Here is a 245,590-nt window from a genome sequence, read left to right on the forward strand (position 1 = left end):
AAAAAAAAGTACTATTACCCAGAGTTGGATGTAGGGTGGTGCAGGTGGCCCCACCCCCACAGGGCACTAAACCAAGGGGGTGCAAAATAAGGTGGCTGGCATCCAACTGTCTCAGGAGACTATGGAAGAGTGTGCCATTGAGAGTAAAGTCAAACTGTTGGAAAGTTACAGTGCCTGCTATGGCTGCAGAGACCAATATGGGAGAGACGTGTTTTGTTGAAGGTGGGGCAAATGATTGTGCTGATGCAGGTGTACCATGGCAAAATAATAGTAGTAGTAGTAGTAGTAGTAGTAGTAGTAGTAGTAGTAATACCTATATTTATACAGGTACCTACTCAGTCTGTGTCCAGATTTTTACTTCTTGAAAGATGGACTTAACTATGCCTGTTGTCTTTGTCCATGGAGTTTTCTTGGCAGGGATACTGGAGTGGCTTGCCAGTTCCTGCTCCAGGTGGATCACGTTTGGTCAAAACTCTCCACTATGACCTGTCCATCTTGGGTGGCCCTGCACGGCATAGCTCATAGCTTCTCTGAGTTATTCAAGCCCCTTCGCCACGGCAAGGCAGTGATCCATGAAGGGGCATCTTGAAAAGCAGCATCTTAAAAAGCAGAGACATCACCTTGCCAGCATCTTAAAAAGCAGAGACATCATCTTACCAACAAAGGTCCATATAGTTAAAGCTATGGTTTTCCCAGTAGTGATGTATGGAGGTGAGAGCTGGACCATAAAGAAGGCTGATCACTGAAGAATTGATGTTTTTGAATTATGGTGCTGCAGGAGACTCTCGAGAGTCCCATGGACTGCAAGAAGATCAAACCTATCCATTCTGAAGGAAATCAGCCCCAAGTGCTCACTGGAAGGACAGATCGTGAAGCTGAGGCTCCAGTACTTCGGCCACCTCATGAGAAGAGAAGACTCCCTGGAAAAGACCCTGATGTTGGGAAAGATGGAGGGCACAAGGAGAAGGGGACGACAGAGGACGAGATGGTTGGCCAGTGTTCTCAAAGCTACCAGCATGAGTCTGACCAAACTGCGGGAGGCAGTAGAAGACAGGAGTGCCTGGCGTGCTCTGGTCCATGGGGTCATGAAGAGTCGGACACGACTAAACGAATAAACAACAACAACAAACTATGCCTACTGCTTTCTTCAAGGAAAGGCTACCAGTTTGTTTCTGAGCCAAGTTCATGGTAGTGTTTTTTACCTTCCAAGCGCCAAATGGTCTAGGACAGGATCTCTGAGAGAGCTCCCTTTCCCAGATATACATCCCTCTTTATTGGGCCAACTGTTGCTTCCCTACACATCCCTCAGAGTAAGATGAGCCTCTTGTCCCATTTAGTTGCTCTCTTTTCAGACAGGGTTTGAAAGTTAAATATACACTATACAGTGGTACCTCTGGTTAAGTACTCAATTGCTATTCAGTAGTTTTCTTTTAAAAAATGAATCTAGATGTTGTTAACTACAACTCCCAGTCCAGATTATGAACCACAAAGTGTGTGGGGTTTATGACTGCTGTTCTAATTTACTTAAATTGAAAAGCATATTATCAATTTCCAAATTAAATAAATAAACTCCGGCTGCTCTTAATATGTGTAGGTAACTTGGAGAAAAGCTGTTGCCTTAGCAGCGAGAGTTTGTTGTTATTTTTATTTTCCCTAAGGGGAAAAAAATTTCCCCTGTCAAAACACTTCACAGTAGCCATGCCTGAGGTGCAGTGTGAAACAGCTCTGCTCACTGTTGCTTTTCTTAACCGCTAAGGTGTTGGCTCAATATAAAAGAAACATACCGACTGTGATGTGCAAGAAGTCTTTCCAAATTTGATGCTTCTGGGCGGTTAATGTCAAGCAGGCATTCTTAAAGACACCATCCACTAGCCCACCCATGATTATAAATCTGAACATAAGGGAAGTGTTTTATCAAGGTCAGCTCCAGCGAAAGCTATTCCCTAGCCCACTATCATTAATCTCCGACAAAATTGCTTTGTGTGCATCATTCCACATATGGAAGTCTGCTTATCGGTGGCCTGCAGTCGCTTCCCTGCCCACACATTACTCTCACCTGTGCCTACAACTTCTATTAATGAATGCGCCCAGTTCAAGTCACATTGAATTCAGCGCAACTGCTTTCCTGCTTTTCACAAAGCAGCAGTCTCTTCTTATCCATTTCAGGGCCAAGAGAACAGAGGAGGACTGCCTGCACCTAGGATCAAATCTGCACCTTATTTCTACTGGTAAAGGTACAGATCGGTAGGGCAGTGTCTCCAAAGGAGGGGATGAGATGCTGAGACCCAGGGAACGGCCATCAGAGTTGTAGAAGGCAGAGGTTGCTGTGGAGGGAGGAGACAGTTCCATTTCATCAAAGGGGGCACTGCAATACTCTCCTTCCCCATTCAAATAACCTGGATAGACTTGAAAATAGTACCCCTGGGTTGAAAATGCTGCTGCTCAATGCCAAGCTGGTGAATGGCAAAACAGCAACTATCCAGGATGAGCATAATGACCTGGCTTGCATTACAAAGACCAGACTGGATGAAGGTATGGGTGCGGGTGGCTGGCTGGGGAATCTCTCTTAGCTTTAGGTTTCTCCGTACAGCAGCAGGCTAGATCTGGGGACAAGGCAGGAGAGTTGCAGTGGCCTATCATGATTGCGTCATTCTGCCCAGGTATCGTCTCTTCTGGTCTGTTGGGTTTGAGTGTGTGTATGGGACTGTGGTAGGGACTGATTATCTAGTTGCATTTCAATCTGGTTTCAGGCCTGGTTATGGGACAGAGATGGCTTTGGTCACCATGATTTATGCTATGATCTGGACAGGGGAAGTGTGTCCCTGTTGGTTCTGCTGGACCTTTCAGCGACTTTCAGTATCATTTCTGGGTTTTTAATTACTACAACTGCCCTCTGCCATTTGCTTTCCTAAGCTTCCCGCTAGTAAGCTCTGTTGAAATCCGTGAGATTTGCCTCCAAGTGAATATTTTTATTTTCATGCTTCCAGAAAAAAATGGGTTTAAGTCAGAAGGCCTTGACATAATGGAAGGCTGAATTTGCAGCCAAGTCTGAATCCATTAGGATCACCAGTTGTGTTTGGATTACTGCAGGGAGACACTCAAAAGGAAAACATTTAGCATATGGTAGATATTTGTATCATCAAGGCCTTTCACTAATGGCAATGCGGCAGATAAAGAAAACTGGTGTTTAACAGTAATCAAAACACAAATATGTATCTATGCAACGTTCTGTTTATTCATTAATCCTCCTGAAAGTAGTTTAAGACCAAGAGGCCAAGCAGGCAAGTCTTGGTTATGAAATTGTGCTCAGGCCCTGTTATTCAAATATCTAATGAGCATTTTCCCCAAAACTGCTAAATGGATAAAGATCTTGAGGAGCTGAGTTTGAGGCTGCATGTTCAAGGTCTTGATGTTAATCTGTTTCTGCTTGTGGGTTTCCTACAGACATCTGACTGGTCACTGGGAGAACAGCATGCCGGACTAAATGGCATGGCCTGATTCTGCAGGCTGTTCTTACCTACTGTGTCTGTCTGTCTGTCTGTCTGTCTGTCTGTTTGCCTGTCTGTGTTTTCTCTCTGTTTGGATTCCTCTCAAGATATCATTCCCAAACTTGATACAAAAGTTTCTGAGGTGCTCTTTGTCAACATTTGGAAGCTGGTCGCTATTTTGAATCAGGTTGGCAGATCGAAATGTCACTTTGGTATGACCTTGCCCATGGTTTGGCCACCTCTCAAGATACCTGCACCAAACTTGTCATGAGGCTTCCCAAGATGGGGGTGGGGATGTTCTTCATCATTGTTTGGATGCTGGGCACTATTTTCAGTCAAGATGGTGGACCAAAATGTGACTTGGGTGGAAGATTTAAGGGAACTATTGGAAACTCAAGGAAGTAGAGATATAGATGATCAGAGCCCCACCAAACTTGAAGCATGGGAAGCCCCAATAAAAATTTATAATTTGGCGGAATTTTTGGACTATATGATATGTATTTTTATAATTTGGAATATTTAATCTGATTTGATTGGATTGTTAAAATGGAAAATTAAAAAAAAAATTTTTTAAAATGTGACTTTGGCATGACTTTGCCCATTGGGGGGGGGGGCATAGGTTAGGCTGACTCTTGAGATATCATTGCCAAACTTGGTATGCGGGTTCCCAAAGAGGGTGCAGCAGTTTTCAGTGATATTTGGATGCCAGGCACTATTTTAAATCAAGATGCTGGACCAAAACATGAGTTTGGATTGAATTACTTCACCTGATTTTGGCTTGATGGGTCCAAAGTCACAAATTGCACTATCCAATTAAAAATCACATATTTTTGTTTCAGGTAGGTAGCTGTGTTGGTCTGACGCAGTCAAAATAAATAAATAAAATTAAAAAATTGTCCAGTAGCACCTTAGAGACCAACTAAGTTTGTTATGGGTACAGTGGTACCTCGGGTTACATAGGTTTCAGGTTACATACGCTTCAGGCTACAGACTCCGCTAACCCAGAACCTCGAGTTAAGAACTTTGCTTCAGGATAAGAACAGAAATCGTGCTCTGGCGGCGCGGCAGCAGCAGGAGGCCCGATTAGCTAAGTGGTGCTTCAGGTTAAGAACACTTTCAGGTTAAGAACAGACCTCCAGAACGAATTAAGTACTTAACCCAAGGTACCACTGTATAAGCTTTCATGTGCATGCATACTTCTTCAAATACTTCTTCAGGTATCTGAAGAAGTGTGCATGTACACAAAAGCTCATACCGAGAACAAACTTAGTTGGTCTCTAAGGTGCTACTGGACAATTTTTTAGTTTTTTATATTTTTGTTTGTTTGCAAAAATGCCTGGGGAGTGCCAAGCACTCCCCACTACTGTTCTTCTATCATGCCCTTAACAACTAGGGATCAGGTTACCTGAAAGATCACATGCATAGACCTGTAATATCATGTTGATAAGGCAGCGATAACTGACCTGGTGCCCTCCAGATGTGGTTGGCCAGCATGGCCCATGATCAGGGATGACAAGAACTGTAGTCTAACAATAGTTGGAAGGGACTGCATTGCCTGCCCCCTAAGATGAGGAAATTCTTCCCCTGGCATTGCACCATACAGAATGCCATCGGGTGGTGACCAAAAAAGAGGCATATCCCACTTTTTGCCTATCCCACTATGGAATGCCCTGCCCTCTGTCACACATGAAGCAGCCACCATCAATTGCTTCACACATCTTGTAAAGGCTTATTTTGGCTCACATTTTCCCTGACCGCATTTTGAGCGTTTGAATCCCCTGTATTCTTGCTTTTCTATATATATGCTTTTATGCTGCTGCTTTATTGGTTTTGTGCTGTATTTTTCTTTTAATGGCATTGTCTTTCTCTTGCACGCTGTTTAGAAAATTGTCTGTCGATATATCACGCAGGCAGCACATAGATCAAATACAGCTGTAATGTCTGTGATCACGTAGCCGGGGTTGGGAAATCAAGAGCATGCCACTGAAGGAAATAAAAAAAAAGGTTTTATTGAACCAAGATATGACACAACTATGCTTGATGATGAAATATTATATCCTGAGCATTAATGCCAGCAGCTAAATTCAAATTAATAATTGACACATTGCTATAACTTTATTTCAGGGGTTATCATCACTCTAGAAAGCAATTGTCTCTGACACTGAAAAACCTTCAGGATTGGAAAGTGGACTGTTCTGTGATTGGCATCATTTATAAGTAATAATGCTGAATAATTCATTTTCAAGATACATGTGGATAATATATGGCTGCGGCTAATGGTGCCAAGTAGAGTTCCACTTACAAAGCCAGGGTCAAAGACTTTTCCGCATCCTGTATGTTGTTTGATAGACACATCTAGGAGAGCACAAGTTTTCAGTGGTAGTATTAAGAGCTAAGTAGCCTATTTCATACACAAGCGCACGCAGGGACTTTTAGAGGCATAAGATTCCGATGCAAGTAAACGGGGGCGGGGGGGGACATGAAGTTTGAAATACTGTGTTGAAATATTTCATTAAACTGGAACAATTCATGCATGCTATAGCTTTGCTTGACGTTTTCTGCACCGAAAATAAAATTCATGGGGAATTAATCAACTCCCTAGTTTATTTTCTTCTGAGACTTTACTGTTCTAGGGCACAAGGTTACCTGATCCTGCCTCAGCCAATAGCTTTGGCTACAGTCATTATCAGCTCATGACAATCTGAGAGATGGAAAGCACAAAGATTCTGGAACGCTCCCATTTTAAACTTTATGTGTTGCACTGATTAATGAGGTGTAGAGTCACCCAGAGTAAATGATTAGGCAATGGCACAGGCAGAGAATTCCTATGCTGCTTTAGATGCCTTGGATCAGACTTTTAAAACAAGAGGCCAAAGGCCAAGTATTAACTGAAGTGTTAAAGAAACATGGGCCCTTGGAGTCAGCACTTTGTTTTATTTTCCTGCACTCTGGTGACATGGCAGCAATACTGTATCATAGATACTTGTTATGGCTTTCTTATCAGATTTCTGTAAACAGGGCTGTCACTGTGAGCTGCCTTCAGCCTTCCTGACCAGAGTTTCGGACTTGACAAAGCATGATTTTTGCAGATTACCACGTTCATGAGTCTCCCTCCCTATTTTACAAAGTAAGCAGAGTAAATAAGTGCACTGGATTGGATTTGATGCAGGTTTGCTTCTTCGGATGAAAGGGATCTTTCTATCAGAAGAGTCCATCTGTCAGAGGAAGGTAAAGTTTGGATCCAGCAAGCCGTACACTTGAAGATATTTGCACACCGCATGTGCCCTCAGTTTGACACTGCAGCTAACAATTTGCATTGTGCTGCTTAGACTAGCAATGTGACTTGCAGGTGTCAGATGCGCAAGACTGTCATATGCCTCTCTCACAAACAAACCCCTCTGCATGGACATCTCCTCAGCAGTTCATTTCTAGAAGAGAAGTCTTTTGTACAAAGCTGGTTTCATGGCCCCTGACCCGGGAGGACTTTTTACTTTTTATTTTGTTTGTAAGATTTTGTTAAAGCTTTTTCATAAAACAATAAAACAATCTGCCCGGACACTGAGGTCCAGTCCTGAGGGCCTTCTGGTGGTTCTCTTACTGTGAGAAGCCAAGTTATAGGGAACCAGTCAGAGGGCCTTCTCGGTAGTGGCGCCCTCCCTGTGGAACGCCCTCCCACCAGATGTCAAAGAGAAAAACAACTACCAGACTTTTAGAAGACATCTGAAGGCAGTCCTGTTTAGGGAAGCTTTTAATGTTTAATAGGTTATTGTATTTTAATATTCTGTTGGAAGCCGCCCAGAGTGGCTGGGGAAACCCAGCCAGATGGGCGGGATATAAATAATATATTATTATTATTATTATTATTATTATTATTATTATTATTATTAGATAAAAGAAACCAATCCAAATGGAAACATAAACAGAGAAAATTCAGATGCAGAGCCCTATTGACCTCAATGGCATCTGCTTTTATTTGGAAATTTCTCTTCATTGGGCAGCCTTTCTAATGACACAGATATGTCATTTGTGCTGACTAAGAACATTTCATTATTTAGGGTCGCCATCTTTCAAAAAGTGAAAATCCGGACACAAAAGTTGTTGAGTTTTTTAGTGGGTTTTTTAGTTACTTTAAGGAAAATTGCCCAAAATGACATTGCTGACATGGGTACTGCAGTATTCCAGCTATGTCCGGGAAATTCCGGGTGTATGGCAACCCTACATTATTTATAACTCACGCCTATCTTATGATAGTTGACATTCTAGCAAATATTGTTTTGTAAAATAAGTACACCTCTGTGGTACAGATATTCCAAGCGAATAGCGGCATCTTTTATTAACTTTTCCCCAGCTATGTTTACTGTGTCAGAAAGATTATTTATTGCCATCATTTAAGCAAGTAAGTTAATTAGCCATGAATCTGCGTTTCTGAATGTCACTAAAATTCTGTCCTGTCCATTTGCTTGGACCATCAAGTTGATCAAGAGCCTGAATTGTCCTAAACAAGAAGGAACTTTTCGCTGAAAGATAAGTCTGGTTTTGAAATAGACAACTCAAGATAATTGTGCAGTCCATATGGCAGAGAAGATGTGCCTTGTCATTTCCTTACAAGTTGCTTAGGCTGCATGTCATTATATTCCGCGTGTGGCTAGAGATTATGGCTGAGTCCCTAACTTGACACTTCCCTTAGAATTGCAAAGGACGTGGGTGAAATGACTTGCAAGGGCAGGGAAATTACTGATAGTGAATCATTGTTGGGCTCTGTGTATGACTTCCAGCACAAACATTTGCCAAACATTAGGCAAAGACCTACTATTGCTATTAAAATAGGAATCTACTCTTAAAATTCATGGTGTAATCATATAGCATAGAAAATAAGCTCTGTGCTATATTTCAGATAAAACGGTTTTTTAGCAGGTGGGGGTAGAATTGCATTTCATGTGACACAGTGACTTTAAAGTCCTGATCCTACAAGCCATGTAAATGACAATACAGTTTGTTGTAGAATTGGATACAACTTTTATTGATGAATCCCTAAAGCTTTACAAAGCACAAGAGCAAGATGTAAACATGCATACTTTTTCCCCTCTCCAAATTTATGCTAGGATGTTAATAATATAGTTTAGTCTGCAAATACTAAACTTACTTACTGAGGAGTAATGCTGTAATCCTACATACTCTTACCTGGGAATAAGCCCCATTATATGGGAGTAAGCCAAATTGGGTACTTCTGGATAGGCTTGTACTGTATAGGATTGCCTTGCCAGGCCCATGGAGTAAATCTACAAATGAATGTGCAATTGTGTTTATCATTCTAAGCTTGCCTAAAATCCTTTTGTCCTTAGCTCATAAGAGCTGCCACCAGTTCTAAATGACAAGTTTACAGTACACAACTACACAGAAGTAAGCCCACCAAGTTAAATCACACATACCCCCAGGTAGGGATGTGGGAGAAATTTAATTCAAGGTGAACTTACTGAATTTGCACTTTTGAAATACTATATGAACCCGAAACACAGCCATCTTTCAAAATTTGTACTTCTCCAAATGTTGATGTTTGGCTCTCCAGACATGTAATGTGTACAAAAATGCATATGCTAGGGTAAAGTGTGCCTATAACTGCATGTATTAGTGAAAATAACATTTTAAAATACAGTATATTAAAGGAAATTGCTTTGCAATAAATGTGTATATTAGGAGAAATTTGCAGTAAGTGCTAATGAATTTTCACTTTTTTGGAGAATCAAACTTAAGATTGGGAAAATGAGAAAACAAAAGAAACTGAAATTGACAGATTGGCCTATCCATATTCCCAGGTACGTGTGTATAGGATTTCAGCCTTGGAGGTTTCTCAGAAAACAAAGACCCTTGCCCATGCCTTCATTCTAGTTTAGTGCTTAGCTCAATTCACATCCAATACTTTATGACTGGCTACTAACATTAAAAATAAAGCAAAGCGAATATTTTAAGAGCACAGCAGGAGTTCTAGCTTTGAATCATAATTTCCTGCAGCCCAGGCAAGCCTCTCTATGGGTACTTATGGTTTCAAATATTTATCTGTTGCTTTTTCACTAAGTCTTCAAAGCAACCAACAATAAAAAATAACCAAAACAGAACTGTAAGATTAAAATATGAAAACACTAAATATAAAGGTAGTTTATCCATTTAAAACGGATAAGAAAAGAAAACAGAGCAGCAGTCAATAAAACCAACTGAGCAGTAAGAATATAAATCAAGGCAACCTGGTATAGGTATAAACAGAAATGAATTTTTTTAGTCTGAAATGTTAAAAAGACATTTTAACACATAACAGTGACCTAGGCAGATGAATTAGAAGCAGGGGAATGACAGCATAGGAGATGGAAGCTCAATTTTACATTTCCTGTATCTCCAGCTATATAACTGGATAAAGTAGGAGAAATACTTCTACTGTAAAAATCTTTAAAACTTTTCAGTAAACAATAAATATCATAGAACTGTAAAACTGGAAGGGACCCTGAGGATCAACTAGTCCAGCACTTCCATACCAGGGGTAGAACCTGCAACCTTGGGGTTATCAGCACCACGCTCTAACCAACTGAGCTATTCTTCAAAACCTTTACCAGGCACCTAAATGACAATATTGTGGGTGCTTTATGAATCTGGGTGGGGTGCCACTGCTGAAAAGACTAGATTGTCCGGAGGATGTCTTCTGAAGTTGATCTTAAAGACCTGGCAAGTTCACATGGCAGAAAGTGTTGCTTTAAATAACCACGTCCCAAACCATTTGCCCTGACATGTAAATATAGCTGCAGATAAGCCTCACAGTTCCCAACTTCCAGTCATTTCCTGAGCATCTATTATTATATAACCATATTTGTGGCTAGTATTAATGTGCTCTCATGTTTGGCATATCTATTGTGCTTCATTATCACTTATTCTTTGCAAACTCATGGATCATTTGGCAAGATGGCAAGTCTTTTCTTAAAAGGCTGTTTTCCCTCCTTGCCCAGCTATTTTTATTCTGACTGCTTTGATGTTTTTTCTATGTGCTCTTCTCACATCTTCAAACACTGCCAATTCATTAAGGAATTTCTCTGCTGGTTGTGACACTACTTTGATTTAGCATCATGCATCAACAAATTAAAATGGAGCACGCCTCCTTTGGTTTCTAATAGATGTACCAAGTGTATGCAAATTTAACGCCACCTTTCTTTCTTTTTTTAAAAAAAGTAATCATCTAAGGGTCCTCTGGCTGGGGGCTTCTAGTGCCCACCCCCTTCAGTTTGGAATTAGAGAGCTAGAATTAAAGTATATAAGGAATGCAATACAAAAAGAGCAGTGACATACTGCAGCTAGTACTTTTTCCCAACATTACAGAACAACAACAACAACAACAACAACAATAATAATAATATTTTTTTATTTATACCCCGCCCTTCCCGGTTCAAAAACTGGGCTTAGGGCGGCTAACAACAAATTTAAAACACTTAATTGATGCAACAAAAAAACAGCATAAAATACAGTATAAAACATGAATAACAACAAATTCAGAATTCAAAAATCCATCCAATAAACATTAGATGATCATCAGGGCTAGCTAGCTAAATTAGTCCTATTTGGGCCAGCGAGGAGGCCAGGGAGGATTAGCTGTGGGATCTCAGAGCAGGTAATCTTCATAAAAAGGGGAGGGGGAGAGAAGGAAGGGGAATAAAAGATCAGGCTAAGTTCAAGTTGAAAGCCAGGTGGAATAGCTCTGTCTTACAGGCCCTGCAGAAGGAAGTTAAATCCTGCAGGGCCCTAGTCTCATGGGAATAGCAGTAGAGGCATCAGGGGAGGAGTTTGGGGCAGAAATCAAGGGTTTAGATTCACCAAATAGGAGGGAAGAGTAGATTACTTGAGTGCAATAAAATAATATTAAATCAAAGTACTCCAGATTAATTACCGTATTTTTCGCTCTATAACACGCACCCGACCATAACATGCACGTAGTTTTTAGAGGAGGAAAATCCGTAGGCATGCCACCCGTAGGCATTCCCTCCATAACACGCACAGACATTTCCCCTTACTTTCTAGGAGGAAAAAAGTGAGTGTTATGGTGCAAAAAATATGGTATATTCTCGGGGGGGTGAATTTCTTCATTGCTTCTTTACAACAGCACAAACACTATTCAGAATCATGAGCTGAAGAATGTCAGAAGCTGCCATATTGAAGTATTGCTACAAAAGTTGGATGCCACTTCCACTCTCTGCCAAGTGATAGCAAGATCTCAGGTGGTTCCAGGCACTCACCCGGGATCTGTGTTCCTTTGGAGAATTGAGACATGTCGGAGACCGTCATAGCTTTAAGAAATATGGTTTATTCGTCCATTGATACCTTCAGTCTGCATGGAGGGAGTCCAGATCTTACATTATTTCAAGAGGGGCTTGTTATCCCACCCCTAGTAGTGCAGCCATCGAGTCCAAGGTATCTTTCCCATCCAGCCTGCCCAAGATGGATCCCAGTCTTATCTCTCCTTTCTTCATCATCTTGCTCAAAAATTCCCTTTTCCTGTCACTTCAAAGACACACCCTATCACTTTGGCAACATCTGTCTCCTCAGGCCAAAGGATTCCTGCAGATGGCCCATCAACACCTTTTGTCATGTTAACAGATTTGCTTTTCACTAGGCCAGCCAGGCTGGTTTGCATGAGCCAGCCCAGGGATTTCCTGTCTTGCACAGCTCTGCAGTTTATACTTTCATCCATATCCCAATTAATCAAAATCCAACCATTTATGAATTTCTAGGGTTTATGCCGCCCCCCCCCCCCAATCTATAACAGTACTTTGGAACTTTGCTACTGTTTTGGTTTTGCTCTTTAACCTCTGCATGCTTTTGTTTTGTTATAATTGCAACTTGTTCCATTTTGTATCCCAGGAAATGGATTGTTTAATGTTGTCAGTATTGATTAAACCTCTGCATTCTTTCTCAGGAGGCAGATTGGGGGTTAAGAATGGCAAACTGGTACAAGCTTTTGGAAAAAAACTAAACAAAACCACAAACTGAAAGCAGATTTATGATGGTTAACAGCTCTCCTTTTGAATGGACTCTTCCGCAAGTCTGCCATGCATCAAAGATTTGATTGCACTTTTCAAACTCATGCAGATTTCATCACCCATAAATGAAGCAAGTAGTTCTCTAAGACTGATTAACCCAGACCATCGGGGAACTTGCAGTTTACGTGGCATCCTTGTCTAATCTGCCATCATTACAATCATTTAGGTCATTGCTGCACTCGGTGACAACTCAAGCTACTACATATGCAGAAAGGAGTCGGGTGTGCAGCTGATGCTGCAGAATGTCCTATTTTCCCAGACTTCTGCATGAAAATAATCATCCATGAAGTTTTTTGCAGCTAGTTATTTGCATGCAATAATAATAATAATAAACCCTCCAGTAAAATAAATACAGAACAGTTGCTGAGTGAGGACTGGAATCAGTTGCGTTACTTAATGATGGCAAAGGTGAAAAATATGCATGCAGCGCCAGCTCTACTATTGGGCAGATTGGGAAGGATTTCTCAGGTAGCTGATTTGGGGCGCGTTATGAAAGCGGAGCAAGTTTTTGGTTATTTATTTAATGGTTATAGGGTTGTACCCAAAGTTGTCCATGTGAGAGCAGAACCAACTTCCGGTCACACATGCGTGACTTTGCTTTCCTCTCCTCCCCCATGCAGATCCCCCCCATGCCCACAAAATCTGCTCAAGAGTTGTGGGCCCTCTGGAGCAATTTTGTGGGTGTATGGAGGAATGTAGAGAGGAGCAGAGAAAGGTGAAGTCCCACTGAGTGAGTGGAAGTCCCCTCGTGCAATGCGGGATTCCACCCATTGTATTTTTCTTTCTGGGGAGCAGGACAGGAACTTGTGACGATTTTCTTCCTCGGGTGTCAAAATAACCTGACTGGCTTTGGGTGCAATGGCACCTTGACTTGTAGGCCACCCACTGCTGCCCCACGGAACACTGGTTGAAAACCACAAGCCTAGCCACATCATAAGTGGTCAAAGTAAACCGGGGCAATTCAGGTAGGGCACAAAGGGTATTTTTTTTCGACATAGACTCTTTTGTCATCTGCTGTCATGGATGTAGAGTCTAGAGCCATCAGAGTACTGTGTTGAAAGAAAAAAATCATTACAGTGGTACCTCAGGTTAAGAACTTAATTTGTTCTGGAGGTCCGTTCTTAACCTGAAACTGTTCTTAACCTGAGGTACCACTTTAGCTAATGGGGCCTCCCACTGCCACCGTGCTGCCGCCACATGATTTCTGTTCGCGTCCTGAAGCAAAGTTCTTAACCTGAGGTACTATTTCTGGGTTAGTGGAGTTTGTAACCTGAAGCGTCTGTAACCCAAGGTACCACTGTATAAATGTTTTATTTGGGTTTATAATATGGGCCACATTCGGTTACAAATTGTGATGGTTTTTGCTTAGTAGTTTGAGAATGACTTGTGCACAAATCAGCACTTTTATCTAGCACAAGCTTGCGATATTTAGCGTCTGTTGTAAAAGACATTTTAAATACCTTCCAACCATGGTTACTACCTCCTGGCTTCATCAATAATAGATGCACCTTACATTAGAGCCTAGCAAGGCTGTAAAGCTTCCTTGCTGCTGCATGAGTTAGATGGGCAGAGGTATCCTATACGCACATAACACTGGGGGTGGATATGCAATGCCACTGTGGGAGCAGAACATGCAGCCTAGCGAATGCATGTTTAACCTGGGTGGGGAGAAGGAAATCACACAAACAGATGTCCTTGGAAACCAGTGCCTACTGATCAGGGACTGTGCAGAAGCTGACAATCTGTCCAGGCACACAGGGAGCCAATGATTTCACAGCAATGGGAATGTGTCCCTAGCACACATGTCCCTTGACTGCAACATAAGCAACAATGCCATGGACCCCTCTCCACCAGCCTCAGTGTCACAGCCAGCAATGATCCCCAGGCATACACACACATATATCCAGGCAGAGGTGAAAATTCTTCCATGCTCCGTAAGGGACGACAGTAACTGTCAGTTTGGGTTCCTCCGAGTCCCTCATTTTTCCAATTTTAAATTCAGTTCTCCACATTTCCACAGCAGTTTGCAAAAAAATAATAATAATCAAAAAATCCTCCTGAAAATTCATCAGCATTGGAGTGTGAATTTCTCCTAACATGAACATATCTGCATGACATTTTACCAACTATAACAGATTTCTGCAAAGCAAATTCTCCTAATGTAAAGCATTTTTTTGTATGTTACCTTCACTAGTGTAACATGCAGCTTTTTAGAAATACAAACTGAAGCAGTTGAGGAGACTGAGAATTAATGGGATCACAGCACGCTTTGAGCAGGATTTTAAACCTTCCTCCCTCTATTGTGGTTCCAGAAGAAAATACCTCCTCTGAACCTTGTATGGGGAGAACATTTCCCCATTGGTGCATTTCCAATTGGAACATTTCCCCTTTCCTCCCTTACCATGGTCCCCGTGAAAAACAACTTCTCAGAAGCTGCTATTTGCATTGGGGGGGCGGGGAACCCCTCCATCTGTGCCAATGGGATATTTCCTCTCCCGCCACCAATGCAAATAACAGCTTCCGAGAAGCCATTTTTAAATTCGGACTACAGCAGGGGAGGAGTTACATTCTCAGCACATGCTTTTATCAGCTTAAAAGTCAACCCCACACACCCCACCCAAGTTGATGCAATTTGCGTTTTGGATACAAAGGCACATTCAATATCACAAGTAGTTTGGCCCTAAATGTATGCAAAAGGAGTTGTGATATTAGAGCACTTTCGTAACGAAATGAGAGTTCAAGTGGATCAGACTAAATAGTCATTCTCAAGCATCAGTAGCCACAAGGAGGGAATAAGACCAAGAACCGTTCCAGCTTTCTGATAGTTTAACCATTATCCAGCACGCGTGCGCACACACTTCCACTTCCATATTTATTTCATCTTTCATTCAATTTCCCCCCATCAGGATTCAGAACATCTCAAAGTGCTTTTCAGTTAGATGCTACTCCTCTTAAGATAAGCAGGAGATAGAGGAAGAGAGACAATTGTGGATGATTTCACGAGTCATAAAACAAGTGGCTGGCCAGATTCTATCAACAGCTGCTGAGGGGCTTGTCTAAAGGCCATTTTCTCTCTCTACCTGACTGTACATTTTTGCCATGCTTACAGCACAACGCTCTTATCTCTTTATTGCAGGGTGCTTTCCGACTCAACCAAAATCCCTCCCTACATCACTTAGGAGCTGCAGGAAACATGAGCTCCTGAAAGGAACCAATCCAGGCCCGCAAAATTATGGGATCTGTCACCTGTGTTTTGGAAACTGACTACACGGTGCACAATTGCATCACCCTGAGCTGCTTCTCAATGTCCCAGGTGTCTTGATGCATTATTGCAGTGCAGTGATGTACACGTGTTGCAGCGGTCCAGCAGATCTGGCATCCAAACATCTCTGCATCTCCCACTGCACAAGGGCCATCCCGCGAACGTGTTGTTTCTAACAGTCAAACTACATGTCGCATATGCTTTGTGAATACTTATCCGTTTCCCCAATGAGTGCATAACCCTGGTGTGATTGGGCATGTTTCTCTTTTGCTCTGGATCCTCATGTGCCGCACAATCTGCCCCCTTCTATATTTCTCTTGCTGCTTAACAAGTAAAAACTAGGAAAGCAACTAATGTCAAATGTTCCTTGACAAATGCAGCACTGTGAGAGCTTCTGTAGCCAAACCAGCATCATCTACACAAAAGAAGAAGGTATCAGTTGGCTCAGGGAAACCCACAAGTTTGCAACAATACAAAAAAATATACAGTGATACCTCGGGTTAAGTACTTAATTCATTCCAGAGGTCCGTTCTTAACCTGAAACTGTTCTTAACCTGAAGCACCACATTAGCTAATGGGGCCTCCTGCTGCTGTCGCACCGCTGGAGGACGATTTCTGTTCTCATCCTGAAGCAAAGTTCTTAGCCCGAGGGACTATTTCTGGGTTAGCGGAGTCTGTAACCTGAAGCGTATGTAACCCGAGGTACCACTGTACATTTTTTTTGCAGGGTGGGGACCAAGACAGGAGTGGGGGAGAACCCAAACAGTCCAATAAGAACTTAGCTTGCTCAGCAGGCATGGAATGCTGAAGAACTGGCAGTGTGCAAGGCCGTCTTACCCATAGAGGCTAGTGGTGCAGGGCGCCAGGGCGCCAAGTTCTGGAGGGTGCCAGGGAAGAGGTGGAGGCTGGGCGTGGCACCTTCTGGCATCAGCTCGCTGCCCTCACCCACCTCCTCCATTCCACGCCGAAGCAGCACCGCGCCCGGAGCCTCCGCTTGCCGTGGCCACCACAGTATGAAGCGGCCAGCTGAGCTGGGAGCCGCCGTGTCCAGCCTTCACCTCTTCCCCGCCGGAGGAGCTGCCCTCCAGCCGCTGCCCGCCTCCTCCAGCCCCGCAAAGCTGGGCACGCCGCCAGCAGCACTGTCTTCCCTAAAAAAGGTTGGCAACTCTGGGAGACACGGGGGGGGGGTGTCGGAGGGTTCTTTGCACCATGGCGCCTGATATACTTAAGATGGCCCTGGAAGTGTGGACAAGGAAACTGAGGCAGAGAGGAAAGGGAATGAGGTATCCTAGAAGAGGTGGTGGCTGGCTTGCTGGAACCCTGAACAGGAGCATTCCTTATGCCAACCTTTTACAGCAAGCCCCACTCATTATTTTTTTATTTTCCCAACTGAGCTACAGAGCAATATTACCACCGCACCTACCTCCATTGTCTTGAAGTTAAAAAACTCTGGGGTTTGTGAAAAATTGAGGGTGACATAAGGTACAATCCTATGCACGCTCACAAAGTAGTAAGCCTCAAATTTAATTATAAATAATATTACGATGTTAAAAATATTATATTAAAATATTTATATGACGTCCTCTGGAGGAGTGTATGCCTAACTTATAGCTGAGGCCTGTTGGACTTCTGTAACACGAAGAACAAATAATAGTGCTGACAGGATACAATAGACATGAATTGAAATAGGCATGACATAAAAAGCCAAAACCACCTTAAAGGGGAGTTTCTCTTCTTTCATGTGCAGGAGGAATGCCTCTTCTAAGCAGACACTGGAGTTATTTTTTCTAGAAAAAGAGGAGCCAGAATTCACCATGAATGCCTCCCTTGTTCTCTTATAATGGCAATGGCATCCACCTGAGAGGTGCCAGTTCTGGTAAGTTCTGGCTGATAAAAAGCCCTTGCTGACATCTGTTGCAACACATGAAACAAATAAAACATGGTGCTTGGTTCAGAAATATTGCTTTTGCACACGTAAATTAATAAATTAATTGCCTAAAACTTACAATTAATCAATTAAAGTACTGTAATCATCACCCCCCTTTTGTCCTTGCCTGGTCAGTATCTTTTGCTTGTCAAACATCAAGCCCCAACCCCTAGGTCTCACCTCCAACACAACTAGGCTCTGGCTGAAGTAGCTGGCCTCGGGGATCATGGTTTGAAGGATGAACAATCATGATCTGACCTTTAGCAGAGGAAGGGTCAGACTCAGCCAGCATTCTCAGGGATGAGGGACATATGGAGGGCCATCAGGCTCCCCATCTCTGGAACCAAATAATGGGTGTAAATAGCTCCATCTTCTCCCCCATGAACAGACTGCCCTCCCTTGATCAGGATTATTAACTCTCTTTTTTTTCTAGTAAAGTTCTAGACAACTTTCTATATTTACACCTCCAAGAACTAAAACAGTATGTATGGCTATAATTGGCAGTAACAATTCAAATGCCATATCTGATATTCCAGCTATTAACATTCCATATCACTTTCCAAGTAATTCGAACTATTAAATTATACTTCAAATATAACTTGGTGCTTACACTGTCTTCAGTATTAGGGTTCCCATGGCAACTGTAACTCTGTTCCTCTGTCTCAGTTATAGTTTACATCAGAGTTTATTACATTCGTTATACTATGCGAACACTTAGGTGGCTGGGTTATAAATATTGCAGGAAATATATCTGAAATATTCTGACTTTGGAGCAAAGTTCCAGGGTTTTGCACTAACCAAGAAATCCTGCATATAATCTTAGGACTCGCTGTTCACATATCTAGGCATTTCAATCCACTTTTCACTACTTAGTATTCAGTTACTTGAACATGTGAGCCATCTCTTTTGCAATGATGGCAAGGCGACACGTCAACTCGGACTGCAACGTCATTTATTTCTTCACTTCTCAAGGTGGTGTGTGATAAAGAAATGTGGTAAATGGAACCATAAAATCTTTGCTGGCTGTTTCACATACAGAGGCTATGGTGGAAGTTGGGTCAGTTTTTCCCTGCTTGCCACAGGACCTGAACCAATACGTTGCTGAATTAGTCATAATGATGTTGTTGGCTGCATATTTCATCCAGGATCAGAGACAGCATGGGAGAAACAGCAGGAGATGGTAGCTACTGCTTTCAAGTCCTGCTTGTGGGTTTCTCAGAGGCAAATGGTTGGTCGCTGTGGAAAACAGGATTCTGGTTGAGATAGGGCTCTTCTGACGTCTCTGTGGCAATTGCATTCTTTTACTGAGCCGGTCGTTTGAATGTGCATGTTCCTCTGAACACTTCAGGGTTTTAAAGGTTCCAAAATCCCATCTACTAACAGCAAACACCTAACCTTGAAAAAAGTACTGGCTGCCAAGTGAGGCCATATTGCTTGTCAGACGCTGCAGACAGCCACAGACAGTACTTATGAGAGGTGTGACCCGCTTCATTTATCACTCCCAGCACCCTGCATGCTCTGCAGTTCACAGTTTATGGATGTGCTTCCCCCTCCTCAGTCTCTGCTAAACTAAGAGCTCAAGCAAGATGCAAGAAGCCAGAGTCCCTAGAACCTGGTGTGTTCCTATTTCCGGCACAAATGGAGCATAATCTCCATGTATTATTGAAAGACATGGCATTTGGGTCAGTACTTTACCTTTCCCCCATTTTTATGTTTCGCCCATTTTCAAGGCGAGCGCAGAACAGGTCGTCAAGGACAAAGCCCCAAAGAATAAAGAAATGATACCTTTCAATCAATGGACCGACAATAAGACAACACCTGCAACTTATAAACGGATTGCTTACAGATGTAGACTTTGTTTCGACAAATATGACAACATTTGGAATGAGTTTATACAGAATGTAGTAGGCTGTTAACATCTACATATGTATTAGGATAATAACACTATATCAGTTTATATAAGAATGTATGGGACTATATTGCATTGGATTTTTGTATCTTGTTTTGCCCCCCTATCTTTCGTATACACATCTTTGCTTTCCCCCCTCACTTTCTCCCCCTTTCCCCCTTTGTATCACTTTATTTCTTTATAAATGAAATACTTTCTATAAAAAAATTAATATTAAACAAAAGGACAAAGCCCCAAAGAGAACAAGTTTATGCCGCATGGTCTTATGCATAGCAAAGTGTGCAATATCACACTTTCTCCTGAGAGGGGGGCGGGAAATGTGGCTGGACCAGATAGCAAGGCAGTAGCAAAAACAACAGTTGGCCAGGACTGTTTCAAAGTTTACAGCAAGGGTGGGGAATCTCAAGGGCTGGGAGCCAAATGTGAGCCTCCTAGCCTTTCTATGTGGCCCTCTGGGATCTCTCTAAATCCCATCCCCCCAACCCCTCGCTGGCCCTCCCTCTTGCCCTCCTTGAATGCTTTTGTCTAATAATAATAATAATAATAATAATAATAATAATTTATTTGTACCCTGCCCATCTGGCTGACCTTCCCCAGCCACTCTGGGTGGCTTCCAACAAAGATTAAAAATACATTAAAAGGTCACACATTAAAAACTTCCCTGAACAGGGCTGTCTAGATGGGATATGCCTTTAACTGTAATAATGGCTCTTGCCTGGCTGACCGGATAGAGATGGGTAGATGTAGAAACCTCTGGCGTTCCTACGGCTGCATCTTAGCCTGCTGTACAAAGGTAACAGTTACATCCATCTACTTTGGCATCACGCATCAGCCCCCAGAAGGGTCTGCCCAAGATAATGTGGCCCTCCACCCCTGCCTCACAGCGTTGGATTCACGGACCAGGTGAGCCTGCCCACACTAATTGTGGTCTTCTTCCCCCACACGGCCACATGCGATCCTGTTTGCCCATTGCCACTTGTCCATCATCACTGGACCATTACAGTGGTACCTCAGGTTACATACGCTTCAGGTTACATACACTTCAGGTTACAGACTCCGCTAACCCAGAAATAGTGCTTCAGGTTAAGAACTTTGCTTCAGGATGAGAACAGAAATCGTGCTGCGGTGGTGCAGCGGCAGCGGGAGGCCCCATTAGCTAAAGTGGTTTTCAGGTTAAGAACAGTTTCAGGTTAAGTACGGACCTCCAGAGTGAATTAAGTACTTAACCTGAGGTACCACTGTATTGTAAAATGATCATCCCTTCATCTTACAGAAGTGAGAATTTCCACAGGGAGTTTTAGTTTTTACTGCTGTTTCATTGAAGGGCAGGAGTGAAAGTTGAGGTTTCTACTTACCTTGTAAAATGGGCTTTCTGGCAAATAACCAGATTAATGTTGCTATGGAATTTCGGGGTTGTTGCCATGGAAATATATCCCCTTGTACAGAGAAGTAATGAAGCTACTTTTTGTTTCCTTTTTTAAAAACCTAAGCCCACATTAAAGTCTGGAATCAGTTAATTCCTAAATTTCTGAATATTAAAATCTGGTTCTATATCTGACACTCTAGCTTCTCTTTATTCCAACCTAGTTATTTCCAACCGTCTGTTATAAGAAAAAAAAATTCACCAGTAGTACCTTTCTCCACATCCCCTCTTTTTAATTTCTAAAACTTCCATTTATACCACTTTAGTGTACCTGAGCTCTGTGTAGATTACTTCTCAAGCCAAGCTGGGTAAATAATTAAATCAATCAAGCATTTTAGCTATTTCAAATGAACTACGTGCATTAAACAAATTTTCATCGCACTGCCAGTTGCCATACCAGAGTCTCTCTCTCTCTCTCTCTCTCTCTCTCTCTCTCTCTCTCACACACACACACACACACACACACACACACAAAGAGAGATTTACAGACACACTGGGGAGAAACACAGAAAATGGTTTAAAGGGAGGGGGTATAAAAAGTTGTGTACATGTTATTCATATTAAATGCCCACAACTATTCACTTGATAAAATGCACCCTTTCACGTACCATCTAAGATTAGGTATAATGAGAATTGCCTCCCTGTTAATTTTCCTGTTTGATCTTCCTCTTTTTATCTTCTTATATCTTTCCTGATTATAGTTTTGCATTTTCACATCTGCTGTAAGTTTTCAATATGTCATTTAGGCATGCATAGTGGCAGAAGTTTTTTTTTGAGCAGGAACTTGGGTAAACTGAGTTCCCTTACCTTTTAAAAATCAAATAATTATTTTTTGTTGTTGTTGTTGGCCGGGTGTTGGGGGGGAGGGGCAGAGCAAGAATGGATATACACCCAATGCCTGAGCCAAAAATCCACCTATATCTGTAATCAAGAAAGCCGTGGCCATTTTTTAATCCAGATCATCGTCAGCTTGAGTTTATTAATCACATCTTACATTTAGCCACTGCCCAGGGTGGGCGGGTGTGGCACTGCAACTGGGACCACAATAAAGAAACAAACTTCGTGGTGAGTTCCCCCATCTTTTTTTCTGGAAAGAAAGCACTGCAGGGTGGGGAATCCACTTATTATTAAGCCAGGGAAGGGCTACAGCTCTGTGGTAGAACACCTGCTTTGCATGCAGAAGGTCCCAGGTTCAATCCTTGTAATCTACGGGGGGGGGGGCGGCACTGGGAGAGAAGAACCCTGCCTGAATCCCAGAGAGCTGCTGGCAGTCAGTGTAGGCTACACTGAGCTAGATAGCCAATGGTTTGACTCCGCTTCCTATGTTCCTATGTAATTTGAAAATGAGTAGTTTTGAGGCAGGCTGGGCAACATGTTCTGGTTAATTGGGTGTTCTGGAGTGTATTTAGATGCATGAGGCACAAATTGTGGGGTGCTGCCTGGGTTCCTGATGCCGCCCTAATCATAAGTAGAGCCAGGTTGTTGTTGTCCTCCAGCGATTCTTCAAACAGCTCTTGTTTATTCACAGGCCAGAATAGAATGGAACTGAAGGGTTCAGCCAGCCTGCTTATATAGAGCTCCACTAGAATGCAACAGTAACCATTTTCTGTAACTATCCAATCACTGAACGTCACTTTCGATCCCTTATTTGCATATGTGGACCTGAGTGAAAACTATCTACAGTATCTCCCCCCCTGCTGGCCCAGGGTGAGAACTTCAGTACATAACACCCCGTATCAGAAGACAGGAACTATAGTTGCAGGAATGCCGGGTGCAATCTGAAGACTTCTGGGATTCTCGCATTCAGTACTGTTGAAAACCCTCAGATCTACCTGGCAACTCACACAATTCACATTGGGAAGTGTGACGCCCAGAAGTTGTCTCGTGGCAGCCGCAGCCTTGTCACTAAACCTTCATAAAGAGACAGATTTTGACATTTTGACACCAAAGGTGCTCTTTCCTCCAAACTAGGAACAGCTAGTGTGAAATCCCCATCACTCGGGAAAGGGTGGCGGGGAGTGTGCCATTTTGCTGAAATGGTTGCAACTGATTTTAATCAGTAGCACCAGCTTATGCCACAAATGAAAAGAACTGTGTGGGGATGATTCAAAGGAGCGAGGGACAAACAGTTCCCAGTTTATTTGCCAAGAGTCAGGTTGTTATACAATGCCGTTTATGGTCATCCGCTAATAAAATACTACTTCTGAGCTATGATGTGCAATAATGCAGATGAGCTAATGCTTTGGGTTTGCGAAGTGCCCCTCCATGCAACTGTCTGGAATGAATAGATTGTTCAATATTTTCCCTCAAGGTATCGATGTGCATGAAATGTTATCCCAGGTTCTTTGGTCCTATTAAATAAAAAAAAGAGCCAGTTTTGTCTTCATCCAGCCAGGCTGGCACATCAGCTTTGTGTCAGAAATTCATCTACATGATCTGAGAATAATAGACAGGGCATGGCACAATAAAGCTTGCTGCAGTAGAACTCTTGCCAGTCTCTTTTGTTATATTCTGCTTACCCTAACAATCCTGGGTAACTTGATACATCTTTTGAGTGGCATTTATAAGATAAAAAAGAAGCTGCTTGCCTTCACTGTTTTTAAAGAAGACTTTTAGATCCCTATCATATTGATTATTTAAAAAAAACAACTGGAGTGAGCTTCTTTTCCTAGGATAGCAGCACCACAATCTTGCTATGACTGATATATTAATTTGGCTCCATTGCTGGCAGAGAGCCATCTGGAGGCACTGAGGGGGTGCACCAGAAACAATTAACCCTGGACTCCATATGCGAATTGCTTGGGCCATACAAGGAAGGGGAGCAAACACTTTGGAAAAGGTCCCAGATAAAATCACTTGCATCTCCAGGTTAAAGGTAAAGGTAAAGGGACCCCTGACCATTAGGTCCAGTCGTGGCCGACTCTGGGGTTGCAGCACTCATCTCGCTTTATTGGCTGAGGGAGCCGCTTCTGGTGAACCAGAGTAGCGCACAGAAACGCCGTTTACCTTCCCGCCGGAGCAGTACCTATTTATCTACTTGCACTTTGACGTGCTTTCGAACTGCTAGGTGGGCAGGAGCTGGGACTGAACAATGGGAGCTCACTCCGTCGCGGGGATTCGAACCACCGACCTTCTGATCAGCAAGTCCTAGGCTCTGTGGTTTAACCCACAGCGCCGCCCACATCCCTGTTCATCTCCAGGTTGAGCTGTCTGAAATCCTGGAGTACTGTGGTTAGTGTAGACCGGGGGTCTCCAACGTTTAGTGGCAAGGGACCAATTTGGTAACCCAAGACCTTTAAAGGTGACCTGGAAACTACAACTAATCCAGAATGTGTCAAGGACTGGCTAGACGAGGAGTGGTGGAAATTGCTCCCATTAGATGAGATCAGGGCAATGAAAGCTCCGTTTTTCAAAGTCTCAGCATTGCTGCTTTTTAAAAAAAAAAAAAGTTGGGGGAAAAAATTACTGCATAGGTTCGACAGAGTTTTGTTTAAAGTAAAAGGTTCCCACACTGCAAAGGGTTTGAGAACGACTGCCATTGAACCTCTAGTGCAGGCTTTCTCAACCTGTGGGTCCCCAAATGTTGTTGAGCTACAACTCCCATCACCCCTAGCTAGCAAGGCCAGAGCTCAGGGATGATGGGAGTTGTAGTCCAACAACATCTGGGGACCCACAGGCTGAGAACCGCTGCCTAGTGGATTGGAAGTAGGAGTCCCAGAATTACAATGGCTCCACTTCTACCTATGGGGCTGGTTCCAGAGAGAAGTGGTATGGGAGTGTGGAGGGAGTCCACTTGGCTTCACGGCGGATGGTTCTGCCCCACGTGCTTTTTAATATTTCTATGAAACCACTGAGAGAGGTCCTCAGGGAATTTGGGGTGAGGTGTCACCAGCATGCGAACATCATCCATTTCTCCCTATCATCTTAACCAGGTGAAGCTGGGCAGGCACTCGACCTATGTCTGCAAACAGTCATGAGCTGGATGGCAGCCAAAAATTTTAAGCTGAACCCCAACATAGCAGGTGCCATGAACTGGTGAAAGTTTGGATGGGAAAGAAATTGCATGAGAAGGCCCTGCTCTTGGTGTGTCTGGGGAGGAGACTGGGCAAAGTGGGGAACCCAGAGAAGGTATTTCTGGTAGGCTTTGCTGAAGCAAATTGCCCCCACCAAAGCAGCTGCCCTACACATGAGAGACAATAATTAACTTCCATTTTCTTTCTCTTTGTTCCACTCTTTGACTTCTGTTTCAGTATATTTTCTAAACCGGTAAAGAAAGAAAGAAAGAAATCTAATATACTGAGGCTCCAAGAAATGCATACAGAGAATACAATGCTCTACAATACCATGGGGGAAAATATTATTTTAAAACACCCCCAGTTCCCAAACTAAATCTAATTTTTCACTTTTAATTTTCAGAATAGCAGTACTGAGCCATCTAAACAGTGCAATAAATAGACTGTCATAGGCAAGCGATCTTTAAAAGTACATTTCTACAATCCTACTCACCTTCCTGTTCTGTTTGCCGTTTCTGCCACATCACTTTAATCATGCTTCATCATTACAGTTCTTCTTGATAGGGCAGTTTAATTAAACTTCCTTTCCTCTCTGAATCCAGGAATATACAGCAATTGTTTGTTTTTAAACACCTTCCCAAACTTGATTTTGGGAACATCTTTTCATTAAACCAGCTTCTACTATATCATTATCAGTACCACAGGGAGCTATGGCATGAGCTAACCCACTCTGGGTTATAAATAAATGTCCTCTACAGTCTATGGGTGAACTTCATACAGAGAAGTAATAGGCAATACATCTTGCCTATTAAGCCTTCTGCACATATTGACATTTAACTATTGTGGTTTCATCAAATTGTGTAAATACTTTAGAAAGCCATTGATAGTCACTGTCATTTGTAAGGCGAGGGGAACACAGCAGCCATTAGATTAAATTTCTTGAGTGTCCATAAACCACAAATGGTGTCTGAAGCAAATGATGGCACATTCACAAGATAACATAACATGGATACATTTAATCACTACTGCCTATTAACGGCCAAGCATCACCAGACGTCAATATCATAATCTCATGCTATATGTTTAGCCTCCTTTCTTCTGGCAGGAGTCTTGTGCCTTTAAACCAGCAGAGGGAGATCTCTGGTCCACAAACCTAACTAGGCCCAGTAGGGATCCTAATTTGGCCATTGCGCCATTTATCCCGTTCCATGTCCACCTGCCCCACGCTTGACAACATTATGTGATATCAGGTGTGGATATGTGTCTGCAAAGCAACAACCAGAAGTTCAAGCACTCTTAGCAAGCAGGGCACCAATGAGCACCAACACAGAGACCCGGTGGGATTGGCCACGCTAGGGAGTTCAACATCAAGAACGTCTTAGTCCAACCAATGGGGTTTACAGCACTGATCAGCTCATTGGCTTTAAGTGGGCCCAGCACTGCACCTAAGTGATTTTGAGTATGTGGTAGATGCTATAAATTTTTTAGTGTAAGGCTACGTAAGTATTAGAGGGATGCGGGTGGCGCTGTGGGTTAAACCACAGAGCCTAGGACTTGCCAATCAGAAGGTCGGCGGTTCGAATCCCCACGACGGGGTGAGCTCCCGTTTTTCAGTCCCTGCTCCTGCCAACCTAGCAGTTCGAAAGCACGTCAAAGTACAAGTAGATAAAAAGGTACTGCTCCGGCGGGAAGGTAAACAGCGTTTCCGTGCGCTGCTCTGGTTCGCCAGAAGCGGCTTAGTCATGCTGGCCACATGACCCGGAAGCTGTACGCCGGCTCCCTTCGGCAATAAAGCGAGATGAGCGCCGCAACCCCCGAGTCGGCCACAACTGGACCTAATGGTCAGGGGTCCCTTTACCTTTACCTTACATACGTATGAATTATCAAATGATTGTCGTTTGTCACTACATAAACAGGAGAAAATAGCTGTTCATCACAGCTGATCAGATCCAAGTATAAGGCCATGATATTAACATATGCTATGAAAAGAGGTCCTGCATTTAAATTATTATTATAGTGTTCACCTAGAGAAAGGTGCAGTGTTCCTTAGATAAGCAGCATCTGGAGGCTCAGAAGTGATGTTCCACACCCTGAAGTCATTACCTGATTAAATGCAAAAAATAAAACAAAATGGTTCATCAATACCCGCCGAAAGTTGAAGTCTTAATTGAAGGGAGTAAATACTGAATTAGGATGTCCATGGAAATCCTTACGGTGTAATCACCTAAATGACTACTCAGAAGACCCACTAACAGCAATGGTGTACTCCTGGGAAAGGGTACATAAGATTGAACCTTTACTGTCCAGTGTTCTCTCAAATCCACAAATTACAGTGAGATTTTTTTGGTGATAGTATTGTTTGGGCTACTGAAAGTCCATGGGAAATGCTGAGAATTAAAAGGGAAGTCACATGGTGGAAGGAAGGTGGATATAAGTGGAATGAATGAATAAGCGGCTCTGGTATGACACTGTCATGCTGGCCCATAAGAAAAATTTGGATGTGGGTGGCATTGAGGAGGAGCAGAGGTGTCATACCTTTATGTCCCTTCAGTTCATGGCCATGTGTGTAGCTTTACGCCAGCCCCAGATCTGGTGCATTTAAATATATATATAAATAAATCCATCAGTAGCAACATATCTTCCAATTCCAGTATAATGTAAGGATTGCTTTGCCGAATTCTTTTATATCTCAGTAGATCATGAGGCACTTTTATTTTATGTGGTAAACTGAATTTAGGCGGTGCTAATCATTTATATGCACCAAATGCCTTTTTGGAATTTTATGGGATTAAAAGTGGTTGGGATTAAATGTTCACCCACTATTCAAACACTAAAATGTGCTTTTAGATGAAGTACTATTTCTGAATTTCTGTACAGTTTTTACTGTACGATCATGATATGTTGATAAGACCGCTGGGATTATGAAAAATGATTTCTCTTAAGAAAATGGGCCAGAGTACAGGATCATCTGAGCATTTTAAGCCGAAGTCCATAGCCATGGGCATTCTGGGTAACTTGGGACCTGTCTCAGTTTCTGAATATGCTGATTATATTATTCTTACGCCACAGAGTATTTGGTTAAGATAAAACTAGTGACAAATGTCAATCAGTTTGTACAGTATATTTGTAGCCCTATCCTAACCAAGTTTGCAGATAAGTAGATTTCATTGCTTTGTCAACTGATTAAGATCAGGCTGTAAAAATATCATATATAAACAACGAAAGATAAGAGAGCCACTTCAGGGAAATGCAGCTTTTCTTCTTTTCTGTATTTGATGTCAGCAACTGCCTGCCTTTCCTTTGCCACCACACCCACTCCCTTTCCTGGGAGTGTCACTGTCACTGCAATTTCCTGCCAGTTTTGCACAACAGTGGGCTCCCAATCCCCCTAAAGTGAGTGGTGTGACGAACATCCCATTCAAACCAGCAGAACAAGGAGACCTCCTGTGCATGTCTACCCAGAAGTAAGTCCAGCTGAAATCTGCAGTGCTCCCCCCCCTTTAAGTGTGAACAGGATTGAAGCCCAAGTCCCTTTTGCTTTCAACGGGACCTTAAGTTGGAATCTTACGCATGCTTTCCCAGGCAGTATGTCCCACTGGACACAGCAGGATTTAGCAACATCCTTAGGGCTGTGCTGTTAAGTGTTCATGACTTATTCTGAATTCGTGGTCCAGTTAGGCGTGCCTCCCTACTCGTTTCAATACCTAACTCTGCACAGAATTATTTCACAACATAAAGCAGTCCTTTTCACACACCGGCTTTGAGATGGATGCCTGACCGGGCTATTCTTGCCAACAGTTCCGTGAAGAGCTGCCCCTTGGGGAGTCTGTAGATGAGGAATGTCATCCCAGAAGGGGAAACTGGGCGGGGACGCGAAAGGAGAATGGCTTTCCTAAGCATGAAAAACTGCCCGGCGTTCTACATCGCGATCATTTAGCAAGAGTCTCGAACGGAGTGGCCACTGAAGATGCAATAATCCGGTGGTCCTAAACATGTCCCTTCGGAACTGATCCCGCACTGGGTTCCATGGGGCTTCCTAGTAAGGATGTTTAGAATGCCGGCGTTCTCCTTACAGAACCCTCCTTCGCTGCCCGAAAACGTGGCGCGATCGAACCTGCTCTCCCTTCCATGCCCTCCAGCCGCACTTCTCCCTTGCACACCAGGTTCTGTCCCCCACCCCACCTCCCCGCTAACTATAGCGCCTTGGCAATGGGGTGCTGCTCGCTCGCTTCTTCTCCATGCGTTTGCAGGCGACGGCTTCTCTCTCTCTCTCTCTCTCTATCTGGGGGCTGCTTGCTGGAGCTGCGGCAGGATGGGGGCCCTGCGTAAGGTTGCGGGACGGCATGTGTGTGCGTGTGTCGCGGGGCGGGGGAGAAGAGAGGCGGAGAAGAGAAAGGAAGTAAGGCGGTGAGGGGTGGGGGAAGGCTGCAGTGTCTTCAGGACTGAGCCGGCCGGCCGCGCGTGCGCGCTGGGTGCGGAGCAGAGAGGTCATTCCCCCCCCCTCCCCTCCCTTCCCTCATCACCACCGGACCGAGCAAGAAGGGAAGCAGCCAGAGTGAGGCTCAGGCGTGCAGCGTCACGGCGGCTGCGGCGGCGGCTCCAAGCCTCGCCCAGGCAAGAGGCAGCGAGGAGGGAGGGAGTCTCTGCGCGCGCGCGGGTGTGTGTGTGGTGTGCGCGCGCGCACGGGCGGGGAGGACTCCGAGGGCTCGGCCAGGGAGGCGGCGACGGACGCGGGGAGCGGCAGCGCCGTCCGGTAGGTAAGAGACGGCGGCGGCAACGGGAGAGACGGCGGGTGGGGAGGACGACGACGAGGGGGAAGTGGGCCCGGCGCCGAACGCGTGAGGGGACGTTGGCGGTTGGCGGTTAGTCCCTGACACAAGCGGGGTGGGGGTGGGGGCGGCGGCGAGGGCGAGCCGGGATGTGTGTTCCGGGGGGGGGGGGAGGCGGCGGCGGCTCCGCTCTGCAGGCGGGACAAGGCTCCTGAGAGAGAACATGGCGGAGGCGGAACCGAGCCCGGCCGCTCCCCTCCTCGGTAAGGGGGGTGGGGAAGCCGGGCTCCTCTTGCCTCAGCTCTCTCTTCCCTCCCCCCCCACCCCGTCGCTTCCTTATGGCCGCCTCCCCAGGAGAAGTTAGAGCGGAAGGGGAAAGTTGGAGCCCCTTTGGCGAGGCCGCCCGCAGTTGGGACCTGCCGGTAAGGAGGAGAGGGCGGCGGCAGCAGCAGCAGCAGCAACCCCCACTCCCCACCCGCCCTGCCTGTAGCCGGGAAGAAACTCCGCCGGACTCCCGCGGCGTCGGCCTCTGCTGGAAGCCGCCGCCCCGCCTAGTCCGGCTGGGTCGAAGCGGCTCACTGTTTCCATTCTCCGCCCCAGCGGGGAAGCAGGGCGGCCGCTTCCCAGGCGGAGATAGGCCTCTTCCGCTTTCCAGCCTCTTGCCAGAATCTGTTCGCATCCCCCTAAAAAAAGAAGAAGAAGAATAAAAGAACGAGCGGCATTTGAACGCGGGGTCAGACTCCGCGTAAGGGAGATTCGGAGTCAAATCGGGCCGAATCTGAATTGAGATCCGGGCCCTGCTCTGCTGAACTCACATTTGCATATATATATTAGGGGGGGAGGGGGGACCGCTCGGAAAGAGTTGACGGGGGAGTGCTGCATTGATTGCAGATCTGCCCCGTTACAGAAAGCCAGCCAAATTGGAGAGAGAAATTGAGGGTGGGTGTGGGGATCCACCCTGTACTGTACTACTATCCCCCCTCCCTTTGTGGTATTTCTAGCAAGTATGAGATATCTGATGTCTTGGACTTCAATGCAGTGCAACTGCACTAAAGTCAGTGGGTGTTAATTTTCATTAAAATAGGCTTAAGGCGTCAGGTTAAGAGGAACTAGAGCAGTTCCAGCTGGGCACAGTGAAGTTAACTTCACAAAATGGAAGTCAGTGCTACCCACCACCTCTTTCTAATATATCATAGAATTGTAGAGTAAGAAGGCACCCCAAGGGTCATCTAGTCCAACACCTGCAGTGTTGGATTCCTACACATAGCTGTCTCTGAGTGGGCTCCAAGCACTAACCTTTTGGTTAATAACCAGATACACCTGACCCAATATGCCACAGGAGGTGGCCATGTTTCTTAACTATTCTGGGTTTTAGTGGCATCTCTGCCTAACGCACAGACTCTCTTCACTTTCTTGTGCTGTGCTGAATGGCTGTACAGTTTCTAGTTGATGTGTCCTATATCAGTATCTGAGAGTAACTTCCTGTCTAAGAAACTAAATCCAAATGAGACTAAAATGATTTTCAAACCCCATGATTTCATTGGAGGTGGAGAGTGGCCTTGAGGTGCTCTTGAAACTAGCAACATGTTCAGAAAGGATACAGGTGTGCCTGGAAATGTTTTTCACCAATTTTTTTCTGCCTCGGACATTAAATCTAATATTTCAGGCTTCGATACTTCTGTAGTTTGACTACTATAGTTGCTTCTTGGCAAGATTATAAATGAAGATTAGATGAAGATTAGTTTAGAATGCTTCAACTTGTTCAGAATGGTGAGGCTTTGGAAATTTATCTCTCATTGGGATGTGTCAGTGGCATAAATCTCATGCACTGGCTTTTTGCACCTTTCTGGGCATACGTCTTTATGTTACTTTTGTTCTATAAAGCCCTTAATAGTTTTATAATCAAATACTTTCTCATTCCCTTTATCCAAACAACAGCCTGTTCTATCAAGAGCAGCCCTGCTCTTTTTTTGAGTGGCAAAGATATATAGATAATTTTTTGACTACTCCACAAATATGGAAACTTATTCCCCTTAAGGACTTACCAAACAACACCTGGAAGTTTAGCAGAAGCAGTGGAAGACCATTCTGTTTCTGCTTTACTTTTGTTACTTTCAGTTAAGACAGTGAAGTATTGTTGTAAATGTGAACAATAATCCTTCCTGAGCCATGAGAATTTGGTAGGACACAACTTTAAATCACAATTTAAGTATAAGAGTGCAATGAACAACTTCACCAACTATAGCAGTGGAAATGCTAATGTGAATTTTATTTTTCGTTGATAACCTCCCCCCTCCCCCCAAAAAATATATTGACGGGTCATGGGTTTAGAATGGCTTGTGAAATATAGTGGCTTGTGAAATATTTTTTCACCAATTTTCTTCAGTTACGTTGATTTGAGTACTGATTTTCTAGAAATACTTGGGATTCCATAAGATCCAATACAGTATTCTCCATTTTTCCTTGAGAAAATATTTGAATCCTCATCTCCAGCAAATATTCCAATGTGGGAAGTTTGTTTTATTCTTCCAAATAAAATAGCAGACTTTGCGCAATACTAGTTAATCTTCAAAATTAATGCTTAGTTGTAAACATAGACTTGCATCTTAAGCTCTTACTCTGTTAACAGGAGTTCTATTCATGGGGGGGAAAGTACAATTACTCTTGGAAGGACTCTTTCTGTGTGCTGAACTTCTGTGAATGGAAGTTCCTTCAAGTCACAGAGAAAAATATTAGAATTGAAGCCATACATCTAGTATGTCATCTAGATGTATGAAGCTTTATTGGTGGACTTCTAGGAGCAGAACATGTACTGCTTTAGTTTAGTGTTGAACTAGGTGTGGGAGTTTGCAGACTAGTTTAGCCAGTTGAAACCCATTGCCATCAGTATGCTTTCCTTGCTTTGATCAGGTTGAGTGGAACCTCTACCTGCGACCATAATCTGTTCCGGAGGTCGAAACGGGTCACTGGGAGAGGTGCTGTTGTGTGCGCATGTGTGAACGGCGATCGCCGTTCCTGCGCAGATGCGAACAGTGGCAAACCCACCAGTTACGTCCAGGTTTGCCACGGACGTAATGGATGAAATGGATGCAAGCAGAGGCAGACGCAAGAAGAGGTTTGACTGTATTAGTACAGTAAAAGGATTTACCTGGCTCAGTATGAAAGTAATTGCTACATGTTTCAGTATCTTGACAATTTTTGTATAGTTGTATTTCCACTTGTGATGTGATATCTGAAGAATGATTAGAAAACAAACAAGAAGAAACAAGCTTAAGAAATGACTTGAACTTGAGTTTTGTAAAACAAGGCGAAGAACATGAAATTACATAAAGGACCAGTTGTGCAAGATATTGAAATATAACTATCATTTGGGCTTCAGAACCAATTAAATGCAACAGGACCAAACTGCATGTGAGGGCAGTTGCCTATTTTTATTCACATGTCTTCCCTGTTTACATATAAAGTTGGCAGTGGTGGCTAATTTTCGCATTGAAAGAGGCAAGTGGTTGAGGAGAGCTGAATCCTTCTCCCCCGTCCATGATTGGTCAGTGTTCTCCCAGCTGAACTTCAATATTGAAAGTGAGTTGGCCTAGAGAAAAGTTTTTTTTAAAAAAAGGTAGACACTTGAATAAACAAATATGGCCGTCCCTATCTAGTTTGTGCCTTAACACCAGTTCATTTCAGCACTTGGTCTCTACACAGAGAAAGGTCTCCCATACATTTGCCCCCTTTACACATATATGCACATTCATAGAAGTTGTGTTTGGCTGCATGGTATTGAAGCAGTTTCAAGTTGTATTTTTAATTCTAAAACATGGAAGATAGAAAAAAATACTGCAATCTAAATGGTATCGAATAACTCCTGACAATTGATAAGTTGGTGTTGGCGCCTATGTTGGAGACAAAGCGATGGATAGTTTATATAATAGTGGCCGTGCTTAGCATGTGGTTCCAAATATTGTTTTCAGATGGTGAACTCTTGAAAATTCAGCTTAAGAGAAATCAGCTTTCCTAAAGAAAGGCCTTTTGGTGGCAGTAAGGCATCTTTAGTACAGTGGAAGACAGGAGTGCCTGGTGTGCTCTGGTCCATGGGGTCACGAAGAGTCGGACACGACTAAACGACTAAACAACAACAACAACCTCTGGATACGAACGGGATCCGTTCCGGAGCCCCGTTCGCATCCAGAAGCAAACGTAACTAGTGATGGCACGTCTGCGCGCATGCACGTCGCTTTTCGCTGCTTCTGTGCATGCGTGTAACGTCATTTTGAGTGTCTGCACATGCTCAAGCGGCGACACCCGGAAGTAACGCGCTCCGTTACTTCCGGGTTGCTGCGGAGCGCAACTCGAACACGCTCAAAATGAAGCATATGCAACCCGAGATATGACTGTACTTTGATTAATGTGATAGAAATGGCAGGTGGTTGTTTAGGTAACATGCATTGAACAAAGTTAGGTAGTAAAAATAATTGTGAAGAAGCGTGTTCATGCTGCCATTAATTGATAAAGAAATATTGCTGCCTAAATAAATGTATTTACAGTTTACAGGTGAAAACGTTTATTGAAACCTCCAATAATCTCTGTGATACAGAATACTTAAAACAGTTCTAATTTATAAAGCTAGCGGAAGTTTATTAAGATAGCAGACTTCTAAATTATTGGTGAGTCTGCAGTCAGAACAGTGGAATTTTCTTCCTTGTCAGAAATCAGTAAACTGACAGAAGGCTGCATGTAGCTGTTCAAAGGAAGACACACCTAAAAGAAAGGAGGACCTTTCCATACATCATAATCAGAAGATTTTTGGCCTTTTAAAAGTTTTCTTTATTTATTGCTGGACCGATAGAAAAAGTTTTCAAATGACTGGTCAGAATTTTTTTAAAACATTAACTTTATAAGAAGAAACTAGATACATCTACAAAGATGCTACTTAATACTTTGGTTAATTACAAAATCAAATTAATTTCATTGTTAACCATAACATTATAATGAATTATAACTATAATATTGAGTAAAGACTCTATAAATGTGAATGATTAATTAAATAGTTCTCTGGTTTTTATTCTTGCAGCAACTAAACTGTGCCAGTGTTGGCTAATGGAATATTAATATCAAGAAAAAAGGTGGTCAGCTTACCAAGTCTTAATTATATTTGTCAAATTTTATATCCTATCATTCCAACGTGGTTTTCAAGCCAGCCATGAGTTTACATGGCAGTTTACATTTCCCCCTTATTCATCCTCTTAATGCAGTTTCCCCCATTTCCTCTTTGACATTAATGTGGAGTTCATTGCCTCCACATTTTTGCCATTGTTTGCCATTCTTTGCAAAAATTCTAATTCAAAGTAAACCACCCAATCCATTGGGCAGTATGTAAGTTGCTCTTGAGCAGTCTATGTAAATGTATGACCAAGGTGCAGTGCACTGTAAAGATGCTGTTGAGCTGTGTGTTCTGTTTAAAGGTGTTATTGGTGTCAGCAGTGCAACAAGAATTTAGAGATCTTTCACAGGTCTCAGAATTGATCAAACTGGTTTCCTGAGTCAGAAAATTCAGGGTAAAGGAGAACGTCTTCTAAGATAGATTACTAGTAGTAAAACCTAACTTTGACTCCTCTGTGTTATCAGCTGTAAGAAATTTCCTGCAAGACTTTTCTTTAATACTATTTTGGCTTTATTTCCCCTTAACATATTGGCACCATGGGCGTCGATGAAACCTTTCTGGGGGAAAATGCATTTGTGGAAGCATGCCATGCAGACTTTAGCATGAAGTACTAGGCAAGACCCATGCAAACATACTAATGATTCTTAGGTGATGGTGAATTGTCTTATGAACATTTGTGGACATGGGCTTGATTGGGGCAGTAGACAGGGTGAGTACCTTATAAGGTTCACAGTGCATGTGCAGGCTTTCTTATGTTGGTGTTTATTACAATTCTTGAAGTAGCGCAGATGTCAAACTCTTTAAATTTTCAAAGCCTTGCCTCTTTATTCATCAAAGAACAGACTCCCCAGAACACAAATTCCATAGCTCAAATAAATGTGCAAATTTGCAGGACTTACTCAGCTTTCATAATTGAATATATTTGACCGGTTTGTGAATCAGAATGGTGTGTAAGAAGTGTCTGCCCTCAAAAGTGGTAGTTACTGAGAACACACTTTTGTTCTCACCACTACCTTTATCAGGCTTTTAAAATTAAGAATGGATAACTCACACAGGGTGGAGGCATTTTCTTTTGTCTTAAATGGTTGTTGACTACTGATAGCCTATCCCAAGGAAATGAGAAAAACTTAGTATCCAGCAATAGGAGTTACAGAAAGTCTAATGAAGAGAGCATAACTTGTAGGGGCAATGTGTTGAAGGTAGGAGGACAACACAGGACATAATATTTAAAGAAACTGGAATGTTGGGAGCAGAAAGACTTGATTGAAGGGTGTAGATTAGGTGGGAGGGAGACTAAAATAGTTGAAGGATAGTAGAAATAAACAAGGTAGTTGGGTAGTATTGAGTTCTATGGCAATAATAATATTAATAATAATTTATACCCCGCCCATCTGGCTGCATTTCCCCAGCCACTCTTGGCAGCTTCCAACAAAATATTCAAAGGACATTAAAACATCAGTCATTAAAAACTTCCCTAAACAGGGCTGCCTTCAGATGTTTTCTAACAGTCAGATAGTTGTTGATTTCCTTGACATCTGATAGGAGGGCATTCCACAGGGCGGGCACCTGGTTCCCTGTAACTTTCCTTCTTGCAGTGAAGGAACTGCCAGAAGGCCCTTGGCGTTGGACCTCAGAGTCTGGGCTGAACGATGTGGGTGGAGATGCTCCTTCAAGTATACTGGGCCGAGGCTAGTATGCAGGGCAAGCATGATTATTTCTGTGTGAATTTAAGAGCTGCTGAACTCTATAAATCAATCTACATACTTCATCATATACATGCAGCTTATGTTATATGCAAATATGCATGGAGTGATTTTCCTTTATAAGGAGGGCTTCTCCAGCTGAGGAGTTTAAATGGGTTGCCCTATATGGAACTGCTTTGTGTCATCCTGTTAACTCCTGGTCTTAAATTCACCTGATAATCCAGGGGGGCTACTAGGCAGTGACCTCTTCCTTTCACTGTAATTGGTTTGTCTTTGTTACTGAAGCAACACAATAGCCCGGTACATCCACTGTCACACCTACAGATGTAAAAGAGAAGTAGAGCTGTGTGTAATAATCAGCATATTGCTGACAATTTACTCCAAAACTGAATAACCTCACTCACTGGTTTCATGTAGACGTTAAACAGCATTGGGAATAAAATTGAACCCCGAGGAATGCCACATTGAAGATTCCACAGTTTTGAAGTCAATATAGGACCGAGTGATCGAACAGTTATTGGATGCTCTGAAATTGGTGGAGACAACACCTAGAGTAGATGTTGCAACATGGGTATAAAGTTTTTGAATTAAAAATTCTTGATTTTTAATCATAGATAGTAAAATCATAGAGTTGGAAGGGACCCTGATGATCATCTAGTCCAACCCCCTGCAATACAAGACTGTGCAGCTGTCCCTTATGGGGGATCAAACCTGCAACCTTGGCATTACCAGCACCACATTCTAACCAACTGAGTTATCAGATGCTTGCCCTCTTCAGGTGACATATTTTGGTGGAACAATGCACACTTAGGGTCATATTTAATGCATAGCTCTGCTTTAAGGGTTGTACCCAGAGACTGCATGAGTGGATATCAGGTTGTGCAACTGATCTTTCTCTTCACCTTCTCTCGCTGCTGGGGGGTGGGATTGGGAAACAATCTCCAGGAACTTGGGGAGGCCCTAGTGGAAGAGTGCAGGCCCAGAGTCAGTAGCATATTTATCTGTGGTGTAAAGATCTAATCTTCCTCTTCCCTTCCTTCCCCTGAAGCCCCTTGGCCCCCCAAAACTCTGTCCAGAGGGTTTGGATCAGGGAGCCCTGAACAATGGGATGTATATTGTACAGGGCTTTAGGGGGAGAAGGGAATTACTCAAAATAGCGCAAAAGGATTTTACACCAGCAGAACTCCCACAGGGTTATAGTGAGAATAAATTTTGGCTGGCTACATAGTCAGCTAAATTTTGTTGACCCATATAGTTCAACTTCTACGTCTGACTGTGAACATCTATATTAATGATGCTTCTGTTATTGGAAGGTAATTAATTAATTAATGCTAATTTTTGAATGACTATATTTGCTTTGACGCTTTTGAAAACCTCATCCAGGAAATGTGCAAGAAACATCACTGATAGTGTTCATAAAAACATGCCAGTTGACTTCTGTATTGCGCTATTTGTCTCAAAAATGGACAATAATTGATATCCCAGAGACTTAAAATGATATATGTGTCCCTCAAAAAATTAAATATGGGTGTCATGCGGTATGATCAGTGGTTTATGTAACTATTTTATAGGATTGTTTTTGTTGGAAATTAAAATGAATTTCCATGAACACCTTAAAACTTAACTAATATGCTCTGTGTGGTATTGTTATGCAATTGCTTTATGGTTGCTTTCTCTCTAAAGTTGACACAAAGCAAAATGTTATCTGAGTAGAGGTGGCTAAAAATAGTGCACTATGTGATAGTCTACATGCAGTAAACTTTGATGTAGCCCAGTAAATAAACTTATCCATAAGCTAGTTCTGAAACAAAAGTTTTTTGAATGTATGTGCTGTTTACTGAACACAGCAGTGGTTTCTGGGCCTTCTTGTTCAAGGGTTAGTATAGATAGTTGGCAGACACACACTTACTACTGGACCAATATAAATAATCAAATGAAGAAGAGGGAGCATGTTTTCTGGAAAAGCTCATTAGCTCATGGTTGAAGGGGGGCGTTCCTAGTGCTTGGTAGTAATGTGAAATCTGATTGTTCTGCGTAAAAGAACAAAATACTTCAGTCACAACAGGATAGCATCAGAATTCCTGAATTGGACAGAGCATCATCTAATGTCAATAAAGGCCATTCACATCAAGGGAATCCAACACAAAGGCTTTTTTGCACAGCAGGGAATCAATATCACAAGCTGGAAGTGGCAATTAAATGATGTAGCTTGCTGCATCTAGGAGCTAGAACTTATTTGTTTCAGCAGATAATACTAAGCCTGCTCACTTTGTCTAGTAAAAAAGACCCATATTAGCAAACGATCCACTTTTTTCAAAAACCAAGGTCTGTGCTGCTTTCAGTTTTACTAGGATGAATGCTCAAATTGTTCTGCTAAGGTCGCCATAAATAATGTGATGTCTTTCACGACTTCGGTGGAACTTGCACAACAGGAAGGCCTAATTATTGCTAATCTGTCACTTTGGTCTAGTTTAGCTTTTCTTAGAAAGGAAGTTGGGTTATAAGTTATTTCCAAAAATGGTTTCATGTATAAAACACATGTTTGACAATGACTTAATGATTTGTTAACTGTCAGATCTTTTTTAACTGTTGTAAGCTGCTCCAAAATATTCCTGTTTCTGGGATCACACAAGCAAATTTTAACTATCAGTTAAATTTCACTTTTGTGAGAACCAGTCTGGAACTGTATTATCTTTCTAACCTCATGAATAACTTTTACCCTGTACAGACTCTTCTACGTGAAGCCCAAAGCTAAATTCAGTGTGCTGAGCAAGATTAGCTTGGACTACATTTTCCCTGACAGCTTCACCAGTCTCTCCCCACCCCCACCCCACCCCAGTGTTCTATGTAACCTAAGCACATTCCTATTGCTTTGTACTTTTGTAGTGAAGAGATCACAAAGCAAGGAGAGAAAGTATGTTGCCCAGTAGATAATGGATGTGGATGAAAAGGCTACTTAGTGATGAGAGCACTTTTGTTCTCAAGACTGAAGTTTCACTTGATTCAAGAATGTATAGACACAGAATTACGCAACTGTGGCATTCATGTTTTTAGGCGCACATGCAAAATATTTTCTTTGACCTATAGGTCAAAGAACTTTTAGTTCTTGTCAGAACACTTGGCGAAGAATCTGAGTAAGTGGTGTAATGAAAACAGAATGTTGATGAGTCCTCTTCTTCTATCTAGTTCATATACTTATGTATTCAAATGAGGCACATGTGCTGTAACCCACATTTTCGAAGCACTAAATTGCTTTGGACAAGGATTTTTAAAGGACCATCTTCCAGATATAACTTCCTGTTTGCAGTGGTTATCGCTGGAAGCCCTGCTCAGAGTTCCATCACTGAGAGGCGTGTAGCTGGTGGGTGCACATCACAGGAAGGCATGGAGGCTATTTCAAAAGCTGCTTTGCAGCATTAATCCAGGAAACTCTGGTATTGTGTTTAAATGAGAGGCATGGAAAGACTTGCAAAACCATTGTGGTGCATAATGACATCATATCATTGATAGGTTGGTGCCCACCTATCAACTTTGGCACACAAAGCCAATCCTGATAAGAATCTGGTCCCCAGAGGCAAAAAAGTTTTCCCCTACCCTGCTTTAACTCCATCCAACTTTCCATTCTGTGCTCCTGCTGTCAATCAGTTTCCCACACACTCTTCTGTCACATGCTCCTTGGGTGCTTTCAGTTGCATTTGAAGCTAGGGCAGTGTATGTTGTGCAATTCAGTTGGTGGAACTGGTGAACTTATGATACTGTTGACCTAGTCTGAAGCATTAGATATGGATATTTCTCATATGCACACACATCAGTTTTGTTTGCATAACTCTTGTTATATACTTGTATATATACTTGGTTTTGCAAATCTAATAAGGTAGAATGGAACTTCAACTTTGCATTTGGCTATTTTCAGCTCAGTAGGTATATGGGTCCTGATTTAGTAGGTAGTAATGAAGTTTCCCCCCCCCCTAACCCCCTAATCCCACCCTCAGCTGTTCTGTTGTTGTTGTAGCTCCTGCTGCTGCTAGACTTCCTATGCTTGGCTGACTTGAGTGTAGCCTTTTGGTAATGAAAAGCCAAGATGTCTGCTGCAGTGTTTGAAGCTAGGCATTAGACACGTTCCACAGTAGGGAATGGTCTGTGTGTGAGCAATTTCTGAAGTCCTGTCATGATGTATGTGACTGAGACTTGAACTTAAAATTGCCTCCTGCCTCCCAAGTGAACTGTCACCGCTTGCGCCGCAGCATGGGTCAGCTGACTGGCGCTGAGGGTGCGGGAGTAGAAATGACTCCCCGCATGACTCTAGAGTAAAGTCACTGCTGCCTCCTCCATGGGCTGCATCTACCCTTCCTGGCTTGCTGTTGCTGGGCTTCCTCCTCTCCTCTGTCTGCTGCAGTGAGAAAGAGTGAGCAAGCAATCGAGGGCGGGCAGGACTTTGGGGAAACTTCTCCCTCAGTATCTACTGAAAAAGGACCTGCATGCTTTCTCTCTCTGCTGGCTTCACAGTTTCTCCACATTGTGATTTTTGCATAGCACAAATACACATCATTGATTCGCAATATATTGCCAGGTCAAAAATTATGAAACCAATATCATGATATGGACTTCAAATTGGTTTTGGACAATATATTGACAATATATAGCCCCTTCTTTTCTTGCCTCCCCAACTCCTGTAGGATCCTTCCCATTAGCTTTCAAATTTAGGCCACTACACCTCCCCTCCCCCACCCTACCCCTATTATTGTGGTGGCCTATCCCCCCCGCCCTTTTTTTGGACTTTTCTGCACCCTAAACCTGGCCAGCTGCTTTAGTGGAGGAAGCCATGTGAAGCATGCCGAATTCTTTGCCATTTCACTCTAACATTCTGAAGAATGGCTAGCTCCTATATGTTAATTGCCTGTACATTAACATCACCTTTAGAGGCCTGCCACTGTGTCCCTGACTTCGGTGTTTTGTCTGGTGGCAACTGGGTGTACGACTTTTTTGGGGGGGGTCAGGGTATCCCATCTTTAGAATTCCCCCCTCAGAAAGATCTGTCTGGCACCATTCCTCTTAACATTTTCTTAGCACTGGGTTAAAATGATTTTCTTTACAGATGCTATGCCTCTGCTGTTTTTATGGTGCTGCTTTTATTGATACTTGTTTTTTCCTGGGAAAAATTTCCCAGGTAAAATCAGTATTTGTAACATTTTATTTTAATAGTAAGACATGATCCCAGACATGTAAGGTTACACAAAAAGGGTATATCAACTGACACTGACTTTATAGTTGTATCAGGACACTGTGCTAGATATATTACCTGCAGTGGATAAGTGACTACAATATTTGCTAAACTTCTTCCGACATACTTTTCAGACCGCCTATCACATAGAAAAATTGTTACTATTTTCAAACAAGCTATCTGTACTTTTTGTTTGTTTGAAGTTTTAGTGCAATAGTATGAACACTCTGTACTAATAGAAGATAAAATTGATAAGCCAGACTTGTGCCATATGCAGCTCAGTGTAACAGATTCTTTTTTTTCTTGTAGGTATAAAGGCGGTGACTCAACACTTGCACCATGCGTGAATATAAACTAGTGGTTCTTGGTTCAGGAGGTGTTGGAAAGTCTGCATTGGTGAGTGATATTTTTTGGCCTCTTATGACTATGTCTAAGCATATAAAACTTGTATATTTCATCTGAAACTCCCAGTAAGATGTGTCTGGGTGTTTCAGGTGACTTCTGTGCACTGTGATGTGCCCGAGTCCAGTTTTGTTATGTGTGAAGCATGTGTTTAGTATTAAGTCATAGGATTCCAGATCCTGGCAAGCAATCCAAGAAAAGCACAGTTTTCCTGCTGTAAGCATCAGTCTCTCTATTAAACATTCTAAGCAACCAATACATTAATAGGCAGCTGGAAAGCATTTCAGGTGTGTAATATGAACATATGCACATATACCAGTATATATGTGTGTATATACATATGTTCTATACCAATTTTATTTATCTATTTTTAACCTACCTATAGTTCAGTCAGTACAGTCAATGGAGTGCCCCATTGTTTGTCTTTATTGAGGGTTGGAAAGCTGTTCATTTTGCTTTAAGAAAAAAATTAGTGCTACAGTAAAAATTGTCAATGTTGGGAAGCTGGAATTGGAAGTAGAAGTGGTTGTTGCAGAAACAAACAAAATTTTCATTTATTTTTGCCTCTCTGTTGAACAATATTTGAAAAATAGGTCAGTGGTTAGCTTCCAATAAATTATACTAATGCTTAAAAAAGGAATTCCAAAAGTTAACAGGTAGAATGTTTTAATAGATGCTTTTCTTATCTATCTGTAGCACCTTATTTGGGCCTAAAATTCGGCTTCATTTTTAAAAACCTTAGTCATTTGAGTTACTTCAATCATTTATAAAAGGTAATACAACTTATTGTCACTTCATCATGACAAGAATTTGTATAACCTTTTTGTTTCATTATTTTGCTTTAAAAAAACAAAAAAGGGAAAAAAAGACTCCAAACTACCTCCATCACCAGTAAAGAGATTTTACTAGGGGTGTAAGATCATCTGCCCCAATCCATTCTGAATTTTCACTGTCTAAAATTAGGCTGGAAAAAAACCTCAAAAATCAGGAGACACTGAGGAAGTCACTCAAAATCTGGTGACCTTTTGAATGTGTCTCAGCATGGGGTTTGGATATTCAGAGCAAACACTGCTTAATGGTAAATGTCAGTCAGAGAAACCCTATGCTAGTCTTTATTCGATTTTTTGTAGGAAAGCAGAGTGTGGAGGGTGATATCCAAAATTGCATGAGCACATTTCCACTTCTTCCCCTTCCCTTTGCACTCATCCTAAACTCCTAAACACACGTCGTTTCCGTGTGCTGTGCTGGTGCAGGCTCGCCAGAGCAGCTTCGTCATGCGGGCCACGTGACCCGGAAGTGTCTTCGGACAGCGCTGGCCCCCGGCCTCTTGAGCGAGATGGGCGCGCAACCCCAGACTCGGTCACGACTGGCCCGTACGGGCAGGGGTACCTTTACCTTTACCTTTAAACTCCAGAAGGTCTTCCAGCTCTTTAGAGAAGATCTGGGGGACTACAGAGCCTGAGGAGAAGAATGGGAGTCCCATTGCACTTTCAGTATATAAAAGCCTCATGCCATCAGATACATATGCAGAGAGAGTGCAGATGTCACTCAGATGCAATAAGATTAAGCGCAGCTCCCTTGAAGGCTTCCTGTCTTCAATATGTGGTAGTAAAGAAAAAGAGAGACACGGATTTAAGCACCTTATAAGGGGGAAACAGACAGACACCGGGGCGTTGTCTGAATCAATTAATAGTGGCTGGTGTAATTTATAGTACAACTGAGTTTAGTAGCACCTTCATTGTTCAAGGCTGAACAGTTTTTCTCTGAAGCAAAGTTCAAAACTAATGCTGGCTCTTAACCTTTAAATTGACATGTCAGTGTTCTGAAGAAACTTAATATAAACATAGGCAGCAAGCTAGAAACAACTTGTGTTTTCTATATGTGTAATGAACTGTTTGCAGTTTAAATGTCCCTTTTAATAGGAATATTTATAAAAGTTGCTTTAAAAAGGTATGTATATTTAAAATGCTGTTTTTGTTGTAGACTGTACAGTTTGTTCAAGGAATATTTGTTGAAAAGTATGATCCTACGATAGAAGACTCCTACCGAAAGGTATGCACATTATTTTAAGTTGTAGTATACATTTAAGTGAATAGCATATTTTGTGTTATTGAATGTACTTGGTTGAGGCAATCTGGAGATGTTGTTTCACAACAGTGAAAGTTACCTGCTTTGTTTTTTGATGTGGCTAAGTTACAACCCAACCCAACTTGAGAAGGCTACAGGCATTTCTAGTCAGATTGGAATAGGTCCTTTTCGAGATGGAAAGAAGCTTGACCTAGCTTCCGGCAGTCAAAAAATAAAAGTAGGGCAGCTTGGTTAGCTTGTGTCATGAAGGCTACTGGGCTCTGTTTTGAGCACTAAGCACTTTTGAACAAAGCAACTGTCCACAACTTACCATACCATAGTGACAAAAAAAAAACTACCAACTTTCCGTGAATGATCTGGAAGAACCCAGTGATGTTTCATGAAGCTAAGTGAGGGTGGACCAGTTCACTGCCAGAATGGGAGAGGCCAGGAAGTTCTCTGAGTTTTCCAAAAGGAAAAATGTGGTGGTTTGTAATTAAAACATAAGAATAAACCATATAGACACAATTATAGCAGTATGAACTAAAATGAGTCACTATGGTCAAGAGGAACATTGTGTTAATGGCAAACAGTGGATGTCTTGAGCTCTAAAAGGCATGCACTTAACCTGCATTGTAGCACATTACTTGAGCATTTTCCAACCTGGTGTCCTCCAACTGTTTTGGAATAAAACTCCCATAACCCCTAACCATTGGATATTCTGGCTGGGGTTGTTGGGAGTGGTGGACTGGGGTATTTGGTATTAGGAAAAATGGGCTTTCCCCCCCAAAAAAATGTCCTTAAATGGTAACAAACACTTTCTCGCTGTCATCTTGTTCTTCTTCTGCTTTCACCTTCCCCTCTGCTCGAATTTAGTGTGCAGTTCTTGCTACAAAATAAACCCCGACCCAAGCAAAATTAACATATCTATTTTGCTATTTTATTATAAACTCTCAAACTCTCTTTCAGCCTGCCAACTGCTTTGACTATGGTAAGGGAAATAATCTTGTGCATTGTGGGTATAACTTGTAAAGGCAAGTTAATGAGTATTTGAAGTCTTGCTGTTTATACTTCAGTACAAAATTGTGTCTTCTTCTTTTTTGACAGCAAGTTGAAGTAGATGCACAACAATGTATGCTTGAAATCTTAGACACAGCAGGAACGGTATGTAAAAATAAGACTAAGTGTAAAACCACTATAGGTCAACTTTTACAAATGAAAGTGTAATAGCAATATTACAGAGCAATAGATTAAGCTACAGAACAAGCCATTCCAGTTAATTTCTGTAAACATGCACAAGACTATTAGTATATGATTGTTTTCATTTTTGTTTATTTAAGAGTGTATATGTTATCCATGAATTAAAAAAAAAATGAGCTACAGAACAAACTAAGTTTTTATCAGTGTCTCTTGACAACGGTCAGCATGTCACTGTCATTCTTTGCTAAGTTACAAATAAATTGTTCTTCTTCCCCAACCTGTTTGACAAAACTATACAAGTGACATTATTGATAAGTAGAAGGGGTAATATCAGTGGAGGAGGAGGAGGAAATGAGCGTTGAATTCTAAAATGATAGAGGGTTAGTTTTCTGTACATGTTTGAAAGGTATTAAATGCTCACAATCACTTCAGCATCTTGATGTTCAGCATCTGTTTAAAAATTGTTTTCCAGCAGGCACACTAAGCTTGTGGTATGGTATGAAGCTTGTACATGTAGAGCAACTGATCTGCATACGCAAACCTGTACTAATTATATCTTGCGTATAAGGAGAAACAGTACACCAATCTTTGGATCCATCCTGTGACTCCCTCCCAAAACACACACACACAAAAAAACATGTGTCTGCACTATAGTCCTGCAGAAGGTGCAGCTTTATTTTCAGTCCCTTGCCTATGCCTTTTATAGTGCAGCTCTTTGCTGAGTTGGTATTTTTCACTCAGCTTTCCACCACCTTCCTAATATCATTCATAGATAGTCTGTCAGTTCTGACACCACATATGAAGCAGTGCTGTGGATTTCCCAGAAAATTTTCTGCTGTCCTAAATCAATCAAAACCAGAGTTACCATATCTATTTGTCTTATATTGTTATGTTTCCTGAGGAGTGTCATATATTACATTCTGTATAAAAATCTCAAAGTGTTTGCGGTAGCCCAAAGTAGTTCAGTGAAAATATTTGACTAAGGGGGGAAAGCAAGAAGGTGTATTTCGTGTAATTTAATTCTTATGCAAGCAAATACCAATTGTAATTCAGACCTACTTTTTCCCTTCTCTTTCCCTAAACCCATATCTCTTTGTGGTATGCCTTTTGAGATTGTAAGCCCAAGCACAGGGGCTTAATTCTGATATTTGTTAGTCGGTCTGGTCTGTGAACTTCTTTTCAGCTGAAGAGCAGGACAGAAATGCTGTAAATAAATTCAAAAATGTACCTGGGGTTTTTAAAATACTAAATATCTCCTCCCCCCCTTACATTATTTAAAGGGGAGAAATGAAGGCACTGAAACGATAAATCATTGAGGTGGTATCCTGCCAAGAATGGCTAACTTGTCTATTGATTCCAATGGGTCTACACTGAGTATGACTTAGCCATGTACCACCCACCAATTTAAACATGCCTAAAGAGCAGTGCACATGAATATTTGCTCTCTAGTCACCGCAAAGTTAAATACAACTTTGATTATATATTTGATTTTGTTCTGTATCCATTCTGACTACCCAACTTTACTAACGTTGGATCCCTTCATTATACCACTAATTTTTAGGAGGAAAAGGCTGTTCTAAAAACTGAAAATTGGGGTTGACAGTCACCTGGTGTCAAAAACCATACAGGAAAAGGCTCAGTGCTTTACAAGCCCTGATGTGGCACTTGCAAAGAACAGTGCACAGGGCTTTGCAAACTATGACGAACAGCAAAACTGGGTATATGACACAGATATACAAGCCCTGAAGATAAGCTGATCATCAGCGCCTCTGTGCACAGGGCTTTACAAGTGCCACTGATCAGCTGCAAAGCCCCTTTTGGCGCAGCTGAGTGTTTACCTGCCCCAGACCTGATGTCATATATGATGATAGGTGTAGGGCAGGTGTGTGCCTCACAGGCCAAATGGGGAGACCTGGTCCTAATTAGGTCCATGGGGTGGAGGTTCCCCACTGCTGGTATAGAACAAGATGCTGCCTAAAAAGAGTGGGAAAAGATGGAAAAAATTGTTAACTGAATAAAGATAGCTGGAACTCTGAAGTTTCACTACTAATTTACAGTGTCTTTAATCCATCTGCTTGTTAGACTGATGCCTTTTCCCCCTGTAAATCTGTAATTCTTGACACAATGCTTCCAGCTTATTTTGAGTAAGTGTCAACTGATTACTTTACATGTCCAGAAAGCCAGCCAGCTCCTATTTAGCATAAACAGGATAGGAAAAGTAAATTCATGCTTATGATCAGTCCTCATACGTCAGGCTGGATTTGTCAGATAACTGTTCTGAGCTCTCCGTTTCTCTCATTGTGTTTTACAGGAACAGTTTACAGCCATGAGAGACCTCTACATGAAAAATGGTCAAGGGTTTGCTTTAGTATATTCCATCACAGCACAGTCCACATTTAATGATTTGCAGGATCTAAGAGAACAGATTCTTCGAGTCAAAGACACTGATGATGTAAGCAGTCTTCCTAAGCATTGTTTGCAAATGGCCAGTGGAGGTTCTCTTTAGAAGCACAGCTTATGGCTCTTCTATAGCCAGTGTTCTACAATAAGGACATGATCTGATGTATGCATAGTAACTTGCCTTGGGTGAAAATGGGATTCCTGTTGTCTCTTTCCTTGATATGTGGCCACTCAGCAGAAGATCTGCTGCTACTTTTATGACTATTGTATAAAAATGTACAGTGGTGCCCCGCAAGACGAATGCCTCGCAAGACGGAAAACCCGCTAGACGAAAGGGTTTTCCATTTTGGAGGTGCTTCGCAAAACGAATTTCCTATGGGCTTGCTTCGCAAGACGAAAATGTCTTGCGAGTTCCTGCGGGGTTTTTTTCCTCCCCCCCCCCTTTTTCCCAAGCCGCTAAGCCGCTTAACAGCTGATCCGCTAAGCCGCTTATCAGCTGATCCGCTATGCCGCTAAACCGCTTATCAGCTAAGCCGCTAAGCCGCTAATGGGCTTGCTTCGCAAGACGAAAAAAACGCAAGACAAGAGACTCGCAGAACGGATTCTTTTCGTCTTGCGAGGCACCACTGTAATTGAACTAGCACAAATTCACTATCAAAGCTTTAAAGGCAGAATAAGCAAGAATCATAAATATAAAAGATATTCTTTAAGTGGGACTTTATTATTTAAAATGGGGCTTTGGAAGATAAACTATGCACACAGGCCAAGACTAGTAGGATTCATACTGCGTTTGAAAACGTAAACAATGCTTGGATATTCAATTCCTCGATTAAGTAGAGACGTGTGTGCAGCTGGCCATTTTAAAACATTACAAAACAATGAGTACTGTCTGTGATGTTAATTTGGAGCCAGAAGGAAGAGCACTGCTGGTTGGATTCAAAAGAAGCTGGTGCTTTGCTTTACTGCATTACTATATTGTGCCATATTGCTCCGTCTCAGATTCCAATTATCTCATTAGAATAAGTCGCTCTTTTAGGTTCAGAAAGTGGTGAATCATACAAGGGCAGTGGATTATTTTACTAGATAACAGCCCTAAATGTTATGTTAAAATGAAATGTAGATTCAAGTACAGAACTTCAGTGCTGTATAACTTGGATTTGAGAACTCCAAATCTAAGCTATTAGTGGCTTCATTCTCAAATGTTGATGTCTTAAAATTACTTTAATGATATGATGCATTTTAAATGCATTACCTCTAGTTTGATTGTGTAAGAATCCAGTTTTCATTTAAGACTTCAGATATAACTTTCAGAGTGTGACTGATTAATATCGGAAATTATTTAACTTTTCACAGTAGTAGTTATTTAATTTACATTTTAAATCTTTACTTAATGTTTATCATTTTAGGTACCAATGATTCTGGTTGGCAACAAGTGCGATTTGGAAGATGAAAGAGTTGTGGGAAAGGAACAAGGACAGAATTTAGCAAGGCAATGGAATAACTGTGCATTCTTAGAGTCTTCTGCAAAATCAAAAATAAATGTTAATGAGGTAAATAAATAATTTTACACATTTAATTTTACTTTGTTTAACCCAAACCCACACCGCCACTATTATCAGCTCTTGTGAGTTTTTGATCACCTTCATTATTCTAGTGTAAAATTAGATGTAAATTTGTACCTAATTCCTATTGAAATCAGTGGGATATGTCATTCGTTGCTGACATATCCTGTTAATTTCAACAAAATGCAGGTGGAGTCTGGCAAACTTGTCTAAGTTGTTATGAATTCTACCTCTGTCTTAACTCAATGCTAAGGCAGAATTATGATCTCTGCTTCTGGAAAAGTCCAGCAGAAAGGGGGAGAGATCACTTCTCCAAAAATGGGAGATATCTTTTTTTGTTCTTGGTATAAAGTAGGGAGAGAATTGTCACCTCTGGAAAGTGATTAACTAATGGCATGAGGTTTCATTGGCAACAGTCCACTTCATGAGAATGAGGGAGACTAGTTGGTCTAAACAGCAAAGGGTATTGTACCTCCTTAAAGACTAACAGATTGGTTGGTCTTCAAGGTGCCACAAGAGGTAGCCTAGGGGTAGCCAACGTGGTGCCTTCTAGGTGTTGTCGACAACTCCCATCAGCTGTAGCCATTGTGAATAATGGTTGGGAATTTGGAGGACATCATGTTGGCTACCCAATTTAACCTATTAGAGCAAAAACAATATGGCTGTCCTTCTGGAAATAGACGATCTAATTCACCATGGCATTGTCTTCTGTTAAAGCCAAAACAACGGCTCCTTTGAAGTTTGAATGCTTCTAAATGTTAGAAATTAATAATCCTGTTTTGGAAACTTGTACAGTGGTACCTTGGGTTAAGAACTTAATTCGTTCTTGAGGTCTGTTCTTAACCTGAAACTGTTCTTAACCTGAAGCACCACTTTAGCTAATGGGGCCTCCCGCTGCCGCCGTGCCGCTGGAGCACGATTTCTGTTCTCATCCTGAAGCAAAGTTCTTAACCCGAGGTAATATTTCTGGGTTAGCGGAGTCTGTAACCTGAAGCGTATGTAACCCAAGGTACCACTGTATAAATGATGTGAACAGATTGGATGACTCTTTGTTGGCTTCTCTGATGTAAAGATATGCAGCTGCAGAAGACATGATTGGTGATGGGACTGTTCTAGTTATTCCTAAAACTTAAAATGGCAATCTTGGACTACATTTGGGGGACATGCACATTACAACTGACAACACATTTGATCTTTTTTCCCCATGGAATTTCTTTCTTTGAAACTGGTCAGAATGCCTTAAACTTCCAACAGCTTTTTTTAAAAAAGCATGAGCTCTTTAAGAGCAACTATCATTTATGGGTTATATGCAGTATTTCCCCGTGTTTCCCAGGGAACTCCTGAATTGCGCATAAAAATTATTCAAGCAAAAATTGAGCAGGCCTGTGGAAGTAGGGGCAGAAAGAATTTTTGAAACAACTTTTGTGTGGGGAAACTAGCTTTTCAGGATGATACTTACTCTAAAACATAGCCAGCTATTGAATGAAAAGCTTCATTTTATGTGCACATAGTCTAGAATTTATATGAAACTGTAAGGCTTTAAAACATTTTATCTTATTAAAGACCTATTCACATTATTTGGCCCATAGAACTGGATCAGGATCTCCTACTTTGTTTCCTTAATACAATGTTTGTTCACCTGTCAATTACATGATGTCACTATCACCAATGTGTTTTCTTTTGTCTCTGCATCTTATCATTGATTTCAAACTTTACTTCCTTTGCTCGAGTGGTTTGATTTCAAACTATGCAAGCAATGGATGCATTTCTCTGGTGGACTTGGTTTAAGTGGGGCTTTGATCAGCATTGCTTGCCAAAGAACAATTGAGAGCACACTTAAGGCTCCTGATTTTCCCTTTGAAACTGTCTTTACCTGCCTCATATGGGCCAGACATTCCCTACTGCTGATGTACAAAACAGGCCCAAAATATTTGCAGGATTCTTTTGCTTAACATAGGAGGAAATCAGTCCCCAAATATTCATGCTGAATTGTATGTAAAGTAAAGCTTCCTTAAAATCCAAGCGTATTGTGTGCATTTCTTGGAAATAAGGGGTCTTCAGTGGTGCTACTCCCTAGAAAGTGTTTAGGATTGCAATCTCAGTCTTGTCTGTCAACCCCCTGGAAAATAATCAGGGTCTTATTTGCATGATTTGCACTTCTGGAAAAAAAAACTGGGAAAAGTAGCAGTTGTCAATTTTAAGAACTCTGGAAGGCAGAATATAAGCGCTACACATCAGAATTTCGTTTGTGGCAGCAGATATCTGCAGTGGTATTTAAATGTCATGTTTAAAAGCTATGAAGCCTGAAAATGATCCCACTTGAAAAACATTGAATATATGAAGCAAACTTTGTGTTCACAGATCTTCTACGACCTTGTGCGACAAATTAACAGAAAAACTCCAGTACCTGGGAAAGCACGCAAAAAGTCATCTTGTCAGCTACTTTAATATATGTGTGTACTGTAGCACTGAGCCAGGTAAGTGTAAGCAAAGTCTTGCCACGCTGAAAGCCGCAACAAGTGTTGCTGTATTTTTAAATGATTAATTGATTTCTTCGCATTCACCATGCTGAGATGCTTTTGATCATTTCAATCTGGTTTTAAATTATAACACTATATCTGCATCCATGTGCACTTGAATATGCATGAAGGATTGCCAGCTCTTTATAGGATGGGCCAAAAATTCAAAGTTAATGGCTTGGGATTCAGACATAGCCTTGTGCAAGTAAAAGGTACTTCTGCCAATGTTGTGGGGGATCTGACTTTTTTTGCCAGTTGCTTCTTGCTGCAACCTCCTGTGACACTTCTCTCAGACCTCAGGAGCAGCTTTTCAGGGGCTGCAGTAGGAAAGAGGTAGAAAAATCCTGTTCTGGGAGCAGAATTTCACTTGGGGGTAGTTGGAATTGAACCCTCTCTTGAAATGGGAAACAAATTTTAATGCAACTGAAACATTTAATGTATGAAACATCTTTTTTCAATAGTTATTATCTTTCATTGCTTAAATACCATCTGAGTATTAATCTCTGTTTCTCTTTATGTTCCAGGTCTGAAGAACTGTTGCTGACTACAACAGTGCCAGCATTCCAACTTTATTAAACCTACCAACATCTTAAAATGGACTTTCCTGTGGTGGTACCCTTTGTGAAATGGATGACAGCTACTACATCAGTTTGCACATTCTAATCACTTTCCAGTGTCACGAGAGATTTTTACTTATAAATAATCTAAATGTATGCAACTGGTAAAACCAGAGCCTACATCCAGTATTACTGATAAGAGACATTGTTCATCCACCAATGTTGTACATGTATGAAAACTGTACTGTATACTGCAACAAACCCCATACTTCCTATTGGAGAGTACAATAATGTAAATCCGAAAAGCACCACTATTTTAGCGTAATAAAAGAAAGTCCAAAGAGCTCCTATATAGACTACTCCAGATAACTTTGCTTCATCGGTATTTGTAGCTTATTGTAACTTTTTTAAAAGAAAAATACAGGATCACCATTGTATTGTACAAAAGCGCTTTGATTAACTCAACAGCTATATAGTTTTTTAATTTTAGGATAAAAAACCTGTGGAGACAGTGATCTAGTCTTTAAAATGAGTCCTTTCAGTATAATGTCTGTCTAAAGACATTGCCTTTAATATCTGTTGGGAAGGAAATGTCCAGATTTTTCAACCTTTTATTGTATGTTTCCTTTTCCTTGTTTACATAGGGAACAATGTTTATAGTTGTGTGTACAGTGGGGGTCTACAACAAGAAGTGTATATTTTAAAACAATTTTTTAATGATTTAACAATTTTTTGTAAATCATTTTGGCTTCTGCAGCTGTAGATTCTCACTGTGAATTCCCTTGCTTGCTCATGCATAAGTGTATTTGCAATACCAAATATACAGGTTTAGTACTTTTGCCTGTTAGTGATTGTTTTACATGTGTAACGTTTTGGTTGAGATGTTAAATGGTGGACGAGTACTGTGGATGTGAATGTGGGAAGTAATTTTAATCATGTGTAATTGGTCCCAGGGCCTAAGTTGCAGTAATTACCTTTTTGCAGATTTATTTAACAATGCCTTGTTGCTTTGTATGCATTAACGTTTGGGTGTAAAGATTGCGTGTAAAATCCAACAGGGAGCCACAGTATTTAAATTGACCAACCTAATGTTACAACTGCTTTGAGGTGGCCAAATGTAAACTAAAAGCCTTAATTAAAAGTGGTGCAATTTTGTATGACTTAGCATCAGTAGTTCAATAAATTTGGATTGCCATGCAAGGGCTTGCATTACAACTACCTGTAATTGAATGTTTTGTGTAATGTTTCAGTGAGATCAGTAATGTGTTAAAATGTGTGTTTGGCAATTAGAATTTGAAACCCCAAGGAATCATTGCTTGTCCATCCTATACAAGTCAGACTACTTACACATTCTCCTGAATAATCATGGATGTGCTCTGACCACTAATGTTGCCATAATTTACTGGTTTCAGTGGAAACATTCCAGAGTTAGGTCAGCCTCCGTTGCTGAGTATCTTTGCTAAGAAATGTGATAGAAGGAAAAAGAGAGTGAGATTATTTTTACCAACCTTCTTTGTCCCAAGAGGGTACTGGTATATGCTAAACCCAGAACTATGTTAAGTTTACAAATACTTTGAGGCCTGAAAGACATCAGATGCGCAAATGGAGTAGTCTTACAAGCTGCTTGTTTCAAGATAATTCAAAACTATTATTGGCTATGCATAAAGAATCCTATGTAGTCTGCTTGTTCTCAAGTAAAAAATACCAGGTTAATTGAGCCACAAACTCATGGAAGCGTGGGGTATCTGAAATGTACAGGCAAGGTTCCCCATATGCTTGCTGTAGTTCGCAAAAATATAGACAGCGCAAGTTGACCAACCATGAGTTGGGTATTCGTTTTATCTTGGCTACTGAAGTCCAGTCACAAGAACCTGAAGTTACTGGGGCAGGAACTGTATTTCAGAATGCTGAATCACAGTATAGGATTGGGATTTTTTCTAATCCTAGCTAAAGAAACCAGCTGCATGCAGGTGACTTGGCAAAAGGTTCAGTTTTTTATAAAGCCTTTCATTTTTTGATAAACTGTGAAGCAGATAGCACAGGCAATAGTTGATTCTATGGCCTGGGTTACTGCTTGGTTGGTAGTTTCTTGCAACCTTGTCTGCCTTTGAGAACTGAATCTTAACTATACAGAAAAATGCTCATTAACATCCTTTGGTTGGAAAGAAGTCTGTTTCACTGGTAAGTTCTGGCACTCTGTTCGTGGGTGAGTATAACTTGTGTGTGCTGCTGTACTTATTGGTAGTCTGGACAGGCAGGACTACTATACAAAGCAGCCTTGTACATAGCCCTGTGTGGGAGAAATCTCTTGCCAGTTCTAGTCCTCCCATGCTCCAAATAGGGCTTTTGCAGAGCTCTGCCAATTTTGAAGCAGCTGGGCTTTTTTCTCACCATCACTGGATTTTAGGTAGAAAAGGAGCCAGCAGAGAAACGTAGCTGGTTAACTGCATTCATATGAGAAAGGATGACTACACCAAAATGCGTTAGTCTTGGTTCTGCAGCTACAGCATTTCCTAAGAGATTGTGCATGACTTTTCTGTACAGTATAAAATATAGTGCCAAACAATCGTATATACTATGCTTTTTGTCAGCTTTTGGATAAGATTGTTTTATTCATATCTCATCCTTTATTTCCTCACAGCTGTTCATTTGCAGAACACTACAGGCTGTAACATTAAGCAACCCTAAACATGTATGTGCATGTACCTTTAAGTTGCAGGAAAGATTCATACAGCCTTCCTGCAGCTTAAGATACAGTATGTATTCCTGGCCCAAAAAAGTTCCTCCTGGGTTTTCAAATGTGAGTCTTTAGTGGGAACCAAACTCATAACTCACCATGGTGGTGGTGTTTTTTTAAAAAGAATAAACACCAAACTGCCTGTGTCTTTTTAAATAACTGGCTGTGTTTTGATAATTGCAGTTAATCGTAACCCTCCCCTCAAATTCATTGCTCACTTTTTAAAAAGGCTAGTATTTCCAGGTTAATACATACTGTGTAACATCACTTTTCAAACTCTGTATAGTTCTGTATTTCTTCTGCTTATTCTAGTTCACAGGATTAGGTTTTTGGCAAGGTATTACTAGCTACTTGTCTTTCATGATAGTGTACTTTCTGTCTCCCTTGGCACAGCAAATCTGAAGCAAACATCTCCAAGAAGAATGCAGTGGGAGAAACTTGTTCTCAAAAGTGCCTAAGAGGTTTTATTACAGCTCAAGGCATTTCAGAATTCATGTTCCTTCAGGAGCAATCTTAAACTTTCACAATACAAATACTTCCTATCTGTCACCATGGTCTTCCTCATAGTGCCAGATAGGTAGCAATATTTGTGCAAGCTGCTTCACCTGCCTAATGTTCACATTCTGTAGAATATTGCTTCTTGAGTAAAAGCTGACTTCCAAAACTAGTAAGTCCATGCTTTGTGGGGAAGAGTTTCTCCTTTTGTATTATTACTGGCTTCTGTGCCTAGTTTGTTTCTAACTCATCCATGCTCAGTGGATCTGCAGTTCAACATCTGTGTTAGGATTATCACTGTCAGGATATCTTAAAAGGACATTTGTACTGATGCGGAGTGGGGAGCTCGCATTGGCAGAAGCAGCCCTGTCTCTGGTGGTGTCTCCTTGTCAAGGCAGAAGCTTTCAATGTGAAGCAACCTCTATCTCCTAGCATTTCCACTTGCCAGGTTGTCTTTTCTGTCTGGGTTGTGTGTGTTGGATTTGTATTGAAAGAACATGGCTTCATGTATGAATGACCAGCCCTACTGCTACACTAGCAACTGTTAACATGCATTTTAGTGTAAACCCATTAGCTAGCCTGCCCTACTCTCCCTGTGACATGTCTTCCCAGTTCTTGCTCTGTAAGAGAACTGTTTAATCTCTTGCCAATTTAATTGTAATGGGTGGATATTTGGGATGCTTTACCTGTAAACCTAATTTCAATGCTAATAAAGGAAATTGATTTTTCTTTGACACCGCGTTTTTGTTCAGAATAGAGAGGGGAGCTTAGCAAAGGTTAGCAGGTCTAAACCAAATGTACTAGAAGACAGAACTCCTTCCATGCTTTTAGTAGCTACACAGAAAGTAGAATACAATTGCAGGGGCCTTTCTTCTAGGCCCTTCAACATAGTGAGGAGAAGCTACCAGTGAAATATTCAGTTATGTATCCATACAAAGGTAGCTTACCAGGCCTTTCGAGGGCAGTAATGAAGTAGCTTGAGCTATACTTGGAAGCCATTTCCTCCTAGACCAATGTTTCCCAAAGTTTGGTCTCCAGTTGTTTTTTGGACTACATTTCTCATCATCCCTGACCACTGGTCCTGCTAGCAAGGGATGGTGGGAGTTGTAGTCCAAAAACAGCTGGACACCCAAGTTTGGGAAACTCTGCTCTAGACTCATAAGAGCTATGGATGCTGTTATAAAACCAATAAAAACCTCAAGACACCCATTTCCTTTTCTGCTTGAGAGAGCCCAGCCGCTGGTGTTTAAAGCCCGTCACTTCCGTGGTAAAATGTAATGAAAGGATCCGTTCTGCCTCCTCGTCCTTTTAATATATCCGAAATTATAATGCCCAGTTCCGTGGTTTTTGCCGAGTTCTGCAGTCCCAAACCTTACACGGGCATCCGCTCAGCGCCTGCCGTCGGGAAATGGGTTTATATGGGAATGGTCCTCCCAAGCGGCAGGCGGCGCCCTTCCTGCCCAGGAGCCTGTCTGTCGACCGTTACAGGAAGCCGTTGAAGCCGGCATGGCGAGTGAAAAATGTTGAAGAGTCCTTGCCTCTCTGTACGAAGAGGTCTAAGCGGCGGCCCCCGCAGGCCAGGCTTCCATTGCCCTTTGGCTTCTCTGCTTTGGAAACATGAAGGCCCGTGTGAGCCTCAGGCGGCTTCTCGCCTCAAACAGGCGTTGCCACAAATCCCGCCCCCTCCGCTTTCATTGCCTTGATTATTCCACTTCCGGCTCCGGGTCACGAGCTTCCGGGGAGCGGGAAGACTCAAGAAGGGGCAACCAGCCTGCCGCTCGCCTCCGAGATGGACAAGTCGGCTCCTTTGACAGAGTACGCGAGGGGAGAGGAGCGGGGGAGGGGAGGCCCGGCGAGAGGTGTTCTCTCTGCCTGGGGCGGACGGGAGGGAGGGGGGAGCCTGCAGCGAGCGTGGGCTTTGTCCGCGTGCGCGTCCGTTGGCCGGGCGGGAGAGAGGGAGGGAGAGCCGTTAGCTGAGCCTCGCGCGCCAGCTGATAGGCGCTCGGAAGGTTGCCAGGCAACGGAGCGGCCTGCCCAGCCCAGCCCTACTGTTTCCCACAGTGGACATGAGGGCAATATTGGGCAGCCTCCCTGAGCTGCCCTTTGTCATAAATACAGCCCACCTTCTGATAGCCTTGTTCTCAATGAAGCTGCCTAATCCCCTCTTGAGAGCGCTCCAAAGTAATGGTCAACCACCACGTCCTGTGGCAGTGAGTCGCACAGTTCCACTTTTCATCCGTTCGCATATGCTCATTTGGTGGTTTTAAGGTGGGGCGCTTAGGATGAGGGGCTCCCGCAAAGTCAGGTTGTTAGAAACCCCACTAAACCTCCATGGATTAGGGACCCCACCCCATATCTCTTGGACTACTTCCTCCTCCATCAAGGTGCTTGAAATGTTGGAAGCTTTCTCTGGCTGTCCTACTTTCTGAAGTGCTGCAGGCAGATGACTTGGCCATTTCAGTGGTGGCTCCTTGCCTTCCTTAGGCAGGTTTGCCTGGCGGTCTTGTTGGTATCATTTAGGTGTCTGGCCAAATTATTTGTTTTACTCAACGTCAATTTGAGTTTTACTATCTGATTAGACTGTTGCTTTTAGTTTGTGTTATGTTTATGTTATGATGTTATGTGTTATGTTATGACCTTGTGTCTTTTGTAACCCACCCTGGTACCATACATTTAGGCTGAAGGAGCTAAATAACCACATTCTGTCGTGACACTTAAGCACACTTTACCAAAGCAATCTCCCACCACCTATCCTTAACTTCACAGACCAAGTGAAATGGAGCCTCCTGGCCATCTGAGTATCAGATGCTGGAGGTGACTTGCTACCATTCTGTGTTGCAAGCTTCACAGAGACATTTGGCTGGCCATTGCTACGGTGCTGGACTAGAGGGAGAAGAGACACCACAAAATTAGTTGAAGTTAGAGAGGTGGGGTCTAAAACTCAAAAATTAATTTTCCACCCAAAAATTAGCCATTCCTTTGATAGGAGGCAATGTTTTTCCGTGCTTCAAAATGCTTTTCTTCCTCCCCACACTTTCCCATGTTTGCAGAGAGAAAAGGAAAAACATATTTTTTGATCAGTGTCACAAAACCATGTTGCATTCTTCACAGAACACATAATTAACTGCTGCAAGGTGCAGTGAAGCCCACAACCTAAAAATTGCTTTAAAAAAAAAAAAGACTTTATCCATGAATTTGTCTATCACCATATTTTAGCCATTAAAGGTAAGTAGAAAATCCAGGTTTAGTGGATGTATGCCTCTGAATGCAAGATGATTCTGTGGAAAATAACAGTGAAAACCATCATCTTCACGCTCAGCTTGTGAGCCTCCAGAGGCATTTGGTTGGCAGCTATTGGGGAAAGAATGCTAGTAAACTGTATAGGAAAAGTACCCTAGGTGAATTCCGAGATTGGTGAATACTGATGCACCCCTAAATGTTCAAAGATGGCAGAAATTATCTAATGTGCAAGTAGAGTCTTCTTTTCTTTTCAGCATCTGGTTCTGTTGAAGATTATTATAACTAGCTGACTGCTAGAATTTTGCTGTTGAGGATATGTCTTTATTAGATGTAAAGTTTCAGATTTCACACATGCAGATCAGGTATTGTAGAACAATTTCGTTCAGTTATTTTTGGAAGTGTCTCTTGTTTCAAATTATAATATGAAATTTTAGGGTAACTTTAAACTTTTATTATTTAGAAGTAATTAAAATAAAATAACGTTGTTGTTTAGTCGATTAGTCGTGTCCGACTCTTCGGGACCCCATGGACCAGAGCACGCCAGACACTCCTGTCTTCCACTGCCTCCCGCAGTTTGGTCAGACTCACGTTGGTAGCTTCAATAACATTAGATGTTTGTATTCTTTTCAGGAATGATTTTCAAAATATGCCTACTCCACAAGAAGCAACTCGGCCAGTTCGGAAGCAGAGTTCTAAAAAAAAAGTTTCTAGTATCCTTTTCCTTTGGTTTTCCTTAAAAGTATACTCATATGGTTTGTGAGCTAGACATTATCTCTTTAAATGATAATGTCTTTTTTATATAAAGAAAGGTTAATTCAGGACAGTGCACAGTAACTTATAATTTATTTTCTGTTACACATAGTAATATAATTTAATATGATTTTGACCATTATTTTGCTTCATGATTTGTTACTTTTTGTGACAAATATGTAGTAAGACCAGGCGAAAAACACTTTAAGATTTGAAGCTATTAAAATTCACACCCAAAGTGAGTATCAACTTCAGAAAATGAGATATTTCTCAGAACTGCAGCAGGAGTGGGAAAGGTAACATTTACCCACATATGCTTGTTCTGATCCTGTTAATTGTCAGCATATCCTCCACCTGATTCAATTTGCGTTTGTAGAAAAACTGCACTTAAGCAATAGGCTTCCTGGGAAAGATGGAATTTGAAGGAATAATGACATAGACTGTGTTTACCAGAACTTATACTTTAAGATGGCCAGGGACACCTGCAAACTGAGACAGAACTTTGAAGCTTATTTTCTTAGCTTGATTCTATTTTCTTAGTCCTTGCTTCTCTGGATGACAGTTCAAGTGGCATGACAACAAGAGGACTGACAGTCCCCAGGACTCCAGGACTGGGGAGGATTTCACGCTCCTGTAAGATCTTTTATACCTATTGCCTTATTTGATGTACACTTTAGTACTTTAAATTTACTATACTTCTAAGGGTTCACATCCACTATTCCTTCCACTCCTAAATAGTTAAGTTAAAATTAATTAAAATAGAATTAAGTACTAAGCACAATACTGGTTTTCTGTAAGAGGGTGAAGTTCTATTCACTATTTCATCTCTCTGCTGAGTTGAATAATGTATTAGTTTCAACAAGGCGCTACCCCACCCCTCGCCATGTCTTGCTCCTGTTCCTGTTAAAAAAAAAAAAATTAAAAACAATTTTTCTCCAGTTACTCCACAGAGTCGGAGTTCCATGAATCAACTGAATATGTCTACCATCATGGGCACAGGAGGAAAATCTCCTTATCTTGTGCATACTCCTGGGCACCTTGGAAATGTGTCTATGGTAAGAACATGCAAAGTACAAATGAGCAGCATTTAGAGTCTTTCACCCATCATAGGGTACTTTTGCAACATTTAACAGCCAAATTCCAATTCTGAAGTTCTGAGTCTATGAAATCTTGTGCATGTTTATTCAGAAGTAAGTCCCACTGTACCGAGTGAGGTGTTCTCCCAAGTAGTATACATAAAGTTGCAGGTTAATATATTTTTTTTTGTCCTTTCTAAAGTGAGGTACCTGTGAAAATGTAACTAGAGTTCTAATCTAGAGAATCAAAAATAATATAGTATGCTTAGGAGAGAAATGTCTTTACTCTCCTAACAAATGTGTGCTTGTTAAGAGTTTCAGCCATTCCTGGGAACAGGGAGTTTTCATCCCACAACTTCCATTTTTCTTTCCCAATTGATACACTATATTCTGTGACTACTGAACATGCTCACTCCTCACTGGACTGGCCACCTTAGTTTGTTTTTTTAAGTTGTACTTTATCAAATCTTGGGACTCAGTCTAAACATGCTGTTAAAGGACTGACCATTAGGTCCAGTCGTGGCCGACTCTGGGGTTGCGGCGCTCATCTTGCTTTATTGGCCGAGGGAGCCAGCGTACAGCTTCTGGGTCATGTGGCCAGCATGACTAAGCTGCTTCTGGTGAACCAGAACAGCGCACGGAAACGCCGTTTACCTTCCCGCCGGAGAGGTACCTATTTATCTACTTGCACTTTGACATGCTTTCGAACTGCTAGGTTGGCAGGTAACATGTTACCTCCCTTTTATTACTCAGTGCCCCTGTTCCAGCTCTGACCATCAGCATTCACTCATCTGAGTTTGCTATTAGAAGGAGTGATGAGAAGAGCAGCTAAGATTGGTTTTTTTAAATTCTTAGATATACTTCAATGTGTCCAGAAACTAGAAAGACAGAAAATGTTCCCTGTTGTATCATTGTGACATCACTGGATTGTTGCTTTAGCTACTGTTACTGAGGCTACTGCTCCCTATTATGTGATTATGATATCAGAGGCTTGTAGCACTGGCTACTGCTCTTGGGCTAGTCTATCACTGTCTCCCCTGCTGTCATATTGAACGCTGCAAAATCTAGTCAGTCTTTTAAGGTAATAAGTTTTCAGCCCTCATGTAGATGGAAGGTGGGGATAATGATCTACTGCTACTGAAGCTGGGTTCTCACCATCTTTCTTGATAATTTGCTGTCATTTTGTATGTCATAAAAGCTTGCATTGACAGCACACCTTTTAAGGATAATATGTAGTGTTTAGATGGGTAGAAGACTGAATGGCTAGAAGGAACTTTTTTCCCTCCTCTCACATCATTAGGAAATCTAGGAATGCATAGGAGAGTCATGTACCAGAAGGGTGCAGTTTTGTAAAACTCCCTTTTTGGAGCAAGACACAAGATTACAGGCAACTCCTTTATTTGAAGGAAAAAATAATCATCACCACCTACATTCAATCATCCCATCCCTATTTCAACGAGAGTACATTTTCATGAAAACTGCAATATCTACAATGGTGATTATTGTCTCTTTTGCTTTTAACTAAGTCTGCAATCGAAACTCTTGGTGTTGGCTGGCAGGGCTTAACAGAGCTGTCCTGGACCTCTCCACTGGCCAGGAACTTGGCTGGTAGCAATTTCACCCAGTCACACACTTGGCAGGCGGAACAAGGAGCTCTTCAATGGCAGAGTGATGCTGGCATCACTGCAGGCAAAAGCTGGTAGAGGCTGATGGGGCTGAGCTGAGGGTTGCTTCTGCCCTGTCAGCACACATAGTTCAATGCAAAGGGGGATTGGACTCCACCATAAGTAATAGATGGCTGACATTGAAATCTGAAATTGAAGGGAAATGCATATTAATCAGCTTCAACCCCCTGTGTTGCAATAGGCCATCAATTTTGCTAGAACTACTTTCTGAAGAAAAATGTACATAAGCAATCACAATGTCAGACCATTGATACACAATGCAGTGATATTAATAGGGTTTTTATTCTGTGTATCATATTGTGTGTTTTAGTTAGATGACAATGACTGGACAACTTCACTCTCCCCACAACATTCAATCATGTTCACAAATTTAGAGTACAGTGGTACAGAAGATATCACTAAGAGTGCTGTCCTGTTGAAGGAGGATGATCCTGGGGAAGCAGGTGAGAGCGCACTTTTTGCCTTTGCTATGTGTTACAGCATCAATGCCTGTTGTTAAATGCATAAGGTATCCTGTTGTAGGATAAGTAGCTGGTCTAGTTTTTCTTCATCCCATCCAAGGGATAGCTCAGCTGGTAGAACATGAGACTCTTAATCTCAGGGTCATGGGTTCAAGCCTCATGTTGGACAAAAGATTTCTGCATTGCAGGGTGTTGGCCTAGATAATCCTAGAGGTCCCTTCCAACTCTACAATTCCATGATTCAAAGTAGATCATAGTCTTGGAAGAACAGTACCATGGCTGGGGACAGCCATAATAACTATTATGCTAACTGTCATATATAAAATAGGTACATCTTAGGAAGTTGGTTAAACCACATTGTACATTTCCACAGGCCTGATGTTGTTTTTGTACAGTTGTTCTGGGTTTGTTTTTGGAACATGATTTCAGAATTGTAGTGCTGAGAATTTATTTAGCTACATTTCTTTTCCTGTGTCTAAATGTTTGACTTTCCCCTCTTTAAGTCAGAGACGGAGAATCTGAGAATCTGTGACTCTCCAGGTGTTGCTATACTCCCAGCTCCCATCAGCCTCAACCAGCATGGTCAATGGTCAGGGATGATGGGAACTGAGGTTCCCCACCACTGATTTAAGGAATGCTTAGATTATGTCAGTTTCACCCCATCAATACTTCCATTTTATTGTTCTAAAGAACATCTGCAAAGGAGAATGTGTTATCAAATGTGCTTTGAAACATTGTGCTTATTGTACAGCTATTTTAAAAATCTTGTTTTATATATTTTGATATATGTACAAAACATAGGCACTATGAGCGTTTAAATATAATAAAGGTGAACTTGTTAAAAGCTAGACTTGTTCTAAAGTAGGTTATTCTAATTAACACATTTCTTCTTCTAGCAACGAGGAGTATGTACTCTGATTTTCTACATTCCCTTTTAAAACACACTTCCACTACCATTTTTGAACTTGTAGATGAGTACGAAGATACTTGCAATAACCAGGTATATTGTTATATCCCTTATGTATTCATTACTTGCTGAACCAAAATCATTTTCCCTCAGTGAGTAAGCATAGAGTAGTACAGGCAATGTCACTGCCGTATATATGAAAAGAGGGTTACTGTTGAGAGTGCCTGTAGTTTGTACAGAGAGTTCTCAAAAATAGCTTCTGTGCAGACTCATTTTGTATAAAGCAACAAATTTACCAGTTTCATGTAATTGTTTGGGATTTGTAGCTGAAAATGAAGATTTGAACATCTTTAGCAATAAGCACATTGTATTAGTACCTAACTACAACATTTGTTTAACTGCCTTTGATTGCATTAATCCCGTTACCAGTGCATCTTCCATTCTTTCTCTCTACTTGTATTCTTCTTACTGTCAGCAGGAAATTACTTTGTTTTTACTTATGCTGTATAAAGCAGGGTCACCTACCCCATACCCGATAGTGTGGGGCAGGTATGGACATGCCTACAATGGAACAACAGGGAGCCTCAAGTGAGCCCCTGGTTGTTCCTTTGCAAGCAGGGCTTCCTGTCAATGCCAATCAGCTGACAGAGAGTGCTGGGGGCACACCTTCAAAGGAGGTGGCAATCCCCTTTGAACTTTTTATGATGTAAGTCACCCATTGATTGGATCCAGTTCCGAACCTCTGTTGTAAAGCATTACACAAATTCCACTGTGCGAAGAATAAAATATTGTGTGAGAGAAGAAAAGATGATATAACCCAACTGTTGGTTTGTTTTTTAAACACCAGGTAAGCATTCTTCAAAAAATAGTGTACCGAGCTACTCCTGGGCAGCAGAAATTTTCAAAAACTGCCAGTGTGTTGTGGCTTCTCAAGCAAGAGATGGTAACTTGGAGACTATTATCCTCAATTTACAGGTAATTCTCCTGAAAGCCTGCTTGTGTTTTTTCCCCTCAACACTTAAATTTACTTTGCAGTACAATCACACCTAATGTACATTTAACTTGTGTGATTTCAGCCATATGTGATTGAAGACTGACTGGCTGAAATTGCAGAAGTTAAATCCAAGCAAGACAGAGCTTAAAATCTCTTTTTGTGCCAAGTCTGCTCTTAGCCTTGCTTGAGGGGAAGAGGCCCTCCCAGCATGCCAGGTTTGAGATGCTCTCGCAATATCTCACAGGGCCATACGACTTCCTGCAAGATTTTGCATGAGTATCCTTAGACTTCCACAGCCGGTGTGCTGATCGAGGGGTTCTAGCTGGTGAACCAGCTGGAACTGAAAAAAGTCAGCCACCTGAGCCTCCAGGGATTAGGTTAGTTAAAGTGTGCTTGGCAGACATTAGCAAACCAATATAGGATGTGGCAGTTGAATGAATGACAAAATGTCACTTACTTTGGAATATGTCCAAATACAGTGGGTGATATAGTCATACTGGGAGTAGAGTCATTGAAATCAATGGACTTAAAGTCCATTAATTTCAGTGTCCCTACTCTGAGTATGACTAACTTTGGATATTGTCCAATATTAAAATAAATAAATCTAACTGCACTATAATGGCATCCTCAATAGGAACTCTTTAAAATCCTCAGTAGAACTTTGAGCACATACAAGTTGTAAGGTACAAGGAGGGAGACCAGGATGGGGATATGGCAGGTGCACACAGACCTTGCAATTGTCTTATCACTGTATCTGTGCCAGTGGGGTGAAGGGGATATAGGGCCTCAGACCCTTCTGGACATTGTGTATGAATTGTGCCCTATGCGTACTTGCGGATTTCAACGAGATATATGTAGCTAAGAAATAACATGCAATGCTAATCCTCAATATTGTTTTTTCTCTCTTTGCTTTAAATCCAGGGATAGGATACAGTCTGCTCTAGAAGAAGAAACTATGTTTGACCTTGCAGTAAGTTTTGTCACAGTCTTTTTCTACTAAGGAACAACTTACCCACATTGCTTTTTACCCTAGTATTACATTGTTAAAAATATGTAATAGAGATAAAAACTATAGAACTAATAAAGCATATTGTATTCTTAGTTTCATAAAGCATAGCTGATATGGATCAGCTTTAACAATATTTGTTCTTGGCGGGGAGGGGGGATCCTATTAAGCACCTGCACTGTTTAGCAATCAGTTAAGCATATCATTGTCAAATATGGTTAAAGTGTTCAAAGTGTTTCAAATAGAAAATAATTTTTTGATCATGAATCATGCTTCAGTCATTTGTACATAGGTTTTGTTCTTCCCTAGGCTATAAATGCTAGTGAAAAGACTGTTATAAACAGTCTGTTCCAGAGAGATTCATTGGTTCGACAAAGCCAGGTATGACACAAAGTAGGGATGTGGAACATGTTTTCTTACAAGCACTCCATTCCCTTAGGAGTAATCTGTCAGGGGTGGGCACATGCCAGTGGTGGTTAGGGCATCAGAAAAGGGCCCACCCACCTTTCTCTCCCTCCCTCCTTGTTCAACAAGCCATCAAGGGAGAACACATCCCTCTTGCAAGAGGTCAGAACGGATTGTCTTGTTTTTAAAATATATATATTTAAGATACATTTACAGTGCTACCTTGGTTCTAGAACGTAATCAGTTTTGGAAATCTGTTCGACTTCCGAAACATTTGAAAACCAAGGCACGGCTTCCAATTGGCGCAGACACCCCGGAAACAATATCTGACAGCCACATCGGACATTCAGCTTCCGAAAAACATTCGAAAACCGGAACACTTAATTCCAGGTTTTTGGCGTTCGGAAGCCAAAATGTTCGAGTACCAAGGTGTTCAAGAACCAAGATTCCACTGTACTTATGAACAAGTCTCCTTAACACCAGTGGGATACTTCCCGTATGTATTGCAAGAAAACTTTTTATTGGGACACGGGTGGCGCTGTGGGTTAAACCACAGAGCCTAGGACTTGCTGATCAGAAGGCCGGCGGTTCAAATCCCCGTGATGGGGTGAGCTCCCATTGCTCGGTCCCTGCTCCTGCCAATCTAGCAGTTCGAAAGCACCTCAAAGTGCAAGTAGATAAATAGGTACTGCTCCGGCGGGAAGGTGAATGGTGTTTCCGTGTGCCACTCTGGTTTACCAGAAGCGGCTTAGTCATGCTGGCCACATGACCCGGAAGCTGTACGCCGGCTCCCTTGGCCAATAAAGCGAGATGAGGGCCGCAACCCCAGAGTCGGTCACGACTGGACCTAATGGTAAGGGGTCCCTTTATCTTTACCTATAAGGCTTAAAAGGGCAGCATTTGATAGAGGTTGCAATCCTATGACTACATCTTTGGGAGTAAATGCCATAGAATTTAGAGGACCCTGCACAGTGTTGGTCTGATGCATCTTTGTCTACCCCATAATCAAAGTGGAAATTGGGGGAAGGTCTTGTTTTACATTATTGTTAAGTTTGGTTTAATTTTCAGTTGGTGGTAGACTGGCTAGAGAGCATTGCCAAGGATGAAGTTGGAGACTTCTCTGATAATATTGAATTTTATGCAAAGTCTGTATATTGGTAAGTTATTGACCAACTGCTGATCACTCTTGATATTTGCATGCTGCTGGTTCTTTATACCATATTCTACATAAACATCTCAAGCAATTGATTCAAGAAAAAAAAATTGTTTGTTTTTTTACAATTATTACATGACACAATCCCTGTTCTTTAAATATTAGAGACATGGAAATACTGCGGGGGTTGTTTTTTTTGCTATATCAGTGTTGTGATGATTCCTAAAAAGCATGTTGAATAAACTTTATGTAAAATTGTTATTTATATTGGGATTTAATTTATTTTAAATATAGTAGGTATTAACAAGTCTATTAAACTCATAAAGGTTTATAAAAATTATGCTTTACATTATTGCTGTGCATTATTCTTACACCATAGAATTGCTAAAGACAGATCTGCTGAAACACTGCATCAACTTTCACCAGCTGTAATTTAAAAAGCTCAGTTAATGTTTTTTTAAAAAAATCAGGAGTAATTAAATATAATTTGTTAAAGAACCTTAATGCATTATAGTGTTGACAATAGAATATTTTACTTTAGAATGTATTGCTGTTGAAGTAATGATATGCCTTGTGTTTTCAGGGAGAATACTCTGCACATCTTGAAGCAGCGACAATTAAACACTTTCTCTGGGAGCTCAAGGCCACTAGTCACTGAATTAGTAAGTGCAGTTGACTAATTCCAGATGTTAAATCAGGGATGGGGAATCTTTTTAGATCCTTCATTATTATCAGGATCTGCCTTGTTGGCCATATTTGCTTTGCAAGCCCCCCTGCCCCAGTCCCTGATCTCGGACTTAAAAGGGGAGCAGGATGAGATTCCAAGTCTCCCCACACCTCCCTTTTAAGCTTCCAAGATCAAGGAGAAGCAGGGAGTCTTGTAAAAGACATTGCGACAGCCCTTGCAATTCTCTTTGAGCCTTTGGCTATCTTCAGGCCTTCAAAAACCTATTTGAAGTAGCTTGTGAGTGCGAGCTGCTTCAAATGGTGGTTTTGCACAGGAATCTCCATTCCACTGATGAGCATGGATTAAATCCTGCTCCCTTGGCTGTGCAATGGAGGATCTTGCAGACAATGCAGGATTAAATCCTGTTCTCCTGCTCAGTTGAGGTCACCAGTGATGACAGCAGATGTGCAGTTGGGCTTGGTTTGGAGGAAATGGTCTTGTGGGCCAAAGTAGACCCCCTGGTGGGCCAGGATTGGCCCACAAGCCAGAGGTTCCTCTCCCCTACCTTAATTGAACAATTAGCAGTTTTCTCTGTTGATGAAAATTCATCAGTATTCAGGGTAGATATTTTTTAACTGGAGATATACTGCCCTACTTTATCAAACTATGGTCCATCCTGTGTCTCCTCGTATGAGATTTTACTGTGCAACTATTTTATGCAGAGTTAGGCAATTAATTAATAAAACCAAAACAAGAGTAGATATACTCTGGCTGATAACCCAGAAATGTAACAAGTCAAGGTAGCCTATAATGTTTTAATACAAATATATGCATCTGATGAAATGTACTAGCTCACGAAAGCTTACGCCATAGTAAATGTAGCGGTCTTTGTTGTTTTTGCTGGCAGAGACTAACACTGTTGTCCCTCTGGAAATTGGAAACAGAACAGCCTCCAACAGGAACCTCCTGTCCTTTTCAATGACTTAGCTTAAAAGCAATATGCAGGGAGAAATGTGCTTTTGCAATTCAAAAGAATCAGTGCAGTTTTTCTATTTAGGACCCAGATGCTCCGATAAGGCAGAAAATGCCACTTGATGATTTGGATCGGGAAGATGATGCACGGTTACTTAAATTCCTTTTCACTCTCATTAGAGCTGGAATGACGGATGAGGTAAAAGAAATGTATTTCCATTTACTTAAAGGGGTGGGGAACAGGTGTATGTAAGTCATTGGGTACACATGCATGCACATGCACACATACAGTTTATAAAGGCTTGCATGCATCGAGTGGAACCTCTGCAGAATGGGCATATTTGTACATAGATCTTTGGTCCATAAAATGCTATTAAGTGCCAAAAACTACATTAATGAGAAAATAAGTATGGATTATGCTATTAAGTTTGAGAGTAGAATCACAAACAAAAGTTGCAAAAAAGACTTAATTATCTATCTTCACATGCTTGTTTGCTTGAATGCTGAAATTGACTTCACAAAGTTCTACAAACACACCCGTGTGTGTGTGTGTGCGCGCGCACGCGCATGCATACGCACACTCTTTTATAAGAACAGCCATAGAACTTGAGTTTAGGAAACTGTAGTTTATTCTAAGTGTAGGTTAGCAAAACAAGATCTGAAGCCAAGGTTTGATCCTGGTTTGTTTGAACTATCCTTCTAAGCCCTAAAGAGCACTTCAGGGCTCCTGATCTAGGGTGGCTGGAACCCTGAACAGGAACATTCATTCAGGGGACTGGAGATGCACTACGGCATTATTGTCACCATCATCACAATAATCAGGTCCTTGCATGTCGTGTGATTTTAACATGAGTGGAATGCACCATATTTTTCCAAGTATAAGACGATGCTTTTTTGCTAAAAAAAAAAAAAGGCACAAATTGAGTGTAGTCTTATACATGGATAGTGAATGCAGAGGGGGGACGTGCAATTAATGGCAGCAGCAAGCAGGAGATTGGCAGCGGCAATTGGGCAGGCGATTGGCGGCTGTGGCAAGGCAGGCAGGCAATTGGTGGCTGTGGCGAGGTGTGCAATCGGCAGTGGCTGTGGCAAGTGGTTGGGCAGGCAGGTGTGCGATTGGTGGCACTAACCTCCCCCACCCCACCCCCCCAAAAGCTAAACAACTTAATTTTTGGTTAAAACAAAATAGGGGTTTCCTTATACATTGGGGTATCTTATACATGGAAAAATACGGTAAATGTGTTTGTCTCAAAACTCGCCCACTCCCTTTGCTTACTTTATAGGCCCAACGATTGTGCAAAAGATGTGGACAGGCTTGGAGAGCTGCAACGCTTGAAGGGTGGAAGCTGTACCATGATCCTAATGTGAACGGAGGTACTTAAATGAGACACACAGAAACTGAAAAAAGATGCATGGCCCTATGTGCACATTTGTTCATTTTACCTGTCTTTTCAAAGATTTATTCTGGAACCATCTGAAGATGCACACCATCAAATTTAGTGAAAATTTGATGAAGTGGTTAGGGTCCATCTAGCAAAAAGAGGATAGGATAAGCTTATAAAGTCTTAGCTATAATCCCTGCCTAGGTATTTTCTTTGGAATAAGGGTCCAGATATATTGGATTGAATATGCATAACAGCAGGTAGATCTTGATATCCAGGAACAGGCTACGTTCAGACTTCTAAATCATTGTTTGGAGGAGCTATAACAGGGGTAGGCAACCTAAGGCCCGGGGGCCAGATCCGGCCCAATCACCTAAATCCGGCCCACAGATGGTCCGGGAATCAGCATGTTTTTACATGAGTAGAATGTGTCCTTTTATTTAAAATGCATCTCTGGGTTATTTGTGGGGCATAGGAATTCGTTCGTTGTTTTTTTCAAAATATAGTCTCCAATTGCTTGGGAAAAACTCTGGAGAGGTGGGGGCTTTCTGTCTTGGCAACTGATCTATGGGAAGAAGACCTACCAAGGATGAGCTGCTGTGCTTATTAGTCGATACACTGCCAAGTCTGTGCAGATTGTGCTCTTGCTAAGAAACGAGTTAACTCCCAACTTGAACTGCTGGCTTGCTCTTGTCACCAGTTGAAAGGCTTGAGGACCCTGCAGTAAACTATCTAATAGAGCCTATGCACGATTCATTACCAGCGTTCCTTCTCTATCAGCATTCTCATTTTGATGCACCCTTTGTTCTTACTTGAACATAGCTGTAGTAGGATAGTGAGACTGCTTTGCTTATCAGATTAGATAGCCTTCAGCATCTTGATTGCTCTTTGAGGAAAGTTTCAGAGAAACTGAAAGTGGATCTTTTGCTGTACAGTACAGTTCTCCTAAGTTGCTGAATTAACCACATATAAAATTGCTCTCTACACATAGGAACAGAGCTGGAACCTGTAGAAGGGAATCCATACAGATGCATTTGGAAACTAAGTTGCTGGAGACTGGCAGAAAAGGTAAGAAGCATGTAGTTGTAACAGATTCTGTTTAAGGAATTTTTTTCTGTCATTGACTTTCAGTAGATATTGGATTGTGTACAACAGTGTCTCTCAGCTGAACAGAAAGGGAAGCAATTTTCAGCTATTCCCTCTGCAGTCCCCCACATCTCCCTAAAACTGTTCTGGATGTTACCTCAACCCTCTGCAGCAGATCTGGGCAGTTTTGTGGCAGCTGAAGGATGAATAACTGAAAATTGCTTCCTATTCTATTCCATTGGTGGAGGTCTTACTGTTGCTGGATATAATCTATTGCCACTAAATAGTATTTTATGTAATAGCTAATCAATTTATATTAATAGAAATTGTTAATTTATTAACAAATACAGTGGTACCTCGCAAGACGAATGCCTCGTAAGATGAAAAACTCGCAAGACGAAAGAGTTTTTCGTTTTTTGAGTTGCTTCGCAAGACGAATTTCCCTATGGGCTTGCTTCACAAGACGAAAATGTCTTGCAAGTTTGTTTCCTTAATGCATTTCTATGGGAATCCGTGCTTCGCAAGACGAAAAATTCGCAAGACGAAAAAACTCGCAGAACGAATTAATTTCGTCTTGCGAGGTACCACTGTAAGGAACTGGAGACGGGGTGGTAACCAATGCCAGTCCTACTCAGAGTAGACCCATTGAAGTTAATGGTTCCTGTATTAGATGCTGAATTAAGTATACTGGTGGTGGCTGATGTATTTGATTAACTAATGCTATATTACTAACTGTTCTCTGAACCTTTCAGAAGATACCGAGTATCATGATTGAGTGAATTAGTGTTTAGTACATTTCTTAAATAGCTATAAACAAAATATAATGATCACAAATAAATATTTTTGAACAATTTTAGGAGCAGTTTGACAAATACGAGAGAGCAATCTATGCAGCACTCAGTGGAAACCTCAAACAGGTATGATATATATTAATAAAATAACATCTTGTTGAGACAGCTTAGCAGAATAGACGGAGAACAGCCAACACACAGGCTGCTGTGACTGGGGAACTCTAAAAAGTATAGTGTGCTTTTGGGTCTTTCAGGGCTTCACAAATAGGGTAGATTACTTCCTTTTATACCAGAAGATAGTGCTCGGAATTTACTACAGCTAAGTTTGTGCTTGCTTGCAGTAGCAGGCAAACAAGCTAGGCTAGCCTTTATTTGTGCTCAAAAACTGTTAACATTTTAATGACATTTTGAATACAGTTCTCTTGGATTTCCTATTAATTCTTAGCATTATTAATGATTTCACATAGAGATCAAAACATAAGTTGAGACTAGCACACATGCATTGCGATATGACAAGCTTCTTGGCATGCAGCTTGTTCCTGTCATAATAAGCAGTGGCTTACATTGAAATCTGAATGCGGCCAGGCTAGCTCACATCTTTTGTTAATATGCTTATTCCAGAACTATTAATTTTGGCTCTCTCTATTTTCCTTTGCCAACCTAAAGCTTCTTCCAGTTTGTGACACCTGGGAAGATACAGTTTGGGCACATTTCAGGATCATGGTGGACACACTTGTTGAACAGGAAATCCGTTCATCGGTGATGACCACAGAGGAGACAGAAGACCTCCCCAGAGAGTATTTAGAAACAAAGTCAGTTATTATTTGTTACTTAATTAGCCATTATGTAATATTGGATTAATTGCTGTTAACTGCAGTTTCACTTACATGTTTGAATGTATTTTTTTCCCTTTATATTTTGAAGCTGGACTTTAGAAAAGGTGTTTGAAGAACTTCAAGCAACAGATAAAAAGGTAATTTTGAATCTTAATCAGAAGAGAAAACTTTTTTTCTTTTATTGCACACTTTTACAAGGCAGTCCTGTATATGTTTACTCAGAAGTAAATTCCTCTATGTTCAGTGGGGCTTGCTTCCTGGTAAATAGATATGGGAGTGCAGCCTTAATCCTAATTAGTTAATATAATCCTATAACATAAACCCTAAATAGTTAATAGCATAATTCAAGCCCAAAAGTCTGCAGGCAGTTCCATACTATGAAAGTTACCTAGGTCTCAGGAAAGTGTTTCCCTAGTAATCTTACCTTTTTTGGCTATCACTTGTGGATTACTTATGCATATTGGATGTACCTGAACCTCAGAATACAGGCAATTCCTTGTTTGTGCGGAGTTTGTGTTCTGGGTCATTGCGCTTGTCAGCAGTCATGCATAAGCCCATCCCACCCCATTCCACTGCCGAAACCAGTGCACACATCACGGTTACTCCTCAATCAGTTGTGCACAAAATGGTCTCCTCCTGTGTATCCATTCTGGATGAAAATAAGAACTTAATGTTCATATTTTCTAAAAATAGGGTGAAGGTTATTTCAGCAATTTACCAATAGGTCATCTTCTTCTCCCTGCTTTTCTTTTTTTATTCTGTATTGGTTTGTTTTTTACTTTTGTATTTCTTTCTTTTCTATTTTACCTTGGTTTTATTTAAAATAGAGGTGAATAAAATAAAATTTAACCATGTGTTTCTGCAAAGAAGTACTTCCTCTTTTGTTGTCTGAATCTTTATGGATATATGGTGTGTCTTCACAAATTATAAACTGCTTTTCAGAGAGTTTTGGAAGAGCATCAAGAACATTATCATGTGATTCAGAAGTTCATTATCCTGGGAGATGTGGATGGTAAGTTTGCTTTAGCGATAATTGAACTTTCACTAATTTTGTGTTATGCTGTGCCTCAATGGCAGCTATTTTATGATTAGTGCCCACAGCACTTTCTTGAAATTTAAGTTGTGCCTGCAGGTCCAAAAAGGGTGGCGACCCCTGATTTACACTATCCATCCAAGCAAAGCACAGCAAGCCCCCCCCCCCAAATCTGTTTATTAGTGGTAAGGTGAATTGAAGCTTGTTATTTTCTCAGGTTTGATGGAAGAATTTAACAAATGGCTCTCCAAAGACAGAAATGTGCTCCCAGGGCACCTGCTTCGGTTCATGACACATCTCATTTTATTTTTCCGCACTTTGGGACTACAGACTAAAGTAAGTTCTTGTAATGGTGCCTGGAATATAGGAAAGAACTGGTGGTTCCTCTCCTTTCACTGGTGCAACCTAATCATTCTTTTTCTCCAGCTACCAAGCTGGGTTTAAGAGCTAGATGGGAAGGGAAACAGACCAGAGCAACACAACAAAGAGAAAACTTTTTGCTAGTGATTCTTTAGTGGCTTCTTCCCCTCCCCATTTTGCTAGTAATAAAAAGAAGCATGCCATATTTGGCATGTAATGCTAGTTTAATTAAAAATAGTAGTCTGAGAACTGTTTCAACAGAAAGCACCTATACATCGCAATTGATATTTGACTATAAAGCACTTATGGGGAACTGTATTGAGCTGGCAGGCTACTTAGACAGGTGAATGAGGTTGCTCATCTGACATTAGGTGAAACATTACGCTTTGTAAAAATTCTTTGTTCCTTTGCATGGATCAGCTGCACACATCAGCTCTGATCAGGAGTTCACAATCCCAGCAGGCTAACATTTGGCTCTGGATTTGAAGTCCTGGATGCAAAACCCTACTTGCAGCAGGGATCAGCTCCACTTAGGAGACCCTGTCCCAGGGGGCTTACATTTGACACCAAATGCAAGCCCCCACTTGCAGAGGAACAATCAGGAGTGCACTTGAAGGCTCCACATTGTTCCTTTGTAGCCATGGCTTCCCCTGCTCTACATCTGATGATATGTCAAACATGGAGGGGGATGACCTCACGGGCCAAGTTGGCCTTTGGGCAGGAGATTCCCCATGCATGCTATAAAGAATAATTTGCAATATGTATTTTTCCACCATAATTTGTCAGTTGTTTTTGTCTAGTTAAATGGTTTCCTTTCAAGTAAAGTTTGGGCTAAGCAAGAAACCCATAACGTTTTGTGTAGATATAGAATAATGAGGGAATGGTAAAAAAAGATGTATGTCTGTGTAAGCAAACAATATCTGTACCTCTACAGCGGGAGTAACCTGCTGATTAAGGGAAAATCAGGTCCTGTTGTACAAGTAAATATCCATAAAAGAACTAAAGCCTTTCTTGTCTGTGAGGTAACGTCAGTATCCTCATAGTCTTCATTTTCTGTCTATCCCTGAAACATGCAAGGTTAATATAACAAAACTCCAGTTGTAATGTAACAAATTCCCAGTTTAGTTTTTGCTGATGCTGCAAAGCTATTCTCCTTCCCAGAGGTATTAAGATGGAATGACTGATAATCAAATATCACATGGTAAGAATAGTGTCACCTGTTATGGAATGCCTGACATCTGACAATGCTCAACTGTAACTCACTTGGTTCCAATCTAGACTCAGTCATTTGTCTTAAAGAGACCTGGATGTAACTAGCGATTTTCAGATAGTATAGAAAGGTAACAGTGACTTGGAAATTTAATTGACATTCTTAAGTAATGTTATTAAACCTAGTAACTTTTTCCATTAAGGAGGAAGTATCGGTGGACGTTTTGAAAACATACATTCAGGTAAGTCTTTAGATGCAATATATCATCTACAATAAGCTCTAAAATTACTAGAACAGTTTTCATTTCTTAAAATGGAAACACAAACAGCAAACCGTTTGCTGAAATATTTTGGCTATTTTTAACACACCTTCACAAAGACGACCATTGTTTATACAAATAGCTTATGGATTGTCTTCGTAACTGCAGAGTGTCATTAGAATAACTGTTGAAAGAAAAAAAAGCATTATCAGTTTTAAAAAACATGTAGAGATAAATTATTCTGATTTTCTCTCGTGTGCACAAATGAAATATAAATTGGGCAATGCAATAAAACAAATTTCTTTTTAAATTTATTTTTATGCTGCAGTGGTTAATATGTGAGAAGCACACAGATCTCATAGCATTTTATGTCAGCCACTTGCCTCAGGATGTAGCTATTGCTCAGTATGCTGCGTTCTTGGAAGATGTCACGGAGACAGAACAACGTCACCATTGCCTAGAGTTAGCAAAGGAAGCAGGTAAGAAATTTTGTGAATGATTTATTTGGGAGTGGTATTCTCTTTTCCTGGGGAACATTTAATTACATCTTCTAAGTGGGCAAGTATTATTAAGCACCTATGTCCAAGTTGCAGTATTTCAGTTGTCGTATATACTACCAATTGTATTCAACTAACTTTTAGTCTAAGAACACAAAATGAAATTTATACACCTAAGTTAGTCACGGGTCCACTCTGAGTAATAGTTAGTTGAATACAAAACTATAAATAATAACTTTAAATTTGTTCAGCATTGGATTTAGTTTTGAAGCACCCATAAACTTGTTTTAGTTTTTTAAAGAGAGACTCTGCCCTGCTATGAAATCCTCACCACCATTTTCTACAACCCTTTGTTCTTGAAAAATACCAATCTAACCGAACTGAGCATATTTATCAATATTGCTGATGTATCCTTATTGGTACTCCTGCTCAGTGGATGTGCCCTTCTTTTTTCTTTTCGTGACATTTATTTAAAACCAAAATTTTCTCCTATAAATTCCTCCTGTTTCCTCATATCTAACTCTTGTATATTTTTCTATTTAAAGGTCTGGAAGTAGCAACTATCACTAAAACGGTTGTTGAAAATATTCGCAAGAAAGATGCTAGCGAGTTCACTCATCATGATCTTGCAATAGATACAGGCACAACAGAGGTGAACAGTGGTGCTAACTGTGTTTCTTAACACTTTTTCCCCAAATAGAGAAGACTGGGGGGGGGGGGATCAGCAGCTGTGGAAGAGATACTCATAATTCTAAAATAAATTGTATCCCTTGTATTCTGTTGACCGCAGTATGTGCCAAGTACTGCTCATAGTATTAGTATTGACATGGATTCAGACCAAAGCTATGGTAAAAGGGGAGAGTTGGGATTATTTTCTCATGTTGCAATTCTTGAGAGTGTTTAATTGTAATTTATGCTGTCCACCAAAATACACATTTGTATGGCTTTTCACCAGTACTTAAACATTATTTGTGCCAAGATTACGGATGAATAACTCAAATTTTATGTTCCAAATGAATGGTGGATGAGGCTGGCTAATAGTGAACTGCTAATTTTTCAAATACTTCCACTGTTTGAAAGTAAAGATTTTGATAGGCATCCATGGAAAAGTTACTATGAAAGTAACTTTATATTAGATTTTATATTGTGAAATCTGTGGTTACCACCCAGAGAGGTACTTTGGACATACCATGGAGTGTTTGAAAGTCAAACAAAGCTTTTTCTTGGAACAGTAATACTCATGCCTTAGTCACAAATTGTTCTTGAAACACTGAAGATTTAAATGCATTTTGTCGCAATGATGGAAATCTGCTGTTAGAGAAGCATAGGTCTAGTGCTCTGCTTGCCATGCTAAGCGGGTCATGTAGTTTTCTAGATTGTGACCACTGTCTTTAATTTGTTTTGTATCCTCAAAAGCTGACTAGTAAATTTGTTTACTATATATACTGAATAGAGAACTTTTTTTTCTAGGAAGATCAGCTGAAGATTGATGTAATTGACTGGCTGGTATTCAATCCTGCTCAGAGGGCTGAAGCACTAAAACAAAGCAATGCTATAATGAGGAAATTCTTAGGTACTACAATATTAGCCATCAGTTTGAAACTAGAGAAAATATTAAGGAAGTATGATGAATCTGAAAATGACTTACTGATACTCTTTAAATACAGCATCAAAGAAACATGAAGCAGCCAAGGATGTGTTTATAAAGATTCCACAAGACTCTATAGCAGAAATATACAATCAATGGGAAGAGCAAGGAATGGATAGTCCACTTCCAGCTGAAGATGACAACGCTATTAGAGAGCATTTATGTATTAGAGCTTACCTGGTAAGACTGTGACTTAGGTCCCAAAAAGAGATACCTAGAAGACCTGCCTCCTAATCAGATATGTTGAGTGTGGGCTAATCTTACTCAGACATGAGAGGAATGCACTCTATTCAAGCATATGGACCCATTTATTTTTTTAAAAAACCCCTAACATTCTAGAGCCAGGCCCCATCTCCTCTAAATCAATGGTCTTCAGATGCATATTTAATAGTCTGTCAAGGATCAGGATGTCAACAGACCCATTACTATGCCTAACTGTGTACACTTACCTACATGAAAATGTCTAAACATTTCCAACCCAATTTAGGAAGCCCATGAAGCCTTCAATGAATGGTTTAAACACATGAACTCGGTGCCACAGAAGCCTGGTCAGCTTTTACAAGCAAGTTTCACTGAAGAAGTTGCCTATGAACTTAAAGAGAAGAAATATGAGGTAAATAGAAAGGAAAGGTAAAATTCTCCCATCCTTCTATCTTGCCAATTGGCTAACCCTGTGCTAGTGAGATCACATATGTGATTCCATCCAGATGTTGGATGACAACTCATATCAACCTTGAATGATCAGCTGTGTCAGCTTAGGACTAATGGAAGTCATCTAATTAAACTGGATAGACCCAGTTCATAATATTAACAAGCGGGTAAGACAAAACTCTGGGTTCCACTTCATTGGCAAATTTAACTGCACATTGACAACTGCAGTTAAATAACCAGCAATCTGCTGCTCTTTTGCAGAAGAGAGGCAAACTGTTAAAACTGTGCAATGTAGAAGAATGTCAGCTGCACCACTTACTCTGGAACAACCTGTGCTGTAACACTCCCACTCTGAGCTTATTCTTAAATTAATGGGAAAGTATGCAATACATTGTGGTGAAGAAACAATGTGTGTTATGAAGATTTGATTCACTTTGACTTTTCTTTTTCAGATGGACTATGGTATTTGGAAAGGTCTCCTGGATGCGCTTACAGCTGATGTGAAAGAAAAAATGTACAATGTCTTACTGTTTGTTGATGGAGGATGGATGGTTGATGTCAGAGAGGTAGTGCATACATATTTGAAGTAGACTGTGAAGCTGACCCTACCCAGTAATAGGCTAGCAGTATTGCTTCCCAATGTGCCGTTGCTTAGTTTTCGTTTACCTATGGCTTGATTGCTGATTTGGTAATGCTTGTTCCGTGGAAAACCTAGGAATATTTAAGATTTATTTAAGAAATAACTGCAAGATGACAACTATGGTTTTAATATGCTAATACTTTACTCAAACTGTAAATTTGAATTATTGCAGTATCTTCTAATTTGGCTAGTTTTTGGAGGTCAGCATCCTAAGACTATACGAAGAGCCCTGTTGGGTCAGACCAAAGGCCTATCTCATCCAATGTTCTGTTATCTCATTGACCAATTATCTACCTATGGGAAGCCCACAAGCAGGACATGAGCGCAACAGCACTGTCCTGGTTGTGATTCCCAGCAACTGGTATTCAGAGGCATACTGCCATTGATATTGGAGATAATATAATCTTCATGACTAGTTGCCACTGATAACCTCCCATGACGGTTGTGTTGGTGCAGGATTTAGCATTATGATGTTTCAATTTTGAGTTTCCATATGATTGTTGAACACTAGAGTAGAGTTTCTTAAAACTGAATGTGACACTTCTGGTTAAGACTATTCCACATTTTCTTACCAAGGGTGCTGAAGATGACCCTGAGCGTACCCATCAGATGATCATGCTGCGAAAACTCTGTTTGCCAATGATGTGCTTCCTCCTTCATACTGTATTGCATAGCACAAGACAGTATCAGGAAGACCTAAGGCTTGCTGACTTGATTTCATCAGATCGACATAAACTCTACATGGTAAGTTCATTTGCTTTAAGTTTTAAATACTCTGCTTGCCTATCTAGCTGAAATAATCCACACTGTAACAAGCACTTTTGTCATATTGTCTGTATTTGTCAAATTCCAAAGCACACAATACATTAGTCACACTATCAAATAGTGTTTAAAATTTCTGGGAAGAAATTGGGTGTGGCACACATCCAACACTGCAGCTCTGCTGGCACAAAGAGGTTAGGTGCGCATAACAGAACTTCCTCTCCAGACACTTGCATGCCCTCAAAATTAGCTGTGAAGAGTTGGTTGACCTTTCGGAGCAAATCTGGAGGGGGTGCAGGGCAACCTAAGTCTTATAGCACTAGTGGAACCCTGCTGGTGCAGTACTGGATACAACACTGTATGTTTATTTAGGGGCTTTCTTTTAGCACTTCCAAAATAAATTGGAATAATGCAGGACACTAGTACACTAACAGAATAAAGGAACAGACAGTCCCAATCAGTATAGCACCCATGAGAGTGAACAGTCCTTATGACTGTGTACTTTAATGGGGGGTTTTTCGAGAAAGCCAACTTTCTAGTTAGGGAATGCACAGGTGGGGCCCCGGTTGTATATTTTTGGGAGAGTATCTTTTTTAAAAAACATTTCTGAACTGAATTAAAATTGTCAGCCCCATGTTTTAGGATTATTTTAGATAAAATACCATCACCCTTTCCTGTACTTAAGACTGTTTAACTTTTTCCCTCATATAATAAATGCTTACAGTGGTATCTGTATCTATACCCTTAAGTTATTCTTATCTTCCTCTTCAGGTATTTTCTAAGGATGAACTCCAGAAGCTGCTGCAGAAGCTAAGGGAGTCTTCCCTCATGCTTTTGGATCAAGGTCTTGATCCTCTTGGATATGAAATCCAGTCTTAGTTCCACCATTCTAGGTTATAAAAATGTTGAATGGTGGCACAAGTAAATGTAAGGTTGGGCCCAAAGGTTCTCATACTCCAGGTGAAAGGGGAAGGAAACCTTTGATTCAACGCACAAAGTTTGGCATAGAATTTTTGTTTTAAAGATGTTGCAGTGCATTGACACTAGCAAAATGACTTTCTATGTATGTAAAATGACAAACCGTTTTGACATTTGTATTTTTTTCCAATAAAATTTGAAATGGCTGGTTTACTAGGAAATAAGTATCTTTAGCACATAAATGTGCAAAATGCACTATAAATACATGCCTCTTGTTTGCTAGATCACATGGTTAAACCTTCACAGCTGTTCATGAGTACAGCTTACTGTCTTCCAGGTAAAAATCCTGTTGCCTGTGCGCCTTTTCTCAGAACAGAAGCCCTTTCTCCATATTCAGCCTGACAACCAAAGGCTTTGTGTGACTTTCAAGTGAGAGTGAAGCATTCCAGATATATACATGTATTTATAGAGAACACTGCTGTTTAAAACAATGGAGGCTTAGGATACAAGCATCACTGGGATTCCAGCCTTAGTGTCGGGCTACTTACTTGACAGAATTTCTGATTATCAAGAAAAAGTACCCATAATCCATTGCAAGGACAGATTGAAAATTTAGGGTGCAACCCTAGCTCACACCACTTCCCAGTGGGGCTTACTGGAGTTTGGAGCACCACACTGGCAGCCCTGCCGAGCATGCTAGCTGGGAAAGGAGGTGAGGAGGCAGGCACACCAGCTTGGAGCTGGCATAGCACTTTGGCTCAGTGCTGTCAAGATCCTGAAGTGGCTCAGTCCTTAGGCCCTGCCCCTGGAGTGCCTTGTGGGGGGGGGTCTATTTGCTGCTGGTGGGGAAGGGATAGGGCTGTGAAATGAATGGTTCCTACAGTTTCCATAATTGGTGAGAAATGGTTTAAACTGGCCATCCTGTTTGCTTAACAAAAGGGTGAAAGATTTTTGATAGTAAACCATTATTTGAACCTGACCATCTCTGTCCACAGTCTCATTGAGTTGAGTATCCTGTACTTGACAACTAAATTTGCATGTGTTAATCCTTAAGTCGGATGTGTGTGAACTCAGGATATTCCCGAATGCCTTTCAGCAGGGAGCTGGACTCAGGCTTGTTCCACAGTCACCAAAACTCATCATGGAAGGTCTCATACCATATTAGAGTTATGTCAACCGTATGCCATGATCTACTGAGATAAACTATATAAATTCAGATTAACACACCTCACACTGTTAATTCATAGACTCATAGAACTGTAAGTTGGAAGGGACCCCAAGAGCCATCTAGTCTAACCTACAATTCAGGAATCTTTTTGCCCAGTGTGGGGCTCAAACCCATGACCCTGAGATTAGGAATCGCCTGCTCTACCAATTGAGCAACTACAGGCAAACATAATTCCATTTGATAATGGAAACAACGTGGACTCTGCTAGAATACTGTTAGGTTTATTTATATCTCACATTTTGCTCCAGACAGGGATAAGGATATGACAAAATCTATTGCAGCCCCCAAAAAATTGTTTTTCTAGTTCACCAACGTTGTTGCCTACAAGTCTCATTATAAACACAAAATGACTGGTAGGTGCCAGTGAGTGTGTATATTTATGCAGACAACTTGTATTGTTGTAAGCCAAAAGGACCATACCCTCAAATTTTGCTATTTCTTCAGTAATCCCTCTAATAATGACCTTGAGTAGTAGAGTGCCTATCAGTTTGGAAATAAAGAGACCTATTTAAGTATAGGTAAATATATATATTTAATATATAAGTGTGTGTGTGTGTGTACACACACATACCTATATATACATATATATATATAAAAAACAACAACAGCCTGATATGGACCGGTGCCCTTCCAAATTGTTCCTAGCAATTCAGCCCATGGAAATGCCTTCAGTATTTTCTCTCCTACCCCATTGCCTGGAGCTGGAAGATTCTGCAATGCCTGAAGCAACCTCTCAGCTTGAGACCCTCCAGCTTCTTTTGGACATCCTGACCCAATGGTCAGGACAGATGGGAGTTGGGGGGGGGGGATCTGGAAGGCCGCTATAAAATAACAAATACATCTTAAAGAGTTTCAGCCATGCACCACCTTTGCTGGCTACGCTTTCAAACGGGGAAGGAGTCCAACGGTTTTCAGTAGTCGCGTTAACTCATTTGCCCGAGAGCCAGCAACTGCGGCACAACCGGGCTGCGTTAAGGCGCCTTCTGCAGCGCGTGGCCGTTAAACAGCTGTCAAGGGAGTGGCGCTCGAAACGTCGTTCGAACGCGCGAGCTCACCTCAGGGGCGGCAACGGTCCCGCTCGAATTTTTCGAGGCGGGTTCGCAATTCGGCACAGGCGCCCCCTTTCTCCCGAGCTAAAGGGGAAAAGGTAAGGATTTGTTTCTTTCTGGTCATACGGAGGGAGAGGCGGAGGCTCTTCTCCGCTAAGCCTGCCAGAGGGGCGGGACTCCTTCCCGTGTGAGTGTCTGAGGGGAAAGAGGCCGCCGTGAGGCGAGCTGCTGCTTTGCCAGGGCGGAGCCGCCGGCCTGTTGGCCCCGGAAGATCCTACGCCGGAGCCACGTGGCCCGGTAGTGGGCGGGCGAGGCGGTGGTAGTGGTGGCGGCGGCGGCCAGTGCTGCTGCTGCCGCCGCCGCCTACCACCCAGGAGCGGTGGCTACTGCGGCTGCCTCGCCGGTTGCGGACGAGGAGCTGGGCCCGGAGGCCGGCGGCAGCATGGGCCCGGCGTTGGAGCGGGGCCGCCTGGCGGCGGGTCTGCTGGTGAACTTGGCGGCGTCCATCTGCATCGTGTTCCTGAACAAGTGGCTGTACGTGCGGATGGGCTTCCCCAACCTGACGCTGACGCTGGTGCACTTCGCCGTCACCTGGCTGGGGCTGTACCTGTGCCAGGCGCTGGGCATCTTCTCCCCGAAGAGCCTGCGGCCCCGCCAGGTGCTGCCCCTGGCGCTCAGCTTCTGCGGCTTCGTGGTCTTCACCAACCTGTCCCTGCAGAACAACACCATCGGCACCTACCAGCTGGCCAAGGCCATGACCACGCCGGTCATCGTCCTCATCCAGAGCGTGGCTTACGGAAAGACTTTCCCCGCCCGCATCAAGCTCACCCTGGTGAGGAGAAGGGCGGGAGCCAGAGAGCCAGGGCGGGAGGGGGGCCATTGCGCACCGGCAGAGCGGCCCCCGAAACCCTTCCTCAGGCCCGGGGGGAGGGAAAGGGGAACCAGCCGCTCTCGCACGTCCAGGCGATCGCTGCCCTCAAACACTTTGAGCCAACTCCTAGGGGCCGAGGGGACTTCGTCCCCCACCCAATGAAATATTTGAGCCCCCCCCATTTAATAGGCATTGCCATTCAAATAGTGATCATGTGATCGATTACGTGGGGTGGGGCTTACCTGCCCCCCCATAATTTAATTCAAGTTGGCACCCCTACGCACAAAAAATCAGAGCTTTGTCTTCTGAAGGGATACCTGGAAGCCTCTCCCGCCTTTTTTTCCTGTCCCAGTTTATGAAGGCCGTTAATTCATTCTGCACAGGCTCAGAGGCCCTTTCTTTTTCTTACTGCGTTTGCCCTAGGTAGGCTTGCTGCCGAATAGGAGGGCCTGGCGCAGACGACCCTGCTCGCTGGTTCTGAGTAAAAGAATCGGATTGCCCGTTTCTAATGCAGGGAAGTGATGTTCCGGGAAGGCAAATGCCTTCTTGGTCCAGTCCTGTTAAATAAGGGGTGACCTTACCATTTTTCAAAAGCATAATTCAGTATGCTGGTCTTCTGAAGCTCATGGAGAAGGTGGACAGCTGAGGTTGTGAAGTATAGGAGATAAGAAAGGATAGGAAGTAGTGAGATGTCTGCATTTTTAATATCAGTGCATTTCAATTAAGAATTGCTAACCATGCTGTTAAATTTTTTTATTTATAAAAGTATATGCCGCTAAAGCACAAAACATCGGAGCAGTTTACAACACTGAAAAGATAAAAACCATACAATAGAGGCATAAAAAACTAGAAAAGCATATTAAGCCCCCCCCCCCCCAGTTAGGGCTGTTACCTGATAAGTAAATCTTAATTGTTTGGGTTGTAGTAAATTAATATGTGGGTTGAATTTGCATAAACTTCCATAAGAGCAAAAAAAAATAGCATTGAAACAAAAATTACACTTGAGTTGTATGTTTATTTCCTCAGATGTATCATAGCCAATATAATCGTGAGCTGCATGTGATGCAGTTGCTACAGCACTTGTGCAAAATAGTGGTCTTTTAGGCTGTTTCTTGAAGAAAATCTTGTATCTCACCAGAAACCTGCCCAATGTTCTGAGTAGAAGATGCATTTTTAGTGGTAACTGCTTTCATTTCAATAGCATTGCTTATGTGTGACTTTTATTGGTAGTGTTCTTTTTCTTCCATCAAATTATATATTGATACAGCATCTCTGGATGTGACAGCTGAAGCTTGGACTTTGAGGCTTATAGATAAGAAAAGTTTTGTTCTGTTGAATTGTATGAGCAGCAAATGCATAGAACATGTAACATTCTTTTTCCTTTCCTTTACAGATTCCTATTACTTTAGGCGTTTTCCTAAATTCCTATTATGATGTGAAATTTAACTTTCTTGGCATGGTATTTGCTTCCCTCGGTGTTTTAGTTACATCTCTTTATCAAGTGGTAAGTAAAAAAAATGACCTTCTATCATATGCAGTTTTTGATTCAAAATAATAACTGTCTTGATGTAACACTCCTAAATCTTCTACCTTTTTTTCTGTCTATCTCAGATGGCAGGTCCTCCACTAATATATTGTTGTGCATTTACCACTCTTGACAACTGTAAAATACGAAACCATGGTCATTGACACCAAACTATTTGTCTGCAAGCAGTAGACAAATGTGTATTATGTGGCTACATTCTTTATTTTGGGGTTAAATATGCAATATTTATTCAAAGTGAAATCTGGATTTTAAACAAACCAACATATTAACATTTCCACGCTTACAGTCTCATAAAACTCAATCATGGCCATCTCTCAAACCCACTGATTTAAAGGCTACTTTTCTATGTAAAAAGAAATATGGGGAAATGTCTGAAGTTAGGTCTTATAAGTGATATATGGAGCTTATAGCCCTAAACATACTTACTAGGGAGGAAGGCCCAAAGAACCCAGTGTGGGTTAACTTCTGAATAAACTGGCTAGCATTAAGAGTCCAAAAGAGGTACCAGACACAATGGGGATGAGAGAGGGGATACTTGAATTTAGGTTGCTTTTTTTCTAAAAGGAAGGAGTCTCTGTTCTGATCTTGAACAGGGAACAAGCAATTTAGGAGCATTGAATATAAAACCCTGTACAACTCTGGACCAGGTTACCTGAGACAGACTTCCTCTCCATTGCCCAGTAACAGCTTTAAAATCAACAAATGGAAACTGGTTTATCTTGTCCTGGCCTGATAGTTTGTGGTGCTGCTGAGGTGGGATTTTTCACTAGTGGCACCAGTGTTATAGAATGCACTCTATGCTGAAATACAAGAGGTTCCATCTGTGTTAGTGTTCTGCTAGCTTTTGAAAGTGCACAGGCATCCCCTTGGTCTCTTGACCCAAGTCACCTGTTTTAATTGCTGTGGAGTTTTAATTGGATTATTTTCTTTTGTATTTAATTGTGGGTGTTTGTATAAATAGTTTTTATACTTTGCAAACTACTTAGAAGCCTATTTTGACACTAAGCAGTATATACATGAATAAATTAAAATCAGCCCAGCCATGTTTGCAAGCTTATTTAGAAGTCTTGGCCTCCAGGCACCATCTTGATTCATATCATTGCATATGAAGAGATCCAAACAGATAGTTTTCTGCTCTCTAAGCAGCTACAATTTTGCAGTTTCTGTGTACTGCAAGATTAAAAAAATAAATAAATTATATGAAGTAGTTGCAAACCAATACCTTTTGTTATAACCACCAGTTAAAATTAATGCTTGTTCAGGAAGTAATTTGACTCCATAGTTAAACATGGCATTTTTTTCTTGATGATCTAAACCTATGCTGAATCTCTCAGAAACCCAAACCCTGTGTCATTTAAGCCTGTGTAAAGAAAATCCATTGAATTTCCAAATGTTTCAGCTTTCCTCCCAAATTTGGATAAATTGGGCTTAGCTGTCCTCTAACGTACGTATAGATTTTTGTTAATGTATATATCTACGTTACCATTTTTGTAGAAGGCGCTAAAAGATTCCTTACAACTTATTACACTTGGATGTCACAGGTTATTAATGTATTTTTCTTGATTTTAGTGGGTAGGAGCGAAGCAACATGAGCTACAGGTAAACTCTATGCAGTTGCTGTACTATCAAGCTCCCATGTCTTGTGGCATGCTGTTGTGTGTCGTTCCCTTCTTTGAACCAGTATTTGGCGATGGTGGAATATTTGGTCCCTGGACACTTTCTGCTGTGGTAAGCCTTTGTTTTGTGTCTGCCTTTTAAAAATAAAAATAAAAAATAAAGTTTGAGCCTGCATATTTGAGTAGTATCTTCAAAATGACAATCCATAGTAACAGTGGTGCTCCAAGTAGAAACCGCTTAGCCAAATGTAATTTCTGGACCATCTACTTCAAATAGAGGGTGGGGGAGTGTCCCAAGTTTTGCAGTTACAGTCTTGCCTAAGTAAGTAAATCTGGACATGCAGTTACTGGAATCATGGGGAATTTTATGAAGAAGGTCCAGCTACTCATGAACTCTAAAGCCCATAGAGGTCAGTGCAGCTTATACCACCCAAAATACAATTAATTTAAGTGTAATTAAATTCACTCTATAGGAGTTGATGGAAGGGCAGTAAAGTAATGTTTATCCTTCCCCAGCCACAGACCTCTTGGGCAGAAGCAGAAGGGCTTGATTTACACAGAAGATATGCCAATGTATCTGCCCCTAGTGTATCTGCCCGGTTAGTATTGCTCTGCCCATCTCATATTGTAATCCGGTATGGATTTACTTGGAGCGAACTGTACCAAATATAATGGGAGTTTACTTCTGAGTAAACATAGGATAGAACTGCATTTGCTCTCTAGTAATAAGGCTGCTAAGTTGATGGTTCTATCCTCCTTGGGAACAGGTATGTCAGACTCTTCAAAGAAAAAAATCTTAACAAAAACTTTAAAATAAAATTAATATTCCATTTGAATTAGATTGATTGATTGATTTTAGGTGGTTCCCAATACATAAGATTCTCCAGGCAGCTTGAAAAAAAATATAAGCATACAGTAATACAAAATACAGTACAATGCTGTACTAATAAAAATCAGAATAAAAAAATAAAACCTTTCCCAGCAGTGACATAAAACAATTGAAACTCCCAAGGCAGCTAACATCTGTACAATGTATATGCCAACAACATAAGAATCCATTATGTTAATGTGGAATTATTGGGAATGAAAAAATGGCATTGTGGCTTCTGGCCCAATCAAGGCCCAAAGTTGTCTGCCAGGGTCAAAGAGAATTCATGCCTCCTGTAGTAACTGTTCAAACCACTTCCAGGAAGAACACTGTGCTTTGCAAACCAGTATGGGTTTTGTTTGTTTACAATCCATATTTGCTTATTTGACTGTGAATTTGCTATGCTGTATTATGTTGTGCAGCTGTTCAAACGTTTTAATGTAGTGATGCCTTGAAACATGTTGCAGTGCTCATGTTTTGTTTTGTGTGTCTATTACTTACCCGCAGTTTATGGTGCTGCTGTCTGGAATCATAGCCTTTATGGTGAACTTATCTATTTACTGGATCATTGGGAATACTTCACCAGTCACGTATCCTTTTCTCTTTTTTGGTCTTATTTCTCACTTTCAGTTGAAAAAAATATTTCTTCAGTATTCACACTGGTATATTTAATAAAGAAATTAGGGTGCCAGCCAACTAATAATGAACATGTTTTGTTTTGATTACAAGACTGCAAAAATGCAGTGGCTTGTAACCCACAGCCCTGCTACTTCAGCTGTGGTGGGGGAATGTAACTGTTACTCTACCCTCTCCTGTCTGCACCCCTCACTGGTCACAAAAATTACTATGAAGAATCCTCCAACCCACCAGCCATAAGAAGCCTTTTTATACCAGGTCAGACTGTTGGCCCATGTAAGTCCAGCATTGTCTGTTCTGACTGGCAGCATCCTCCAGTATTTCAGACTGGTCTCCCCCAGCTCTGCTGCTTGAGATCCTTTTTAACTGGAGGCAGAAGTGGCCAGCATGATGGAACAGTCTGATTTATAGGTAAAAACCAACCCCTTAAAATCACGATAATGAATTTTTAGTTTGTAGGTAATGATCTGCTATACATAAAGCATAAAAGTGTCGATTATAGTAGCTGAGATGTAGCTAAAACCCAAAAAGCAGCTGGAGGGGGAGAGGAAAGGGTGAAGAAAGAGCTGGGAGGGGAGCCCTTTCCCCATCCTTTGGACCCCCTGGGAAACTCAACAAACTGCTGTAGCTGGAACTGAGTGTGGAGAGTGCAGCTGAATGGGACACTGCTGTGGCCAACCTGAGGAAGTCCCATCCACCTTGGACCTGTCCATAAAAGAAAGTCTAGAGTGAGAGACTAGGGTGATGTTTGCTGTTTTCAGGAACTCTTCTCCTTGTGAGACTTGTAGGTGAGCTGAGTTTGTCTGGACCCTGAGTAAGAACTCAGGCTTGTTTAAGTTGTCTGTTGTTGCTTCAGTGTGCTGTACACCACTTACAGATATTTTTTATCTATTAAGAGGTATAGAAACAAAATAATCAGAAGTTGGGTTAAGCAAGTGATGGGGATACCTAGGTAGCAGGCATGGGCTGCAACCTTGTGCACTTTTAGGCAGCTTATTAAGCCTGTTGACTGCAGTAGGGTTTAAGCAGCCAAACTTTCCACAGGATTGTATCCACTTACAAGTAAGTGGATAAAAGAACTTGACATGTTTTACATTTGACAAGTATATGCTCCTTAACAGATCTGCATAGCTATAATATGTTCGGACACTTCAAATTCTGCATCACCCTCATGGGAGGGTACCTCTTATTTAAGGATCCTTTATCAATTAATCAAGGCCTTGGAATTACATGCACATTGTTTGGAATTTTAGCTTATACCCACTTCAAACTTAGTGAGCAAGAAGGGGGCAAGAGCAAGCTGGTTCAGCGTCCATAGAACAAGTGCTGATATGGATGGTGAATGAGTCATTTTAATATGCACTAGTTTTGAAACAAGCAAAATAAGGAAATAGATGCGCCCAGTTGCTGTTAAGGAAGTGCATTTCTGTTATTTTTATATAAAGGATCAGTTTTTTAAAAAACCAAGCACTACAAAAACTCAATTTCTACAATCTTGGCCTGTCATTTTTTTTCTATTCTGTTAAGTGATTTCTATATTTAAAATATGGTTCATAACTACAGTGGCAATTCTAAGAGAACTCAACTGTTTCATACCAAATGGACTCATCAAGTTAGATGTGACATTAATTGCCAAAGGAATTCATTCTGCCCTTTTGATTATGTCAGTATTACCATTTCTAGAAAGGAGGCTGTCTGCTGATAATGTGAAGTCAAATGAACATTGTATCTTCTTGATCTGGTAAAGAATGGAAAATCAAATTTTGTTTTTGTTTGTTTTTTCTTGTATTTTTTTTTGAATGAAATATTGTATAACATAATCATGCATAGATTTATTTTTAACAATCCAATAGAAAGCATTTGTTTCTGAGAATTAGATTTTCTTCATTTACAGTTAAGCAAAATTACAGTATTCTAGTATTATTAAGACACCTAAAACAGTCTGATCCTTTGCAGCATGATCAGATTTTTAAACTCTTTAAAAATATAACTGGCTGCAGGGCTGGCTCCTGTAATCTGAAATGCTTTTCTTCATGCCCACCTTTAAGGGTCCTAGAATTTTTCATAGAAGAGGGTGGATTCCTTAGTCAACCACCTTGGGCCAGTATGGGTATAGTATTTCCTGTTCCTGAACTGAGTTTGTGTACTTCTCCCAAGTTTGTGTAATGCCCCCTATCCATCCCCAAGCTTTAAGCATGATTAAGAATTGCATCTATACCAGGGTCAACCATGGCTAATGCCAAGAAGCATTTGGTAAATAACCATGATTTTTAATCAGTTTCAGTTCTTGGGTTTCAACTGCTGGTTAAGATTAACCCAGGGTAAAGTTAACAATGTTGACAATTAAGCAGTAGGAGGATTTGCTTTAGGGGGCGGGGGGAACTAGTAGGGTGGCAATTAAGATCCTCAGGTCCCTTAACATAATTAAGGGATTCAGTCTGCTCCAGCCTCTTATAATAGAACTACATGGGGTTGAACAGGAAGATGGGAATGCTTCCAGACAATTGCAGATTATGTCTTAACTGACAAATCAAGATTTCTGCAAAAATTTTAAGTCAGGCGGTAAAGCCTTTCAGGAGGGGAAAAAACTATGGAAAAGACTGAAACTGTAAGCCTGAGATGTAAAACTAGAAGATTGTGATTTCAAAAAGAAATTTGCTTTGAAAGGGTATATAGTTTTTGCCTCATAAGCTACAAAATTCATTTGATAAATACATTAAAAGTTTGTTTGTTTGTTTGTTTGTAAAAAACGCCTTGTATGATCAAAAGCAGAACTTCATATACTGCCTGTATTTTATTTCTGTCTATGTAGTTTTAGGAAGACGTGACCAAGAACAAATAACTGAATTCTGCAACTCCTGTAAAATGAACTGTATACTAATTTCTTTTGATAAAAGTGTCTCTTCACAACTATGATGCAAATCTTAGATCCCAAATTCTTTCAGTGATTTGAGCAATACGATGTAGAAACAACCACCTCAGAAAAGGGCCAGTGTTCAATGATTATTCAGTTCTCAAATGTTTTGGTTGTGTTTGTAGCCCAAACCCTTCAGTAGCCTAATATACCGGGGGGGGGGTCCTCTATTTTGATAGACCATTTCATTTCATGTCTAACAGTTTTAGATACTTTACAAAATTAGTTACTTTCTTAAATATCTGTAATTAGTGTTAAAAATAGGCTGCAGAAAAATATGTTCAGAACAGCATGATCTTGAAGTGCGTATTGTTCCAATGTATGCACTGACAAAATAATTTTGCACTAATTTTGTGCTGTGCACAAGCTTTTCTGAAAGATAAATACACCACAAGGATCCGTTTAATTAAAACAAAAGACTAATTCAGATGCCTTTATAAAGACACAAAGTAGCCTCTAACAACGTGGATTCAAGAGGTATAATGTTCCTGCAAGTCAATTCTGTGTCTGAAAAGGTAGCATAAAATGGTTAAACTCTCTATCTCATTCAACTGTAACATGGTTTGAAGTTGTAGGATATTACTGTAAATACAGTGTACAATAAGAATGTATAAGGTACAAATGGCGCTGAACGCTGGAGTTGGTCTTCTCAGTGGCAGAAAATGTAAATGAAATGCACAAACTAAGAACCCAAATGTACGCATCCTGTAGTTAGAATGAAGAGAGGTTTTATTTAAATTCTTGGTTTCGCTGATTGAATAAAAGAGTTCTTAATTATTAGCCTTGCCTAAGGACTTTCTTTGAAACAGTATAATTTGTCTCCCTTTTAAGTTTTTTAAGAGCTATGGATATGGTGGTGGTGCTTTCATTTAAGAGAACAGTATTGTTAAAGGTTGCTGCCTCTACAATGCAAAACTATTATTACGTGCACTTCTGCAATTCTATATCTGATGTTCCCCTATATATATTTCATAATCATAGGATGAGAAGTTATGAGTCATATGCTCACTTTGCCATAAACAGATTTCTAACCATTCCACTAGTGCAAAATTGACATCTTGTCTTCCCAATCTTTATCAAAAACTTGTACATCTCAGCTCTGTTCTGCACTTTGTTTTGGTTGTACATTAACCATAAATACTAGAGGCACTACACTTTCCTGTTGAATCAGATCTCTGTCTTAGAGACACACAGGCCTCTTTCATAAGAAGAGAAGCAACCTACATTCCTTAATGTCTTACTGCCTGGTGCAAATGTTTAGAATGTATGAGGCAGAAAATATACTTAAGGCACATTGCACATTTTACCTACTGTAATTTACCAAATTCCTCATGGCCACAAACACCGTTAAACTCCCTCTGAGCTGTCCTGAGGTTATGAAGCTTAGACTTCCAAAGACGGAGATGATTGCCTCTCCTGTTGCTATGTCCAGCTAACCTCATTAGTCTCTGTTCCTTCACTGCTGGGTTTTGTGGAAGGTGAGTTAGTGTGTATTTCCCAGGTTAGAGAGTGGATTGGAGGAGTGGTTCAATGAAGTATAAAAACAGTAAGCATGGGGAGCGAGGTGATGAATTGAGTTGTGGGGAAATCTCTGGAATTTGCTTCAGAAATTAAGAATTAGGGAACTGAATCCCCATCTAACATGGGTCAAAGCCCATGATGGGTTGGGGGTTTGGGAATCCAAGTGAATTGAGCCTGATGTTATAGGACACAATAAATATTTGGAATCAGATGTCAGTACAAATGACATGATTACGCACCCAATTAAATACGTGGCACTTTTCCACTATTTTACCTAATCTACTTGATGCACTTATTAGAATAGAGTGTGCTCCTAATGTGTTTCTCTTCAGCTTTGTTTGGGAAATTTGTCTATGGATTTGTCTATGGATTTGTTCATGGATCCCTTGTGAAACTCAGCTGTTTAATCAACCTTGCCAGTAACTTGTTTCATTAATAATAATAATAATAATAATAATAATGAATTTATACCCCGCCCATCTGGCTGGGTTTCCCCAGCCACTCTGGGCGGCTTCCAACAAATTATTATTATTATTATTATTATTATTATTATTATGCATCAGAGTAGGATTATCTGATCTGCAACTCTTGAGTATACTGATTTACTGGGACGCAGGTGGCACTGTGGTCTAAACCAGAGCCTCTTGGGCTTGCTGATTGGAAGGTCGGGTCAAATCCCCACAATGGGGTGAGCTCCTGTTGCTCTGTCCCAGCTCCTGCCAACCTAGCAGTTCAAAAGCATGCCAGTGCAAATAGATAAATAGGTACTGCTGTGGCAGGAAGGTAAATGGCGTTTCCATGCACTCTGGTTTCTGTCACGGTGTTCCGTTGCGCCAGAAGCGGTTTAGTCATGACCCGGAAAGCTATCTGTGGACAAACACTGGCTCCCTCAGCCTGAAAGCAAGATGAGTGCCGCAACCCCATAATCACCTTTGACTGGACTTTACTGTCCAGGGGTCCTTTACCTTTTACATTTTAACTCACAATACCTTTGCCTCCTGTTGCTATCCTTTCACCTGTACAAATAGTTGAAAACTGCACAATCATGCATGACATGGACTCGAGTTTGCATGGCTTATGCTTGGGTACTCGAGTTTGCATGGCTTATGCTTGGGTACTGTGTGCCCTTAGGGTAACACTAAAGCAAGCACACTGTCACCATGGTGGTTTTCCACTGGAGATATGCCAAAATGAGGAGTGTTCATTATGTTACAAGCAACTTTAGTACTTTTAGTGATTGGTGGGTAACTATGCTTAAGTAACTAGCAATTCTCTCTCAATTCACTGACTTTGTTTTCATGTCTTGTTTCCACAAGATGCCAATTTGTTCAGAAAGTTAACTTCCTCATTGACAACATGACTGCTGGGGGTTTTTAAAAAGCAAAAACATCTTAATAATTTCTGAAATGCCGTTTAGCCTGGTGTGTGACTTAGCTGGGACAGCACTTTTTTTTTTAAGACCTTGTGACTTCTTTCACAAGCTATAGCCTTCAGCATTCTGTTTGCAGAAGCAATATAATTTGTTGCCCCACCTTCCAACTTCCTCCTTTAAAATCCTATTTCAAAAGTAAGCTAGTTTTTCCAACTTGATAAAATCTCAAGGGCTGCTGGGGGAAAGGGCAGAGGTAAGAAGAACACTTGCCCATAATTGAGCCTGGCGCAATGGGTCAGTATGTTGCGGTTAACCAGAAGGTTGGTGGTTCAGTCCCACCCAGGGATGGCTGTGGGCAGAATTTCTGCATTGCAGGGGGTTGGACTATATGACCATTGGGATCCATACCCTACAATTCAATGTTTCTATGAATGTTGGCTGATAAGGGCTAATGAGGTGAGTCATGAACAGGTTTTAAACGGAACTAAAAAAGTACAAGTATGGGGTATCATTTCTCGTTCTAATTTTGCATTCTCCCTGTTCTAGCTGCCCCATCCCCTTTTTATCCGTATAACCTAGTTTGTTTTGGATGTAGTGTTTGCACAGTGTTCATGTCTAACCTGAACCTGCTAGAAGTGTGGTCATTGTCTTTGGGAATCAACTTTTGCTAACCATTAGCAGATATTGACTGTTTGGGGCATACTACCTGCTCCTTCTCTCTTTAGCTGATGATAGCACAATTACACTGCAGTCGTCTGCACTGTCTACTCAAAAGTATTTCCCACTGAATGCAGTGGGGCTTACTTTAAGGAAACTAGGTGCAGGATTGCAACCTTAATTAAGCCAACAGGCAGCAGCCTACATGATCTCAGGCAAGGGGGATTATGGAGGGTGTAGACATTTATTAAACAATTCTATACATTGTTCCATAGAGAAATTAAACTTTCCCTTGTTTTTATTAAGGCTAGAGTGAAGGCTTAAATGATGAAGAAAGGTGTGTGGGGGGATCCATGCCTCCATTAGAACCAGACAAACAGGTAAGAGGGAGCAGGGTGGATTCCCTGGAGAGCATATATAGTGTGGTGCTTTGGGCGACATAAGGGCGCAGTTACTTTATGTGCACCCTGGGGACATATGGTGGGACGCACAAAACAAGATGTATAGAAACCAGAAAGGGGGGGGGGCATGCAATGGGCATTTTTCTGGTAACACAAAACAAACGCACAGAATAAGTTTGAGGGTTTGAGCGTGTGTGTATATATGACTGTGGCGCATTTGCAGCTGCATGTGTCACTTTAATGGTGTGATCTGGGCCAGAGATGAGAATATAGGTCGGAAGAGGAGTCTCAGCTGCGCAGCGGGGTCCCAACCGCAGGAATGTTCAGCGTTGTAAAAAACACACATACCCAGGACTTTAAATCCCCCCACACACACCGCCACTACAAGTGAAGAGCACAGCCAATTACTGTCTGGTATAAGCGCGGCTTGGCAGCGAGGAAGCCGCCTTGCGGCCGAGGCACTACGTCGCCACCCTCCCATCCCGCTCCTTCCTGGGGTGGCGCCAAGGAGGAACCCGCTTGCCCGCCCGTCGGGACAGGCTCCTTGAAAGACAAGGCCGCGGCGGCATTTCACGAACAATGTATTCGACAGTTCCTTCGGAATAGGCCGGCAGAGGCCCGCTTCAACACGCACCCTACCGAGCAGGGGGCGGGGACGGCCCCCGAAACACTGCAGGAAAGGCCGTGAAGCGCGCCACTGGCGCCAAGAACCGGCTGCCGGGTTGGGCAGGGCCGACGGGGGCGCTCGAGAGACGCCGCCACAAGAAGCCAGTTGCGCCGCGGCAAAACCCAGGCAGGGCATGGCCGTGTTGTCGGGCCTGAAATGGCGGCCTTCGGCGTGGAATTCGGCCTCCTCGGCCGTTGAGGTAGACGCGTGCCTTTCCCTGCGTGTGGGTGGGTGAAGCGGAGTCTGCCTGGGAGAACTGAGGCGAGGGCCCTTCCTGAGGGAGACCCGTTGAGGTACGGAGAAGGAGGGAAAGGGCAGTGTGTGTGTTTATGTGGGGAGGAGGATCCAATGGCGGCGTCGGGGCTCCCCTCCCGCCTGACTCAGTGTTGATCTTGCGAGTCACGCTCGGGCATGTCGGGCCGCGGCCAGCCAGGGGAGCGAAGTCCGGACTTGCCCCGGACGAAGTCGTAGTCCGGCCGGTAGGCGACGCTCTTCATACTCGACCCCAGGCGGGGCCTTTCTCTGCGTTTCTTTCGGAAGCGGCGGTCTAACCCGGGTGAGGAGACGGGCGAGCTGAGGGCTTTATGTGGCTCCGCTTGTTGGCGGGGACACCTTGGGGGGGACGGACATAAACCCGTAACCGCTGAACCTAACCGAAGATCCTTCTAATCTTCACAGGGAAACGTGCAATACGACTAAGATGGCCTCTACTACCGACCAGCCCATCGAGGGCACATCTGGCAGCAGCCAAACGCGTCCGGAGAAGTTGGTCAGTATTCGGGGGGAGCCTTTCCCCAGGGGACTCTAGTGCAAATGTTAGATTTTTAGGTTTGCAGGAAACCTGCTAGGACCACGCAAACCCGTTTCATGTAAAGGATTTGCCTCTTCCTTTGTGGGTTTTTTGTTTCGTTTTGTTACGGTGCTACCGCCTTCCCCCCCCCAAATCTTGAACAGGAACATCACCTTTTATGTTTCCAGGTTAAACCCAAGCCGTTGCTGCTGCAACTTCTGAAGCTTGCTGGTGCAGAAAAGGAGACTTTTACTATGAAGGAGGTAAGTTACGGTTATTGCAGAGAATATTGTGGTGAAACTTAATATATAACCTGTAACAATCAATAAAAAACGATACAAAAATGAAACGGCAATTAAACAAAACTGCTTAAAAGCTAAATAGAAGTTTGTCGCTGTAGGTTCTTCTCAGTTCTGCCTTTTTACCTACATAACTTAACCTTAGGTTCAAATTCTTGATTGTGCTACGGCTTGATGAGAAACAATTTTAGTTAAAATGCGTATAGTAATACTCTTGAGCTCAACTAGGAAGTGTGCTAGTTGATCTTGTATTACAGAAAAGTGCATTGTTTTATTTTTGCTCTTACAGGTAATGTTCTATATTGGTCAATATATTATGTCTAAACGTTTGTATGATGAAAAGCAGCAACATATTGTCCACTGTGCAAATGATCTTCTGGGTGATATCTTTGGAGTACAGAGTTTTTCTATAAAAGAATGCAGGTAAAAATATTTTTTGCAGCCTGGTATTAAATGCTGAGCACATGTTATCTTACGGGCACATTCTTACATGCCAGATACTCAGTTTTCTACCCTCCACCCCAACACACCAAGTGCTCTCCTTAACCACTATCTATAGCCAAGGTTTGTTCTCTGTTTGGCTTACCATGATGTGTGAACCAGGCCTACATATTGAAACAGCCCTTTTGTATCTAAGATCTTTTGGAGAGTGCTTATTCCTCCTTTAGATGCTCCTATGAGTTGCCTGGTGACTGGGATGTCCAGTTCTGTGCCTTTATCCTGAATCCCACTTATTGTGTTGTCCTCATTCAGTAGCATTGATGTAAAGTAAGCACAGCCTTTATAATCCTTTATTTTTAAAAGGCTCTAGCCTTTAAGGTTCAATCAGTATCAAATGATCTAGGTTTTTACATCATGTCTTCCAATTTTCTTAATATTTTGTATCTTTTGAATGATCACAACTAAGTTTAAATCTAAAATGTTAATTTTTTATTTCATCCCATGTTTGAGTTATGAGGGTTTTAAATTTCAAAAATTTGACAATTTTGGCCTTGCCACCAGACTACACAAAAACCTTAAAAACTCAGCCCAGAATTGAGATGTTTCAAAACTAAAAATACCAATCCCTTCAGAACTTCATGGGCTTTAACATGATAGGCTTACTTTAAATTTTAAAGTTAAGTTACAACATTTAAAAATTTAAAAAGTGATTAAAATTAATATGATTAAAAAGTCCCCAAAAGTGTATTGATTAGTTAATATTGCTAAGAGCTACCTGCAAAATTTCATTTTGGGATCTCAATGGGATTTCATTAAGAAAAAAATATTTTGCACATGTTTGCCTTATTGAGTTCTATTTAGTATAAATGGGTCTTCTTAGAGTAAAATATAACAGAATAAACAAGACTTCAAACTATAATATCAGTTACTTCAGGCATTTCTTTAGAAAATTATTCAATTAAAAGGTATCTGAAAAGCTAGTCAGGCTTTTCTTTTAAAAATGTGTTTCAAAGCAGAGGGATAGCTTGCTGTTGCATGGTAGAAGTAACACTTTTAAATAATTATTGTTAGTACTTCATTTCATTTAAATTTTAGATTTAAACTTAGTTTTGATCATTCAACAAGTGTACAACATATTAAGAAAATTGGAAGACATGGGGTAAAAATATTGGGTCACTTGATATAATATGACCTTCTATATTTTATCAGAGGCTAATATACAAATTTTGCTCCATAGGACGCACCTGACCATAAGAGGCATCAAGTTTTTAGAGGAGGAAAGGGGGGAAGCCCCATTTTTGGTGTGATCAGCTCACAGTTGTGCAGCTTCTTTTGCAAGGGGGAAACACCCTGTTTTTTGGAGGATCAGCTCAAAGTTGTTGGGCTTACTTTGCAAAGGGAAAAAATTCTGTTTTTATGGGGTTCAACTCATAGTTCTGCAGCTTCTTTAGGAAAGGAAAGGGAGCGGTTTCTACAGTTTCCAAACAGATAATCTGTCTGGCCATGTGTCAGCCAGTCACATGTTGCTGGGGAAACAGCCTCCATCTGCAGAACATTCAACAATGAAAGCCTGGGCAAGGGGGCGGGGCCAGAAAGGGAGCCAGCGATTGATCACACACTCGTTCCATAAGACGCACAGACATTTCCCCCTTACTTTTTAGGAGGAAAAAGGTGTGTCTTGTGGAGCGAAAAATACGGTAGGTAATAGGGGAAAGATCACATAATTTGAACTGCTATTAGGCATGGGGTGGGTCCAGGTTTTTTTTTAACCAAGGTGTCGAAAGCATATAAATATCTAGTTCATAAACTTTTAACTTTTTTTTTTTTTAAGGCAACTACGTTTGATGATTTCTAAAAACCTGACAGCAGTCAGTCAGCAAGGTAAGCTAGTTTGCTATAATGATGCTTTTCTTTATCCTGGATGAGGGAAGGACGTGATAATTTTAAGTTGTACAGTAAGGTTGATTTGGGTTGGTTTGACATCACCTTGAGGAAGCTAAGCAGGTCAGTTTCTGGATAGTGTCTGGGTTGGTAACTACCCAAGAACTTCATGTATGCTGCCCTGGGTTCCATGATGGAAAACAAATAAATAGTAAATGGGATAATCCATGCAACCTTCACCAGTTTTAACTGGTGTGGATTACTGTTTCAGCTGTAACTGAAACTATATGGAAAAGAATTGCGTACATAAATGCAACAGTGTATATAGGTTTTGATGGAGGTAATAATGGAAAAACAATTGGTATAGTTTTTTGTAAAATATGCAGGGATATAAGATATGTAAAATGAACCATGGAAAGAGGAGAAGAGAAGTCACTGATATATAAGTATGTAAAATGTTTATTTGGAATTGTAAAACAGAAAATGTAATAAAAATCATATTTTTAAAAAAGAAAAACTAGAACCAACCATCTATAAAAGGAACAGCTGGGAGTTTGTACTGCCCCACCTAAAATGGATTATTTGGATTGGGATACCTATGTGCTGGGCTTTTCCCAAGAATTATAAATAGGAACAGTTAGGACGGTGATGAATAAGTGGCTAGTAAGAGCACTGATTTACCCATATGTGGGTTGAAAATAGAACTAGTATTCCACTCATTAAAATACCACAATTAAGGTCCTGAACAGATCCAAATGTCTGGATGAACCCAGTCTTCCAGAATGCACCTGCTTGCCACCATGCAGTTGTTGTCATTTGTGAATCATACGCACAAATCATAGAAAATATAAGTGTGATTCCCAGTTGTAAACCTTTTCTATCCCTAAATTTCTCAAAATTTGTTCTAGTTGGATTCAGTTTTTAAATGATGAACATAGAAAAGATCTTGAATTTGAGGATTAATTCATGTAAAGCAATAAATAAACTTCATTGATTTGTCTTTTAGGTTATTACAATTTTTTTTGCTGTTCACATGTTTGTGCATTACTCCAATGCATACTTTATTCCTGAATTAGGATTTTGAGCAATTTATATTTATGGAATTGCAGTGTATTAATCCGTTTGTTCTTAAATGTGTATTTGAACCTCCTGCTGTCCCTTTTTGATGACTTCCAATATGTATTTCTTTTTGAAGGCTCTAGTAATTTTAACACATCTGTGAATCAGTCCAGGTGGCAAGTAGAAAATGGAAATACTATAAAGGTAATTTTAATTACACGTTACATTCTTTATTTCCATACTTTGAAGTGTAACATCTGGAACGGTAAAGATTAAAGAGATATCTGAGGGGTTTGGCTTATTTGTTTGTTTTTAATTAAACAGGAATCGGTGCAGGAATCCAGTGAAGCCAGTTCTTCTAGGAGAAGAGCACACAGTGAAACAGGTGAGCACAGCCTTCTGCTTTATCGGTTTCAGTGCTTATAGTAGCTCAGGTATCCAAAACTCAAGTCAGTGATAGAACAGACAAAGTTAAATGTTTGTGAGAAGACTGACGTTTTGCTGCTTCAGGCTTGAGGGTTGGTTCCCTGGTGTCTTGGTGGAAGCGATTATTTGAAAATCCCAGTACAGCAACCCTTCGAGCCATGGCCTAAGTTCCACACCTTCTGTTTTGCATATCTCACTCCAGTGTGCTGGGTGATAACTTGTCATAGCTTACCATCCTTTATGAGCAGACATATAGCTGCCTGCTTATAACTGGATGTCAGTGTGGGCAAAAAACACTTCTGGATTCCTGCTTTTCCCTAGCTTTTGTGGGGACATAATCCTTATTTCAGCTAAGTTTATCACCCAAGAAACTTGTGAAAACTGAAATCTTCTTTCCCACAAGTGCTTCTGACCTTAGCTGTTTGTATTGGAGTTGCTTGTCAGTTTTCTTCAGCCTTTTGAAATTGTTACTTTAATATTCATAACAGTACTTGTGTACATTATAGTTATTTGCATTTGCCATAATAGCATTGTAGAGGAAGTGATTATTTGCATTTCCCAAATGGGACCTGAGACTGAGAAAGTTATTTAAAGCAAGTGTGCTGTACTGAGAATATGGACCTCACTCATAGATTTACATATTATCTCTTCTAACACCTGAAATGTACGATTTCCTATGCATCTTTACAGCTGCAGTCCTATATTCACTTACCTGGGTGTAAGCACCATTGAATTAAATGATTTCTGAGTAGATACGTATCTGATTGTGCTATATAATTGCTGTGCTTGTTACAATGGAATGCCAGTGGCTTCTGTGCAAGCTTCTAACACTATACAGTAAATGTGGAGTGATGAAAATTATATTATTGCAGTGAGAAGTCTTAGGGGCATCAGTACTTTTGGATGCTTTGGGATAACATGGCAGAAAGGAGAGAGAGGGAGAGAGAGACTGAACCAAGAAGTCCCATACCAAAATCAGGAACTGCAAAGCTTGTAGAAGTACAGTGGTACCTCGGGTTAAGAACTTAATTCATTCCGGAGGTCCGTTCTTAACATGAAACTGTTCTTAACCTGAAGTACCACCTTAGCTAATGGGGCCTCCTGCTGCTGCTGCGCCGCTGCTGCACAATTTCTGTTCTCATCCTGAAGCAAAGTTCTTAACCCGAGGTACTATTTCTGGGTTAGCGGAGTCTGTAACCTGAAGCGTCTGTAACCTGAGGTACCACTGTATTTGCTAAGAGGTTGGGTTTTTTTAATCCTGCAGAAGAAAGTCCTTTAGAAGATAAGAATGATGAAAGACTGAAACGGCATAGATCAGACAGCATTTCCCTTACATTTGATGAAAGTCTTTCATGGTGTGTAGTAAGCGGTTTACCTTGTGATCTTAGCAACATCAGCAGTTCCACAGGCTCTTCATCAAGTCCGGTAAGTAGTAATGGACTTTCATGAGGAAACTATTTTCTTTAAGTCTCTCCCGTTTTTTTTAGGTTCTCATTGTGTCTTAAAATTCTATCACCAGATGAAATAGAGGACAGTGCTCCTGCACTTTTCATAGTTGTGTGGAAGAGTGAAATTCAGAAGTTATAGCTTGTCATGCAAATTACCTGCTGAAATTGCCTGTTCTGCACAGCTGTTAAACAAGCTGGAACCCTGCCCTGTTTTTCACCTGCCCTTCCAGTGTACTGTAGAATTGTCCCCGTGTATACAGAATGTAGTATGCCAGAGAGAAGTTCTCTAGGCTACCCTTCTCTGCAATTTGCTATTCTTCACCCCCCCCCCCAAAAAAAATACAGGAAGCATTCAGTCATCTCATGTATTCAGAAACAGTAAGGTCCATTAATGGGTTTTTTATGTGCTAAGCTGTCTAGAATACTTGAGCAACTACTGAAAACTATTTGCACCCACGCCCAATATGTTTTGGTCACAGCCTGAATCTTTTCCATTTGGTAATGGTTATGACCATTTTCAATGATGAAACCAAATTCTGCTGAACAGAAATAACAGCATCAGAAAAGAGATAATTTCTCTGAATTGCTGACTATTAAAGTTTGAACTTTTCCCATATGGATGACCTTCTTCCAATTATGTAGCGAAATTAGTGTTTGAATACTTAGGTGGGAGCAGCCTGAGCTGATTGTTCTCAGTATCTTAATCTACTGGTGCTTAGTAAATGTTGAAACAGAATGAGCTCTAAGACACATTTTAGGATGGCATGTGTTTCACCACTACTATTGTTACTGCTAAGTGTTTTCAGAAATGTATAGTACCCTAGTCAAAGCAAATTTAAGGATCTAACTTGAAAGCTTAAAATCACTTGGTACCTGCCTGGGTGAATTGAGACACATAACTCATAATGTCTCACTGTGTCAGCCTGTTCATGTAAACCAATGTTCCAGTTTCATCTCTTCAGCGCAGAGGCCCATGCTCCTGTTTGCTCTCTCTCTCAAACCCCATTGATAATGTTTTTTTCTGGAGATTGTCATTGCAGCAAAACATTTAACGTGGTGGTACATATTTTTGGTTGTCAGAATCTGTTCATATTTGGACAGCTACTAATATGCAGTGATATGTATCTCATCATAGGAAAAGCTTACCATGCTCCCAAAGGGAGGATTGTTACCAGAAAAATGCCCATTACATATCCCCCTTTTCCCCTCTCTGTTCATCGCTGTGTGCCCTGCCACGTCTCCAGGATGCACATTAAATAAGTGTATCCTTACGTTGACTCAAAGCACCACCCTACACATGCCCTCACCTATCTTCAACATTTAAAGCAGATACTTTCACTCTAGCCTGCTTAAACAAGGAAAACCTGAATTCCTCTATGGAACTATGTATAAGTTCGCTTGTAAATGTATTATTCTTGAGCCTGCAGTGTGTGTGTATGTTATATTGTGAGAATCTTTGGGTCTTCCATAATCCCCGAAGCCTAGGGTCATGTTGGCAGGATGCCCATCAGGGAAGCTCCCAGAACTGCAAAGTGTTAGTCGCCCTAGAAGGTTGCCCTGTTTGCTCAGGTACTCTACATAAAATCAATCTCCGGATCCTGCTGAGCACTGCTGTTATCATGTTGACTACCCCAAGCTCTATTTTCAGTGTCAATACTTTGTGTAAACTCTGTCTGGAACTTTGTGAAACATGCTGATCTTCAGGCATTTGACACCCTGGTCTGCCTGACTCCACCTAGTATGTGATGTAACCATGACACTTATCCCAGGTGACCCTGACACTTGCAGAAGAGGGTGTCCTCCTCCATGCCAAAAATGCAAACCTTTAAAAAGATGGGTTTTTCCTTGTTCTGGGTCCTTCACCTCCTGACTAGGGGTGGGAGACGGGAAGAGAAAGACTGTTGCAACAGATAATAAAAGATCAGCTTTGCTTTCACTAGAATTCTGCCTCAGCTCATTCATCTCTGACTGGTAACAAACTAGTCAGGTTGGAAAATAAAGTTACACAGAATTTTGCTGCAATTGATTAGTCTCCCCATACTGACACAGGTTTATTTCTGTTTCTTCAAGCAGCTCTTCCCTTATTTCCATGATTATTTCAACAATGTATTTTACAGAAATAGGTGGCTATCTATGGAATTCAAAGCCATTAATTTCATTACTGTTAGTTCTAGTTACAAACTTGACTAAAAGGACATTATTACCTCTTCCAGGATCATGACAGCTTAAGTGAAACAGCGGACTGGCTGGATGAGGATTCTGTTTCAGATCAATTCAGTGTTGAGTTTGAGGTTGAATCCATCTGTTCAGAAAACTACAGTATCAATGAAGAAGAATCTGAGCTTACAGAAGAAGATGATGAGGTAGGAGAATTAAAGTTAATTGGAATGGTAGTGAAGAAAATCTATGAACACTTGACTCAGACTGGCAGCCACTCGCATCTTAGACCAAAGCCTTTCCAATGACATCCATTTACCTGGGATTGAATCAAAATATGTGCTCTGACTGCCACTGTCCTGTGGACCTTTTCCAAATATGCTTTATTGGTTTTCTTGTAAGTTTCCCCCCTAACAGTTATAGTTCCTAAAAGTTTCCGGGAAGCACAAATTGTTATCTGATAAATGGTTAAAAAAAGATGATGATTATAGAGACTGACTTGAAGTCCTTGTTAAGCTTTCTGACAATTTTTCATACCATCCTCTTTCCCCTCTCCAGTTTTTACTGTTAATTGTTTTTGCAAAAAAAAAAAAAAAGTTGCATAATTTCTCAACAGGGTAAATTATGTTGTCCTGTTGATATAGTATTGTCTGTATTCCAGGCAGATTTTAATGGTAGAGAGGATCACAGTGATCTTTTGCAGTGTTGGAATCAGTTGGAACCTCAGTAATTCATGGAAGAGAAATATAACGTTTACACTAGTACAATTTGTCTTTTTGGAGTTCTAACGCCTTGCATATTTGTGTAATTGGAATCTAAACATTTTCTTCCATCAGATGTATGAGGTAACTATATATCAAACTGAAGACAGTGATGTGGATTCATTTGATGATGATCCTGAAATTTCACCAGGTGTAAGTAACTTCTTCATTTAGAGTAAATTGCAGCTTTTAAAATTAGATGTTTTTGTATATGCTAGAGCAATATTCCCCAACCTCATGCCTTCTGAATGTTTGACCACAGACCACATGACCATGCTGGCTGAGGCTGATAGGAGTTCTGCATTCCAGATGTTTTGGACTGCAAGGTTGAGAAAGGTTGCTTTAGTGGGTAGGCTATGTTGGAAAATGGGTACGTCCAAAGCAAAAAACAGTAAAATAGCAGGTCAAAGCAGCTAACATTAGGAATCCTGGGTGTGTTGGACAGTAGGAATAGACTGTTGATCTCTTCTAATTTATGGGTGTCATGCCAATGAGATAGAAGGTCAGGCAATGCACAAGAGCCAATTAGTCATGCAACTTTTCCCCAGTAGATGCCAGCTAGACAAAGGGTTTTATGCAATGTGCTACAGTCAAAACTCTGTTGTCGAATGTAATCTGTTCCAGAAGCCCGTTTGGCTTCCGAAATGTTCGACAACCAAGGCGTGGCTTCCGATTGGTTGCAGGAGCTTCCTGCGCTCAAGTGAAAACTGCGTTGGACATTTTGCTTCCAAATAACATTCGAAAACCGGAGCATTTCCTTCCGGTTTTTGGGCATTCGGGAGCGGAGATTTGACTGTAGCACTACAGTGGTACCTCGGGTTGCATATGCTTCAGGTTACATACGCTTCAGGTTACAGACTCCGCTAACCCAGAAATAGTGCTTCAGGTTAAGAACTTTGTTCAGGATAAGAACAGAAATCGGGCTCCGGCGGCGTGGCGGCAGCAGGAGGCCCCATTAGCTAAAGTGGTGCTTCAGGTTGAGAACAGACCTCCGGAACGAATTAAGTACTTAACCCGAGGTACCACTGTATGTCGCTTGGCAGTACAGTATAGCACAGGTGAAATGGTTTGCACCAATGGAATGTTGCTGGCCAAAACTATAAGCAAGTTGCTGGTAACTTTGTTGCACATCTTGCAAAACAATTTTCTGCTAGTGCAACTGTTTCTCTGTTGAGCAACATTAACTGATAGACCTCCTAGCCCACAGTCTGCACAATCAACACTTATTTATATGATGCTGAAGGCTAGTGGGATTGCAGCCCATGCTTCCTATCTTGAGCATCCTTCCTCCTCCTCTTGTGGGTGTAGTAATATCTGCATATGATATCCGGTATTCGTAATACTTGAAATAGAGCCGCTAAAATCAGTGGACCTAAGCCCACTGATTTCAGTATGTCTTAATCTGGTGATATCACCAATGTTTTTTGACTGTGCAGAGGAGAAAAATGGTTGATCTTTGCTTTTTTATTTTGGTAAATGGTAGCTTAACTGTTTCATGTCTAATTGACTACAGGATTATTGGAAGTGCTCCAAGTGCAATAAAATGAACCCGCCTCTTCCACGCCATTGCCCAAAATGCTGGGCTCTTCAGGAAGACTGGCTTCCTGAGAAGAAGACTGAAAAGTCTGTAGAGGGCAAAATTGAAGATGACACACCACTGGATCCCGAGGAGGGCTTTGATGTTCCTGACTGTAAGAAAGGGAAAACACCTGAAGATGAAGCAGAGGACGACTCAGAACAGAGCTCTGACTCTCAGAAAAGTGAGGACTATTCTCAGCCATCTACATCTAGCAGTATGCTTTGTGGAAGCCAAGAAGACTATAAAGAACCTGAGAAGGAAGAGGCTGAAGTCAAAGAAAGCACTGATTTAGTTTTACCCCTTTCTGGTGTGGAGCCCTGTGTCATATGCCAAACTCGGCCCAAAAATGGTTGCATAGTTCACGGAAGGACGGGACACCTCCTGTCATGTTTCACATGTGCAAAAAAGCTAAAGAAGCGGAACAAGCCTTGTTTGGTCTGCAGGCAGCCAATTGAGATGATCCTGCTAACTTATTTTTGCTAACTGAGATACAAGCAGAATTGCTTCAAGAAACCCTACAGCCCTAAAATAAAATTTTGTACAAAAAATATTGAAAGTTTACAAAAGTTTTTATACCTTCTTCACAGGATTTTCCTACAAGAGACAACATTGTGCTGAAGCCGATGGGTTTAATTGTAATGTTCACAACCTCCTTTTTAGCCCCAGTAGCAAACAGTTAGCCCAAGCAAAGTGATGTATGGAAGCATGGCAACAAATGAACGGATTTAGTGTTTGTGGTGAGATCTTTTTAGTCTTATTCTTCCAGTCCAAATCTTCTGTGTCTAAAAATTGCATTCTTTATTCAGAAAAGAGATTGAAATTACAGCATTTTTTAAAAAGTGTACTAGCTTCCATTGTTTTCAACCATGCTTGAAGACTAGATACATCTTGCATTTACAGAAAAGTGATTTTAGTCAAAAGGCTGTAGGGCAAACTCTGTGCAGAGAGACTGATAATCTTTTAACTCTGGTTAAGGGATCAGAAGCAAGCTGTGGAATTGTGGGTATTTCTTTCACCACCTCTCTGGAATCCATTGCACTGTAACTGGTTATTAGCAGAAACAATATTTTTGTCCCTCAAGCATGGTTTGAATCCAAGGTAGACGGAAGCCTGGTTAGTCTCCCTTTTTTAAATAAATATTTTACTTAAGTTTTCAAGAATACAAATTAACCTAGTTTCATTCCCCCTTTTATTTGCTTTATCTTCTTCATACGTGCTACAGCCCACAGTTTTTGCCTCCATTTGTGTATTTGAAGACTGTGCAGTCATTTGCAGTTTGGGGTGGCAGGTTGTGCCAGTGCAGCTTTGTTAGTGTTAATGTCAGTGTTCACACATACATGGTTCAGGCAGGAGGAATAAATTTGCTCTAGGGCTAGGTAGAGAGCAGCATTTTAAATGAAGAGCTAACAGATCTCCAGCACTAAATCTCCAGTTACCCTTTCTGGAAGCCTACACGCTTTTACCAGGCCTGCAACAAAGACCATTAGGAAGTGTTAATGGGGGAAATCGGTATTCCCTGGATGATGGAAAATAATAGCTAGTCTGCAAAATCCAGTCAAGTGTGTTTAAAGGGGTTATTTGAATCATAGCCACCATATCTGCATTTCTCTGGTAAAGGTTTAAAAGTCTGTTAAACTGAAATTAAATTTTGTTTTCATCCTCAAATGATTTTTAAATGTATATCCTTAGTCTCGTTGGCAAGAGACTTAACATTCCATTTTTGCCATTGTAATGGGTTTAGTTCATTTGAACAAAACGTAAAATATTGAAATTCAGTGCAATAAATGTACAAAATTTGAATTTAACAAATCCCCCGTTTTCAGTAAATCTCACTGGTTTCCTTTCTCTAACTGGCTTGTTACCTTCTGTATTTAAATCATGCAATCAAAACATTTTGTATTTTATGTTAAGGACGTGAGTCTGCTGGATCACACCAAAGGTCCCATCTGGTCAGCATTTTGTTCCCATGGCGGCCAAGCAGGACTTGAGCATAGCAGATTGCTTATTTTGGTTCCTTATTTTTATGCACTGTGTCCTCTTGTATAGGGGCAGGAACAGGTCATGATCTCTCCCAACCACCTGTTTCTGTATCATCAGGAGGGCATCCAAAACACTATTACAAAGGTTTTGCACATGAGATTTCTCCAACTTTGGCTACCATAACAATGGCACTGAATACCAGTATTGTATCTTTTTAGTAAATCGCTGAAAATTGATACCCTGTTCATACCTGAGTACTGGCTTGAGCTGAAGGAAGTTGACACCTGGAGGGGCCACTGGAACCCCCTATGCTGCTTTAGTAACGGCAGAATAAACATGCATGGAAGTTTGTTGTAATTATAACCAAACACAGAGTCCACCCAGCTGTACTCAGAAGTTAGTCTTGTAGTGTCCAGTAGGGCCCCTCCCCCTTGTGTTTAGGATTGCAACCTCATGGTACTAATTTGGTATCCTCATTAGGAGGCCTTCATGCATTTTTATGAGGTGCTAATTGGAAAAAGAAGGTAGCTTAGTCCTCTGGTAGAATCAAATATTGAAACCAAGTGGTTCATAAATGTCTTAATAAAAATTAGCATAATTGCTGGATAGTGAATTGTAATAATCGAATTCCGTTGCATATTTTTGTGCAAGCACAAAGCACATTTAGTTGTTCTCTCTTTAAGAAACGTATACTTTATGTAATACAGTACTTTATTACATTACACTGAAATAACCCATTTTTGATTGTCAAGAGAAGATTGTCCAGTCCATTTGAATGAATATATATATGCACATAAAAGTTTCATCTCAACACTGCATAAAAGATATTAACTAAAACCAAGGAGGTAATAGCAGGCTTCAGTGTGGCAGAATGGTTTTTATCATAATCTGAAGAATAAAGGGGCTCTGTGGGGCATGAAGCAGGCGCGGGTCTGGTCTGTAAATGGGGGACAACAAAGTCATACGTGAGGGCACTGAACTGTGCTCTGCCGTCTGGTATATGCAGTTCCTGTAGCAATGAGCTAGAGCCAGGTGCTGTTGCCTAAAGACAAATATAGAAAAAAATGCTGTTTGTCAATATGTAGACCATTTTAAGTTCACAGTGCAATCTGAATATATATAAATTTCTTCCCTCCTAATATAAGTGTGGAAAGGACCTCAGTGTAAGCGAGTCACTCCTTTAAACACTAGGGTAAGCTTTTGGAAAGATGGCATTATCTTTTTAATTCATAAATTGACCTTTAGACATGTGTTTGCTGAATCCGTCCTGGAGCCTAGAATTCCATGGCCACATTGCAGAGAAGTATGTGATGCCATATCAGCACAGCAGTCCTACTCTATCTTAAATTGCACATTCTGGGGATCTAAAATGCTGCATAGGAGTTTTCAGTTCCCTTTCTCTCCTAAGGCCCTGGTCCCGATATGAGGTGTAAGGGGACTAGCACCAGAAGGAAAAACTAGCCCACCCTCCACAAGAGCACAGAACCTGCATGCATAAATGTCTAGGGATTTTGGCCATGTTTACCAGAACAGCAGCTTGCAGGTCTAAGACAAGATAACTTACATTAAGTGTGTAGGTGCCAGGCAGGAGGAGAAGATAATATTCTCCATTTTTGTTGGTTCTGTAAGGACATATGTGTCTCCTTCCGACAGCTTCCACTATCACACCTGGAACAGGTTCGTCATTCTCATCCAAAACACGACCTTTTACACCTATGGCAAGAAGTCAAAAGAGGAAGAAGCAATTTCTTTTCGATTTTGGCACGTAACTAGAAAAGTTTTCTGCCAAGGAAGTACAGCAACAGGAGCAAATGGCACAGCCACTCGCAATCTAGTAACAGCCCTTTGTCACCAAATGCATTCTATAGTAACGTGTTTAAACACTTGCTAAAGTATTGTATGCACATTCTCCAAAAGAAGAAATGTTTGGCTGATGTTTTGATTTTTATTGGGGAAGGAAATTTACCTTTAGCTACTTTAAGGATAATAATGGATATAGTGAATTTGTGTAGATGAACAGGGGGGAAACTTGCCCCTCCTCAACATATTCACACAAGAACCAAAACACTTCTCTTGAGTGGAGGCAAAATCACTATTCTTCCTTAGAAGTCTAGAACAAGACTAGCACATGCCTCTACAATTCCAATGAAGTTCTGGACAAAAGCCATGGCAATACATGTATGGAGCACTGAAGTGGAAGAACTATCTATCTGCTGCTTGTACTGATTAGGATATTTTTTGTTGTTTATTAGGAAAAAAGCTTGACTATCCAATTTATTAAATTTGTAAATTCAAAGTATGGGGGAAATGTACAGACTCAAAACACAGTAACATAAGGGCAATTAACCTTTTATGGGCCAAGGGCTGTGTTGATCCACAATCCCCTGCAGAGAGCATATCAATGTGGATATGGTCTCTTTTTTAATGTACAAATGGGAGGGGCACGAAAAAACTTGGCATCAAAGTAGGGAACACAGGAACCGTAAAAAAAAATGTTATGTAATAACAAAACAAAAAAACTTCTTGAAGTAGGATTGGCTTGGCAACAGTATTATCAATTGAAGGAAATCTTCAAATCAGACAATAAAATGGATTTGAGAAACAGATATCAAAATTGGAGAAAGAAGTATTAATAAACAATAGGAAAATATTATCAAAAACATAAATTATTATTAGGTTGGCAACTTAAAGATGAAGAAGTGTAGGAGGTTATGGTGAAATGGGCACAAGGCTTTGGCTATCCAATATTAATGGAAAATTGGGAAAGACTATGGAAAACAGACTTAAATTTCATGGTCTGTTATTTAATAAAAGAAAATTTTATGAAGATGATATACTGGTGGTATATAACCCCATGCGAATTGGCTAAAATGTATAAAAACAACACAGACACATGTTGGAGATGTAAACAAAAAGAAGGAACCTTATTCCACATGTGGTGGACCTGTCCCCAAGTTTTAAAAAATTGGAACATAGTCTATAAAGAGGTAAATAAAATGCTCAAACATTTATTAAAAAGCCAGAAGCCTTCTTACTGGGCATCATGACCATAAATATCTTTTTAAAAACCCCAAAAGAGTGTTTCTGGACGCAACCACAGTGGCTAGAGTTCTAGTTGCCAAATACTGGAAAGGAGAACGGGTGCCAATGAAGGAAGAGTGGCAAATGAAATTATATTAATATGTGGAGCTGGCCAAATTGATAGAGGTAGTAAGAAACCACTCGAATACAAAAATCAAAAAAGAATGGGATTGTTTTAAAAATTATCTGTGTAAATACGGTTCTCAAAGCAATATTTGGATGTGTATAGATTTGTTTTTACAAAATGGAATTAGAAAAAATAAGAGGAATATAATTTATAAGGAAAAGGATGAAAGCATGTTAGAATGCAATACAAAGATAAGGAAATAAAAAGAAATGAAGAAGCTGTAATAGGGGTAGGAGGAAGTCGACTATTAGTGAAATGAGATTAGATAGATGAATGAACAGAATTTGTGTATGTTTTGTACGTTAAAGAAGAAAATATGGTGATCTGTATGTTTTTAAATTGCAATAATACTAATAAACTTCCCGAAGTTAGCCACCACTGCCAGAAGAGAAAACCTAGCTTTAAATTAAGGGAACTTGAAGAAACTTGTTTTTGTAGGAGGGGAGAACCTTATTCTGAATATTAGGATTAGCAGAATTAAGCTGATTCCAGACTGTTGCTCTTTTGTGGGTGGGATTCAACCACACAGTAGCAAACCCAAGTTGGACAATTAAACTGGATCTGCACAACGAAACAATTCGTAAAAATTAAATAAGGAGAGTGACGGGGAAATGCTTGATGTGAGTGCATATGACTGCCTCTGAAAACGAATCAGAACTCAATGCTCAATGAACAGGCCATGTCTGGAAGTGAACTTGATGTATTAGCCTGCTTAAAAGTTTTGCCCCTGGCAATCCATGGGAGGGCAGTGTTGCTTCACTACATAGCATGCAAACATGGCTTCCTGCTCATGTAAATAGGGGTCATGCATGAACATTGCCACTGGAGTGTACTCTTCTGTAACACTAAAGGTATGTACACATAACATGCTTTGAAAAAACAGCTGTGTTTCAATTCGATTTTGCAAATCCTGGTACGCATCAGTTTGATCTGTTTTCACTTCGGTCGCTGTCTGTTTCCCATTAGCCCAACTAGCTCAGGACTTGAGCTGTAGCCCAACTATATTCAGAGGGCCACAGGTTCCCCATCTGTCCCCTAGTTGATGGGCAGAGTCACTGACTCTTCCTTGAACACTACCAATCCTCATACTATTTTCACTGGGTAAAATTGCTTTGTTCTTCGAAACAGAACTGAAACCTTTTCCGTCGCTTTCTGGCAGCACATTCTCAGCAATCTTTTACTGTTAGCCCCCCTCCTGAGCAATTACCATACTAATTAGAACACTAAAGCGCTTGCATGCAGATCTGTAAAAACTCCTATTACAGTAAAAAATATTTATCAGAGATGTTTTCTTCATTGTTCTTTAAGGAACTTATTACACAACATGTGTAATAAAAATTTTAAGGTCTTATATATATAATAAATGTCCATAAATGTACCAAGCAAACACGTACATACATATATAAACCACATGTCTGAAGCAGCACAGGAAGATAGTCCTGAAACCATTTTGACTCCCAAACTGCCCAAATGTTTCTCTGCAAGGAGGGAGGGGGTGAGGGAACCTTCCCATTGTCTCAGGAATTGGGTAATTACCACCTCAAAGGAATGGCCAGACTACCAGGAAAGGCAATCAGATAAGGCATTATCAGATAACCTGGCAGACAGGAAAAACAACAACATTCAAATTTCTGTTGTAGACCACCTTTTTTGTGATGTATGTATGATGTATGGAAGGGTGGTCTTGAGCTCCAGGGCAGGGAATTTCAAAATGGCTATATAAAGGCAAGCACACATGGTTCGTGGTCCTCCTCCTCTTTCCTGTGTGTGCAACTCTTTCCTGTTGCAACAGTTTAATAAAATCAGGCTTACTAGCTGCTTTGCTTCTCAATATTCTCTGGTTGGCCTCTGTTATTTTCTCCTACCGATGGAGAACCTACAAAGGACTCTATAAGGGCTCTTGTGTACCCCATACTGGCATAAGGGCAAATTTTGTTTACAACACATGAAAACCAGAATATTAGCTATGATAAAAGAAAACTGAGTAGAGCCATCTTACCTAGATGAACTTGTTTAATGTATTCAATCAAAGCATTTTTATTGTCATTCCAGAAGGATGGAAGCTCATCTTTTTGTGGAAATTTACAACACGATACTTCCAGAGTGATGTCAAAGCACTGTCCCCAGACGTAGCTATAATCCTGCATCCCACCTAAAGTATATATTTAAATGCATAGTTTAAATGCCGTTAAGAAAAAGTTAGCGTTTTAAAGACTCTCCTAAACTCCTTTGCCAGGTGCCTCAACTCATCAGCCTTGGTTCAAATGTCCCCAGGAAGCTGATTTGGCATGTGAGCAGCAAACAGCTGGTCAGCAGAAAAGTCAGCATTGTTCCAGTCCTCCAGCCGCCGCCACTGTCACTTCGGCTTGTTGATCTGCTACCGCTGCCCTCTGCTTCTTCCCCCCTAGACTGTCCTGTGGAATCTGCCAGTGGCAAATGACTAAGCATGGACAGTTTTCTCTTAAGTCAGAAATTTTCAACATTTCTGAGTCCACAGCTCCCTTGACGCAGCTACATTCTTTCTGCGGCACCCCCGTGGGGCTCAGGAGCCCAGTTATGTCACCCCTTGCCTGCAGAGCTGGCAGCCTCTCACCCTTTTTTCAAGCACCATCCCTTGTGGAGTGTTCCCTCAGCCTCCTCTCCTCTTCCCTCTCCTTGGGGGTCCTCCATGCAGCCACAGCTGCTGCCCCTGGTCTCTGAGCTGCCCACCCCCCACCCCAAAGAGAGGTGCCTCCTCATACTGCCCCACAGTGGCCTGGTAAGCACCCCCTGGCCAGCCCCAGAGGCACCATTTGCCCAGGGAGCTCATAGCCAGGGCTGCTACAACAAACAGTTGTGCAAGCCTTTGGGAGGCAGAAACGTGAGAGGGCATCTGAGGAGGGAGGGAAAGAAAGAGGGACTGAGGCCAGTGTTGCCTGCAGCACCCCTGAGCACACTGGTTGAAAACCACTGTCTTAAGCCATTATTATTACTGTATTTCAATATTTGGTTGGAAGCTGCCCAGAGTGGCTAGGGAAGCCCAGCCAGATGGGTGGGGTATAAATAATAAATAAATAAATATTATTATACCGGCACAAGGCTGTCCCCACTTTTTCTTGGTCTCCTACTCCCACCACATAGCTGCATGCAGCTTAAAAGCTCATGTCAATGAAGTAAGAAGGAAAGGAAACACCTTTCCACTCACTTTTTCAACAAGAAGACTGCAAAAGGTATATGGGTATGACATTTTTTTCTCTGGTTGAGTGGCAACCAACTACAATGTAGGATTACTTTCCTGGGTTATCCAACTTATGCACACAATAGGCACAGTCCTCATAAAATTTATTCTCCATACCCCCAAGCCACATACACACACATCAATACAAGCAGAGACTTATAAGTGTGTTGGGCACCCACTTTGGAATGCAAATGTCACTTGACACCTCATCTCACTTCATCCACCCACCCATCACTAGATTAAGACTGAAGAACTTCGAAAGTTCTGAATTTTTGCCAGGAAATTGGTCCAAAAAAAGTAGTGGGGAATCCCCTGCTCATGGTCAAAATAGGGTCTGGCAGGGGGCCTAACAGAGATTAGGTGTGGGGCAGGTAAGGAAACAGCTGCAAAAGAACAACCAGGAGCCTTAAATGTGCTCCTGATTCCTCCTTGGCAAGCAAGGCCTTGTACACACTTACAGCAGGCCCCCACAGGAATCAGCTGCACTACCAAGTTCCCAGTTGGAAACTCCATAGTGTAGCCAATCTCTGCCCAAAACAGGGCTTGCACTAAGCTCCCATTAGTTAAGCAGTGCTTTCAGCAAGCTCTGTTGGACCACCTGACACCGTGATCATGCCGAGTGGGTGGTCCAACAAGCCAGTCAAAATGGCTGGGAAAGGGGAGCGGAAGAGCTCAGGATTTGGCTTGTCAGTTGGATCCTGTCTCCCCACCATGGCCTACTGATCTTGCAGGTGTTCACTGTGTTTGATTGCAATGTATTATGTATTGTTTTGCACTGGATCGCTGCAGTATTTTTTTTATTGCTTTGTGGATTTTTGCTGTTTTAAATTGCTTCGTTTGTTGCGCTGTGGGTTAAACCACAGAGCCAGGACTTGCCGATCAGAAGGTCGGCGGTTCGAATCCTGCGACAGGGTGAGCTTCCGTTGCTCGGTCCCTGCTCCTGCCTACCTAGCACGTCAAAGTGCAAGTAGATAAATAGGTACCGCTCCGGCAGGAAGATAAACAGCATTTCCGTGCGCTGCTCTGGTTCGCCAGAAGTGGCTTAGTCATGCTGGCCACATGACCCGGAAGCTGTACGCCGGCTCCCTCGGCCAATAAAGCGAGATGAGCGCCGCAACCCCAGAGTCGGCCACGACTGGACCTAATGGTCAGGGGTCCCTTTACCTTTACCTTTATGCAGTGTAGAATATACAAAAAAGGAGGAGAGCGCTTAGGGAACAACGGGGGAATTTCTTACCTTGAAGCATGTACCACTGATATCCATTTGTAATGCCGTCTGGGAAGTATTCTACAGAGTTACACGCATTCCCTTTGTGCATCGTGGCATGTTTCTCGGAGTATGTTCTCGCCAGGTGCATGAAAACATCATTATCCACAGTTCGGCTCTCATCCAGAAAATTAACAGTAACTGTGGAAAGAAAAGTAACCACAATGGAAATTTGGTTACAGTGTAGATTGCGTTTGCCTGGGTTTCTGCACACACATATCACAACTAATAAGTATAGTTTGCATCATAAAAGCATAGGCACGTTTCTGGCTACCGCTAGAAATCCTTCCCAGTGCAAGGATTGCTAAAAAATGTGGGCTGGCTCACCCATGAGGCAAACTGAGGCAGCTGCTTCAAGTGGTGGAATCCCCCAGTGTGCTCTGCCTGCTGCCAGAGAAGTGAGAAGAAGCGGTGGTGGTGGTTTCTGGTGAGTTCCACAACATCTCAGGTGGCAATGCAGGACGGACCACTCCCGCCACTATTTGTCGCATGTATGAAAAGTAAAGGTAAAGGGATCCCTGACCATTAGGTCCAGTCGTGGCCGACTCTGGGGTTGCAGCGCTCATCTCGCTTTATTGGCCGAGGGAGCCGGCGTACAGCTTCCAGGTCATGTGGCCAGCATGACTAAGCCACTTCTGGCGAACCAGAGCAGCGCACGGAAACGCCATTTACCTTGCCGCCGGGGTGGTACCTATTTATCTACTTGCACTTTGACGTGCTTTCGAACTGCTAGGTTGGCAGGAGCAGGGACCGAGCAACGGGAGCTCACCCCGGCACGGGGATTCGAACCGCCAACCTTCTGATCGGCAAGTTCTAGGCTCTGTGGATTAACCCGCAGCACCACCCACGTCCCTGTTGCATGTATAGCTTGCCACATTTTCAAACTTACATTACTGGCACAGCAAATTCCCTCTAGACTAGATCAAAGGCAGTGTAAAGCAGCCTTTCTCAACCTGTGGGTCCCCAGATGTTGTTGAACTACAACTCCCATCACCCCTAACTAGCAAGGCCAGAGCTGAGGGATGATGGGAGTTGTAGCCAATAACATCTGGGGACCCAGTTTGAGAACTGCCGGAAAGCAAGTACCACTGTAACTGTTCCCTGTTGTGGCTTGGCTGGATGTCTGTGGGGGTGTTGACCAGTGCTACGATGTAGACTCCATGTTATGAATTCCTGTTTTGAATGTATATAATCAACCCTGACTATTGGCTATGCTGGCTGGGGCTGATGTGAGTTCAAAATAGGTCTATATGATCAAGATCAAATGCTTCAAATACTTTGTATTATAGACAGAATTGAAGACCTGCCTTTGCCTGTGTATCGTGCAACATCAGCTATGGGTTGCCAATAGAGTTAGTGACCCTACTCTCAAGCAATAGCTTACCTGAATTGCCATTATCGAAAGGGTAACTTGCAACCAGTGATCCGCCATGCAGATTAGCAGAGAGGACAAACGTTTCATTCTTTAACCAGTTCATTATAGCTTCAGTCTCTGGCTGGGTGTCATGAGTATTTAAGATAAAGGCATCTGGGAAGTTCCTGTTCAGATCTTTATTATTAGCGTTGAATCTTAAGAAGGATAAAAATATATATATTAGGCTGTCATCTAGAACATACTTTCAAATGAGTGAGTTTAGGATGCAAATGCTTGGTTGCAATCTGTCTGTTTAGGGCCTCTTCGAGTAGGGCCCTAGAATACGGTTGGCTATTCAGACATCGTTTTAAGCTGTCCATGGCAGGGGTTCTCAAACCTTTTGTATCTTTGAATCCTACTAATGCCTTTTGCTTGCCTAAATGGAGGATAGTTGTAGACTAGCCTACTGTACAAAGGTAAACATTTCATATGTTGTTCTGCCTGTTTTTGCCTCTGGTGTCTTTCACCAGGATACACGGCCTTCAGGCTGAAAGATCTCCCCACCCTTGCATACGGGAGGCCTACTGCAGGAGAATCTTGTATTTCAAGGAGATAGGCTAATCGTTTGCAGAATTCTTCCTTTTTGTTTATTGGAACACCCTGTCAGAGTTTTTGTTGTCTTTTTTGTTTGCTTGCTTTGTTGCCTTGATTTACTGTTTGTGCTCCAGGAATAAATATCAGCAGGATGTGGGTCAGCTGAAAGCTGAGTGACCACCAGCAATAGTGCAGTTGCAGGATTAATTAATTATTGGCCTTGCTTAACAGGTGGGTTAATGAATGGAATATCCAATGGGTACCTCATAGTCCTCATTATCCTCAAGCATCTGGTCCAGTTGAAAGAATTAATGAACTGCTGATACAGAAACTAAAACAGCTATAACCTCTAGCCATACTTTTCAAGGATTGGGAAAGGTGGTTGAGTAAGCAGAGGCTGAATTAAACAACCACCCCTAGGTGCTACTCAAACACCCCTGCAGTCCATGGTAGCGTTTGTAGCACCCATGGCCACTAGAGCACCTGAAGATATGAAAAATGCAGCCTAACAACAACAAATTTTATTATTTATTCCACACCCATCTGGCTGGGTTGCCTCAGCCACCATGGGTGGTTTTCCAACACACATAAAAACATAGTAAAGCATCAAAGATTAAAAACTTCCTGATACAGGGCTGCCTGCAGAAGTCCTCTAAAAGCTGTATAATGTATGGAAACGTAACTTATTACCGTATTGGCCTGAATATAAGCCTCACTTTTTCCCCAAATTCCGACCGTGAAAAGTTAAAGTGAGGCTTATATTTGCAACCTTACAGTGTGCAGCCAGAAGCGCAGGGCAAACAGTGCCAGGAGCGCAGCAAAGCGGTGCCTGCCCCGCATGTCATTGCCCATCCTCTCCAAGGCTAGGAAGGGAGACAGCTAGGAAGGGGAAAGGCCGCCGGCAACGTAGCATGCCCCCTCCCACCCCAGTAGGTAGCCAGGAATGGGGCAGCTTATATTTGGGAATTTTTTCTATTTTTTTCTTTCCCCCCCCTCCAATTTTAAAGGTGTGGCTTATATTCGGGTGCAGCTTATATTCGGGCCAATATGGTATATTTAGTGTACTATATTATATCCTTGTATTTGCTCTTTTTTCTCTTCTTTCTTTCTCTTTCTCTTTCTTTCATCGTTTTATTTTTTCAACAGGGAAGAAGGAGGAGAAGGAGAAATAAAGAAATGTTTTCTCCCCCCCCCCAATCCTAGAAGGACCCAGATTCAAGACAACTTGGAGTTTGAGGTCCTGGAACCAGGAACAGAAGGTAGAAGCCTTTGGGCGAATGTAATGTGGGGTTCTGAAACGTATTGAAAGCAAACCCTAAGGTGCTCCCCATAACCATTTTCGCTCTCTTCTCACCTGCCAAAAAGAGGCTCACAGCTGGCATTGATTACTGATTCAAATCCGTCAGGGTTCATTGAAGGCAGGATGTGTATTCGGGTGCTGTCAAGGAGTTTTGTAATGACCGGATCACGCTGATCACTGGTTACCAAAAAGTCTATAAGATGGAGCAGCAACTCCCTCCCGACTGCCTGTGTTAAGAAGCACAGAGTTGTGTGTGTTTTAAATGCAATGGACAATAAGGTGCAGCACAGATCTTAGTTTGCCCAAGGTACAAAGGTAATACATAATGCAGACCTAATACAAAGTGCCATATTCCTAAAACTAGCAAGCAGAATATGATGGCCAACATGAATTGGGTTAAAATATATTTCCCCCATAAATCAAACAGCCAAGAAAAACACAGCGATACTTTTCTTATGGCTTGAGCAAAAATTGTGCCAGTTAATGCTTTGGTGCATTTGGGGCCTGGGTGAGGCTTCCCACTGAAAACCAGTTCCAGCCAAAATACCCGTTGCCCAAGCAATGCTATCCATGTGGAAAGTGAACCAGACAGGACGCAGACACAGGCACAGCTAGCGAACAATGAGTTTTCCCTCCCAATCACTGCAGCTGGAGAAAAGCAGCAGTGAGTGGAAAAATCCCTCTAGCTGTATTTGTTTACATTCCTCACACAATCATATGCACACATATGGCAACAGACAACCAAAACACATTGAATGGAAACATTTTCACAGTGTGAGCTGGCCCTATCACAGTAAGCAGCAGTTTTCAGCAAGGACTACAAGCCTGAGAATTAGATGTTATAGCCTAGCCTTCCCCAACCTGATGCCCTTCAGAGGTTTTATACCACAACAACCATCACCCCTGACCATTGGTCATGGTAGCTGGAGCTTACTGGAGTTGTAGTCCAACTAATAATAATAATAAAAATAATTTTTATTTATACCCCGCCCTCCCCAGCCAAGCAGTAATAAAAACAAATTGAATGAATACAACTTAAAAAACAAGATTAAAATACAACATTAAAATACTGAAACATTAAAATATTAAAATGCAGCCTCATCACAGGACGAGAAGAAAAAAGAAAGAGGGGGAGGGAATCAAATTGGCTCCAAGCCAAAGGCCAGGCGGAACAACTCTGTCTTACAGGCCCTGCGGAAAGAAATCTGATCCTGCAGGGCCCTGGTCTCATGAGACAGAGCGTTCCACCAGGCCAGAGCCAGTGTTGAAAAGGCCCTGGCTCTGGTTGAAGCTAATCTAACTTATTTAACTACAGATTTAAGAGCAAATTTAAGAGCATAATTTTTTCCGCTCTTGGGGACTTCACAGATAAATATCATAATGTATTGCTGTGTACCCTGGACACTCCTTAAAGCAGCACATTCTATTCTCTTTTGTCTATACTGCAGACATTGTGTTGTTACAATGAAAACTATCCTGCGTAATAAAGTGTCCAACTCTGAAAGTTTGGAATGCTGTAGACTTCCTACAGGTTCAGCACTTTAGCTACTGCCAGATGAGATCTGGTTTCTGGAACAGAGAGGCAAGAGGAAGACTATGTATTTTTATTTTTATTTTCTAGTTAACAGACCTGGAATGGTTTTGTAAAATACATAGTTCTCCTTCGTTCAACATTGCTCATGACCAAAACAGAACGAACTTTAATGCAGATCTTTAATGAAATGGGACACATTTCAGAAATTGCTATGCCTAAAAGGAAGGGAAACTTCAGCAGGAAAATAAAAAAGAGACTATGGCAAAAGTTTAATAAGCATGTCATAGTCTCTCTGGATTAAATGACTCTCCTGACTGACTCCCTAATGACTGAATCCTACTAAAAGACCAAAGGTAGATTCAGGCAAGAGTTTCCACACTCACCTATGTGTTAACTGGAAACAACTTTATTTACTAGCTGGCAGGATGATAAGACAACCAACTCAACTACTGAATTATATGTGCACACTTTGAGGAAGCAGCCCCTTAGTGAGGCGTCATCCAAGTTTGTAAGCAAAGCTATGTTAGGCCAAAGGATGGAGACAAAAGCAGAAATGAGACAGGAGAGGAAGAGGCAAAGGGTCAGAAAGCGCTTTGATATCACGTGCTAAAAATGTCCCGTTCTGTCTATTATTATGGAGCAGAACTGGTAAACCTTCCAAATGCTGAATGCCAGTGCTGGGCAGGCCCAAGCAAGCCAGTAAAGAAGGCACTCAGAGACATAATAGGATAATACATAGTTCAATGGATGTTTGCTTCCGTCTCAACATTTTAAATAGGATTAGCAATGACATAATGTTGTAGCGTAAAAATAATTCTATTGCAAAAACAGAACATCACCACCCTACCCACTTATAAATGTCACCATAGCTCTTCAACATGCATCTGGTCACATTCCACGGTACACAAAAAACAAAGGGAGATGTTCTAGGTTTTTTCCTACCGTGGGATCTCTGACACTTTTCCTAGGCGATGATTAGCATATTCTAGTTAGCATTTAATCGTGAAAGGCTTTTTTCCAATTGCTTTTTTGCAATTCTAATTAATGGTGTCATACAGTTCAGCAGGAGAGTTAAAGCACAGAGGGAAGAGAGGCTCATCTGCTCTGAAAATGCCCGCCATGCACAGCAATTAGGCTTGAAAACAGGCTCCCCTTGCAGCCAATTTTTCCAAGCCTAATTATAAAGTTTGTTAGATATAAGTCATTTTTGTCCTGTTGGCACCGTCATGATCTCACTTCAGCTGAGGAACTTTGCAGTATTTGTATTTAGACATGAATGATAAAGTAGGGATCTAATTCCTATTTGCTCCTGAAGCAGTTGTTCTGTGTCAAACTGCAACCTCAAGGAAATAATGTGAGATGTTGTGAGGATCAGCAGCAACAGTTATTTATTAAAGCACCAAACATATACTATGTGCTGTATATGAATAAAATGCACGGGTTGCTGCTTGCAGTGCTCACAAGAACGAGATAGGCAGAATAAGGAAAACTTGGCTAGGCATAACTAAAGGGTTTACAATTAAACCTATACTACAATTAGCTGACAATAAAAATTATTCAAAGGAAGCAGTGCCTCATCAAGAGGAAAATGCAAGAGAAGACATGAGTCCTTAAAGGAGGATGAAAAGAAAGGTTGGCAGGTATCTATTCATAATTACACTTTAGCAGAATCTCACAGAGCAACACATGCACAGTGAAAAGAGTATAACTATGGAATAAACATTCAACATCAACAGAAACAGCAGCAACTAAACTAGGCCAAGCTATAAAACAGCAATTAAAGTAAGTATTCAACATACTAAATCACCGGGGGTGGGGGGGTGGAGGAGGAATTAATGAAAAGCCAGGCCCCACACATGAGGAAAGTACAGAAGTGAGAATTAGCACAAGGAAATAAATAGGTTAGTATTTTATGAATGGCGAGACTAGGACTGGGGAACCTTTCTGAACTAGAGTGCCTTACCACCACCAACTCCCACAGGCCTCTATCAATCACCTGGCATCAGGTGAAATCCTTAATCTGAAACTACTGGTTTTGCAGTGCACTTTCTCTTTCCTCAGAATGCAGGGTGGTGTGAATTGCATAGTGTACTCTGTGTGGGGAAAGTAGGGTGAATGGTCCTGCCTTGGGCTGGTGAGTGGATCTGATGGCTCCTTGGTCCCTCTTTCCACTCCCTTAATTGTAGCGGGAGAAGAGATCTATTCCCCCCACCCCCAAAAGTGAATTCATAGACATGTCTATTGAATGGGGGGGGGGTGTCTAATGCACAATTTGACTTACCTTCCTTTTCACTTCATTTTTCACATTTAAACAAGGTTAGCCTACTTCACCCGTGCCACAGACTCATAATATGGTATTGTTCAATTTGCATAGAACTAAATTATACGGTAAAAAGGTAAAGGTACCCCTGCCCGTATGGGCCAGTCGTGTCCGACTCTAGGGTTGTGCGCCCATCTCACTTAAGAGGCCGGGGGCCAGCGCTGTCCGGAGACACTTCCAGGTCACGTGGCCAGCGTGACGAAGCTGCTCTGGCGAGCCAGCACCAGCGCAGCACACAGAAACGCCGTTTACCTTCCCGCTATAAAGCGGTACCTATTTATCTACTTGCACTTATGGGTGCTTTCGAACTGCTAGGTGGGCAGGAGCTGGGACCGAAAGACGGGAGCTCACCCCACCGCAGAGATTCGAACCGCCGACCATGCAATCGGCAAGCCCTAGGCACTGAGGTTTTACCCACAGCGCCACCCACGTCCCCCAAATTATACAGTAGTTTTACACAAGTAAAACTAAAAAAAATTATACGGTAGTTTTACACAAGTTTCATGTTATGGAAATAATTAAAACCACACATCACCAAGTAATAAAATTAGCCTTTGGTAAGCCCATCGGTAAAGTAAATTGAATATTATCATTGCAAAATAAAATAAAATAAAATAATCTCACAGCAGACACTTCCCACAAGGCTTCTTCCTGTTGTTCCCCCCAACCCACCCTCCCACCCTGATATGGGTCATATGTGGTTTTGTTGGCTTGCTTTAAAAAAGCCATGCTCATATTGGCACTGTCAAGCGCTGCTAAAAATAATGCTTCTTTGTTAGCACAGTCAGGCCTCTCCCCATCAGCAACAACTTAGAACAATGCTATTGCTTCGCTGCTGTCAAGAGAGAGATTGTCCTTATTTTTATTTTTTAATCAGACTAGAATTTGTTTTTTGGAGCACACAATGATTTACACACTGGGTTCTCCTTTCCCCCGGTCTGGATGAAAGAGAAGTGTGCCTTGGAAGAGAAGGGGCTGCAATCCATATTAAGATAGCATTTTGTTACGGCAGCAGGTTGTTTTCCGTTATTGTGGCACCTACCTGTATAAATTCACATCCTCAACCTCTTACCCTGAGCTAGCCAGTCTCTTTTATCTTCTCCTCTGTAACCTGCAAACTCCTTAAAGGCTATCCCTCAACCTGTGAAGAGTGAATTGCCAGAATTCACTGGAAGCAGGCAACCACGGTAACTGCTCTTTGCCTTCCTGGTACCCTCAGTAACACACAGTCCCCTTATTATGAAGCTTTCCCTGGCTAGCAGCATATGAAGTTAGCTGTATAGGTGACATCACATCCATATAATAAACCAGTATTGAGCATTTAGAGAGAGAGAGAGAGAGAGAGAGAGAGAGAGAGAGAGAGAGAGAGAGAGGTTTTTTAGTCCTCGCTATTGCAGGAAGAGAATCCAAAATCTTTAGGCACCCAACAGGATTAAGAACTCTCTGTGCATAAGATGTATGTGTGGAATTGCTGCACACCTGAGGATCTCGGGGGGGCGGTTATTGGGTTATTGTCATTATTGTTATTTTGATTATGCATTTTATGGTTTTATATTTTGATTTTATTTTGTGAACCACCCTGAGACCTGAGGGTATAGGGGTGGTATATAAATTCAATCAATCAATAATCTTGATGGACAAAGTCCAGAGTGTGCCATGTAGACTGGTTCGCTCCCGAAATGAATGAAGTGGCCAAATGTCCCAGCTAATAAATCTGTGGGGTTAAGAAGCGACTGCAACCAGACCAGCCACATAAGTACTTGTGCTATACAGATGGTTATGGAAAGTTAAAAAGCAAAACATAAATGCCAAGATGTTCCACAGCAGCCACTGGGAAAGCTCTGTCACCGCTTGTTTGGATCATGGTGAAAACCTGGTGAAGGCCTAAACACTAGAAAAGGGCTTCCTGGTTATCATTTTAATGGCTTTATTAGTGCTGCCAGGTCAGCTCTCGATCCTTCTTTCCCCGTCCCTTCCACATTCCTTACTTGAGGAACCAACTGCTTGTACAGTATTTCTCTCTTTAAATACAGTATGCAAAGTATTCTGCTTTCCCTTCCAGTATTAGCATTGTGCGACTGTTAACGCTTTTTCTACCTGCAAAATGCATCACTTCAGTCAGGCCACTTGAATTGAGACTGAAACTTGAGAATGAACTGAGAACACAGAAAGGAACCATTGTGTAGCCAAAATGCTTAATCTCTCTCTCCTCCACAGTCAACCCCAGACATTCCACAATTATTCCTTACTGCACTGACCAATGTATACATGCTGCACTTCAGAGTGTAGATAAGAATCTGTCAATATTTTCCCCTAACATTTTTAAGAATTTTGTTTAAAAATTTGCCCCAAAATCCATTGTCTTCCATGCCCAAATATGTCTGGATTTTTCCTGGATATCTGGGAAGCAGCAGTGTCCGGGTGGAAATTGGGCAAATGTCTGGGAAAATCTGGACGTATGGCAACCCATGTTTTTCCATAAAAATAGCTCTAAAAAAGCTTATTTTTAAGAAGTGAGTTTGCCCAAAAAGCTCAATAACTTTTGCCAAAACAAAAAAAAACCTTCATCAACTTTGCCAAAAAGTCTGGATTTTCATTATTATTGTGATGCTGTGAGAGATATTTCCATTAAATTAAAATAATTATCTTCTACTGTATAGGCATTCCTCTGATGATTAGATATGTCTTTTATAAATAAATTATTATGCAAATGGATCAAAGCACAGAAAAACTCCAGGATTACTGACAAAATAGAATAATCCACCCCACTTAAAAGTTTGACCTTTCTAAAATAAAAATTGCCAACAAAGTCAATGCATGATAGTTCAAATAAACTTTTAAGGAAAGACTGGAGCTGAGTGAAGTCAGCATTATAATCTACACTTATTTCTTTCCACATTTGTAGAAGGGGGGGGGAGTTCAGTGGAAGGGGAGACAGAAAGGTAATCAGCAACATCAAGTGCCATTCAGTTCTACTAAAACACAACAAATTTAATGTAGTTCTTTAGATTGCATCTGATCCCGTATGGTTGTATGGGCCTTTACTTTCAAATTCCAGCCAGTCCATATAAAATACGTTGGGCATAAAGCCTGCTGACATTATTTGTTCCTGGATGACTTTAAAGTATGGGTAGGCGAACTAAGGTATGGGGGCCAGATCCGACCCAATTGCCTTCTAAATCCGGCCTGCGGACAGTCCGGGAATCAGCATGTTTTTACATGAGTAGAATGTGCCCTTTTATTTAAAATGCATCTCTGGGTTATTTGTGGGGCGTATGAATTCGTTCATTATTCCCCCCCCCCCCCCGAAAAAAATATAGTCCGGTCCCCCCACAAGGTCTGAGGGACAGTGGACTGTCCCCCTGCTGAAAAAGTTTGCTGACCCCTGCTTTAAAGGAAAGAAATACATCTGAAGAGAAAAGGAGTTAAAGTAGAAAAGAATGAGACGAGAAAAGCTCTAGTCCACTCCAGGTTAAAATAGAGGAAACACTAGCTATTACTATAATCATACTACAGAAGGCCTGCACACATAATATCCAAGTACAATTAAGTGCTCTTTTTTAAAAAAATTAATGAGGTGCCAGTACTAATATCTTGATAAATGCTAGCACACAATGGTTCCAATCCATAGGCAGCAAAGAGAAAGAGCTGATGGTAATCTGCACCAGTGACTACCATTACAAAAAAGCTCTGATTACTATTAACACATTATTTTCATAATGTATCATTCTTTTCATGCTGCCATTTGATACGCTGTCTCAACCACATTGATGTTATCAGCATTCAGCTTTGGCAACAAGATAAAACTAGCCTTGGAGAACTTAGCAGGACAATTATTGTTTGGTATGCTCTTTCGAATTATTACTGAAGGCTGCCAAAAATACACAAAGTAAGTCAGATTATGGCTTTTTCTGTCATTTGTTTGTTTCCTAGGGGTCCTAGGAAATTCACCAGGAAGATCATATGTATCATTCTCTCCTTTATTGTTTTCTTCAGCTGTTAGCAACTGAGGTAAAGAAAGACTAAAACCCAGTCTTGAGGAATGATCGAAACAGATGGACCTTCTAAATATTATGTGTGACAGGCCCTTTGATAATATTTAGCACATCTCTCTCTCTCTCTTCAATTCCACCACGACACTTCCACCCTTCGATTCTGAATCCCAAAAGAGAGAAATGTTAAATGCATCTCTAGCAATTTGGCAAAAACTTAAGACTTCCATGAGTATATGATCTCATCTGCTTCCAAGATATCAGGCAAACAATGCTGTAAAGGAAACCACAACAATTGAAGTAGTAGACGTACCTCATCCCCATGCATATTAGCAACATAGTTGAACTCTGGTATGCCAATCCTATGTTGGGTTGGAAACCTTCCCAAAGCAAGAACCCACAGGTCTCTACCTTTAAGTGGAAAAGAAATTTTTTTATATATATACCATGGCAAAATAATGCAAAGTAAACAAATGAAGGGCTATATCTCCTTTGGCTCAATTGAAACCCCCCCCACCAAAAAAACCCTTCCTAGAATAATAGGCATAGGATCTTCCTGACTGATAAGCAGTTGGGCTGCAATTCACCATGGAATTTTTTGGTGCAATTATTGGGATTCAAGGGTGAGTAACTATGTACAGAATTGCAACCCAAACATTGCTTTTTAGCTCAAGCCAAAAATAAAACATAAACAATATTATTAAATAAAAACTGTCAGAAATGTTTCCTTAGTCTTAAAAGCTTAACCCACTTCTACAAACAAAGACTTATTTAACAGAAGACGACTTTAAAAATATATCAACAGGAAATCAGCTGCAAAGGAATAATGGGAAAAAGCAAAGCAAAAAAAAAAAAAGGAGCTTACTAAAAAGCAACAGAATACCATATAAGGCACGAGAATTAACTTTCTTAACAAACAAAAGCTGGCATTAATTTTTGGTCAGAAACCAGAAAACCAAATTTAGCTAAAGGCAACTACAGGGTCAGACTACGAGGCAGTCTGGGCTGCCCAGGACCTCCATATACTCTGCCCAGGCTTGCGCTCCAGGGCGGTCACTTCAGTGCTGCTAATGCAACGGTTTGACTTCACCTCTGGAGGCACACTCCATTGTCTCTCAAGACTACTGTTCAGAACGCCAAATAAATTATATCAGATAGCCCTATATATTTGCTGTCACCCATTAAATTCTAAAATATTGATGATGCAGGACTTCCCTTTGCAGAAGCCATGCTGTTTCTACCTCAGTAACATGTCTTTTTTGATGTAATTATTGGTTTCATAATGCTTTACAGCAAGAGGTTAGGCTGATTTCCTAGGTTCCCCCAATATAACATTAAAACAAAAAAAATGCTGTTACACCAACCACATTCATACTTCATGATAAATCATAATTAATGCTTTTGTGCAAACATGGAAATCACTCCTGCTTTGCTCTACCCTAAGTACCACAAACCACAAACATAGTTGAATGTCCAAACAAAGGATCATGGTTTGCTTCACTGGAACAAACCATGATCAAGAAGCCATGAGTAAACCTTGGCTTCACACAATGGTAATGTGTGAATGCAGCCATTAGCTACCTGCCAATGCTCCAGCAAGGAGATTTAATGGAAAGTAACTTATTTGTTAGAAAATGCTTAATTTCCCATTTGAGCTTTAGGTCTGGTGTCTCACTGATTTCATTTTGTCACCTTTTGTCACCTGGGTTCTTCAGAGTCTCTCTTCATAGAAAGTGGTTTTGGTGTGGGTACTTATCGAAAATCATACATAGATCAGTAACAAGGATTTCATCTCTGGAACCTACCAATCCTTGTTCCTTAATCGTTTCCCACCTTTTTCATCTAATAGTGCAACTGCCTCCCTGTCTTGTTTCTGCTTCTGATGTACAGTGGTACCTTAGTTGTGGAACTTAATCCGTTGAGGGAGTCCGTTCTACCCCCGCAACAGTTCGGAAACCAAGGCACGGCTTCTGATTGGCTGCAGGAGCTTCCTGCACTCAAGCGGAAGCCGCGGAAGCCACATCGGACATTCGGCTTCCAAAAAACGTTCGCAAACCGGAACAGTCCGGTTTGCAGCATTTAGTTTGGACAACCAAGGTACCACTGTATGGATGTTTTTAGCAACACGTCCTCATTTTCTATTTTTAGTTTTATTGGCAACTTACATTAGTTTTGCAAGAGTCTCTCTTCCTCCCCCCTGCGCTCATTTGAGTAAAAGTTCCACTTTCTAAAAAAAGCATTGCATTTCTTAGCTTGACTCTTTGCATGATCAACACTGCTATTCTGTTATCTGTACATCTGCTGAACATAGCAAATATTTTATTTGAGCTTTAAATATAACACAATTTTCTATTCTAAATAACCTCTGAGCATCCTGAAGAGATTTGACCTGGGGTAGCCAATGTGCTGCTCTCCACATGTTACTGAACTACAATTCCCAGCACCATAGTAGGACTGATGGGAGTTGGGAGCCCAGCAACATTGGGAGGGTGTCATGTCATGTATCCCTGGATTTGAATATCCTGACTCTAAAATTCAGCCTATCCCTTTCATTCTTTTTCAAAATCAAATGTGACTATCTGGGGTTTCTTGGTAATTTCCCACTTAGTACTGTATTTTTCACTCTATAAGACGCACCAGACCACAAGATGCACCTAGTTTTTGGAGGAGGAAAACAAGAAAAAAAATATTCTGAATCTCAGCAGCCAGAACAGCAAGAGGAATCGCTGCGCAGTGAAAGCAGCAATCCCTCTTGCTGTTTTGGCTTCTGTGATAGCTGCGCAGCCTGCATTCGCTCCATAAGACGCACACATATTTCCCCTTACTTTTTAGAAGGGAAAAAGTGAGTCTTATAAAGCAAAAAATATGGTAATTGCCACCCAACTGCTGACCAATTCACTTGCCCGGCTGCTTTTGCAGAAAACTGTGCCTTTGGGAGCAACCAACACCTCTGGGGGCAAACAGCAGCTGGAAAATAGCAGCAACAAGCTAGTAAGGGGCCCAGATCAGGAGCACATTCCCAAACAGCACCATGTGGCTGTCTCCCACCCCCACCCCCCAAAAAGTGACTATTTTGTAAAAAGTGTGAATTAAATAACATGTATTTTGGCTCTGTCTCTCAGAGGCTGCAATCCTACACATGCTTAACTGGGAGTGTGACCTATTGTGTACACTGGAGTAAACATGCATTGGATTGTGTTACATTGGAAGAAATTTAAAGTTTATCTTAAGAACTGTTGTAAAATTAATGAGTGCTAAAATGTGATGGGTAATGTAAAACAGAATTGCAGTGACAAATAATTGGGTAAGAGAAAAAGGATCAAAGAAAGTGAATTATAAGTAATTGAAACTAGGGGTTGCTGGAAAAGTTTAAAACAGGGATGCATAAAAGGGAGGTATGGGGAAGTCGTTGAAATAAGGTTTAAGAAAAAGAGGTTATGAAATTATACGTGTTTATATGTTTGTTTGTTTATGTGTTGTCAGTTGTATTGTGTTTTTAATATATGTTGGAAAATCAATAAAAATTTATTTAAAAAAAAAAAGGATTGTGTTACATTTTGCTGACAGAGGAAGCCAAAACACTTATCTAAATAATATTAAGCTTCACTTGGTTGTATCAGATGGTTAGGCTGCAATTCTGAACTCATATCTGGGAAGGAGTAAACCCAAATGAAACAAATGAGACTTAGTTTTGAGGGGACATATACAGGATTATTGCACTGTTTTATTATATTTAAACTTTTGTGACTGCCTTCCGTCAAGATCCAGAGCCCATGTGAATGCTGCGTTGTTTAGCAGTTTTCAGTACATAAAGTATTGCTGTTGATTTTAAAAAGTTCACATACAGGCTATGTGAACAAAAACAAACATCTACTTCCTCTGATTTACAGAAGATTCCTGGGCTAAGTCAGAAATTTATGTATGAGTAAACATATCACCAACTCCCCCCCCCCCCTTGCTGGCTCATTTTGTATCTATTAAGCTAGAAGGAGTGTGACACCTGAAACATGATGTTCTTTCAGACATCAGGACAAACTTTGCTTTCATTCCTCTGGGAAATGAAAGCACTGAAAATAGCAATGTTGATCTAGCATTAAGTTCTATCTATAACTGAAAGGAACTACGGGCCACTGTTTGTGCAGTGAGACTGTTTCATTAGTCATTAGTGTATTTGGTAGAGATGTAACTTTCCTAACCATTCAGCTACTTATTAGTTTTTATTACCAAACTTTCGCGTCACAATGAAACTGTCTGCAAATCAGCTTGAAGAGTCTCCAGAATACTTTATGAGGGTCTTCATCCCTTTACATATACCCTAATCTGAAGCATGTTTACTTATTTACTTAAGTATACTAAGCATGTTTACCTATTTCAATATCTATGTAGTCCTTATCACCAAAAGAGGATTCTGTTGTGCTAAGGAAACAGACAGACACAGGAGTGGTCATAGGGATAAGGTGGTTTTTGTAAGTGAAACTACCATAACATACACGGTGACCTGAAATCTAAGATACTTCCAGAAAGGTTACTGAGGAGTGACAGTCATTTATATCAATACTAGAAGCTTGCTGACATAAGAGAAAAAAGAGAAGACAGATTATAATTGGCTGTAAACGCTAAGGTAGATGCCATGCTAAACTTGTAATTAGAAAGAACATTAGGGTGTAAAAAACAATAAGAGCAGGGCATGGTTAGTTTAATCAGAATTGCAGTGTCTGTGTGAGATTGAAGATTTACACTCCCCACTACCACAATACCCCTGCCCTAAAAACTCATCCTCATCTTACCATTGTTTCAAGCAAAAGTGATTACATATCAGACCTGATATATTTCCACTTAACCCTAAATAAAAAGCATTTAAAAATCAAAAAAAAAAAAAAAACTCATCCTCATCCATGTGGCTATGAGTATTAGAAAAGTTTTAGAAAAAGGGAGATTCCTCTTGGAAAGCCCTAAGAGGAATGTGGGAAGAGATTTTTGTTAGAATTGCAACTGGGATGTGAAAGATTAAACCTCACTGCCCCATGTGCTCTGCTCTCAATTCCTTCCTACACCTTAAAAAAGGTTTGAACTCTGCCTTTGTTTGACTCAATAGGGCAGAAAACCCTTATGCAAAACAAGCAAAATTTGTCCCTGTCACAAGAGGGGAAACGGAGGGGGCTGGGGAAATGATGGTGTCAGCAAAGAAACAGCTTGCATTTCTGAACCAACCCAACCTCCACAACTGCTATTTGCAGCCAAAGGAAAGCTCCCACTTGGTGTCAATGGGAGTTTTACTTCCATCACAGATTTATTTAACCATTTGTTCATTTAACAAAATGTATGTACTGCTTGGTCAATAAAAGACCTCAAAGCAGTTACAAAGAGCACAGGGGAAGAAGAACCAATCTGCTATGAAAAGGAAAAATGGCATAATGTTCTATAATTCTCTCTCTCTCTCTAGATATATATATATATATACACTTTAGCCACTGGAAACTAAACATAGGCTCTAGGATGGAGGTGGTAAAGGCATGCTGTGGGCAGTGAAATAACCCCCCGATTCCTTACAATTAGGCTACAGTTGTACATACCATATTTTTCGTCCTGTAGGATGCACTTTTTCCCCTCCAAAAATGAAGGGGAAATGTGTGTGCGTCCTATAAATGTGTGTGCGTCCTATGGGGCGAATGCAGGCTTTCGCTGAAGCCTGGAGAGCGAGAGGGGTCGGTGTGCACCGACCCCTCTCCAGGCTTCAGGAAGCTCTGCGCAAGCCGTGGGAGCCCGCGGGAGTTCCCCCCGGGCTCCCCCGGCTTGCGCAGAGCTGCCTGCACCCGAAGCCCCGGCGCGCTGAGTGGTTGCGGCGGGGCTTCGGGTAGCTCTGCGCAAGCCGTGGGATGGCTCCCCCGGCTTGCACAGCACTGCCTCTTATCCCAAAGTCCCGGCATGGTGAGCAGTCGCGCCGGGGCTTCGGGTAGCTCTGCGCAAGCTGCGGGAGGGCTCCCCCGGCTTGCGCAGAGCTGCCTCTTATCCCGAAGCCCCGGCACGCTCAGCAGTCGCTCCAAGGCTTTGGGTAGCTCTGCGCAAGCCGCGGGAGGGCTCCCATGGCTTGTGGAGAGCAGCCTGTTCTGGGGGCTGGGGTCGGGGGAAGCTCGGGCTTCCCCCGCCCCAGCCTCACGCCTTGGGGGGGAAATAAAAATTTTTTTCTTTATTTCCCCCCAAAAAAACTAGGTGCGCCTTATGGGCCGGTGCGCCCTATGGGGCGAAAAATACGGTAAATTAAAAGTTGTTTTCAAAAATAACATCTACTTCCTCTGATTTACAGAAGATTCCTGGCATAAGTCAGATATTTATGTATGAGTAAACATATTACCAACTTTTTTTTACTCTGCTGGCTCATTTTGTACCTATTAAGCCAACAGACATTTTAAAATATCTTGCAGAGAGCGGTGAAGATTCTTAAGCGAATGTACTCTGCCTGCTTCCAAAGGCAGCAGTAATTATATGTATTCGTTTTTTTAAAGAAATAAATTGCATACCGCTGTATCATAAAAATATATCACAGCAGTTTGCAATATAAAAACAAAACAATAGCATCATAAAAGGTTAAAAACAAGTTAGAAGCAAAAGGAAATTAAAAACAAACATCAACAGATCATTGTGGGGAATGTACCCTTAATTGCCTGCATAAGCTTCCTAGAATGGAAAAGCTCTTAGCAGGCATTAAAAAGTGTGACACAGAAGGCACCTGTTGAGGAAGTACAGTAGTACCTCGGGTTAAGAACTTAATTCGTTCTAGAGGTCTGTTCTTAACCTGAAACTTTTCTTAATCTGAAGTACCACTTTAGCTAATGGGGCCTCCTGCTGCCGCTGCGCCGCCGGAGCACAATTTCTGTTCTCATCCTGAAGCAAAGTTCTTAACCCGAGGTAATATTTCTGGGTTAGCGGAGTCTGTAACCTGAAGCGTATGTAACCTGAGGTACCACTGTATAGAGAAAGTTTGACACAGATCTTCAGTCCCAGAGTGTGGATCTGCTTGGGCATTTTCTATATTAAAACCCTAAGCAATTTTCATGATCAGGTTTAGGTTTAAAAAGCTTGCCGAATCTCAGCCCAGTTTATAGAACAATTCTACGCATGTCTTCTAAGAAGTAAGTCCCACTGAATTCCATACGACTTAACTCCCCAGCTAGTGTGGAAGGAATATGGCCAGTTAAGAATGTTCACAATATGTTAGTGCCTGCTAAGCCAAGGACATAAACCTTCGCTATGTAGTCACAGAAGACCTTCTCTCTGTTTTGCATCCTTCTGGCTCTTGGTAAGAGAGATGGGTTTTCAACATTCATACACAGCACCTATGATCAGCAATTAGAACTTGTATAGACTTGGTTTCTTAACTAATAGGATCAGTCAACCAATTCCAAGTAGCAGTGCTTTGGCTGCACAAATGGAATGGGAAGAGAAAGCTTTGAGATGTGGAAAAGCCCTTTGGCCCTTGTTTGAAGATGTGTAATCCCCAGTGCTAGAGACAGATTATTATTCAAAGCTGGCAAAATAACTTTTTTTTTTTAAAAAAAGGGCTTACATACTGCTGCAGAGAGGAGTGGACAGTCTACCCCTCTCGCCTTCTCAAGAGAAACATTAGTGTATATGTGCACAGGTAAGCACTCTTGTTGTGTTGAACAAAGTCACTGGAGTTACAGAATAAATTTAGTTCACACAACAAAACTTTCCCTCTCTCCCCTTCCCCAAATCTGCTTGGGGTTTCCCACACTCCTCTGTAGCACTGGCAGGGATTTTGAGGGGGTTGGAAAGAGCAGGTGAAGGGGAAATTCTGTCGGATGAGCAAAAGTCCCTTCTATCAAAGCAATACAGTAACTTTGTTGGAGTCAACCCTCACTTTTCTTTTTCTACAAAGTCCTGGGAGGAGTTTTTCAGACTTAGCAGAGGCTCCACTGCAAACTTTTATTGCTGTAACACAATGCCACTATATTATGTACCCCTCCTAGTATTCTGCAGATCTGATCCAGCCTGATGAAGGGATCAGAATAACCTGGAAGTTTGCTCACTATTTTGTGATGTTTTGGTTGATTCTAATAAAGGTATTACCCCCGCCCCCCCATTACTGATTTTGGGACACCTTCGCACACACCATGCTTTCAGTACATTGTACTGATAGTAACTTTCACAAGACAATAGAAGAATAGTAAAGATGTATCACCTTGTAATGATGTTCCATGATAAAAACGGAACATATTAAAATTCACCTTCAACACTCCAGTACTAAAATGCAAAAACTCTTGTTAATCCAATATTTATATTATTATTTTAGCAGCATTTGGTGGAAGGACAGGGTACAAATGTAACAACCAAAAGTAGCATTTCCACAATTCCCTTTAATGGGAAAAAGGAAGCTAGCCAGGCTATAGGAGGAACCCTTGAAATGTTTTAAATTATGCCTGCCTCTCTGCTCATTCCATAACAAGGGCATGGCAGTAGTAATAAAATGCAATCTTCGTAAATCACGCATATAAATTCAGCAGTAACAAAGAGAAGCTGAAACGACGCTTCATCGTGAAACAGTTAATGCAGGCAGACAACACCCTGTACTTAGCAGAGACACAGACAGCACTCTTGAAGAGTTAGTTATCTGGGTCAGATTGTAATGGTTTCTTGAGCTGAGGGGTAAAAGTAATGTACTGTTTCTCAAAGCAAATGGGTGTGTAATGAATATTTATAGGCACCAAAACATTAGAGGTGCAATCACACCTAGATTACATCCTTCCTCTACCCTACTACAGGGTCCAGCTAGGTGTACAAGTTGTTTTAGCAAGGCTCACCTGAGTCGCAGCTCAATTCCAGCCATATCTATTTGGAACTATGACCCATCAGTTTCCATGGTCATTCATTCCAAGTAAATGCAATTAAAATTAAGGTGTAAAAGGTGGGGAGGGGAAAAGAAGGAGAATGTGATCAGCTTTGCAGGAAACTTAACTCACATTTTCTTTATTGAATGAACTACAACTTAGACCTGAAACTATTGCAATGTGGAGTACTCTTTTTGAGTGTTCAAGGCTAACAACGCGCCATGCATTTTCATAGAACTTCTGTTTAATAGAACCTATTTCTCACTCCACCTAGTTTTCCACCCCCACAACAGTTAGTCAGCACACTGTGAACACTAAGCATGTTTGGCCCTCACTGGGCTGTTCTTAGGTCCCATTGCCCTCACTTACACAGTTCTGTTTTGCTAAATATTTTTTGTATTACTGAAACATTAGGATCTCCACAGCCTGCTGAAAACTTGCTCTTGAGTGGATGGTGCTGCTTTGCCTCCCAAAGGACCCGTACATGAAAAATGAGTCTGCTCTTAATATGTGTACAGAATTCAAGGTTTTGCTTAGGCATGCACACATCAAAATACCTCATGACGATGGGCAGAGGAGAAGGAATGGATCCAGGAACTGCAATAGGGATGCAAAGAAGGTGTCAAAGGAAGCTCGAGTGCCCACTGCCAGGGCTCAGGGGCAAGGTTGGCCTCCACCATACAACCAAATGACAAAACAGGAGAAAGTAAAATGCTACACTACAGTGCTTTATTCAACTGGGAAACAACACACCCCACCTCCCATTCCTGACACTGGTGATCATGTGAACCACTGCCATTCTCTTCTATGGGGAAATGGAAAGCAATAGTTTGTATGCCACCTCTAGAGGACAGGTAGGTACAGGAACTGGAAGCACAGCGTGACCAACATAACAAAGCCAAAGTCTCATGTATGATGGGGGAAGCTTTAATGCAGAAGCATTCAAATAGATTGTCCTCATGCACACATTCCATAACTATTCTTCTGCAATTTAAGCAGAAGTAGCACATCCCCCTATCTCAAAGGCATTCCCTCTTGCAGCAATAAAGAGTTCCCTGCTGGTCTTGAAATCAGATGGATTAAAAATATGTATTCTGAATATGCCATTTATTTAGAGTTTCACCCATAGCTGCACACTACCATTCAGGATGTACATATGTGCAAAGGATAAGGGCCTTAGTCATTCCTAATCCCCCTTCTCCCTGTGCCCTGCTGTAGCTACACCATCAACTGATATGCATTAATGAGTACATTGATCGAGAATTAGAAAAAAGATCTGTGGAAGCTTTTATTTTACAAAAGTTGAATGACACTGTTGACCTCCAAAGCACGGTTCAGTTCCTTCTGCCTCTTTGGGCCCAGACTGATTTTAAGAAATATGTGCAAATGAATTGGCACAGCCATCTCTGACAAGAAGCCAAAAACTGTTGCGAAAACAATTAACACCAAGGAAGTCAATTAAAAAGGGACACGGGTGGCGCTGTGGGTAAAACCTCAGTGCCTAGGACTTGCCGATCGTATGGTCGGCAGTTCGAATCCCCGCGCCGGGGTGAGCTCCCGTTGTTCGGTCCCAGCTCCTGCCCACCTAGCAGTTCGAAAGCACCCCTAAGTGCAAGTAGATAAATAGGTACCGCTTTATAGCGGGAAGGTAAATGGCGTTTCCGTGTGCTGCGCTGGTGCTGGCTCGCCAGAGCAGCTTCGTCACGCTGGCCACGTGACCCGGAAGTGTCTGCGGACAGCGCTGACTCCCGGCCTCTTAAGCGAGATGAGCACGCAACCCCAGAGTCAGACACGACTGGCCCGTACGGGCAGGGGTACCTTTACCTTTAAGTCAATTAAAATGGATATGTGCCTATGTCTTTTTAAGTTGTGCTTTGGTTGAATTATTGACAATAGGTAAGTGTAATACATTATTTGTGGGTTAATTGGTCTTTACCTCTGGAGAGGAATTTTGCATTTTTTATTACCTGTGTATTTTATATGTATATATTACTTGGTACATGCCTGCTATATATGCATTCAAACACCTTTGATTGACAGAACTACAATTGAAAAGATTACAGTCATATTTTCTTAACGCACCGCATGTTGCTCACTTAATGACTATGGCATAATCCTCCAATGAACTCCTTTTTTTTTGTATCATGATCTCAACAGATATTAATCATGAAGCAGAAGGATTCTGCATTACAATTAACCAACTTTTTTTTCAGAATCCCTAGACTATATAACACTAATGTCAGAATTATTAAAAAGCTCTAATTGAAGCACAGGGAAGTCACAACCCTACACATGAAACTATGTGCCACTCTGCCATGTTTTTGTTTAGAATCAGCAGCAGAGGGTGAGAATCATCCAGGCCAAGTAATTTTCAAAGCCACTGAAAGATATAAGCACTCAGTGTTTTTCAATAAAATGATGGCATTTTCTAGTGTATAAACATACATGTGTATTTACTTGGAATATAAGGTACCAACTTCTGTGACTGGCAGAGCATGCCTAAATCAGATACACTATCTCTTCAACCTCATTTCCCATCACAGAGCTGCCACTTGTTCAGAAATGTAAAGGAACCTGCATCCCACTATAAAATTTGTTCTACTGCAATGTGCTCTACATGGGGCTACCTTTGAAGGTGGCTCAGAAACTACAACTAATCAGAATGTGGCAGCTAGACTGGTGACTGGGAGCGGCTGACAGAACCATATAACACCAGTCCTGAAAGACCTGCATTGGCTCTCACTATGTTTCCAAGCACAATTCAAAGTGTTGGTGCTGACCTTTAAAGCCCTGAACTGCCTCAGCCCAGTATACCTGAAGGAGCGTCTCAAACTCCCATCGTTCAGCCTGAACACTGAGGTCCAGTTCTGAGGGCCTTCTGGCCATTCCCTCACTGTGAGAAGTGAGGTTACAGGGAACCAGGCAGAGGGCCTTCTTGGTAGTGGTGCCCGCCCTGTGGAACGCCCTCCCATCAGATGTCAAGGAAATAAACAACGCTCTGACTTTTAGAAGACATCTGAAGGCAGCCCTGTTTAGGGAAGTTTTTAATGTTTGATGTTTTATCATGTTTTTAATATTCTATTGGGAGCCGCCCAGATTGGCTGGGGAAACTCAATAAAAGAATGTTGTTGTTGTTTTGTTCAATTGTTCTTCTGAACAGTTACAAAATACGACACTGTGCATATTTCCCTTTAACATTTTCTACCCAAAATGATAAAATCACAGTAGCTGCTTCTTCCTGTTGAGAAGCCTCCGCGCATGCAATTACAGATTATTCCTAGCAAACCCAGATTAAATAGGATTATGTGGACAGATGATGCACTTCTCAAGAATGTAACTTTATGCTGTTTCTCTTAGAATAACTGTCATTCATTAGGCAAGGAAAAACTATTTGGTCTTAATTTTACTATGACACTTGTTGGAGCATGGCATAAACCGGCACAAGTACAAATAACTTGGTCCTAAATGGGTTTTCCTGCGGCGTAACAAACAGACAGAGTACTCTGCCAACCAGAACTCAACGGTTTATGTAGAGGTCAATTTAGATAGTGTGTTGTTAAAAAGTCACCGTGTATTAACTGTAGACAACAGTTTATTTGCTGAGATAAAAGTTACAACTCATTAAATGAAAAATAATTACCTGTCAGTGAGCAATTGTGGGCAAACCTCTTATGTATTGTGATGAATAATTATTCAAATTTTGAAGTAAACCAGCACTGACACCTGTTCACAATGTCATAATTATGCTGTCCCACCTAAAGCTAATCTACATCTAGAGGACAAACAACACACTACACAAGGAAGCCCATTATTTAATATCCTGTCTTTCTACTTCATAATGTGGGGCTACAAATTTGTTCAGAGCAGTAGCCAAGATTATAGGGTTTAATGCTTTATCTGTTCTGTTTTAGTAAGGATAGGTGCTGGGAATGCAGGTTCCCTGTCTTCCACAGCTGCACTTCAGAAAAAAAACAACACATACACACAGAGAAATATCAGCTATGCTTCTCCCAGCATAATGTGTGGTTTGATCTTTATGCATCTGTTTGCTAGGGTAGTAAATGTGATTACTCAATTTCTGCCATGTTGATTGAAATGTACGTCTTAACCAAGTATTAGGATGGACTGCTTAAGTGGAGGTAGTCACCACACAGTTTCTGCCTTCTCTCTCAAAAGTGTATATGAGCTGTACCATACTCAAACAGTACATCTACCTGTAGAAGCAACTGCCTTCAGAACAGGTATACAATATACCTAAACCTAAGCAATTGCTATTTTGAAATTTCATAGAATAGCATGGAGAGAGGTGCCACTTACCAGCTATTGATATCATAGGGCAGGTACTAGTCAGTAATCATACAACGTAATTCCAAACAGTATGTTGAATTATAATAGGCAAGTTTTCTAGTGGGATATCAATAGCCACTAGCCAAGAAAAATGTAATTTGAGCATTCTGAAAGTGTTGTTTTCCCTCACAGCAAAATGTGCTAGCTGCAGAAAAGATATCTGGATCCCTCTAAACAAATTGGTACCAATTGCATACTGATTGCATTATAAAGACAAATAATAATGTAGAAGGGTCCTTGGGGGGGTGTGTTAAAGTGGAACTTGTATCTTTAAAAAAATAGCTTCAAGGCCCATGTATTGCAAAGTGCATTTTAAGTACTTAATCATTTCAGTTATGGGCTAAATGGCAGAAATATCCCCCAACCCATCCAAAACAGTTTGAATGCCAGACGCTTCATTCAGAGAAATGAAAATATACTGCGTTCGAGCGTACAGAAAATGTACACCTCAGCCCTAAACAGATTGGTGACTGACTAGAAAAGGTTGATCTTGGGTAGGACCAGTTGAAAACCCCACTGCTGAGATTTCATGGGGGTTTGGGCGTGGCTCACTCTGTCAGAAGAAGCCACTGACATGTGGCAAGCTAAGTCCCAGTGGCATTTCAGCCCACCAGACTGTACTCTTAGGGGAGATGACTGGCAGTTAATACCTCTCTCCCTACCCAGGCCAGTTAAGTTTCCCCTTTGGTCCACGAATGCATGGGGGGGGGGAAGCATAGGAGCCAACTCCTAGGGACCAACGTCCCCTCAGTGCCCCCCAATGAAATTGGTCCAAGACACCAATTGATGGGCATTGCTTTTGAAATGGTGTGGGTGTGATTGACTATGTAATGTGGGGGTTACCTGCTCCCCCCCCAAAAAAAATTTTTTTTAATTCAAGTTGGCACCCTTGGGGAGGAGGAGAGCGAGAGAAGCAGGAGCCGTACCTTGCACCGACTTGCCAATGCTATATAAGTGAGCGATGTTGCTGTGGTCCTTCTGCACAGCCTTCAGGAAAGCTTCCAGCTCCTCCGTGTGGTGGTAGTTGAAGTCCAGCGCAGCCACCAAAGGGAGCAGGAGCACGAGGCTGAGGGTGCCCATCTCCTGGAAAGAAGCAAGAGGAGAGAGAAAGTCAGGGCAGTGCGAAGAGAGGGAGGTGAAGAGAGCCTAGGGCGGCACTGGAGCTCTTTGCCTTCTCCTCCTCCTCAGCGCCGGAGGCAAAAGTGGCACTCGGGGCCAGAGAGGCGCAAGTTCCCCGCAGCGCCTCCTTTACCTCAGAAGCAGCAGCAAAGGCGCTTCCCTCCTTGGAAGTCCGACGGGACTCGTCGCGCACTTTGCTGCTGCTGCTGCCGCCGCCGCCCACGCTCCCAGCTGCTGCTCGCGCCGCTCCTGAGCGCAATCTGAGCCCGGGCGCTGCTCCAGGCGCTCCTGAAGAGGCGCTGGGCCAACCCCTCGATGAGTGACGCCGGAGGCAGCCAGTAAGCGTGAGAGGGGACCCGCCCCTCACTCCCACCGTGTCTTTATCAAGCTCCGACCAGCCTGTGCGCCCGGCGGGCGAGCACCTCGGAGCGGGAAGGATCGCGGCTGGCAAGTTGCTACGTGTACAGGAGCCGGAAAGGCCTCCAGGGAGACCACCCCGGCACACTCCCAAGCGACAGAGTTGAATCACGCCCCGCTGCCGGGGATTGGCGCGCTTCTTCTCTAATGTGGATCATGGAATTGGAAGGGGGAACCCTCCGGGTCATCTAGTCCAACCCCCTGCAATGCAGGGATATCGTGCAGTTGTTGCATGCAGGGATCGAACCTGCGACCGTGGACCCTGTTTAGGGAAGCTTTTAATGATTAGCAGACCACTGTATTTTAAAACTTTGTTGGAAGCCGCCCAGAGTGGCTGAGGAAACCCAGCCAGATGGGCGGGGTATAAACAATAAATTATTATTATTATGATCTAACCAACTGAGCTGCCCAGCTCTACCATAAGTCACAAACACATTCCACCACTGATTGCGTTGCAGTTTCTTGACAAAAACCAAACAGGGCCAAATCCGTGTCGTCGTCGTCCGTCCCCCCCCCCCCCCCATGATACCTTGTTATTAGTATTCACATGAAATATGACAGTGTGAGAAAGGCCCTCTGGATCAAAATGTCCGTCATCCTCATCTCCCAAAGAAGCTTGTCAGATGCCTACAAGCCGAACGCGCATGGGATGGTGCGCTCTGGCAATCGCCTTCCTCAGCAACAGGCATTCCAAGGCTGTGATGTTGCAGGAGGCACTAACTATACAGCACAGAGCCGTGCTGTCTAGTTTGCCATAAACATCAATGAATGAATTTGTTTTATCAAGCTTGGGAAGCTGTCCAGGTTGGAGGCCATCACCGCATCTTGACGCAGTGAGTTCCTTGGTTTAACTATTTGCTGCAAGGGCTTCCTTTTGCCTGTCTTGAATCTCTAACCGTTCAGCTTCATTGACTGACTGCAGGTTCTTGTATTGAGAGAGAGAGAAACTTCCATATTACCACTTTCCCTGCACCACCAACCTCTTATCATTGCCCTCCTTACTCAATCGTTTTCTAGGCTAAAACAGCCCCAAACAGCCTATCCTTCACAGACCCTTTTGCTCCGTTTTGTTTGCACCTTTCTGCACTTTCTCCAGCTTTCCAGTACATTGGTACCTCAGGTTACATATGCTTCAGGTTACATACGCTTCAGGTTACAGACTCCGCTAACCCAGAAATAGTGCTTTAGGTTAAGAACTTTGCTTCAGGATGAGAACAGAAATCGGGCTCTGGCGGCGCAGCAGCAGCAGGAGGCCCCATTATTAGCTAAAGTGGTGCTTCAGGTTAAGAACAGTTTCAGGTTAAGTACGGACCTTGGGAACGAATTAAGTACTTAACCTGAGGTACCACTGTATCCTTTTTGAGGCACAACAAAGACCAGAACTCTGCAAATTATTAAATGAGGTCACACCATTTGTATAAGGGCATTCTGATATCGGTAGTTTAATTTTAAACGATCCGCAACACGTAAAAAAAAAATATGAAAATTCCAACAGCCTTATAATGGGTTGACATTTTCATTAAGCTATCTACCATGCAATAAACTACCTCAATAAAGGTTTCTCTCTTGGAGATGAATCCTAGGAACTGTAGAGCTGAGGGTCATCTAGTCTCAATCAAATTATACAAGACAAATGGCCATCCAACCTCTGCTTAAGAACCTTCAAGGAAGAAGAGTCCATCACCTCTCAGGGTGAGTATGTTCCACTGGTGAACAACTTTTGCTATCAGAAAGTTCTTCCTGATGCTTAGTCAGAATGTCTTTTCTTGTAACTTGAATTTATTGGTTCAGGTCCTAGCTTCTGGAGCAGGAGAAAACAAGCTTGCTCCATCCTCTGTCCGACAGCTGTTTGCGGGCCAGCATTTGCTATAGGCATCCTAGCAGAAAATAAGGCTCACTGATTGTTTGCTAAGTCAATGAACTAATACCTGAGAAAGAGGAGTGGAATGAATAATTTATCTGCATGTCACACACATATCAAGGCCCTTTTAAAAGGTGCACACTAAATGTTCATATTCCCCAGTATGAAGTATCTAGTCCACAATGCATTGTGTATGAAACATGAAAGTTAACCCTTACTTAATTTTTTTATACAAGAGTTATCAGATGGAGAGTGCCTTTCATTTTTTTCTAAGGTTGTAGATTAGAACACATGTGAGAATTAGAATGCATTTAGAACACTGAGATAAGATTGCATGCTACTGTTGTTAATACCTGCCATGAATACTCTAAGCCCTAAGGCTTGGAAATACGAGGCTAATATCCAACAAAGCAGAGGTTGCCAAGGTATGGATTTAGCACAATAAGTACTTTTATTATCCAAATAAATCTCTGTGTTTGAAGTTGAATGTCTGTCTCCATGTGATGAATCAGAAAAAGAGAGTAGCTGCGAGTGAGGGAAGCTGCAGAACATACAGAGCTAACCTAAAGTCTTGCTCTGTGTCAAGGAGCTGTCAAGCGAGCCCAGGTCAACCACAAGGCAGGGAAGCACGGAAGACACAGAACACAATTAGCTTTTTATTAACAGAAAATAACAACACAGTAGAGTCCTCTGGTTCATCTTAACCCAGCTGAGACATTGCTGAAACTGACCACTAGCCCCGCCCTTGCCCCCTCTAGACTCTCACTCTGGACCCCTCCAAAGCAGATGAAGGCTGTGCCAAGGGAGTGGGCTCCTCTTCTGGGCCTGTCTAGCCCATTGCTCAGCAACATGCAGGATTCTCCTTGAGTAGAGTATCAGATGGGGAGGAGAGCCAGCAAGACTGAGACTGTTCTGCTGCTGTGTAGCAAAGGTAACCTCTAATTCCTCTCTATCTGAGTCTGCGCTCACACTGTGACTCTCAGCCTCTAACCCTGCCCTAGAAGGGCCTCCTTCTCCAGACCCCCTGTGATGGCTCAAACCTCCTGCTTCTAGCACCTCTCAGCTCATCCCTTCTGCAGACTGTTCTCCAGTGTCCCACCACCAGGATCTAAGTCGTCTTCTTCTGTGTCTTCCCCAGGGGACTCTTGGCCAGGCAGTTCCCACCACCCTTCCTCATCCAGCCAGTCCCTGGCTGCTATTACACATCTATATCAGCCTTCTGTTGCATAACATAGACACAATCCTATGCGCACCCAACAGCAAAGTAGAAAACAAAACCATACCAGAAGGAATGAGAGGTGCTGTAGCAGCGACATGGGTCATGCTTGCAACGTCCATGGTAACTCCTGCACCACTTACCACTCATATCATTGTGTACTGATGATGCCCTCATATCATATCACCCTGGCAGAGAACACACTGGTGAACTCATGGCAACCAGAGAATTCCCCCATGTTGTCAAAGAACCTAGAACACACACCGTACTCTGCACAATCAGGTAGCCGGAGAGGAAACCACATTAAATAAGGGAAGACCCACAAGCTCCTAGTTTCCACTTAAATATGTAGGCAGTGCCCCACTAAGAACCAGGCCAACATATACAGCCAGATGCCTGGAGAAGGAATGAGGAAACCCCTTCGCTCAGTTGGTAGAGGGCATGAATGGAGAACCCACTGGTGGAGGCCAGAGACCAGCTGTGGGAGCAGTGCTCCCACGTTGTCAGCAGTGCTCCCACATTTTCAGCTGTCGGAAAACTCCACATGGTATGTGCTCTGTTTCCCTTCCTTCCCAGCACATCCTATTCGTGCATCAGCTTTCCCAGCGGGTGCCACTGACAGCTGGTGCTGCTTCTGGAAAGGAGGAGCATTCTGGGTCCTGGGAATGATGATCCACCAGTCTCTAGGACACACCTAGAGACTGACACCCCATCACCCATCTCCCTTAACTCAGCAGCACCTCTTCAACATGTAGGCATTTAGCAGAGGTGGCCTGCAAACTCTATTTTCCTTTGCGCTGGCATTTTCGGGTGATTGTTTATAGTGCAGTACAAGTGTGTGTGTTTTTTAATAGATTCTATTCTTACATGCCATTTTAATCTCATTGGGCCCCCTTTATCCTCTGTTCCAAAGCATATGATCCCCTGAGACTGTGAAGACAGAGATGGAGAACTTGTGGCCCTCCAGATGTTGTTGGACTACAAACCCATCTGTAATACTAGTCTATGTATTATGTGTTCCAGTTCACCAGAGCCTGGAGCAGTTCTAGTTAAGCTTTTATAAGCCCGGGGAGCCCTAGAGCCCAGTGCGCTGAGGCCACTGAAGAGAGAGATTTCTGGTGGGCTTTCCTTATGCCTTATCTGTGCCAAGCATTTGTTCTGAACAAAGTTGACTGGTCACCATCCTTCATGTAAAGAACACCTCTTACACCATCACCCATTACCCTTCTTGCTGGGCTGATGGGAGTTCCTTCTGACTTTACATAGTCTTTTGCTTTTCTTTCAGAGGTCACTCAGCTCCATTTCATCAGCTTGCCTAAGGAATAGGTTGACCAGGCGGAATTCACAGTCCATGGACTCTGCTTCCCAATGTGCTACTATTGCATGAGGATGGCCAGCTGGAAAACAGCAACAGAAGGTAGGGTGTGTAGACCCAATTTTTCATTTTCTCAATAAATGTCCTCAATATACTATGGAAAGCAGCACTGTTTTTCCATTCTTTCCTCTTAAACTGAACTCATAGGAGGGATCAGGCTATCATAAATTCCATTGCAGCGTATACTTAGGAGAAACGCACACAGATTAGTGCAAGACAATGAGGATCAAACAGATACAGCATTGCATATTATTGCCCCGATACCACTCAAAATACCAGAAAGGATTATACTGGGAGCCCTCTGATTGAAGTAGAACCTCTTAGTTTCAATCCAGCTGCGAAAAATCAACTTGTGTATTGCACAACCCTTTGCTGCAGCTAGGCTAGCAATTAAAAATGACTTCCTACTAAAAATATCTGGTATTGAAATATTTTTCTAGTGTTTGGAATGATGGATCACTATCAAGCCATGCAGGGATGAGTTAAGGCAAGCATACATGCTTGGAGCTGGGTGCATGACACACAAAGAGAGCCTAACCAATCACACTCTAGCTGAATTACAAGGAATGCATAGAGCAGCCGGACAAATGTGCAGTGTTTCTACATTTTGTTCTAGAAAAACAATTCAGTGCTGCCAAGTCTCAACTACCAGCTTGAAGCTGGTCATCTGATTAACTAATGTTGTGGTCAGGATGGGGAAGATCTACCCCAGGATCTACCACACCACATGGACTTCAGATGATGATTCCAGCACACTCACCTGAAGAACAGAAGATGATTGCCAGGTGTCCCCAGAGCAGTGTAAGTTTAGGTGCATGGGCCTGAGTTAAAAAAATAGGGTTTCGTTTTATGTGTGGGCAAACACAAATGCGTGGGGTGGGCCTATGGAAGACGAGGACATCATCTGGAGATAGAGGCTGAGAAAGAGATATCTTGGGGCTTCCGATCTTGTCAGACTCTGGTGCTTTCAGCAATTCTGATGAAAAACTAGCACTCCTTTTTGTACCTGTTGTATATATAAATAACAATTGGACACCTGATACCTCGTCCGCTGGGCAGTGCTACTGGATATGATACCTGCAGGTCTCATAATCTATCCCAGAGGTGGAGAACCTCAGGCCTGCCAGGTCTCTTCAATTGACTTGCAAGGGCATTTTGGCTAAACTATGTCCACCCACCCTACACCTGACATGATTATGTAATATCAGGTGTGTGGCAGGTAAGGACGGGGCTTCAAAGGAACAACCAGGAGCTTAAAGTGAGCTCCTGGTGGATCCTTTGCTGGGGCAAGGCACACTCCCACCAAGTGTCTCTTGCTCAAAGAGGGGGAAGCACTTTCCATCGAAACAGCTGTTAAAGCGGAAAAAGAATATATCCAGTGGAAACTGATTGTCTCATCTACCAGCATGGCCCTTTCAAACACCCCACATGGTATTTTGAAGTCCTCCCATTTTGCCCACAAACATGTCTTTGGGCGGGGCACCAGGAGTAAATTATTCCTGCTGAGCGTTGCTCAAGCAATGAGGTCTTTACAGGCTCTGGTGTGTTCTTGGCTTCTTGGCTTGGCCTTTGTACAGCCTCATTTGTCTTGTGATCCTGACTTCCTCTTCGGACCCAACTTACTGGCTAGTCTCGTGGAAGTGTGCAGTGCAAGTTTCACTGCTAAGTTTCTGACATCAAGTTTAAAACGGTTTTATTTCAGGCCCTCATGACATGAATGGTGTTCTAAAGTTTTGTTCTCCAATGTTTTAATTTATGTTCAAAATTGTGTATATTCTGTGTTTTAAGCCACCAGACGTGGTGAAAAGCTCAGTATACGTCTAAAAATCTATATTAAAAGAGAACTCATCAGTAGCAGCCCTGTGACCTGGCTAATACTCAGCAGAAAAGAACAAAGCAACAGGATACAAGCACTGTGAAAAAGGAAGTTTAGGTACAATCCTATCCCAGCAATGAGCCTACATTAAGGATAGAATCGTTCTTTTTTACATTCTATCCATGAGAATGTTCCACTGGTTACACTCGCCAATTAAAACAAAACTAATATGTCAGTATAACTGATGGGACATGGTGCTCCAATTATAAACAGATTGTGTGGCATCTCTGGTGCAAACTTTAGTTACCTACAAATTAACTTATCACTTCTAGTTTCTGTGCACTGTATCTATACAGGACTTCTTCAAATGGATGGGGAGGAATTCAACATAGCACTATGCAGCTCACTCAGTCAGCCCAAGCAATTCTGCTTGCCTGACAGAATAATCTGACCACTGCCAGTTAATTTGGTGGGTGCAAGGAATGGGAAAGCCACATTGCACTAGCAGGAAGCCCTTGCATGGGCTTCTGCTGGTGGGGCACATTACTTGAATCCTGCCCATGGTAAATGCACAGGCTGCAATACTAACCCTATTCCATTGCACCGCTGAACCAAATAGGAATTACTTCCAAGTAGGCATGGTTAGGACAGTGCTGTAGTGTATTTGCAAATGTCTATCTATCCTATTTATTTAGTTAACTGCCGTGCCACCTGCTTGTTGAATGGTCTCTTTAAATTTGAAGGTTCATTATTGTTCCACTAGATGTGCATGTATTTAAGGGCCAGAGCAAATACTATGACCCAGTTTTACAGCTGTGAAGGAGTATAGCAGGTGCTGTTAAGTTGTGTTAATTAAGCTGTGTCAGCAATTGGGTGTAGTATATAAAGTGCAGCACCTAGCTGTCTCAGTACCCTGGGGGATGGGTTGGTGGTTGGGTCATGCTTGTTGATATATTTAGTGTAAAAGGAGTTTTTGTTTTTGCTATTAAAACCTTGTTAAAGTTATTTTTTAGTTCCTTGTAATGCGTGGTCTCCCCAGCAAGCTTTCTGCATCGCAGCTAAACTGCAAATAGCCAACACTGCTATGATTAATGCTGATGTTTGATTGCTCCTTAAGGCCCAGCACTTCACAGGCTATTGAAATAATAGTCTACACCAAATAAATGCCTGCACCATATAAAGATACTGGAGTATTATAAAAATAAATGATCATAAAATATAGATGGGCGCTAAATGCCTACAATACCACAAGTTTTTCATAGTGATATATGTAGTGCGGAGAAACACTATCCTAAAGTCACAGGTCTTTCTTAAGATACAATGCCTTGTTTCTTTTTTTTACAAGAACCAGTTCTAGCTTAACTTTTTCCATTTCTGCAGTTTGGAGGAAACAGGGCAGAGATGGAATGCTGATTTGGCTAAGGTTCTCTTGGGCTTCAGAGATTCATATTATATAGGGATGGAGTGGGAGAGGAATAAAGGGAAAGGGACCCTGGGAAAGTCCACATAAACAATTAATCTTGCAAATAGGAGACAAATCCCCCTGGGAAAATGATAGTACGGATATCATGAAAAGTAAGCTGAAAAACATCTACTTCTCGGAACCAATGTGTACAGGAAGAATGACACAGATGGTGTCTATTGACAATGTTTTTTTCTCACGATAGACGTTTGTGTTGTCCTAACAAACCATTAAGACAAAATAATTTACTCACTTAGCACCTCTTTTTTAGGGGGCCGAGGTTGTGTGCCCTCTACTGAAACATATAGTTATTTTGCTTAAGAAATGTAACATTTTTCTTTTTCAAAAAAAAGTATTCCATTTATATCCTTTATTTGTTTGTTTATTTATTTATTTAAATTTGCATGCCACTCTTCGTCTGAAGGTCTTAGGGCAGTTCACAGCATAAAAATAAAAAACGAAAACATAAGAGATGTAATAAAAACAAAAACAAAGCAAAACTATAAAGCCCCCTCCCACAAACACATTTAAAATGAATATAAAATGTTAATCAGCCAATGGCCTAGTTAATGAACATTTTTGCCAGGTGAGCTTCCCTGGCGAGCACAGCTGCTGGGTTCCGCCCAACTTTGTGCTGTGTCATGTCACACGCATGACATGTGAGTGATGTCATGTTGCCGGCCACAAGGCCTGCCATGGCCATAGGGAGACAGGACAGAGTCTGTCGCAGGTGGAGGGAGGCCCAGCAAGACCCACTGCAGGCGGGAGAATATTGAGGGAGCCGGCCCCCTCCTTGAAAATTTTGCCATTCCATAAACGGGGAGCCACTGCAAAAAAGGCCCGAGGCCCAGGTCTTTGTGATTAGGACATCCATGAGCTGAATTAACATGATAACTGAACTACTGTACCATTCCCATGACAGCAAGGAATGATGTTTGTGTCAGTTTAGGCACAGCTTTGCATCTTTCACCTTGCATATATAGGCATCTAAGGAGGGCTGGTTTACATGCTTCAGGGCTTCAAAAGAAACAGTGGGGCAGCAGATGGAAACAGGCAGATGGATGCAGGAGAAGCACATCAATCTAGCCCTCTTCACCAGCCTTGATCTGCTTCTGTAGTGACAGAGGAAGTGTTTTCTTAGACCCCCACTGATAGGAGAGCTGGGCCACAGAGCAGTCGTGGTCTCTCTTTTCCCAAGCCCTCGAGGCTGTGGAGTTTTGTATCAGGGTCAGGAGGTTTAGACAGTGTCCCACCAACCTGATGAGGGCCCCAACAACATCTGGGCTGAGCATGCACTGGGTGCAGGGGCTGTTCCACTAGCGTAGTTGCAACACATCTCCAGACCTGGAGCAACACAAGTATAGAATCGCTCTGCTAGACTGTACTATCATAAACTATATTATAATGCTCCATGATTATGCCAACACAGGGTGTTGATATTTCTCATATCTTTGGGGGAAGACCATTCATGGTGGTTTGGAAAGTAGGGTCTGAAATGATACCGTCACCATCAGACAATGCCCCACTGATTGACTTATAAAAGGCACTCTGTTGTGTTGGGGTGACATACTGCCTACCCTTACATTTCATTAACTGTTTAACCGGACCCTTTTGAACTATTCCTTCCCTCTTCTTGAGGGGAAACTTCCCTTCTGCTTCACAGTTCATGGCTTCTTCATTTTTCTCCTAGCAACCTTGTCAATACACTTTCCAAACACTGCAGGACTAGAGCCAAAACAGTTTAGAGCCATCATATTTGTGAAAAATGTCTGTTCTTCTGCAACAGCCTCTCAATTGTTGGCTTAAGAAAGGCTGGCACCCTGATGATTTATCCCTACTGGTATACCAAGACTAGCATTTCCTTTATAGAATTAGTTAGCCAAGTGGTTCTGGTTCATGCAGAAGTTCTTCCCTACGGTAGTCTGTGTAAGAATTAAGCTGAGAAATAACTGTGAATCCGGCATAAGGTTTTACATTCTAATCATTTTGTTTTGCTTGCTGGAGGGCAGATTTATAGAATTATATTAAACATGTGGCCCAGTAAAAAAAACAACAGAAAGTGAGTTGTGACAGCAGCTGTCAAGCAAAAAGGTTCTCCCAGGTCCCAGCCCTTTTACTTGATATCCCTTCACTAGAGATTCCAGGGATGTGATATAAGGCCTTCTCATTGCGCTCTCTCACATTTCCATCTGAGCACGGCAACACTAATTCACAGCTAGTAATTCCTCATATCTGCCAGGCAGAAATAGATTGTACATTGTACATTGTCATCTGCATAGCATGCTCCAAGCTGTTCACGCTGAATGCAAAACTATGGCCAAGCTAGGTGTTCTCCATCTTATATTTGTGCAGCTGGCTATTCTTGCCTAAGTGTATTCATGTCTAATATTGATCTGTCTAATTTTTGTAATGTAGCTGTAACTTTTTTTAAAGCTAGTTTTGTTTAAAATAAATCAGTGTGTGGGACAGTCCAAATTTCCTCCATCCCCTATTATTTCATATTTCAGAGTATTTCATTTTGGCCTGAGTATGTACAAAATAACAAATCCCAAAAGCTGGAAACAAGAAGAAGAGCAACTGCCATGTGGCAATGCTCAAAACCAGCCAGTTGTTTTCATGAACACTTCATCTTGGCATTCAAACTTAAAAACTTTGCAGCCTAATTTAATTATTATGGAGGTCCAGTTATTGTGTTTTCCCTTTTTGGACCTGCAGATCTTGATGTTTGCAGGCTCTGCCCCACAGGCGAAGAAAATATGCAGTGATGACTACCAATTTGTATAGCTTTAAAAGCAGATTAGATAAATATATAGAGGATGAAGCTATTAATGGCTACTACTGAAAGTGTAGGAAGCAGTATGCCTATAATACAGGCTTCCTCAACCTTGGCCCTCCAGATGTTTTTGGCCTACAACTCCCATGATCCCTAGCTAGCAGGACCAGTAGCCAGGGATGATGGGAATTGTAGTCTCAAAACATCTGGAGGGCCGAGGTTGAGGAAGCCTGCTATATACAAGTTACTGGGGGGAAACAAGGAGGGAGAGTGTTGTTGTGCTCAAATCCTGTTTGTGGGTTTCCCAAAGGCATCCAGTTGGCCACTGTGAGAGTAGAATGCTGACTAGATGGACATCTGGTCTAATCTGGCAGAAATGGAGATTTTATACTTTATGATCTGGGGGAAGGAATTGTAATACCGTATTAGTTTTGAAGTTGGTTAATGTTACTTTAGCTTTAGTGACATCTACTGTGGCAACAGTGTATGACCATTTTACAGAGTTTTTCTTTTTTAAAATCATTCCCTTCAATTTCTTTAAACTATGTATGGTCTCTGGATTTTTCTACAATCCATCTGAGACACAGTTATAATTCTTAACAGAGCCTGCTTCTTACTTATGATAGACAAGGCTGTACTTCACACACACACAAATTCAGGTTACAGGTAGGTAGCTGTGTTGGTCTGCCATAGTCAAAACAAAATAAAAATAAATAAATAAAAATCCTTCCTGTAGCACCTTAGAGACCAACTAAGTTTGTTATTGGTATGAGCTTTTGTGTGCATGCACACTTCTTCAGAATGCACACAAAAGCTCATACCAATAACAAACGTAGTTGGTCACTCAGATGCTACTGGAAGGAATTTTTAAAAAATTTTGTTTCAATACAAATTCAGGTTGTACCAAAAACTATTTGGAAAAAGAAACTATTGATTCTCTGGTTGAAAAAGTCAACAGCTGGTTGACTCTATCTCTAATAACAAGCAGGTCTTGTGTGCAACAGCACAGTCCTAACCATATCTACTCAGAAGTAATTCATGTTGAATTGAAAGGAATTTACTCCCAAAGAAGTGGGATTAGGATTGCTGCCTCAGGGACAGAGCACAAGTAAAAGTATGCCTTATAGTCCTTATATTAGCAAAGATGGAGATTAATTTTAGGCGGTGCACTGCACAAGGTAAAGTAGTGGTGGGGAGCTGGTGGGCTGGTTCCAGAGTCCTCCACTTTGACAGGTGGGTGGGGTGAGACTTGTTTTTTACAAGTAAGCCTATAGAGGACTGGGCTACCAGTATGGAATCCTATACACATTTATGTGGGAGTAAGCCCTATCAGAGGGACGCGGGTGGCGCTGTGGGGTAAACCACAGAGCCTAGGACTTGCCGATCAGAAGGTCGGCAGTTCGAATCCCCGCAATGGGGTGAGCTCCCGTTGCTTGGTCCTTGCTCCTGCCAACCTAGCAGTTCGAAAGCACATCAAAGTGCAAATAGATAAATAGGTACCAGTCCAGCGGGCAGGTAAACGGTGTTTCCGTGTGCTGCTCTGGTTCGCCAGAAGCAGCTTAGTCATGCTGGCCACGTGACCCGGAAGCTGTACGCCGGCTCCCTCGGCCAATAAAGCGAGATGAGCGCCGCAACCCCAGAGTCGGCCACGACTGGACCTAATGGTCAGGGGTCCCTTTACCTTTACCTTAAGCCCTATCAGAGAATGGGACCTCTAAGTAAACATGTAATGTCACACTGAGTTGTGCCCAATTAAGTCATCCTTTTAGCGGTGGGATTTCTACTTGTGCAATGGAACTGCCTCTTTCTGCATGCCTCCTGCAATCTGTTCCAGAGTGATGGGGCAACTCCCCAAACAGGGTATGCTGGGAGAGGAAATCTTGTTGCACAAGCTGAAGTAATTTTTTTTCTAACAGGAGGATTTTGTTGGATACAATTCTTTGCTCCAGCCAGGGTCCCAGCATCATTTCTCTGGGTACAATGCAGACTTACAACACAGGGTCCTTCCACTCATCTTCCAGAAACAGGAAGATGGATCATTGTCCTTTAGCTTCCTTTATATTTATAAGCAGACATTGAAGTAAATACAGTACATACACATGCATGTATTGAATTGTAACACAAGGATGGGACAAATGCCCTTTACACAGTCCCTGGGATCTAATGTTAGTTCTTCTATATCCTCCGGAGACAAGAGGCTTAATATATCATTAATATGTATTTGTGGGCCTTTGAATCCTATCAGCAGCACTGGCTTCCCGCTGTCGCTGGGATCTCAAATGTCCCCGATCATCATTATAATGTTTGTTCCTCCCTCTTGCTGCCAGTGCCTGTCGCACACTCCTGGTTCCTCCTGCTGCCTGTGCATGGGACTTGCAGCAGGAGCGAAGGCACTCTGGAGCCGCAGTTCTCGAACAAGAAAGCAAGAGAGCGCCTTCTCTTTCTCTTCCGTGTGCCAACAGGGAGGACTGATCCAGCAGCTGACTCCTCCGAACGTTGCATGCTCTGCTCTTAACACTGCCTCCGATTTGCTCCAGCAAATCTCCAGCTGGGAAATAAGGGAAGGGCAAACAGCTCGCTGCTAGAGCACATCTCCGCAAGCAGAAGGTCCCGGGTTCATTCCAGGTAAGGTCCGTAAAACACTCCTGTTTGCAAACGGCCAGCTATTGCAGAGTCTACTGAGCAAGGTGGCCAACGCTCCGACTCGAGGTACTTTTCTGTTTGCCTAATATATATATATACACACACACACACACATATATATATATATATATACACACACACACACAAACAACACTATATATGTGTGTGTGTGTGTGTGTGTGTGTAAATATCCTCCTCCTCCTCCCGAGGGGGGATATATATAATATATATATATATATATATATACACACACACATATATATATATAAATTTTAATATATATAAATTAGGCAGACAGAAAAGTACCTCGAGTCAGACCGTTATATATATATTGGCAACTCCAGCTCCACGACTGGGCACGGTATAGGAGACACCACGCACCCCCCGCTTTGTTTTTAAGGAACCTGCCTCCCAACCGCTGACGAATCAGAAGAGTGGGGAAATATAGCCCCTCGTTTGCTCTGAAGGGGTTTTCACGACCCAAGCAGGCCCCGCCCCCACAGCGGGCGTGGCAGCGAGGGGGGACGCGCTGCTAGTGCGCAGCTTACCCGCCGGAAGTTTCCGCGGGTTCGCGTCCGGAAGTGACGTCTCACGTCGCTCCCTGCGCTAAGCCCCCTCCTCTGTGGCGGCGGCGGCGGCGGCAGGCTGCGGCAGCTGTAGAGCCGGGCGGGGCTTTCGGCCGCGGCGGGGAGGCGGGGAGGAGGAGGAGGCGGAATATGGCGGACGGCGTGGACCACATAGATATCTACGCCGATGTGGGAGAGGAATTCAACCAGGTAGAGAGGCTCCGGGGGCCGAGGAGGAGGCCGGCGGGGAGGCCTGGCTGGGCTGTGAGGGAGGGAGAGAGAGGGAGGCTCTGACTGGCTGCGCTCGCTGCAGGCCTCGGCCCAGCGGAGGGAAGCCGCCGCCATTGTTGTCTGCTGCGCTCGCCGAGAGGCCTCTGCCGCTTTCCCGCCTGGCGCGCGGGGGGGGGGGGGAGCTCGTGTGGAAGAAGAGAAGGGACGAGGGAGGGGGCGCGGCCCAGCTTTGAGTGCGCGTCACCGCCGCCGCCTCCTCTCGCTCCCCTGCGAGGCCTCAGGCGCTGGAAAACAATGAGCCCGGAGACGGAGCCTCCTGCAGCGCTGTTGGTTGTTGCCCGCTTTCCCCCCTCGGGAGGAGGAGGAGGAGGGAGCCTGGAGCCCAGCGGCTCCAGCACAAGCAGCAGCCGCTTCCCCCAGGAGGAGGCTGCGACGGGGAGGCGTGACAAGATGTTTAGCCTCTTTCGGGAAGTCTCGGTCGGAGCGCCGGAGACCAGGCTTGCGAGAAGCCCAGGGCGCCGAGGGAGAGGGAAAGCAGTTCCCTCCAAAGGTGCTTCGCAGCACAGCCTCCCTTCGCGCCTCTTTTCCGTTTCCTGATCAACACGCGTGACGAGACGGCAGACGTTGCGTTTTCAACATTTAATAGCTCGGTTTGCACAGGAGGTTGAAGGCTATATGGGTATGTTTTTTACAAGCTTAGAAAATGGCAGAGGCTTTTATTCCTGTGAAGTCTATGAGAAATGGGGCAGAAAGGCAAAAAAGTAGAGAATTGTTTCTGTCCCGTAACCGTTTTGCCAATCAGTGTGGAGAAGCATCCAGTTCACTGAGTATGCTATTTGATGCTGGAAGGTTTGGTTTAGCTTCCACCATTCTGTGTAGTCATCTGTTCACCCATTTTTGTCCTTATTCTCTTATGTAGCCTCAAAAGAGTATTGTGGAGATTTTGAAAAAACTCACATTGAGCAAGGAAGTGTTCCTAGAATGCATTTCTATGCTATTTCTTTTGGAGTAGTTCTTGTGCCTTCCTTTAAAAGCATATTCTTTGTTTTCTCCCATATTTCAATGATGTTTCAAACTTTTTAGTTTTTGTTTCTGCTGGCGATGGATTAAAAAAGTTAACTGGTGAAACTAATTGTACTAAAGGGGAAAGGGGAAAAGTAACTTGAGTATCTGCATTCAAAGGCTGATCTTTTCATGTTATTACAGGTACTGTAGTTGTGTTTAGTAAAGGGAGGGGCACTACATGGATGAATATGCTAGGTCTGCCCCCTATTTGCATTCCAGTTGCTCTGTTCAAAGTGGGGAGCCCCCTGTCCTCCTTCAGGATTCCTGCGTTATTTAGAACCCTGGAAAATCCAGAGTTCTAAAATGTGCAAGAAACCTCTATGGGGACAGGAGGCTCCCTACATCAATCACTATCCAACTGATGGAGTTGGTGATAGAAACATGCAACCCAGGTGGTGGGTCATAGAGCAAGTGCACCTGTTCCTTCCCCCTCCTTCTATATGTACTGAAGACCTGAAGGGAGTGTAGGTGAACTAGTGTTCTGAGCTTGTGGAACTGACATACTCCATTGGATTGGAGTCCTTGGCCTTATTTATGTGTTCAGACTCCTCAGGTAGAAGCAAATGTGAGGAGAAGCAAGGGGACACTGAAAAGTCCGATCCCTCCAGTGTGTCATCAATACAGGGGTTAAAGTCCTTCGTGAATTGGAGGGCAAATGTCTCAATTGGGGAGTTTCTAATACTTGTGAAGGCTTCTGGATCCTCATACCTGACCTTGGCTCTCAAACTCCTGGAGGGCTTTATTAAATGTAAAAATGATGTCCTGGAGGGGACATAGCTTTGCTTCTTCTTAAAATTTATAAATTTAAATTTATAGTCAATTTATGACATCTGTTTATATGTGAGGTGATGAAACACCCTTTTAGAAGTTCTAGAAGTGTATACTACTGCAATTCTATTTTTCTGTTTTTAATTTGGTAATACATTCTGTGCTGTCAATCACTTGAAGTTTTACACAATTTAAATCAGAGTAACTATTATGCATAAAATATTAATAAAACTGTACAAACTCAGCCAGCTAAAACTTCATTGGCTAACTAAAAGCAATATAGTAGTTGAAAATTAATCCGTTCAGGCACCAAGAAATGCACTTTGAAAAAGCCAGTTTTACTTGGTGGCAGAAGACCATAGCAAGGAGAGATGAGCAAAAAAAATTGTGTGGAAAGCATTTCATGATCTAGGCGCCATCACATAGAAAGTTCAACTTTGTGGTCTCACTGTTTTTAATTCTGTAAAGAAAGGGTCACATAGCTTTCTTTATGGACATATGGTAATGTGGAAGTACATATAAATTGTTCCCCCACCCCCAAAAAAATCTGTGCAGGAGGTGTATGTGTATTTGTTGCTCAGTGAGATGCTATACTGTATTCATGTGTCATCATCAGGTAATCTGGCTGTCTAAATTGAAATGCAAATTGAACATTGTTTTTGAAGTTCACTGCACACATTTGCATCTGTTGTAGCATCTACACCTCTCATTTACACTATTGCAGACATAATAGGTCTCTTTGTTATCTGTCTCATCACACTTAGCAAACTGCAGTTCACCAAAAATTAGAAAGTAGTCGTGACAATAATGGAAAGAGGAGGCGTGTGTGGGTGCGTGCATGCATGGGTGTAGGTGGGTGGGTGTGCGCTGTTTCCTCATATATTTGGGAGAAAAAATGGATCCACTGTACTTTTCCGCTGAGTTAGCAAGCCATTGGCAGAGGATGACCCCTTCAAGTCTTCTACCAAAGTTTAAAGCTACTTTTGGCTACTTTGTAAAACCCCCGAAAACTTAGGGAAAAATCATCCTGTGTAGTTGGGCTCTTAGATACAAGTTTCTCAGATTGAGCCCTCTGGAGGCCAGAGAAAGGTTTTTGATGAAATTGGTGTAAGCCACATTGAGCCTGTGAAAAATGAATAAAAGATAACAGTGGTGCTTTAGTAATTAACACCTTTTAATGCAATGGCCTCTTTGACATGTGTAATGAACTATAAACTCTAGAATTCTGTGTAATTTTTTGAGCGATTCTATTAGGCTGTCTTGGTTATTGCAATGAGTAGGAGATTCATTGGATTAATAGATTTAATTCTTTTGGTTTAGTACTGTTTTGTTGACTTCAGTTACCTCTATCTTCAAGGTGCTGTGTTTTTTAAACACTGGAAATGAAGTTTTCACTCTTTGTTAATTTATATTTTACTTGTATTATTTGTTAATTTGTATTTTTAATTGTTGAATATTTTACTGTTTTTTAAAAAATGTAATATATACTACACTGGAATAAATATTCTGAAGGTATGGTATATAAATACCATTAAATAAATAAATAAATGAAGTTCTATTCAAGCCTCTCCAGAAAAAAATGAACTAAAAGTATGACATTCAATGACCCCTGTCTTCTAGGAGGCTGAGTATGGTGGGCATGATCAAATAGATCTGTATGACGACGTCATCTCTCCATCTGCCAATAACGGCGATGCTCCAGAGGATCGTGATTATATGGACTCTCTCCCACCATCTGTTGGAGATGATGTAGGCAAAGGATCAGCACCAAATGTTGTCTACACGTATACAGGAAAGAGAATTGCATTGTACATTGGGAATCTTACTTGGGTAAGTGTTACGCTAGTTATTGCTGCAATAGGAATTGTAAGAAACTGCATTAACTCAGACCATTGACCTATCTAGTTCACTATTGTCTGGATTAGGTGCAGCCCTCAAAGGCTTCATACAGACGAGATCGGGCGTGTTCAGGGTAGTATGGCCGTAGACCAAAGGCTTCATACAGACATGTTTCCCAGTCCTGCCTGAATGTTTTGCATGCATATTGTCTACCACTGAGCTGTGACCCTTTCTCTTTTGCTATAGGTAATGAGTGTAAAGTGGACTTTTGAGTTTGTAATCATTGCTTCTTAAAGTCTATGTAAATTAACAAATTCTTTGCTTATTTTAAACATAATTTGCTGAATTATATCACTGAGCATTAGGAATCTTTCCAGTAACTTTAGAAAACAATAAGTCAAACCAACTTAGCTTAAAAAAAGCTTTTATATCATATGCATCAGATGCACTTAGCGTCTGCTGTATTATCTGTTCCCTTGAATGGTGCAGTGGAAAAGTGATAATGAATGGTTTTTTGGATGTGGCTTTGCTTCTATTTTGTTTTTGCTATTATGTTCAGAAATGAGATTTCAATTACAAATATTTTCCAGTGGACCACAGATGAAGATTTAACTGAAGCAGTTCATTCACTTGGTGTAAATGATATTTTGGAGATAAAATTTTTTGAAAACCGAGCTAATGGCCAATCTAAGGGGTAAGAATTTTGTTTAAATTCATAATTCCCATTTTTGTTCTACAGTGTGACAGGACACTGTTTTTTTGCTTGAGAGAATGTAGCTTAAGAAGATGGTACAGGACTAGAACAAGATTTAAGGGAGGAGTAGTGAGCTTAACTGGACAGACCATAAAGGAAGCTGAGACTGTGTTGGTCAAGAAAAGGAATTGGTGAAGCAACTGGTTCTGAGTAAGGCATGAAAGCAGGCTTAAGAGACAAAAATGAAAGCTGGTTTGCTAGAAGGTTTGGGGTGTCTTGCTAATAGTAAATGAGGGTTACACTTTACAGAGTAAATTATTAGGAAATGTATGGTAGCCTATTACAGTTTGCTTATTTGGGGGTGAGGGAATTAGGTAATTCTTGAATCAAAAACTGACTCTTAAAAGTCTTCCTTCTAAAATTATTGTAAAACATTTCAGTTGAGTGACACTTTCTCAGGGCCCCATAACCACCATACATAATTCCCCCATCTATTTCTTTTCAGGTTTGCTCTTGTAGGTGTGGGATCTGAGGCATCTTCCAAAAAACTAATGGATCTGTTGCCTAAACGAGAATTGCATGGTCAAAATCCTGTTGTTACTCCTTGTAATAAGCAGTTTCTGAGTCAATTTGAGCTGCAGTCCAGAAAAAGTAAGTGTTGCTCCCAGCTACTCACAGTGAAGTGAAAGAGCATGTTTTGGACGGAAAAATTACCATTTTGCAATTGTGGATGTGTTTGTAGTTGGCTATTAAGTGCTGATAATCTGCTGACTAAGGCTTGGTTTACTGAAATGCAATAACACTGCTCAAACTATAGATTCTCTAGACTTTTTAAGAATATTGTAGAAAGACATGGATCTTACTTTCTCTAGTACTACTTATTTTTTTAGTGATAAAAACATGGCAGCTAATTTGAGTTCCTATACATTTGAAACATCACATTGATAAAGCATCATGTAACTGGTGAATCCTGGACCTATTCAAACTAGCTAACGAAAGTATAAATATAATAAAATATAAGAACAGCATAAAAATAAGCCAAATGTTGTATATTGAACACTTTTGTTTTCTTCTTTCAGCTACACAGTCAGGCCAGATGTCTGGTGAAGGCAAAGCTGGTCCTCCTGGAGGCAGTTCACGGGCAACGTTTCCACCAAGTAACAGAGGGAGGGGTCGTTTTCCAGGCGCCCTTCCAGGAGGGGATAGATTTCCTGGACCAGCTGGACCAGGAGGACCCCCACCACCTTTTCCAGGTAAAATGTTTTGTGTTATACATTGCTGCCTTTATGTATAGTTGAAGATACTGAAACTTGACTTGCCAGTTATTGCACTTTGTTTCTGGACAATAGGATTATTTTATATTGACATACATACTATACTGAATAAAAAAAACTTAAGTTAAAACACACACAGTATAAAAGAACACTATAATAAAACAGAACCACAAGTGTATAGTGTTAGTTCTGTTGATAATTGTTGCTGCAGTATTGGACATTTTCATTAGTCCCTCTCTCCCCTAAGTCTATACTCAAAAGTTATAAGCTTTATTGTAAAACATTAGAAACCTATGGTAGTTTTTAGCATTGGCGTGTTGTGGAATGCAAGTAGCTGGGGTAGATGTCATCTCTTACCTTTCCACCATGAGAATTGCCAGATTATTTGATAACGTGGATTCTTGTTATATTTAATATTCATATCCATATGTCAGTAAGCTTTCTCAATGCTCTTTACAAATGTTTCTGTAAATTTGGAGAAAGTTTTGCTAGAAGTAGTAGAAGGCATTATTCTTTCTTTCTTCCTTCCCATTTAGCTGGACAGACACCTCCACGTCCACCCCTAGGTCCTCCAGGCCCTCCAGGCCCTCCTCCACCTGGCCAGGTTCTACCTCCTCCACTAACGGGTCCCCCTAATCGTGGTGACCGTCCCCCTCCTCCAGTTCTGTTTCCAGGGCAACCCTTTGGTCAACCTCCACTGGGCCCACTTCCCCCTGGCCCTCCACCTCCAGTTCCAGGCTATGGTCCTCCACCTGGTCCTCCACCCCCACAACAGGGCCCTCCTCCTCCTCCAGGTCCTTTCCCGCCTCGTCCACCTGGTCCGCTAGGGCCACCCCTGACATTGGCTCCTCCTCCTCACTTACCTGGGCCTCCACCAGGTGCTCCCCCACCAGCTCCACACGTGAATCCAGCTTTCTTCCCCCCGCCAGCCAACAGTGGCATACCTACATCAGACAGCCGTGGTCCACCACCTTCAGACCCATATGGCCGACCTCCACCTTATGACAGAGGTGATTATGGTCCACCAGGCAGGTGAGTTGCTTTCCTCATTGATAGCATCTTTATTCCTCTTTAAAAACGCTTAATAAGGAGGCTTGATTTCCTTCAAGGAAGTAAGGTTACATCAGAAAAGTGTTTCTCAAATGTGGGAATAATATTAAACCAGTGTTCCTTAAATGTTTTGAGCTTGGCTCCCCTTTTATGAATGCATGATTTCTAGGGTCCCAAAAACCATCAGTTCCACAACAGACCGTATAGAGATAATTGATTGCTGCAGTGTACGTAGCTTGCTGCTGTGTGCAAAGATCTGTGAAGTGGAGAACTGATCCAACCCAGGCGTTGGGAAACAGAATGGAACAATATACAGTCGTACCTTGGATCCCAAACGCCTTGGTACTCAGACATTTTGGCTCCCAAACGCCACAAACCCGGAAGTGAGTGTTCCAGTTTGCGAACGTTGTTTGGAACCCGAACATCCAACAGGCCTTCTGTGGCTTCTGATTGGCTGCAGGAGCTTCCTGCAGCCAATCAGAAGCTACACTTTGGTTTCTGAACATTTTGGAAGTCGGATTCTGTTCAGCTTCCAAGGATTCTTTTCAGCTTCCAAGGTGTACATCCTAAAGCTACACCCCAAGAAAGCATCATTGGAACATAGCAGCAGCTTTTGCCAAATCATGCTCACAAATCCAGTGCAAAATGTATCCTTTGCTAAAGGATATTTAACCTACCAACATCTTGACTGACAAAGGAAAGAAGGCTTCAGATTCAATCCTATGTTGTCCCCTGCAGGCGTTTTGTGAACTCCCTAGGGGTGTGGGTGACCGCACAGTTTGAGAACCAGTGTTTTAAAAACAGTACTTAGACCTTCCTCATTTCCATCAGCTATGTACAGTATTTGTTTTGTTTTGTTTTCATTGGTGGCTTCTTTTATGTCTTTAAACAAATCCTACATTTGTAAGCTCCCCATACCTGTGTGTGTGTGTATGTGTATGTATAATTACCTTTTTAATGTTCAGCTATTCAAGTTTTCTTCACCAGCTAAAAGTTGCAATTTAGTTCCTTTAAAGTAAATCACAGTGTAAAGATTCATATAAATGTACGTTCTTTTAAATGAACAAATTTTGGTCTCTAATAAGAAAACACTCTGTGCGTCAGCTTGAGATGTCCTGCTTTACTTTCTGCTTATCCTACATCTTCCTTGCAACTCCAGTGACCTAGAGTAATCTTTGTATGACTACTCTGATGGATTCAGACAACCATATCAGATGGCAGACAATATGAGGAATCATTGAGTTGTTTTTTAACTGAAAGAGGAACCCCAATTGTTGATCAAGTTTTATTCAGGAGATAGTTAAATTCTGTGTCTTCACTCAACTTGCGAGTTATCATTATGGGTGAAATCCTTAGAAATCCCATGATGACCTTATGTCAGCTGCTGTATCAGTTGTCTACATCCACCTTTTCTTTTCCAGACTTACATAATAAACTCCTGTTGGCTTACCCTTTGCTGCTAATTTCCCTTTGTTGCTGTTTGTCTTATGTTCATGTTATACCACATTTTTAGACGTTTATAGATTGTGATATATAAGAATCTACTTGCATGTTGTGGCATATAACAGAGGCTTTGTTGGGATAATTTTTTTATCAAATAACCTTCCTAGTCTTTTACTTGAGAACATTGTTTCTAGCTTTGCTAATTGGTTCATGGAATTACTGTCTAAAATTTAAAATGTTATCATTCAGCTTTTTAGAAATTTAGAGCATTTGGCATAATAACTTGGAAGACTATGCTGAGAACCCATAGTTTACAAAACCAAACTTTTTAATATTTTGTATATCAAGATAATACTCTAATAAACAAGGGAGGGCTGAGGGGGTTGAAAGCAGAAGTAGAATCTCTGCACATAATGTCCAATATTTTCATGATGATCTCAACTACAGTCCATAACTATATTTAAATTGTCAATTATATATCATAGGCGTTTCACTGGAAATAACATGCCCATAAGAGAACAATTACATATGCCATTGTATTGGAGACAAACGAAAAATAATACTCAAAACGCAGGGAGGTATGAATTTTTAGACATTTCCTCTTATGCTAAATCAGCTATAGGATCTTGATCCACTTCTTGCTCTTAAGAGGATAGCATTGCTTATCATTCTGCATTTTCTTTCTACCAAAAGAACTAACACTCGCAAGAAAACATTTCTTAAAAGCACGTAAAGCCATATAATTTTATAGTGCTGGAAGGAATATGGAGAACATAGTCCAGTTGGTGTTCCCCTGCTGATTGGAGGTATCCATCAGCAGAACAGGAAGAGAGGCAACTTTTGGCAATTCCTCCTCACTCCTTAGAGCTGCTGCCTCCCCATCTTCTTCAGAGGGTTGGTGAATTGAAGACTGGCTGATAATTAATTTCCTTCCCATTCATCTGGCAGATGTCTTCCATCAGCAGGTGAACAGCAACTGGTTACCACCAGCAAAGATTAAAATCTCATCCTAAGGCATGACTTCCTTTCTAGCTTCAGTAAATATATTACATTATCTAGATTAGTGTGTGCCACAAAGAAACTGGAGGAGGAAGTTGGGTGGTACATCCTGAGGCATAGTAGAGGTGCCTGTAGGAGGAGAAAGGCCTTCTCTAGTCTTGTTGTCATTCTCCAGATGTTCTGTTTAAAGCAGAGACTGGCAGATGTTGCAGAGCTCAAGGGGGCATAAGCAGAATAAGTATATTTCTGTCACTAACTTCAGTTAAGTAAATAGTTAACTACTGGCACATTATGCTTATGTTAAAAGCATGAATATCTTTAGAGAACAGAGCATTCTTAATGCTTGGCAACATTTATTCATTATGTTCACTATGACAGATTAGAGTATATGCTGAGGACAGAACTCTTTGAAAGACTCGTTTACTGATTTGAGCAGGCTACAGATCTCTCTGCCTCAGTGATACATATACATGCTTGACAGATTTGTAACTATCTGTTGGAGCTTTCTGAAGATGGAAAGCAGAACATAAGTAGATTATCTGACATTTCACACTAATAACAGAGTTGTTGCTGCTGTGGTAGTGTACTTTTTCTCTCTAGCCTGCAGGTTTTGCATTGTAAATATCTTGGTTTAGAAAAAGCTTCCTCTGATTTGTTGTTTTGCTTAAAATTGCATACTAGAATTGTTACAGTTGTACTTCCCTAACTCACTGGAGGTAAATGTTTTGAACTTGTGTGTGTTTGCAGAGAAATAGATGCTGCAAGGACGCCTTTAAGTGAAGCAGAATTTGAAGAAATCATGAATAGAAACAGAGCTATCTCTAGCAGTGCCATTTCAAGAGCTGTATCAGATGCAAGTGCTGGTCAGTATATTTTCTTTATGATTGTCTGATGTGATATCTAGGACTGTCTCTGCATACATACATATGCCTATCCACTAAAATAATCTGATGAGGCCCTTCTGTGTGTTTCCACTTTCTAAAATACAGGTGTTGAGAGCACATGACCGGCCTTTTTCTGTTGTGGCACCCAGAAAGTGAATTCACTGCCATTGGACGTTAATTCCTCTCCCTTATCTTAGTGTTCTGCCATCAGCTAAAAGATTACGCTTTCAGCACACTTTTAGCTATCTGTTGCTTAAAGTAATACTTTTCTTAGCTTTATGGGCTATTTTTCTATAGCTGCTTTGTAGCTTTGCTTTCTTTTGATGATTGTTGACATTATTGTAACTTACTTTAGTTATGAATGCCCCCTGAGCACTTCCTTTTGGAATTGGAAAGGTCTAATATAGAGCATGTGCCTAGATCCTTCAAACGGCAGTAAATGTGTGGTTTATACCACTTCCGACTGAATGTGGGGCCTGCATAATTGAATGCTCCCCTACCAAAAAACAAAGTACACAGAGAAAAGTAGTATACAATGAAAATGCTAGAGCAAGAACACTTTTCCATTCTATTTTTTCTAATGTAGATGGTCACATACTTTATGGAGGACTATTCAGTCATATTAGCCTCCTGCTATAGTAGTCTAGCTCACCCATCACATTAAACCATCGTTTGAAACTGTGGTTTAATATGAACAAGCAGCATGCTGGTACACGCTGCTCAAAAGTTCCTGTGCCATTCCTCTTTTCCACTTTTGCTGCTACTGCACCACAGATGAAACAAGCGTTTGGCTTGTCATGTTGCTTGTGGTTCATTCAGAGAGAAGCAAATCATGAGCCGAAGTTTAGGCAATGTGACAAGTCAAAAGAGTCTAGTTTGTTTTGTCTGTGGCATGGAAGGGTGTCATGGGAACTTTTGAACTTTTGAATGGCATGAACTCACACACTACTCGTTCACATTAAACCATAGTTTGTTTTTAAACTGTGGCTTATTGAAATGTGCGGACCAGGTCAGTATGAAGTGGAACAATCTATGTTTGAAACAGTTGAAGAAGGCTGGACAATGGGAAGGGGTAAACTGTTCATTCACATTGTTTTATCCATTTTCAGCGGAGTATGGAAGTGCTATAGAAACCTTGGTGACTGCAATTTCATTAATTAAACAGTCCAAAGTATCTGCTGATGATCGTTGCAAAGTACTTATTAGCTCTCTGCAAGATTGCCTCCATGGAATTGAGTCCAAGTCTTATGGTTCTGGGTCAAGGTAAACCTTTTGTATAAAAATGGGGGAAAGTTTTGGATAAAGTTCCAGATAAGAGTTGTGGGGCTATATTAGGGAATGGACCTAGTTAAGTCATTCAATGTACTTAAGTCTATGGATTTTATTGTTTTTATTTTATTCTATTCAGTGTGTGACTTGGATATCACTTAAAATAATTAACTTGATGTAGCTCTAGTTTTTGTAAAGCTTAATTTCATGGTTAGGAAAATGCAGGTGTAATTGAAAGGTTAGTTTCTAATGAAACCACGGTTGAACAACTTCACAGTATCTTAAAACCTAATTAAACTGTTGAAAAAAGCCTTTGGCTTTGCAAAGGCTCCTAATGTAGCTTCGAGATTTAAAAGACAAAAATAGAATAAAAGTCATGAAATCATATAAACAACATTAGCAGCAGAACTATTACTTAATGATAATATCACAGTGAACCTAATTGCCAAAGTTCATCTAAACAATTTCTTTGTATCGAGACAGGGTTCTTCATACCAAAGGAAGCAAACAAATTCAGTGTGTTGTGTTTATTGCAGCAAAATGTTTCAATTTGAGAGAATTAATGAAGTAATTCCTTTTAGAAGACGTGAGCGATCAAGAGAGAGAGACCACAGCAGATCAAGAGAGAAGAGCCGGCGCCACAAATCTCGTAGCAGAGATCGTCATGATGATTATTACCGGGAAAGAAGCCGTGAACGTGAGAGACATCGTGATCGCGATAGAGACCGCGACAGAGAGCGCGATAGAGAACGAGAGTATCGTCATCGTTAAGAGGTAGGTATATTCATCTTTTAATGATGCTTTAAAAAACTTTTTATAGTTTTATAGAATAAAGGTTTATGGTATGTTATATTGAACACTTTCCTGATATTGATGTTATATTCAGGTAAGTGTTAATATCTTGTCATTTCTCTTCTCTCCCCCTCCTTTTGCTAACTGAAGAAATACCTTCTGGTGTGTGAAATGTGTTTGTGTGATTTTGCTGTTTTAATGGCAGCCTGGTACTCATTACATTTAGCAGTTCAAATTTACATGAACTTTCTTTCAGGCTTTGGGGTACCATTTAGCACAGTGGTCTTGCCTACATATATCTTTGCATGGTAACAACATGCCAAAGGTGGCTACTGGGAAGGTTTTTGATGGCACTAGTGACCGGGGTAAATTGCCGCCACTATTGTAGTGCAACATGTTGTGACATTGCACTGATAGTGGAATCTAGTATATAGTCCTATGAGGTGCTGTATTATTTGAAACAGAATCACATAGTTAGGCCACAAGTCTATTTTAAGTTGCTTTAATCCAAGCATTTGGCTTTTGTTTTATATTAATCATAGTCAGAGGAAATACACAAATTGTGTAATCGGTACCTAAATTCCTGTATATCTCAACTTTATGGATTATTTAACACATAGATCATAGCCCATTTTCAGTTGCCCACAATATACATCAAACCCACAAGTATTCAGACCTTAGGTGTGGCTGTTACGCTAGGGTTTCCTGTTCCTCTTAACGCTGGTTTCCAGAATGCAGGTTGTACAGTTGCATATTCAAATTAATAGATATTGAATGAAGTTCCAGCTATTTTGTGTTGTTTTTATTGGAAAGCCTAGTACCAAGATTCAAAGAAAAAGACTAATGAATTTCCAAGGGGGAGTAGCTTTGATTTTTTTTCTTGTTACAGTAGCCGCCTAATGTGATATGGCAAGCCCTTTTTATGGTATGGGTGGTTTGCTTTTAAAAGAAAAACAAAAATCCCACTGGCCTGCCCATTCCATTAGGCTTCTAAAGTATAGCTTTGGATCCTGGCCTAGGTGTCAGCTGAAAGGGAAACATAATAGTTTTGAATAAGTTTAATAATTGGTCTAAAACATTTTGTGTCCTTTGAGTTTTATAATTAGCATGAAGCTGAAATTACTATTTTATATAAATCTTTCAGTTACACAATTTGTAGCACATCCAAGCTTTTCTCATTAACTCTTGATGTTACTGTTAATACAGAATACATTTTCTTTGGTTATAATCAGTGATGACATTGCCCATATGGTAACAATGGGAATCTTCAGTTTGATGATGGGAGTTCTTATCGCAGACACTTAAAACCAAAATAATGTGTTACATGTTTAGAAATCAGTGCCAGAAATATGAAATTACCTTCACAGTCACAGACCAGTATACACCATCATTTCTAAGCATAAAATTTTATGTCCCAATCTTTTAACTCTGGAGGAATTAATTTGCATGACTACCAGGGTATTGTGAGGGTGATTGAAGAACCGTGGAATGTTTAAAACACTAAAGCAGTGTTGGGTTTTGTTTTAGAATAGCTACATTTTCATGTTTGTGTACTCGTACGCTACACACATGGATATAAGTCAAATTTGTCCCATAACAAAATAAGCAGTATTTGATTTTGATTTGAAAAGGAATTGGGATGCAAAATGTCTGCTAAAAGGAGATAGGATTTAAATGAAGTGTTGTGTTTTAATCACATCACTGTAAAAAAAAAAAATCTGTTCCTTAAAATGGTCTTTTGTTTCTGTAAAGTAAAACCTGTGTTCTCTTGTAGATGTTTATTTTGGGCAAAGCTTTAAATTTCATGTACTTATTGTACTTTTACAATCTGTGCTATATGGTGCAAAATTAATATAAAGAAAGTTGAAGAAACAGTCATATTCTGAGGTGACCATAGAACAGTTAGCTTAATTTACTTTTATAGACACACACACAAACACACAGTTAAGCTTATAAGGTTTATTTTTCACTACTTATGTGAGAGATACAATTTTCCATTCCAATTTGTATGTTCATCTAAAATTTCATTACACTGTCTTAAAGATTATACTTTTATAATGTTGGAAGGGTAAAGGTGACAATTTAAAAATCATAATTTGATTTTTACCCACATCTATGCCCCTTTAAACCTAGACACTGTTGTGCAGACTAGTCACTTTATTGCTATAATCTGATGAACTATTGTCTGTGTTCTCTAGTGACTAAAGATTTAAGTAGATATGCTGTGCTTCCAGCAGCAGAATGACATAACTTTTCTCCCTATTATTTGTTGAATTGGTGAATGATGTGAAGGTAGTTTATGAAGGGTTGAATCCAGAGAAATGTCCATGTATCATAGCTGGTGGAAGCTTCCACCCCACCCCTCGTGGGAAGGGGTCATCACTGAATGGGGTGAGTTCTAGCATGACAAGCTGGGACCAAAGAAGGAATGTCCAAAAAGCAGGCAGAGATGACTTTGTAAGTGGGAGCTCTTGCTTATGAAGGTTACTTCTGCCCAGATTACCGGGCTCCCTCTTTCCTCTCTGTCCCCCACGCCACAATCTATTCCATTACGTAATATCCCACAACTGGCAGGGGAGCCTGGGGCGGGGGGTTGCAGAGGGTGGAGAGGTCATCTTCCACCAGCCCCATTATTTACACATTTCTCCAAATCCAACCCGAAGTAGAATTTATTGTTGAATATTTGTAGCAATTCACTAAATTTTATCTGTAGTGGAACAGTCAGATATTTTGATCAGTCACATTGGGGAGCACTGTGAGAAGTTTTGCACTACTTCTTTTGCAAGAAAGTCCATGGAACAGTGCAAATGCATGTTGTTTTCCCTCACAATATTTTGGATCCAATCCATTGCCACCCTCACTTTAGTATATTCATAGAGATGAGCTGAATCTCTGAAATCAGATGTACCATTCCATCCTTCTTGTTTGGTGGTTATTGAATGGTGCACTGAATGATCCCATAGTGGGTTTCTCTTCCTTTAATATGCTTATACTTCATGATGTGTGAATTGACAACATATTTCTAGCTACTGGGTTATTTTGAACGTGTTCATGAAACTCTTATCATTTTTTGTTACGTCTTTTGTATAATGTCAATATAAAAGTACAAGAAAATTGTGAATATTTTCAGATGTACCTATTTTCTTGTACTGATCTGCTAGAAATTTCTGCAACTTATGTGCAAACCACAAGCAGATCATGAACATGTTTGTGTTGGGTCATATTTAGAGCAAACGTTAGCAGCAAAGGTTGAATGTGTAGCGATAGAACAGTAACAATCTTAGGACTGCTTCAGACATGAAAACTAAATAATCACATGCGATAAGGTACATACTGATCTCATGCTTTATCCTAAGCAAGTGCTCTTCTGTAGGAAATTCATAATGATTGATCTTAGGCTCTGATGTGAATAAAATAATACATCAGCTAAACTGTCAGTTTTTAGAAGTCTAAATGCTACATTCTATTTGTTAATTTGTGGTTATTAAAGTTTTTAAAGTCAAAGTAGATTGGTATGGAATTGAAAAAGAATGAAGCACCCTAATGTTGATTGACCTGTATGTTGAGTTTGAGCCCCTTTTTTGACATAACACTTTTCTGTATTCTGTTCTCAAACCACCATAAGCAAAACTCTTCAAATGCTAGGAGTTGTTTTAGTGTGCCAACCAAGAGGCCGGTTTGTATAAAAAGTGATTTGTTGTTCTTTTTTAAGTGTGTTCACAAGCTGTCTTTTATATGTGTAGTAAGAATACTGAAAAAATATTGTTACAAGTCTGTGTTTATGAGAGGTAATTGAGTGAATGCTCCTGTTCACACCCTGTGATGTATGTTGAAAATATGTAGTGTTTGTGAACATGGTTTACCCTTCCTGAGCCCGCCTTCCATCCACTCATTGGACATTATGCAGGTATGAAATCTAAGCCCATAGGTCAAATCTGTGAGATCCCAGCCTCTCAAAAACAAGCAGTGAAGGTCACATCACTCCAGTCCCACTTTGCACTGTGCATACACTCTATACACACTAAGGCATTGAAGTAGGGCAATTATATGTTGTGTGTCAAATGAATACAACAATATTATGAGGAAGTTAATTACTTTCTGTAAGGACTAGTTTTATATATTTTCCTTGGTTTTAAAAATCTTCATTCCTAAAATACATGTTGCTATTTGTATTTGAAACTCACATTGTTTTTTGAAATTCATTGTAGGAGGCCATATGGTTAAACATCATTTTTGCTGTAACACATTTATTTATAGTATTGATTGCACTGCTGCTATTTGGAGCTCATAGGTTACAAATTGCATTTGCACAGTAAATAATTCAGTAAATAATGCAGATAAAACCACCTACCATTTCTGACAAATTTTTAGTGTTAATTGTGAAATAAATAAGTACTTGCTGGTATAGTGCATAATCCCCAACGTGTTAAAATTTGCTGTTAAGTTTGTGTTATGGGCTTCATGAAAATCCAGTTTCCTCATTGTCTGTTTTTCATAATCGTTAGTTAGTACAAATTACTTTGTTCAGTAGATGTACAAGAAGCTGTATTGAAGATCCTCAATCCTTTCTAGTTTGAAGTGGCTTAATTTTTGTGATGGCAGGGTATTGAAGTTGTTGGGAAACCTTATTTGGGAAGTGACCTGGCCTGAAACTCTTGTTTATTGTGGTTTGAGAACAAATTGTGTTTTGTTTTTTTTAACAAAGAAACTTGTGTATTCACCATTTTACTTGTTGCAGTCTGAGTTATACTAGTCTTTGTCATGCCTCAGTGTGAACATATATATATAAAGTAGACTATAACTAAATTGTGACATATGCAAAAGGGAAAATGGCTTTTATAGCAAACCCTTAATGAGAGTATTTTTGTGCATTGAACTGGGTTGTCACTACTAAGGGTTTAAATAATGTGCATTTCTGACTAAATGTATTGTAATGCTACAAATCTGCAAAATTCCTGTTACTAGAGTAAGTGGAAGTAGCTTCAGAACTGTGATCCAAATTTATTAGGCAGATTAGCACATTTTTTCACTTGGAACACACAACACTAAATTGATAGCTTTTACTGTGCCTAGTTAATAATTTTTTTGCTGTGTCTAGTTAATAAATTGAGTAATAAGATACGGTTTTATGACAGCTTAAGCAGCTGGGGAATTGGTTGAATTCATTTCCCCCCACACCCCTAAAATGCTGTTGAGTGTTAAGGTTAGCCTGATACACATATTAAGCACAATAGTTGCAGGGGGAGAGATGCCAAAATATGAAAGACTAGTTATTAGAAAAATAGCTTGTTGTAAATAAAAGTGCAAACCTAAAGAGTCACAGAATATTGACTTGCAATTTTAAGTTGTTGCATCAGTGTATGATTGAAAAACAAGATTTGTGTCCAGCGCTGCAGCTCTGCTGGTGCAATGGACTTCTGTCACACAACAAAGTCTCTCTAACTTGTCCCCTCCATACCCCCCCACCCACCCTCAAACTCATATCTGGAGAGTTAGGGGACCCACCAGAGCAGATTGGGGGTTGAGGAGAAGTAGAAGTTCCATTGTGCCAGCAGAACGCCGCTGGTGTAGCATTGGATACAAGCCTAAGTTCTTGTGTTATAATATGAATGTTAGTCTCATTTGTATGACGTTCGATTTACAGCTATGGACTTGGAACTTAGTGAATAAGGTAAAAGGGAAATTCATTCTCCTGCAGATATAAAAATAAACTAGGTTTAGGGGTTGTGTGTGGGCCATCGGTGTCCTTCACCTTGCATGAATTTTCCCCTGCCTCTTCTCTGTATTTGGCCTACAGACCTAGATTGTTGTCAGTGCAGAGGACATTCTTCAACTCATTTTTGACAACCTATTTTAATCAGTGTTCTCAGGTGACTTTCGGAGCACAAGGATGATTCATTTACCTAGGTTTGGTGTTACAAATGGTCATTGCTAACATAAATTACAGTGAGGGGGGGAATTGATGTAAGACAAGGAATTGGCTAGGAGGGGTGAGGAGATGCATATGATCTTACTTCCAGTTCCTAAACCAAGCTTATTTTTATATCTTCACTGAGGTGATTTAGTAATAAGGATTGCTTGGGTACTCAAAGGAGTAGCTAGGGTTTTATTGCTGTTTAGTGATGTTAATTGCACATCCCTTTGAATAGCAAAAAAGTCATTACTTTTACAGCTTCTATCTGCATATCGCAGCAGAGAAAAAGTTACCTTGTGAACACATTCACCCAATTAAAATGTAAATTAAAATGTACTATAATTCAATTTTATAATTTGATTTTAGACAAGAGACAATACCTTGTGAAGAAAGGAGACTGGTTTCCTACAAAACTCATATTAAAAATAAAATTATTGGTGCTTTTTATAATTTTAACAGGAAACTAGAACAACTTCACTGAATAGCAATATTCATATAAAGCTATTAACTCCTTGTCTAAATCACTGCAAAAAGAATTTATGCTTGTAGCCTATTTTGTATTATACCATTCATTTGGGTGTAGCTATTATAGATTACTGCAATGGAATTCAGTAAGTCTTCACTAACCTATTTATGTTAAAATACTTTTAAAGAACAGAATGTGTATCAATTCATGATAATCCCTAAGATACTTTCCACGTAATGAAATCTAAAATTTCTTGTATTGACAGTCATTTTAAAAATGTATTTACTGTCTCAAATGAAAACTGCTACAGACACATAGCACATTATGGTACAACAATGAAATTCTTTTTTCCTGTTCAGAATTCCTTTAGAAGCAGTAAAGACACTTAATACCAACAGAATATAAGAGTGTTGCAAGAGTGGGAAATCCTAATATGCAGTTTTGCAGCTGTCATTTCACTCTTCTGAAACTGAAGTGCACTAGCAACTTGTTTTTCAGTTGGCTGCTATTGAAGAACAATATGATGCACCTTACTGTTAAAAGCCAGCTTTAAAAGAACTAAGGATTTGGTTATGTCAAAAAGCAGAATACTTAGTCATTACTGAATACTTGAGAAACTAAAGAAATTATCCTAATCCTGCCTATTGATTAGTTCTATAGCCTAGACTTTATTAAAAACAGTATGTGGGAAGAGGAAAACTCCTTTAGTTCTCATTATTATCATAAATTTGTTTTCTAATCTAAATAGTTTCCCCCCCCCCTAAGGGTGACCTTATGACAGCTGCATACTGCTATATGTTCTGACTATATTAATATGCCTGAATTTGAAATGACTTATTGATGTGCTTCTTTGCAAATTTGATTTTAAGCTATTTTAAAAGCTTTTGGAAATATATGTGAACCACTGAAAAACAACTTACTGCGTTGTAGTTATTAAAAGTTTTGCATCATCCTAAACCCATTTCTTGGAAGTATGTTCCATTGGGTTCAGCATGGCTTACTACTGAGGAAGAGTGCGTAGAGTTTAAGGCTGCACTCTTACTGGGTGTAAGCACCATTGAAATTAGTGGAGCTAGCTTCTAAATAAAGTTGGGAATGGAAAATGTATGTTTAAAGTTATCTGAGTAATGTTTGTGCATATATGAGCTATTATCTATTTACTGTGGTTTTTACATAAGTAGTTCTGATTCTTCAACGTGATGGTTTTTAATACGTAACTGTTTACCCCTCCTCATATCTTTGGCATAATGTTCTTAAGGAAGGCTCTGCAGGCATGACTGCTGTAGGTACTACTTGCTTTCCAGTATGTATGTGTTAACCTGCATCTAAAGAAACCCTGATTGAACTAGAGTTCTCTGATGCACAAATATGAGTAATCGGAGATGCAGATACAGTCGTACCTTGGTTTTTGAACAGCTTAGTTCACAAACAACTTGGAACTCAAACGTCACAAACCTGGAAGTAGGTGTTCCGGTTTGCAAACTTTGCCTCAGAAGCTGAATGTGTGGCGCGACTTCCGATTGGCTGCAGGATGCACCTGCAGCCAATCGTAAACCACGCCTTGGTTTCCAAAATTTTCAGAAGTCGAACGGACTTCCGGAACGCATTCTGTTTAAAAACCAAGGCATGACTGTACTTTGTTTCCTAAGAGTAATGGTGGTAGTATATGCAGCAGTAATGTCAATATTAGAAAGTGTGGAGCTTCCTTTAATCTTATTGGCCAGCATCCAAAGAACTCTGAAAGGTGGCTTTGAACTTGGGTTCCTGCTTCCACATCACCATCCCTTCACTCTGCAGTGGGGCAAGTTTCTTTGGAAACAGGGAGATTTCAAAAATGTTTGTGTTATAGCATGAGGTCTGCAGCTCAAAGTGGGTTTTTTAAAAAAAAATGTATAAACAAGCCCTTGGGTTTGCCTAAAATAGCTTTTTGGATCCTGGCCATTGATTTTAGTGTAGCTTGCATCCCATGAAAACTTCATCAATGTCTCTTCCAAAGCACAGAAAGACGCTAATAGTTATAGGATGAAATGGTACAGATCTCTTGCTATAAAAGAGTGACAGTATTTGAACTGGTCTAAACATTCCAAAGAATGACAATCACTAATGTGGCTGTTGGTTATAAACATACTCATGGAGATTCTAACCAAGTAAAAGCTGGTCACCCATTACCTCCAGCCATGCACCAAACTGAGCCATACTCCCCTCATTTTTTTCACATTTATATTTGAGTATATGAATCTGTTATTTGCTGCCTCTCTGGCTTCCACTAGTTATTCAGTACTGAATGTGGACAAAAGGGTGAGATCAATGTAACAATTTATTTTTGTGATAAAGTTCTGGCTTACATTTTGTGTGTGCTATTTAGCTGTTGCATAGCTTCATTTATGATCTTACAAATCAGCTAAAACTAATGTAATACACCAATTTGGCTACCGCATTATCCTTTGTTTTTTCTTACTTTTCAGCAGAGGAAATGTTCCTCTTTACTAGTTTTGTAAAATGGAACATTTTCTGTAGTTATCAATGGCTGTGCTTGGGTGCCAAACTAAACCACACTTCAGTGTGATGTGAATAAATCTAGGCAAGCCTCAGGCCCATGCACACTCCCCCCCCCCCCATCCCTCCCACATGGTCAGAAGGGAAAATGTAAAGGTTTCCACTTTTGCTTAGCACAGTTTGCCATTCTATCCAAACTGACAAACTATGGTTTTCCATTGACTTTTTTGAAACAAGCCAGTGTGAAACAATTGTAGTTAAGTGTGTTAGGGTGAAATGGCAAATCTGGTTAAGTAAAGGTGGAAATGAACTCTTCTGAACTATTATTCCCAGTGGACAAATGCAACTCTAAGGCTCACCTAGACACTTTCATGTCATACTGAACTAATGATTTAGCATGACATCTGAATGCTGCCAATGATTGATTTTTTCTGCATTGCTGTAAATTTTTGGACTACTTTCTTGAAAGCTGTAGTTTAGATTATTTTCGAGCCAGTAGCAGCGGTCTCATTATTTACATTTCCATTATGCTGAAATTGGCGCACGATTTGTGTATGTATAGTTAAACCAACATTTTTTGTTTGCTGTGGGACGTAGCAAAATCTACATCACAAATTTTGACACATTACAGCTGAAGGAAGAGGAACACCTCACCAGACAAGAAACTTAACTTCACGGAAAGAGGCTTGTCCAGCAGTTTGCTTCTTGTGATCGAACAGAGCCTGTAAAGATTCATGGATAAAATGAACAGGAATAGATCTGAATAAGGCAAATCTGCATACATGGTAACCAGTAGCTCTCTTACCTTTTTATGTTGCTTAGCTGTTTTATTTGAAGGAACCTGTGTGATTTAAAACGTATAGCTTTTTGCAACTTTATTACTGGTTATATACATTTGACAATTAAAATGTGCAAGCAATTGAAAAAAGTCTAGTAAATGCTTGTTTTTATAGTAGTTCTTGTTTAAATGTTCAAATGATAATGTCTGTAAAGAGCATCAATCTGATTACAATAGATGTAGTGTTGTAATAAACTGTTTAATGGGGCTGATGTGTAAAGCTGTTCCAAGTTATTTGATGTTTACACCTCAGGGAGCGTCTTGTGTTCAGCAATATTTAATGGTGTTATAACAATGTCTCTAACAAAACATAGCATATTTTTTGCATATGCATCAACTTGTTGTATTTGCTGAATGATTAGCAGTTGTCAAACACTTGATATTGATACTAGAATAATGGTTACATTTTATTTTAATTTGTAGCTTTTTTGCATAGATGGCTTGTGAATTTGCTGAAAGGTGCGCAAATCTGTAAAAACTGTAGATTAACATTCTGTAATAATTCAAATAGACTGAACTTTCTTTAAAGAATATGAAGTCTGAAGTTGAATTCTGGTTTACTGAAGCCTGTCTGTTGCAATATGCAACACTCAATACTTTGTTCAAGCATACAATTGGCCACTTTTAAATAATGCTGCAATAATTTACAGTTTTTAGTGCTAATGCTGTGTCCTGCCTCTAGAACACTAGTCATTCTGTACTTAGATATATATGCCAGTTAAGTAACTGAAGAAAATGTTTCTCCTTAAAAATAATAATCAAGATTTCAAATAAGCTTTTTTGAGCAACAAAACTTCCTGTCCATAAAAAGAAAATGCATACATATCCCTTGTATAACTAATAGTGTAATAATTTGCCCTAACAAATAGTTTGTGATCTAATGCACCCCACAAACTAAAGAGAGCACATTTTAATCATAGGTTTAGCACATGTTGCTTGATTGTGGACTGTTTTCTTTTTAAAATACTTTTTTTTTTCAAATTTTGCTAGTTCCTGCCTACTTTCTAATTATTTCAATTATAGTTTTAAAAGTTTGTTGATCAAATATTTGAAGCATTATGACATGTAATACTCAGTAAAATTACTTGTGGTATACAAATACTTGGATATTAAATTAAATGAAGACCACTTTACATGTTTTAATATCAAACTCAAGTTTACCATCAAGCATACCCTTAACAGAACCGTGACCAATCCCAACTTCCTAGCCAGTGCACTTGTGTAATAGATGTGTTTACAAACATGTTCGTCACATTCCCACTTTACTTATTTAGGTGTACATATAAAATATTTTAACTGTATAACAAAGACACAGTGTATCAGTCAGACCTTAGAGACATGTATAAAATCACACTGTTTGTGTCTTACTAAACATGGAAGCACTCAAGTTACCGTCTCAAAGGCTGTATCCCAATACAACTAAAGATTTATATAGTTGAAAGAATCCGCTTGACATTTGCAGAGCTCAGGTCAATCCAGCTGATTTACTCTTTCCTGGCCAATATTGTTTGACTTGTGTTTAATAACTGGAGTAGATGGTTATTTTAACTATTAGCCATTTTGTACGCTGACAGTTTTCTTATGGTCCATTCATGCTTTGTTAATAGATTTCCTAATTTGCCACGTTTCTTATGTGAGATGTTGGGCTTACTTTGAAATATTATTTTGAACCCACAATGCTTTACACAACTTGTTTATCTGACAATAACGCCTAAATTCATTTTACTTTTGGGTTTGATTATACACAGAAATCAAAGTGAAGTGAAGCAAAATATCAGGGATTTCTCATTTGCATGACTTTTTAGTCCTACGAAACCTGATAATGTATACATTGGGGTTGTTTGTGCAGGGATGAATGTGAGTTCTGTCTATGGATAACTCCAGGTAATCAGGAAATTGGATGTTGCTGCAGTACCTTGCTATTGTATGTCCATGTTGGGGTGGTTGTTCCAACTCTAAGAAATCCAATGTAGTATTGCTTTTAACTAGCTGGGATGTGGGCAGACAATCTGGATTAAATTGTACTGGAAATAGCTCAAGATGGAGGAAAAACAGGTAAGTTAGGCGTGCAAATGCTATTTGAGTAGTAATTTCAAATATTCAGTAACCAAAATTAAAATCATTTAAAGTCATAATTTAGCTTTCTGTATGAACCCCGGAGATACTGTTGTGTATTCATTGTCTTACATTTTCTCCTATAGCGATTTCCATTGCTGGCAATGGAGCTGCCAAAAATCAAACCATGAAATAACTTTTTGATATGTGTAGGCTGAACATTTAACTTGTGTAAGTAGTAAAGAGTCATAGTAGTTGTCTTGTGAGTAAAACTTGTTTTCTCAAGAACTCTTCTCAGTTTTCTCAGTAATTTTTTTAAAAAGGAGTCCAAAGATGTTTAGACAAAAAAAGTGAAAGCATTTTACTTGTGATAATCTCTAGAAAGAAGTTTGTGCATTTATCTCCAGCCTGATAAACAATGCTCCTGATGAAATAATATTGTAAATAGTTACCAGATAGTAAACTAAAATCTGAGTAGTGTCTTGGTTGCTACTGCAGTGGGCTTTGGTGGCTATATTAAATCTGTTTCTGTTAAGAAAATGTAAATAAATTTCAGGAGGTACTTAATAATCTGTATATAGGTTTTAATAGATAAAAGTGATAGCATTAATAGCTATTTTAAAATAAATTATCTGACTGGTGGCCTCCTCCTGGATAGTTGTGCTGACATCTGCCCACAGTGGTATTGTAATAAAAGTTTGCAATGTTGTGCAGTGTTGCAGAAGTTGCTATTTCTGATACTAACTAGAAATTACAACTGGCACTGCAAACCAAAATAACTTTTGACTATTCGATGTCTATTTAGTTGTATATTTGAGTGCTTTCTCCAATAACATGAAAGCAAGCTTTAAATGTCCTGTGTATTGATTGACTTCAGTTAAAAAATCCATGTAAATATTGGACAAGCTTTCATTTTTCACTCATGTACAGTTTAAGCAAACTTTTCCAAGTTTTATATATAGGATCTTAGTCACACTGTTTACTTGGTAGGTATTTAATGATGCAGAGAACATATAGCCTTAAAATGCAGCTTAAAAAAGTTACAGCATTAAGCATCCTCTGTAAAATTTACAATTTTCTAATGTTTGAAATATTCATAGTTTTTAGTAATCTGAGAAACATGTTAGTAGAATAGACTGGAGTTTTTGAAAATAAGAAAATTATTAAAAACCTGATTTTTAGAAGGGAGGAAACAAGCAAGATGCTTTAACATGTTAGGAGTATTTTATATATTGGACTTTAGTGCTCCTTATAATTTTATACATACACAGGAGCAATCACATACATATCCTAGAATCCATGAATCTCATTTCAAGCTGCTCTCTCTCTCTCTTTGTAGTTTCAACTTTTAACTTGAAACAAAAAGAATGCCACTGCCCATAATACTGTACTGTGTACTATTTAAATAGCTTAGCTTTCAAGCCTTTTTGGCTCAATATCCAGTTGAAAACCAGGTTTAGTCAACCATCATCAGGTAATCTAGTTTCTGTCAGCTGAGAAACTTTGTGTTGTATCCAACCAAAGCTCTACTCAAAGAGTAGGCCCATTGCAAATTAATGGACCAAAAATCAGTAATGTTCATTGATGTCAATGAATCTTCTCTGAGTATGACTGGTGTTAGAGACATCCCTTGTATCCAAAAGCCTATTCAGCATCCAAATTCTATTTGGCTGTAATGGAGGAGGATTTAGCACTAAAACACGTCTGGGCACACCTGTGATCTCGTCTTACACAAGTAGCATTAAATGGGTGAGTTTTCTGACACCACATTAGGGACAGTTTCTCACTTCATGCTAAGCATCATTTTCAAAACCTTCAGCTAAAATACTAACCCAAGTCACCACTGAGAGTAGCATGTTGTACACACTTCTTTGGGGATGAATTTCACATTGATAGTTTTTTTTTTCTGATTGACTTTATAAATGTAATACAGTGGTTTACGTTTATTCATTGCAAGTGTATTGCATTTAAAATTCATTTTTGTCAGTGTTTTATTTTCCAGAGTGCCTGTGGAACAACTATTTTCCCTTAAAGATTTTTACATGATTTTGGTTGGGTTTCACTACATTAAGTTTTGCCCAAATGTGTACTCGCAAATAAAGAATAATAATACCATTTGCTATAGTTTGTAAACAGTTGCTTACATTACAGGTTTCAGGTTTATTGGTATGCAAGCAAACCTTTTTTTTAATGGGCAATGGCTTTCTAATACCTGAAGGCTCAAAGAACATCTTGGTAGTGTTGAGTTTCTGGACACTCAAATGTCTTCAGAAGGTAAGAAGAGGGTGTCCTTTCACATTAGCATATGTGATTTTTTTGTTTTTAAAAATGCGAACTCCATCTCAAACTTTGGCTTGTCAAAATTCTTTTCACTTCCATATATTTTAAATTAAATTACCTTTCCTTCCAGTCTTTAGGCAACTATTAGGAATTTGCTGTCCAACCATTTATTGGTCTTTAAACTGCAAAAGAAGTTACCTTGTATTGAAGAAAAATAAAGTGCATTTTTATGAAAGCTTAAGTCTGCCTTGTATTATGTTTATGCAAAGTATATGGCGTTTAAAAAAATTAAAGTGTACACTATTTAATAAGATTGGGGTTGTGAAATATGAAGCGGCTCTTACTAGGAATGAAAAATGACACCTGTTGAACAAAGTAGCTTGAGAGAGAAAATGGAAACAGTAGCAGGTTATGGTACCTATTAGTGACAGTTTTTAGTCTTCATCAGTTTCTGCTGCTGTATAGAAACAGCCAACTTGACTGCTATTTAACTGCTGGAATGGGAAAGCCTCAGCTGTTGGTAATACTGTATATACTAAATCAACAAAGACCTAAGCAGCTTACCAAACACTAAGAACAAGTTGATTGTGTAGCCTTATTGGAGTTCACCGATTGGGTCTGCGTTGCTCCGGGACAGGAGGAAGGAAGTCAAATGACACTGAGTTGGTTCAAAGAAAGAGTTTATTCTGCTCTCCGGATAGCAGAAGGCACTTGCGTGATCAAGTCCACAGCAAGTCCAAAGAAATGACAGGTTTCATGCAGTTTATATATCCTCCAGGCACCCTCTCACTCCTCCCCTAGGAGCCCAACCACGTCGGCCTACGTACGCAGGTTGACATCACATATGTTCCTGCTCTGGTACTCTCAACCATAAAAGGATCTTCCTTCCTGTACTTCTGACCATAAAAGGATCTTCCTCTTCCTACTCTTATCTGGGACGCAGGTCACCATCTCCGGGAACACGCTTTGGCATTATTCCCAGACGTGGGTCTGCGCGTCTTTGTGGTCAGCACATAAGGCACACACACATCATCCCTGCTGTTCTGGAACTTGGCAAGGTCACTCGTTGCCGCCACGGACTGATAAGGGAGAGAGCTTTGTTCTTGTTATGGATTTGTTCAGTGGCTCAATTTATGCATTTTAGCTAAGGAAAAATAGGGATTTTGGTGCAGTTTAAAACTGCCTGCACAGTCAGTTTTTGGGCTTTGGGAAACCCATTCCTTCAATTGAAAATTTATCAAAATAAAAATAAGACATGCATTACATGTTCACCTTTCACTAGGTGAACAGAGTAGTAAATGTGTTCCATCACTCCTGTAGATTTAACAGGACATTAAAAACAATAGAAAGAGAGGAATATTACATAGGTCTAGATGGCATAACAAAATGACTTTATTTGTACACATGAAAGGGATAGAATTATATTAGTAAAACTACAAATAAGGGTTTTTTTTTAGGTAGGCATATAGGCAATGAAGAGCAGATAACAATTTGGTGAAGAATTTCCTCCAAACTACCAGCAATGATAGTGCTAGGAAACAAAAACAGGTGGTTTTTTAAGGTGGGTTTTTTGTTAACGTCTTGAGCTATGTGTATCATAGCAAATGTGGGGGTAGGCAGTCTTTGCCGTCTCATTAGGTTTTAAGAGCATTGATATATCTAGTAGGGGAAATTTAGATAACCAAAGTGCACTTAGAGAAAATGCATGAGATAAATCCTACTGCTACCATGTGCAGCTATCAAATGCTGTTAGTAGCTGAGCACTCGCAGAATTAGTCAGAGTCTTCAACTGGGTAGCCCCAGTTGAACTTTTTGAGGAAGCTGGGTATACACAATTGAGCACCACAATTAGGGAGTTGGGCTAGATGACCCTTGGGATTCAACAATTCTTGATTTACATCTCAAAGCAGCAGTATGTTTCTGCTCTATGAAACCTGAATGCAGTACTTATTCCTGACTCCTATGTATCTCACTGCAGCCAATTGGAAACTGAGGAACCCCGTTGGACGTTCAGCTTCCAAAAAGGGTTTGCAAACCAGAACCGTCCCGCCCGGGTTTGCGACGTTCATGACTCAAGCTGTTTGACTTCCAAGGTAGCACTGTAACCTAGAGGTTGCTAGAGTGTTTATGACAGTAGTTAGGCTATCCCTGTCCAGATAGGGCCACCAGCAGAAGCTGATGAAAGGAGCTGAGCCTCAAGCAACAGCAAATAATCCAGAAGTACCCTCAAGCTGTGTACCTGCTCCTTTAGAAGGAGTGCAACCCCATAAAGAGCAGGCAACATCCCATCCATCCAGTCTAGGGGACCACCCACCGGCAGTGCTTCAGTCTTCTCTGGATTGAGCTTCATTTTTTTTGGCTCTTGTCCAGTCCATTACTGAGGCAAGACAACCGTCCAGCATCTCCACTGCCAAGATTTAAAATGAAATACTTTATTGTCACTTGCACAACTTGTATACAGTGAGATTACACGAGCACCCCCCCCCACTCAGCTTTCTTAGTCTTAATTCCCCGCTTTTACTGACGCACACCCACCAAACCCGAAAGTCAGTTGCCCTGTTGTTATCTTTTCATTCAGCAGCCTAACAGCCCACAGATAGAAGCTGTTCTTTACCCTGTTGGTGCGACTAGTCATGCTTCTGTATCTTCTGCCTGAAGGCAGGAGATCAAGAAAGTGCCGGCCAGGGTGTGAATCATCCCTGAGAATTTTCCTCACTCCTGAGGCAATGTTCTTCTGCTATTTCATCCAATGGATTCATGGGACAGCCCATAATATCTTGTGCTGTATTCACCACCCTCTGTAGGCACTTCCTATCAGATGATGTCAAACCAGCATACCACACCGTGATGCAGTATGAAAGGACATTTTCTATTGTTGACCGGAAGAAGGTCATCAGATGTTGATTGATACTGTTCTTCTGTAAGACTCTGAGGAGATGGAGTCTCTGTTGGGCTTTCTTAACACCTGGGTTGTATTTATTTTCCAAGTAAGGTCTTCACTGAGATAAACTCCTAGGAATTTAAAGGAAGAGACTCTCTCCACACAGCCCTCCCCGATGTACAGCGGGGCTAGTTCTCCTCTCTTCCTCCAAAAGTCCAACACCATCTTCTTTGTCTTGCTGATATTAAGGTGCAAGTTGTTCCCTAGGCACCATGTAGATATTTTTTAGACCTCGCCTCTATACACTGATTCGTCTCCACCTGTTATTAAACCCATTACGATGGTGTCATCTGCAAACTTAATAATTGCAGTAGACGGGTCAGATGATACACAATCATATACAGGTAGGGACTTAGCACACATCCCTGTGGTGTGCCAGTGCTGATTTTTAAGGAATTAGATGTTACACATCCAAGCCTCACTGTTTGTGTCTGATCTATCAGAAAGTCTTTAATCCAGTAATTTAATTTAGTAGTAAGTCAAGCTGTTTAGCTACCAATTCAGGCAAGTATCAGTTGAGCATGCCTCCTGAGGAAAGGGTACGGCATTAATAAGGTAAACAACCCATGTAAGGGAGGATAACCTTGCACTAGTACGCAATCTCATGGTTTAGGAAATCGATTTCACTTGGCATAGCGCTACATCCTGCAGCCATCGGAAAGTTGCAGGATGCCTCGACGTGACTAAGACGCTAGTTGTGTTTCTGTTACTGTACTGTACATCCTTCCTCCAGGACGTTCAGGACAATATAAAAGGTTCTCCCGTTCTTCCTATTTTATCACATGCTTCTGAAGGAAATTAGGCTGAGAGTCATCGAGGCCCAACATCACTCAAAGCTGAAGAATTATTAGCATTTGAACCTCTTCTCCCCACCCACCCCGCGTCTGATACGCACTTAACTCGGCGCAAGCACCGTTATATAGAGCTTTATTGCTGAATGAGCATGCTGAGGACTGGACATCTCTGGCTCCCCAAAACAGCGATGCGGACAGCCCAAGCTCGTCGCAAGTTTCTGGTTTAAACAAAAGGGGGGTAGCCCAAAAAAAAAAGAGTCTCCGCATTGTTTTGTGGGAGTCAAAAAAGAAAATGGGCTGAAGTGCGCTTTGAAGCAAGCCGCCCCAATAAGCACAAGGCTTAGCAATTCATATACATTTTTTAATTTGCACTTTTATTCCGGCACGGCCACACACCCAGAAACCTTTGCTGCAGTTTCAGAAAGCAGCGATTTAGTCCCGCCCGCCTACCCAGCGTTTCACCTCCGGGTCACGAGGCCCAGGCAGGAAGGCGCCGCCGCTACCACACGGCCCTTCCCCCCCCCCATCGAGCTCTTCTCCTCACCCGGAAGTTGTTGTTGAGCCCGGAGCGGCCGCCGAGGGGAGGTGAATGGGCGCCTCCGAGAGCGGCTCGAGGTTGCCGCGAGCCGTCGCTCCCCGCGTTCTTCTCTCCGCCGCCGGAGGCAAACTGGCGGGTGGCAGAGGCCAGGCCCTACTAGCTCGGCCTCGCTGCTCGACAGCGGCGTGAGGAAGCCTTACTCCCCCTCCCCCCGGTGCAATATGTTCAAGAGAATGGCTGAGTTCGGGCCTGACTCCGGGGGCAGAGTGAAGGTAGGAGCGGGGAGGAGACTGAGGCGGGGCCAGCTCGGCGCGCTCGGATTCGAAACCGTTGCGCCTCCCTAACGGTTACTTTTGAGTGACAGGGAGGTTCCGAAGCCCTGTGGGTGCGTCGGAGTGCGGAGCTGAGAGTCGTTCGTGGGCAGAGCGCTTGCTTTGCGTTCGATTGAAAAGATTCCAGGTGATGCGGAGATTCTCTTCGTGTCCGTCACAATAGACAAGAGGAGGCTGCAGAGGACAACTGGTCCAAGGCAGCGCCGCTTTTCTGTGCTTCTGGACTTGCCTCTTCTTGTTGCATATTCCCATCCATCCCACTTGCCTGTTACTCTCCCCTAGCGTCGTTCAAATAACATTAGAAGTGGCTGCTTTTGGAGATGGATCCCCCATTCAATAGTGGCTTCTAAGGGGAAAATTTATAACGTACCTTAAAGACCGTTGCAAACAATCGCTAGTAGGATTGGAATACAGTATCACTTGTAGTTTAAGGTTAAATTCTGGAAGAGGTAAAGGGCTTGGATTACCATAAAAGATGTGGGAGGAAAGGATTAATGATAGGACCCACAAAGAGAAGGATGGAAGTCCAGGAGATTCCTTGGAATCTTGTTTTTTATTATTTATGTTTGATAAATCTTTGTAAAATTCTAATTTGAAAAACACACACACACACACACACACATATATATATGAGAGAGAGAAAGAGAGAGAGGCTTCTAGACACTCCAGGTAAGGAGTCCTCAAAACCGTTTCAAACATTTCTTTCTTTCCCTCCCTTCCAGACCAATTTCATCAACTAGGACCAATTGATCAAACTGGTGTAAATCAGCACGAGTTTAAAACAAATTGATTTGAAGAAATAGTCACATTTTTAGGCACCTCATGCACATACTGCATTGTTAGTAAGGGGCTGTTTAAATTTTTGAATATTGGTACTCTGCCTACTATCCAACGTTCTTGAGGTGGCTTACAGCATATTCTTAAAATATACTAAAATAGACACTGATGTGATGCTTACAAAAGTGTGTATCATAAGTTTTCCGCTTAGTTCTCTTAATGTTTCAGTAGGTGCTACTGCATCTCCTGACCTAGAATGGATTACGGAAGCAAACAGTTGTTGGTCCCTCACAGGCCAGGGCTTCCTGGCTAGTTCCTTCATCTGCCTCACAAATTCAGTCTTCAGGGAATCTTAGAATTGTAGATTTGGAAGGGACCCCCGAGGGTCATCTAGTTGAACCCCCTGCAATGAAGGAATTGCTGTAAATATGTTAGAAACCTGCTTCCCTATATTCACATGGTCCAGTTGCCCCTCTTCTGTGGAATCTCTGAGCAATCAAAAATTATCCTGCCCCAACATAGCTGCCTAAATAACTAGACATGAATTTCATCATCTTTCTTTTGTGTGTGTGTCTCATTAATTGGGTGCAGTTATTTAGTCATTCAGAAGGCTGTAAATCAGTTGGCTAAGTGTGTGTAGGATTGGACCACACACGTTATGTTTTGAGTCTTCATCCATAACACGATTGTTTGTTGGCTTACGTCTATCTTTTCTTTCATCATGATGCTCAAGGCAGTTTTCGTGTGTGTGTTCATGTTCCCAGTCAGACTTCCATCCAGGTGTTGAAGGGAGCCAAAGCCAGATCTGCTTAGCAAAAACATGGTGTATATTTTAGGGGAGGGAAGTAATTTTGCCCCACCACCCAACTGGTTCCTCAACATTATAGTGAATTTTGGAAATTGTATCTATGAAGCAAGTTTTGAAAGTTAATCTAGTTAGAAATTTAGGAGAAAAAAATAGATATTTTATATTTAAACTTAGGCACATTGAATTTGTTGGAACAAAAACCAGTGACATTATTACTGTCACTCTCGGAGTATATATTTTGGTAGATAATGCAGGAAAGATTAGTTTATCTAGAAAGTAAGTTTTTGTGTTAAGCAGATTTGTGAAAAACATTGTCATGCCTCTTTTTCTCACTTGAAGGGTGTTACTATTGTGAAACCTATTGTTTATGGAAATGTTGCACGCTATTTTGGGAAGAAACGAGAAGAAGATGGACACACACATCAGTGGACAGTTTATGTTAAGCCTTACAGAAATGAGGTAAACAGAATCGTTCTTGGATAACTTTATATAACATATGCGTACACCTGTGCGAATTCTAATTGTTTTCTGACCAATCCTGATCTCTTGAACACTGCTCATGTTTTAGATATCAAACTAGGATAACTATGTATGCAGCTTTCAATATAAGGAACTCTACAGTAAAATTTTAAAAAATGTGACTGCATAGGAACAAATATAAGGAATACCTTTGGAAAGATTGCAGTCTAAAGAAATAGGGTATTTGACTGTTGTCTGAATTGTGTGTGGAGTGTGCTTAACTTTTCAGTAAACAGACTCGTGGCATGTTTCAGAAAGCATCTTGGGGGAAATCAGATTAGAGGTCACACAAATGTTACAAGAATCAGCAGCTTATATACTGCTAATACTCATAAGTATTTCTCTGGTAAGCGGGCTAGAAGAACACAATGAAACACTGTAAAGTATATTATTGAATGTGTAAGTAATGGTTGACTATTTGTTCCAGGATATGTCTGCATATGTAAAGAAAATCCAGTTTAAGTTACATGAAAGCTATGGTAATCCATTAAGAGGTATGACTTTAAAAAATTTAGTTGATACAACATATGAAATAGTTTTCAAAGAAGAAATGGCTTATGTTACTTTTTTTCCTCTCTCTTAGTTGTAACTAAGCCACCTTACGAAATCACTGAAACAGGCTGGGGTGAATTTGAAATCATCATCAAGATATTTTTTATTGATCCTAATGAAAGACCTGTGAGTATTCATATATGCATGAATAGCAAATATCTATTTTTAATACCTGGTTATTCTGAAGAAGCCAAATTCTGTTTCAGATCGACTAGGGATTAGCAGTCCATTGGGAAAGATTCCTTTGTTTTTTTAAAGTTGCTTATAGTGTATGCAGTTTGACCTATGATGAAATGAGACCTATGGAAATTCTGTATTTTAAGCCACTGTTAAAGGGAAAAGAGCCCAGTGTGTAAAAATTAGTGGCATCCCTAATTTGTGTGCTAAGCAGTATCTGTATACTTAATTATACAATTAATTGGTTTGTAAAGAACCCTAGTTTTCTAAATACTGTTGTTTTATCTATCCAGTGGCTTATACCAGGCCAGAGTAAGAGCAGCAAATATTTTGAGAACTGGCATAGACAGCATTAAATGTGGGGAAAATACTTTCAAAGTACTGTTGGGTTTTTTAAAAATGAGTTGAATTAATTAAATCTTAATCAGTATGGTAAATTCTTACTCTGAATGAATGCTCCTTTTGTGCTGGCCACTATGACCCTGGAATGTAGACAGTTAAAACACTCAATAACAGTTGTACAGGTTATTCTTATTATTTTTGTCTTGCACAGGTAACTCTGTATCACTTGCTGAAGCTGTTTCAGTCTGACACTAATGCAATCCTGGGGAAGAAAACTGTAGTTTCTGAATTTTATGATGAGATGGTAAGAAAATAAAAGTATTTTGGGGGAATTATCCATTGTAGCTGATGTATTAAATTTATTAATATTTTTTCATTAGATATTTCAGGATCCTACTGCTATGATGCAACAGCTGCTGACTACATCTCGTCAGTTAACTCTTGGTGCTTATAAGCATGAAACAGAGTGTAAGTGCTAATAGGTGTGACTTTTCTATGAACTTTACTTGAAATTGTGTTTTTGTGAACTGTCTGCTATATCTTTTACATGAAGTATATTTTGAAAGAAATGTTTATTATGATGGATAGTATATAGTGACCAGTTCCCTTAGAAAAAGAAATCTGATTCTTACTGTTGCTATCAGTCCAGATATAGAGCAGTAAATGTGAATGGCTTAGCTCTGTATACTAGGAATTTTGAGATGCAACAAAGTAAGCCCTCAAAGCAGAATTACAGCACTTAAAAAGCACATGGTTTTTTCTACCCACAAGTAAAAAAGAGTCCTGTTAACAGTATACAAATTCTAGATTCTTTAAATATGAATTATATACAACAGCTGACCTGAATAGTTTTGCAGGAATTCAGAGTGTTGGAAAGGACCTCCAAAGTAATCTAATCCAACCCCTTGCTACACAAGGATGCCACTCTGCCCCATCCCTGATAGGCCACCCAGCCAATGCTTAAAAACCTCTAACGAAGGAGAGTGCCCTATTTTCAAAGGCAGTCTGCTCTATTGGCAAACAGTTCATACCGTCAGGAAGTCTCTTTCTCTATAAAAAAAAAAACTTTATTCCAAAACCGAAAAAGAATTACAAACATCAAATTCAAAATCTATATTCATTTTGTAACATAAGCCTATTACATAGTTGACTAGATTAAAATATACCTAATTGCTATAGACTTCCTTTTGCTATATATAAATGCAACGCAATTAGAAATATTTCTAATATATTTATAATACAGTCAGGAAGTCTCATTGGTTCAGGTCCTACTCTCTGGAGCAAATTTTGTCTTGGAAATCAAGCTGGTCAAACACAGGCAAAGAAGTTCACACTTGAATGCCCATCTACCCTGTTTTAATCTATTATATTCTAAACAATATACAATGGATCAAACAGAGTTCATTATGTTTTCTAATTATTCAGCTGTGCTTTGGAATTCTCCTAACTTAGCAAAATGCTGCATATGTCTTTCTTGCTCTCAGTTGCCAACGTAGAAGTAAAAACCAGGGAGAAGCTGGAAGCTGCCAAGAAGAAAACCAGTTTTGAGATTGCTGAACTTAAAGAAAGATTAAAAGCAAGCCGTGAAACGATCAACTGCTTGAAAAATGAAATCAGAAAACTTGAGGATGATGATCAGTCTAAAGACATATAACAAATAGCTACATATTAAAGGACTAAAAGTGAAACCTCTTGTTATCATGCAACCAATAATGTATCTTCTAAGATTTTGTAAGGGCAAAATAAGTTCCAGGGGTTTTTTTGGGTGGGAGGAAGGGGAAAATTTGGTGTGTTATATTTCACTACTTGAATGTTTAATAATAAAATGTTATTTTCATAGTTTAAATTACAATTGTCTTTCCATCTTTCTTTAAATAGGGTGGTGTAAAATTTAAGTTTTATTTATCAAGTTACCTTTATGGTACACTATACCCCATTCAAGTGTGTTCATATTGTAGTTTACTGAGGTTTATATGAAAACCTTTCACAATATTGCTGTTTAATGAGAGTAACATTTGATTGCTTGATACACTCCATTGACCTGAATATAAGAGGAAAATCTTAGCTTTGTTGATATATAAAGTCTGCCTCTGCTTCCAGACTAGTCAGAATTATCTGATAAAACTACTGTTGGACAAAGAACAATTACTGGTAGGTTTTACATTGACCAAACTATAAATCAGATTATTATTGATGGGGTATTGGAGGCAATAACAATGTTTGTTGCTTTGAGTTGCCTGAATAAAAGTACTGTATGGGAAGTCTTGTATACTTTTTGTTTAGTACTTGAAAATATAATAGGATATGGACAGATAGCTATTTTATCATAAATTATCTGTAAGATTTATCATGCCACCTGACAATATGCAATTTGAACATAATTCCATTTAATCTTTTTGGTGCAATTCTCATATATATTACTAAATATCTTCCACTAACTTTGATGAAAATTAGCAAATTCCTAATTTTCTGTGCTGTGTAAATAAAAACCCAAAGGCATCCCTATGCATGGGTAGGCACTAGAGATAGATCAGTGCATAGGTTAAGGTTTATCAGTGTAACAGCAGTGGACACACATCTGCCTGCAGAGGCCATCCCTGGCACCAACAAGGTCCCTTCCTCCTGCTGAAATGAGGATTAAAAGAAGCATATTTTATCCAGTATAATAGGTTATGGTATATCTGGGGTACCCAAAAGGAATTCTCTCATTTTCGAATGTGTCCACAGGCCCAAAAATTTTGGTGTCTCCAGGCATAGGCGGACAAAAGGCATGTTTTGAATAGAGCACTTGAGCTGTGTTCTGAGGGTTGCCTGAACATGAAATGTTTCAATGTGGATTTTTTAAAATTCACATTTGTATGAATGCAAGTAGACCCCTCCATGTTGAAAGAGGCACACAAAAAAGCCTGCAGACCTGTGCTCAAACATGGGATCCTCAGTGGCTGATGGACACTGCAGGTAAGACTTGCCTGCATGCGCCTGTTCTGTCCCCACATTTTAAAGTGTTCAAGTGTCTTCCTGGACATGGCTATAGTGTCTGCTGACAGCTGGGATTCTTGCGGAGATTGCTGGACTAGGTGGACCTTGTATCAATCCATCAAAACAAGAGTTTGTGCTTGGGTTTGCAGTATTTTAAGTCAAACTTCCCTTTCTGCTTTGCATTCTTTCCCAATTCAGACCACAGCATAACATAAAGTATCTAAAATGAGGAATAAGAGAATTGAGTTGGGTTGTTGTCGTCTACTATGAATGAAAGTTGGCAAGAGTACTTTAAGCTCTTTCCTGTAAAACCTGTGCCCACAAACTCTGGCCACCTAAAAGATTCATAATAATAAAGAGTGTATTACCTGGGAGAGTAGGTGGGACAGAAAAAGTTTATGATGACTACAGCTCCAGCTAACTTAAGCCAAATGCTATGGAGTCAGCCATTGCCCCCGGTTCATTAGTCCATTTTACCCAAGCAGAAACGTTTTTTAAAAATGCACTGTACTATAATTGAGGCTGGCCACCCCCATGCTGAAGCTATGCAGGTTCTGAGTCTGCTTAGTACCTGGATGGAAGACTACCGGGAACCACATGTATACCTCCTTGGATTCCTTAACATAAAAGGGTGTGTGTGTGTAAGGTACAAAACATCCTTAAATATATTGGTATGTATTGGGGGTTTCTAGAACTGAATATCTGTTCATACCATCTAATAATAATAATTTTTTAAAAAATATTTATACCCTGCCCTCCCCAGCCAAGACCGGGCTCAGGGCAGCTAACACCAGGTAAAAACAATTGATTAAAATACAACTTAAAAACAAGATTAAGTACAACATTAAAAGGCAGCCTCATTTCAGTAGAAACTCAAATCAAAAACTTTTTTGGAGATGAAAACATCAAATCTTCACTGGCAACTATCCAGACTGGTCCTACGTGGGCCAGAAAAAAGCCAGGGAAGTCCTCTTTAATCTCTCTTTAATACTATTTAATTTGGTGTCACTGTATTTACTGGGTTTTCTTAATGAAGGTAGGGTTTTGAGGGGGGGGCTCATACCTACTATTTTCTAATTGGAAAAGATAAATGGATTTGTGCCAAAAGGCAAACTTTCAAGTGGGAGAACAGTACTTAAGAAAATCAGTTGCACGTGATCCTATTTATTTAGTGCAGTAGGAGTTTTGAGCCAATCTGGATGATGCCAAATTAGAAGAGTTGAGAAATGAGAAGAAATTCATTCATACAAAGTGCAGATTTGTGATATTTGCCATCAGCTGGGCTCAAAGCTGATGGCTATGCCCCACCCACCACTACTGAATCAGTTTTTAACCTCATAGTTCTACTCTAATAACTTGTGTTTATGCATCAAACACCTTCATTAGTTTTGATCAACTGTTCCAACATTGTGCAGCAGGTGGCAGCTGTGTACAAAATCACTGCTGTTCTGTTTTTAATGGGAACCTTTGGTAAAGGGGCAAAAGTTCTCTCAAGGCCCATAATAAAATGGCTTCTACAATTCAGATGCTTAATACCTTAAAAATTTCTTAAAGTGATGATATACTGAATTTTTGCCTCTGTTTAACGCTGATAAAAGAAAATAAAGAGCTCAAGCAACAAAACTCGGCATTCCAGATTTCGGTTAAAAAAAAGTTGGCAGAGTTTAAATATTATTGAATGCACAATACGATTTAATCCTGAGGTTTATGACACAGGGTCAACTATCGGTTCTGGGGCAAATTTGCCTCCAAATTTGGCAAAAGTGCCAAAAATTATATTTAAAACAGGTATTGTGTTGGGGTGGGTGAAACCCATTGCCCTAATGGGGAAGTTGCCTTCTCCCCAATCATCAGACTGAGCATTGAATGAGTGGAAAGGGAACAATAATCACCTCTCAGCTGATCAGCATAAGTCAGCTGAGGAGATGCTGTGTGGCACTGTGCCTGCCTTGAGTGCTTGTGTCCTGCCTTCATGCCTGAGATTGTGGGATACTGACATCCACTTTTGGCCACACCCATCCAAAGCCGATAATTGACCAATTATCTGGACACAGGAACCACCCACCCACAGTGTTTCTTGCCAGGATTCAAACTCAGTTTGTTGGCCTTCATCCAACTCACCACTGAGTCTAGGCACCAGTCCAGGGCTTACAATGCATCTTTCTCATTTGGATGTTATGGAGAAACAGAACTGGGTTTTGATGTAAGTAAAAAATAATAATAATGCTCCTTTTCCCTTATGGGGTATGCAGGAGCCCATATAGAGTCCTTTTGTAGGTTCTCTATCAGTAGGAGAAAATAACAGAGACCAACCAGAGAATATTGAGAAGCAAAGCAGCTAGTAAGCCTGATCTTTATTAACTGTTGCAACAGGGTGTTCCCCCACATGCAGGAGAGAGGAGGAGGACCCCCCAAAAAGGTGTGCCAGCCCTTATGTAGAATTTTCAAATTGCCAACCCTCAAACTCCAGACCACCCCCCGGAAACATCATACATACATCACAGAAGGTGTAGCCGAAGACCACCCTCCACAAACATCATACCTACATCACAGAAAAGGTGGTCTACAACAGAAATTTGAATGTTGTTGTTTTTCCTGTCTGCCAGGTTATCTGATAATGCCTTAACTGATTGCCTTTTCTGGTAGTCTGGCCATTCCTTTGAGGTGGTAATTACTTAATTCCTGAGACAATGGGAAGGTTCCCTCACCCCCCTCCCTCCTTGCAGAGAAACATTTGGTCAGTTTGGGAGTCAAAATGGTTTCAGGACTGTCTTCCTGTGCGGCTTCAGACATGTGGTTTATATATTTATGTATGTTTTTGCTTGGTACATTTATGAACATTTATTATATATATAAGACCTTAAAATTATTATAACAGTTTCATCAGTGTACTAATGGCACCTCACCCCAAATCTCCTAATGAATGCTCCCAACGGCTTTATATAGATGTTAAACAGCACTGGGGACAAGATGGTACCCTGTGGCACAACTGCCAGGGGACCAAAAAGCAATGAATGCTATTCTCTGAAACTGACCCTGGAGATAGAATCAAATCGCTAGGGAAAACACAAAAATATTCCTGTATGCAACATTGGCGGTGAGAATCCTAGTTGCCAAAAATTGGAAAAACGAGTCAACGAAAAAAAAGAATGGCAAGAAAAATTATTTGATTACCTTGAGTTGGCTAGAATGACAGTTGCAATTAGGGATCAGTCTAAACAAAAAATTCAAAAGGAATGGGGAAAATAGAGAGATTATCTTTAAAAGCAGTGCCCTCAAATTAATACCTGGACTTGTTTTGATTAACTTTTGCAAAACAAATTAAGGTATAAAAGTCTAAAATAGAAAGAAAAGTAGGAAAAAATGAAATGAAAAGGAAACAGTTTATTAAATAGTAAAGTAGACCTGCGCTGAGGGCAAAGGAAGTAAATTAGAAGAAAACAATAAGTGAAATATGGTTATATGTTTATTATTTGTTTAGTATTTGTATCTATATTCGTATTTGCATTTTCTTTTTAAATTTATTCTTTTAGTGTTGTGTGTGTTTGTGTTGCAACAATAAAATTTATATATATAAAAAAGAGAGAGGATTCAATGCACTGTTCATTTCATTTTCCTACAATGGAAAATAAGAGATGCAAATGTCTCCATTCATTCTTTAAAGATGGAGAAGGAAGGGTCAAACTTAAAAAATAAATAAATCTTCATTTAAATCACATGGAGGTTTGCCAGGAAATTAGCTAATTTAGCATTACCAAAACAAAAAGAAGAAAAAATGTTAATACTTACGTGAATCAATTATTTTAATAGGATCTTAATTTCAATTTTAACACAGAGGCAGAGATAGTTGAGAGTTCTGAGGTGTGAATTTATGCCTGGATTGGGAATAGCCTTGGGTGGAGGGAGAACTGCAGGGTCTGGTGTTCAGGAATTTTATGCAGAATTATCAGGGTGGTGGTTGAAACAAAATAAAATTTTTAAAAATTCCTTCCAGTAGCACCTTAGAGACCAACTAAGTGTTCTTTTTAAAAATCTTTTTTGTTATTTTCCGGCAATTCAGGACCTACAGTTTTGCTGCTTGGTTTTATGACTCCGGTTGCTTCCAATATTTGTATGTTTATAGCTAAATAAAACAAGAATCAGTTTATAAGTCTCTAGTCAAGTGCACTATTCTGTAAAGGAAACAAACGTAGCATTGCTACCAGACTTTTCACAGGGAAGTAGGGAATGCTCAACACTGGAGAAAAGTGTAGGATTTTTGTTTCCCTGGAGAGAAACTGTGAGCTGGTGAGCAAGCCAAGATGAAGCCAATCATGTGATTTTGAAAACCAAGTATCTCAATAGTAAGTTCAGCAGAAAATGGATGCCGTTTAATAAGGACCTTAAAAGCAAACCTAAAAGAATATGATAAAGCACTGTGAAGGAAAATCTGGGGGCTGCACACAAGGAGGTGAGAGCTTTGATCTGCTGACAGAACTTCACTACCAGATTTCACAGAGGAGAAAACGTTTGTAGATCTTAACTCTGTAAGGTTATTATAGATTCATTGATAGATATCTCCCAGTTGTATTTTCTGTTTGGTAATACATTGTAATATAAGCTCTTATCATCCTTTGTAAGTGTAAAAATAGTTGCGGAGAAATATATATTGGCCAAAGAGACATCATGCACCATTGTATACACCGTGTCATCTGAATGGTACATGCAGGGATAAAAGTACAGCATTCTCTCTCATGATAGGAAATATTGCTGCTTCAGCATATATCTATTATATAGAATAGTCTCTGTTGGTTTGGTTCCACAGGATTCCTAGATGGCAATCATAAACAAATTTACCATGGAGTAACTACATTTAATCCTGTGGAATTTAGAAGTACAGTGGTACCTCGGGTTAAGTACTTAATTCGTTCTGGAGGTCTGTTCTTAACCTGAAACTCTTCTTAACCTGAAGCACCACTTTAGCTAATGGGGCCTCCTGCTGCCACCGTGCCGCCGGAGCACGATTTCTGTTCTCATCCTGAAGCAAAGTTCTTAACCTGAGGTAATATTTCTGGGTTAGCGGAGTCTGTAACCTGAAGCGTATGTAACCTGAAGCATATGTAACCCAAGGTACCACTGTAACCATACTTAAGATCACATTGCTGGCTAGTTAGCAACTTTCAGATGAGAGGAACATTGTTTAAAAATATGTGGAAATTCTTTCCCAAGGAACCAATTAACCATTATGCTCAGTAAGTGATAGTGTAGTACTTTGCCGGGGACGGGGACAGGGACGGGACAGCAGCAGAGTAATAATCATCTATGAGTATTTAATTGCAGAGTTACTGACTTTCCCTGCTGCCTGAATTGAGATTCTTTAGCATTTATCAGAGCTCTGAATGTGGTACCTTTTTATCATATGGCATAAAAGGAATGGCTCTCTTCCCACCTGCCTGAAAGTATTCTAAAGAACATAATAATAATAATAATAATAATAATAATAATAATAATAATAATAATTTTATTCATACCCCGCTCATCCGGCTGGGTTTCGCCAGCCACAATGCTTGTAATAGGAGAAAAATGGTAAATTTCATGCCAGATATGGAAGGTTGCCTGCTTTCACAGTCAGTTATTTGAGTGTATTTTTGCCGTCAGAGAAAAGTGTAATGTGTGGGGTCCAGAAAAGATGCGGAGGGTGCTTATACTACTTTAAATGCAGCCCTGTTTTTCATGCGCAGGAGTGCATCTCTCAGATACACGCCACAAGGGATTGTGGGAAATCATCTGGTGAGGAATGAGGCACTCCTGCAAACTAAAGGAGAACATGGGAAAGAATAAGGAACAATTTATTTAGCAGATATATTCCACAGTGTAAAAACAAGTTATGCTGCTTGACTGCTCTTTAGACTACAAGGCTGGCTACTTTCTAAAACAATATAGGTCACAGGTGAAAATATGTAGTCTATGCAGTCTAATCTCCATCACAAAAGCACCACACAATAGCTGTTCTTTCTTTTAAGAGTGCAAGGAGTGGAATAATAGGGGCATGACAGGTCAAGATTGAGATGCCTTGGGAGAAAGAGAAGCAGATGCAGGCCCCAACCATACAGACAATGATATGTGAGCAATTTAAGGCTGCAATGCAAAGCATACTTAAAAGTACGGACCAGAACATGGCTACAATCAGGATGCAGAACAAAAGACCTAAGAAGGCTACCCTCTTGCAGGATATTTGGTTGTGGCTTTATTTATTTTTAACAAAACTACTAGAAAATTAACTCTTAAGCAAGATAGAAATAAATGATATACAGATTTTTATTTGTTAACAACAGCTAATTCCTGGTTATCCAACACTGTGCAATGAAATAGAATAATGGTCCCAGTTGTACTAAAAATTATTAAGAATCTTGCGGGTAGACTAGATACATTCCTATCAACAAATTCTGAAGTTAATTGTTTCCTAAATATGTAATTTTGGTAAATAATAAATTCACATGTCTATTTAATTTTAATAATTTTGGCATAACAAAAATTGTGCTAATATAAAAACTGAGCAACGTTTATCTGATATGTTGCTTTGTTACGCGTGCGTTCCTGGACTCACACGTGCACAGCCAGCGCTCGTGGATGTTTGTATACACACTGCTGAGAGGTTTGAGGATCTTTTGCTGGAGTTAGGACGTGTGCTTGTTATGGATGTGTGCTAACCCTTACCCTTATGCCCACAAGAAGCTCACCCACAAAAGAAATAAAGAAAGCTTGGTTTATTATAGAAAATAGGCGTGACAGAAAATGCTGCTTTAGACAGCAAAGTTACAGTCTAAGCAGGTAGCAAATTACGATACATACACACCTTAATTAAAGAGTAAAAGATTCCCTAACTATTCTAAAGGCCTTCAGAAGCATGGGCATGACACTTTTGCCATAATAAACCCACACTAGTAGAAGGAGGGGTGAGTATACCTGCCCTTAGAGCGAAGCCTAAGTATGCTGAGTCCTGGGGAGCACTGAGTAAGGGCTGCCCTGTTGGAGCTATAAGAGCCAACTAGCCTTTGAATCTAGGCTTTTAAATACCTTTTTGCCAAGGCATGCCAGTGGAAAGGGGAGAGGGTTTTGATATAAGTGGTTGGATAGTGTTATAGAAGCGACCAGCATGAATTTGATGAAACTCTGGGAGACAGTGGAAGATGCTCTGGTCCATGGGGTCACAAAGAGTCGGACACGACTAATTGACTAAACAACAACAACAATTTCCATAAGTCCTTTCAGAATAGTGACAAATGGTTAAAACTGGCCATCCTGTCTGCTTAACAAAAGGGTGAAAAACTTTGATAGGGAGCAATTATTTGAACCTAGGCATCTCTGTCTGTGACCTGCCTTCAAGTCACCTTCATTGAGGGGATGGATCTCATTGAGGAGTTTGACTATCCTGCACTTGACAACTACATTTGCATGTGTTGATCCTTAAGTCAGATGTGTGTGAACTCACGATATTCCTGAATGCCTTTCAGCAGGTGGATAGAGGCTTGTTTGATGGTATCATGGAGGATATAGAGTCATATTATAGTTATCTCAATCTTATGCCTATGCCATGATCTACAAAGATAAACTGTATTCTAAGTTCAGATTCACTCAGAGCTTGTAACTCAAATCTGATCATATTACTAATGCTATTTCCCAGTAGTTTTTATTCATACACTTTAATAAATAGAGTAGGGAAAAACAATGTGGCAGTTGAAAGCATATAGCTACCAAGACAACATTTAATGAACAAAAGCGTCTAATAGCACAAATTAGCTTTCACATGCCAATTGGTTTGACTTTTCTCGGAAGATTCAGGTTATGTAAGCACCAGAGATCTAGCAATATGACAAAATTCAGAGAGTGCAAGAGAATTCCATAACCAGATTGTGGGACATTTCTTCATCTCCGATATTGCTTTGCTGGAATCTTTGAAGGCATAGGACAGATAACATAATACAAAATAATAATTACAGGCACAAACCAGCAGCCATATCCAATGCATGTTTACAAAATGGCAAGTCCCACTGAATTCAGGAGACTTTCTTCCATGAATGTGTGCATAAAGTAACAGCTGTAGGAGTCCTATGTGCACTCGCTTGGGACTAGGTCCCATTAAATTCAGTAGGGCATACTTTGGAATCAACACACAAAGGATCAACTTACACATCTTATAAATATAACTGGGGCAGTTAATAGTGGTGTGCTGGGCCTGGGGGTAGCCCGAGCCACGGGGTCCAGGTCCGGTCCTGAATCCAAAGGTTCCACGAGAAGTCAGTCCAACAGGGCCAAGGCAGGACACGAAGCAGGAAACCAGGCAAGGTCAGACACAGGCTCCCAGGCAGGTTCTGGCAAACAGCAATGTTGCTCCCGCAACCTGGGGTGGGATCCGACAGGCTTTCATCTTTGTCGGGGTAAGGGCCGGTCCTGTTCCCCCAGTGACTCACCTCTCTGTCTCGCCTGAAGGCGAGCACTCCTCCTGTGAGTACTCAGGTCTCTCCTTCTCTCAGACCTGAGTCTCTGCAGCTCAGGAGATGTTGGTGGGTTACTAGACCCAGAGGTCACCTCAGCCTCTCCTGACCCAACAGGTAGTGGAGCAGCTATAAGTGATTGCCCAGCTGAAGGCAATGAGGTAATCCCTGACTCTGGAGCCAGGGCAGGCTCAGGTCCCTGACTCGGCCCAGCTGGTGCTTGTTGCAGGGGAATCTGTGCAGACTGAGGCTCTTCAGAATCAGGCCCCAGACTTGGTTCAGACACTGCCTGAGGCAAAGAATCCGGTGTGGACTGAGATTCCTCTGGTTCTGAGCCCGAGCCCGAGTCCCAGGCCATCACAAGTGGTAAAACTGGAAATAAATTTGGATAGTAATTCAGATGAAATTCAGTTTTTGGATAGTAATTCAGATGAAATTCAGTATTAGTTTGAATAATAAGTTAATAATCCATTTTGGTGAAATTCAGTATTAACTGTGATTAGTTTTGCTCACTGTGCACATTGTGCCAGTATGACTATTTTCAAAATTATGTCATTTTGTTTTATTTAAAATAGTTATATCCTGCCTTTCTATCAATGAATCTCCAGGTGATTTACCATACGTGACTTTAAATCAGTCCATCAATGAGCATCAAATATAAAACACAGAGTAACAGATCAACCACAACGGATAAAAATTAAGCCCCAAACTATTATTTGAAAGTCATGGAAAGTGAGCAGGGAGCCTCTTTGGGCTGAGCATAGACACTACTATTTCTTCAGAGGAGTAGGTGGAATCAGCAGGGCCTCCGTTGCTTGACATAGTGCCTGAACAGGTTCATATGGAAGCAGTAAAGCAGGAACATAGGAGAGCAATGTCACAGCAGCAGCGATAACCATCTGCTGACATGGTATTTACCAATGTTGTATACTTGGGGGGCTGGGGGATTGCTCCGGCTTGGCACATGATCCCTTAGGCTAGGCTCAGGCAGTGACTGACCCAAGGTCACCTAGCAAACTTGATGGCTCATCAGAGATGGGAATCCAGGACTTCCTAGCCAAAGTCCAGCCTGCTTACTGCTCTACCAGTAATTGGCAATTCACTACTATATGACTGCCAGTTGATTCTAATAAAATGGGTACTAGCCAATGGGTATTTATTGATAAAATGGGTATTATCCATGCTCTGTGGTATGATGAACATACACTCATATAATATCATACACACCGTATGTACGCATTTGTTCATGAACCAACGTAGTTATCTTTACATTATCTTTGGAGTGTGTAGCTATGGGAACAATGATGATGAGCATGTCAAAATTTATCTCTAGGTATGGCAGCAGGAAGCCTTTAAGGTTATTAGCCCCATACCATTTAGGGCAGGTATGTCCAAAGTCTGTTTCAGGGGCCTAATCCGGCCCACTGGTCAGTTTAATCCGGCCCCTGCGGCAGTTTATTTCCTGGGGTAAAATCCTAAAAAAAACCTCAACAACTTCAATTCTAAAAGAAGCTCAGCAACTTTGGTTGGCCCTTTGGTAGCCTCTTCACTTCATCAAATCTGGCCCTCTTTGAAAAAAGTTTGGACACCACTAGGGTGTTAAAGGTAAGACTAGGGTAAACATATTGATAATCTGTGTTAAATCAGCAGGGAGGAAATATGATCAGAATACCTCACACCAGCATTTATCTGGCGTTAAGAGTATATTGCAGCATCTCAAAGGTTAACAGATGTTCCTGCACAATCTTATATTGGAAGCAAGCCCCACTGAGTTGGAGGGAATTTTGTCCCTTGGAAGTTTAAGAATTGCAGTCTTATTGGTGGCTTTTTTATTTTTATTTTGCCTAGAACCAATTTCATCAGATGCAAAATAACATCTATTGCTGTGGCTGAAATTATCTCTTGAGTTTCGTGTTTTTTGTTTATTATTCTTGTTGTAGTAAAATCTAAGGTAAAAATGCAGACTCCCATTTCTTCCTAAGCATTGACCCCCATGCCCTTGGAGAGAAGGGATTATGCAAAAATCAACCGCAGAAACCAGTACATTTGTATGTAAAACTTGTATGTTTTATCGTGATCCTAACAGTGCAACCCTATGCATTGCAGCTCAAAAGAAAAAGAAAAATCAAGGGTGGTAGTAAGTCTTACAGCAAAACCAACTGAGAGCCGTGTGGAACCTAAGAAGACCAACGCATTTATTATGCCATAAGTTTCCGTGGACTCAAAACCACGATATAACAAAACTCGCTAGCTAGGCTTTTTTAAGGAGCCGCACAGGACTCTTGACTGAATTCCCTCAGCAAAGGGAGAATTGCATAGGAATGCAGCCCGAGCGTATTTATTCAGGAGGCGATTCCGTTGACATGCAAATCAGGGGATAACCGTCGCGCTCAGAGTGACCCCCCCCCCGCCCTGAAAAAAACGCTCCCCCCTTTCCTGGTGCTGTGATTTCCAGGAGCTTGCAAAACGCCTCCCCCCCCATCCCCAAAGCAGGCGTTGCATAGCAACGGCGAAAGGTGGCGCCCTCGAAGGCGAGGCCTAGGCGGTCTGTGGGTGGCGGTTGCTGCTGCTGCCGCCGCCAACCTCCTCTCTTCTTCCCCCTTCCCTCTCCCGCTGGGCAGGGCGAGGAGCCCCACACCGAGGGAGACCGGCGCTCTCCCCCCGCCCCTCCTCCCCCCCTCCGCGCCCCCGCTCGCGCTCTTTCTCCCTTCAGCCCTTCTGTTCCTTTGCTCCGGAAGGAGTTGCCCGCTTGGCCTAGGAAGTTGTCCTGGGCAGAGTCCGGCCCAGAGCGAGGCCTGTGGCTGCCGCTCTCGGGAAACGGCAGCTCTCGGGGTTGGAGACCAGGCAGCGAAGGACTCCTCCGGGCTGCTCCCTTCGGCCACCCGGAGGTGCCTTGGCCTCATGAAGAAGGTAAGCGCCGAAATCTGCCGCGGCGGCAGCTCACCCCCCCCTTTGCCCCGGGCCGGGCGCCTCCATTCCGGGGAGCTCCCTCCGCTCGCTTCCTCGGCCTGGCTTGGCGGGCTGAGGGGGCCGCTTTCTTTTTTAGGTGGCGGGGTGGGAAGGCGGGCTGTGCGTATGTGTGTCTCTTTCCTCCCCCCCCCCAAAAAAACCCGCCCATTCCCCCTCAGTGGTTAGGAGGAGAAGCCGAGGGAGAGAAGCGGGAAGGCGGCGGCGGTTCTTGCAGACACCGGGGCAAGGCTCAGGAGAGGGGGCAGAGGGGTGGGAAGGGCGGCGGGTGCCTGAGGGAGGGAGTGTGTGTGTGAGAGTGATAGAAAGTGCTTGGTGTGCAGAACGTGAAGCGCTTCTGGTGGGGTGAGTAAGTGGCGGCGGCGGACTGGTGTAAACAGTCTGCCGCCCTGACTGCGGTTTAAGGCTGGGCACCTCCCGGGGCTCGGATGGTCCTGTAATCACACAGGGTGATTTGCCTTGCAGGCTGCGACCGTCGAGGTGTGTTGACGCTAAGCGTTTCTTTCCCAGGTGTAGGTCTCAGCGGGTCTTTCTCCTCCTGGCTTTTCTGGTTAAGAGGCAGTTTGTCCCTGGATCCTACCTAGCTAGGGGTGGAGAATAACCTCCGTAGACCATTCACTCCTTCCCGTTTGTCCGTGGTTAAAGTTGCTTATGTGTGTTTTGGCTCTAGAAAGGCAGTGAGTGCATGTATAATGTTTTCACCTGGAAGAAAATCTTCACCTGCCTTTTCATGGCAAAACTTACGCAGAAGTAGAACTGCATTCTTCCAGAATGTTGTCACTTGCATAAAATATAGCAATGCCTTCACATTTTAGCTAGTTACCATTAGAGATTGTGTGTGTGTGTGTGTGTGTGTGTGTTGTTGTTGTTGTCCCCCCCCCCCGTGCATGAAAAACTTATGGGGCGAAATGAATACCAATTGAATCTGAATTTTCTTTTGAGAATAAAGGCCTTTTTTCATCTCAGCTATAGTGTTAGGAGGAGAACATGTGTCCCATAGAATTTTTTATAACAACTGATACAGGGAAGCATACTTAAGTGCTTTTTTTTTTTGGCACCACACATATGAACATGTTTGGGGGGACACTGAGATACATTTGGGGTAGAATTTATTATTTATTTATTTTTGCTTGGGAGAATGCAATAACAATTCAGTAGAGCCATGCAATACTGAACATTGGAATAAGAGGTACAAGTTAAACTCTTTCTTATATTTGAAATATAAATTTAATCTTTAATCACATCAGTGTTAGTTGAGTCCTCTCTGGGGATGTGATAGATGTGTCCCATGCCTAGGATGACAGCTTGCCTTTTGTCATGGACAGGGAGGATCTTGGGGAAGACAGGTGTCTCTCTGAGGAAGCTACTTATCTGCAAGCGGGGGGAGGGGAAATCCTGGTAGTGGGTGACAATCATTGGGAACATAGATCAGGCATCCCCAACCTGCGGCCCTTCAGATGTTTTGGCCTACAACTCCCATGATCCCTAGCTAACAGGACCAGTGGTCAGGGATGATGGAAATTGTAGTCTAAAACATCTGGAGGGCCAAAGGTTGGGGATGCCTGACATAGATGCTGGGTTTGTGGTGGATGTGCAGACAACAGAGTGACTTGCCTGTCTCGAATGAAGGTTGCAGATGATGTCTGTTGCCTAGATAGTCTGGTAGATAGGATTTGGGGGGGGGGGAATCAGTTGTCATGGTGCATGTTGGCACCAGTGACATGGAGAAATGTGGTTGAGAGTTCCTGGAAATAAAATTTAGATTGCTAGGTAGGGTGTTGAAAGTCAGGACTTTCGAAGTAGATTTTTGTGAAATGCTGCTGATTCCATGTGCAGGGCCAACCAGACAGGCACAAAGATTGACAAGTATTGTGTGATGTCTCCCACCTGTGCTTGGTCACATATGCAGAGTCTGTCATCATATGAAACCTTATTGTAGCGCCCATCTGAGCACCATAAAGGCATTTCTTAAGGCAGCAGGCACAAGTTCAAATGCGGTCAAATAGCATGCTCTTAAACACTAAATAGCAGGATACCATCTATGGAGGTGGTTCAATCTTTTAATGAGAAAGGATTCAAAGGTGTGCTAAAGGAAGATAAGGAAGTTGTAGAGAAGCTGAATGAATTTTATTTGCATCTTGTCTTCACAGCATAAGATAGTTTGGCAGGTCCCTGTAACAGAAAGGGAGTCTGAGGAACAGTGGCAAATAGCAGTGCAATGAGACAAAGTTCTTATTGACAAAAATAAAAACTTCCAAATCACTGGGTCAGGATGGCATCCACCTGTAAGTTCTTAAAGAACTCAAATGTTCTCAACCTTGGGATTGTAGTGGATGACTGGATGCAGATGTATGTGAACTTAATGAGCAGTAGCTGTGGAAAGTGCAAATTCCATTCTAGGGTTCATTAGGAAGGGCACTGAAAATTGATTACATAATGCCATTATACATATCTTTGGTGTGGTCACACTTTGCATACTGTGTACAGATCTGATTGCCTCACCTCAGAAAGCTATAACAAAGCTGGAAAAGGTTCAGAAGAGGGCAGCCAAAATGAGCCAGGGGATGGAGCAACTCCCATATGAGGATAGGTTACAATATTTCGGGAATTTTAGTTTAGAAAAAAGATGAGTCAGAGGGGACACAATAGACATTTAATTGCAGGGGGTTAGACAAAATACCCTCGAGGTCTCTTCCAACTCTACAACTCTCTGATTCTATGAAAATCATGCATTGGGTGGAGAAAAGTAGACAGAGAAAATATTAGAACTCATGGAGATCCAATGAAGATTCAGGTTGGTAGATTCAGGACAGACAAAAGAAAGCACTTCTTCACACAATGCTTAGTCAAACTGTGGAATTTGCTTCCACAAAAGGATACTGATGGCCACCAACTTGGATGGCTTTGAAAGAGGATTACATGGAGGATAAGGCTATCAGTGGCTATTAGCCATGATGGCTATGTTCTGCCGCCACTGTTATAGGCAATGTGCCTCAGAATGCCAGTTCCTGGGAATTCCTAGTGCAAAAAGTGCTCTTGAGCTCAGGTTCTGCTTGCAGGTGTCCCATGGGCAATTGGTTGGCCAGTCTGAGGACAGGATGCTGGGCTAGGGCCTTTGGTCTGATCCTGTAGGACTCTTGTGTTCTTATGTACAGAGGGTACAGAAAGCACCCATGTTCCTTAACTGTTGAACTCTTATTTCTAAAGTAACTTGATCTTATTTTTAATTAACTGCCTGTGTTACTTAAATACGCACTTTTTCTAAAGTTGATTAAAAAAAATTCAGGCTGGTTACAATTTTTTAAAGTAAGTTTTTCAGATGACTTCTGTTTCGAGAATGACAGCGTTATTATTATTATTATTATTTTAAAAAGGCAAGGCCAGGGGTGTGGCATAATCTAAGTGATAATCACTAAAATCTTGGAATGCTGAATGAACATCTGGCAGTGTACAACTTGTACAATCAGGTCAATGCAAGTTTATGCTGATACACATTACACACCTGTAGAAAGGTTATTTTCATATGTAATATGATTAACTAATCAAAGAGGTAAGAGCTTGTAAACTGTTTGTGTTGAAGGCTAATCCAATGTTAACGTAGTCTTCAGTTTCCTAAGTTGGACTCAATTAGCTTTTTAAATATGTAATATTATTATTTGTTTTTAGTTGTTGTAAAGGTATAAATATACTCATCTGCATTTGGAATTACATGTTTACCTTAATAAAAATTAATGAATGATAGCATGGGGGGAAATAACATGATGGATATTTATTTGTGTTTTAAATTTTTCTCATCTAAAGCATTTTTACTTCATAGTCAATATAATATTTTATGTACATAATTTTAATTACTCAAAAATGTGTGTTTTGCCTAGCTCTGTTGCTGGGAAAGTCTTTGCCCCGAACTTGACACAACCAATTGGGTTGCATCCAGTGCAGCATTTGGTAAAGGATGCTAGCATAAGGGGAATTCCCCATCTCCTGTCCCTCCTTCAACCCCTTCACCCATCAGAAGCTTCTCCTGAGGGTCAGTAGATCTTCAGGTAAGACCTAGGATGTGGGGTAGGGTATCTCCACCATATTGTCCTCATTCATCCTCCCTGCTTCAGCCCTCTGTGCCATCATCCCAGTCTTTTCTTGAGAATGCCCCAACATTTGATAGGTGCTTTTCAATGGATTGCAGTGGAGGTGCAGTGATGGATTCCCTTTGTATGAGCTTCGTTGAGTCAGTGTTGCATTGGATACAATCCTGTTTTTCCTGGGTGGAGCTTAAACCCTTATCCCAGGGAGCTATGAGGGTGCTGTGTTGTATTTATTATTCCTTCCCTTTAAGTGTCATAAATTACTACTTGTGAGAAGGGTAACTCCATTTGAGCTCCTATCTTTTGGGCTGCCTGGGAACTTGCAATAGCAGGATCTATGCTGCCTGTGCGCTGTTGGTGCTATGGCTTCATATTGCGTTTGGTGGTGCAGGGTGTGTATGCCTCATTGTGAGTTCATTGGTTGCCTTTATGGGTGGCATGTTGGTGTTGTCAGCAGAGTCCCTGAGTGGTGGATGCTGTTTACAGGAACTCTGCATCTTTAAGGTTTTTTTTCCTGGTTGCATATTTTCCCCCTCTGTTCCTGGGACGAGCATGCATTGAACAAGTCAGCTGCTCTGCTGACTTTGGTCCCACTCAGTGTAATGTGAAAATAGTATTACTCTGCACATGTGACATTAAGTGCATGAATTATTCTTGTTACTTCTCTTTAACAATGTCTAAAGACTTCAAATGGAATGGATTTCCCCCCCTGTTTCTATGGGGCACCTAATGCCATGGAATATTTATTGACTTTGAGTCAGTAAAGACAGAGATGTCATTCAGTGATCTCTTGCCAACTGCAGAGATGGAAGAAGAAATATCAGAGGGTAGAAATATTAGGGCAAGAGAAAAATTGGCTCTTCTTTCTAAGAAATGTCAAATTGAGTTTTATGTAAAAAATGTTTAAAGAAAAATTATCTAGTGTTTGCTGCATTACTTTAATGACCATATCTGCCATTTGCAGCTGTGGCAAGCTGTTTGTTTAGCGGTACAGGAAAGTGAAACAGATTGGATTGCAGAGAATTTATTTTTCATACCTGTCTAATTGCAAACACTCTGAACTATGTGTTTGCAACTAGCGAACATTTTTTACCATCCATTGAATGCTTTCATTTATTTATTTTAAAAATATGCTGGTGGGTGGGAGAGAAAAAGCTCCTACATCAGTAGTAGTGATGCCAAATTGAGGGGGGGGGAAGCATGCCTAGGCAGCTGGATGGGTCATTCCTTGAGAAGGTGGTTTGTGAGCCTGTAAAAGCTACTTAAGGAACATCAGTTTTTATTACTTGTGAAAACGTTAGTCATATAATTGTATTTCATATTATCGGGGCTCCACCGTTTTTGGCTGGCTTCAGATGCAAAGTCAAAAAAATGTAAAATCCTTCAATTGCTGTTGTTTGGCCAACAGCAGCCAAATAACCTTTCTACCTCCCTTTCTGTAAGGTGTGGAGTTTGATGTTTTGGCCACTGTGGGACTGAGTTGCTCTGGCTCCAGTTCTTTCACCTAATGTTGAAGCTCGGAGCAGGCTGAGATCATTGCCCACTACTACCACTCCGAGGTTGGGAGAAAGGTGGCCAAATAGCATCATCAATGGTGAGCATAGAAAGTAGAAATGTGTGGGTCTGTATTGGAGCTTTTCTTAGTCTGATTCCAGAATGGTAGCCAAGTGTAATCCTAAATTGGCAAGCACACATATAAATGGGGGGAATTCAGAGGATAATGGGATCAGGGAGAATAGAAAATGGTGACGTCCTCAAAGGAAAAATAGTTACCCTGTCTAGTTAACCAGGCATTACTGGTGAGTTGGTAAGTTTATTAACAAATATAGTGTGATAACAAATCATAATCTCAATTCAAGCCGGAACTGATGAAATTTAATAGTTTTTTTAGGCTGGCTTGGTGGGCTGGCTGTAATCAAGTACAGGCCTACCATCCAAACCTTTGAGAGGGATGTGTCATTTTGCAGGATAGGCGGTAGATCATTGACACATTTTAGTGGTTTAGCTGGGAGCAGTAGGTTAGAACAACTGAGGTTCTGTATTTTTTCTTCTTCTTTGGCTGTGCAGTAGTAGATCATTGCTGGGTCCCATCTGGCCTTGTAGATCTGCTTTCTCACTTCATTCGATAGGTCTAAACTGTAAGCTATCAGAGTCTGTCTCATGAATCTGAGCAGATGGAGTTGTATCATACATACAGCTTGGTTGTAGACAATAGATTTTGTGTTAATGTTCTTGATGGAAGATGGAAGCAGAAGAGTATGTGTGGTTGCGAATAAGTTTCAGTTGTAAAGTATTGCTTATATGTCTTGTTATGTAGTTGCAAAGTAACATCCAGAAACCTGTTGCATAGAATGATCTTAGTTCAGGTTTTTTGTGAGGTGAAAGTTTTTGAAGTCATAGTGGATGTTTCAAGGTATATGTTTACAGTTTGCCAATACCTACTACCTAAGATTTTCAGATCCTTGTTTTGAGGGACTTCTCCAAGCTAGAGTAGAAATTTGGACTGTACTCACTCTTCTCTTTCCCATTGTTAAATGGGATATTTACAGAGAAGGGCAATTTTCTTAATCAGTTTTCTTAATTATTGACATGTATAATATGCTTTAGATTATGGTAACTGATCTTTTAGTTACTAGATCATGCTAATCTGTAACAAATTAAAAACATTCTACAGTGATTTTTTTAAATTAAAAACAACAACCTTAGTTTAGTGGCAGGTAGCTGCATTTATCTTGCAAAAGTCAAAGCCCATAGTCATGATTATTGCTCTCTTTTCTCATGGAATTATAACATTTACTTACTACCCTTTTTCCTGCTGTGACTTCAGCTTAATTGTTTATTTTTAATAACATCTATAACAGCTTTGTTACAATAAGCCTTTGTTGGCTTATTGTTGTGATTAACCTGAGAATTACTCACCTAGTCACAGCCTGGGTGGTGGCATATTTAGACTGCTGGAATTCAGATGATTAAGACACAAGTTCAAATTCCTGCTTAACCAAGAGATTTAATGAGTGACTGACCTGCCTTTCTCTCGGTTTACGTTACATGTTAGGATAGTAGTGGGAATAAAATGGTGGTGGGAGGACAACTATGGAAAGTCAGGATAAAAATAATCATACCAATACTCACAAACACACAATAGAGAACATACAAAAAAATCTGAGCCGGGTGTCTTAGGCAAAAGCAAAGGAAAATGAACCCGCAATCGACAGCAATCGACCGCAGCCTCCCAGGGATCGACCAGTCGATCCCGATTGACCTGTTGGACATCCCTGTTCTAGTAGATCCCGCTATGTAGACATGGGGTTCTCTTCTGAGTAAGCATGTTTTAGGATGGAAGTCCTTGGATTATATAATCTTTTTAAAAAATAAATATTTCACTTTTAACCAACTACTTAAATAAATGTGTGTGATTCATCAGGGTTGTGTTTTGCTTTTCCATCACAAATATGTACAAATGCTAGTCACTGAAAATGTCAAAACTTGGATTTAATCCAAGAGCTGAAAATAGTGTTAGCTTTTATGCACTGAAAAATATCAAGCTTTCCTAGTGGGGAGGGATAAATAAGAGACTGTATTTGAGCAACTAAGCACTTAGGTTCATCTGTGCCAAATGTTTTTCCAAAGTAGGTTGTATACTACACCAATTAAAAAGATGTAGCTGCAAGTGGTTTTAGGTTTGTTTGACTTGTTCCTAGGAGGAGAAAAAAACTAAACCATGGAAAAACCTAAACAATAAGGTCTGAGTAGGGAACAATAGCCTGCTCTCAGTGTGAATATTATTGGAATAATATGCATGGACTTCATTAATTGCCTGTTTAAATGTCCCTATTTGAGTCAAACATGTTTTGAGGAATCTTAGCTGAGAGTGGGCTGTTCAAGGGACCATACTGTTTGTTTATGGAGTTATTTATTTTGACAAAGTCCATCTGAGGTTACTCTGCTAAATACTTCAGAAGTTTTATGTAACAAAATAAAAGCTTTGTTTTTAAAGTTTTTGTTTAAAGTGTTTTTAAGTTTTTATTTATACTCTGCATTTTATTTTCCAAACAGAAACCCAGAGCAACTTGGAACACCTCTTGCAGAGCTATTTTGTTTTTCTGGTATTCTGTTTCAGCTGATGGGTAGTTAATTTTTGATAATGAATTTTGCCATTCTCAAAGAATATTTTGAAGAAAAAAAATACCAAACCATTGAATAAATTTCTGGTGGGGGGGGGGAATGGGAGAAGGGAACAATATTGCAAGAGAACAATATTTTTCCAGCTCGGGACTGAAATATTGACAGTCCAGTGATCCTTAGCTAACTTTATTGGCTTTATTGTGTTGTATTTCAGTAAGGGTGAGGTTTGCTTAAATTAAATTGTTGCAACTTGCCCTGGCACATCATGGTGAAGGGTGGGTAAAAAATCATATAAAGAATAATAGTATTAACTAGTAATAATTAATGTAACCAATTCCAATTTTGACAGCAGTACCATAACAAATAGTCTGGTTGGCACTGAGTGATGATGGCAAGCACTATGGCTTTGCCCTCTAAGCTTCTCTACTTAAGTTTCATTTGGTCAAATCTGTTCCATTATCCCTTTTTCCAGCCCATTCTGCAACTCTTAATCATTGGCCGTGAATATATTTCAGGCAGCACAACAAGACCTTTTTATTTCAGCAAGTGGAAGATATGCGAAGTATCCAATGAAATGCTTCCATTAGTGTAGGGACTTCTGGCTATGCAGTGGAACTTCTTTTCCCTGTACATCCCCTAAATATGTTATTGGGGTTCTCCCAAACCTTTGGAGCAGATTTGGGGAGAGTGTGGCAGGCACATGGGGAGATGGAGGGGGAAGGAAGTTCTTCTTGTGGTAACAGAACTACTTGGATACTGCCCCCTGTCTTTTAAGCCCCCCACCCCCACCAATTCAAATTTAGCTTGGGGAGGAGAGGGACTATGTTTTTTAATTCAAAATGAATAATCTGTAAAAAGGTAAAGGACCCCTGACACTTAATTCCAGTCGCACACGACTCTGGGGCTGCGGTGCTCATCTCGCTTTATAGGCCGAAGGAGCCAGCATTTGTCCGCAGACAGTTTTTCCGGGTCATGTGGCCAGCATGACTAAGCCGCTTCTGGTGCAACGGAACACCGAAACCAGATAAGCACACAGAAACGCCGTTTACCTTCCTGCCAGAGCAGTACCTATTTATCTACTTGCATTTTTGTGCGTGCTTTTGAACTGCTAGGTTGGCAGGATCAGGGACTGAGCAACAGGAGCTCACCCCGTCGCGGGGATTCAAACCACCAACCTTATGATCGGCAAGCCCAATATGTAAATGTCTAAGCTAGTTTGAATAGCACGTTCTCAAAGGGGTTTGCAGAGGATGATGATTTTGACTTTGCCATGGTTTCCTACAAAACAGATACTGTACATTACATTAATATGAAAAATCTCAATGAGAGACAAGTTTATCAACCTTCACAGTAACTGCACAGCTCTTTATCTTCTTCATGTCAGTGTATTCACAGTCCTGAGAATCTCATCTTTAAAAAGACTCCTCCTCCTCCTCCTGATTTTAGAGATATCTGAACACTTGCAGATGCTGTTTGTGACAAGCTACGTTGCTCCTAAATGGGCTAGGTGGGTGAGCTTGTGTGCCATGCAAAGTTACTTATTACTGTTTTGCACAATTGTTAGCACCCTTGCTCTTAACACCATCTCCTTATCATGAAAGATGTGTAGCACAGACAAAAAAATCCCAAACCATAAATTTGTAGAAGTAATGCAGAATAGGAATTTAGCAAATTACACACATGCAGGAGAAGTGCAACATTAAGAGTGAATGCCTAGTTCATTTTTTTCTTAGTGTGGAGATTCTATTTTTTTTAAGTGCATAGTGCGTAATTGTCTTCACTGGATGTACCCTAAGAGTACTGTTTGTACAAAACAAATTGTTTCTTGCATGTCTGTTACAGAGTTAACCTTTTGCACACCTGGCATGACCAGTGGCTTAAAGAGATAAGCCAAAGAAAGACCCCTGTACTCCGTAGAGGTGTGGGTGTACCGTATACGCTAGTTGTATAGTTAATGTGACTGAGAAAGCAAGTGAATAAGTAATTAGAAATGATGCAAGGTGAATTTCCATGGAAGATAGTATGCGCTGGGGCCAGAGTTGGAGGTTTTGGGATTTTGCTCCTAATTATTGTTTGCAGACAGCCTCGTATCAGTCTGCGTCAGCTATGAATGACAAAGGTGGATTTTTTTTCCTGTATTTCTCTTTAAGGATAGGTGGAAGCTGGAAATCAGTATATGAAGTGTGTGTTCATGAAATGTAGAAGATTCATGAAGTGAGAAGAAATTTGGACTGTTGATATGGAAAAGAACTGTGCCTTAGTTGACTGATGGACTGTAGTTGACTCAAAATAAAGTGGTGAAAGTTTGAACACAAACAAGCTACAAGAGAATAAGTTTTCTAACTTGACATGATGTGACATGATGCCCAGTGGGGCATAGTGACTACATGTTACTTCTCAATTGCATAGGATATTGGAGGTGCAAAAGCCCACTGTCCTGCCAATTGCTGTTTAGATATTGCAGTGCTTTAAGACAAGTCCAACAGCAGACTTTTCCTAATGTTCTTGCGTCACACAATAACACCACGACTGTTTTAGTTCTGTTGCCTGATTCCTCAGCAGGCTATACATACTAGAGTCTAGACTAGTAGTTCTCAAACTTCCCCTCCATGGACCACTTGAAAATTGCTAAGGGTTTTCGTGGATCATTTAATGATATTTCTGCCTGCTGTAGCAATTACGGTGCATTTTGCTAGATGCTGTATGCTTTTTATTGTATTTTCTTCTTTAATTTCTTCTATTGTATCAAATTATTAACAGAGATGTTGTGGGCCACCTGAATGAAGCCCATGGACCACTGGTGGCCTGCAGACCACAGTTTGGGAACCCCTACACTAGGCTGAGGGTTTAGAAGCATTTCTGGATCAGCAGCTTAATGGCCTCTTTCCACCTTTGCCTGCTTGCCTTGAAAGAGTTGAAATTTCAAAGTATCATTCTGCAATATGTGGAACATTACTAGTGGCTGGAAGAAAAAAAGAGTAAGGCTATTCAAAAGCATAACTAGCTCTGGGCCAGGAACAGCCTAGTAAGACTCTTAAAGTACATTATACCTTATAAATGTTAGCTTCAAACGTGTTTACGTGCAGAAATAGTCCTTAATCTGAGGCTCATGTCTAAGAATCTGAAACATTCTTCCAGCTCTGATCTAAAGGCTTGTACAGTGTGGAATTACTAATACTGTAATCCACCTCCCCCAGTATGTGGAAGTTTGTTCCACTAGTTTCAACAGATTGACTTTGTGTCATGTGTTTAGGAATAATGATGCAAAGTTTTCACCTAAAGTAAATCGCAAGGGATCAATCTTAAGTTCTGTTTAAAACCTTGTGCACTCCACTCTGGTTATTTTTCAGACATGAACATCTTTTCTTTTCTTTCTTTCTTTCTTTCTTTCTTTCTTTCTTTCTTTCTTGTGAACTTTTGTATTGCATAAAAACAGGTTGTATTCATCTGAAGCATTTATACCCTGCTCATTAGCAGAGAAGACTCCCATAGCAGTGTACAAAAATCAGTAGTAAGAAAGAATAAAATGATTGTTTCATGAAACATTCAGAACGACAGCTTCCTTAATACCTGTAAGAGGCAGACTTATCAGCATTTCCATATACAGTATAGTTGAATGTTGATTTGATGTTGATTTCATGGCATTGCTGCTATTCCCTAAATGATCAAATTTTTAAAAAGTATAGCAAGTTTATCTTAATATTAAAAGTGATGCCTTTCAGATGAATTGTTGGTGTATTCTCCACTTCATTGCACCAGCATTAATAATTTGAAAATTAGCTTCCTAAAGATTCACCAGGTGGCAATCTTGGAAACCACTAGCAAATTGAACCATCATTAAGACAGTTGGGTGAGAACTTGCCTTAGGGGAGTTGCCAGTTAGTTTTCTACCTCTCCAGAACGTATTCCATTCTCAGTGTTGGAGCTAAGCACTGCTTGCTGGTGAGTAATTCACTCAGCTGATAGGCAGACTTCATACCTTTTAACTACACACTCCATTCTCCTTGGAGCCTAGGTGCTGTTTTTTCTCAGAGAGGTGGCAAGTGTGAACATCAATTTTTCCTCCCTCCCACTTTTCCTCACCATTACAGATTGAGACATCTATTGCGGCAATGGCTGTCTTTGAACCATGGAAGCAAAACCAGGTCTTTGGTAATTATGTACCTCTTAGTGAATAGGGCTTGGGGCCTTTTTGGTGGCTGTGCCCAAAGTTTGGAAGTCCTTCCCTAGGAAGGCTGCTTAGCCAATTTCAGGTGCCCTTCAACTGTCTTGACAAAGACTTAAAAAAGCAACCTAGACAGGCCGGTTCAGCTGACTTGACTTCTTAATTTGCAGCTTGCCTTAATAGGTTTTACAGCTCATCTTATTATGTGCGATGTGGCTTTGATTTGTGTTCTCTACTAACTATAAAATGGACTTACTGTATTTTTATTATTACCATTAGCCACCTTTGGTGCTATATGTAGAAAGGCAGCTATAGAATGGAGATAATAAAGAAAAGTTGCTTGCTGCAGTCATATCAAGTGTTCCTCCATGTCTACCCATTTTAGCTCAGACTCAGTCGCACTGGCCTTCAGAGGCACTGAAGGTGCCCTGTCTCTCCCTTCAGGGAGGCATAAAGCTGGTGGCAAACACAAATTTTGTTTATCTCTAATTGGAGTAGGACGCTGGTGGCGCTGTGGGTTAAACCACAGAGCCTAGGACTTGCCGATCAGAAGGTCGGCAGTTTGAATCCCTGCAATGGGGTGAGCTCCCGTTGCTTGGTCCCTGCTCCTGCCAACCTAGCGGTTCGACAGCACGTCAAAGTGCAAGTAGATAAATAGGTACTGCTCCGGCGGGAAGGTAAAAGGCGTTTCTGTGCGCTGCTTTGGTTCGCCAGAAGCGGCTTAGTCATGCTGGCCACATGACCCGGAAGCTGTACGCCGGCTCCCTCGGCCAATAAGGCGAGATGAGCGCTGCAACCCCAGAGTCAGCCACAAATGGACCTACCTTTACCTTTTACCTATATAGAGGAAGATGCATTGCAGGGAGTTGGAGTAGATGACCCTTGGATCCCTTACAACCCTATGATTTTATAACTGTCAGGAGCTGGGTTCATAAGTCTGTGAGTGTTCCTTCACAGTGTCCTGTTTAAAGAATTTGAAATTGCACAGATGGGATATTAGAAAGGACCTTTTTCTGTAGAACTAGGGGTGTCCGGCAGAATTCCGCTTTGTATGTAAACAACAAAGATTGGCATGCTTTTGTGGCTAGACAGGGAAAAGAAAGCTTATTGGAGGTCTACAAGGTATTTGAAGCGTCCCCTTGTCTCTCCCAAGTAGTACTAGGTGCTGGACAAGCGGTAGGATAGCATGTTGGAGCTGCTTTTGTGTCATCACAGTCCAACAAGGTTAACTCACTAGTTTCTGTAGAGGCTGCTTTTGGCCAACAATACCCCAAATTTGGGGTTACAAGAAAATATTCGTATGGGAACTAACTTGGATTATCTTACTCCTTAATAAGTACTTTTGGCATGCTATTTCTGTCGAGAGGATTCTGGCACCAGCAGTGAAAATAAAAAACTGCTTCCAATTCTGTGAATCTTACACTGTTGTTAGGATGACACACTAGTCCTCATTTCAAGTTCAACAGAGCCTAAGCTTAAGTATCTCTTTGGATTCTAGAAGTATCCAAACATGAAATATTCCCCTCCCCACCAGGCAACTACTTTTATCGTGAGGTGTCAATGTCCTGAGACAACTCTGTATGCAGCATGAAAGCAATTTCAATTGCAAGAGAAATGCAATGGACAGTGGAACATAATGACATGTATTCTGTCCTTGCAAATACTTTTTCCTGAACAGTTTGTGTATTTAATTTTTTGATTCAGAAAAATGTATTGACTGCCAGTAAACTAATAAGAAAAGCAAGTAAGAATGATTTGAGTTGGATATGGCATGGTTGCCAGAAGGAAGAGGAGAGGATCTCCCTGATGTGCAGCCAGATTTAGGAACAGGAGACAAGAAAAAACAGGTGACTGGCTTTTGTGTGTGCATTATTGTAAATGGCATAAGGCCCAATTTTAAGTCTGCTACTACTTCTTTCTGTGTACTGCAATAGTAATAAACCCTGTTTGACTCAGTACCGATGTTTACATGTTTCAGTCACACCCAGTAGAGATTATTGCTTGTTTGCTTTCATTATTGGTTGCTTTGACAGTCAAGATTAGTATGCTAGCACTGTAAAGTATAAGAACTCTCAGCATAAAGATTACCTCTTGATAGGTGTGGGAAGGTTCCCCCCCCCCCCCAAAAAAATACTCTTAAGACATTTCATATTCAAAAAAAGCATGTAAATAGAAAGCAGAATGCTTTGGCAATGCCTACTTGTAGGTTGTAAAGTTCTTTGCATTTGTATTGTGTGCTTTCCAGGTGGCGCACAAGTGCTTAGTTGATATTAACCTCATAAAATCCTGTTAAAATCTTCTCCGGTGTTTCTACCACTGTTAATGGAGAGATCTTCACAGACTTAAGAAGTTGTCCATCCTTGTTTTCAGAGCCATGGAGTGTTAGCCCATGCTATGGCCTTGTACCTTTTGATTATCTCAGCAATAAAATTACTTTTACCTAATCAAGTAAAGCCTAGAGTGCAGTAAAAACTGGGAGGGTGAATGGGCAGAACTGGACATCTTTGAGCACTTGAAATAAAATTGGCTCATTATCTGTATTTGTCTGGCAGGGACAGTTGGAGGATTTGTAATTTCATTCCTCTCTTTATTAAGAAAGGACCTCGGTATCTGGACTGCATTTCCCCCTTCTTTTTACCAGTAAAAGTCAAAGCAGACAAATTGTATTCTATGAGATAACTTACAAAGTAACTGAAATGTGTTTCTATAATCTTGATTCAGGAAAAATACATTTTTTGGCTACCAGAAATTCATGAAACGGGGTTTGAACTCAGATAATTTTTTGCAGAAGGCTTCCATTCATATTTACAGCAATCTGTACTATAGATTTATGCGGAAGACAAAAGAACCTGATGGCTTCCGCTATGTGTACTTAAAAAAATTAAAATGGGTTCCCTTCTCCTTCCCTCTTATATTTGAGCATAAGTTTTTAAAGCTTTGCAGTAAGTTTGTATTTCTAAGAATAAAAAAGTGTATAAATAATCGGAGTAGTTTAAGTTTGTATTTTTTAAAAAATGTGTCAAAATGAAAACATTTAAATGGGGGTGGCGTTGAAAAGTACAAAGCAGCAACTTCTCTGGAATTGAGAGAAACTATTCCCAACTGGTTGAACAAACATTTTGGTTGCCAGCTAGGGCTGACTTTAAATGGACCAGCTGCCTGTGTCAGCAGCATAGGGTTACCAGGGTAACAGTGACTGTTTAAAGAAGAATGTAGCTGAGAGGGCAAGTTTTTGATCTGTGAGTTAAGGGAAGGAATTTGGTGTGATCATGCATCAGCCCTCCTAATCACACACACTCAAGCACTCAAAGCTATGTGGGCGGTGTGTAGCAATTTACAATTCTGTTGAAGCTTGTGTGAGGCTTCCAATTGCTTCATTTTCGTAGGAGCCAAAGCACTTGGAGTGTACTATGAAAAACAGTACATTTGTGATTTTGAGGAATAGTGATGAGCGACTCACTGCTGTATGTGACACGCAGTTTGTAAGTGCAGAGATAATTGATACCTCCAGCCTCTGGATTTTGATGACTTGGCTTTCCCAGGGACAAGGAACATTCAAATCCATCTTCGGATAACACTTATCTCAAAAGGAACTGTAGATTTAGTCATATGGATTTTTTATATTACTGGCTTTTTTGTTACCTAAATTATTTTATTTCTAAATGATATATTCAAAAGATAGAGATAAAAAGATAGACTAGGCAGTTATCTATCATCTATCATATTTATAGACCACCCTTCACCTGCAGGTCCAAGGGTGGAAATACACAAAATTAAAACTAAAATCAATCAACTATATTAAAACAAGCCAACATAAATTACATACAAACCAAATGGCAATAGCCGAACCTTCTCTCAAAGCCCCCCTCCCCCTGCCGATGTGTGTATTCACCCGATGATAAAATGAGAACAATGTCATGATACGACATGGTTTAGAGGGAATGTCATTGCAGAGGCGTGGGATCACACCCATAAAGCCCACCCATGAGTCCCCACCATAGCGATCTTATTGGGTAGGGGACCCTAACAGGGGTTCTCCTGTAAATATTAGCACTCAAGCTGGACAATATGAAAGGACACTGGGGGGGTTGGACTAGATGATCCTTATGGTCCCTTCCAACTCTACAATTCTGTGATTCTAATCGGAAGTTTGTAACCCATATTAACCAAAGGAATATTTCAAATGATGAAATGGTGCAGGCCTTGTGAAAATGAGTTAAATAACCATTTTAAGAATTACTGTATGTTCTTGCAGCAGAAATATTAGAATTTGAAGGAGCAAACATGAAGAGAGATTTCTAAAAGTTTCAGACTTATCAATAGTGTAAAAGCTGTTTCACGATTTCAGCTTTTCTCCTTCAGAATGTTGGATTTTCTCCTCAAACTGACAAGTTCAACTAAACTACAGGCATTTTTTAATCAGCTGTTCCAAGGATTAAACTGTGATGTTAAGGTTGGGGGAAAAGGTCTTGCCTCTTCTGAGACCTTTAATATTACTGGTATTTGAGGAATGTGTTCATAAAGTTTGAAACTGAATGTAGTCTCTCTTTCATGTTCTGAAAACAGGCAGCTTTGGCGCTTCAGTCTGAATCTTAGTAAATACCTTATTTTGTTGACTTCTCTCAGTTTATTCATTGTACGTTTAAGCATCTCCTTTGTATTCTGGTACAAGAAAATTATAATAGTCACTTATTGTATATTAAAACTTTAGACTGACTAAAGTGGTGTGTTCTTGTTTGTTTTTGCTAGTTCTTCTAGTTAAAAAAAGGTCTTTAAAAACTGGCAAATCTAATACTATCTTTGTAAGTTTCTTCAATTCCTGCATTCCTTCTTAGCCTTTGAATGAAAAAGTGGCTTGGTTCACATGTTACAGGAAGCCAAACTATGGCTTGCCATGAATGACCAAGGGCGCTGCTGGACAAATTGCTCTTGCCCTGGTCTTCCTTTTCCCAAGGCAGAGTGAAACAAGCTAGAATGCTGGCTTGTTTCCCTCAAAATAAGCCACAAGAGGAAGTCTTGGTTGAAGAGCCAGGCCCTCTCTGAGAAACAAAACAATCTTTAAAATCAGTATTCAGTGCATTGGTGGTTAACAGCTTGTCTGCTAGATTTTGATCTAGTGAGATGTAGTTGGCTTAAGACAGCAGGTTTCTTTAAATCAGACACTTCTGTTAGTTTAGGTATCCCTAGTTTCAGTGACTAGAACCAGGAAGTATGCCCATGATTTGTTTCTCCCTTTTTAGCCACTGGATATTTGTTTCCTCCAATAACGATGCAAATTATTTTTGTTCTGAGTGAATAGGACGGCACTTTTTTTTCTAAAAGAAAAAAAAAAGGCATTTTGATTGCAGAACTGCCATTCAGGGTCCAGCATTTTAAAATGGATACCTTCCTATACCAGTATAATGGAACCAAACATTCAGTTGCCAGCTCTCTACCATCATCTGTGCTTAGGTTTATCAAAATAAATAATCACAGCCTTTTCTTCAATTAAGGCTAAATATTGTTGCCCCGCATTTGTGGTAGGCAACAATGCATCTAGGAATTACTCAAAGTTAAGAACTTGATTATCCAAGGATCAGACTAGTATATTTGCACCCTATCGTAGGATAAACTTCATAGGCATATTCTTTGAATGGTTGACTCACATTAAGCAACATTTGCTTTTTAAATCCATGGTAACTATTGCCCATATTGTTAATCTATAATTTATGTGTGCTCTGCAACAGATAAAGCTGAACATTTTGTTTCACCAAACCTTTAAGTAAGGTTTGGCAATGAAAATGGGACCCTCTTGTGAGTCCCTTAAGAAGACTCTGGTGACAAAGAAAGGAGACATAGATATTTTTCTGTTTGTGATGTTTTGAAAGACTGTGCTCTAGAGCAGTGTTTCCCATTTTTTTCTGATCATGGCTCCCTTCCAAATGCCCCCCCCATCCTACTGGTAGAAAGAGGGGGGAGATGGGGGGGTCGGGTGGCGATGTTTCTATTTTACTTACTATATGTAGGGTTTGGTGTCAGCGTTGCTTGTGCAGGTTCTTTGCTGTTCCCCTTGGCAACATCTGAAGGCCCTGATCTGCTAGGCGCTGGGGTGGATTACACCCCACGCCTTGCAGAGTCAGGCCCAGGCTGCTACCCGGCCCAGCGCTGGTGGCAGCTACAAGCAGTGGGCAAAATGGGAGCCTCAGCAATCACCCTCTCTTGCTGGAAAGAAACCAGGACTGCTCCAAGAAAATGCAGGTGGCAAAAAGAAAAGGCAGGCTGCCTCCTGGTGGGATGCCCCCTTACCTGCTTGTGATTGGCCAAGCAGATAGCCAGCCAATCAGGATTTCTTTTTAAAAAAATATTTTTTTCTTTTCTTCTCACTTCCCTCTGTGACCTCCTAGCCTCCTGCTGTGCCCCCCACCCATTTACATAATGTTCACCTGTGGCCCCCTTGGATTATTCTGCTCCCCCCAGGGGGCCATATGGCCCCCCAGTTGGGAAACACTGCTCTAGAGTTGTGGATCAGATGTGTGAGCTGTATAAAAAAGCAATAATAGCTGTGTGTAAACTTACAGAACACAAATGGAGTCTTCCCAATGCAATATAATTATGCAAGATGAAAGGAATGCCCAGTGGGAATGTTTACTTTAGAAAACAGTAATGCTTTATTTAATACACATAATTAAACAGCTTTTTGAGTGAGAAAAAAAACCTTCTTATAACAGTGGCTGCATAATAAGAGCCAGGTTCTGATCTTGATAATTTGGTCCATCTGTGCTGAATTAATTTATGTTTACTACAGCCTTAGCAGAAGTACTTGATTTTAATTTACGTAACATGAAAAGAACTGACCCAAGTATCTGTTTAAATAGAAACAGACTAGATTGCACAAATGAAGGGTGGGGCTTAGTACTTGACACTGAAGCAGAAACAAAAATGTTGAATGGAGCTTTGGTAAACCACTGTTGGTGACCACAACACATATTTTCATCTCTTTTGGAGGATAGCATCAAAGGAACCTGAGAATCACAGAATTGTAGAGTTGGAAGGGACCCCAAGGGTCATCTATAGCCCAGTCATTGCAATGGAGGAATCGCAGCTAAAGAATATTTGACAGATGGCCATCCAACCTCTGTTTTAAAATATTGAAAGAGCCAGAGTCCACCACTTTCTGAGATAGCCCGTTCTATGCTCGATCAGCTCTTACCGTCAGAAAGTTCTTCCAAATGTTTAGTTGGAATCTCCTTTCTTGAAATTTGAATCCATTGCTTTGGATCCTACACTGGATTTGCACAATGTTAACCCATTTTTTTTTAGTTGTCAAAAGGCTTTCATTTAATGGAATCATTTTTGCCCCACCCCAAATATGTAATGTTGACAGAATGAATATTTGTAATATTGCAACGCAAGTTAACGTGTAGTCGGTGCATTTGTTCTTTTTAAAGTGTGTGCATTATATTCTGCTTCTGAGAGAAGTAGACCTGTTATATCATTACCACCTTGTGTTGTGTTAATGGGAAAGAATGTACATATTAGGACCTTTTACGGGGGTGGGGGAGGTTAAATATTTATTTTCTTACATTTATGCCTCACATTTCTTCCACCATGGAGCCCAAGATAGCATACCAATGGTTTCCTGTCACTTACCAGACCTGATTTGCTTTTGCAACGTGGTGACTGCAAGTGCTATATGTGAGACTCATCTGAGATGTTCTCTAGTTGCACATTTGAACAAGAACTTCTACATAATACTGCACCAATGTGTAGTATATTCTTTGAAGACGTAGTTCTTCTAAGATAGCAACATACAGAACAAGCATAGTAAGAGGCTGACTTTCAGAAGATAGTGGGAACAAATACTAGGAGAAAGCAAGAAGCTGAAAGATCTTTGCTTCAGGAAAAGACTAGGCAACAGTCCCCAATTACACTCAGAGAATCTGTATGCGAATCTAGCTCAAAACTGGAAGAGAGGAGTTGATAGATGTTTGGAGCAGTTCTGAAGCTTTATGTGATGTCAAAAGACCTCCCCTTTCCCTTTAATGCAGTGCTAGCTACGTATATAATTTGGCTGCTTCAGTTAGCCACTTGGATGCTTTTCTAGTAGACATTGCAAGCGGTCAGCCAGAAACCTGGTGGAATTGTTGAAAAGTAAATGTAATAATTGATCCACACACCCCTCCAGCAGAAGACATCTTTGCAATATCTTATGCTGTCTGTTATGTTATTTGTGTTTCTCGATTAAGTAGCAATCTTCAGTTAAAGAACAGAATGGTGGTAAAAATACTGTAACAGCAAAAAATATAGTGTTTTTATGAATTACCCCTTTTAGAATGAGTTATGGCCAGCACATGTGTGCACACTTATTCTCTGCAAATATTACTTATCTAATTTGTTTTGCTTTCGGAACCAACTTTTATTCAAAACAGCTTTCTTGAGCCTCTATAATAGACTGTTTTTAAAACTTTGATTTTTAGGTCGTAACTCATTTATGTGGAAGGGCGACATGATGTTTTGAAGTATGACAGAAGTACTGATGCTGTACCAGAGGCTAGAAATATTAATGGCCAAATCTAGGTGAGTGTATGTACCTTTGGCCAGATGTTTCTCTTCACCACCTTCTGAACTTGCCTGAATAGTTAAAGACCATGCTCAAGGTGGCTCGCAACATGAAAATAAATACATAATTACAAATGTAGTAAATAAAACACATCGAAAAGTTCACAACCAAATCGAACAATTCACATAAATCATAATAAGATCTAAAAAGAAATACAAAAAAACAATATCAGTAACAGCAACAAATACTAAACAAATCCCCAGGCCAAAAGTCTGTTCAGCAGCCTCAACTTTTGTAGCTGGAGGTCCCAAGCCAGGTGGAATTAGACCAGCAAGGCAAGGAGCAGGACTTCCAGGATCTTATTGTGAGTAAGATCCAGTTATGTCCACTCACTTGCATAAAATGAACTAATGCAACAGGACTTCCAGTTTACTCCTGGAGCAGATTTGGGGGGGATGTGGGGCCTGGAGGGGGAAAGGAGGACCGGGGAATCCCATTGCCCTAGTGGACGAGTACTCACTCATGCCATGTTGGTGCTCACCCTATAAAGTATTTTTCTACAATACATGCTTATATTCTGTCTGTCTCCATTGATGTACAATTGTCTTTCTTCTGCCAATTTTCTTTAATGCTTTGGGTATATAGTCAATTTATATGCCATTTGCATGTTTGTTTTCATTTCTCTTTTTGAAATGCATTCTCTTTTACCTTGGTTTTAGCAATCACATGGTCTTCTAAAGAAGTCATGGGTAGCTGTTGTAGCTGTCCAGATAAAGAAGCAGTCCCTGATAACCATCGAAACAAATTCAAGGTAGGGTTTTGTCACCTTTAATGGGCACAGAATTCAGATTATGTGGTGGCAGGTTAGGGACAGAAAATGTGAAATCAGTAGGGCAATTTGGAAATGTTTGGATTTTTCTTTCTCTTTTGGTGGACTTGCTTTTTAAGTAGATAGGTTGTTCAAAAATAAATTAAGCCATAGTATTTGTAGTTCATATAGTATCCGACTCTTGTGTAATTACCACAGAGACAGCCTAGATTTCTGTCTTCACATCTCTTAGCATTATTAGCTGAAGATACAGTGGTGCCTCGCAAGACGAATCCGTTCTGCGAGTCTCTTCGTCTTGCGGATTTTTCGTCTTGCGAAGCACGGCTATTAGCAGCTTAGCGGCTATTAGCAGCTTAGCGGCTTTAAGAAAACAAGGAAACAAAGGAACAAAGGAAACAAACTCGCAAGAACTCGCAAGACGTTTCGTCTTGCGAAGCAAGCCCATAGGGAAAATCGTCTAGCGAAGCGACACGAAAACCGAAAAACCCTTTCGTCTTGCGCGTTTTTCGTTTTGCGAGGCATTCGTCTTGCGGGGCACCACTGTAGTTAACCACCACTAATAGCCAGTCTTGAAATGCCTAGAGGGAGGGTGGAAATATATGTGGCCTGCATAGTCATGGCCCCATGTTAAGAGGAAAATAAAATACATTTGAACTGTATTATATCAGGAAGCCAAATTTATTTGTTAGTTTTATAGATTTATTTTATAGTTTTAAATATTTGTATCAAATATTTGTTCAGTAGGTTTAGGTAAGGTACATGACTGTGGCTTAATAAATTGATGTTTGCTTTAAATATATAGTATCCATTTTATTTTATAGGTTATTAATGTGGATGATGACGGTAATGAGTTGGGTTCTGGTATAATGGAACTTACAGACACAGAACTAATCTTGTATACCCGTAAACGGGATTCTGTCAAATGGCATTACCTCTGTCTGCGCCGTTATGGCTACGATTCCAATCTCTTCTCATTTGAAAGTGGTCGAAGATGCCAAACTGGACCAGGTATGTATAATAGCTTTTTGCTTGTTCCTATAGAAGACCTAGAAAAGAGAAAGGGAGAGTAGTCACTAAACACCTGTATTTTGAACAACAGTTGGTCTGAATTAAAACAAACAGACAGACAAAAACCCTCCCCTGCATTTTAATGAAATCCAGGTTAGTACTTCCTACCTTTCTGAAATCAGAAAAGGATTTATTCAGATCACCAAGTAGGAACCTTAAAATGATCAATCATCACTTAATACTTCAATATGCTATTAAGACCTCTGCAGTGACCCGTATCTTACCTGTCTATGAGAATATACTGACTCGTATAAAATGGAGCTACTTGGTTCACTCAGGGAAATTGCACTAGCTTTGTAGTTTACTTTGACCTGCTGACCATCTTGCCATACTTTTGAAATACCCCTCACTTTCTAAATCAACTTCCCCTGTAGCATGGAAGCACAGAAACTGGGTTGTTTTTGTTGGGTTTTTTTGGGGGGTGCTGGTGGTGGAAGATATTGGATTACAATCGTGTGTCAGAGATCAGTCAGTTGCATACTGAATATATTGCAGCACTTATGCCAAAAGCTTGGATAGATTGCTTGCTTACTTTAAAATATTAATAGCCTACCTTTGTGCCTCAGGGCCTCCAAAACTACTTACAATAATAGAATATCAACATACAGGAAAGCAGTTGGACAGAAGGTTAACTGATGGAGTATAACAAGATTGCAGAGAAGCTAATGGATGTTTGATATCATTATTGGCTATTTAGTACATATCCACACCTGAATCAGGGCTTTTTTGGGAAGAGGGATTAGAAGGGAAATAGAGGTGACAAGATACGGAAACTTGACAAAAAATTAACAACCCTCTTAAAGAGGTCAGATGTGATATTACTGATGATCTTATTATTATCTAATTATTATTATTATTATTATTATTATTATTATTATTATTATTATTATCTAAAAATAATAGGCAGAGAACTTGTCACTAAAAATGGGCCTCCTTGCTAGAGAAGTGGAAGGAAGCCAATGCCACACATTTTAAAAAGGGAACCAATGGACAGCCAGGAAATTACAGGCTTATTAGCCAAACCTCTATCCCAAGTAAATTGGTTGAAGGCATAATTAAACCTAGACTTATTAAACATGCTGGGTGGAAGCCAGCATTGCACAAGCAGACTTCTTTTTGCACAAAAGGACCTCACTTTTATTTCCTCTCTCCTGCGTGCCCCCCAAATCTGCTCCAGAGGGTTGGGGAAGTCTCTGAAGCAAATGGGAGTATGCTGGTGGGAGGAGTGGAAGGTGGAGGCTCGTTTTGTGAGCAGAAGTCCATGCATGGGCACCATTGGATACAATCCATAGAAGACCATATTTGAGGAAGAATCAGTATGGTTTCTGAAAAAGGAAGTACTCTCAAAGCTTTGGTGTGCTTTGGCAAATATGTAGATAATCCAATTGGCTTGGTATGCCTGGGAATTCCAAAAAGCTCTTTACAATATCCCTCTTCAAAGGTGCTTAACTTTTTAGATCTTACATTTATATCCCACCTTTCCTCCAAGATGCTTATGATTCTCTTCCTTCCCATTTATCCTAGCAACAATCATATACTATAATATTTGGTGATGGCTATTGTTTTACATTGCTTTTAAGAAGCACTTCATGGATGCTAGTTGTGTCATCGGCTATTCTTCTCCACACTGAAAGACGCTCAGTTGTTGGGGAGAAATAGGAGAGGGTTGCTGCTTTCATGCCTTGTTTGTGGGTTTGATTGAGTTTTGGAACTCACATAAATTGCCTTTTGTAAATCATATCTCAGCTCTAATCTCTCCCCTAAAACTTTGGTATGGATGAGTGATATAAATTGGAACATTTGTAAATCCTCAAAAGTGCAGTGCCATTTTTATTGCTCATGATGGGTTGGTTTGTTTGTACTAAAATTTATCAGAAGAATCTTCAACCATTCTTGGTTAACGTTTGAAAGCAAGTATATGTATTTGGAGACAACTGTTTAACAATGCTTTAGATCCCCACTTAATCCTCATTAAGTATTACTAAATGTGGCAGAATGAAGTGTCTTTATATGGTTTGTCTTCTGTAACTACCAAAAATTATCCTTTTTCTCTCCAGCCTGTTGTGTAAGCATCAGTGTTCCGACTTGTGTGAGGGACTGTGTTTATTTGTGGTGTTAAGTGTTCTCGATTTAATAGCAATCATAAGGAAAACTATTTAATTTCCCAACAGTGTACCGTATATTTAAGGTACCCAAACATTATGAGCTACAGTTTCACAGTGTCATCTCTAGTTGGTGGACCATCAAAGCATTTTCAAAGGTCGTATCAGTTGAACCATAATTCTTAAAATGCAAAGCAGACCTCCATAAAAAAAGAAGATATCTACCAAATAACAGTGGAATGCCACAAATCTTACAATTATATTCTATTCTGAAAATGATCACAAGTACATAGATTCAGTGCATTTTGCCATTTTAGATCAACTTCTCTTGAAGCAGGCATAAAGAATTGCTGTGGGGAATGAGCGTCTTCTCAATCAGTTCAGTTATGGCTGTTTTCTTATGTGCCCCCTGATTCCTAATGAGGTTCAGATGACACTACTGGTTGCTACTGGGAAAAGTCACATTCTCTCTCCCCCCCCGCCCACATACAAAGTAGTATTGTGTTCCATAAAGCATATTTAGGATTGTCATGAAAGTTGCATTAATGGAACTTGTTTCTATATAACAGGTTAATATGTTAGTTAAGCAAAAGCATTGCTGTAAAACCTGTGTTTTGGGTATCCCTCAGTGAGAGCATCAGTAATGGTGGGTAGGCTTTCTTATAAAATAACTTGCCAGTCATTTCCTAAAATGCAGGGACAAAGAGGAATTTGATTTTTAAAAAATGTTTCTAAATTCAAAAGTCAATATTCAAAACAATGCTTTGTATCCAGTAAAGTTTACCTTTAGTGCCAGGGCTTCTGCATTTTGCAATGGAGCTCCAGCTCCTTTTCCCATGTGTGCTCCAAATCTGTTTGGGGATTGCCCCAACCCTCAGGAGCAGATTTAGGAGAGGAAAAGGAAAGAAAGTTGCATTGCCAGGTGGAAGTCCTTACGTTAGTGGGACAACTGGGTTGGATACAACCCACAGTTTCATAGATGTTAAAGGATATAATTAGATGAGTGTACTATGTACCAGTTATACCACAGAAGAATGTTGGATGAGTTATAGGGCTTGTGTTTAGTTCATGCCTCTGCAGATGTTCAGGGCAAGTGCTTAGGGTTCGTCAGTAGACGTTCAGTTGGGAAAGAATTGTCAGTTGTCTGAAGACAGAAAGTTCAAAAGCTGTTGTAATAAAATACAATAGCTTCCAGTGTTTCATAGTCAGAGCAGAACCATTGAAATGGGCTTGGGTAATTTTATTGATGTTGCTAGGTCTACTTCACTGTTTCCCAGACTTGGGTCTCCAGGTGTTTTCTGACTACATCCCTGATCTAGGTCCTGCTACCTAGGGATGATGGGAGTTGTAGTCCAAAAACAGCTGGAGACCCAAGTTTGGGAAACACTGGTCTACGCTAAGTATGGCTAACATTGATCATGAACCACTAATTGTACTCAAAGCCCATTAAGAATAGGATTCCATTTCTGTTGTGGACAAATTTTGGCGTATTCATTATTTTATTTAGCAGCTACCTTGGAAAAATATGGACTTTTTGTAGCACTGTGGATCACAGTCCATTTAGTCTGAAGCATTCTCTGAATAGGTTTTATAGCATAAATGAGTTGTTGAGCACAAGTGGTAGACAACTGTGGAGATGATGCCAAATTTAGTTGATGACTAAATACATGAATATTTGAGAGTGTGCATGACACAATTAGATACTGTCTAGAAATTTTTTGTTATTATATTTGAATTTTGCTCAAGGTACTCCTGCTCTTAACACACAACCAATTTGCTAAAATTTTCAGGTTTTACAGTCTGCTACCACACCTAATTGTGTTGGCTGAAACAGAGTAGTGGACAATAGTTTTGATATGTTAGATAAGCTAAAGCTCAGCAGTAGCAAAAACACATACTTGTTAACAAGAATGTCAACTTTAACTTAATGCTTTCAATGGAAGAATAATCCAAAGCTGCCAACTGCACTGGTTCTCTTTGCTGATGATGGTAAGTTGGGCTCCCTCTGCTGTCAAAAGACAAAGTGGAACAATACTAGAGGAAAATCCATGGTATTGTCTACTTTGTTTCTGTGTCTATCCTTGAGACCAAAACCAAATTGGCTTTGTCTGTATCACCCAAATCTGTTTTATATTCCTTCTTCCCTTAACCTTCACATAAACTTGTACCCTTTGTCAGATCCTTCTTACCTCTTTGTATAGGAATTTTATATTGATTTTGTTACAAATATCGAGCAGAAAACCTGAAATACAATTTTGCTGCAGCAAAACAGTGCTCTTTCAGGGACTATTGCTTACCAATAAAGTTTTGTTTCCTGAATTTTCTCTCTCTGGTTATTGTTGCTTTATCCACTTTACCTTTTGTTTAAATCTGTGATCATGAGGAATTTAAAACTTTTCAATATATATATAAAAGGGGTTTAACATAATTTAGTTTGATAGGCCTTTTTTATTAACAGGTATGTGCTTAAATGGACTGTACAACACCTGTTATTGGAAGCTTACTTTATTCATTCAAGGTATCTAACAGATTCTATGTTGTTGTAGGAATATTTGCCTTCAAGTGTGCTCGTGCTGAAGAATTATTTAATATGTTGCAAGAGATCATGCAGAATAATAGTATAAATGTGGTTGAGGAGCCTGTAGTAGAAAGGAATCCACATCAAACAGATATGGACGTTCCAAGAACACCCCGCACACCTACCAGTAAGTTTATTTTTTCTGAGTGTTGAATATGACACTTGAGCTCACTTGCCATGTTCTCATTTGAAGTGTCTTAAAATTCATCATAAGATTTAGACCTCATCGATTTCAGATGATGAATATTGCAGGTGAATTCACCCACATCTGCTGTTATTTCCCAAGCATCCATGCATGCTAATTGGTTGTTACAGCAAATAATAAAAGAGTGCCATTCAATACAATAGGGTAACTGGATTTTCTTTTTAATCAGCACCTGGGTTGAGTGGCCAGAGTCTACCCAATGGGTATCCAAGGTATCCTTCCTATGGAGATGCTTCATCACATCCCTCCAGCAGACACCCTTCTGTAGGGAGTGCCCGTCTTCCATCAGTAGGTGAAGAGTCAACTCATCCCTTGCTTGTAGCAGAGGAGCAAGTAAGTGATTTGGGGTTTGACTACACAGTTGTCATATCCCAGTCTTAATTCTCTTCCGCTTTCTCATGATTGCTGTGATAGTATAAATCTCTATTGAAATCGTTGCCAGTCTTGTTCTCTATGGTAGAAGTGCTCTGAAGCAGGTTTCTGGACTGAGTTCATGTTGCCTTGTACCTACCCCTTTGGGATATGACCGAAAAATGTGTTCATAAGGAAAAATGGAGTTGGACAATGTGTGAAGTAGCCATGTGACCCCACAGCTGACACGCTATTCTGTCTTTTGCAGGTCCATACATATGTGAATACAACAGGTGTACAGGAGGAAAGAAAAAACAGGCCAAGTGTGCGTACACCTCTGGAGCGAAGGGTTTCTAATGCAGAGACAAGCAAGGCAAGGGAAGATGAAACTTGTCCAGATGACAGAGATGCCCAGGTTGTACTGGAACCTGAAGGAGTCAAATTTGTTTTGGGTCCAACGCCTGTCCAGAGGCAGTTAATGGAAAAAGAAAAAACTGAATCCAGTGGGAACAGTACTCAAGGTGGTGGAAACAGTACTGAAACTAGTGCCAACAGTACTCAAGCTAGCGCGAGTAGTAACAATGAATGGGACACTGGGTACGACAGTGACGAACGCAAAGAAGTTTCCTCTGGTAACAAAATAGCGTATGAAAATGTAAATAGGTTGTCTATCCCTGGTGCCCCAGGACTCAGGAGAGGTCGTCTGATATCATCCAGTACCTCTGATACCCAGAATATCAACAATTCAGCTCAGAGGAGAACTGCATTGCTAAATTATGAAAACCTGCCATCTTTGCCTCCAGTTTGGGAAGCCCACAAGCTAAGTAAAGAGGAGGATGACAGTTTAGGACCAAAGACACCGTCTCTGAATGGCTATCACAATAATTTAGACCCCATGCATAATTATGTCAATACAGAGAATGTGACGGTGCCATCAAGCGCTCACAAAGTGGAATATGCAAGACGCCGGGACTGTACTCCAACGGTCTTTAACTTTGATATTAGGCGACCAAGTTCAGAACACAGGCAGCTCAATTATATACAGGTTGATTTGGAAGGTGGCAGTGACTCTGACAACCCTCAGACTCCAAAAACTCCTACCACGCCACTTCCACAGACTCCAACCAGGCGCACAGAGCTGTATGCTGTGATAGACATTGAAAGAACAGCTGCTATGTCAAGCTTGCAGAAAGCACTGCCACGTGACGACGGTACTTCTAGGAAAACTAGACATAATAGTACTGACCTGCCTATGTGAGCCTGGAAAGCATTAGTTAAATCATTTGCACCTTTTTGAAGTTTTTTTAAAATGAATGCTCTGTTTTGATTTTTAAATGCTACACCACATGTTATAGATCGATAGATTTTTTCTGAATGCTTCATGTCATGTGCTTATTTAAAGGGAATTTAAGATAGAAAGAGTATTGAATAACACTGTTTCATTTTACAATGGTAGTTAACAGCTTTCAGACAGTGTTGCCATCTTCTTATAGTGCCTATTGCATTGGCTGAAAGTTGGATAACATGCCAGTTCTGGCAGACTTGGCCATGTGCCTAAAGTCACTGAAGGCATTATGACACCTTTTTTAATGCCTCCTGAAACTTCGTATTAACAAGCAGGTCAGTATTTTCTCTCATAGCATAGGCCCGTAGATTCACATATTCCAGTTGAATTTATGGCATCATGTGGCATCAACGAGAGAGATTCTGGTCAGTTTGGGTTGAGCCATAACAGGGTACAAATTCCTTTTATCTAGCATGTGTGGGCTTAATGATGGTCTGGCACATAAATCAGTGCTTAGTTGATGGGAGAGGATGACAGGCAGCTGTCATCCTCTAAAGCCCTTCTAGTAGGAGCAGCTTGTGACGGTCCTGCACTGTGTAAGTCTATTAATAAAGTCAATTACTAAATTTGAAATTTTAATACTGAGTAGAGTGCCATTACTTACGAGTGGCTGACTTGGGAGGGATGAAATCAGCAGTTTCATAAATATATTAGAGTATCATTTAGCACTTGGTTTCAGTCCTTGAAATAATGACCAGATGCACTTTAAAACCACTGACCATAAATCCAGCAGGTAGTAATTTTTTAAAAATGCTGTTTTGTCACAGATTCATTTGCACTTCAGAAAGACACTGTGTTGCAGTTCAAGGTTTTGTTTTTTTGCTTTTTGCTTTGTCAAATCAAAAGTAGCAGTGACTAATCTGAAGAAAGTGTACCATTTAGCAGGGAAGTAAGATAAACTTACACTTTTTTGTGTGTAAAGGTGGCATAAAGAATATGGTATGGTACTGTATTGATAAAGAGCTATAAATTGTTTTTGGCCAGGATGCAGTGGATGGCATTCCTGACTTTGCTTACTGCTGGAGCCCTCTTTGTCCCATTATGCCCCCCACCCCACAAAGGGCTGCTCCCAGAATTCTATTGAGAGCAACATCCCATGCAGCTGAAAGAAAAAAATCAGCAACCGTTCCATGTAGATGCAGAATCACTATCTGCTGCGGTTGCACAGAGCTCTTTGGATTCCAACTTAGATTTGTTTCTTCAGACCATCCTGAGAAAAGAGCTTCGGGATTGACTTGCCACTGTCGCATGCGAGAGTGGGTTCTCTTTACGTCAGTGTTCCCTTTCATCACAATCTGAAATTTGCCTTGGCTTAGATATCCACTGCAGACTTCCAAGTGGCAGCTTCAGGTTTTTCCTGTACAGTTGTACAGATATTTGTGAAGTAATATCACAATTACATTTAATGTATGGTCAGACCTTTCCATTCTGTAAAATGTCTTTGCTCTTTCTTGCTTTTCATTTTGCGTCGCCATCTCTCCTGTACAGCCTTTAAGTTGCATACTATTAATTCTGTACATAGCTCTTGTTCATTGTATTTTATATGTTGCCTTTTGTTCAATTTCCATGTTGTCATGGGAAAGCTTTTGGGGAGGCCCACGTATAATATTGTCCCTTGTCAGAAAGGCCTTCTTTACTTGCACAAATGGAATGGTGCATTATAGATGTTTGAGTACAAACAGTTCCCTGGCACCTTAGAGAGGGGCGTATAGGAGATGTGAGCATGTATTGGCTTCTTCCAGATAACATTTGCAGGTCAATGTAGCAGTCAGAATGCTGGGCTTGACTATATCCTATGCTTTACCAAAACAAGCCGGTAAAGTGGTTGTACAAGTAATAGTTTGCTTGAGTTGGATAAGGGCCACAGCTCAGTGGTAGAACACATGCTTTGCTTGCAGAAGGTGCCAGGTTCAATCCCTAACATTTCCAGATAGGTCTTGTCTGAAACCCTGCATAGCTGCTCCAGTTCGTGCTGTCAGTGCTGAGCTAGATGGACCAATAATGTGACTTTTGGTATAAGGCAGCTTCCTATGTTCCTGTCTGCATCTGGGTTCTGTGAAACAGAGACCCCAGTCCTAAACATCTGCAATGGGGTATCTGCCTAGGATTCTAAGCATGAAATCCTTTCAGTGCTGCCATAATGTGCTTTTTGTGATATGGTTCTGTTATTGACATCAGTGTGTTGCCAGCAGAGCAAGTCTTTGAATGGAGGAGCTACTGAATATGTAGAGAATATCTGGAAGTAATATCTCTGGATATATAAATGTAACCCTTTTTGTTTGCTAGTTTAACTATCACTGAATATTCCCGGTATATCTGGCATCTGCTGATCTTCCCTGGTAAATTTATCCAGTCATTCCTCAGTTTCACAGTAAAAGAAGCTTGCAAAGCAACATCACAGCAACACAGAATAGCTGAGCCTGCAATTGCAAAGGAAAAAACAGCTGTTAAAAACTGGTGTGATACCATGGAGAGATCTAACAATTTCAAGACATTTTAAAGGCTCCTGGGGGCAGGGGTGGGATTCTGGTGTGTTTTCCTCACCAGAAAAAGAATTCCAGAAATTATGTAAAAAATGGAAATATATATATATATATAAGCATACTATCTTATCAAACATAAACTTTCCTTCTTTAAAAACACAAAATGTAGTATGTTTTAGAACATATTGGTACTGTTTAGTTTATTTATGAAATTTAAAGTTATAAACATCTTTATTTTATTTAAACAATAATTGCAAATCTATCCAGGGTTAGGGTGCAGCAGTTTAAAATTCCATGTCGAAGGTACCTTGCCAATGTTCACTTGGAAAAATAAGGAAAAAATGAAATGAAATACAGTATTGAAGCGATCAATATTGTAGTAAACAAAGGAAAGCATGGGCTTAAAATAGTATTTTAAACTTAAATATTTTCATGCGGAAACAGAATATGCTGTATTTTAAGAGAGAAGCTCTGGAAGTACACGTTCCTATAATATAATAGCGGTTTTACATTTGGATAGTCTGTTAATAATATATTATAGGGTTATTATACTTAAACAGTTCCTATACTTGGAATCCAGACCCATGCAAAGTTACAGACCAGCTCTAACAGCCCTGATCTGTGCTGTAAGAGGGATTATGATATGGTGGAGGTATCCCATCTGCCAGGCTCCACCAGTGGATGGGCCTAGCTGCTGAAATGGTGATGATTGAGTAGTTAATGCTAGTGGTGTTTCTGCTGGTGATACCAAGGGTAGGACGCCCAAACCAGGACATTGCTAGAGTAAAGGGGGAGACACAACTAGCAAAGTAGCTTAAAAATTAAAATCCTGTCTTCCACTCTGGTCAATTCTGTGCTCTACCTGGGCAGGGTTAAGATTTCTCTGTTAATTGGCTTGAGCGCCACTGAATTCAGAGGAATTTGTTTTTGAGTAAACATGCATAGGAACAGCTGAAGCATTCACTGGAGCTGCAGAGAAAATTATCTCTCCTGAACAGTTACTTGTTTTATTTTTAGCCCATATGATCTCAGTAAATATAATTGCAGATAGTAGCATAACTTGTGTTTTTTTGCTCTGAAAGATCCATAAGTTCTGAATCTATAAACTTTCAATTGGAACTTCATGGACTTCAAACAAGGACCAATTTCCTGTGAATTTTGAATTAAGTCTTAGTGTGTTGCTTTTCCGATCATAGCAGCAATGCTTTTATCAGTAACATTTACTACCTTGGTCTGAGAGATTTTCAACACTGTGAACTGACTGCGTAGTGATTTTACTTTAAAATTGGTTTTTAAAAAGTATTTTCCTCATTCTGAAAGAAACTGCTGCATAATTTTTTTCTATGTTTCCCAAAACTTTCTTGTAGATGGGAAACTAACATATCTCAGTACAGGAAAAATAGATATAATTCAGGTTTTTTTCTTTTGGGCCGTCACGACTCTATATACATGCCCTTCAAATTGAACAAAACTATGTTAACAGATAATTTTATTTTTTTTAAGCGAAGTGTCTTCCAAAAAAAGTTGAGTTCCATACACAAACCCTCCCATAAAAAATCACTTAAACTTAGTATATAAAAAAGACTCTGGCAAAGCTGCTTTTCTGTTCAGTTATAATGTTGCCTTCATTTTGATAACATTTTAAGAACTCAGCTGCCTAAAAATACCTTCCTGCTCATATTTATGTGAGAATGTAGTCAGATATACAGCTAGAATCCTTCATGATGGAAATGACAGAAGGAATGGGACGTTGTGAATTGTTTTGGAAACAAATTATTTCTTTTTCTCTGTCCATCAATGAATGGTACTTGGAAGTAAATAACCTGGTACTTGAGAAGTTAGGGGACTATTGATACTCTCTGAAAGCAACTGTACATTGAATGTGTCAGGATAATCTGAAATCCTGTTAAATATATTTCAGCTAATTGGATCCTGATTGGCAGTACTGCATGGTGTTAAGCTCTATAATTTTGCTTGAGGAAAATAGGTATTATGAAATATACAGTAGTATGTAAAAGGAAAGAGGATACGATCATAATTTATTTTTGAGAAAAGCTTAGATTTGATCAATTGTCTTGCATCGTTCCCCTTAATCATCTTTTGTGTCTTATGTACCTGAACACTATCTCCTTACATGTGTGTTTGAAAGAAACTAGGGTAGCTCTTTATCCTTTTCTGACATCCAAAATAGCTTTCATGGTTTTATCTCTGTCTCTTCAGGGAGACAGTGTGTCTAATTAGCTGCTATCAAATGACAAGATATGCACTTTATTGGAGACTCATCAATGTTGGGATGCAGTCATCATTAGCAGATTTGAGTCTCTGTTTGTCATCAGTATTAATGTTTGCATTGGATCTGCAATGTGCTTAGTAGGAGAGCACTGAACACATACTTTTTGGAGAAATAACTAGCATGTTGTTGACATTTCCTCACAATATCCTGCAAAAAGTGGCAATAACCTTTCAGTAATACTATCTATCCACATTTTTTTTTGCCTGAAAAGTATACAAGACACCATTTCTCTACTGTCTTTATGTTATAACATTAGCTGTAAATCATCCAGTCATTTCGATATCACAGAAGGGCACAGCGCAGGTGCACCTACTGCTTCATTTTGAAGTCTTTACAGTGTAATAATTTTACTTGTGAAAAGTACAAGACACAATGTTATAGGTTGACATACTTGCAAAAACAAGGTTTTACCAGAGGTGCTAATGAACATGTGCATATTCTGGAAACTCCTCAGTTAATATCTTTAAAATCATAAATCTCACTCTCTGAATTTTCCATCTCCAGGGTTCTTTGTATGTGTCAGCAAAATCCAAATTCTGTTGTTACACCAGTCAGATGTGCATATGCTGATTTTGCATGCTTTCCTAAGAACTGTATTTTGGAAGACAGTGACAGAATAGAATGGGAGAGCTAGTTGGATGGAGGCTATTTAGGTTTGTAGATGCAGGTGTCGAGAAATAGGAGCAAAGAGCTGTGGCAGGCACTAAAATGAGGTTCCTAGGTCACGGGAAGTCTTGACTCTCCTTAGATAACATAGATTTCACCAGACTTCAATCACATATTTCCAGGGGTTTTTCCAGCTACCAGATTCTTTGAAAAGAATAAAAGAAGCTGGTACTAATTCCCAGGGTGCCAGATTTCTGTGTCCAATTGTACCTTTTGTGCTCGTGCAGCAGTCATGCAGAGATACTGAACACATACTCAGCCTTAACCACCTATCACCTGGACAGGATACTCTGCTGAATTGATCAGTTGATGAGCCCAAGTTGAATAGCAGTCTAGTAAAATGTGATTTAAGAGAATAATATTGCCAACCACCTTTTTAAGTCTACGCATTTTTCAGTAAAGTGCTTTATTTATACTAAAGGCAAAAAATTGCCACGCCTATCGCAGATAAGTGGAGAAAGTATCAGCGTAGGGAAAACTCTTTACAAGCATTTGCTTGATTGCTGTATTGGGCTTTTTTTTGTACAACGTAGTACAGTGGTACCTCAGGTTACAGATGCTTCAGGTTACAGACCCCACTAACCCAGAAATTGTACCTTGGGTTAAGAACTTTGCTTCAGGATGAGAACAGAAATCATTAGCTAAAGTGGTACCTCAGGTTAAGAACAGTTTCAGGTTAAGAACGGACCTCCAGAATGAATTAACAGATTGAGGAATCCTGACAAGACAGAAGTACTGTTTTTGGGGGACAGGAGGCGGGCAGGTGTGGAGGATTCCCTGGTCCTGAATGGGGTAACTGTGCCCCTGAAGGACGAGGTGCGCAGCCTGGGAGTCATTTTGGACTCACAGCTGTCCATGGAGGCATAGGTCAAATCTGTGTCCAGGGCAGCTGTTTACCAGCTCCATCTGGTACGTAGGCTGAGACCCTATCTGCCTGCGGACTGTCTCGCCAGAGTGGTGCATGCTCTGGTTATCTCCCGCTTGGACTACTGCAATGCACTCTACGTGGGGCTACCTTTGAAGGTGACTCGGAAACTACAACTAATCCAGAATGCGGCAGCTAGACTGGTGACTGGGGGCGGCCGCTGAGACCATATAACACCGGTCTTGAAAGACCTACATTGGCTCCCAGTACGTTTCCGAGCACAATTCAAAGTGTTGGTGCTGACCTTTAAAGCCCTAAACGGCCTTGGTCCAGTATACCTGAAGGAGCGTCTCCGCCCCCATCATTCTGCCCGGACGCTGAGGTCCAGCGCCGAGGGCCTTCTGGCGGTTCCCTCATTGCAAGAAGCAAAGCTACAGGGAACCAGGCAGAGGGCCTTCTCGGTAGTGGCGCCCGCCCTGTGGAACGCCCTTCCAGCAGATGTCAAAGCGATAAACAACTACCTGACATTCAGAAGACATCTTAAGGCAGCCCTGTTCAGGGAAGTTTTTAACGTGTGATATTTTACTGTATTTTTGGTTTCTATGGAAGCCGCCCAGAGTGGCTGGGGAGGCCCAGCCAGATGGGCGGGGTATAAATAATATATTATTATTATTATTATTATTATTATTATTATTATTATTATTATTATTATTAAGTTCTTAACCCGAGGTACCACTGTACCTGATGCTCATGCAAAAGTGGGCACAGTAAACACGGTCCCATGAATTCTATGGTGGTGCTCAATTTTCCTGCACAACATTGCGTGTTAATATCAGCATATTCTGTGGTTGGTGCCGATTGAATCTTGTGTTCTCCCCTCTTTGTGACTGCTGCTTCACCTCTCATTCTCCGTTCACTTTTATTACAATTTTTCAGCAAACTTGCATTGTTGCACCCATTCACTTCTCTGACAAAATCAGCGTCACGGCCCTGTCAGGCAAGGAACGTCCAGAGTGATGAATTAACTCTGTATTGTCAAATGTACACATAAAAGTTAGGAAAAGGCATGCCTATCAGTCCTGCATCTCTCAGCTACTCCTAGGCGTCCACTGGATGAGGCAGTTGTTGCTCCCGACCTGTGTGCAAAGAGGCAATGACTCTGCCTTCATGTAACTTGTTTCTGCTCCTCCTGCTTCAATCCTCTGCTGGTTCTGGGAGACAGTGGAGCAGGAGAGGTGAGGGTGTGGTAGTCCTTTCCTCTACACCAGCCTGGCCTGTCTTCCTCCTGCACCCATTCTTTTCTCTCCAACCCTGCAGCTTCTGCCTCTGATTCTCGATCTGGCTATTACAGGCTGCCTCAGATCACTGATCTCTTTCCAAGTCAGTCTCCAACCTCCTTCCTGGTGCCCTCTCCTCAGTGTCCAAGCAGTCACTAACAATTAGGAAGGCTTATAATAGAAACAGAGCATCTGAGTACTGCATGATCCTGGCAGAACACCTGAGCACTCTGCAGTCCCAGGCACCAGCTATGTACAACCATGTTTCACAGTTGTCTTGTATCCTGTTCTCTCTTTCCTCCTCTTATTTAATGCTTACTGGGGGTTTTCTTCACCCTGGAATTAAGTTAGAAAGTATATGGGTGCAATTGCATGCAATCTGGACGTGGGGAGCACATATGCACAGGATACTTCCTTCCCCAGATTTTATTTGTGGGTTGAGGAAAGATGGAAGTCAATGTGAAAAAGTGTTGGTGCTGACACATGTAGAGTGCATAGATTGTACAAAGTTCATTTATTACACAGACAAGACAGAAATACTTTGCTTGAAATTTCAGTTGTCAGTGGTACTATTTCTTTTAACAGCATTTGATGATACACAGATTTATATTGGGCTATACCTAAGCAGTATTGCGTGTGATCTCCCTTTAAAAGGACACATTCGTGAATTTGGTTAGGGTGTTGGATTCATAAATCCTTTTTTCCCCATTTGTTGAAGGTTGATCCCTTTTAATTTTAGTAAGTAAAGGTTGAAGCAGATACCCACCTCTTAAAATCCAAAAACACAAGGAACCTAAAACCCATCTCTTAAAAAGTAATAATAACAATACTAGCAGTAAAATGATCAGTGACTGTATTTACCTTTTGCTCTCTCTTCACAGTAGCATGACTTGTAAAAACAACAAAAGAGTTTCCACACCTTTAACAGTCATATAAAATGCTATCCTTCTGTGCAACTGTTCACCTTATTTCACATTCCGTCCCCCAATTTATTTTTTTACAGTTCTTTTAATTTAAAATATCCCAAATGAATGTTTCTGATGCTTGTTTCAAGGGAAAAAAGAAAAAGCGTAACTTGAACTTGCATTATTGTCCAGTCTGAAATTACTTCTTTTAGATGATGCATACCAGTGTTAACTATCAAATCTAGTGAGTGGAATGACTTTGGTCATATGCACCAAAGGTCTTCACCATTTCTTGATCTTCAGGTATGGTCAAGATTTTTCTCAAATGTTTGTCAATAGTTTTGCTGGGCTATTATGACAGTATACTAAGCTGGGTACAGAGAACGGTGAGTGTGAAGAAGCTCTGAAGAAGCTCGTGAAACAGGACTTTCCTTCTGCCTCCACCCCCTGAAAAGCCATACTTGAGGCTCAGAGGACCCTCCTAGGAGAGGTACCTTGTGCAAGTGTTTGCCTCTGTTTATTATGCAGTTTCCCATCTCCCCCAACAACCACCCACTAAGAGAATCACCTTTATGCAGTGCTTTTTTTCTTGAAAAATGTTTAGGAGTACTCTCATTTTCCTACTCATATTGAAATACTGTCAATGAGGCCAAACTTAGATTCACAAAATATTTAGGGGTATGCGTACACCTACGTCCCCCCCAGAAAAAAGCACTGCCTTTATGACTAAAGGAGATGTGGAACAGGGAAGAATGTATGGGAATATTCACTTCTGCAAGCTTCCTCCTCACAATTCTCTGGATCCAGCCCAAAGTTTACTCCAGTTTAACATAGACTTTTGTGTGAAATAAGGAAAGTAGAAATTAATATCTGATGAAGTTCCTTTTATTGTCCCTGAAATGTTAATTAAAAACAAAGCTACTTTTTGAACTGTATTTACAAAGCACAGTTGAAATTCATCATTTTTAAGGCTGGTAACATGTATATTTGAAGTACATGTCTTCTGCTATATCTGTTCCGTTGTACTTTTATGTAAAAAAATGTATGACTGTCATTAAGAACGAAATTGTTGGTTCCTGGTCCACAGGGCAGTCTTCCTGTGTGTTCACAAAGGCCCTACCATAGAATGGCTTCTTTCTTCCTGAACAGTTCCTTTGAAATCTACCACAGAAGTGACCGTGAATGGGGCCAGAACCTTGATCTGCGGCTAGGGACTGGAGCACATCAATATAAATCTGATTAAGGCCTTAATATATATGAGACATGAGGCATGTCTGACAACTTTGTGCTTGTTTCAAAGAAATTAACACAGTAGTGTGAAATGAGCCGCAAGTTTGCATTGGTAGTGACATCCCTCTGTTCCAGAATCTCTTTGCAGTGAAGAAAGGGGGGCAGAGTTAGGAATTAAAGTCTTCTCATGCAGAGCTTTTATGTCCACATTGTCTTAGCTGAGAACATGAGGTATCATCATCAAACAGGATGATGTTGCTTTTCGATATATTCGCAAATGACCTGAAAATGTAACTGAAAAAGTTTTATTCCCGTTTATGGTCAGAACTGAGGTTACTTTCTGAATTTCACGTTCCTTATTGCTTTGATTTTTTGAGGTATTGTATGTGAAACAAATGATCTTAAAAATGGAGAAGGTCCTTCACTCAGGAATTTCTATACTTTTTGTTTAGCAACGGATGTCAACAACCTGAACTCCCTGTTAATTTCCAATGCAATATATACATATATAAAAATATATAATATTATATAAAGATACATATATGGTACTAATTCTATATTTCCCCTGATATTTGCCAAACCTTGAATGCAGGCAGTTGTCTTGTTTGTAAGGCATTGATTGCTACTGAATGTATAGGAAATGCTTCCATTTTGTAAAAGGAAATAGTGTTTGTATGGTATACCATATTATGGCATGTCCCAACCAGCAAGTATGGTGCCTTTCTTTTTTTAACATAAACGTGTCATTTCATTGTAGCATCACCTTCAGTTATGTCTTCTGAAACATTGCTTCTCTAACCCTGCACTGTGGTTCTGAAGTTATGGTACAGCCCAGCTAAAATCTTAGCATGAAAACAGACAATAACAGTCCTGTAATCACCAGTGTGCCACAAATGCATTTATTAAATGCATAAATATACATTTCTATGAAAGCCAAAACTGTATTTGTATGTTACTTTTTGTCATTACATTGTAATATACTGTAAATTTGTTGTTATTTGTTCTAATTTTGCATTATAATTTTTTCCCCTACATAAAGACATCCTACATAGCGACTTTGTATAAAAGTAGCTTTCTAGAGTTTATTTTATAAAAATAAAAAATTCTAAAGAGTTGCCAAAATCCTTCTGAAAAATTCACAAACTTGTTTCAAACCACCCCTCCCCCACTGTGGTTTGTTTCAAACATTCCATGCTTCCTTTTAAGCAAAAATGACATTTATACTACACACAGTATGTTTTGTTTTTCAAGATTCATAT

General features: G+C 41.0%; 8 protein-coding genes and 8 long non-coding RNA genes across 38 annotated transcripts; 8 read left to right on the forward strand and 8 right to left on the reverse strand.

The window, feature by feature from the left end:
- Positions 1-18,683: 18,683 nt before the first annotated feature.
- Positions 18,684-20,442, reverse strand: LOC310744030. Its single transcript, XR_014539362.1, has 2 exons — positions 20,382-20,442; positions 18,684-18,984 (listed from the first exon to the last, which is right to left on the reverse strand). It is a non-coding gene; the product is annotated as an uncharacterized lncRNA (long non-coding RNA).
- A 4,842-nt stretch (positions 20,443-25,284) lies between these two features.
- On the reverse strand, positions 25,285-29,417 carry LOC310744003. The gene is made up of 4 exons (XR_014539326.1): positions 28,849-29,417; positions 27,118-27,196; positions 25,587-25,685; positions 25,285-25,338 (listed from the first exon to the last, which is right to left on the reverse strand). It is a non-coding gene; the product is annotated as an uncharacterized lncRNA (long non-coding RNA).
- Positions 28,472-56,617, forward strand: RAP1B (RAP1B, member of RAS oncogene family). 6 transcript variants are annotated; one of them, XM_083574742.1, is made up of 8 exons: positions 28,472-28,557; positions 42,254-42,340; positions 44,330-44,398; positions 45,521-45,577; positions 47,925-48,065; positions 49,420-49,563; positions 51,937-52,052; positions 52,619-56,617. In XM_083574742.1, exons 2-7 carry the CDS (start codon positions 42,284-42,286, stop codon positions 52,021-52,023), a joined length of 555 nt encoding a protein of 184 aa, XP_083430868.1. In that variant the 5' UTR covers positions 28,472-28,557; positions 42,254-42,283; the 3' UTR covers positions 52,024-52,052; positions 52,619-56,617. The 6 variants fall into 6 exon arrangements, with proteins under 6 accessions (XP_083430868.1, XP_083430864.1, XP_083430865.1 ...); XM_083574738.1 differs by lacking the exon at positions 28,472-28,557 and adding an exon at positions 29,560-29,846; XM_083574739.1 differs by lacking the exon at positions 28,472-28,557 and adding an exon at positions 29,595-29,850.
- Positions 56,618-56,761: 144 nt separating this feature from the next.
- NUP107 (nucleoporin 107) lies at positions 56,762-81,493 on the forward strand. Of its 4 annotated transcripts, none has more exons than XM_083574447.1 (28): positions 56,762-57,698; positions 59,754-59,833; positions 60,414-60,506; positions 60,813-60,928; positions 62,945-63,077; positions 63,992-64,095; positions 64,850-64,977; positions 65,918-65,966; positions 66,312-66,383; positions 67,476-67,564; positions 68,144-68,222; positions 69,285-69,398; positions 70,483-70,573; positions 71,573-71,649; positions 72,525-72,584; positions 73,125-73,270; positions 73,383-73,431; positions 74,237-74,306; positions 74,545-74,663; positions 76,100-76,138; positions 76,485-76,635; positions 77,199-77,305; positions 78,124-78,226; positions 78,321-78,481; positions 78,789-78,914; positions 79,405-79,518; positions 80,169-80,336; positions 81,126-81,493. In XM_083574447.1, exons 1-28 carry the CDS (start codon positions 57,673-57,675, stop codon positions 81,231-81,233), a joined length of 2,772 nt encoding a protein of 923 aa, XP_083430573.1. In that variant the 5' UTR covers positions 56,762-57,672; the 3' UTR covers positions 81,234-81,493. The 4 variants fall into 4 exon arrangements, with proteins under 4 accessions (XP_083430573.1, XP_083430574.1, XP_083430572.1 ...); XM_083574448.1 differs by lacking the exon at positions 56,762-57,698 and adding an exon at positions 57,825-58,093; XM_083574446.1 differs by lacking the exon at positions 56,762-57,698 and adding an exon at positions 59,364-59,485.
- Positions 62,331-66,925, reverse strand: LOC310744024. The gene is made up of 2 exons (XR_014539356.1): positions 66,630-66,925; positions 62,331-62,760 (listed from the first exon to the last, which is right to left on the reverse strand). It is a non-coding gene; the product is annotated as an uncharacterized lncRNA (long non-coding RNA).
- On the reverse strand, positions 76,233-83,446 carry LOC310743984. Of its 2 annotated transcripts, XR_014539296.1 has the most exons (5): positions 83,188-83,318; positions 79,619-79,663; positions 78,751-78,893; positions 76,540-76,613; positions 76,233-76,340 (listed from the first exon to the last, which is right to left on the reverse strand). It is a non-coding gene; the product is annotated as an uncharacterized lncRNA (long non-coding RNA). The 2 variants fall into 2 exon arrangements; XR_014539295.1 differs by lacking the exon at positions 79,619-79,663 and having other exon boundaries at positions 83,188-83,446.
- Positions 83,447-83,991: 545 nt separating this feature from the next.
- On the forward strand, positions 83,992-92,780 carry SLC35E3 (solute carrier family 35 member E3; the record flags this gene model as incomplete). The annotated part of the gene is made up of 5 exons (XM_083574697.1): positions 83,992-84,381; positions 85,814-85,924; positions 87,536-87,694; positions 88,958-89,040; positions 90,218-92,780. 5 exons carry the CDS (start codon positions 83,992-83,994, stop codon positions 90,402-90,404), a joined length of 930 nt encoding a protein of 309 aa, XP_083430823.1. The 3' UTR covers positions 90,405-92,780.
- Positions 88,924-90,826, reverse strand: LOC310744028. The gene is made up of 2 exons (XR_014539360.1): positions 89,896-90,826; positions 88,924-89,620 (listed from the first exon to the last, which is right to left on the reverse strand). It is a non-coding gene; the product is annotated as an uncharacterized lncRNA (long non-coding RNA).
- Positions 92,781-96,367: 3,587 nt separating the features above from the next.
- Positions 96,368-109,286, forward strand: MDM2 (MDM2 proto-oncogene). Of its 3 annotated transcripts, none has more exons than XM_083574598.1 (11): positions 96,368-96,911; positions 97,297-97,387; positions 97,597-97,671; positions 97,997-98,130; positions 99,980-100,029; positions 101,225-101,292; positions 101,413-101,473; positions 102,779-102,939; positions 105,176-105,325; positions 105,956-106,033; positions 107,394-109,286. In XM_083574598.1, exons 2-11 carry the CDS (start codon positions 97,319-97,321, stop codon positions 107,940-107,942), a joined length of 1,395 nt encoding a protein of 464 aa, XP_083430724.1. In that variant the 5' UTR covers positions 96,368-96,911; positions 97,297-97,318; the 3' UTR covers positions 107,943-109,286. The 3 variants fall into 3 exon arrangements, with proteins under 3 accessions (XP_083430724.1, XP_083430726.1, XP_083430725.1); XM_083574600.1 differs by having other exon boundaries at positions 96,422-96,817; XM_083574599.1 differs by lacking the exon at positions 96,368-96,911 and adding an exon at positions 96,959-97,174.
- Positions 109,287-110,132: 846 nt separating this feature from the next.
- On the reverse strand, positions 110,133-146,213 carry CPM (carboxypeptidase M). Of its 5 annotated transcripts, none has more exons than XM_083574608.1 (9): positions 146,175-146,213; positions 142,345-142,501; positions 128,539-128,636; positions 120,434-120,606; positions 118,516-118,700; positions 117,102-117,272; positions 114,647-114,799; positions 111,004-111,152; positions 110,133-110,481 (listed from the first exon to the last, which is right to left on the reverse strand). In XM_083574608.1, the coding sequence occupies exons 2-9, from the start codon at positions 142,496-142,498 to the stop codon at positions 110,242-110,244; spliced, it is 1,323 nt and encodes a 440-aa protein (XP_083430734.1). In that variant the 5' UTR covers positions 142,499-142,501; positions 146,175-146,213; the 3' UTR covers positions 110,133-110,241. The 5 variants fall into 5 exon arrangements, with proteins under 5 accessions (XP_083430734.1, XP_083430731.1, XP_083430732.1 ...); XM_083574605.1 differs by lacking the exon at positions 146,175-146,213 and adding an exon at positions 146,099-146,146; XM_083574606.1 differs by lacking the exon at positions 146,175-146,213 and adding an exon at positions 142,671-142,805.
- Positions 146,214-146,308: 95 nt separating this feature from the next.
- Positions 146,309-156,225, forward strand: LOC310743991. The gene is made up of 3 exons (XR_014539310.1): positions 146,309-146,578; positions 147,317-147,448; positions 155,920-156,225. It is a non-coding gene; the product is annotated as an uncharacterized lncRNA (long non-coding RNA).
- Positions 156,226-156,672: 447 nt separating this feature from the next.
- CPSF6 (cleavage and polyadenylation specific factor 6) lies at positions 156,673-183,258 on the forward strand. Of its 6 annotated transcripts, none has more exons than XM_083574536.1 (11): positions 156,673-156,876; positions 160,351-160,560; positions 161,160-161,263; positions 161,769-161,914; positions 162,343-162,516; positions 163,074-163,569; positions 165,516-165,608; positions 166,777-166,892; positions 168,023-168,176; positions 168,764-168,956; positions 178,482-183,258. In XM_083574536.1, the coding sequence occupies exons 1-10, from the start codon at positions 156,817-156,819 to the stop codon at positions 168,951-168,953; spliced, it is 1,743 nt and encodes a 580-aa protein (XP_083430662.1). In that variant the 5' UTR covers positions 156,673-156,816; the 3' UTR covers positions 168,954-168,956; positions 178,482-183,258. The 6 variants fall into 6 exon arrangements, with proteins under 6 accessions (XP_083430662.1, XP_083430664.1, XP_083430666.1 ...); XM_083574538.1 differs by having other exon boundaries at positions 168,767-168,956; XM_083574537.1 differs by having other exon boundaries at positions 156,709-156,876; positions 178,448-183,258.
- On the reverse strand, positions 169,764-178,449 carry LOC310743994. Its single transcript, XR_014539314.1, has 2 exons — positions 175,346-178,449; positions 169,764-175,301 (listed from the first exon to the last, which is right to left on the reverse strand). It is a non-coding gene; the product is annotated as an uncharacterized lncRNA (long non-coding RNA).
- A 4,046-nt stretch (positions 183,259-187,304) lies between the features above and the next one.
- YEATS4 (YEATS domain containing 4) lies at positions 187,305-193,064 on the forward strand. The gene is made up of 7 exons (XM_083574727.1): positions 187,305-187,568; positions 189,553-189,672; positions 190,160-190,226; positions 190,316-190,410; positions 191,015-191,107; positions 191,184-191,271; positions 192,288-193,064. The coding sequence occupies exons 1-7, from the start codon at positions 187,518-187,520 to the stop codon at positions 192,455-192,457; spliced, it is 684 nt and encodes a 227-aa protein (XP_083430853.1). The 5' UTR covers positions 187,305-187,517; the 3' UTR covers positions 192,458-193,064.
- A 6,931-nt stretch (positions 193,065-199,995) lies between these two features.
- Positions 199,996-204,519, reverse strand: LOC310744005. Of its 2 annotated transcripts, none has more exons than XR_014539328.1 (2): positions 204,405-204,519; positions 199,996-202,628 (listed from the first exon to the last, which is right to left on the reverse strand). It is a non-coding gene; the product is annotated as an uncharacterized lncRNA (long non-coding RNA). The 2 variants fall into 2 exon arrangements; XR_014539329.1 differs by lacking the exon at positions 204,405-204,519 and adding an exon at positions 203,929-204,210.
- A 231-nt stretch (positions 204,520-204,750) lies between these two features.
- On the forward strand, positions 204,751-240,427 carry FRS2 (fibroblast growth factor receptor substrate 2). 2 transcript variants are annotated; one of them, XM_083574557.1, is made up of 7 exons: positions 204,751-205,166; positions 226,052-226,151; positions 226,854-226,945; positions 227,785-227,971; positions 232,680-232,838; positions 233,086-233,249; positions 233,536-240,427. In XM_083574557.1, the coding sequence occupies exons 3-7, from the start codon at positions 226,880-226,882 to the stop codon at positions 234,523-234,525; spliced, it is 1,566 nt and encodes a 521-aa protein (XP_083430683.1). In that variant the 5' UTR covers positions 204,751-205,166; positions 226,052-226,151; positions 226,854-226,879; the 3' UTR covers positions 234,526-240,427. The 2 variants fall into 2 exon arrangements, with proteins under 2 accessions (XP_083430683.1, XP_083430684.1); XM_083574558.1 differs by lacking the exon at positions 204,751-205,166 and adding an exon at positions 219,306-219,442.
- Positions 240,428-245,590: the final 5,163 nt, after the last annotated feature.

Source organism: Podarcis filfolensis, assembly GCF_964270895.1.
Source record: "Podarcis filfolensis genome assembly, chromosome: 10".
NCBI classification, from domain to species: Eukaryota; Metazoa; Chordata; class Lepidosauria; order Squamata; family Lacertidae; genus Podarcis; species Podarcis filfolensis.

Bases quoted from the DNA above. Each gene is read 5' to 3' on its own strand.
- MDM2 (XM_083574598.1), top strand. From the start codon at position 97,319: ATGGCCTCTACTACCGACCAGCCCATCGAGGGCACATCTGGCAGCAGC. The intron at 100,030-101,224 runs GTAAGCTAGTTT...TTCTTTTTGAAG, and splicing joins GACAGCAGTCAGTCAGCAAG to GCTCTAGTAATTTTAACACA. The intron at 106,034-107,393 runs GTAAGTAACTTC...AATTGACTACAG, and splicing joins ATCCTGAAATTTCACCAGGT to GATTATTGGAAGTGCTCCAA.
- RAP1B (XM_083574742.1), top strand. From the start codon at position 42,284: ATGCGTGAATATAAACTAGTGGTTCTTGGTTCAGGAGGTGTTGGAAAG. The intron at 45,578-47,924 runs GTATGTAAAAAT...TGTGTTTTACAG, and splicing joins TCTTAGACACAGCAGGAACG to GAACAGTTTACAGCCATGAG. The intron at 49,564-51,936 runs GTAAATAAATAA...TTGTGTTCACAG, and splicing joins CAAAAATAAATGTTAATGAG to ATCTTCTACGACCTTGTGCG.
- YEATS4 (XM_083574727.1), top strand. From the start codon at position 187,518: ATGTTCAAGAGAATGGCTGAGTTCGGGCCTGACTCCGGGGGCAGAGTG. The intron at 189,673-190,159 runs GTAAACAGAATC...TATTTGTTCCAG, and splicing joins TTAAGCCTTACAGAAATGAG to GATATGTCTGCATATGTAAA. The intron at 191,272-192,287 runs GTAAGTGCTAAT...TCTTGCTCTCAG, and splicing joins TTATAAGCATGAAACAGAGT to TTGCCAACGTAGAAGTAAAA.
- FRS2 (XM_083574557.1), top strand. From the start codon at position 226,880: ATGGGTAGCTGTTGTAGCTGTCCAGATAAAGAAGCAGTCCCTGATAAC. The intron at 227,972-232,679 runs GTATGTATAATA...ATGTTGTTGTAG, and splicing joins AAGATGCCAAACTGGACCAG to GAATATTTGCCTTCAAGTGT. The intron at 232,839-233,085 runs GTAAGTTTATTT...CTTTTTAATCAG, and splicing joins AACACCCCGCACACCTACCA to CACCTGGGTTGAGTGGCCAG.
- CPSF6 (XM_083574536.1), top strand. From the start codon at position 156,817: ATGGCGGACGGCGTGGACCACATAGATATCTACGCCGATGTGGGAGAG. The intron at 161,264-161,768 runs GTAAGAATTTTG...ATTTCTTTTCAG, and splicing joins GCTAATGGCCAATCTAAGGG to GTTTGCTCTTGTAGGTGTGG. The intron at 161,915-162,342 runs GTAAGTGTTGCT...TTCTTCTTTCAG, and splicing joins TGAGCTGCAGTCCAGAAAAA to CTACACAGTCAGGCCAGATG.
- CPM (XM_083574605.1), bottom strand. From the start codon at position 146,131: ATGTCGCTGCTACAGCACCTCTCATTCCTTCTG. The intron at 142,502-146,098 runs GTATGGTTTTGT...GCTTCTTTCCAG, and splicing joins AGCACCTCTCATTCCTTCTG to GAGATGGGCACCCTCAGCCT. The intron at 110,482-111,003 runs GTAAGTTATCTT...ATTTGTCTTTAG, and splicing joins CTGGCACCTACACACTTAAT to GCAACAGCACCTGGCTCTAG.
- NUP107 (XM_083574446.1), top strand. From the start codon at position 59,439: ATGTCTTTATTAGATGTAAAGTTTCAGATTTCACACATGCAGATCAG. The intron at 59,834-60,413 runs GTATCCTTTTCC...CTATTTTCTTAG, and splicing joins TTCTAAAAAAAAAGTTTCTA to TCCTTGCTTCTCTGGATGAC. The intron at 63,078-63,991 runs GTGAGAGCGCAC...TTCTTCTTCTAG, and splicing joins GGATGATCCTGGGGAAGCAG to CAACGAGGAGTATGTACTCT.